This window comes from Micromys minutus (assembly GCF_963924665.1).
Source record: "Micromys minutus genome assembly, chromosome: 23".
NCBI lineage: Eukaryota > Metazoa > Chordata > Mammalia > Rodentia > Muridae > Micromys > Micromys minutus.
The window spans coordinates 43573722-43862079 of record NC_137958.1 but is presented as its reverse complement, the minus strand read 5'-3'; the positions used below and the strand labels follow the sequence as shown (position 1 = coordinate 43862079).

The following is a 288358-nucleotide window of genomic DNA, read 5'->3' as shown; positions in this document are numbered from 1 at the left end:
CCTTGAACATTTACTTAAACAAATCCATTGTAATATATCACAGAGATCATAATTTATTGAAAAAATAAGTTACAGTATAAATATACATTTTATTGAGTGAACAAGCACAAACACACACACACACATTTGTGAAATTTGAAGTGGCAAAGTTGTTATGAGAATAGCTAGTCACTTTCTGACTGAACTTAAATTATTCTTCACAAGATGAAACCTGCATTTGCCATCATTGTTGGTGTCTGGAACCTATTATTAGACCCTAGAAGAGCATCTTTTGCTTTTTTTTTTTAACGACTTTATTTTACAAAACAAAGATAAATGTACAGATTTTAAACATTTTTTTGCTTAAAATTATACATTTTTGTCAGTACTGTTTTTTCAGACATTAAAATAATTTTTACATAAAACCATGTGAATATATTTTTTTAGTCAGTGCTTGATTTTTTTCAAGGGCTTGACAGTATGCATTGAAAACCTAATAGTTACAATAAGCGTAAAGTACATGCAAAACAAAAGCTAATTGATCACAGTGACAAACTGACTGCTAAAGACATCGTTACACCTCTAGAGTAGTACGTCTTTCACCTGACATCAGACAAGCTCCATCTGTAGATGGAGATTATGATAGAGAACCACAGCAAGTCAAGATGCAGAGAGTAAGAGAGTGGAGATGCTTCAACTCTAAGTCGGATACCCATATCATAAACTCTCCTCTCTGAGGCTCTGTGATTATTGGAGGAGACCAAAGGATTCTAAAATCAAGAAGAGGTCATTGAATCCAGGAAATAATATGACCCTACAACAGCAAGGTCGTTGCTCATTTATACTCACAGTGGATGAGAGAGCATGCCTATGACATACATGAACTGAAGCCACACAAATCCCTTTCATTGAAAGGATAGATGGAGTGAAATCTAACTTCTAAATGAGGAGATGTTAGCAACTGACAGCTTCTGATGGAGGGAGAATCAGTTTTCTTTAAAGGTATCATGCCTGCTTGGTCAGCCATGCTCAAAATGAAAAGGCATAATTTTAGAAGTGCCATTTTAACATCAAATTGGATTTGATATTAAAGAAATAAAAGAAGGCAACATAAAACTATGTGGCTAGAGAAGGGATATCAATCAAGAGGAGTTGGAGAAAGGGATGAATATGATCACAACATATACAAATTTTTATATGGAATTAATTCAAAAAATTCAATAATCTATTTTAAGGGCAAGAGAGTAGAAACAAATGTGTCATAAATACACTGGGGGAAGCCTATTTGTAATCTCAGGAGAGTGGTCTTCACAGCTTGTGCTGATTCCCTCATCTGACACCTCTGCATTAGTCCTGGATTTAATTGTCCACAAATATCTCCTCTAAGATCTAAAAAGGCAAACTCAGTGTATTTTATTAGTAATGATGTGGACAAAAAAATACAACTCTTACCTCCAGAATAACAGATTTTGGCTCATTGTGGGGCCAAAAGTTCTGATGTTATCCTAAATGACATTTCATGAAATAATAAAGAGATCTCTATGTTAAAGCATTTGAAAACTATAACATTGATAATATTATAAGTACGTGGTTCACAACAAAGTCAGCAAATCCCTTCTCATTATCTGTTATATGAATTTACTTTAGCTGACTAAAAGCCAGGTATCTGGTTGTAAACTCCAACAGAAATTTCCTAATAGTTTCATTGATGCAAATAATGATTGTCTGTTTAAGTGATTAAAATAGTCACTAGAATAACTTAGGTTGTGGCCTTTGATACTCTAACAGTCACAGAGATCCTAATCAATCAAATGTTCCTGTAGAATATTTGATTCATGTGCATCTTTTAAATGTTTTCAAGGAACTATAGATAACAATGATAAAATTTAATACATGCATACCTTTTTGTTGCTAATAATTTAATTATTGTTAAATATACACAAAATATAAAATTGCATAATTTTTATTTTACATAATTAGATAAATGCTATGAAAATCATTCGGACTTCAGCATTGTATAAAATATAGTTTTCATCCTAGTTATGATCAACAACTCATATGGGATCAAATGTTCATATTTAGATATTTTATATTAAAATATTAATTTACATAGTATAATTTCATCATTATTATATTAATTTGCATGTTGTCATTATATCACATGTTTTTGAAAAAAACTCATGTATTCCAGTGAATTATCATTGAAATGTAAATAATAGTTAAAATTTTACATTTTTACTTGCTTTAAGTGTAGAGCTTCTGAGGTATCTAAAATGTTCATACAAGGTACTTGGAATTAAAAAAATAAATTTCTCTATTTGGTCTCTATCCTTTATAGTCTTAAACTTTTCTTTCTACTTGTTAAAAAAATCTATTTTGGCTTTAATTCAGAATATCTAAAATCAAGAGCATCTTTTGTCAAAACAGGCTTCATAGAAATTTATAATTCTACTTGTCCAAAACACAAGATCTGAGCATCTGAGCAGCCCATTCAAAAACTTACACTTGGGAAAGTAGTTAACAAAGGTCAATTGGCAACATCTGTTACCTCAAATGTTACTGAACATAAAACGACAGAAGTGTTCAACAGTGATACATGAAACAGAATCATCCATTAAAATGGATCTCTCTTAAGATTGATATGCGCTGGTTATAGAAGATTAGAACCTAACATCTGGATAATTTTAGTCTTTGAGACGTTGAAACCTCAGGCAAAATTGAATAAAACATTCTAAAAGATGTAGATTTTCTATGTATGCAGTCTTCAACATTTAGTTTTGTAATGTTAACACAAGGACAGCACTAAGGCATATACTAGTATATATTATGAATATTTCAAACTTTTAAAAATTATATGTATGTAAGACACACACATATAGATATGTATATATATGTGTATGTGTATATGTATATGTATATATATATATATATATATATATATATACATAGAAACTATCAGGTTCAAAAGAATAAAAAAATTCTTCAGTTTCACCATTTTATGAATAATTCAGTCATTGTATACGTACATGCACTCACACATATATTTACAGACAAGATTATATATATATACACATATATATATGTATATGTGTTATATGTACATATATGTGTACTTATATATGTACTCATACATATGTACTTTTACACATGTACTTATAGATCTTACACATATGTAATTATTGATATGCACTTATATATGTGTGCTTATATATGTACTTATATGTGTGTACTTATAGATCTTATACATATTTATTTGTATAGGTATGTATTGATCTTATAGATATGTACTTATATATGTGTGCATATATATACATACATATATGTATTAATGCAGGGTCCTATTCATCTGTAATCTCAGGAAAATTATCTTAAGTATGAAGTCAGCTGTGCTATTATGGAATATTGCCTAAAAATTAAGGACTCAGAATATAACCCAGTGTTAGAATAGTTGCCTAGGATATATAAGACTCCAAATTTAACTCTCAGTTCTTGAGAACTGGAAAAATTTGGGAATAATTCAGTGTTTGAAAGATGTCAAAACATTTGGTTGCCACAGTGTCTTACCTCATCATGACCATAATCAAAGTTCAAGTGTACTAAAATAAGCAAAGAGCAAATGCAACACTTATACACAATGTAGCTGCACATAATGCCTTCAAGGAATGGAAAAGTTGGTATTCCCTGCATTGGCATTCAGGGCTGTGTAGAGAGACATGCGTGTGCTTCTTCTGAGAAGAAAACAGTATAGGAAGCATTTTGGAGCCACATCCAGAGGAACAAGCTTGAGGGGAACTTAGAAAGACAAACATACAGGCAAGGGCCCAAATCTACCTTTCTTAGCAAGGCTTCAGAAGGAAGCAAAGGAAGGAGTGTAATGGTGATATGTCTAACCAACATGGCTGACAGAAACTGAGCAGGAAGGCTGAGGGAGAAATCCATCCCTGTGAATTTTCTGACAATTTTTCCAGAAACACAGGCGAAGAGGGGCATGCCAGTATTTCCAGGGGACTGTGGGAACATAGCATCACTGGATACAGGCTAACATCAGTACCAAGGATTGGAGCAAGCAGTCCGATTTGACTATGCTTCTGGGAAACTGACAATGTAACAAAGACTGAATAAGGGCAGGACCTAAATCAAGATTATTTTAAGGAGAAATATTTACCTTTTCCTTTTCTGCCTGATGATTTCCTTGTTTTCTATCTACTGCTGAGCTTATTTTTTTCCTAACTTTCACAGATAATTGCAACATTGTTGAGATGAAGCTGAGCCCCTCTCTGAGTTGCCTTATGTTATGGAAAACAGTGGTTCTTTTCATGTTGTGCCCTGCCCTGAGTGACTCTAGTTTACAAGCAAAATTTTAGTCCATTCCGAGTGCAAATTCAGAAGCAGGCTGACCCTGAACCTTGTTACATATATAAACAACACCATCTGTTTGGCATCACTTACACGGCTCTGAGTGATGAATACCTTCTTTCTTGAAGCAAAAAATACCATACTTTAAATATATTAAATTAACCTGGGATCATATGAACACATAGATGTATCAGTGAAATGTGACCTGAAAACTTTTCAAATACATCAGACTGAGGAAACTATACAGCAAGCTCACCTGGAGCCCATATAGAGAAGGATGCTGGACTCTATGGAGGTCATTTTCCGATCGCATTGACAGCCCATCACATACTGTGTACAACAAGATGTCTACATTTCAAAAGCTTCTATCTCCAGTCTTGCAGCTTCCTTGAATCCTCACTGTTAAAGTGCCCTGTTCAAAATGCTATTCCTCCTTCTTCCCATTTGTTCATCTGTTCTTGCTGTCTCTTCACCCATTCATACATCTGGACACATTAATACTCTTTATCTCTAGCATCTCCATAGTCCTGAGCCACCTCCTAACTTCAGCAACTCCAACTGTCCCTGAAGCTCAGCTCAACTTTCAACCGTGATTCAAGTCTGTGGAAGAGCCTTCAGCTAAAATCCAGCAGGCTTTCCTATCTACTCCCTACAGAGCCAATGTTGTATATCTAGAAGACTTCTGCTTGTCTCTAGTAAGGCCTCCTGGATGCCTCTTGAAACTGCTTCAACCTTGCCGAAACCTGTTTTAACCCTTCATGACTATTCTATGAGCTACATATACAGAGGTTGATTTGTTGCATGACATATGATCTGACAGTCCATGTTAGTCAGTCAGATGGAGGTATAAAGCCTTTTTGCCTTGGTCAGCTCTCAAAGGAAATCAGCTCTACTTAATAGACTAAGACCAATAAAACCAATAACCTTGTTAATATATTTTTATTCAATAAATGATAATAATAATTTAATAATAATGAAACAATAAGGAAAATAATAATAAATAGTTAAAATAATTCAATAAAGAAAGAATGCAAAGTGACTCTGTATTTGACATGAATTCATGACAATAATTAGTAGGTATTCCATGTCCATATGAACAAATGGCAGAGTGTACACTGCCAACTCATTTTCATGTCCCATGACTACATTGTATGGAGCAGATGGCCAACAGAATAACCAATAATTGGCCCTGACTATTCAGAGACAGATATAGTATAAAATTATTCAAATAAACGCATATGTTAGTCAGAGTTTTTTAAAGGAAAAAAATGGACACACACACACACACACACACAATTTATTAGAAAGCATTACAGGACTTCATTCAGGGATCCTGACAGAGACTATTTTACACTAGAGAGGCTGAGAATCTGGTAGTTTTTCAGGCCAAAGGCTGGATTTCTCAGCATTCACAATCTGGTACCAAAAGCCTGGAGAATGCCTGGACAAGCTGCTGCTCTTTGGTCAGTTTGAAATCATGAAGAAGTAGGTTTTAAAAACAGAAAAGAAATATTTTAGCAACAGGATAGATTTGACAGTCAGAAGGAGAGCAAGCAGACAAAAAGCACTTTCCCACTTATGAGTCATTTTTCCTATGCTGTCACTTGAAGGTGTTAGCTGTATTTAGGGCTAGGTTAAGCTGATTCCAGTTGCAGACAGGTTATGAAACCATTAGGAAATGCACCATTCTTGGAGGATGTGCATTCTTTGAGTTGGGCTTTTGGTTCTTTAGACCCTTACTCCTCTATCAACTGTGTTCTTGCTTCCTGTGTCAGTATAAATGAACCACAGAGCTTCCCCATTCTTCTGCCGCACTGGTCTCCCTTCTTGAATTTGAACCCTCTAGTATCATAATTAACCTTGGCCTTTTAAAAATTGATTTCTGCCCTGCCATTTCATCACTGCAGCGGTGAACTAACTGATACAGATAGCACCTTGCTGCTTGAGAGAGTCACAGTTGCTGGCCTTCTAACATGAATGTTCTAAGAAAACAGAAATTAAGGTCCTACTGCTAAGAAGCAACAAAGCTGACCACTAATCAACAGATGGGAATGTAGGAGAAAACTTTAATCAAAAGTCACAGAGAGGTACTTTCTTTTATTGTACATTAGTCACATTTATTGAAACGTTTAGGGCCTTAAGGTTAAAATGTATGTGTGTGACACCATACTGAATGTGATTGGTTAAGTGTTTTTTCTTCTCTCATCCCAACCTAAGGGAATGGCTGTTTCTTCATGCTCAGAACTGCTAAGCTGGCTTTGTACCTATGTCAGCTGGGGGTATAGAAATGTAGATATGGGTGGTTGTTCTGCTGTGTCCTAAGTATAAGAATCATACTTTTATGTTTTGCTGGATATATTATTTAATGTATGTTGTCTTTTGAAAGGAAAACAAATTGGGTATATTAAAAATTCACCAAAAATTGGGCATAGTATAAAACTAAGTTATTTTAATATTTTCCCAGATGTATGAAGCCATAATCATGTTAGTAAGGCCATTTTTCCTCTGGGTATCAGGGGCCTTCCCTCTGTTGTCTTTCCTTTTTTTATTGAAGAACTTTATTTTAAAAAATACAAAAATTCTTTTGCATGCTGAGTGCCAGTTGGACCAGCACCATTTGTTTAATAGGCTGTCCTTTTTCCATTGAATGTTTATTGCTCCTTTGTCAAAAATCAGGTAACCATATACATGAGGGCTCATTTCTGGATCTTCTATTCTATTACATTGATCCACCTGCCTATTTCTGTACCAGTACCATGCAGTTTTCAGCACAATTGCCTTGTAATATAGCTTGAGGTCAGGGATAGTGATTCCTACAGATAGCTCCGTTCTTATCTCCTTGTACAAAGCTCAAGTGTAAGTGGATCAAAGATCTCCACGTTAAACCAGATACATTGAAACTATTAGATGAGAAAGTAGGGAAAACCTTAGAACACATAGGTACAGGAGAAAATTTCCTGAACAAAACACCAAGGGCTCAAGCTCTAAGGTCAAAGATTAACAAATGGGACTTAATGAGATTGCAAAGTTTCTGTAAGGCTAAAGACGTCGTCAAGAAAACAAAACGGCAACCAACAGAATGGGAAAAGATCTTTACCAACACCACATCAGATAGAGGCCTAATATCCAAGGTGTACAAGGAACTCAAAAAGCTAGACATGAGAGAATCAAATAAACCTATTAAAAATGGGGTACAGAGCTAAACAAAACATTTTCAGTTGAGGAACACCGAATGGCCAAGAAACATCTGAAGAAGTGCTCCACATCCTTAGCCATCAGGGAAATGCAAATCAAAACAACCCTGATATTCCACCTCACACCAGTCAGATTGGCCAAGATCCAAAACTCAGATGACAGCAGATGCTGGCGAGGCTGCGGAGAAAGAGGAACACTTCTCCACTGTTGGTGGGGTTGCAAGCTAATACAACCACTCTGGAAGTCTGTCTGGTGATACCTCCGAAAATTGGATATAGTACTACCTGAAGACCCAGCTATTCCACTTCTGGGCATATACCCCAGAGACACTTTAATACACAACAAAGATACATGCACCACAATGTTCATAGCAGCTCTATTTATAATAGCCAGAAGCTGGAAGGAACCCAGATGTCCTTCAGAAGACGAATAAATACAAAAATTGTGGTACATATACACAATGGAATACTACTCAGCCACCAGAAACAATGACTTAACCAAATTCTTAAGAAAATGGCTGCATCTAGAGAATATCATCCTGAGTGAGATAACCCAGTCACAAAAGAACAGACATAATATGCAGTCACTGATAGTGGGATGCTAACCCCAGAGGCTTGCACTCCCCCAGAAACAACTCACAGACTGTATGAAGTCCAAGAAATAAAGAAAACAAAAAAATATACATATATTTACAAAACAAGAAGACTTTGACTATTTCCATGTTGCGTTTTGTTTTGCATGTACTCTACGCTTATTGTAACTATTAGGTTTTCAATACATACTGTCAAGCCCTTGAAAAAAATAAAGTACTGACTAAAAAAATATATTCACATGGTTTTATGTAAAAATTATTTCAATGTCTGAAAAAACAGTACTGACAAAAATGTATAATTTTAAGCAAAAAAAAGAATAAAGGAATAATACATTTAAAAAATACAAAAATAAATGTACAAATTTTTAAGCATTTTTTAAAGTATGATACTCTATATTAAGATCTTACTAGTTACAATGAGCAAATAGTACATGCAAAACAAAATGTAACCTGGTATTAGTCAACATTTTTTTGTGTGTAAGGATTGAGCATGATATTTTTTTTTTTTGTTTCGTTTTGTTTTGTTTTGTTTTTTTTCTTGAACTTCACACAGTTTGTGAGTTGTTTCTGGGGCAGTCCATGCCTCTGGGGTTAGCATCCCAATATCAGTGACTGCATATTATGTATGTTCTTTTGTGACTGGGTTATCTTACTCAGGATGATAGTCTCTAGATGCAATCATTTTATTAAGAATTTGGTTAAGTCATTGTTTCTGATAGCTGAGTAGTACTCCATTGTGTAAATGTACCACAATTTTGTATCCATTCATCTACTCAAAAATATTTGGGTTCTTTCCAGCTTCTAGCTATTATAAATAGAGCTGCAATGAACATTGTGGTGCATGTATCTTTGTTGTATATTGGAGTGTCTCTAGGGTATATGCCCAGAAGTTGAATAGCTGTATCTTCAGGTAGTACTATGTCCAATTTTCTGAGGAATCGCCAGACAGATTTCCAGACTGGTTGTATCAGTTTACAACCCCACCAACAGTGGAGAAGTGTTCCTCTTTCTCCACAACCTCACCAGCATCTGCTGTCATCTGAGTTTTGGATCTTGGCCAATCTGACTGGTGTGAGGTGGAATCTCAGGGTTGTTTTGATGTGCATTTCCCTGATGCCTAAGGATGTGGAGCACTTCCTTAGATGTTTCTCAGCAATTCCATATTCCTCGATTGAGAACATTTTTTTGTAGCTCTGTACACCATTTTTAATAGGGTTGTTTGATTCTCTTGTGTCTAGCTTTATGAGTTCCTGTATACCTTGGATATTAGGCCTCTATCTGATGTGGAGTTGGTAAAGATCTTTTTCCATTGTGTTGGCTGCCGTTTTGTTTCCTTGACAATGTCCTTAGACTTACAGAAACTTTGCAATGTCATCAAGTCCCATTTTTAATTTTTGACCTTAGAGCTTGAGCCATTGGTGTTTTATTCAGGAAAATTTCTCCTATACCTATGTGTTCTAAGGTTTTCCCTACTTCCTCATCTCATAGTTTCATGTGGTTTAATGTATATCTGGTTTAATGTGGAGATCTTTGATCCACTTACACTTGAGCTTTCTACAAGGAGATAAGAAAGGGTCTATTTTCGTTCTTCTGCATGCTGAGTGCTAGTTGGACCAATGCCATCTGTTGAATAGGCTGTCCTTTTTCCATTGGATGTTTATAGCTCCTTTGTCAAAAATTAGGTGACCATATACGTGAGGGCTCATTTCTGGATCTTCTATTCTATTCCATTGATCCATGTGCTTATTTCTGTACCAGTACCAGGCAGTTTTCAGCACAATTGCCTTGTAATATAGCTTGAGGTCAGGGATAGTGATTCCTGCAGATGTTTTCTTGTTGTTGAGGATGGATTTCACTATTCTAGGTCTTTTGTTATTGCAGATAAAATTGCACATTGATCTTTCCAATTCCATGAAGAACTGGGTTGGAATTTTGATGGGGATTGCATTGAAACTGTTGATTGTTTTTGGTAAGATGGCCATTTTAAAAATGTTGATCTTTCCAATCCATGAGCATGGGAGATCTTTCCATTTTCTGAGATCTTCCTAGATTTCCTTCCTTAGAGGTTTGAAGTTCTTGTCAGACAGGTTCTTCACTTGCTTGGTTAGACTCATACCAAGGTATTTCATAGATTTTTTGACTATTGTGAAGGGTATCTTTTCCCTAATTTCTTTCTCCACATGTTTGTCCTTTTAATATAGGAAGGATACAGATTTGTTTGAGTTATTTTTATCCCCACCCACTTTGTTGAACTAGTCTATCAGATGTAGAAGTTCTCTGGTGGAATTTGTGGGGTCCCTTAAGTACACTATCATGTCATCTGCAAAAAGTGATGTTTTTACTACGTCCTTTTCAATTTGTATCCCTTTGATTGCCTTTTGCTGTCTAATTTATCCAGCCAGGTATTTCAGTACTATGTTGAATAGGTAGGGGGAGAGTGGGCAGCCATGTCTAGTCCCTGATTTTAGTGGGATTGCTTCAATTTCTAACCGTTAAGTTTGATGTTGGCTATTGGTTTGCTGTATATTGCTTTTATTATGTTTAGGTATGGAACTTGGATTACTGTTCTTTCCAGGACTTTTAACATGAAGGGGGGTTGAATTTTGTCAAATGGTTTCTCAGCATCTAGTGAGATGACCGTGTCATTTTGTTCTTTGAGTTTGTTTATATGGTGGACTACATTGATGTATTTCCTTATATAAAACCATCCCTGCATCCCAGGGATGAAGCTTACTTGGTCATGGTGAATGATTGTTTGATGTGTTCTTGGATTCGGTTTGCAAGGATTTTGTTGAGTATTTTTGCATCAATGTTCATAAATAATATAGTTCTGAAATTCTCTTTCCTTGTAGGGTCTTTGTGTGAATTAGGAACGAGGGTTATTGTAGCCTCAAAAAATGAGTTAGGTAGTATTCCATCTGATTCTATCTTGTGGAATAGTTTGGAGAGTATTGGTATTATGTCAGCAATAAATACCTGATAAAATTCTGTACTGAACCCGTATGGACCTGGGCTTTTTTTGGTTGGTAAGCTTTTGATGACTTCTTCTATTTCATTAGGTGTTATGGGATTATTTAGATAATTTACCTGGTACCGGTTTAACTTTAGGATCTTGTATCTGTCTAGGAAATCATCTATTTCCTCCAAATTTTAGAGCTTTGTGGTGTATAGGCTTTTGTATTAGGATCTGATGATTTCGTGAATATCCTCAGTTTCAGTTGGTATGTCTCCACTTTCCTTTCTCATTTTCTTAACTTGGATACTCTCTCTTTGCCCTCTAGTTAGTCTGGCTAAGGGTTTATCAATCTTGTTGATTTTCTCACAGAACCAGCTCTTGGTTTCGTTGATTCTTCGATGGTTCTTTTAGTTTCTATTTGGTCTATTTCTGCTCTAAGTTTGATTATTTCTTACTGTCTACATCTTTTGAGTGCATCTGCTTCTTTTTGTTCGAGAGCTTTCAGCTGTGCTGTCAAGTTGGTGATGTATGCTTCTGCAATTTCTTTTTGGAAACGCTCCGAGCTATGAGTTTTCCTCTCAGTACTGCTTTCATTGCATCCCTAAGGTTTGGGTATGTTGTGTTTTCATTTTCACTGAATTCTAGAAAATCCTTATTTTCTTTCTTTATTTCTTCTTTGACCCTTCTATCCTTTAACAGAGCATTGTTTAGTTTCCATGTGTATGTGGGCTTTCTGTTGTCTTTGTTGTTGTTAAAGACTAGCCTTAGACCATGGTGGTCTGAGAGGATGCATGGGAGTATTTCAATCTTCTTATATCGACTGAGGCTTGTTCTGTGTCCAATTAAGTGGTCAATTTTCAAGAAGGTGCCCTGAGGTGCTGAGAAGAATATGTATTCTTTTACTTTAGGATGATATGTTCTGTAGATATCTATTAATTCCAGTTGGTTCATAGTCTCTGCTAGTTTTACAGTGTCCTTGTTCAGTTTCTGTTTCCATGATCTGTCCATTGGTGAGTGTGGGTATTAAAGTCTTTCACTATTATTATGTCAGGTGAAATGTATTTTTTGACCTTTACTAGGGTTTCTTTTATGAATGTTTGTGCTTTTGTATTTGGAGCATATATGTTAAGGACTGAAAGTTCCTCCTGACTGATTGCCCCTGTAATGAGTAAAAAGTGTCTTTCCTTATCTTTTTTGATAACTTTTGGTTGGAAATTTACTTTATTCGATATTAGAAAGGCACTCCAGTTTTCTACTTGGGGCTGTTTGCTTGAACGCTTTTTTTCCAACCTTTTACTCTGAGATACTGTGTGTCTTTGTCTCTGAGATGTGTTTCCTGTAAGCAGCAAAATGCTGGATTTTGTTTATGTATGCAGTCTGATACCCTATGTCTTTTTATTGGGAATTTGACTCCATTTATGCTAATACATTTCAAAGAATAGTGGTTGCTTTTTCATGCTATTATTCCTTTTGTAGTTTGAGTTGTGTCTTTGTCTCTTGCTTCTTTTGGTTTTCTTGCTTAGGAGTTTTCTTGTTTTTACTAGGATGTAGTTCCCCTCGTTGTATTGGGTTTTCCATCTATAATTCATTGTAGTGCTGGGTTTGTGGTCAGATATTGTGTAAATTTATATTTGTCTTGAAATATCTTCATCTCTCTATCTATGGTGATTGATAGTTTTGCTGGGTATAGCAGCTTGGGCTGGCGCTTGTGCTCTCTTAGAGTCTGCATGATGTCTGTCCAGGCTCTTCTGGCTTTCATAGTCTCTGTTGAGAAATCGGGTGTGATTCTGATTGGTCTGCCTTTATATGTTACCTGTCATTTTCCCTTACTGCTTTTAGCATTCTTTCTTTGCTTTGGGCACTTGGTGTTTTGACTATTATGTGTTGGGAGGAATTTTTTTTCTGGTCCAACCTATTTGGATTTCTGAAGGCTTCTTTCATGCTTGTGGTCATCTCATTCTTAAGGGTAGGTAAGTTTTCTCCTACAATTTTGTTGAAGATATTTACTGTGCCTCTTAGTTGATATTCTTCTCCCTCTTCTATTCCTATTATCGTTAGGTTTGGTCTTGTCATTGTTTCCTGGATCTCCTGGACATTTTGTTTTAGGAGCTTTTTGGTTTTTGCATCTTCGCTGGCTGTTTTGTTTAGGTTTACAATGTTGTCTTCGGCTCCCGAGATTCTCTCTTCCATCTCTTGTAGTCTATTGGAAATGCTTGCATCTGTGACTCCTGATTTCTTTTTTAGGATTTCTACTTTTTTGATTGTCTCTTTTCGTGTTTTCTTTATTGCGTCCATTTCTGTTTTAAACTCCTTCTTCCATTCCTTCATCTCTTTGTTTCTGTTTTCTTCTAGTTCTTTGTGTTCTTTGAGTATTTTTTTTGTTTCTTTTTTTAAAAGCTTCTAATTCTTTATTCTTTTTCCTTCTGTACTCGTTTAAGGATCTTCATCATCATCTTGAGGCAGGATTTCATGTCTGAGTCTTCTTTTCCTGTAGTGTTTTATTCTGCTGTTCGCTGTAATGGAAGAGCTGGGTTCTAATGTTGCCAGGTTGTCCTGCTTTCCCTGGGATATGCTCTTTTGCTTTCCTCTTGCCATATTGTTGTCAGTGATAGGTTTTTGCCTACCCTTGTACCTGGTCTGTGTCTCTGGATCTCCACTGGTCCAGGTGGTGGATGGTCCGAGCCCTGTTCTGTGTCCTAAAGCTGCTGTGTGGGAACAGATTTCCCAATGCTGGTTTCCTGGTCCCTGGGGCAGGCAGGGCAGGGGCGTGCTTTCCGTGTGTGCTTGGCAGAGATCTCTCTGCCCCCTGTCCACTTGGATCACCTTCTCACCAGGCCTTATCTCTGGGGCTCTGCAGGTCCAGGTGGCAGATGGTCTCTCTGTTGTCTTTCCTAACTCTCTTAGGACACAGGCATTCCTGGCTTGTACTGGATCATTCCTTCTGCCTTTTCTTCAAGGACTTCAGAGAGAGTAATGATCACAGTAAGTTTGTCTCGATCAGTTTCTCTTGGTATGTAGCATCATGTTGATGGAGTCCACTCAGTCTGTACCTACATAATTCTGTCAATTGATCACCAAAGAGATATACTACTTGCTATGTAATGAAATGTTTGATCGTTATGTATGGCTCTAATAGAAAGAATGGGTAAATTTAATGTATTGATGCAGTGAAGTTTAAGCCAAAGCAATGGAAAAAAATCAATGTGTTTATTTTATTGATGTATGGATTTTTTTAGGGCTGCATATAGCATAAGCAGGGTATATTAAAAAAAAACTCTAAGTAATTTTTCTATTGTTCCAGTTGAGTGAAGCCTTGAAGCATTAGCAAGGCCATTTTCCCCTCTGAATTACTAGAATCTTCCATCCCTTGTCTCTTCTAGTCTCTGTGGTCACACACATAGCTGGCTTACACTGTACCATGAATTCTCCTCCCTTGCCTTCATGTGCATGTTTCTTTCTCATACTGTCACAATCCTTAAGAATATTTGTCATTACACTGACCATGTACTTTCTGTAAAGTCAGCTCCAGATGTTAAAGCCAGAGGATTTGGGGCTCCAGACCAGCATTGGATAATAAGATTTATCAATTATTTTTATTGGAGCCACAGAGACAGATCCTTTGATCATAATTTTTAAAATTTTATTTATTTTTTCAACCATCCTGATTTTATCCTGTTCCTGATCCACCTTCTCACTCTTCCACACCCCACACTTTCCCTGTCCCAGTCTCCAATACGATGTTGCCACCTCCACCCCTATCCCACTAGACCTCCCCACTCCCTCTGGATCCAAGTCTCTCAAGGGTTAAGTGCATGTTCTCTGACCAGACAATCCTCTGCTGTACATGTGTTGAGGGCCTCATATCAGCTGGTGTATGCTGCCTGGTTGTTGACTCAGTGTCTGAGAATCTAGGAGTCCAGGTTAGTTGAGACTCCTGGTCCTCCTACAGGGCCGTTCTCCTCCTCAATTTTTTTCCAGCTTTTTCCTCATTTAACCACAGGGGTCAGCAGCTATGTCCATTGGTTGGGTGTAAATATCTGCCCCTGACTTTTAGTGGCTTCTTGGGTCTTTAGGAGGGCAGTCATTATAGGCCCATTTTTGTGAATTGATAATAATCTTAAATTGCAAGTCCTATACATATTCTCTAATCAGTTCATGGAAGATTATGTAGGTAAATACACAATAATTCCATCAGCATGGATGTCCATACCATGATAAAAATGATTGTGTCAAATTTTCTCTGGTGATCACTTATCAGAACTTGTCCAAACCCTGATGACTTTTTTCCTTGATTAGACCACTGTTATTTATTTTCCCATTTTAACGTTCTAAGTGCCTAATTATATAGAGATCCTCTATTTATTGTAGAGATTATATATAATATATATCATCATATGTATGATATATATATGTTCATCATGTCACTTTATTGCAACAAGTTTGTGTGTAATTCTTTTATTTATTTATTAAAATCAACTTATTATTTTCTTACAGAGAAAATAATTATCAATCTTTATAAAATATGATCTTCCTATAGAAGAAAATGTAATTTAATATCTAGTAAGCAGAGATCTTTCAGGCATGAACTGACATATAATCAAGATAAATGGTTCTTAACTAATATAATGAGAACTATGCATCAAAATATGTATGATCACATTTCATCTTATTCATAGTAATGAGAATACATAAGTGCCTTAGCATGTAAATAACAAGATGTATCTTAGTATGCTAAACTGCGAGGTCTTTTATTATTACATTGAATAATAAAATGAATAACGTTCTTTTCAATATGAGCACACTGTCAAGATCCTTTCTCCATGGAAACTCATGCATTTACTGACTCGGGAGCTAGGAACTGGTATCCTGGGTATTGTTATTGGGCTTTCCTCCTCAGGGATTGAAAATCTCATAAAGAATTGTTTTCTAAGCATTATTTATAGCATATGGCAGAGTAATTTAGACTAGAATATAGTATAACAATCATTATATATTATATAATTAGATAACATTATAAAGAATAAAAATGTCCACTATTAGTAACATTTAGATCAATGTTCAATCTAAATTTATATTACTAGTAAAATAAAACAATTAAAATTGCTAGAAGACTAGATTCACAAAACACCAGAAGACAAAATTAACTTCTAGACAAGGCTTTAGTCTAATTTTAAGTCTGAGGGTTAGGAAAAGAAGTCACTTAGGATGTAAATAACTTTGAATAAATACTAGAAAATAACGCAATTATGTTTAACAAACTTACAATTTTTTGACAAAACAAGTCCAATAATTGAGAATATAAAAGTTAATACATTCAGTTCAAACGTTACTTTTTCTTTATTTACCTATTTTCCATTCCATACTCTTTCACCAAAGCCATGCTTGGACAGGCTCTATTGATTAATTTCAATGAAAAATTCAAAGCAGAGATGCTTCCTAATATGCCATGTTTGAATAGGACCTCTAATTGGTGTGCTTACTTATTCTTTTTTATGTATACCATTTTTCTACATTCTGTGGACAATGTCTATCCACACTCCTGCTGATTTGTGGTTATTGCTGTGCATCTTTGTAAATAGACCACATACCCCTTCACTGTGTTAATAGACATATTTACTCTACAAGAGTTCCCATGCTTTCATGCTTGAACTCATTTTATTGTTCAATGGACAACACTCAAATACATAACCATTTTACATGCACCATAAGACAACTTGCTTAATCTTGGTTTGATTCTATATGTCAACATTTTCTTCAACGTCCTTATTAATACATCTGAAATGCTGTGAATTTAAATTTAAATGCTGTGAATTTTATTAATGTTCAAATTATTTAATCTGAGAATTTTATTTTTACATGCAGAAAACTTCATTACATATTCTTTTGACTCCATACATTCAATCTGGGAGAATCGATGCATACACAAACAAAAATATGCACACAATAGCAACAAATGAAAAAGAGAGCCTGAATCCTCATAAGCACGGGTAGGGGTATAAGGGGATATTTGGAGGGAAGAATTAAAGGAGAGAATCAAATTAAAATAAATTGCCAAAATAAACAGGTAAAATACAGAAGGAGGGATTGGGTGTGAAGAGGTTTAAGCAGGAAGGAGGCAAGGAATAGAAGAACAAGACAAGGGGGAGGAAAGGGAGAAGGTTAACAACCAGGGGAAAACCTTTTCTAAAGAATATGGCAGAATTTAAATGTATATTAATCATATAAATTGATGTGGTTTTTTTCTTCCATTTTTTATGGAGATAACTGAGGTGTTTCAAAGTTAAGTTCCATCAAATCAAGGTAGAATATTATCTACTCTAAAGGTCATGCTTTTGATATTTTAAGAAGTTACAACTCATTTGCAATGATAGTATACTGTAATTTATACTTGATAAATATTAATGGGAAAACCCTTGACAGTTTTACAAATCTAAATTTCTCAGCACATTAAAAATTCATATGCCAACCAATAACTGACAGAATGGCCAACCAATAACCAGCACTATTCAGGACCCAGCTCATGGGGAAGTGCCAATTCCGGAAACTATTGATGATCCTCTGTTATGCTTGTAGACAAGAGTCTAACATGCCTGTCCTGAGAGATTCCACCTAGCAGCTGACTCAGACACCCACAACCACATAATGGATGGAGCTTGGGGACACTTGTAGAAAAAACAGGAGGAAGAATTACTACCCCAAAAAGGATGGGATATCACATAACCAACAGCATCAACTAACCTGGACCCTTGTGGCTCTTAGAGATTGAATATCCAGCCAAAGAACACACATGGTCTGGACCTAGGCCTTTTATCCTCATGTAACAGTAGTGTAGCATGGTCTTCATGTGGGCCTCAATAAACGGGGTGGGGGCTATCCCAGAAGCTGCTGCCTGTATGAGGGATATCTTCTTTTACCTGGGTTGCCTTTTCTGGCCTCAGTGAGAGAGAACGTGCCTAACTTCAGAGAGACTTGTTATGCTAGATAAAGAAAAGAGAGGGTGAGAGGATGGAGGGAAAGATTGTGGTAGGGGGACAGTGAATGTGATATAAAGTGAACAAGCAAAAATAAAAAGATAAATAAATAAATGATAAAATTTTGAAAAATCATATGCCATTATCACATAAAATTAAATCCAAGAATATTTTAGCCTGTGGTAAGCAATGTGATATTTCATATTAACAGAATGAAAGGTAAAAACCATAATAATTTCAGTAAATGTAGCAAATAATTTAATATTCTTTCATCTGTAAGAAAAATCAATTTAATTGTGTATGAAAGAATTTGTAAACAGATTATAAATATTGTACATGAAATGTCCACAGTTTAAGTAATAACATTCAGTGAACAAAAATTGCAATCAACTCTTTCAAAGCCAGGAAGAAGTCAAGAACATGTATTCTTACCACTCTTTTTGTACATAGTACCAGAATTCCTAGATAGAAACAGAAGGCAAGAAAACTAAATTTTTAAGTGTATAAAATATTTGTAAAAGTTTAATACTCACATGTGTAAGTCAGTATTCTATTGCTGTGAAGGGACACTGTGACCAAAGCAAGTCTTATAGAAACAAACTTTTTAATTGGGGCTGGCTTACAGTTTCACAGGTTTATTCACATGGCAGGTAGCTTTGTGGCACCAGGCAGACGTGGTGCGGGAGAAGGAGCTGAGAATTCCAGATCAGATCTGTAGGCATTAGGGAAGGTAGGTCACTGTTCCTAGATTGGGTATTTTATACCTCAAAGCATACCCCACAGTGACACACTCTCTCTATCAAAGCCATACCTACTCCAAAAAGATCACATTCCCTAATCTTTCTCAAGTAGTGCCATTCCTTGATGACTAAATATTCAAGTATATGTGTTCACAATATTTAAGGACAGAAGCATAACATAACACCTAGTAAAAGTCTAATGCGCTAAGGTAGGTACTGGGAAATCAATGATTATAAGGGAAAAATTGAAGGTTTAAGTGTAGATATATTTTAACATTCAGTTATGTTTCTTCATATGCCTATTATATATTCATGTATGTCTCCTTTGTAACTAAGGACCTAGAATTCATCTTAACCCAGTTTCACAATGTATAGATGTATAAATAATTCAATTCACAAGTGAGACTTTACTTTTACTAGCACATAAATTTCAGATGTATTTCATTATATATAAATATATGTATATTTATATATTCTGTAGATATAAAGAAAAGTACTTCCATCATTCCTTGGCCTAAATAAAGCTGCATTTCAACATAAAGCCACTGAAGAATTTAATCTTATTTTAATTTTTGTTGTCTATAAAAAAAAAAAGTAGAAGAGAGTTTCACTACCTCTGATGTGAACCATCAAAGGGTTAATGAGAAATAAATAATGAAACAACATTTACGTGCCATATTCTTTGCTTTAATGCAAAAAGCCTTTAGTTTCCTTATATGTAAATTGATGACATTGTAATACATACAAAAACAAAAATATTAGCTAAAGTAACATACAAAATTCCATTTGAATAATTTCATGCGTTTGTCATATGTTTGCTATTGTTGATAACAGGCTGAGGTTAGCTCATAATACATCTACTGGTTTAATTAATATGGTAAGTGGTATTCAATCTTTCTTTTCTAATCAATAGCACCAAATACAAAATACTACTTATAGCCCTGGCATGGAATTGTTGGCACAGTGTTGACTTATTGTATTTTGTTTCAACATTTGCATTGCTATGGCATATCTGTTGTATAGATAAATAATCAGAGCAACCACTGATTAGGGAATCTCATTTTCATGTGATAATACATCACTTGACATTCTATTCTGGGTGTTTATGCAATATCAATATGTACAAGTTGCCTCTACTTAGCAGGCAGACTTAGACTAGTTACTGGCCCAATGCTATGAATAAAATCAATACTTGTTATGGTCAAACAACTATAGTTTTTGAAATTTGACTGGTGATTATAACTGGACAATAGAATTATTAATTTATGCCAATATTACCAAAGAAGTATATAATGCAGCTAAGGATAGTCTTGATCTTCTGGTCCTTCTGCTTCTAACTTTCAAGGTCTGGGAATACAAGAAAACATCAACCACACATGGGCAAGTTGCTATAAGTTTTGAGTTGTATTATTTTTTATTAAAATGTTTTGAAAAACAACTTTGAGTCTCTTTGCCTCATTAATGGTTCACTTTGGTCTAGTTCTTTTATATTTTTGAAATTTATATTTCAGACACTCACTTCTTAACAACTGATTTTATTCCACAGAAGTTAGTCCATGAATACAAGTATTTTCTCATATTTTTGTACTGTGTTTGCAGTAACTCACATACCTCCCCTGTCACTACCGTCTCTGACCAGCAGAAAAGGAGCGACAACACAGCGTTCTTCTCAAAGCAGTTTATTCAGGAACCTTACAGCATGCCAGTGAAAATCTTTCTGTCCCCCTTCTCTCTCTCTTTCTGTTTCTCTTTATGTTTCTCTTTCTCTCTTCTCTGCCCTCAAGCACTGTCCCATTTATCCTCTCTCAACTCTACCTCCTCAGTCCATGTTGTGAGGCTGCAGTTCATAGGTCCACGTCATCTGGCCTAATATCGAGTCATGGGTGCACCTGCGCAGTTCGAACGGTGGGAGTGGCTAATCTCAGGTGCAGGGGGAAGTCAGGTGCTAACCACGAGACTAGGCCAGAGTCCCAAGTGCCATCTTTGGACTGCTGCCACACCCACTCTCCACACTCCCTTGTTTTTATGAGGGTGCTACCACATTCACACAAGTGCTCCCAACCCCCCAACCTGGCATTCCCCTACACTGGGGAATCGAGTCTTCAGAGGACTAAGCACCTCTCCTCCAACTGATGCCTGATAAGGCCATCCTCTGCTACAGATGCAGCTGGAGCCATGGGTCTCCCATGTGCTCTCTGGTTGGTAACTTAGTGCTCTCTGGTTGGTAACTACATGGACTCTATTTCTATAAGGTCATAAATCAAGAACAAAAAAAATCCAATTTACTTATATACTATTAGACCAACAGATGTTTAAGAAGTAAAATTATAAAAAGGTATCAGTTTAAATCTCTTATCATTTCTAATGAGATCGTCACACATTTAACTACTATAAAACAAGTTATTAATAACTTTAGCAGTTTAGCAAAGAGGAAAAGAACCATGTCTCCAAATGAAAATAAGCATTGGGTTTTCATGAGCTGGATGTGGTTGTACACACCTTTAATTCCATTATTCAGGAGGTGGAGCCAGAGGCATTTCTGTGACTTACATAGCAAGAGCATTTCTCAAACAAATAAATAAACATACATAAATAAATAATTGTAATAAGGGGAAGAGCATTCTCTCCTTCTAAATGCAGAATTTATTTTGATGCTTACATTGGTTCTTCACTTCTGATCTCTTCCTAGACTCATTTTTTATAAAGATATTATTTGTGAATTGTAAGAAATTTTTCATAAACCAGAAAGAAAAATAAGAAAAATAAACATTGAAGAGAGGGAGAATAAGGTTTTGCTAGAATCATCTCTGCTGTTCTCCACTTTCTACTTCACAGACAAATGAATCCACTACTTGTGGCAATGATTTTCATAGTTACTACTTTTAAATCATTTTAATCACACATATGCTTACATAGCTCCTACAGAAATGAGCCCAAGGCCTTAAAGGATTTAACTTCTTCTGAGTTCTCCTGTTGCGAAGGAGCTAATTAATTTTGCAGAGAGGTGACAATGATTCTGAGGATTTTCCCTGTGTAGATTAGTAGACCATGTAAAAATTTAAAAGGACAAATTTCCAGTGAAAGAAAGCAATACTAATGCAATTTAAAAATGTAGAACTTCAAGAAATGTTGCGACCACCACTCTTGGATCTATGTATTTGTGAAGAATGCTAGCCTTCTGGTGTCATCTGCACATTTACCACGTAATTATCATTAGTCCATAGAAATGAAAACAATCTTCAGAACTTTGACAACCTGTGTAATACTTGTTGAAGTAGCACATGTTTTAGTCAAATTGTTGGTAAGGAAGAAATGTGCATTACTGTCAATAGCTTGAAATTTTAGTTAAAAATACTTTGTAGAAGCATGTTTTCCTGAAACCAACTTTTACGTAAAGTAATACTGAAGCATTTAAAGCATGGTGGAGACTAGACTAAAGCATTATTGATTTTGACCCATGTGTAGCATGAAGAAAAGCAAGTGGTCCTAGAATAGTGGCTGCCATGCTTGCAGCCTGCGATCCAGGCAGTTGGCTCTTAGATGCACAGCTATATCTCTGTTAAAATAACCCTATGGCTTATGAATATGTCCAGGCAGCTTTGACTGACTTGCTCCAAGTGTCAACAATTTGACACAATATTAATCTACCTTCATCTGATGTATTTTCTAATTCTCAATATCCATCTAATTAATACACTTCATCTGATGTTTTTTCTAATTCGCAATAACCATCATTACTTGTTTTCAATCTGACATTTCAGAGGGTATTATTTTTATATATGTACACATATATAATATATTTTATTATATATTATATATATGAAAATTATATATAATTTTATACATTGTTATTGATGTTAACTTGATGCTGAGATTCTAAGCAGGCACCAAGGGGAAGTCAAACAGTTGGAATTAAGCAGGGAAGGCTCTGCCTGGACATTGCCAGGCTGTCTTTTCTTTACCCCAGAGCATAACCAGGGTGGCCCATATGGCTATAAAGAAGCTGAACAATAAACTGCTATAGGACCCTTGGGAACAATTTATCTTTTGACTCTAATTATTTGAATGAATCTGAGCAGGGAAGAGGTTTTTAATCACTTTGTTTAGTGCTTAGTGAAGCCAGCATACGTGTTAAGTGTAAGCAGAATTAGGCCGGGCATGAAAGACTTTTTCAATTCAGTTAGTTTCTCTATGGGGATCTCTTTCTTACTGAATCACTTTTGAATTATTGAATTTTGGGATGTGAAGCAAAGCTGCAGAGCAAGAGGAGTGTTTTATCTTATTACTGTCTTCAGCTTAATTACAGCTCAGTTCATTGATTCCTTTGGGAGAAAAAATAGTGATCAATAATAGTCCAGCCAGTAGGGCAATAGTTGGTCCTATTAAACCGAATAAGCCCATGTATTTTGAAATAAATTCTGAAAATCAGTGAAGATACAAACTAACCATTTTTCTAATGCTTGCTTTTATATAGCTTTACAATTTCCTTGACCCCACCCACTGAGGAGAATTACACACAATGACCTACTCTCCCAGCAAAAAAAAAAAAAAAAAAAAAAAGCTCCGAAGGAAGTCTAGCTACAGGAAATCATTTGCGTATTGACATTAATTACAGGCATACAAGAGAAGAATCACTAGGTGACAGACTCAAGATACTGTCCCACAGAATGCTGCAGCTCAAGGCCTAGCCAGCAGTAATCCAGACTCACAGAAGCCTCATCTCCAATCCCCCAACAGTTTCTGGCATCTGTACCATTGAAGAATCTCCCCTACCTCAGTGAGCAGTTAAGACCTTTGGAACATCCTGGAGGAGCCTCATAGATCTGTGACTTTATTGAGCATTTCATCAATCTCCCTATCCACTCCAGGATAGAATGTTTCAGTCCAGATTAAACACCTACCCAACATCTAAAAACCACTCTACTGATCTAGAAGCCTGCATGTTTAGATTGGAATTCAGGAAAGTTAAAGAACATTAAGAGTTTTCTGGTACACCCTCATAGAAGCAGGGAGGGGTGAAGGGGTAGGGGATATAGAGAAGAACCAAGAAAGGGGATAACATTCTAAGTGTAAATAAAGTATGGCCAATAAAATCAGAGAATAAAAAGAGTTTCCTGGCTCATAGATAGTTTCCTCATGTCCTTACATGGAATAAATGACAAAGGTTTTCCTCTAGTCCTATGAGGTCTCTAACCCTATGTGCTAGGACTTGACCCTCTGAATTAACTCATCTCACATAACTTCAGCTCTTTAATGCAATTACTTGGAGGTTATGACTTTACCTTAAAAATTTTTCAGAAGAGAAACAGTGGTAACACAGTAACTTATTAATTATAACACACTCAAGAGGGAAAAGAATCATCATATTTGAATAGAGTTGTAACTAGACAGGAAAATTTAGTAATTATCCTTAAATTGGGATCTGAAGGCCAATATACTCAAGTATATTGCTTCAGGTCTGAGCCAGGAGTATTACTGTTAAAAGGTGACTGGCCAATCAAACTCCAGCAACAGTCAATATATCTTATTGCTTCTCATTGTTGTACCAGAGAATTATTTATTTTATAGCCCAATAGAGCCTTTATGTTTGTCCTGTTATGTAGAGTATCTCTTGACACTCTAATATGAAAGGGTCTTGAGGTGAACACACTGTGCTGTACAAGAAATCTGGTAACTATGTTTCTGATTCCATACTTTCTTCTCTAAATTAATGATGAATCAATTATGTTAATAATACCTTAAAAGTGTGCAATAGCATGGGTGTCATACTTGTATCTTCATTAACATGTAAAAAATCCAGAATGAAACAAAGTTTCTAAGAGGTTGAGTGTTTTTATGTCTTAAAATTAATAAAACAAAGAAACTGAGAAAATTATTACTGGGAAAAAATCTCATCCCAATAAGATCATTTTAAAATGTTTTTACTCAGTTCACTCATGACATAAACTTGCCAAATATGTATCAAAAATTTTAAGGCAAAATTTCTTTTCAAATCTGTAAATGTATTCTCAGATGTATAACTATTTACAATAATAAATAATATCATCACACTCTTAACCTGAATTATACACAAAAATAGAGAGAGAGACCCTGGAGTGTTGACTAAAGCAGCAGTTCCTATACATAACCTCATTTGAAATTTTGGACTCTGTACTTGAAATTGTTAACAGAATTTCAATGGGTTATAGAGTCAGAATACATATTGGAATAAATGTATTTCACTGAAACCTGTACAGAATACATTTAAACAAGAGCAATATGACTACAATGATTTCCTTTCTACAGGGAATTCGTTTTTCTATATAGCTTTTTGCCTACAGTTTTTATTTTCTAATTTTTATTGCAATAACTTGACATATTATAAAAAGTGTAAGTTTAAGCTTATGTACAAAATTCAGAAGTATTAAATAAACTTATATTTTGTACAAGCACTTCAGATTCTTTATATTATTAGTCTCAATATCTGTAGCTCTTAACTAAGATGCCCAAGTCTTTCTATGCTACCTAGATTTTTTTGCATGGTTTCTGAGAATTAAAACCTGGTCCACAATCTTACTGTGTGTTTCCCTGCACTACATGTCTTCTGTAAGATCATACTAAACATTATTTTGGATATGCATTGCTCAGAAGACATTCTGTATCAATGTTAATTGTATTTTTGAAGAAATAAGTATTCTATTTTCTATAGTTAAGATGCTATTTTATGTTTCCAAGAGCCAAACACAGGATATCTATCTACCTACCTTTCCATCCATATCCATCGTCTATCTTCTATCTATCTCTCTCTCTCTCTATCTATCTATCTATCTATCTATCTATCTATCTATCTACCTACCTACCTACCTACCTACCTACCTACCCATCCATCCATCCATCCATCCATCCATCCATCCATCCATCCATCCATCCATCCATCCATCTATCTATCTATCTATCTATCTATCTATCTATCTATCTATCTATCACTCTCTCTCTCTATCTATTATCTATCTATCTAGCTACCCACCCACCAATCCATCCATCCATCTATCCATCCATCCATCCATCCATCCACCTATCTATTTAACCATCCATTCCTCTATCTATCTATCTATCTATCTATCTATCTATCCATCCATCCATCCATCATCTGTCTATTTGTCTGTCTGTCTGTCTGTCTATCTATCTATCTATCTATGTATCTATCTATCCATCCATCATCTGTCTGTTTGTCTGTCTGTCTGTCTGTCTATCTATCTATCTATCCATCCATCATCTGTCTGTCTGTCTGTCTGTCTGTCTATCTATCTATCTATCTATATATCTATCTATGTATCTATCTATTCATCCATCATCTGTCTGTCTGTCTGTTTGTCTGTCTGTCTGTCTATCTATCTATGTATCTATCTATCTATCCAGTACAAGTGTTCTTCTCACAGTTCAACTCAATTTTTCCTTGCATTTGACATTTAGTGTTCTCTAACTCTTTATACTTTTGGTGTTATATACATAGTGTGTTTGTGTTTGTGTGTATGTGTGTGTTTCCTTCTCTCTTTGTGTAACTGAATTTTATGTTTTGTATATGTATATGATGTCTGACCAACTTTAAAAATCATTCAAGTCCAATTAGTATAATTTTTTGGTTTCCTATTTCCATATATTCAGATATTTAAAACCATTACCAAAGCAACTGTCATGAGATGCTGTATGATTTCTTGTAAAAGCTATGAAGTTTATTTGCAATGTTTAAGTATTCTTCAATTCATGTTGAGTTGGTTTGCATGATTATGGTTAAGTAAGAGCCCACCTCCCATATAGGTATCCACTTTCCAAGAAACATTTCTTAAAAGCGTAACAGTCTTTTAATTTTTGTTTAAAATGTGTCGATAAAATAAAGGGTCGTTTTGTTAAATATTTATTTTATTTGTTATATATAATTACACTGAAGCTGTCTTCAGATACACCAGAAGAGGGCATCAGATCCTGTTACAGATGTTTGTGAGCCACCATGTGGTTGTTGAGATTTGAACTCAGGACCTCTGGAAGAGTGTTTGCTGAGAGAATACAATAATTGTGCTATTGACGTGGTCTGAGTTGGACCTCATGCTCGTAGCTGAATGTGGAAATGTAAGAGTCCCTCAGATAGTGCTGGTTTTGAAGGTATGACATGGACCCAAGGAGTAGGTGAGGCTTGGCACTGTGTGGTAGGACTTAAGTCCCTGAGGATAGATGTGGAAAGAATACTGATGGAAGTGTAACAAGGGAACCCAGCAGTTTGGAGCTGAGAGTACCGTTGAATGAGCACCAAGAAAAGCAACAGCAGTAGAGGGAGCTGGATAAAGAGAGAAGACAAGCTCTTAAGATAAAGAGAGCACTGCTGGACGAGTGGTCCAGGCCCGCTGGATGAGCCCACGTCATGAGTGAATCCCAGTTTATTGGAGAGTCAGTTATTTATACTTCTGGAATTTGGTTTTGCTGTGTCCAGATTGTGTCCAGAGGGTGGCCTGAATCTTTCCACCCAATGTAAGCTTTCACTTTAATTTTGTTTTTAACTGGAGTCACTGCTGAAACACCTTAAAAATTTTAGAATAGACTAGCTATTATAAAAAAAAATATATGAATCATTCAATGTATTTGAATTCATAAGGATTGTGCAAGTTTTAAACTATTTTACCTTTCATATTATGACATTAATATTAACATTCTATCTTGAGAATAAATGAGAAAGAAAAGTTTCTAATTAAAATGTGGTTTGTTTAATGTGTCAAGGGGTCAGTAGAATGGGCTAGCTGTATGTCAACCTAACACATGCTGAAGTCATCAGAGAGAATAGAGCCTTAGTTGAGATATATGCCTCCAACAGATCTTGCTGTAAGGCATTTTCTTAATCAATAAGGGAGGGTTCTGCCAATTGTTGATGGAGTCCTGCCTGAGTTGACTGTCCTTCATCCTATATGGCAGTAGACTGAAATTAATGAGTAGCAAGTCAGTAAGAAGCAGGTACTACATTGGCTTCTAAATTCTGGCCGTTTTCCTGTGTAATTTCTTGCCCTTACTGCTTTTGATGATGAACTGTTATATAGAATTGTGAGCTAAATAACCACGTATATCCCAAGGTAGGTTTTGGTCACGGTGTTTCTTTTTTTCTTTTCTTTTTTTCATTTATTTATATTTTAACTTTATTTTAAAAAACAAAAATAAAAGAAAAAAATTTAAACAGTTTTGCATAAATGTATACAAATACAATTGTGTCAGTGCTTGGCTATTTTTTTTTTTTTTAAGGTTTGATACTCTGCATTAATGTCTTACTAGTTACAATGAGCCAAAAGTACATGTAAAACAGGATGTAACACAGAATTAGTCAACATTTTCTTGGTGTGTAAGGATTGAGCATTACTTTTTTGTTGTTTTGTTTTGTTTTGTTTTTTTGTTGAACTAAACACAGTCTATGAGTTGTTTCAGGGACAGTCCTATCATCTGGGGTTAGCATCTCACTATCAGTGATTGCATATCATATCTGTTCTTTTGTGACTGGATTATCTCACTCAGGATGATATTCTCTAGATGCAACCATTTTCTTAAGATTTTGGTTAAGTCATTATTTCTGATGGCTGAGTAGTACTCCATTGTGTAAATGTACCACAATTTTTGTATCCATTAATCTACTGAAGGACATCTGGGTTCTTTCCAGCTTCTGGCTATTATAAATAGAGCTGCTATGAACATTGTTGTGCATGTATCTTTCTTGTATATTTGAGTATCTCTGTGGTATATGCCCAGAAATGGAATAGCTGGATCTTCAGGTAGTACTATTTCCAATTTTAGGAGGAATCGCCAGACTGATTTCCAGAGTGGTTGTTTCAGATTACAACCCCACCAACAGTGGAGAAGTGTTCCTTTTTTTCCCACAATCTCACCAGCATCTGCTGTCATCTAAGTTTTGGATCTTGGCCAATCTGACTGGTGTGAAGGGAAATCTCAGGGTTGTTTTAATATGCATTTCCCTGATGCCTAAGGATGTCAAGCACTTGCTTAGATGTTTCTCAGTCATTCGATATTCCTCAATTGAGAACGTTTTGTTTAGCTCTGTACCCCATTTTTAAAAAGGGTTGTTTGATTCTCTGGTGTCTAGCTCTTTGAGTTCTTTATATACCTTAGAAATTAGGCCTCTATCTGATGTGGAGTTGGTAAAGATCTTTTCCCATTCTGTTGGCTGCCCTTTGTTTAATTGACAATGTTTTTAGCCTTACAGAAACTTTGAAATCTCATTAAGTCCCATTTGTTAATCTTTCACCTGAGAGCTTGAACCATTGTTGTTTTGTTCAGAATGTTTTCTCCTCTGCCTATGTGTTCTAAGGTTTTCCCTACTTTCTCATCTAATAGTATTCAGTGTATCGGGTTTAATGTGGAGATCTTTGATCCACTTACAATTAAGCTTTGTACAAGGAGATAAGAAAGGGCCTATTTTCATTCTTCTGCATGTTGAGTGACAGTTGGACCAAAACAATATTTTGAATAGGCTGCCCTCTTTCCTTTGAATGCTTACAGCTCCTTTGTCAAAAATCAGGTGACCATATATGTGAGGGCTCATTTCTGGATCTTCTATTCTTTTCCATTGATCCACATGCCTATTTTTGTAGCAGGACCATGCAGTTTTCAGCATAGTTGCCTTGTAATATAGCTTGAGGTCAGGGATAGTGATTTCCGCAGACTTTTTGTTGTTGTTGAGGATGGATTTCGCAATTCTAGGTCTTTTGTTATTTCAGATGAAATTGCACATTGATCTTTCCAACTCAATGAAGAACTGGGTTGGAATTTTGATGGGGATTGCATTGAATCTCTAGATTCCTTTTAGTAAGATGGCCATTTTTAAAATTTTGATCCTTCCAATCCATGAGCATAGGAGATCTTTCCATTTTCTGAGATCCTCCTCAATTTCTTTCTTTAGAGGTTTGAAGTTCTTGTCATACAGGTCCTTCACTTGCTTAGTTAGGGTCACATTAAGGTATTTCATAGTTTTTGTGACTATTGTTAAAGGTATCTTTTCCCTAATTTTTTCTCCACGTTTGTCCTTTGAATGTTGGAAGGCTACTGATATGTTTGAGTTAATTTTATATCCAGCCACTTTGGTGAACTTGTTTATCAGCTGTAGGAGTTCTCTGGTGGAATTTTTGGTGTCACTCAAGTACACTATCATGCCATCAGCAAAGAGTGATGTTTTTATCTCTTCCTTTCCGATTTGTATCCCCTTGATCTCCTTTTGCTGTCCAATTGCTCCAGCCAGGACTTTCAGTACTATGGTAAATAGGTAGTGGGAGAGTGGGCAGCCTTGTCCAGTCCCTGATTTTAGTGGGATTGCTTCAAGTTTCCCACCATTAAGTTTGATGTTGGCTGTTGGTTTGCTGTATATTGCTTTCATTATGTTTACATATGGACCTTGGATTCATTTTCTTTCCATGTCTTTTAAGATGAACGGGTGTTGAATTTTGTCAAATGCTTTCTCAACATCTAGTGAGATGACCATGTAATTTTGTTCTTTGAGTTTGTTGATATGGTGGATTATGTTGATGGATTTCCTTATATTAAACCATCCCTGCATCCCAGTGATGAAGTCTACTTGGTCATGGTGAATGAGAGTTTTGATGTGTTCTTGGATTCGGTTGGCAAGGATTTTGTTGAGTATTTTTGCATCAATGTTCATAAGTATGATTGGTCTGAAGTTGTCTTTCCTTGTAGGGTCTTTGTTTGGTTTAGGAACAAGGGTTATTGTAGCCTCAAAAAATGAGTTAGATAGTACTCCAACTAATTCTATCTTGTGGGATAGTTTGGAGAGTCCTGTTATATGTCCACAATAAATATCTGTTAAAATTCTGCACTGCACCCATCTGGATCTGGGCTTTTTTTTTTTTTTTTTTTTTTTTTTTTTTTTTTTTTTTTGGAAGGTTTTTGATGACTTCTTTTATTTCTTTAGGTGTTATCGGATTATTTAGATGGTTCACCTGGTCCTGGTTTGGCTTTAGGATCTTGTATCTGTCTAGGAATTCATCCATTTCCTCCAGATTTTCCAACTTTGTGGAGTATATGCTTTTGTAGTAGGATCCGATGATTTCTTGAATTTCCTCAGTTTCAGTTGTTATGTGTCCACTTTCCTTTCTGATTTTGTTAATTTGTATACTCTCTCTTTGCCCTCTGTTATTCGGGCTAGGGGTTTATCAATCTTGTTGATTTTCTCAATGAACCAGCTCTTGGTTTTGTTGATTCTTTCGATGGTTCTTTTTGTTCCTATTTGGTCTATTTCTGCCCAAAGTTTGATTATTTCTTGCCACCTATATTTATTGGGTGTATCTGCTTCCTTTTGTTCTAGAGCTTTTAGCTATGCTGTCAAGTTGCTGATGTATGCTCTTTCTACTTTCTTTTTGGAATCACTCATGGCTATGAGTTTTCCTCTCAGTATTGCTTTCTTTGCATCCCATAGGTTTAGGTATGCTGTGTTTTCGTTTTCATTGAATTCTAGAAAATCCTTAATTTTTTCTTTATTTCTTCTTTGACCCTACTATCATTTTACAGAGTGTTGTTTAGTTTCCATGTGTATGTGGGCACTTTGTTGTCTTTGTTGTTGTTTAAGACTAGTCTTAGACCATGGTGATCTGTGAGGATGCATGGGAGTATTTCAATCTTCTTACATCGATTGAGGCTCGTTCTGTGCCCAATTATGTGGTCAATTTTCGAGAAGGTGCCATGGGGTGGTGAGAAGAAGGAGTATTCTTTTACTTTAGGATGATATGGTCAGTAGATATCTATTAATTTCAGTTGGTTCATAGTCTCTGCTAGTTTTACAGTGTCCTTATTCAGTTTCTGTTTCCATGATTTGATAATTGGTGAGAGTGGGGTATTAAAGTTTCCCACTATTATTGTGTGGGGTGAAATGTATTTTTGGAGCTTTTGTAGGGTTCTTTTATGAATGTGGTTGCTATTGTATTTGGAGCATATATTTTAATGATTGAAAGTTCCTCCTGACAGATTGCCCTTGTAATGAGTAAAAAGTGTCCTTCCTTATCTTTTTTGATAACTTTTGCTTGGAAATTTATTTAATTCAATATTAGAAAGCCACTCCAGCTTGCTTCTTAGGGCTGTTTGCTTGGAAGTTTTTTTCCCCAACCTTTTACTCTGAGATAGTGTCTGTCTTTGTCTCTGAGATGAGTTTCTTGTATGCAGCAAAATGCTGGATTTTGTTTATGTATCCAGTTTTATAGCCTATGTCTCTTTATTGGGGAGTTGAGTCTATTTATGTTAATAGATATCAAGGAATAGTGGTTGCTTCTTTCTGTTATTATTGCTCTTTTAGGTTGTGTTGTGCCTGTGTCTCTTTCTTTAACTGGTTTTCTTGCTTAGGAGTTTTCTTGTTTTTACTAGGATGTAGTTCCCCTCATTGTATTGGGTTTTCCACCTATAATTCGTTGTAGTGCTGGGTTTGTGGTCAGATACTGTGTAAATTTAGATTTGTCTTGAAATATCTTCATCACTCCATCTATGGTAACAGATAGTTTAGCTGGGTATAGCAGCTTGGGCTCGCACTTGTGCTCAACTGGAAATGTTTGCTTCTGTTACTCCTGATTTCCTTTTTAGGTGTTCTACATTTAGGGTTATCTCTTTTTGTGTTTTCTTTATTGTGTCAATATCTGTTTTAAATTCCTTCTTCCATTCCTTCATCTCTTTGGTTCTGTTTTCCTCTAGTTCTTTGAGTTCTTTGAGTGTTTTTCTTGTTTCCTCTTTAAAAGCTTCTGATTCTTTTTGCTTTTCCTCCCGTTCTTGTTTAAGGATCTCTATCATCATCTTGAGGTATGATTTTAGGTCTGTGTCTTCTTTTTCTGGAGTATTGGGCATTTCAATGTTTGCTGTGATGGGAGAGCTGGGTACTGGTGTTGCCAGGTTGTCTTAGTTTCCTTGGGATATGCTCTTTCGCTTTCTTCTTGCCATCTTGTTATTAGTGATATGTTCTTGCCTTTCACTTGTACCTGGTCTCTTTCCCTGGATCTCCACTGGTCCAGGTGGCAGATGGTCTGAGCCCTGTCTGTGCCCCAAAGCCACTGGGTGGGAACAGACATCCCAGTGCTGAGTTCCTGTTCCCTGGATCAGGCAGGGCAGGGGCATGCTTTCCGTGTGCATTCGGCAGAGATCTCTCTGCCCTCTGGCTGCTCGGATCTTCTTCTCAACAGGCCTTAACCTTTGAGACCCCCTGGTCCAGGTAACAGATGGGCCCAGCCTTGTTCTGCGCCCCAAATCGCCAGGTGGGAACAGAGGTCCCAATGCTGGGTTCCTGGTCCCTGGATCAGGCAGGGCAGGGGTGCGCTTTCCGTGTGCACTAGGCATTGATTTCTCTGCTCCCTGGCTGCTCAGATCTCCTTCTCACCTTTGGGAACTGCTGGTCCAGGTGGTCATGGTGTTTCATCATAGCAATAGTAATGCAATTGCTGACACCACTCCATCTCTTCCTTTTCCCTTCCCTTCCCTCTTCCCTTCCTGGGCTTGCTGTTCTCTGTGCAATTCTACTTTCCAGTCTCACACAGGCTCCTCAGACTCCTTGAGAGTCAACCATTGTTTTATTTTTTTACATCATTCAGAGTTAATAATTTCTCTTAACTACACAAGTTCCACAATGAATTTAACCTCAGTCCTCCTCCGACTTACTTTCTCTAGAGCAGTTTTCTTCTTGTTTGATTGTTCAGACCCAGAATTCCATTCTACCTTCATTTAAAGCTTCCCATCTTAACTGACATCTCTATTTTCTTCCACTATAATTTGCATGCCATTATTCCAATCTTCCTTGGTTAATTTGATATCAGTAATAAAAGCAGGGTTTTATTAAGCCTTCCCAAGTGATATTTTATAGAGTGCTTGTTATGGCAAATTTTCTCAGGTAAGTTTGATGACTTTTTTTTTTCCTTTGACTGGACTGCCATTTTCTGTTATTTAGTATTCATTTTGCATTTTCTAAAGGTAGACATTTAAATCTAATGAGGTGGTAATTCAGAAAACAAGATCTTCTCTCCTTTAGCGTTTTGTGGTATATGTTTTTATTCTTGTTTTTTTCTAAAGTTTTTAATAAAATTTATTTTATTTTTGAAATTATAATATGATTACAATGTTTCTTCCTTCCATTTCCTCCTGAAAACCTCTCATATCTACACTTCTCCACTCTCCTTTTCAATTCATGGCCTGCATTTTTATTGTTATTGCTTATATATGTGTATTTCTAAATCTAACCTTCTCAGTTTATATGATCTATTTGTATATGTTTCAGGAACTGACTATTTGACACTAGATAACCAATTCATTTGTTTTTCCTTGAGGAAGATATCTTGTTCTTCTCCCAGCTTTCCTCAGTTGCCTTTAGTTCTTTGTGTAGGGTTGAATGTTTTGTTGTCCAGTTCAGCATGATTTTGTTGTCATCCCTACTCTGTCCATGCTGGTGAGACTATATTTGTAGTTTCTGATAATACTTGTAGACATGATCTCACAGCAGATCCACTGATTCTCTGGTTCCTATAGACTTTCTTCTCTATCTTCCATTTTTTTCTGAGCCTTAGTTAAGTTTGGGAATGTTTTGTAGATGTATTTCTTGGGCCTGGTTTCTACAGCTCTGCCATTTGATGGATTATTATATTTTGTCATGGTTTCCAACTATTACAAAAATATATATTGCTACAAAATATATTTGTACCAGGGATCAGCCTGAAAGACACAGTTAGAACTTATTAGATAATTTCTGAGTCTGATGAGCCACTTGTTCACTTGCCATGTTTTGGTGCACCTGCTGTTGCACTGAACATACTTGTCTTCAAACTTTGTCCACATTTTTTAAAAAGTTGAAAAAATACAAGGCAGGGGGCTTCTGACATTCTATGTCCTTTTGTGGTCCCATTGCCAGGGAAGAGACATTTGATCTAGAGAAATCACAGCTTTTCATCTTTGTATGGAGAAATCAATTAACTCAGCACTCAGGAAACATTGCCAAAGAATGATTGGAAAATTTTAATGGCCACCCTATCAGGAAATATGTTCTAATCTTGTATATAATATGTATAACAGGGAAGTAATACTCATGAAATACCAACAATATTGAAACAGTACTTGAAAAATAGTCACACCAGTTAAATGCTAATCAACATGGAAGTGGAAAATATACTCAGTCACCTCTAGACTAAGACCTAAGTTAGTCAAAGACTGCAGAGTGATAGAAATGATTCCATATGGATAAACATCCCAACTGTTCATCCCTAACAAATAGACATATAAGTAACACTAAATGGTTTCATCAGCTTGCATCTCTATATTTATTTCTACACATATGCACAAATGAAAACTAAAGAATAAGAGTCCTTGATTTCAAAAGGTATCTGTGGAGTAGGATGATTTTTGGAGAATGGGGGAATGGTATAACTATATTGTATTAAATAAAAATGAGTAAATGATAATGTAAGCATGCAAATATATAGAGGGGTTTTAATCCAGTAACATGTCTGCTGTGGAAAGGGATCAGATCTAAAGATTTTTAGGTCTGTGGGATACAGCCAAATGTAGATAAGTTTTGGATTACAGTATGACCTCACAAGAATACAGACATGCCTTTAGTACACATCTTTAGTGCTAAGCAATGTAGATAAGGTTAGTTTGTAAGAGAGGTAAGGAAGCAGCCATATTTGAAAGTGATATCTAATTGAGGGGGCAGATAAGTGTGGAATCATAGAAAGGTTTGACAGATTGAATCAGAGATATGATATGCCCAAATCTCAGGAACACAGAGAAGGAACAGAGGTTACATCAGAGAGAGAGAGAGAGAAAGAGAGGGAGAAACAGGGGGAGAGAGAGACAGAGACAGACAGAAACAGAGAGACAGACAGAGAGACAGACAGAGAGAGACACAGAGAGATAAACAGAGAGACAGACAGAGAGAGACACAAAGAGATGGACAGAGAGACAGAGACAGAGAGATAAGGCAATTTTCCTAGGGCAGTTTTACAAAAACAGGTTATAGTCAAAGACTAAATGAGTTATAGAATGAGAAGAAGCCAGAAGATTAGAATATATTGCTCCCACTAGTTTGAGGACAAGGATAGCTATTCACTGAGATGCAGAAATGAGCCATATTGAGCAAATCAGCCTGGAGATGAGTTTGAGCCTTAACAGCTAAGTTGAAAGAGCCAGCCAGAGCTGAGAAAGAGTGAGGAATTTTGAGTTATTCAGAAGTAAGCCTATGAGAAACCAGTTACATCTGGCAAATACAAGTTACTTTACATAAATCTGGTATTTGGAGAATACGGTGTTTTTGTCTACTCGAATGCCCAAAAGCACTGCTCAAGCTGCTTCTAGTACCTTCTAACTGTTAGGAACTTGAATTGACTCAAATGAACTGCTATTTATCTAAGGCTTTTTTGTTTGTTTTTATTTTTGTTGTTTTCTTTTTTATAATTATTTGCTTGCTTTTGGTGTTTCTTTTTTCTTTTTGTCCTGAAACTTAATATCTACACAATTTGCAACAATTTGTAAGTGAGCTTCAAGAGATGTATTTTACCATGACAGACTCTTTCTGCTTCAACATCTTTCTCAAAAATTCTTAAAATGCATTTAAAACTCTACTATTAGACAATTCTTTGCTCTCAGGTAAGAGATTTACTCTTTGTAATTAACTGTTTTCCCTCCTTTCAGTCTATGAAAATAAGATAGATAGATAGTTAGATAGATAGATAGTTAGATAGATAGATAGATAGATGATTGATAGATAGATAGATAGATAGATAGATAGATAGATAGATAGATAGATAGAGGGGTGGGTGGATGGATGGATGGATGGATGGACAAACAGGTAATTAGGTAGGTAGGTAGGTAAGTAGACAGGCAGACAAAGAGAGGTAGGTCTCTTTTCATGTGTTTTATCAAACCTGACTGAGTACACTTAAATATTTTACTGTCTTCTTTCCTTTTAGTTAGTCAACTTTCTGAATATTTTGGCTAAGTCTAGTTGGCTTGTGAAAGAAATAGATTCACATAGTGCTAAAACAGTATCATTGCAACATTATAACCTGCTGATGAAATTTTTTACTCCAAGTAATTATAAATCTTTTATTGATATTCTCTCAATTCAGTACCAGTTCACAGCTGTTGTTTCCAAATCATAGTTTCAGTGAATTTGGCAGTTTCTTTGTATGATGATGAGCCAAATAAAATTATATATTCACTACATGTGATTAATTTTAGATGTTGCCTTGTTCTCCAAAACAGACTTGTCCATAATATTTCCTATTGAAAGTAAAATTTAAATATATTTAGCTATCAGAGATGTGATTGCATGTTCTAAACATTTTTTAGTTAATTTCTGTTAGTTTCTTCTAAAATATTTATTAAATATCTAGAAGTTAATAGGGTGAAATCTTATACGGTGTATAAGATTTTTGTTAGTTTCTTCTAAAATATTTATTAAATACCTAGAAGTTAATAGGGTGAAATCTTATACTGTGAGAATTAATGATAAAAGCTCTCTTTGATCATGAGATATTATGCCTTCTGTCATGTTATATATAAGGAAATATTTGAGCTTGTTTATCCTGTGCAGTTTAAGTTCATTTATGCCCTTTTTGCAAAGAAAGCCACTTTTTAGTCTTATTTTTTGCTCTTTCTTGCATAAGTTGGTTCACATATAAGACTTTCTTACTTCTTAATGACCTTCTGGGTACAAATGAAGTCAAAATGCCTAACGTCGATTCCTAGATACTGAGTAGAATTATAATCAGACCATATTGTTCTAAGCAGAGGAGGGTCAGGCTGATGATGAATTCTAAGGTTTTTATTGAAGGCAGGTGCAGATATGCAACTCTTACAAGTGTGGATTGCATGTCTTCTCAAGTCAGAGAAATTAGCCTCTATTGCAGCACAATTCCTATGTACTCTATTTATAAAATCATAGAACTAAAAAAGAAATGAAACTATGAAGATGCCAGTTTGATGTCTGCAACTTTTATACAGGTCATTACTTAAAAGAGCAACAACTTACTATTGCTCTCAATGTAAAATTTTTCTTAATTTCTTAGCTGTAATACTTATACTAGAGGTGTTAGGAATGATGGTGTAACATAATAATAATAACAACAACAATGCAGCTGCAGGTGGTCTTACAACCATTCATATTTTGATATTAATCCCACTTCCCCAAGAAGGTCAGCTTAGTCACATACTCATAAAGGTGACTTCATTTGAACCTTCTAATTTTTAATTAGTAAAATAAAGCCAAGAGCTGGTGATCTGGCAGGGAAGTGAGGTGGAGAGAGTGTCAGAGGTCAGAGGACAGAGGAGGAGAGAAGTTTCAAGATGGACCTCGAGAAGGATGAATTAGATTCAGGTGGGATTTACTGGAGGATTTTATAGGTCTAATATCTCATGGAGAAGGGCAATTTGTATCCTTCTCTATTTGATGTAATCTTATTGTTTAGAGGGTTTGTGATTTGTGAGTTTGATATATAAACCTGTATGAAAAGCTATCAGGCCATAGAGTTGTGTATGTGTTGGAATTTGGGGTAAAGAAATATCCCAGGATGGAGACAGTAGGGAAGGCAGAGTAAATTGCCTGCCTTTCCTACTATAAAGGGATCATGTAGACAGAATGAGACCATGGGGGTGGCTTGGATCTAGAGACAGAGTCGTTGCACATGGCTCCATACTAGAAACGGAGAACACAGGGTGAGACCACAGAGGCTGATAAGGAGATAAAATAAATACATTTTTAAAATAACTACTGCAACACACAACCACACATCCTTTCCCCCTACAATATAACTATATTTTTGTGTCACAGAAAAAAATCTAACAAACTCACTGTGCCTATAACTTTTTCATTATGTCTAATTCTTACGTCGTGTCTCAGTATTCCCCAAGACTACATCGGGTCCCGTGATTCATTATAATAATTTCCTACACTATTATAGAAATAGCTACCATTTATTGTATTTCAAAGACTAAAAATTGATAAAAAAAAAAGAAAAGAACTGGGTTATCTGGAGAAGGCCGAATGCTGACATGTACCATTCTGGGTATGCTAAAGAAGAGTTGGCTTAATATTTCCAGAATCAGAAAAAAAAAAATTGACAGGTGCAAAAAAAAAAAATCATGGAAAATCAAGTTCTTTATATCTAATGAAATAATTAATTATAGTATAAAGTTATGCAAACCCACTAGACTTTAGAAGCCTTCCCACTAAATAAAGATGTATTCTAATACATCATATTTGCTACCACAAACATGCCTTTATCATATATCCCTCAGCCCTAGTATTACAAATCCAGGTCTTCACCTGAATCGGAAAATAATCCAAACGATCTTGTCAAATGAGTACAGAAGAGTTCAGCTTTTCAGATTAAAAGGAATTCCTAGCTGATATAAATTCCAAGTGCTCCAAGCTTGTCTTCACAATGTGTCTGTTGAAGATGAGTGCTTTTTAGGAATATGTAGACTTCAGAATCCTATGGACCTCTGATTCCTGAGTCTTCTCTTGGGCTCTTTTCCTTCTATTTGACTTGTCCAACTCTGACATGATAATTTATGTTTTACCTTATATTTTTGTTCTATATTTTATTATTTTTTAAAAAAGGAAGAAAAAGAAGGAAAGAAGAAAGGATGGATGGATGGATGGATGAAAGGAAGGCAGGAAGGAAGGAAGGAAGGAAGGAAGGAAGGAAAGAAGGAAGAAAGGAAGGAAGGAAAACCTAGCAATTAGAAAGGATGTTTTCAGCAACAGAGTGACCTGGCATATATCAACCACTCCAGGAGAGGCCTCATGCGGAGGAGTAGTTGACCAACATATAATAGTTTCCACATTATTATTGCAGGAGAAACATGCTTTATTTGGTTATATTTTGTTAGTGTGTGTGTGTGTGTGTGTGTGTGTGTGTGTGTGTGTGTGTGTGTGTATTTGTTTGGGGGCATGGTTTTATTTTGTTTTCTTTTTATCAGCTATTCTTTTTTTAAACTTTGTTTTAAAAAACAAAGATAAAAGAAAAAAATGAAACACTTTTGCATAAATGTATACAATCACATTTTTGTAAGTTTTTGGATTCTTTTTCTATTTTTTAAGGTTTGATACACTGCATTAAGGTCTTACTATTTAAAACAAGCAAAAAGTACATGTAAAACAGGATGTAACCTGGAATTAATCAACATTTTCTTGGTGTGTAAGGATTGAGCATAGTGTTTTTAGTTTTTGTTTTTTTTATGAACTTCACAGAGTCTGTGAGTTGTTTCTAGGGCAGTCCGAGCCTCTGGGGTTAGCACCCCAATATCAGTGACTGCATATTATGTCTGTTCTTTTGTGACTGGGTTATCTCACTCAGGATGATATTCTCTAGATAAAACCATTTTCTTAAGAATTTGGTTAAGTCATTGTTTCAGACAGCTAAGCAGTACTCCATTGTGTAAATGTACCACAATTTTTGTATCCATTCATCTTCTGAAGGACATCTGGGTTCTTTCCAGCTTCTGGCTATTATAAATAGAGCTGCTATGAACATTGTGGTACATGTATCTTTGTTGTATATTGGAGTGTCTCTGGGGTATATGCCCAGAAGTGGAATAGCTGGATCTTAGGGGAGTACTATGTCCAGTTTTCTGAGGAATCGCCAGACTGATTTCCAGAGTGGTTGTATCAGTTTAAAACCCCACCAACAGTGGAGAAGTGTTCCTCTTTCTCCACAACCTTGCCGGCATCTGCTGTCATCTGAGATTTGAATCTTGGCCAGTCTGAATGGTGTGAGGTGGAATCTCAAGTTTGTTTTGATTTGCATTTCCCTAATGGCTAAGGATGTCCAGCACTTCCTTAGATGTTTCTCAGCCATTCAATATTTCTCAATTGAGAACGTTTTGTTTAGCACTGTACACCATTTTTTAATAGGGTTGTTTGATTCTTTGGTGTCTAGCTATTGAGTTCTTTATATACCTTCGATATTAGGGCTCTATCTGATGTGGAGTTGGTAAAGATTCTTTCCCATTCTCTTGGCTGCTGATTTGTTTTCATGACAATGACCTTAGCCATACAGAAAAGTTGCAATCTCGTTAAGTCCCATTTGTTAATCTTTGACCTTTTTGTTCAGAAAATTTTCTCCTGTGCCTATGTGTTCTACGGTTTTCCCTACTTTCTCATCTAATAGTTTCAGTGTATCTGGTTTAATGTGGAGATCTTTGATACACTTACACTTGAGCTTTGTACAAGGAGATATGAATGGGTCTATTTTCATTCTTCTGCATGCTGAGTGCCATTTGGACCACCATTTGTTGAATAGGCTGTCCTTTTTCCATTGAATGGTTACAGCTCCTTTGTCAAAAATCAGGTGACCATATACTTGAAGGCTAATTTCTGGAACTTCGATTCTATTCCATTGATCCATGTGTCTATTTCTGTACCAGTAACATGAAGTTTTCAGCACAACTGCCTTGTAATATATCTCCAGGTCAGGGATAGTGATTCCCCCAGATGTTTTCTTGTTGTTGAGGATGGATTTTCCTATTCTAGGTCTTTTGTTATTCCAGATGAAATTGCACATTGACCTTTCCAAATCAATGAAGAACTGGGTTGGAATTTTGATGGGGATTGCTTTTGGTAGGATGGCCATTTTTAAAATGTTGATCTTTCTAATCCATGAGCAAGGGAGATCTTTCCATTTTCTGAGATCTTCCTTGATTTCCTTTTTAGAGGTTTGAAGTTCTTGTCATACAGGTTTTTCACTTGCTTAGTTAGAGTCACACCAAAGTATTTCATAGCATTTGTTACAATTGCGAAGTGTATCTTTTCCCTAATTTCTTTCTTCACATGTTTGTCCTTTTAATATACAAGGCTACTGCTTTGTTTGAGTTAATTTTGTATCCAGCCACATTGCTGAACTTGTATATCATCTGTAGGGGTTCTATGGTAGAATTTGTGGGGTGACTTAAGTACACTATCATGTCATCCGCAAAGAGTGTTGTTTTTGCTTCTTTCTTTCTGATTTGTATCCCCTTGATCTCCTTTTGCTGTCTAATTGCTCCATCTAGGACTTCCAGTACTATGTGGAATGGGTAGGGGGAGAGTGGGCAGCCTTGTTGAGTCCCTGATTTTAATGGGATTGCTTTAAGTTTCCTAACTTTAAGTTTGATGTTGGCTCTTGGTTTGCTGTATATTGCTTTTATTATGTTTGGTATGGACCTTGGATTCCTGTTTTTTCCAGGACTTTTTACATGAAGGGGTGTTGAAATTTGTCAAATGCTTTTTCAACATCTAGTGAGATGACCATGTGATTTTATTTTTTGAGTTTGTTTATATGGTGGATTACATTGATGGATTTCCTTATATTAAATCATTTGTACATCCAAGGGATAAAGCCTATTTGGGCATGGTGAATGATCATTTTGATGTGTTCTTGGATTTGGTTTGCAAGGATTTTTGTGAGTATTTTGCATCAATGTTCATAAGTGAGATTGGTCAGAAGTTCTCTTTCCTTGTAGGGTCTTTGTGTTAATAAGGAAAGACGGTTATTTTACCCTCAAAAAAAGGGGGTAAGGTAGTATTCCATCTGATTCTGTCTTTGGAGTAGTTTGGAGAGTATTGGTATTATGTCCACAATAAATGTCGAATGAATTCTGCACTGAAGCCATCTGGACCTGGGCTTATTTGGTTGGGAGCCTTTTAATGAATTCTTCCATTTCTTTAGGTGTTATGAGATTATTTAGATGGTTTACCTAGTACTGGTTTAACTTTAGGATCTTGTATCTGAGTAGGAATTCATCCATTTCCTCCAGATTTCTAACTTGGTGGAGTATAGGCTTTTGTAGTAGGATTTGATGATTTCTTGAATTTCCTCAGTTTCAGTTGTTATGTCTTCACTTTCCTTTCTGATTATGTTAATTTCTTATACTCACTCTGTGCCCTCTAGTTAGTCTGGCCAAAGGTTTATCAATCTTGTTGATTTTCTCAAAGAACCAGCTCTTGATTTTGCTGATTCTTTTGATCGTTCTTTTTGTTTATATTTGGTTTATTGCTGCCCTAAGTTTGATTATTTCTTGCCATCTACTCCTCTTGGGAGTATCTGCTTCCTTTTTTACTAGAGCTTTTACCTGTGCTGAGAGGTTGCTGATGTAAGCTCTCTCCAGTTTATTTTGTAAGCGCTCAGAGCGATGAGTTTTCCTCTCAGTACTGCTTTCATTGAATCCCATAGGTTTGGGTATGTTGTGTTTTCATTTTCATTGAATTCTAGAAAATCCATAATTTCTTTCTTTCTTTCTTCTTTGACCCTGCTATCCTTTAAAAGAGCGTTGCTTAGTTTCCATGTGTATGTGGACTTTTGTTGTCTTTGTTGTTGTTAAAGACCAGCCTTAGACCATGGTTATCTGAGAGGATGCATGGGAGTATTTCAATCTTCTTATATTGATTGAAGCTTGATCTGTGTCCAATTATGTGGTCAATTTTCGAGAAGGTGCCATGAGGTGCTAAGAAGAAGGTGTATTTTTTTACTTTAGGATGATATGTTCCAGTTGGTTCATAGTCTCTGCTAGTTTTACAGTGTTCTTTTCAGTTTCTGTTTCCATGATTTGATAATTGGTGAGAGTGGGGTGTTAAAGTCTCACACTATTATTGTGTGGGGTGAAATGCATTTTTTGAGCTTTAATAGGGTTTTTTTTATGAATGTGGGTGCTTTTGTATGTGGAGCATATATGTTAAGGATTGAGAGTTCCTCCTGACAGATTTCTCCTGTAATGAGTAAAAAGTGTCCTTTCTTATATTTTGATAACTTTTGGTTGGAAATTTACTTTATTCTATATTAGAATACTCATTCCAGCTTGCTTCTTGGCGCTGTTAGCTTGGAAGTTTTTTCCCCAAAATTTTACTTTGAGATACTCTGTCTTTGTCTCTGAGATTTATTTCCTGTATGCAGCAAAATGCTGGATTTTCTTTATGTATCCAGTCTGATAGCCTATGTCTCTTTATTGGGGCTTTGAGTCCATTTAGATTAATAGATATCAAGGAATAGCGGTTGCTGTTTCCTGTTAATATTACTTTTGTAGGTTGAGTTGTGTCTGTGTCTCTTTCTTCTTTTGGTTTTCTTGCTTAAGAGTTTTCTTGTTTATACTAGGATGTAGTTCTTCTCATTGTATTGGATTTTCCACCTATAATTCTTTGCAGTGATGGATTTTTGGTCAGATATTGTGTAAATTTAGATTTTTCTTGAAATATCTTCATCTCTTCGTCTATGCTGATTGATAGTTTTCCCTGGTATAGCAGCTTGGGCTGGCATTTGTGCTCTCTTAGGGTCTGCATGATGTCTGTCCAGGCTCTTTTAGCTTTCATAGTTTCTTTTGAGAAATAATGTGTGATTCTGATTTCTCTGCCTTTATAGGTTACCTGACCTATGTACCTGAAGCTCTTTCTTGCAAAGAACTGTTGTCACTGTAACAATTACCACCACAAGCTTCTGTATACTGTTTGGCTGGAAGGTTACTCCAGTCTAGTTTTAGTTGTGGCCAAATAACTAAAAACACCTTCAGACACAACTTGAATAGAATTGATCTAGTTAGTTCAAAACTGAGCTTTTAAAAATAAATTACCCACAGTTTCAACAGAAGCAATAGTAAAGTAATTTAAAAGACTTGTATGTTTATATGCTATGAGATAGGAATTGCTGCCTACTGAAGGAAAAAACATATGAAATACTGATGTATTAATTTGACTTTTGGCATGTGTTCTGACTCCTTGACATATTTTGTTATCTTATTAATAAATTAAGTGAAATTTACTAAAGGATCATTTTCCACATTAAGGAAACTACAATAATTTAATAGCAATAAAAAACAGAATATTTTATATAAGATTCTATTTTCTCCTTCATAGAACTATTAACATTTGGCTTTACACTACAAGAAGACTATATATAAACAGCCACTTTTAGTATTTAAAAAAATCATTATGCTTAATCTTTACACACCAAGAAAACTTTGACTAGTTCCATGTTACATTTTGTTTTACATGTACTTCATCCTCATTGTAACGAGTAAGATTTCAATGCATACTGTCAAACATTTTAAAAACATCAAGTATGACAGAAATTCATTCATATAGTTTTATGCAAAAATGCTTTTAAAAATCTGTACCTTTGTCTCTCTCTTTTTTTAATGAAGTTGTTTAAAAAAATAGCCATTGTAGACATCTTTGCTCTTTGATGCTGGTGAAACCCTGAAAGAACAAGTTGAGGCATGTCTCAGGAGAAGCTCAATTTGCCAGTACCCTGACATCTGATTTACAGCCCCAAGAACTGTGATCTACAGAGTCTCCTATTTCCTGAGCCTGGTTCCCTTGATATAATTTTAACATACACATGCTCATATATAGTATTAATTCACCTCTATTTATGGGGTGTGTCTCTTTTTTTCTCCAGGGATATGTCATTGATCAGCATGTGCCAAATCCTGATACTTGACCTATAGTTTACATCCTACCCAGGGACTGTAGTCATCTTTCTTCGCAGTACTTGAAAGTCAATAGTTAGTTGCTTGTAAAGTACTCTCTTCAGACTCATAAGGTTTCAAAAGAATCTGTTGTGTTATGTAATGAAGAGAGGTTTAGAATGTGCCACACACTTATCTCAACAGCCATTCAATGAATAGGATGTAGTTAAGCAATCTACATTAATCAACATTTATCAGTGTTACAAATACTCAAGGTACGTCAACCTATATATGGGCTAGGAGGTTTTAGTATGGCATCAATCAGCCTGGTTGCTTTGGGCTTCTGGGGCAACAGTGTGGCATATCAGGGAGTATTGAGTGGGTACTTCTTCTCAGTGGATGCCTGGGAATTATGTCACTGTGGAATAAATTTGATTCCCATGATTTCCTGTAGATTCCCGTGAATGCACCTATAGATTTAAAGGGCTCTCAAGACTTCAACCTTTCATTTCTTTCTAAATCATTTTTTTATCATTTTTTATACTTTTAAAGGTTAAGAGAGTTTCTAATAATAACAAGCTAGAGACCAATCCTTCCATAGCTACATACTTGGTTGAAATCCTACATTCACATTATGGCACGGCTATAGCAACTATAAAATAACCCTAACTTTTATGTACCTAGGACATAGATCAACAGTTTTTTTTTCCTACCCATTTATTCTTACATTCTAGATAATATTTTATTTCTATCACTATAAATCAGTGACTTTGTACAGATATTTATAAATGGGCTCCTAACAAAGAATATTGTACTTTTCTCTACTGTATTTTATTTTTAGCTAAAATGATGCCTTTCCGATTTATTGATTTTGATGTGTATTAGCACTTTGTTCTTCTGCCACAGATTGTCTCAAGAGATATAGATCATCATTTAATATCCTTGATTATTGAATTTTTAGATTACAAAATAAGAAAGTGGACTTTACTGTCTTTTGTGGTCTAAAATTCTATATGAACTTTTAGCATCTTGAATTTATTGCTATTATTCAGTTTTCCTCCATTTATTTTTCAGATAATCAATCACCAAGGAAACTGACACCTCAAGAAATGTATGAGGCTCTGGAGAACTAGAAAGGCACTTTCACAAAATATGTGCCATGGTAGGCATACGCTTTAATGCAGGATTGAAACCAACTGTTGCTTATAAAGTCAGTAGACAATAGAATTCAAATTCAGTATAAAGGCAGAAATAAATTGAGATACAAAAATGTTAACATCTTAATAAAACTTGCTAATGATTAGATTTATGCTATCAATAACTTTAAATGTGTAGCTGAACAATTCATTAACATTGAATAAATATTTTAATAAAGTACTTAAGAAAATAGTTCTCTTTAAAGAATTGACAATGTGGAAGATTTAGATGTTACATAAGAATTGTAATTTCTACAAATACATCTCATCAGCTGAAGAGTAAACAAAAATTTTAATATTGATGCAAACATGTTTATTATATTGGAATTTTGCTTCTGTTTTTTGTATACATTTCATGAATATATCCCTTTTTACAACACTTTGGATACTTCCTAAATATGCTTTTTGACTTGTAAACTAATGCATTATTTGTAAGCAGCAAAAAAACAAATAGAAACTATGTATACATAACCGTATTGAGAAATAAAATTTCACCAGTTACTTAACGTTTCCCTAATCCACTTATCTTGTACATTAATAACAGTTTCATCTTAAACATATCTAATAAAAATAATACAAGATAAAGTATGTATTAGTTCTGTGAAATTTTGAATAACTTATCTAATATGTAGCCCAAACACTGTTTTTAATTTCCTCAAAATCTGTATGCACTTCCTGAGCATGCTTGACCCACATGAAAACACACCCTTAAGTAGAGATGAATCTCCCTCCCTAAAGCAAACAAGTGCCATAGATTGTCATTTAGAGACAGGGTATTAGGAACCTCTTCTCCCTCCATGCTGAAAGACTGGCTGATTCGATCTTCTGCAAGCCCTGTAGCCATGGCAGATGGGAGTTTATGGGTTTACTCCCATAATCTCATACAGCCCTATCTGAGCATGCCCAGAAGACATTATTCCAATCCTGTCCTTTTGACTCTGGCTCTTACAATCTTTCAATTTCTTCTCTCACAATGGTCACTGGGCCCATCCATACTAAACAAGAAAACATCTGCGGGAATCACTATCCCTGACCTCAAGCTATATTACAAGGCAATTGTGCTGAAAACTGCATTGTACTGGTACAGAAATAGGCACGTGGATCAACGAAATAGAATAGAAGATCCAGAAATGAGCCTTCACATATATGGTCACCTGATTTTAGACAAAGGAGCTGTAAGAATTCAATGGAAAAAGGACAGCCTCTTCAACAAATGGTGTTGGTCTAACTGGCACTCAGCATGCAGAAGAATAAAAATAGACCCTTTCTTATCTCCTTGTACAAAGCTCAAGTGTAAGTGGATCAAAGATCTCCACATTAAACCAGATACACTGAAACTATTAGATGAGAAAGTAAGAAAAACCTTAGAACTCATAGGCACAGGAGAAAATTTCTTGAACAGAACACCAATAGCTGGAGCTCTAAGGTCAAAGATTGACAAATGGGACTTAATGAGATTGCAAAGTTTCTGTAAGGCTAAAGACACTGTCAAGAAAACAAAATGGCAGCCAACAGAGTGGGAAAAGATATTTACTAACCCCACATCAGATAGAGGCCCAATATACAAGGTATAAAAAGAACTCAAAAAGCTAGACACCAGAGAATCAAACAACCCTATTAAAAAATTGGGTACAGAGCTAAACAAACATTCTCAATCGAGGAATATCGAATGGCTGAGAAACACATAAGGAAGTGCTCAACATCCTTAGCCATCAGGGAAATGCAAATCAAAACAACCCTAAGATTCCACCTCACACCAGTCAGATTGGCCAAGATCCAAAACTCAGATGACAACAGATGCTGGCAAGGTTGTGGAGAAAGAGGAACACTTCTCCACTGTTGGTGGGGTTGTAAACTGATACAACCACTCTGGAAATCAGTCTGGAAGTTCCTCAGAAAATGGACATAGTACTACCTGAAGACCCAGTTATTCCACTTCTGGGCATTTACCCCAGAGACACTCCAATATACAACAAAGATACATGCACCACAATGTTCATTGTAACTGTATTTATAATAGCCAGAAGCTGGAAAGAACCCAGATGCCCTTCAGTAGATGAATGTATACAAAAATTGTGATATATTTACACAATGGAATACCACTCAGCTATCAGAAACAATGACTTCATGAAATTCTTAAGAAAAGGGATGCATCTAGAGAATATCATCCTGAGTGAGATAACCCAGTCACAAAAGAACAGACATAATATACAGTCACTGATAATGGGATACTAACCCCAGAAAGCTCTGAACACCCCAGAAACAATTCACAAACTGTGTCAAGTTCAAGACAAAATAAAGAATATATTTAAATTAAAATAGAACTGTATCACATTCACCTTTCCTTTCTACAACCCCTCCCAGTTTGTCTCCCATTTCCTCAAATTATACCCTCTTTTCCTATATTATTTTTACATATATACAGAGTTGTATGTATATGTACCCACAAATACTTAATTACAACCTTAAAAATGTATTTGTATACTTCTATGCAAAAATGTACATTTTTCTTTGTTTTTTAAAATAAAGCTTCTCAATAAAACCAAAGAAATTTGCCTTGTGTGTGGATACACATTTACTGACAGTTACTCCATGTACTTTGATGTACTTTCAAAACACCATCAACTAAACATAGAAACAGTATTTCTGATACTGTCTGACAGCTGAAGAATAGAGTATTTAGGCTTATGACACAAACTATATTAGCTTTAACTTCACCTAAGCACTCTCATGAATTGTTTTCAAACTATCCTTCTATATGTTTGCAGGACTTACTAATTTCATCATGAAAATATGTATATTGAAGAGTAGTGAACTTTATTTTCCTAATAGGAAGAAATATGAAAGGGAAACTGTTAAAAAGAACTTTTGTAATATATAGTGAATCTTACATAGTTGTCTCATGTTGATATTTTCCCATATGCTGGTGTGTTTTTCTTGATATAATCCAGAAATTTTGCATCTGGAAGGTGATAATTCCTGGTTCCACATTTCAAAGCAAAGCCAATTAAAGTGCTAATTGCAGCGATCTAATTTCAGACAGTATGGTTATCGCCACATACTCAGAAATGCAAACACCACATAAGGACTGGGGAGGCATCACTGGAGAGAAGTTAGAAATGTGCATTAAAGAACTTTTTCTTTTCCAATATTTTGTACTGAAAACCCCTCAATACAATTACAAAGCTGCCTTTTCATATTTTTAACTTATTTGGTAGATACCAGCAAAAGAGATAGGATTCAACTTTGAAAAACAGAGAGCATAATACACCTATTATGACATTGTGAAAGCACACTTTATCGTAATTTTTGATCAGGAGGAACCATGCTGTGAGATGATATCAGTTCTTAAAAAAAACAAAACAAAAACAAAAAACAAAACAAATAAAACACCTAGTGCATAAAAGCAAGTAAGAAAAAAAATGACTTTCACATGCTCAAGTCTTAATTCTCAAACATTTTCCCCAAATTTTTCATCCGTAAATCTAAATGTTACTTCTTATCTACAGTGTGAAGCCAGGTATATACACTGAGGTGCTATCAAAAGCAATGTGTTTTCTAATGACTGTGATGGATAGAGATCATCACAGTCTCTATCTGTAAATGAGGCTGATGCAGTGACCTTTTGAGTAGGGAAAATATGGGTAATGCTAATGTGGTACTGCAAATGTGTCTAATGATTAGCACTATTGTTACAATTTTCAGTTGTTTCCTTATTTTATAATAACTGTTTATTTAGGTACATTATTTATTAAGTGGAACTATTACTGTTTTATATCATAGGACTCTATAAAATACAAAATAACATTATGTCCTAAATCTGCAGCATTCCAGTATACATGGTTAAATACTAAGTGCTCAAAAGTTGTTCCCTCAACACACTGAACTCTAAAATTTCTTGAATTCAAAACAAAAAGAGTGTATATAATCACTCAGAAAGACAGATGCAGAGAACTGGAACTTTCTAAATGTAGAAAGTCAGGGCACAGGGAAACCCATAAAGCCAGGAATATTAGAATCCCTTAAATTTAATTTGAAAATTTCAGTATTATAGTATACATATGTGACCCTAAAAATTCCACCAGGTAACCCAGCTAGGTTATAAATGCTTTCAGCAAAGTAGTTGGGGAAGAAATTACCTCATAAAAATCACTAGTTCTCCTATATCAAATGAAAAATGGACTTAAAAAATCATGGAAATAACACCAAAATACTAAAAATAAAAAGTATCATAGGGTAACTTTAACCAAGCAAATCAATGACTTGCATAATAAAAAATTTAAGACATAATAATCGAAAAAGATATTAGTTGACATTAAGAGTTCCTATACTCATGGACTGCTAGGTTTAATATAATAAAAAACAGCCACCATACCAAAAGCAATTTACAGATTAAGCACAACTCCATTAAAATTTTAACAAAGTCCCTCCCAGAATGGCAATTTTCTGCTTCATCTGTAGAGAAACACACACACACACACACAGAGAGGGGGGGGAAGAGAGAGAGAAAGAGAGAGAGAGAGAGACAGAGAGAGAGAGAGAGAGAGAGAGAGAGAGAAATGAAACACCTGGAAATAATAGAGTTGCTGAAAATATGACTATGCCTGATCTTAAATTGTACTACAAATTTATCGTACTAAAAACAGCTTGGCACTGGCACAAAAAGAAGATATGCCTATTAATGAAATAGAATTGAAGTTTCCATAATTAGTCCACATATGTTTATACACCTGACTTTTAGTTAGTAAGCCAGAAACACACAGTGAAAAAAGACACCTTCAGCAAAATGGAACCCACCTCCGATATTGTTTGGGAAGTCAATAGCATGAGAATAGATAGCTAAGAATTCTAGGAAAAAACCAAATATTACTGTTATGTTAAAAAATATAAAATTATAATGCCTCCTTGGAGGTGCTGCTCTATGTGTATGCAGCAGTGCCTTGCTCAGCAGTCATCAGGGTGTTTTAGAAAAAAATAGAAAATGCATTAATTATAAATTAGCTCAAGGAATAGCCAAAAGATGTCAGGAATGGAAGAAAATAGATATATCTTGGTATTCCAATATGTCTCTATTGTCTAATGTATGGTGGTCATAACAACCAATATCAGAATGTGGCTACACTATTTTTTTACCTTCAGGACCGCATAGAACAACAGAGCTGACAACTCTAAGATGAGATCAGCCGGTACACCCAGCAGAAGGGAGGGAGAATCTCTAGAGTCCAGGTCCAGAAGTTGGATAAAGTCCCTATTTGGGGGATGAGGTCATGCACCCTTCTCAAAATTTTAATCCAGAATTGCTCCTGACTAAAGGAAATACAGGAAGAATGAGTAGACCAGAGATAGAAGGAAATGCCACCCAGAGCCTTCCCCACCTGGGGATCCATCCCATAGGCAGCTACAAAATTCAGTCACTGTTAATGATGTCAAGAAGTGATGGCTGACAGAAGCCTGATATGGATGTTTCCTGAGAGGCTCTGCCAGATTGATACAGATACAAAGGCTTGCAGTTAACCGTCAGACTGAACATGGGGAACTGAATGAAAGAGGTAGAGAAAAAACTGAAGGAGTTGAAGGGGTTTGTGGCCCTATAAGAAGAGCAAGGATTTCAACCAACAAAACATGCCCAGAGCTCACAGAGACTAAATCAACAAACAAAGTATAGAGATGAAGAAAACAATGGCTCCAGCCACATATGTAGCAGAGGATAGCATTGTATGGCATCAATAGAAGCCCTGGGTCCAGTGAAGGCTTGATTACCCAGTGTAGGGAAAAGAAGAGAAGCAGGTGAGGGTGGAGGGAGGGAAAGCATCCTCACAGAAGCAGAGAAAGGATTTATGGGAGAGGGGAGAATGTGGAACTGGGATAAATTTTGAAACATAAATGCATAGGATATCCAATTAAAATTATCAAAAAAGAAAGAATAGAAAGAAAATGATGAAAATATGTTAGGGCCTTGATCGCAACTGATGGATTCACAGGTAGGTAAGAAGAGATGTCTATAGTAACAAGCGGGAGCATGAACAGATGTTGCTCAAATCTGCTCCAACAGAAGTACTAATGCAAAAGAGGAGAAAGCAAGGCAATGATTAAAACATTAGAAAATACAAAAATGAGCAGATCCCAGAGATAAAGGCCTGGTGAGAAGGAGATCCGAGTAGCCAGAGGGCAGAGAGATCTTTGCTGAGTGGCCACGGAAAGCATGCCACTTCCCTGCCTGTTCCAGGGACCAGGAACCCAGCATTGAAACCTCTGTTCCCAACCGGTGGCTTTGGGGTGTAGAACAGGGCTCGGACCATCTGCCACCTGGACCAGCGGAGATCCAGGGACACAGACCAGGTACAAGGGAAAGGCAAGAACATATTGCTGACAACAAGATGGCAAAAGGAAAGCTAATGAGCATATCCCAAAAAAACCAAGACAACCTGGAAACACCAGTACCCAGCTCTCCCATCACAGCAAACAGCAGAATGCCAAACACTCCAGAAAAAGAAGACCCAGACCTAAAATCATACCTCAAGAGGACAATAGATATCCTTAAACAAGAACGAAAGGAAAAGCAAAAAGAATCAGAAGCTTTTAAAGATGAAACAAGAAAAACACTCAAAGAACTCAAAAAACTAGAGGAAAACCGAACCAAAGAGATGAAGGAATGGAAGAAGGAATGGTAAACGGAAATTGACAAAATGAAGAAAACACTAAAAGAGATAACCCTAGAGGTAGGACAAGTGAAAAAGAAATCAGGAGTCACAGATGCAAGCATTTCCAATAGACTACAAGAGGTAGAAGAGAGAATCTCTGGAGCCGAAGACAACATTGTAAACATAGACAAAACAGTCAGAGAAGATACAAAAACCAAAAAGCTCCTAACCCAAAATGTCCAGGTGATCCAGCATACAATGAGAAGACCAAACCTAAGGATAATAGGTATAGAAGAGGAAGAAGAATATCAACTAAGAGGCACAGTAAATATCTTCAACAAAATCATAGAAGAAAACTTCCCTACCCTCAAGAATGAGATGACCATGAGCATAAAAGAAGCCTTCAGAACTCCAAATAGGTTGGACCAGAAAAGAAATACCTCCTGACACATAATAGTAAAAACACCAAGTGCCCAAAGCAAAGAAAGAATACTAAAAGCAGTAAGGAAAAAAGGTCAGGTAACATATAAAGGCAGACCAATCAGAATCACACCCAATTTCTCAACAGAGACTATGAAATCTAGAAGAGCCTGGACAGACATCATGCACACCCTAAGAGAGCACAAGTGCCAGCACAAGCTGCTATACCCAGCAAAACTATCAATCACCATAGATGGAGAGATGAAGATATTTCAAGACAAATATAAATTTACACAATATCTGACCACAAATCTAGCACTCCAATGAATTATAGGTGGAATACCCAATACAATGAGGGAAACTACATCCTAGTATAAACAAGAAAACTCCTAAGCAAGAAAACCAAAAGAAGAGAGACACAGACACAACTCAACCTACAAAAGCAATAATAGCAAGAAACAGCAACAACTATTACTTGATATCTATTAATATAAATGGACTCAACTCCCCAATAAAGAAACATTGATTATCAGACTGGATACATAATCAAAATCCAGCATTTTGCTGCATACAGGAAACTCATCTCAGAGACAAAGACAGACACTATCTCAGAGTAAAGGGGTGGGAAAAAAACTTCCAATCAAGCAGCCCCAAGAAGCAAGCTGGAGTGTCTATTCTAATATTGAATAAAGTAAATTTCCAAACAAAAGTTATCAAAAAAGATAAGAAAGGACACTTTTTACTCATTACAGGGGAAAATCTGCCAGGAGGAACTCTCAATCCTTAACATATATGCTCCAAATACAAAAGCACCCGCATTCATTAAAGAAACCCTACTAAAGCTAAAAAAAAATACATTTCACCCCACACAATAATAGTGGGAGACTTTAATACCCCACTCTCACCACGGACAGATCACGGAAACAGAGACTGAACAAGGACACTGTAATACTAGAGGAGACTATGAACCAACTGGAATTAATAGATATCTACAAAAGATATCATTCTAATGTAAAAGGATACAAATACAAAAAAAAATATAAAAATTCTAGTCAAAAATGTTTTTAACCTTAACTATATCCTTTCTGATAAGACCTGATATTATATAGACTACTGATATATGTGTGCTTGTACACACACATATGTTCACATATATATTTTCACATATAAGTATACATATACATATAGTGTCTATCTACCTATCACCAAATGATAAATAATTCATTAAACACACACAAGCTGTATACAAATAAATAAAATAAAGAACTGAGAAAAATTTCAAATTCCATTTTAAAGTGAACACTCAGCTCATTGTGGTAGTTGGTTGTAACTATCAAACCGATTTAGAATCATCAATGAGACACACCTCTGGGCTTGTCTGTGAGTGTTTTCCTAGAAAATACTAAGTGGGGGATAATTAAATGTGTGGACAGCACTTTCCCACAGGTGACTCAGATATAAATAACCCTAGAAATATAATATGTGTCTGCTTATTGCTGATTAAGAAATCATGAGGAAAAGTAACCCATTACTACTTTTAAGAATTTTCTAAAACCAGACTTTAGTCAAAAATTATTTGGAGGGTATCATGTAAAATACTGATGAAATTGTAAGTTTATATGATTGAATGAAATATGCAGTAATAAAATAACAGTAACTAAATATGTACATAAATAAGATAAATAGCATTCATATTAGAAAGATTCTTATTTATCATGACTTAATGGTTTCAAAACATAATGTAGAAAACACATAAGAAGGCACATAGCTAAAGCAAGTATATTATTTTCCTTTTGTCAGCAGAATAACACACTAATAGGTAAGGAATAACATACAAATCAGTTTTAAACTTCTCATTAATCAAAATAATATTTAATTTTTTTCAAAAATTTGAATAGAAATCTATTAAATCCATAATAAAAATCTAAACATTTTTATATGTTTAAGGTTATATGTAATTAGTATACAAACCAATATTGAAGTCAGAAATATAGAGGCAATTTATAATCAAGATTATTTTAAGAATGGTAAATTTGGAGAACTTTATTATTTTACATAACATCTAGAAATTCTCTCTCTGGTTTTGCATTTGTCTTTGTTGTTGATACTTTCTGTCACCAGGAACTAGTCAGGTGTGGATACTGCTGCCTAGCTGTTAGTTGTTAGTTGTTAGTTGGCATCCACTTGTTTTTTTATGATCCTTTGCTTAGTTAGGAGAATCTCTCTTCCTTTCTCCTTGAGTGTCAAGGTAGTATTTGTGATTTTTTTCTTTTTTTAGATGAGTGAATCTTCTAGGGTAAATGTTCCAAATTCTTATGGCAGGTTAAATTTGTTTTAATCTTGGAAAACTGATTGTAGCTTTAAATAACTAATGTATAAGACATTTAAATTATTTTATGCTTTGCAATGTTGGTTTGTTAGTAAGAGCAGGTGACATGGAATCACGCTTATGGAACACTTCATCATGGATGAGAAAAGGGTAGAAAGGAGGCATGGTTACTATTAACATCAGTGTATCAAGGAGTCTCACCTCATTGCCTACCTTACAAAGATTCTGGACGATCATTATAAGTTTGCCTGTACAGCATACTTAGAAGACAAATGTTGCTTTTGCAGACCTAAAAGAAGCCCACTATCCTGTTCAATATGAGAAAGATTGTGACTTTCTTTGTGTCAGGCTTAAGTGGGTTGATTTCTGTGCCACCCCCAGAGTCACTGCTTTAAAAACAATTCTTTAAAGATGGAAGAAGAATGTGTCTCCCCATCAGTCTTGTTGGATGAGTGGAAGGGAGAAGACATGAACATAAAGATAATGGCTCTTGGTGCTGTGGGCAATAAAATACACTATCTCTGTCCTGGAACCTTGAATCTTCTACCAGCATATATGAACCTCAGAAAGGCTAATTTGTTAGCTTACTAGTTCCATAAAATTCTAAGAACTGTTCACAGTTCTTGACATTAACCTTGATTTCTAACTCAGTATTTATGAAAAAAAATCCACTATTGCTTACTCTTAGAACATTTTATAGCAGAGACTTACAAACATTTGCAGAGAAATATGGGCAAAATAAAGTGGATATATGTTAGTGCAGTTCGGCAAGAAGTAAATGCTAAAGTTTGCTTCACATTTCCTGTGTGCTGATATTTATTTTAAACCACAGTCTTACTTGAGAAAATGTCCTGTTCATCTTGATTTCCCCTCTATAGTAAAGTTGCACTTGGCTTTAAGGAAAAGAAAACATTGTAGAGGTTACCATGTTCTTTAACAGTTGAATTAGTTAACTAGTTCTCTGAGCATGCCCCAACCCTATCTTCATGTAACACTGATGAACTTCATGTTCACTGGTATAGTCTTTTTATTCCTAGAAGGTATGACTCATATATTATTAATGTAAGCATCATCAAAAGTGGATATTAGCTTGGTTATTATTTCAAGTAGTTGTTAAAAAGTGACTGCAGGACCTGTTATCTCAAACCTGACTCTTCTGATTCTAAGGGAAAAAAAATTGAGTCAAAAATCTGATACTGTCTTTTTAATATAAGGAATTAAGGGCATCAGATCTCTTTATTTGCATGTCTACTGATATCAATGATCCCCAGAGCTGTACTAAAACATGTCTCTAAACATGATGTTCTCTGAAAACCACACTATCTGGAGTCTCTATTACTTTATTTGAATAGCTGTCTAGACAAAAGAGTAAACCAAGGTTTCACCTACTTCCATAAGAATAGTTTGGTCAAAAATGGAGTTCAAGTAATATTTAATTTAATAGACATCTAGCACATCATGGTTTACAAAAATGGTATGTCATGAATTGATGATTGTTCTATGTCTGCTTACTATAGATTAGTCACAGTGCTATCTGTCACTCCTTGTGAAAGGGAGAGACAGAATAGTTCCATTTATTCTCATATAAAAATCCTAGACTACACATGCTCATTATTAAACATTTCCATCTCAGGCACAAGTTATCTCTTATTTGCTGGCCAACCAGCGCCAAGAGACCCCTAATATTACATGCTATTGGCAATACCATGGGTGGCTCTCCAGAACTTTACAGTAAGGCCCCTACTTCTAAAGATGCCACAAACCTGAGTCATAGAACAATGAGAAACTGAGTTCTTACTCAGATGGATGTTGCTTTCTTACTGCCTAGGTTTCATGACACCATGAACACTAATAGGAGAGACCAGTAACTATCAGTCTTACCCAGGTGTGAACTTGATGAGCTATAAAAGTGATTGTCCTGGCAAGACTTGCCCACTGATACAATATGACCAAAGATGTTATAGGAGCATTCTGGTTCTACTTTCCGATTAAATGTAAGGCCTGCTTCATGAGATGAGACCCATCAAAACAGTGTTGTTAATAGGGCAAATAACCTGTAACTCGGCAGGCTTTAGGTCCTAGAAAAGAACCTAATATGAAAATTCTTCCTGTTATCTTACTAAAACAGCATAGATGCCGGGAGAGAGAGAGAGAGAGAGAGAGAGAGAGAGAGAGAGAGAGAGAGAGAGAGAGAGAGAGAGAGAGAACAAACTTTTGAGTCCATTAATTATTGTATTTGTATCTACTTCTGTAGAAACTTGTTCTAGGGGGAAACTGATTCTCTACCTCCATCAGTAATTATCTCCTTGTAGCTCTCCTTCTTTTGTGTGTTAATTAATTTTAATTTTTATTCTTATTTATAATTTATTTTTTAATTGAACAATTTTATTTTAAAAATAAAGATAAATGTACAAATTTTAGCTCTCCTTCTAAGGCATTAATAAAATTCAAGTGAACATATTTACAGAGTTTTAGGGAGATAGTGACATTTTTATTCTTATGGAAGTGTATCCAATGGCCTACATATTTATATTTTGAGATAGAATGCTATAGAACCCCTTAGTTTATTGTTGTGTAGCACTGTAAATTTTATAGAGAAAAGGAAAGATTGGTTATTAAAAGAAAAGAATTAACAAGTGACTAATGAATGAAGTGGTTTAGTATAACTTGGTATAAATGTCAGAATTTGGTCATTTAGAAATGAATAGAGTATGTTCTGTTAAGAGGAGATATCAGTCACCTATATTTATTAGTTTTAATTGTTAGCATAAGAAAATAAGAACAGAATAAAAATTCATTCCGGACACAATGCTGAGGAGAGTAGAAAGCTGAAAACATGTTTTTACCTCGGTTACCTGATGTAATTGAAGTCAACAGGCACAATATGGGTCTGAGGAGCAAGCAGAAGGCAAGAAGACAAATTTGGGCACCAGCTTGTAGGTGACATACTAGAGAATAATTTCGTCCCTTAATATTTGTGTCACTCAGGAAATTCCAATTATGCCAACTGTTTCTCCTCAGGTACATTGTTTACTTCATAGGAATATAAACCCTGCTCATTTCCCTCACTGTTAAGGAGGTGCATATTAAGTGAAAGATTGCTTTTGAGAAGGTAGTTGGGACTTCCATGATTCATTTTCAGCAAATAAACTTAAGTGGTTTGTTAAAATGTCATATTCCATGAATCAATAAACCACATTTTCTCCTTTTACTAGAGTAAACTTTGAAGGGTATGCTGTGTGTGAAGTTACTGTCACCCCAGGGCCATCTGGCTAATCAGATGTCAGCTTTCTCTTTTTGTCAGAAAATTTATTTTTATGGTAGAAAGGAAGTGAGCATGGCTTGCAAACCTTCAGAGATAAGATTGTCATCCCTTGTCAAAATCCTCCTGTAATAATACTCATCTTCTGCGTTTCTTTCTATCAATTTCATATTTCTTTCTCACTTATAGAAGTTGAAGGTGAATCAATGACTTGCAAAAAAGCATTTTATTCTGACTATAATGAAAAAGGAAATTAAGATATTTAAAATACATAGTGTCAGGGAAGATCAATCCAGGGTATGAATATGTGCTTAGTGATTTGTAAGATGCATGGCCCTGAAAGTAATTTCCTCCTTTCTTTCATTTCAGCTTTCATGTGTGTGAATCCAATCACTCTTATGAGAAGTTGTAAGATAATGCATTTTAAGCTCTAAGCACAATGAAAAGATATTCTTAGAGGCCCCATTGCTAGCCCCTTGGATCAGCTGGAGGCCACATCTCAGCCTGCAAACTCAACGAGGGGACCAAATATATCCTCTTCCAATAATGATTCTTGGGTGCAGCATGAAGCAATGGAAAAAATCCATAAATATTTGTAGAGAGAATTTATGCAAGATTCAATTTTAATTCAATTTTAGAATATATTTTCTGAGATAAGATCTGAAAACCATTTGAGAAAACTATCAGTGTTACCGATTTATTTATTTACCTTGCTTTTCTGTTTTTGATACTACATAAAAGCAGGAATCAGTATGACAGTATCATTTTTTTTCTTCTACTTTTGGGACATAGATTATATAGGCAAGTCTATATAAGTATTTGAGAAATAAATATTTTAATATTTAGATCCATTCCTCAATTTGGAGGTTCATTATAATTCTTAAAAATTCAGTTGATAGCCTGTTCAGATAAATTAATATTCCAGAAATTTTCCCTAGTTGAATAAAAAACATAGTCTTCCAAATAGCTATCTATTCTTTAAAAAATCATATTTTAATTTTTACTTGGTATATGAAAGTGTTTTGCTAAACATTTGCTACAGACGTTGATATTTTCTAGAACTGTCAAGACTTAATTATGGAAAAATGTTTTAAAAGGCTTTTAGTAGAAACATTCTGCAAATCTTGTCAATCACAAATTTTCCAGTAATATGCCATGTAATATGTTTCAGCATATTGTGATGTGTAGTTAATGAAAACACATGTGAATTTAATGATAAAAATTTTAAAAGATGTACTCCATCACCAGCACATAATGTTCAATTCACTATTTCAAAAATAATTTGGAACATGTATTATGTTCTCTGCTTTACTGATTTCATATGAGCTAAGGAAATTCTTGTCTCAAATTTATTCAGTATCTTCTCTGTAGAGTCATCTTCAGCATTTCCTTCCAGTAAATGACAGTAAGAATGGAAATTGACCCATTCTTACCACTTTGTCCAAAGTTCAAGTCCAAGTGGACTAAGGATCTCCACATACAGCCATATATGCTGAATCTAATGGAGGAGAAACTGGGAAAGGATGTAGGGCACATTGTGCCAGGAACAAATTTCCTGAACAGAACACTGATGGCTCAGGCTCTTAAGATGAATCATGGACAAATGAGACCTCATACAATTGAAAAGCACCCATAACGGGTAGCACACCATCAGCAGGACAAGATGGCAACCAACATATTGGGAAAATATCATTACCAATGATATATCTGATAGAAGGCTAATGTTCAATATATACAAAGAACTTAAGAAGTTAGAATCCAGAAAACCAAATAACCCTATCAAAAATGGGGTGCAGAGCTCTGTCTTTAATTTTTACTTAGAATTGGCAGTTGTCTCCCTCATTTTATTTATAAAAAATCTTCAATAATTTTAATTTTTGAAGATCTTTCAATTTCTATCAAAAGCATCCATTCTCTGTGCTCCCTTCTTCTTGAGCTTCATATGATCTATGAGTTGTATCATGAAAATTCCGAGTTTTTTGTCTAATATCCACTTCTCAGTGAGTGCATACTATGTGCGCTCTTTTGTGACTAGGTTACCTCACTCAGGGTAATATTTCTTAGTCCAATCCATTTGCCTACGAATTTCATGAAGTCATTTTTTGATTTATTAAAAATTATTTATTAAGGCGTTTTTTAGTAGCTGAGTAGTACTCCATTGTGCAAATGTACAAAAATCTCTATCCAGTTCTCTGTTGTAGGATATCTGGGTTCTTTCCAGCTTCTGGCTATATATAAAGCCTCTTATAAATAAGGCTGCTATGAACATAGTGGAGCATGTGTCCTTCATATATGTTGGTCCATCTTTTGGGTATATGCCTGGGAGTAGTATATCTATGTCCAATTTTTTTGAGAAACTGCCAGACTAATTACCAGAGTGGTTGTACCAGCTTACAACCCCAACAACAATGGGAGAAGTGTTCCTCTTTCTTCACATCCTCACCAGCATCTGCTGTTATCTGAATTTTTGACCTCAGCCACTCTGACTGGTATGAGGTGGAATCCCAGGATCATTTTGACTTGTATTTCCCTTACGATTGTTGAAGATTTCTTTAGGTGCTTCTAGGCCATTCAAGATTCCTCAACTAAAAATTCTTTGTTTAGCATTATACACAATTTTTTTTAAATCTTTCTTTCTTTTTCTTGGATTGGATATTTTTATTTACATTTCAATTGTGTTCCTCTTTCCTGCTTTCCCTTCCCCTTAGAAGAGATTGCTCCCCCGTGCATCCATTCACTCCCTCCTGCCTCCCTGCTCTGTTACCCTTTCATTCCCTTCAGAAGGTGATGGAGAATTTTACTTTTGCTGCTATTGCATTGTCGTCCTTCCATGACACACCTGACTTCATTGGCACAACTTTAATTCTGATGGGTCGCATGAGGTTCTTCTGAATTTTCATATATGCACTTCTCTAAGCTTTAAAATGTATCACAGTGGTCCCTAACCTTACTGATGCTGTGATATTCTAATGCGGTTTCTCAATTGCCATGATCCTCAACCATAAAATTATTTCCTTTGGAGTTCATAACTTTAAGTTCACTTCTATTATGGATTGAGTTGTGAATGTTTGATAAGCAGGATATCTAATATGTGACCCCCAATTTATTACCCACAGGTTAAGAAACACTCAGTTTTAGCAATGACTTTAGCAATCACTTTCCTTAGAAATAAACTGCAAGATTCATAACATCTTCCTTAATAATATGTCGGTTCACATGTAACGCATACTAAAGAGTTTGCTGAAAGTCATCATGTCTATCTTTTTTCAGTTTAATTTCCCAGTCTAAGTCATTGTTAATCAATGTGCTAAATCATTGATTTCCAGACTAAGTTACTGTTGATCAATGTGCTGAATTATTGACTCGTTTTTCTCTCATTTAGCACACTTTTACTGTGTTAATTTTATTGATCAGGTCTATAATATCTGTTTAACTATTTTTCTATTTTTATTTTTTGAAATGCAGTGTTTCTCTATAATCAAGGCTGGCTTTGAACCTGTGGTCATCTGAAAGTATAAAAGCAAAGCCAACACATCCCTTTCCATTTAAATAATTTTTAATTATTTATTTATTTACTAGGGTATTCATTTTTAAGCAAATATGGCATCATATGTTAAACAATATATATGAGTCTTTTGAAAATAATAGTACTTAATTCTTACCATTGACTCATACTGAAAAGGCCTTATTTTCTAGTCGTTCTTTAAAAAAAATAATAATTAATTAATTATTTATTTTTATACTCCATATGTATTCCTCTCCCAATATACGCTCTATTTCACATCCCACACCTCCTCCCCACCCTGTCTCCACAAGAATATCCCCACCCTACCCACTCCACCCACCTACCCCACCAGACCGCTAAACTCCCTGGGGCCTCCATTCTCTTGAGGGTTAGAAGGATCTTCACTGTCTGAACCTAGACCTCTGCTGTGTATGTGTTGGGGCCTCATATCAGCTTCTGTATGCTGCCTGGTTGTTGATCCAGTGTTTGAGAGATATCAGAGGTCCAGGTTAGTTGATATTTCTAGTCTGCTTTCAGGGTTGCCCTCCACCTCAGCCTCTTCCAGCTTTTCCCTAATTCAACCACAGGGTCAGCAGCTTCTGTTAATTCATTGGGTGCAAATATCTGCATCTGAGTTTTTCAGCTGCCTGTTGGGTCTTTCAGAAGGCAGTCATGATAGTCCCTTTTGGTGAGTAATCCATAACTTCAGTAATGGTATCAGGGCTTGGGACCTCCCTTTGAGTTGCATTCTGCTTTGGGCCTGTCACTGGACCTTCTTTTCCTCAGGCTTTTTTTCATTTCCATCCCTGCAGCCCTTTGAGACAGGAACAAATATAGGTCAGCATTTTGACTGTAGGATAGCAACAACATCCCTCACTTGATGCCGTGTCTTTCTGCTGGAGGTGGGCTCTACAAGTTCCCTCTCCTCACTGTAGGGCATTTCATCTAAGGTCCCTCCCTTTGAATCCCAAGAATCTCTCACTTCCAGGTCTCTGGTACATTCTGGAGGGTAGTCCCAACTTGGTCTTTTTAAGAAAAGTTGCAATGTCTCCAATTCTTGGTCACATTTTCTTGGCATCTATCCTGTTTATGTACTTTATCATGGCTTCTATTATTTACCAAAATGCAATAAATAACCCGTTAAATTTCACCCAGAAACAAGCTGATAGATAGATGAGGCAGTGTACTTGCTTAGCTGCTCTCTGTGAGCCCCTTCCAACTCACACTATCCAGTTTGTCACTGCAGAATTAATAGCATCAAAGCTGAGATATCCTAGTCCATCTAAAGGCAAACTCTTGTAGTGCCCTATTAACTTTAATGGAAGTTTATGCTCGCTTCCCCTCAGGTCACTCGTGAGCCGAGGAAGACAGAGGAGAATCAGAGTTGTCTTCTTGGACTCACTCACTGTTTTGATGGCTCACTGTGAGTGCTTAGCCTCGACTCCCCATTCATCCTCTAGAACATAGTCTGTACAGTGGTAACTAGTCATGAGCCTGTCATTGCTTCATACAGTTTACAATTGCTGGCCTCTCTTGCCTATGAACTCATTACTTCTGTACAAAGGGAGAGACAGAGAGAGACAGAGAGAGACAGACAGACAGAGAGAGACTATTTATAACAATTATTTGCCATGCTGTTTATGCTTTTGGATCATAAAAGTTAGCTTAGGACAAAACAAACAAACAATCTTAGTCACTAAAGCAAATGTTTGCTGACGTAATTTCCACTATGACAATTCAGGCGGGAAACTCCCCCCAAATAATGTGCCAGTAAATTTTCTGGGTGGTTCTTTCTTATTTATATATTTCAAATTCATTTGAAACCCCTTGGAAAATACGTTAACAATGTGTGAAAAGTTACAGGTGGCTCATTCTGAGTGCCTTTGTGATATGTGACATTAATTGGTCATTTTGACCTCAGTGAGTTTTCAAGATTGACTTACAGAAGATGGAAAGCTACTGTTTAGTAATTGGTGATTACGGATATTTAAAAAAAGGATCCTACTTGTTTGAGATTTCCTCAACATCCATTTAGAAATAATCTCTCTACACACATTTGTCCTGCCTCATTTAACAATATTAAAAAACATAATGCCATAGCCAAACATATTATTTTTGTCTATATTTAAAGTCACAGAACACGGGTTTTAGCTAAAACCTTCATTTCATACTTGAGGAAAAGCAATCTGTGAATCTTCACGATGGATGACAGTTTTGATATCCTAATCAGCCTGAAAGGTCTTAAAAATGTGTTTGTCAAGATATCAAATGTGCTTGCCAATATGTCAAACAGATAATACAGATATTTACCTACATTTTATCAGACTCCTCTGTTGTAGGAAAGAATGGGGGGAAAGATGATAGATTTGTTGGCATGTGCCTTTCATATGTGGAATAAGATGGTCTTATTGCTAAGACTGATTTCTTAGAGAATTTCCTGAAAAATACTAGCTACCGACATATAAAGAAAGATTGCACATTTCTAAGTCACATATTTTTGCAAGTCTTTAATTCTGGTTGTTGTTATTCATTCAGTTTAAAAGTAAATAGAAAATATGTTTTAAGTATGAAATAGTAAATGCGTGCTATAATTAATTTTCTACTCAGTGAACAAATACAAGATAAAACACTTGTGATAATCACATTGTGTTTAAACGCGTCACTGACAGAGTTGCACAATTTTCTGGTTTAAAAAAAATGAGCAGAGGTGTTTAACTAAGTCCAACTCCCATGAAAATTCACATGAGGTCCATCAAATTCTCAGTTACTTAAAATCTGATTTCTAATAAAGGAACAATCCCTAAATATGATAATAAAACAAGTCTGGGTGTTTATTCTTAAAGAATCAAAACAATGTGACAAACCACACCATGATATTAATTTCAATAAAGTTTCATTGTAAACAGCCTGTATCTCATCTCTGTCTCTAAAGTGACTCTTGAAGGGAATGTTGGAGGTTGTGATCCATCTGAAATTCTGGAAGCCAGGGCACCGTTGTCATATGTGTTTAAACTCACTGCTCACAAACACCTGGTCCGTGCAGACAGTTGGGCAGGATTTTTAGAGTCAGCATAAAACAAAAGACCAACAGTGTTCCTGACAGATCTAAGTGACATAGCAGCATATTTTGCTCATATAATAATGCGACTACAGCAAGAGTCCTCTGCACTTCATGAAGAACAGTGAATGGCCTGGAATTTGTATTTATTATCGAGGACAGAAAGCTTGCATCCTAGCCCTCTTTGTGGTGTCAAGAATACTTGCAGAAGTAACAGAATGTGTGATGGCAAAGAAGTTATCCTTGCTGCATCATGGTCGGAAAGCCTGCGGGACCACTGGTGTCTGTGATGAGCGAAAAGAGCAAAGAAAACGGCAACCAACAGAATGGAAAAAGATCTTTACCAACACCACATCAGATAGAGGCCTAATATCCAAGGTGTACAAGGAACTCAAAAAGCTAGACACCAGAGAATCCAATAACCCTGTTAAAAAATGGGGTACAGAGCTAAACAAATCATTTTCAGTTGAGGAACACCGAATGGCCGAGAAACATCTGAGGAAGTGCTCGACATCCTTAGCCATCAGGGAAATGCAAATCAAAACAACCCTAAGATTCCACCTCACACCAGTCAGATTGGCCAAGATCCAAAACTCAGATGACAGCAGATGCTGGCGAGGCTGCGAAGAAAGAGGAACACTTCTCCACTGTTGGTGGGGTTGCAAGCTAATACAACCACTCTGGAAATCTGTCTGGCGATACCTCAGAAAATTGGATATAGTACTACCTGAAGACCCAGCTATTCCACTTCTGGGCATATACCCCAGAGACACTTTAATACACAACAAAGATATATGCACCACAATGTTCATAGCGGCTCTATTTATAATAGCCAGAAGCTGGAAGGAACCCCGATGTCCTTCAGAAGACGAATGGATACAAAAATTGTGGTACATATACACAATGGAATACTACTCAGCCACCAGAAACAAGGACTTAACCAAATTCTTAAGAAAATGGCTGCATCTAGAGAAGATCATCCTGAGTGAGATAACCCAGTCACAAAAGAACAGACATAATATGCAGTCACTGATAGTGGGATGCTAACCCCAGAGGCTTGCACTCCCCCAGAAACAACTCACAGACTGTATGAAGTCCAAGAAATAAAGAAAACAAAAAATAAACATATATTCACAAAACAAGAAGACTTTGACTATTTCCATGTTGCGTTTTGTTTTGCATGTACTTTACGCTTATTGCAACTAGTAGGTTTTCAATGCATACTGTCAAGCCCTTGAAAAAAATCAAGTACTGACTAAAAAACATAATCACATGGTTTTATGTAAAATTTATTTTAATGTCTGAAAAAACAGTACTGACAAAAATGTATAATTTTAAGCAAAAAATGTTTAAAATCTGTACATTTATCTTTGTTTTGCAAAATAAAGTCGTTTAAAAAAAAAGAAAAAGAAAAGAGCAAAGAGACCTACCTATGTTCTAGTCTTAATGTTACCTATTGGGAAATTATTAAAGGCATATACAGAAAATATTTCCTATTTGTTCTCAAAAGCCTCATTTAACAATATTAAAAAACATTATTGTATTTTGTCTCTTCATATCTATAAGTACAAACATGTTGAACAAATTATACACCATTAATTTTAGTAGCAAACTTACAGAAAATATTACAGTAATATTGCATTTGAAAATATAGAAGTATTGTTTTATAAATCTATTGGGTTAATTCTCAATAAATGTGCACTATTTCTCAGTAAATGGCTGCCATTTATTGTGTACATCTTAATTGTTTAATTTTGGCATCTGTCTGTTACCAAAATAAATTATCTCATATTACCAGCACATTTCTGTTTATGATATACTTTACTCAATTATAAATTTTTAAAAAGTAAATGATAGTGATCTTTAGGCTTTGCACTTACCACCATTCCCTTTTCAAAGTACAAAAAAAATTAATCCTCATGTTCTATTCTTTGTTTTTGAAATCAATGTCTACCGTGACAGTCTTTCAGTCATGTGGCTGAGAGACTTACAAGGGATAAATTTTATGATTTTTTATTGTTATATACATATATATATATATATGATTATTCTCATGGAAGAATTGTTATGTATTGAACAGTAACAAGAGGGATTATTAAATGAACCAGATTCCAAAAAAATCTCAAAAGCCCCCTTAGGTATTAGAATTTTCTTTCCGCATAATTTTAAATCATAATACTTTGCTATATTCAGAAGTCTGAGACTCTGAGCCATAGGAAGTCAGTCTATTTGTGGTATTATATACATTGGCAGCAGAGGAAGGGACAGTTGCCATCAGTATTGTTGCTTAAACTAAAATATGGGAAAGACAATGCATGGCAAAATGCCTTTGCCAGCATCTCAGGAGTGGGGAATAGAGACCTGAATAACATACCAAACTGTATAAAGCCAGAATCTCTGATGTGAGCATTTCTAGAGCTACAATTTCTATTTTGAAACAGAATGACTCTCACGATGTATTTAAAGTTGCCTATAAGAAACTGAATGAATTTAATCTATCCTGTGACAACCTAAGATAACCAACAGCAAGAGCCAAGGTACAAAAGGCAGGAACACACTGCACAAAATTCTTTACAGCAACTCTGAGAAGCCCCTGGGAACGATTAAACACCTAAAAGAGGGAATGTAAGTTGAGTTCATGAAGGCAGCAGCTGCAATCACTGAAAGGAAAATTGTCAGTAAAAGCCTATTTTGACAGAATCTCATTGTTTAAAGAGCCATCTCCGGGATAGCTTGGAGACTGAGATAACAGCCTAGGAGTAAAGAGTAGAAAAAAGCAACAATTACAATGCAGCTATTAGGCCTATTAGCAGCTCTCAACAGCAGCTTAGGGCCATGTGATAGACTATCAAACACAGGTCAGAGACTTAAAAGAATAGAGCCTCCTCTGCTTCCCCAGGTTTGCAGAAAGACAAAAGAGCTCGGGATTTAATCAGACAAACTTCATTAGTGAGATGGGAAAGTGAGCCACATTCAATCACACATACACACACACACACACACACACACACACACACACACACACACAAACACACAAATCATAATCTGTGGTGAAATGAAGATTTGTATTAATGTCTGCATTTTAAATGATAAACAAACCACAAAATGATGTCAGTATTTATTAGCTGCTGGCATAGCATCTCTATCATATCCTGTCTATAAAGGGAAAATTGCTTATTCCATATTTTTCTCTTTTATCTTTTCTTTATTAGATATTCTGTATTTACATTTGAGATGTTATCCCTTTACCCAGCCCTGCTCCTACACCCTCTCCCCTTTCATGTGCATTCACAAAGGTGCACTTTCTTCTGGTCAGCCTCTCCACCCTATGTTGTAAATAATTATTCACAAGTAAATTAGGCTCCTATTCTTTTCCTCCTTCATATCCTCTAGTCCTCAGCATATAAAATATCTAGGAGAAAGAACTTAACAGAGTCAAAGAGGAGAATATGCCTATCTCCTTATGCAGGTGAGTCTAAAAATCAATTGATGAAGTCTACACTCAATATTATTTCTCTTTGGCTATGTATTTTCAAAAATATAGGAATATTCTCCTTCAACAAATAGTAAAATAAACTGTAGAAATAATCACTAGAAAAAATGTAATAAACTCAGTTTTAAATGTGTGTAAGAGATAAAGAAAATGAATTCTTTTCCTTAATCCCCTAATCACAAAATCTATGTTGTCTATTTTAAATATTACTAGGGTTTACTCTGGATTTTTTTTTTTTTTGCCAAAGTGATAAGTGAAGCTTTGTTACAATATATAAACCATTTTGTTAGTTTAGAATTTAATTTCCCTAAAGCACAGTGTTTCTTCTACAGACAGGCAAAGATTGATGAGGGACACAGGTATAGAATGGAAGCATCTTGCATCATTCAGGGGACACCTCTGTGAGTACCACCTCAATGTAAATAGGGCACTATCAAAATCACAAACCATTTATCCATTTGAAGGGGTCAACGGGGAAGACGATTAATCCCTAACTGATTTTCAAAGTAAGATATGAACTGTGAAATATTAGCAGAACTACACTTTAATCAAATTCTCAAATATATAAGTCATGCTGTGACAGTATTTAGAGCTGATGATTGTTTACTTAAGATTGCTAATTCTGGTTTACATTTATTATCATCAAATATCTAGAGCCAACAAAAGACTTCTGTGTCTTCAAAAGTAACCATGGTATTAAGAAACTAGGTTAAGGGACTTTGCTTACATTTATGATAAAATTAAACATTAAGGGAATTGGTGAAGAGGTTAGATTGTCTCTGGTAAAGAGCATGAAGGGGCCCTGAAGATGACCCAAGGCCATTTCCCAGTACTCACATTGAGTGATTCACAAACTGTTTTCACTCCAGCTGCAGCAGATTGAAACTCTTTGGTATCTGTAAGCAGTTTAGTCATGTACTAAGCACTTCATCCCACATATATACACTTTTTGCTGGTTGTTTTTTTGTCAGCTTGACACTAGCTAGGGTCATCAAATACAGGAGCCTCAGCAGACAGATGTCTCTATGAGGTCCAGCTGTAAGGCCTTTTCTCAACTGGTGATCAATGAAGGAGAATCTAGCTGATGCGGGTAGTGCTTTTACTTGGATGGGTTCTGTGTTTTATAAGAAATTAGGCTAAGCAAGTCAGGGAGAAAAAGCTAGTAAGTAGAACCCACCATGAGCTCTGCATCAGCTCCTGGCTCCTGGATCCTGCCATGTTCCAGTTACTTTGGTAATAAACAGCATTATGTGGAAATATAAACCAAATCAATCTTTTCCTCCACAAGTTGATTGTTGGTCATGTTGTTTTATTGTGGTAGTAGAAAACCTAATTAAAGCATACATGTTTTAAAATAACAATATTTTAAAGGTTAAATAATTTAAAAATATAATTATATAGTTATACTATAAATATTAACATTCTAATTACATAATTAGATACTAAATTTTGATAATTGAATCTAAACAAATATATATAGGAAGTTATATTCATAGGAAGTTGCTGTCTCCATTTTAATGTATTAGTCTGCACAAATATTTAAATTGTAGCTAGAGTTAATTAAATGTACATTGTTTTGACTTTTTAAATACTCAAGGATGATTTTTGTGTGACATGGAAAATCTTTAAGATTATCACAATCATCTTTTAAAAGGGAAACTTACGCATGCTTAAAATTAAATGATTCAGATCCATCACTAATATGAGATAACAATGTAAACTTTTATTCTGACCTCAAAAGTCTGAAAGATGAGGTACACAGGTAGTTACCTAACCATGAATGGCATTATACTAATAAGACAACTTTAAATTCCTAGAGACAAAACAGATGCTCAGTGTAAATAAAATATGTTGATGGGGCCTTGCATTAATGGTGTCTCAAGTTGGAGCATCTTCTGGTTATATGCCCAGAAGTGGTATAGCTGGATCCTCAAGTAGTACTATATCCAATTTACTGAGGAACTGCCAGACGGATTTCCAGAGTGCTTGTACCAGCTTGCAATCCCACCAAAAATGGAGAAGTGCTCCTCTTTCTCCACATTCTTGCCACCATCTGCTGTCACCTGAGCTTCTAATATTAGCCATTTTGACAAGTGTGAGGTGGAATCTCAGGGTTGTTTTGATTTGTATTTCTCTGATGACTAAGGATGTTAAACATTTCTTTAAGTACTTCTCAGTCATTTGATATTCTTCAGTTGTGAATTCTTTGTTTAGCTCTGTCCCCCATTTATAATAGAGTTGTTTGATTTTCTGGACTATAACTTCTTTAGTTCTTTGTATATATTGGATATTAGCCCTCTATCAGATGTTGTATTGGTAAAGATCTTTCCCCAATCCATTGGTTGTCCTTTTGTCCTGTTGACAATGTCCTTTGCCTTACAGATGCTTTGCAATTTTATGAGGACCCATTTGTCAGTGCTTGATCTTAGAGCATAAGCCATTGATGTCTGCTAAAGAAAATTTCTCCTGTCCCTATGTGTTCCAAGTTCTTCCCCATTTTCTCTTCTATTAGTTTCAGTGTATCTGGTTTTATATGGAGGGCCATGTTCCAGTTGGCATTGAGCTTTGTACAAGGTAATGAGAATGGATCAATTTGCACTCTTCTACATGCTGACCTTCAGTTGGACAAGCACCATTTGTTGAAAATGCTGTCTCTTTCCCATTGGATGGTTTTAGTCCCTTTGAAAAGATCAAGTGACCATAGGTGTCTGAGTTCATTTCTGGGTCTTCAATTCTGTTCCATTGATCTGCTTGCCTCTCTCTGTACCAGTAACAGAGGGTTTTTTTTTTTTTTTTTTTTTTTTTTGTTTTTTTTAATCACAATTTCTCTGTGATATAGCTTGAGGTTGAGAATCCTGATTCCCCCAGTTCTTTTATTGTTGAGGACAGTTTTTGCTCTCCTTCGGTATTTTTTATTACTGCAAATGAAATTGCAAATTTCTCTTTCCAACTCTATGAAGAATTGAGTTGGAATTTTGATGGAGATTGCACTGAATCTATAGATTGCTTTTGGCAAGATGGTCATTTTTACTGTTGATCCTTAAATCTATGAGCATGCAGATCTTTTCATCTTCTGAGATCCTCTTCAATTTCTTTCTTCAGAGACTTGGAGTTCTTGTCATACAGATCTTTCACTTCATTGGTTAGTGTCATACCAAGGTATTTTATATTGTTAATAACTATTGTGAAGGGTGTCCTTTCCATAATTTCTTTCTCATCCTGTTTATCCTTTGAGTAGAGGAAGGCTACTGATTTGTTTGAGTTAATTTTATATCCACCAAATTTGCTAAAGTTTTTTTTTTATCAGGTTTCAGAGTTCTTTTGTAGAATTTTAGGGGTCACTTAAGTATACTATCATGTCATCTGCAAATAGTGACATTTTGACTTCTGCATTTCCAACTTGTACCCTTTCCACCTCTTCTTTTGTGTAACTGCTCTGGCTAGGACTTCAACATAACAAGGACACATGCTTCAATATTTTCATAGCAGTCTTATGTATAAGAAGCTTAAATGTATCTGATGTCTTTCAATGGAGGAATGGATAACAGAAATATGTGGTACATTTACACAATAAATTAGAAGCTGTTCCTCTAAAAAGAATTTCTAAATGTTCTCTCTGTGTTGTTAATCTGTGAATTAAGCCTCTATAATGTTACCCACAAAATGTAGAAATTGTTATTCAGTTACTTCAAGATTTTATTGAGGAATCAAATAAGCACTGTGATATTAACATAGAATGCAGTGTCATTCAATAAAAAACTAAGTGTAGTGATGCATTGTTAGAGTAGGAAAAAGTAGCATTTGAGGAAAAGAAGATATACCTTGCCTTGAAATAAATCTATCCTGGCTATATATAAACAGTAGAAGAAAATTGAAAACTTCTTCGAATATCTCACTGATGTCATTTTTGTATGTGTGAATACGCATATTCTCTATATAGTAATACATATCTTTTCAAAGAGAATTATGCATTATATAAAAATAATGTAAAGACAGAATTTTGAAGGAATGCCAAAAAGTTTAGATTTTCAAGCGTAAGAACATCTAACAGTATAATAATTAGCAACATTCTAGGAAATCTTCCTACAGATTAATCTCTACCATCCAGAAAAGGAAAGATAAAGTAAGGGAGGTAAAATTGGAAAGAAATTGCTCTCAGGTCAAGAAGGAAAGAAAAATGATGCATTTGTTGGAATGTGATCAGAAAACTTTTGCCAAAAGCGATGATTAAATGAGGCTTTAAGTATCTACATTTTAAAAATGTTTATGATAATTTTAGGTTTCCCTTTTTATTTCCCATTTTGGAGATAGGATTCTTCCCAATATTGCCAGGCAAACTTCATTTAATTAATTTGCAAATTCTTTTGTGTATCTTTAATTTTTTGAGAAGACCATGCTTCTGTATGTTGCCTTACTGAACATTATGAGGTTACTGTATTTGCAGATTGGTTTTCAGTTTTTGTGTCTTTGGCAGTGAAATTTTAAGAGATTAATTGATTTATATGAACACTCCATTTGCATGTACACATGAGCGTTAGTAGAGAACATCAAATCCCATTATAGATATTTGTGAGCCACCCTGTGGTTGCTGGGAATTCAATTCAGAGCCTAGGGACGAGCAGCCAATGCTCTTAACCACTGAGCAATCTTTCCAGCTCCTTGTGATTTTTTTAATTGAAGATTATCTTTTATTACTTCTGAGAAGAATGTCATTGAAGAGTGATGGCTACCCCTGATGAATGAGCAAAAAGAGAAAGTGTGACATATATACCCAACAGAATACCTTTAAGTCATAAACCAAATGAAGTCATTTATGGCCAAATAAATGGACTGTAAGAAACATATTTTAAGTAAAATAAAGTGATTCTTAAAAGACAAATACTACATGTTCTCTCTTGTATACACATGTCAAAGTAACTGATTTCATGGGAGTAGCATATAACAGTGCAAACTTTTTTTCCAGTCCAGCAATACAAGGCCATGAAGAAACAATTTTCATTGCAAACATATTCTCAAAGCTCTACTGAGTGCTTCTTGTCAAGTATGAACATCATCTACCTAACTCTTCATAGTCTTTATTATCACATAAAGGTTTTTATCTTTCCTGTACTATTTGTATCCTACCTACAGCAAATATGTGAAAATTGTGCCAGCAAAACTTTAATTATACTAGTGGTAAATACTTTTCATCATTTAGTTTTATTACTATTATTTCTCATTCTCATAAAACAACCACATTCAAACTATTTTTGCTTCCATTGTTAGTTTTCTTCCATTGAGTCTCCAGCACACACACACACACACACACACACACACACACACACACACACACAGAGAGAGAGAGAGAGAGAGAGAGAGAGAAAGAGAGAGAGAGAGAGAGAGAGAGAGAGAGAGAGAGAGAGAGAGAGAGACAGACACACACACACCAAAATAAACCAATCATAGAAACATGAGGCTAATTTTCTCTTCCTCTTTGTAATTCAAAAAGGTTATCAATGGAAACAACAAAGCAGCTCAAAGACACAGCCTTCAACATTCAATGTGTGTACTCCATGAGAGTATATTCATGATATTTCTTGCACATTGCTGGTTTTATCATACTTGAAACAAGTGAACAGGAAGGCAGCAGAGGTGTTAGGCACAGAGTGTGTTTATGACTTCTTATGGCACTGCAACTTTTGATATGAATTTTCCTCTTTTAAATCACACTCACTGTGTATCCAGAGGTCATGTGACCCTACACATGTTACCCTATAGAGAAAGAAATTTTTTGTCTGGTTCCTGTTTCTGCTATGAAAAAATAAGATTGTCTCTTCTTAGACCTTGTGCTCTGAACTTAGGCGGATATGATGGTTTGCAGCAAGGAGTACAGTGAAGGTATTTACATAGCTCCCCATTAGACTGGAGTATTTTTGGCTGACATCTTTTTTTTTTAATTTAGTTTAACAATAAGAAAATATGTATTTTCTTTCCAATTTCAGTGCCACTATAAATGTTCTTTTACCAAAGGACTCACATACATGTATCTTCACTGTTGCATCTATAGCTCTATTTTGATCTCATGTTATGTTCACTTATCAGACAGATATTATCTCTGATATTTGCTAAAATAGTTTACTTTTAACAACCTATTATTTGATCAATGTTCACACATTGCAATTTCCATGATAGTTCTAGTTTTATGCATTCTTTGTGAGAAGTTACAAAGCTTTCTCAATGCTGCTCAACATTGGGGGGCAGGGATAATGGACTGCGCACAGCAAGCAACCCAAACAGGTAAAGAATTTGATAAATTATTATGAATGCTTAGTATATGTTTATGATATTTATGTCAATTATAATTATATTAAGAAAATATAGTAGCCATAAACCAGGCAGAAATTGTTAGAAAAGAAAAAAATCTGTAAAATACATGACCTAGTTGAATTTTATACAATATTTAAGTCTATATTTTCTGAAATGTTAAAAATATATACATTTATTTTCTGCAGTTATATATTTAGTAACTCACATTTTGTTACTAGTACTTGACTGTTAGGAAAAATCATATTGTATTATTTTAATAAATTTTTATTTATATTTTAAAAATTGATAATAGAACCTAGAAAAGTATACACACATTTGATGTATCCTGGAAAGCAATCTGTATGACTGTATATATATTTACTCACAATACCACAAGGCCTCACCCTTCCCTGATGCCTGAAGTCTCTGGAGGATTAAGTGTCTCCTCTCCTACTGAGGCCACACCAGATAGACCTATGCTATATATGTGCAAAGGGAGGAAAAGACACTTATAGGTGAGAATGGGAAGTGATCACAGATTCCATTGTGCTAACCTACACATTTAAGATGGCTCCATATTATAGGTTATAGTTTCTGAAACTGACAGTTTTTACTATGTATGCTTTTATTTCCTGTTATTCCCTTTCCAAGTTTGACCTCCCCCATCCTCCATCCACCTGCCTTTATGAAAGTGTTCTTCCACTGACCCACACTCAATCTCACCTCCTTGTCCTGGCATTCCCCTTTACTGGGTCATCAAGCCTTCACAGGACCAAGGGTCTCTCCTCCCAGTGTAGTCTTATAAGGCCATCCTCTGCTACATATGCAGCTTGAGCCATGGGTCCCTCCATGTGTACTCTTTGGTTGGCTGTTTAGTCTCTGGGAGCTATATGTGGAGGTATGGTTGGCTGATAATGTTGTTCTTCCCATGGGATTGCTAACCCCCTCACCTCTTTCAGTCCTTTCTTCAATTCCTTCATTGGGGACCCCGTTTGGTCTCAGTCCAATGGTTTGTTTTGAGCATCTGCCTCTGTATTTCTCAGGCTCTAGAAGAGTTGCTCAGGTGACAGCTATATCAGGCTCCTGTCAGCATGCACTTCTTGGCATACACAATAGTGTCTGGGTTTGGTAACTGTATATTTGATGAATCCCCAGGTGGGGAAGTCTCTGGATGGCCTATCCTTCAGTCTCTGCTACTAATATTGTCTCTGTATTTCCTCCTCTATTTTCTTCTCCTTTATAAGAAGGAATGAAGCAACCACACTTTTGTCTTCCTTCTTCTTGAGCTTCATGTGGTCTGTGAATTGTATCTAGGGTATTCTGAGCTTTGGGGTTAATACTCATTTATCAGTGAGTACATATCAAGTGTGTTCATTTGTGACTGGGTTACCTCACTCAGGATGATAGTTTCGAGTTCCATCCACTTGCCTCATAATTTCATGAAATCATTGTTTTAATAGCTGAGTAGTACTTCATTGTGTAAATGCACCACAATTTCTGGATCTATTTCTCTGTTGAAGGACATCTGGGTTTTTCCAGCTTCTGGCTATTATAAATAAAGCTGCTAAAATCATGGTATAGCTTGTGTCTATTCTATATGTTGGAGCAACTTTTGGGCATATGCCCAGGAGCAGTATGGTTGGGTCCTCAGGTAGTACTATGTCCAGTTTTCTGAGGAGCCACCAGACTGATTTCCAGAGTAGTTGTACCAGCTTCTAATCCAAGTAAATGGAAAGTCAATTTCTATGTCTAATTATGGAATACAACAATGGTGATCCATTGTACCTTATCAGAAATCCCCAAGCTAGTGGTTAATAATACTACAATCTTTCTTGGAGTAAGTATCATGTTTATACAGTCATTTACAAATCAGAATTCATTATGATTATATCATCCAAAGTAATATAACAGAGATGGTGCAGTATATTACATATCATCTCATGTAAAAACATTTTATATAAAGAAAATAGATGTAATATTCAAACATGTGAATGTATAACTAGCTACCTAATATTATCATATCAACATAAATAATTAGAAATATTAGCAAATTAATGAATCGTTGTGACCATTACCAGCTTCATGGATTTAATAGCTATGTTTTTTGTAAATAGCATAGAAATTAGAAAAAATAAAACAAAATAGAACCCTGGAAACTAGCTAGCCATCATGTTTCATATCTGTAATCCATTCTCTGAAGGCTCTGCCAATATTGTAGGATGCTTCATTCCAGCCAGTTTAACATAATTATACTATGCCACAAAAAACCCAAACAAATCAAAGAAAAACCAAACAAAACTCTTAAACAATAGCATTTGAAGTAAAGAAAGCTATTCATTTACATTTCAAAAGGAGCTTTGGGTACTAGATGGGGGTTATTAAATATTCTCACTATCAGATATGTGTCTCTCTTAACATCTAGCCATGAGAGAAAAACTGGAACATACATCTATTTGGCAGCAGTAAGAATGGCTTTTCCCTTTCACTGTCTATGTTGAGTGTTACAAAAGTAGTTTTTATTAGTGTCCAGGTTGGGATGTACAGAGATGTGGGAGGTAAACATCTCCTAGTTTTGAAAAACAAAAGAATAAATTTGACAAACCTTGTGTATATTCCTTGCCCATCAGCTTTATGTGGGGACTTCTGAGTTCCTGTTAAACTTAACTGATTTTGAGAGTGAAAAGGGTGTATGGTACAGAACCTAAGGAGGGAGCAATGGCCCTTTCTCCAGAATTGTTCTCAAGTCTGGAATCTAAAAGCAGTGGCTTTTCAGTGTGGAAATTTTTATTTTTGATGACTCCATTTAATGAGTAGTATTTTGGTTCCATGTTAACAAGTTCAAAGATAGAATAATTCTTCATATTATTGTGCAAATATTTAGCACCAACTGTGAATCAGGAACAACTTACTTCTATGTTATTGATAAGTGAATTGTAGACTGGAATAAGTGGGCACATAAGCATATCCAATCCTACCATTGAATCCAGGCATGAGAGTTAATAATTAATAGAGGACCCTGGTTTGAACACTCGGATGACTACATCCCCACCAGCCTGTGACAAGACCAACAGCAGCATGGGACCAATAAATAGAAGATTACTTCATTCTATATTCAGGGCTTCCCCAAAGCACTGACCCCAGTTGCTTCAATGTTGCTAGTTTAAATTATTTTCTATTCATTCACAAGTTCACCCATTTATCTAAACTTTCTTCCATGCTTCATCTCAGTCCCAGTAATTCTGGAATCCTTTTGCTCAAACTGACTCCAAAATCCATTTGCTCTTGAAGAAAGTTCCTTAATATGAAAATTTCCACAGTGACTCTCTTTACCGCTGCATTAATACTCTGACTCAAAGAACTCTATGATATTTTAATCCTCCAGTAGACATTTCTGCAAGTATACACACAAATACAGATGTACTGTACATATAAATATATATTATATATCTATAATATATAATGGAAACATGTATTTTATATCAGTGTAAAACAGACATATATATATAATATATAAGTATTGATATTAACTTTCATCTCATATATACATATATGTATATATGGAATGAGTTAATAATTGATTTTTGAATGAAAGAGAATGACAGTCAAGGAAATTTGACAACTTTGTAAACTGTAGCCAATTAAACCAGCATAGCTTATGAATTTGTCACTTGTCAACAAAATCTGAAATTGTGTAAAGACGTCACTATCTCCATTTCTGTTTCTGGCATTGTGTACTCATGATATTATTATATTTTTCTACTATATTGTCATTACTTCTATTAAAAATACAGTGAGAACAGATACTCAGTTGGTTCTATATTCATAATCCTATTATCAAAGTGAAATTCCTTATAATATCAGCTATGGGTGTGCATGTAGAGTAGAATCCAAACTGAAACAAAACTTCCTCAAATAGTTCACTTTTGAAAAAGAATTATTCTTTATTTTAGAATTACATTTAATACTTCAATTATTTTAAGAGTTCTTAGATAACCTTTGGATATTAATATAGTACCCTATCTAGGTTTCTGTTACTATGATAGAATATCATGATCAAAAGTCACTCAGGGAAAAAGATAAGAGGTTTGTTTTATCTCACACTTTCATACAATGGAGGGAAGTCAGTTCCCTGAATGCCAGAGGGAGATTTGATTTCTTATCTGTTCTTAGCTGCACACTTCCAATTGGAGGCTGTGTGTGAAGTTGGAACTCAAACTGATGTCTGGACACTAATTTCTTTCAGTGAACATTGTTAGAATTAGATCTCTAAATTTTGATGGTGAAAGGGGTAAAATGGTGAAATCCATGTCTCAATTTCAGCCCATTTCAGAAATGATTGTAAAGTGACCAGAACAAAAAAAATTGTCACAGAAGCATTAAAGGGCAGAGATCTGTGGGGAGGTCCTTTGTAGAAACTTATTACTACCCAAAACACAGTGTGGTCCAGGGTACAGACAGGCCATTGATGGCCAAGAGTACTCTTCTTAGAAGGCGATTACCTGAACCAACCCTGAAGTATAAGAGGTACAATGCCTCATAGAATGACAATCTATTTCTTACTAGATCTTGGCCCTTTCTGACATCACCTGTAGAGCTTCACCATCAGGTTAAGCTTGCACACTGTTTTGGTTATTGAGAAAAGCAATCTTTCTTTTTCTGATTTTCCTTTCTTCCCAATCTTAAGCATACTTTCCAGCACATGCTATACTTTCTGAAAAATTTCCAATGGAGCTATTCCTCTCATTCCCTTTCACATGTGGCTGTTTACAAAAGATGTTTGTGTTGCTTTGTTTTCCCTTCTTTTTCTCCATCTTTCTCCTCAGAGATTCACACCTCACCTTGTCTGCAATTTCTTTTGAAATTTCTAATATAAATGTTCTTGAACTTTTTTCTAAGAGTCTGTTCTTCAAGAGGAATGATTGCAGGCCCCTACATGGATAAGAGCTCCACAGAAAGACCATGGATTCAGGTAAGCTGTACCCTTGTGACTCTCAGAGACTGAACCAACATCCAAAGAGCATACACTGGTTGAACTTAGGCCTCCCCCCACATATATAACAGAATATACTGCTCAGGCTTCATGTGGGTCCTAAACAACTAGAACTCAGGCTACCTGAAAAGCTGTTGCCTATACTTGAGATATGTTTTTCTAAGTGGGTTGCCTTATCTAATCTTAGTGAGAGAAGCATCACCAGGAATCATCTAGCCTCACATAGACTGCTTCAGAGTTGGGGGATAGCCATGGGAGAGCACAAATTGTTCAAAGGAATAGGGGAATGTGGATAGGAGAAAAAAAATGTGGGAAAGACTGGGAGGGGCAGAAACAGTGAGTGAGGTGTAAAGTGAATAAGCAAAATAATAAATCACAGACACAAATGCACACACACACATACACACACACACACACACACACACACACACACACACACGTGTCTCTTAAATTCTTTTATCATAAAGACTATGAAAAGTCCCCAATTTATTAGTTAACATATGGTTGAAAGACTCAGAGAGCCTTTGTATCTGGGAGACCACCTCTCACAGAAACAAGGAGGCAGAAATAAATGCAAAAGCGGGAGGTTTTTTAGTCCAGTGCACTGGGGTGACCTACATTCAGAGGAGAGGTGACCCCGAAGACTGTTACAAGCAGTTTTTATACTTTTGTGGGGTACAGGTTACATCAGCAAAGTTATAATTTAAATTCACTGGACAAGCATAGTGACCTTTAAACCTGTTGTTTAGTGAGCATATGAGTCAGGACCCTGTCTGGGACCAGAGGGTCAGATGGCTATCAATCAGTATATTCTAGGATTCTCCTGAGAATAATTTATTCAAGGAAGTCCCTTGGATCAAGGCAGTGTGGGCTGATGGGCCATTGCTTATGCATGGGTGGGGAAGGAGTAGAATTTAAGGAGTGTATAAGGCTTGGGTGCCAAGGGTAGAGAATTTTTCTACTGTGACTTCTTCAATAATATTTCAAATAAAATTCCCCCAAAATACATGTAACACTGTTATCATAGTTGTCACTTCTTAGAATGTTTTAAAGATTTATTTCTATGAAAAGTAAAAATTGCTTGAAAACATACTTCAAATTAAACCATGCATTATAAAATAAGTGTTTTTCCCGTCTAGTATCCCAGAATATACATTATTAATTTTAATCCCATTTTGAAAGCTTATATTTGATTCTATGTGGTCCAATATATATATATAATTTAATTCAATTTTTTCATTAAATACTTTTCCTATGACAGATTTGAGGCCCTCTAACACCATGTTCTTCCTCTTATAATAGAAAATATCACTAAAGAATTTAGCCTAAATTGGTATTTCAGCAAAGCAACAATGTAGGCTCAGTAATCTATCACAATAAGTAAATTAAAAGGATAAGTAGTGATGAAAATCAGTGAAAGAGAGTCTATTCAATAAGGCTACATTTGGAAGAACAATAAAGAAGGTGGTAATGTCAAGAAAGTTTTTCTGGTACTGAAATGAGGATTACGTTTAAACAGCTGGCAGACGTGGTTATAATTGAAGAGTGCTGGTCCAGATGTAGCCTTGCTAAAAACTGGCTCATCATTTCCTCTACTTCTGGCCTCTCAGAATGTTAATATGTTAATTACTAAGGTTCATCTTGCTGTTATTGATAATTTTTCTCATCTGGAGTTGGTTTGTTTCTGTTGGTTTCAATGTTCCTCCAATTCAAGGTGACTCAAAGAAAAGATTAAGCGCATTGATTCATCTCAACAACTTTATTTAAAATATAGGCACAGAAGGAAGGAGCCAAAGACCACCCTTGGCTTTGAGAGGTTCTGAGACAAGGGGTGTTTGCGATCAGTGAAGACAAACGGCTCAAATCAAATCATGGGTCCAAGATGGCGGCCTAGGTTCTGCTTAGATAGCTTTCCAGACTCCTCCCTCCCAACCTCCCTGTCCCATCTCTGTCTTCTCCCCACACCCAGTGTGTGTGGCAGGAGGGGGGACATTGTTCTCTGTTCTGCTCTAGGCAGATTTTTCTTGATACTTTAAAGACCTTCTGGTTCAACTCTCTCTGATAGTAAAAATTCTGAAAGCTACCTGGAGAGTTCTTGGGTTTTTAAGTCAGAAAAAAATGCTATAAAAACTGATTGGCTTTTCTGATCAAGTCAAGTATCCTGTTAATAAGAAATTTTGTGGAGTTATTTTTGCTCTTCTGAGTTCTACAGACAACTCAGTTCTCACAATAGTAAAGTTTGAAGAAGGAACTGCAATTGCTTTAAAAATCATTATGTTTATTCATTACACACCAAGAAAACTTCGATTATTTTCCTGTTACATTTTTTTTATATGTACTTTATACTCATTGTAACTAGTAAGTGTTCAATGCATACTGTCAAACCTTAAAAAAGTCAAGTACTGACAAAAATATATTCATATAGTTTTATGCAAAATTCTTTAAAAATCTGTACATTTATATCTGTTTTTGAAAATAAAGTTGTTTAATTAAAAAAAAGTGCTATTGCTTTTTGTTAGATCCTCTGGCCCAGATCTGAAGCTAAGGGTTTTTATTTACAAGTCAGTGTGGTTATTTATTCTAGTTTCCCTTTTGATTATACTGAGAGTCAGCATGTGGTAATTCCAGCTCTTTGGTTCTTAGAAAACAGCAAGCACACATTTTCTTATAACATAGAAAAAGAATTCAGAGATCTGCCTGCCTCTGTTAAGAGCAGATGCTAAGGCTGGGACCCTGATCTGAAATTCCCATTTCTACTACACCTAGGCCAAGCCTTGCAGTGTCCAGGCTTACCTTCAACTCAGTAATCTGCCTGCCTTTGTACCTTCCTGACAAGCTCGCTCATTAATGCACCCACTTTGTTCTTTTAGATTCCCTAAACCCCTCATGACTCATATTGCGTCCTTATATTTAGTATAGTTGAGAAATTATGTTTTCAAAATCACATTTTTAGAGCTCTTTTCCACAGCCTTAAGGGCTGTTCTGAAGGTCTTAGCTTTTACCATTTTGCTGAGACATTAGCCACAGCTTTACCTCCCAGGCTCATGCTGTCTGATTATCATGGAGTCATTAAAATTAAGAGAGAGGACCTTCCTTGGTGAAATTTAAAAATTTGTACATTATTACACAAACAAATACATATGCCCATAGCAGCTGCACTCTTGGAGACTCAGATGGGAACCCTGTCCCACATATAAAAACTATGTCAGTGGGTCCCCACCAGAGCCACACCGGGCTCTGCATGAAGTCATATACAACCAGCCAAACTGCATTTAGCTGTGAATTCAGGTAATAAGGCAGTGCTTTATAGTAAAAGCACACTCTAAGTGTTGTTTCATGTTCACCTGTATGTTTACTATGTAGACAAGTCACAACCAAAGGCTACAAACAGAATTTGCTGATTTATCAACACAAGAATTCAGCCTTATTACAGTTTATCTAGAAATTGAGCAGAAAATCCTCAGAGATTTATTAATCTTGTAAGAGTTACATTATTCCTGAGGAAGAAAAATACTTTCTTACAAAGTAAACAACACCTCCATTTTCAGAGAGGTAGACAATCTTTAACATTACTATTAAAAAGCTAGCCTACAGGTTTAAAGGTTATTGATGTGTATTTTTCTTGTAGCATGTAAAATAAAGATCTAAAGATACTGAAATTACAGAAATCTGATTGCTGGTCAGAACATAAGATCTGAGCTATATCAACCGTTCTGGGTAATGCCATGATGTTCTGATTTGTCTACGAGATCTTATTGCTGCTACAAAAACCAAAAACCAAATAAAAAAAAAGAAAAACAAACAAAAAACAAACAAACAAACAAAAACAACAACAACAACAACAACAAAAAACCCCGCAGCATTATCTTTTGAGAGTTAATCTGAGTGGGTCTTATCAATCAGTAGGATTGTAAAATACTAGTCAGGCAATACTGTATGTTCAGTATAAGTTATAAAACTGTGTATAACCCATTTAAACATATAGTTCAGCACCATGTTCTAACTAACCCTTCATGAGAGTGCTCTGCTCTTTGTTCACCTTGGCCACTGCCCACACTTATCCTGGAGAGTACCCAAAGTTATCTTGTATTAAGTGACACCTGTATCCTACCCCAAGCTTTGCATAACGTGCCTGCTTCCTTCCTCTGGAGCATCAGAAAAGTGCGCATCCTTCAATCCTCAAAGAACCGCTGCTCAAGGAGTTCATACTGACCTTGGCCGGCCAGCTGCATTGCGACAGTACATTGAAGTTTAGTTTTTCACACCATTTCTACCACTCCACTCCCCCAAATTCACTCCCTCCAGAAAAAAAAAAAAAAAAGGCCTTTCAGGGACATCAGCGTAGCCTGACCAAGATACAATCAGAGAAGACATAACAGCTCACATCAAGGCTGAACAAGGCAACTCGATAGGAGGAAAAGTTTCCCAAGAGCAGTCAAAAGAGCCAGAGCTCACAGAGACTAAGCTATCAACCAAAGAGCACACATAGAAGGACCTGTGGCTCCATCTGCATATGTAGCAGAAGATGGCATAGTCTGGCATCAATGGGATGGGAACCCTTGCTGCTATGGACGCTAGATGCTTCAGCAATGGGGGGTGATGGAGTGGTGAGGCAGTAGTGGGTGGGTGGGTAGAGAGAGGAGCACCCTCATAGAAGCAGCGGGAGAAGGGGGATGTGTAGGGGTAACCAGAAAGGGGCATATCATTTAGATTGTGAACAAATTAAAAAAAAAAAATGAGCCAGAGAAATAGCCACTCCCATTTTCAGGACTCAGGCAATGTCCTTCTAGTATCTTCACCTGCTCAGGACCCCACAATCCCTGCTTCCTCATTTCTGTGGGGGTTACATGAGCTCAAAGGGGGAGAAAAACCCTTCATTTTGTTTTGGTCAATCTCCAACCACAATAACCCCATGCAAGAAAAACACAACTCAGTTGTATACTTATAAACTGCAAGTCTATATTGGGCAGCTCTGCTTCTATACCACTTTCTTCCCCAGCTATCAAGTTCTGACTACTTGTAGGCTCTCCAGTCCTAAGCTCTGCTCTGTAGGGATGGTAGGCGTTTCACCTGACTCACAAGCCCCTGTTGATAGCTCCAGCCCTACATAAATTTGTATCCATCAGTCATGTAAGGGCAAAACCCCAAAACCCTCCGCTGGTTAAGGAAGTGACCCCAGGTCACTTAGGTTCAATAGAGATCTTCATTATGATGAGGTACCTAAAGGCCTGGAGGCTTAGCCAGTAAAGTCTTCCTAGACACTCCTTCCTGCAAAAGTGGGGCGTGTTTTTACTCATCCACTTTCTGCCATGACAATAAATGCCTTAACAGCTGCTGACTGTTTTCATCGGGAACTGCCGTGGGGAGCCATGCAGAAGGCTTCGCCTATAGAACTGCTATGTAATCTCCTGCAGGCCTCTCTGTGCTCCCAGCCATGGCCACCACCAAACCAAGTCCAAGCCTCAAGCTGCAAAGCCAAGAATTCCCTGCTAACCCTACCCATGCAGGACCAGAGGGAGCTCCCCCACCTCCATCTTCCACTCTCGGCTCCAGGCTAGATCTAGCCTCTGGGCTCCCGATCTGTTCTCAATTCATCTGCAGCATCCGGTGTACCTGGGTACCAGAGAGTATGAGACCTCCCTGCAGGTCCCGGGACCCCCTGATTTAACTCCGGTGGTCCTGCGATTCACCACCCCGGAGCAGTGTCCTGATGCTTCTCAAGGGCCTGGCAGCTGCCAGGAGATAGTGTGGGGTAAGCACAGCTGTGTCCTGCTTTGTGGTCAAGTGTACATAAAAATCACCAATCCTACGCGGCTCCATTTTCCTTCCAACAGTTTTTGTCTGTCTCCCTCTGTTCACTGTCCCTGCAGACTCCTGAGCTTTCTCTGCCTAATGCTTGAGTGTTCATTTTAATCACACATATTAAACATTTTCATACCCTCAGCTAAATTATAATCCTCAAGCTGTTAATTTTCTTGAAGACAGGGCTTAATGGAAAAATATGTTAAACAGGGAGCCAACTATCTATTGACTATTTTCTTAAAGGATATAATTCTTTAATTTTGACCACTGGTTTCTTCCCTATTCCATATATTATAGACTTATCAGCCTATTATAATAAAATATTCTCAAGTAGAATTTTATTAATGTTTCTGCATTTGTAAAACTTAGCTCAATGCCCAATCCAAAGTCAAATTAATTACTTGCTTATTCAGTTTATAAGCTTTCCTTCTGGTATTAGGACTTCCTCATGTCTATATTAAAACACAACTTTCAATGTAAACAGAAGGAATAGTTTATAATGGAATCAAATATAAATAACTTGGGCTTTGTAATACACATTCTTCTTCTGATTCTTTTTCTTCTTCATCATTACTAACATTTTCTTATTTTATTTAATTTCATAGCAAATGTCCCCCCTCTCTCTTTCCTTTCACATAGCTCTTCCCCCTCCACCCTCCCCTTTGCCTCTGAGAGTATACCCCACCCCCAAGCATCTCCTCTTCCTTGGACATCAAGTCTCTACAGGATTAGGTGCACCCACTTTGACCAGTGCTAGACAGGGCAGTCCTCTGCTAAATATGTGCTTGGGGCCTTGGGACCAGACAGTGTATGCTCTCTGGTTGGTGGCTTAGGCTCTGTAAGCTCCTAGTGGTCCACGTTAGTTCTTCCTATGGTGTAGCCACCCCTTCAACTCCTTCAGTCCTTCTCCTAATACAGGGGTCCCTGACCTCAGTCCAATGGTTGGTTGTATCTGTCTCGGTCAGCTGCTGGTAGAGCACCACAGAGGATAGTCAAACTAGGCAACTGCCATGCATGTCCTTTTAGGTCTCAGTTATCTCATTTAGGATGATATTTTCTAGTTCCGTGCATTTGCCCGTGTTTAATAGCTGAATACTATCCCATTTTGTAAGTGAACATTTATTATATCTATTCTTTGGATGAGTATTGCTTCCAGTTTCTGGATATTATGAATAAGGCTGCAATGAACACAGTGGAGCATGTGCCCTTGTGATACTGTGGAACATTTTTTGCATATTCAACCAGAAACAGAATACACTTTCAAATAGTATGAGGACATTGTGAGTTTTACAGGTGAATGAATGGAACAAAAAATATTTTCCTGAGTGAGGTAACTTAGACTCAAAAGGACAGGGTTGGTATCTATTCACTAATAAGTGGATATTAGTTTAAAATGCCAAGAATACAATCCACAGAAATCAAGAAGGTTAACAAGGGCCCAAGTGAGGATGCTTCAATTCTATTTGGGAGAAAGAAGTAAATAATCACAGGAGGAATGGGGTTGCTATCACTCCAAGTCAGGCCTGGCACTATTCCTGATGTTATGGTGTGCTTACAGACAGAAACCTAACATGTCTGTCCTCTGAGAAGTCCAACTAGCAGCTGATTGAGAAAGAAGCAAATTCTTATAACCTACTATTGGAATGAGGTTTGGGACCTCCGGGGAAGAGTTAGGGGAAGGATTGAAGGAGCTGAAGGGGATGGCAACCCCATAGGAAGACTCACAGTGTCAACTAACCTGGACCCCTCAAACTCTTAGAGAGCAAATGTAGAATTCTACATTCTTTTTGAAGGCAATGCTTAAGAGAAATTATAATAACTAGAGATCTAGTTATATTTGGATATGCATTTATTAGATTGTTTTAAAGGTTGTGGTCTAGCTAATCCAACAGTGTCTGTCTCCTGATGAAAAGGCAGGGACTCTGATGGTTTTTCAGTTTACACATACTAGTTGGTGCTCAGTTTCTATTATAATCTTGCCAGCAAGAGTGAAGGAAAGCAGGCAAACAGCAAAAGGCTTTATTTACCATGGCCTTTTGTGTCACCTGCTATTAGAATTCATAATCCAGATGTTCCTTTCATAATCTCAAAAGATCAGGATTTAGGGATGTTTTCTTACCTCGGATGAGCTGGATTTAAGGTGGGTCTTCCCAATCAAGAGAAATCTATCTCAGGTGTGCTCACCTGCTTGATTTTAATTGATTCCAGATGTACTAATCAAAAAATGTAGATGAGCAATGACAGGAACTAAAATTAGCCCATGATAATTTAACTCTGCTCTGCCACATTTTATCAAACCTTTAACATAACTGTAGTTCCTTCTTCTTCCTTGTAGTTCACAAGGAAGAATTTAAATTTTCATTATCCTTGAAGAAATGACCATCGGTTGAATGCATTGACCATTATTTCAGCTTTTTATCTTAGTTACTAGGACATTCTTGGGATACAAATACATAAAAGTCAAAATGACTAAATTCTTTTAAAGAGAAAATTTATCACTCTGAAAGTTTCCCTAACCTCTGTCTACTATGGCTTGGAAAACTAAGTTTTAGAAATTAAATACATTATAGACATTTATGCTTAAAAGGTGCTATGAGCCATTGATATATTATAGTATTTTGATATGCAACATAGTCACTCACCATGAACAAGTAAAACACTAGCTCAAATATGGAAAACAAATTTTACTGGGCAACAGTTACATATAAGAAGCCCACAATAACTTAAGAAAACATTTAAGGATGTTTTCACTTCTACAATGCTGATAAATTATGTGTTATTAGATGATTACTATACAAATATATGGCCAAGTTCTATTTACACAGAAAGAGCTATTCAATATTTCTAGGAAAAAAATCATGTGTAAGGCTTCAATCAGTGCAAATATATCATTTTTTTTTTTTTTGCTTAAAATTATACTTTTTTGTCAGTACTGTTTTTTCAGACATTAAAATAATTTTTCACATAAAACCATGTGAATATATTTTTTTAGTCAGTACTTGATCTTCAAATATATCATTTTTAACAAACATGAAAGGTCATAGGCTACATAACAGATAGGTTATCTTTTAAAGCTTAAGTGTTTTTCTTTCTACCTTACATGGTATTTCCACAGGTATGAAAAATTCAGAAATATTACATGGGAATTTAAAGAAATTAAAGCCTAGGTTCTCCCAGCCATTCTTAGGCATCATATTAGCAATGGGTCGTATAATCAAGTTTAACATTCACGTCTTATTTCAGTTAGCATAGCTCTGGATTTACTGATACAGGGATGATACCTTGTTTCAATATTCTTGAGTGTTAAGACTCTAAATATTTTCAAAATTTGCAGTATCTAGTGTAAGACTTGATGTTTGCTGTTTAAACTGTATGAGACTAAAGAAAAAAAAAGAAAGAAAGAAAGAAAAAGGAAACTCAACAAACAAGCACAGCATTAAATCAACATGAAATTTGAAACAGGTGCTGAAGTCATTATTCCAGCAAACTGGGAACCAAGAGGATGAGACAAAGGACCAGAGAGATAACAGGAAATATATAGTTAATAGAATAACAAACTGACAACAACAAGTCAACCATATTAATAATTAAAAATGATATGAATTAATTTTCAATGCTTCAGATAGTATCAGTTAAAGAAACAGAAGCTATATTTTTTTAAAGCAAGGAAAGGACACATAGGAAAACTTTGATGGAAGAAAGCAAAGAGAAGATGACATAATTATTTTAGAATCTTAAAACAAAATATTGTGTGAAAGCAAATTTTGTTTGATGTAAAATGTGTCATAAACTAGAAAATTTCAGATTTTTCAGATTATATATGAAGCTCAATAGGAACTCTATGCCCTCTCCAAGCAAATTCTTCACTAAATTAAAAAATGCTAACATGCTTAGAGCAAGAGATTAAAAGCATACTCGAGGACATATTTGAGAGATACAGGGAGTTTTCATTCATAGTCAAAGTAAAGTAGTTGTCATGTTAGTAAGTAAGGACAGGACAAATATATATTAAAGTAAATGGTTAAGTCTCAGGAAGTTCTGTATAAATTATAAAAATCCCATTAAAACTTGAGGTGCATAAAATACAGTTGGTAGAAGAGAAAACCAACTGAAAAAAAAATGATGCAAATAGCAATTAAAAGGAGTCCACATATGACCTTCTTTCTATTCAATATAAAGAAATTCAGTTCATGGAGTGAACTGTTACTGACAGCAGATGTCACCTAGCAACTAGAATATGCATTCTTTTCAAGTATCCCAGGGTCATTTCTACAATAAATCATATACAAGACCATGAAACCAGTCTCAGTGCATCTGAAACTATTTAAATTTATATCATTCTGACAAAAAATATATATATATAATTTGAATTCAAGAGTGGAGTGGATCTGAGAAACTTACACAAAACTGTTCTCAATAACCCATGCAAGGGGAAAAATATCACAGGGGAAATTGAAACCGTTTTGCACTGAATAAGAAGAAATAAATGTAACTCAGCCATGTGTATGCTATAATTACAGTTTTAATATCTAGAATAACTTTATGAAAAGTAATTCTTCTATATGAAAGAAGAATCTCAAAGCACCAATTTTTGTTTACATTTATGAAACAAGATAAAATCAACCTACTACAAAGCCCACCAAACAACGGTACAATAAAGGTTACAACAAAAATCATACAGAAGGAATAAAAGAGAAGCCAGTTTATGGAAACTGAAGTTGATTTCTCGAAAGATTAACAAAGATGACAAACTTTTAGCTACATTGGAGTACAAAATATTTGTTATCCATATGAAAAAATCTCTATTCATTTTGAAATTGTAATGACTCCATGATAATACAGTGAAAATTTAAGAATTTAGAACACTTCAATAAAATTTTCAACAGTTTGACAAGGAAAGATTGACAGTAAAGATCAAGAAGAAACAGAAAGTAAAATCAAATTAAATGACTCTTTCAGGAATTGAATGGATGTTAAAAATATTGCTACAAGGAAATTACAGACATTATTTTCTATGTATTTATATTTAATGTTCTACATTTTAAAGAAAAATGATCAAGGTCATACAATTTAAGATGGATCTTTTTCAAAAAAATTAATGTTGAATTTTTATATATTTCTATATATTCCCCTCTCTCTGTCTCTCTCTGTGTGAGTGTGTGTGTGTGTATGTGTGTGTTTGTGTGTGTGTGTGTGTGTGTGTGTGTGTGAGTGTATGTGTGTATGTGTGTGTGTGAAATAAATTAAATGAAATACTCTGAAAATTAGTCTCTTTTTAATAAACTAAACTACAAGGGAATACATTTAATGAAGAATGTAGCTTAAACAGAAAAATGAAAATAAAATGTTAGGAAAAGTTAAGCTTTAAATAAAATTTCAAGGGTAGGAAAGTACTCATAAAAATGCCTATTCCTTTTGTATGTCAAAGAAGTTAGAGTCTAACTTTTGTGTTATTTATATATTTTGGATATTAGCCCTCTGTCAGATTTAGGTTTGGTGAGGATCTTTTTTCAAACTGTAGACTGCTGCTTTGTAGTAATGACACTGTCCTTTGACTTACAGAAGCTCTTTTCATTTTCATGAGATTCCATTTATCAATTTTTGATCTTAGAGGTTGAGCCATTGGTTTTCTGTTCACGAAATTGTCTCTTGTCACCTTATCTTCTTTTAGATTTAGTATATCTGTTTTCCAGTCCCTGAAACTTAATAATACTGTCATGCTTGCAGAGAGGACCTAACATACCTGTCTTCTGTGAGGCTCCACCCAGCAGTGGATAAAAATTGATGAGGTTGGAGAGCAGCGAATCCTGTGGAAGCATTGACAAGGGATTGTGGGAACTGAAGAGCTCAGGGACTCCACAGAAGACGATCAAGAGTCAACTAACCTGGGCCTTTGGAAGTGCCCAGAGACTGAGCCAGCAACCAAAGAGCAAACATGGGCTGTATGAAGCTGCTGGACGTGTAGAGAATGTACATCATGTTCTTCATGTAGGTCCTCCATGATTGGAGAGGGATCCGTCCCTCAATCTGTTGTTTGCCTGTGGATCTTGTTCCCCCTAACCCGGCTGCTGTATCCTGCTTCTGTGGGAGATGATGTCCTAATCCTGCAGAGAATTCATGAGCCAGGTGATGTGTCTGAGTGATACCAGGGTGTGGAGCCTCTGAGAAGGGGAATGCATGGAGAAGCCATGGGAGAGGGGACTGGGAGGTTAGTGAGGACAGATATTGAGATGTAAAGTGAATAAGTAAATTAGTGAAAACAATTCAGTATCTCAAAATGTACAAAAATGTAAGGAAAAAAATCAAAAGGAACAAAAAAAAAAAAAAAACAGAAAGAATGAAAGGAAGAAAGGAAGGAAGGGTGGAAGGAAGGAAGAGAACATGAGTATTTAAAAGGTAATTGGAGATAAAGTGTATGGGGAGCTGGGTTATTCTGATTGTATCTTACACTATATAAAACTTTCTCAAAACAAATTCATTTAAATATGCATCACAGTTTTCCCTTGTTCAGAGCTTTCAGCTTCTGTGCTGATCACATACTGTGTCTGTCATTGTGCAGATGGCCATTGAACTGTTACATCTCCATTGATGCAAGCCGTATCAATAATTCTTCTTTATATAAATATCCTCTTTTATATATCCATCCCCTGGTTTATGTTCTCTTGCAAAATCCTACCTCAAACAGTATGTGATGTGTTTGTGTAAACTAATGGAAGAATGGGAAATCTCGTGGGCAAATTATGACCGTGTTATCTCAGCACTGTGTCGTGAACCAATGTGGATCACCATATATGTGTGTGTGTGTGTGTGTGTGTGTGTGTGTGTGCTTTTGTGTGCATGTGTGATTATGTGTATGTGATTTGGGTGATTGGGTGTGTGATTGTGTGTGTGATTGTACCTGTGTGATTGTGTGTGTTTGTGTGCTATTGTGCCTGTGTGATTGCGTGTGTGTGTGTGTGTGTGTGTGTGTGTGTGTGTGTGTGTGTGTGTGATGTTTCCTCCTCTCTGTGCTTGGATGTTATTCTGCCAATAAACTCCTCAATTAAAAACCTCTTCATTGCCTCTTCAGTTAGCATACTATACATTCCAGTTCTCTTCATACAGTTGATTTTTTTTTTTTTTTTTTGCTTTCTCAGGACCTATGTGCTGTTCAAGTTTACAGGAGAACATATCCTACAATTACTCTGCCAAATCTTTATCTTCTTTTAATGAAATTTCTACTTAACATACCATCTGATATCACATCTACCAGCTGATTTATTTTTGCCAACTCAAAATGGATCTCTTATAATTACCAAAGACATGATTTTCTCTAGAAACACTTCACTATTTTTTTTTTTTTTTTTTGCACACAGCAGATGGTGAATATTCATTTAACTAATAAATGAATGAAACGTTAAATGTAGTACTAATAGTTTACTCAATTGATGTATAATGTTAAGTGCTATGAGCCCTAGCATGCTGGTTAAAGTATGTGTCTGGTTCCAGACTCTGTCCAACTTCCTATGATTAAAACCATAAATTAAAGAAGCAACTTGCTGACACTTTGTCAGCATTCAATCAACTCCTCTAGTGATTATCTAATTTCTTCTCAAATAAATTCTATCCTTCCACACTCCCTCAGGCAGTGGAGTGTGTAAACAGATGAACCTTGAACTGGATTCTGTAGGTCACTTGAGCTATTTCAATATGAAAAAAACAATTTTAGAGCTTCAAAACACACAACACTCATTTATATTTATACATTTGAGACCTAGATGAAATTCTATGACACATGACTCTTCTTGTTGTCATCTTACATATTTTCATTTTTCTAACACACATAGTTAAGAATTATTATTGGGATATATTCTTCTTCATTAATGTTTAAGTAGGTGGACTAATCATGAAGTGACTTTGAGGGGCCAGATAATAAATATAAAGTAGATATGCTTTGAGTTTCAGACTTAAGATATCTGATAACAGAGAATATATCAGGAAAAGATTGTGAATGTCAATGAATATGTTACTTTATATACAAAGAAATATTGTGATAATTGTATATATGACACAAATCTTAGAAATATAAGTTATTAATTTAACAAAAATGCATGCAGTACTAATCTGATGTTTCAATACTATTCAGGGCTTTATGTACCTAGTCATGGTACACAGACACTTGCAGAACACATTTAAATGAGGCAAAAATATGCTATATATGGGGCTTATAGAATTATTAACTGAACCTTGTTTGGTTAATATTTCCCTGCTTGGATTTAGGTATTTCCAAGAATTTAATGAAATGAAAGGGCCTACTTTTGACACTATTAATTTTCTAGGAACCTCTTAATTTTTATTATTTCTCTTATAATTTGTAGAATGCTTCATCTTTACACAATACACAATTTATGTCAAAATATTTGTGCTGAGAATTATCATAAGATTTAACACCATAAGACTGTCTTAACTAAAATTATTTCTTATTCGACTTTTTTATTTATAGAAGAGCGTCATGACAGTTTAAGCATTTCTTCCACTTTAAATAATTATTGTAGGGTTCTGGGGAGAAGGCTTTGCAGTTAAGGGTATTTGTTACTCTGAAAGTAGGGTTTGGTTCCTTGGACGTACATGATGACTCACAACCATCTACAACTCCAGTTCTTCGAGGAGGTCCAATCCCATATTCTGATGCTCATTTTCCAGAGGCCAACACATGATGCATATACTCTGCGTTGTAATTCAGATAAGGCAATCAAGCATATAAAACGCATAAATCTAAAAGAATAAATAAAATTCTAGTACTTTACCGGATAATAAAAGAAAAACAGTATAGTAGCAGTCAGCAATTGCGTCAGAAGGCAAGTTGAAAATTGAAGAAACTATGTATGTCCTTTATCCATGGGTTCAATGGAAGCTGGATTACAAAGGTTATGTGGGGTTGCAAAAGATACACATAACACATACAATATGAACACAAATATTAGATGTTTGTCCAATGTAGTAAGACAGATCTGAAAGTAGTTTATATATATATATATATATATATATATATATATATATATATATATAAACTACTGTACACACAAATAAAATTAAATGTGAAAAAATAAAACAAAGCTGACAACTTGAAAAAAATGAATGTATGCTTATGCTACTATCTTTAATTGGATGACAGCAGTAATCTTTTGAAAGAAGAGCTATCCCAGATATTTTTCATGATTTACTTTGTAACACAATGGACAGCAATGTATCTGAAAATACATACATACATACATACATATATACAAATAGTCCTATCCCACTCCCCATATTTTACACACACACACACACAACAGAGAAAGAGAGAGAGAGAGAGAGAGAGAGACCCTACACTGAATCTTATTTCTTCTTTATACACATGAGTTAAACAGGCAGGACTAGAAAGCAGAAGAAAAAGAAGGAGGAGGAGGTGGAGTGGAGAATAATAATAATAAATAAATAATAATAATGATAATAATAATAATGATAATGATAATAATAATACCTGGACCAGCAGTTGCCAAAGGTTTAAAGACTGGTGAGAAGGAGATCTGGGCAGCAGGGAGCAGAGAGAACTGTGCAGAGTGCACATGGAAAGCAAGCCCCTGCGCTGCCTGATCTAGGGACCAGGAACACAGCATTGGGACCTCTGTTCCCACCCGGCAGCTTTGGGGCACAGAACAGGGCTCTGACCATCCGCCACCTGGACCAGTGGAGATCCAGGGACACAGACCAGATACAAGGGAAAGGCAAAAACATATCACTGACAACAAGATGGCAAAAGGAAAGCAAAAGAATATATCCCAAAGAAACCAAGACAACCTGACAACACCAGTACCCAGCTCTTCCATCACAGCAAACAGCGGAATGCCAAACACTCCAGAAAAAGAAGATGCATACCTAAAATCATAACTCAAGACTCTGATAGAGATCCTTAAACAAGAATGGAAGGAAAAGCAAAAAGAATCAGAAGCTTTTAAAGAGAAAACAAGAAAAACACTCAAAGAACTCAAAGAACTAGAGGAAAACAGAACCAAAGAGATGAAGGAATGGAAGAAAGAATTTAAAACAGAAATTGACTCTATGAAACCTTAAAATGAAACATTAAAAGAGATAACCCTAGAGGTAGAACATCTAAAAAAGAAATCAGGAGTCACAGAAGCAGGCATTTACAATTGAATACAAGAGATGGAAAAGAGAATCTCAGGGGCAGAAGACAACATTGTAAACATAGACAAAACAGCCAGAGAAGAGGCAAAAAAAAAAAAAAAAAAACCTCCTAACCCCAAATGTCCAGGATATCCAGGACACAATGAGAAGACCAAACCTAAGGATAATAGGAATAGAGGAGGGAGAAGAATATGAACTAAGAGGCACAGTAAGTATCTTCAACAAAATTGTAGAAGAAAACTTCCCTACTTTTAAGAATGAGATGACCACGAGCATAAAAGAAGCATTCAGAACTCCAAATAGGTTGGACCAGAAAAGAAATTTCTCCCGACACATAATAGTCAAAACACCAAGTGCCCAAAGCAAAGAAAGAATAAAAAAAGCAGTAAGAGAAAGGCAGACCAATCAGAATAACACCCAATTTCTCAAGAGAGACTATGAAAACTAGAAGAGCCTGGACAGACATCATGCAGAACTTAAGAGAGCAAAAGTGCCAGCCCAAGCTGCTATACCCAGCAAAATTATCAATCCCCATAGATGGAGAGATGAGGATATTTCAAGACAAATCTAAATTTACACAGTATCTGACCACAAACCCAGTACTACAACGAATTATAGGTGGAAAACCCAATACAATGAGGGAAACTACATCCTAATAAAAACAAGAAAACTCCTAAGCAAGAAAACGAAGAGAAGAAAAAGACACAGACACGACTCAACCTACAAAAGCAATAATAGCAGGAAACAAAAACCACTATTCCTTGATATCTATTAACATAAATTGATTCAACTCCCCAATAAAGAGACATAGACTATCAGACTGGATAGATAAACAAAATACAGCATTTTGCTGCATACAGTGAACTCATCTCAGAGACAAAGACAGACACTATCTCAGAGTAAAAGGGTGGGAAAAAACTTCCAAGCAAACAGCCCCAAAAAGCAAGTTGGAGTGGCTTTTCTAATATCGAATAAAGTAAATTTCCAACCAAAAGTTATCAAAAAACATAAGGAATGACACTTTTTTACTCATTACCTGGGAAATGTGTAAGGAGGTACTCTCAATCCTTAACTTATATGCTCCAAATACAAAAGCACCCACATTCATAAAAGAAACCCTACTAAAGCTCAAAAAAATACATTTCACCCCACACAATAATAGTGGGAGACTTTAATACCCCACACTCTCCAATGGACAGATCATGGAAACAGAAACTGAACAAGGACACTGTAAAACTAGCAGAGACTATGAACCAACTGATATTAATAGATATCTACAGAACATATCATCCTAAAGTAAAAGAATACACCTTCTTATCAGCACCCCATGTCACCCCCTCAAAAATTGACCACATAATTGGACACAAAAAAAGCCTCCATCGATATAAGAAGATTGAAATACTCCCATTCATCCTCTCAGATCACCATGGTCTACAGCTGGTCTTTAACAACAACAAAGAAAACAAAAAGCACACATACACATGGAAACTAAAGAAAGCTCTGTTAAACAATAGCAATCTCAAAGAAGAAATAAAGAAAAAAATTAAGGACTTTCTACAATTTAATGAAAATGAAAACACAACATACCCAAACCTATGAGATGCACTGAAAGCAGTACTAAGAGGAAAACTCATAGCCCTAGGCACTTCCAAAAAGAAACTGGAGAAAACATACATCAGCAACTTGACAGCACAGCTAAAAGCTCTAGAAAAAAAGGAAGTAGATACACCCAAGAAGAGTAGACGCCAAGAAATAATAAAATTAGGGCAGAAGTAGCCCAAATAGAAACAAACAGAACCACTGAAAGAATCCACAAAACCAAGAGCTGGTTCTTTGAGAAAATCAACAAGATTGATAAACCCCTAGCCACACTAACTAGAGAGCAAAGAGAGTATACAAATTAACAAAATCAGAAAGGAAAGTGGAGACATAACAACTGAAACTGAGGAAATTCAAGAAATCATCATATCCTCCTACAAAAACCTATACTCCACAAAGTTGGAAAATCTGGAGGAAATGGATGAATTACTAGATAGATACAAGATCCTAAAGTTAAACAAGGACCATTAAACCATTTAAATAAACCCATAACACCTAAAGAAATAGAAGAAGTCATTAAAAGCCTCCCAACGAAAAAAAGCCCATGTCCAGAAGGGTTCAGTGCAGAATTTTATCACACATTTATTGCGGACATAACACCAATACTCTCCAAACTATTCCTAAAGATAGAATCAGATGGAATATTACCTAACTCATTTTTTTGAGGCTACAATAACCCTCATTCATAAACCTCACAAAGGCCCTACAAGGAAGGAGAATTTTAGACCAATCTCACTTATGAACATTGATGCAAAAATACTCAACAAAAATCTTGCAAACGTAATCCAGGAACACATCAAAATGATCATTCACCATTACCAAGTAGGCTTCATCCCTGGGATGCAGGGATGGTTTAATATAAGGAAATCCATCAATGTAATCCACCATACAAACAAACTCAAAGAACAAAATCACATAGTCATCTCACTAGATGTTGAGAAAGCATTTGACAAAATTCAACACCCCTTCATGTTAAAAGTTTTGGAAAAAACAGGAATACAAGGTCCATACCTAAACATAATAAAAGCAATATACAGCAAACCAACAGCCAACATCACACTTAATAGTGGGAAATTGAAGCAATCCCACTAAAATCAGAGACTCCACAAGGCTGCCGACTCTTCCCCTACCTATTCAACATAGTACTGGAAGTCCTGGCTGGAGCAATTAGGCAGAAAAAGGAGATCAAGGGGATACAAATCGGAAAGGAAGAGGTAAAAGCATCACTCTTTGCAGATGACATGATAGTGTACTTAAGTGACACCAAAAATTCCACCAGAGAACTCCTACAGCTGATAAACAAGTTCAGTGAAGTGGCTGGATACAAAATTAACTCAAACAAATCAGTAGCCTTCCTATATTCAAAGGACAAACATGTGGAGAAAGATATTAGGGAAAAGATACCCTTCACAATAGTCACAAAAACTATGAAATACCTTGGTGTAACTCTAACTAAGCGAGTGAAGGACATGTATGTAGAGAACTTCAAACCTCTAAAGAAGGAAATCAAGGAAGATCTCAGAAAATGGAAAGATCTCCCATGCTCATAGATTGGAAGGATCAACATTTTAAAAATGGCCATCCTACCAAAAGCAATCTACAGATTCAATGCAATCCCCATCAAAATTCCCACCCAGTTCTTCATTGAATTGGAAAGATCAATGTGCAATTTCATATGGAATAACAAAAGACCTAGAATAGCGAAATCCATCCTCATCAACTAGAAAACATCTGTGGGAATCACTATCCCTGAACTCAAGCTATATTACAAGGCAATTGTGCTGAAAACTGCATGGTACTGGTACAGAAATAGGCATGTGGATCAATGGAATAGAATAGAAGATCCAGGAATAAGCCCTTACGTATATGGACACCTGATTTTTGAAAAAGGATCTGTAAACATTCAATGAAAAAAGGACAGCCTATTCAACAAATGGTGCTGGTCCAACTGGCACTCACCATGCAAAAGAATGAAAATAGACCCATTCTTATCTCCTTATACAAAGCTCAAGTGCAAGTGGATCAAAGATCTCCACATTAAACCAGATACAATGAAACTATTAGATGAGAAAGTAGGGAAAACCTTAGAACACATAGTCACAGGAGATAATTTTCTGAACAAAACACCAATGGCTCAGGTTCTAAGGTCAAAGATTAACAAATGGGACATAATGAGATTGCAAAGTTTCTGTAAGGCTAAGGACATTGTCAAGAAAACAAAATGGCAGCCAACAGAATGAGAAAGAACTTTACCAACTCCACATCTGATAGAGGCCTAATATCCAAGGTGTACACAGAACTCAAAAAGCTAGACACCAGAGAATCAACCAACCCCATTAAAACATGGGGTACAGAGCTACACAAAACATTCTCAGCTGAGGAATATCGAATGGCTGAGAAATATCTGAGGAAGTGCTCGACATCCTTAGCCATCAGGGAAATGCAAATCAAAACAACCCTGAGATTTCACCTCACACCAGTCAGATTGGACAAGATCCAAAACTCAGATGATAGCAGATGCTGGCAAGGTTATGGAGAAAGAGGAACACTTCTCCTCTCTTGGTGTGGTTGTAAACTGATACAACCACTCTGAAAATTAGTCCAGTGATTCCTCAGAAAATTGGACATAGTACTACCAGAAGCTATTCCACTTCTGGGCATATACCCCAGAGACACTTTATTTTACAACAAAGATTCATGCACCACAATGTTCATAGCAGCTCTATTTATAATAGCCAGAAGCTGGAAAGAACCCAGATGTCCTTCAGAAGACGAATGGATACAAAAATTGTGGTACATTTACACAATGGAATACTACTCAGCCATCAGAAACAATGACTTAACCAAATTCTTAAGAAAATGGTTGCATCTAGAGAATATAATCCTGATTGAGATAACCCAGTCACAAAGGAACAGTCATAATATGCAGTCGCTGATAGTAGGATGCTAACCCCAGGGCTCAGACTGCCCCAGAAACCACTCACAGACTCTTTGAAGTTCAAGAAAAAGAAAAAAGAAAAGAAAACAAACAAACAAACAAAAAAAACGTAATGCTCAATTCTTACACACCAAGAAAGCATTGACTAATTCCGGGTTACACCCTGTTTTACATGTACTTTTTGCTCATTATAAATAGTAAGACCTTAATGCAGAGTATCAAACCTTAAAGAAAAGAAAACAAAAAATAAAGCCAAGCATTGACAAAAATGTATTTGTATACATTTATGCAAAAATATTTAAAAATATTTTTTATCTTTGTTCTTTAAAATAAATTTAATAACAACAACAACAACAACAACAACAACAATAATAATAATAATAATAATAATACTGGTACAATATATCCAAAGTAGTTTTAAGTAGCAGAATTTAATGAGGGGTGTGATACTTTTGCACACAGGGACTAAAATAGTTTATTGGATATGTATAGCCAGAGTATCTAGTGGTGCAGTGGGAATGAGAACTTCTCCTGGTATGTGTGCTGGATTGAGCTGTTTTACTTTAAACACCAAAGCCGCATTGAACTATTTTAACTCCTTTCCCCCAGAACAGATAATTCATTACATTTGCAACTGTGCTTACACTAACTACCAACCTATTAAACCTGCTAAGCCTATTAAAACACATGTGCTTAAGGAATTGATAACTCCTATATCCTTATGTTTACCTTATGCTATTTTTAAGTTTGTGGTAGGTTTGCTTCTGAGTCTTCGGCTACAATGCTTAGTTAGACTTTTAATTGATTTTTTCTTATTTTCTTTTATTATTATTTTTCTCTTTTTTGTTAGATACTCTGTATTTACATTTGAGATGTTATCCCTTTACCCCACCCCCTCCAGTTACTTTCTCAAAGGTGCACTCCCTTCTGATCCCCTTCTCCACCCCATTGCCTTGTCATTCCTTTATATTGGGAAAACATGCCCTCTCTGGAACAAAAGCCTCTTCTCACATTGATGCCAGACACTGCTATCTTCAGCCTCATATGTTACTGGATCAATAGGTCTCTCAAAGTGCGCACAAAGGTTGGTGTTTTACTCCATGAGAGTTTTGGAGGGTTTGGTTGGTTGATAATGTTGTTCTTCCCATGAGGTTGCACCCCCTTTCAGCTCCTTAGGTCCTTCCTTTAGCAACCTCATTGGGATCCCTGAGTTCAGACCCGTGGTTAGCTGCAAGCATGCTAAGCTGTATCTACATGACTCTAGCATAGTCCCTGAGGGGACGTTTCTGTTTGGTTTTTGCTATTAAGTACTTTTTGGGATCAGCTATAGTGCTTGGATTTGGTAACAGCATATGTGGTGGATCCCCTGGTGAGGCAGCTTCTGAGTGATCTTTTCTTCAATCCCTGTTCCTCTATTTGACCTTGCATTTCCTCCCATGAGAGTTTTGTTCTCTTTTCTACAAAGGATTGAGGCCTCCCCATTGATTTCTTGAAATATATGATTATTTTTACTAGAAATGTGAAGGTGTTCACTTGCTCACAATGAGAATGCTCAGATTCTCTATCAGTCTAGCCCTCCTTTCTATTTTCCTGTCTCCTTCCACCTTTCTTTCCTCACCCTTTCTGCTCACATTCCTCCTCTCAGTACATTTTCCTGTGCTTCCCGAAAACACAATAGATCTGATGTTGTGTAGCAGCTTTTGCCTTTTTTTTTTTTGATCACCCATCAAAGGGGTTGGAGATAATTCTGTGCCAAGTTTTATTTAGAGGATTATATTTGCATTTTTATTATTTATTTTCTCAATAACATTGTATCAAAATATTAAGCACAATATTCAATTGGGAATTAAAAAAAAAAAAAAAAAAAAACAGAGGGACAGTTCTGGCCGATTTGATTCCTGACATAAATGTGATGACTGCCGTCAAAGACACTACTCTGAAAATTGAAACCTCTATCACCTTGACACTAACTTGTGAATCCAGTCAAAATTTCCACTCCTTGGTATACATATGCATGCACATACATATATACCTATTTATGTATCCATATATCAGTTATGAACACTTGAATATGAGAATCTAGAAATTTGAAAAATATATTTCTGGCTCTGTGTTTCCATTCCCTTAGCATTCCACTTATTGGCTATATTATAATTATTAGTGCACATCTGGTTTCTTCTGAAACTATGAAAACATGAAACATATTATTGACATTTTTTTTTTGCCCAAACCACTGTTTGTATGACATTAGATTCTTGCTGAATGAAAATTCTGAAACCATACTGACATAGTGCATGAAGCAATGAATGGGGATCATAAGAAGCTAGCCACTCCAGTATCAGCGTGTAATATTCTCTGCAGTTCCAAGGGCACTAAGCTGCTATGCAGTTATTGCAATTGGGCACATGTGCTGTGCTTTAGAGATTGCTGCTAAATAAAGATCAAGTTATGTGTGCATTTCCCCAGGGAAAATAGAAAATTTAATCTCAAAGACAAGTTGTTGCCTTGAAGGTAGAAGATGAGTTTTAATCAGTGAAGAGGAGGAAACAAAGAATAAGAAATGTAATCTTTACCCTATTTCCAAGCTAAATCTTCTTATCCTTTTCGTCACATTTTTCACATTGTTCTTCACAGAGGGAAAGGAGGAAAGTAATTCTCAGCAGCACCTCTTGCACCCTCCATGGCAGTCTCTGTGTCAATGACACTGGGCTACAGAAATTCACTGCTGAGGGAGAATATTAACAGTCCCTTTCCCAGACACAGCAGGGAATCCAGAAGATGCCTTTCTTCATTTTGCTACCTAAGGCTATGTTAACATCAGTCTGCCTTCGGACTGCAGGAAAGAAGCAGAATGTGGTAAACCTCCCTGAGTGACTAGCACACTGGATTACCAAAGGCTTGCCAGCAGTTATTTGTAGGACTGAAGCATCTAGTTAGGAAGACCTAAAACATTTTCTGAGTTGTGATATGTTGGTATGGCATCTGGCTCTGTGCTTTACATATAAAAACATTGTCAGTCATGTCTAACAATTCCTATTTTTTTTCACATTCATGAATATGAAAATGTTGTACTGAGGTGTTTAATCCCCAAACATCCTATAACCAAGAATTGCATTACAAAAACTTACATCATCATAAAATAATCATATGATTTAATATTTTTTATAATGCTAGGATGCCTTGAAGGTAGAAGATGGGTTTTAATCTGGGAAGAGGAGAAAAAAAATAAAAGGAGTAAGAAACGTAAACTTTACCCTATTCCCAAGCTAAATGTGACTCATTATTATGAATTATTTAATTTAATTTGCACTTCTGTGTCTGTACATGGGTATTTTGCAAGTGTAGATAAGCTTGAATTCCAGAAAAAGATATCCCATTCTTTGATGCAAGTATTTTAGGTGGATATGAGCCACTTTTTAGTTCCATGAGTGCTTCCAATGAGGTCTGGTCTCCTGTAATAATAGTAAGTGATCTCGGCTGTGGATTTTTCCTTTTCAGTTCTTATAATTTATGATTTAAACATTAAATACCACATAGCTTACTAGCCACTGGCATGGTGAAACTTAAATCACAATTGTATGGAGAGAACTGTCTTATTTTAAGAGCCCAAGACTCTTTCCCAACACTGTGAATTCTATTTTGTCCCTAGTTTTTGAAGTTTCTTCAATATTTGGAAAACTATTATTTTGATATTTTCTATTTCTCTTTTGATGTTGATATACACATATCTTTCTATTTAGCTTTTCTTCTTGATATACACATCAAGATCAAACAGAGGATGAGCCTGTTTAGTATTTTATACATGGCATTAAAGTCCACTATTTGTCTGCTCATAGCTGTGTTCATACCTATGATCATTGATTTTCTCCTCCTTCCAAATAGAACCTTTTCTGCTTCTTGTCAAATACACACATACACTTGCGTGCGTGAGCGCGCTCACACACACACACACACACACACACACACACACACACACACACATGCATATTGGGAGATGTTGCATGAGAGAAAATATGCACTATTTAGTCTTCCTCCCCATTTATCTCTCTTATCTACCCACCCCTCCCATTAGACCCCTTCCCCATCACATAATTGCCATTTTGAGAGGAATGAGCCAGAGCCAGACTGACTTCTTGACAGTGTACAAACTGGAACTTTGGGAGACTCAGCCTAAGTTTGTTTTTCCAAAATGAAAACCAGATTCCATGAACCTGAGGTCAGCCAACCATGGCTCTGGACAGTCAATTAGGGGATATTTTGTCATTTGGCCTGAAGAATAGGTAGTTAGTGAGTAAGCAACCCCCTGAGAAATTTGCAGTGCCCTAACCAAATGTAGAATCAATCAAACTCCTAGAGATAGAGCTGACCAATCAAGGTAAAAGATCACATACCCTTCTTGAAATCCCCCAACAGACAATAGACACTGGGCCTATGAATATTCCAGGGTCTCCATTCCAAAATGTGGAGAACTCTGGATACAGAAAGCATACTATGTGAATCTGCTATATCACACTTAATCAAACCTTGTATATTAACGCTCTCTACTTCTAATCACAAATTTAATAAATCTTGATAAACAATACATTTTTTGGAATATATTCTAGAGTTTACTTTGTTGCTTTGTGGAACAGTGGTTGATGATAATCAAACTTTGTTCAGAAAGAAACAAATTGATGTAATCAAGGGACATTAGGTAAGTTGAATAAATGTTTGAATTCAACTGTTTCCCTTTGGTTTAATGTTATTGATCTTCAAAAATGTTATATTGTATTATTAATTTACTTCCTTATTTTCTTTAATTTTTTTGCCAATAATTTTTCATCATAGAATCTTATTTTCAGAAAAAAATATACTTTTTTATATTATACATTACCTTTTTTTTCAAGTTCTGAAGGTCTTATTTAGGCTTTTAAACACATGTGTCAGACTGAAGAGATAGTTCAGCAGTTAAGAGCATTGACTGCTCTTCTAGACATCCTGAGTTCAAATCCCAGAATCCACATGGTGGCTCACAACCATCTGATGATATCTGATGCCCTCTTATGGTGTGTCTGAAGACAGATACAGTGTACTAACATAATATAAAATAAATACATAAATCTTAAAAAACAACAACAACAACAACAACAACAACAACAACTTGGGTCTGCACTGAGTGACCGCCACAGCTTATTAGAACCTTCTACATTATCTTGAAGTGACTAGAGAAACTCATGAGGAGTAGAAATAAAAGCATTTGAAGCTAACCAGACACAAAGGCAGCATCCTCCCAGTGCTGGAAGAAATAATTCGTAGCCAGCTGAATAAATAAACTAGAGTTGGTAGCCTAGGTGTTCACTTACTGCAGCCTATAATTAAATCCCAAATTATTTTGGTATTATGATATCAATAAAGAAACTTGTTTAAATTAATTGCTTGAAATACAAACTTCTAAACACTTTTCCTCTGCATTAACTTCCCAGTTATAAAATCATTAAGCCCTGATGGATAATATCAACTTTTGATTATCTTTAACATGATTATTCTATCAGACAGGTGGAGATTGCTCTGCAATTGTACTGGCATGGCTCCCATCTGACAAGTTGTTCTGTTTTCTGGAGAAAGTGTGATTTCCTAGCCAGACCTTTGTTCTGAAAGTCTTGAGTTACCTTGTGATGTGAGTCACTTATCTAGTTTGATTTTGTTCTGTTGAATATAATGATGCTGAAACGATGCTGTGGTTTGTGAAAATGAGCAGCATTATGGTTGTAAAACTACTATTTTGAAACCTAAAATATAACCTCAGAACAGCTTCATCTGTCCTCTTTGATGTTGCCATACTTTTATTAGTATTTTAAAGACTTTATTGTCAATAATAAAATTGGAATGTTCATCCTAAATTTCACTTTGTACTTTTAAACATAAATTTTTTAACAATACAATTGCTAAGACAATTTATAGAATAGAATTTGTTCATCTGGGTATATAGGAGGGATAACCTACTTTTGATTGCCATGTGAGATCAAAACAGGAATAGTTTCAAATTATTTCTGATAGTATATTAGTTTGTAATTAAAATATACAATTCAGAATCTCTATTTTATTATTAATCAATATATGTATACTTTAATTATCTTTAACCTTCTTTTTTACAGTCCAGTCCTTATCCCCCTCCCAGTCTGCTCTCGAACAGTTCCCCCTCCCACTCCTCCCTCATCTCCAAGCTGTTTCTACCCTGACCCCACCCTACCCTGCCAGGCTTCCCACTCCCTGGGACCTTAAGTCTGTAGAGGGTCAGGTGCTTCATCTCTGACTACGTCCAGACCTGACAGTCCTCCACTGTCAGTGCCTTTTATCAGCTGGTGTACACTGCCTGGATGGTGGCTCTGAGTCTGAGAGATCTCAGGGGTCTATGTTAGTTGTGACTGCTGGTCATCCTTTGCTGTTGACCTCATACTCAACTTCCTCCAGCCTTTCTCTAATTCAGGGGGACAGGGGTCCCAAACTTCAGTCCATTTGTTGGGTGCAAATATCTGCATTTGACACTTTCAGCTGCATGTTATGCTTCTTGGGTTAGTGATTTTATTACTATTTCAGGAGCATAATCTACATAAGTGAAATGTATTTTTGCCCACACCATAGACATATAAATTCAATTTCAAATGCACTAATGTGTTTGTTTCCAAAACATTATAAAGTTTGCCAATAGCAATAATCATGTTAAAGGAAAACATTGATTTCTGGATCATGAACGCTTACATTAAGAGTGTAATGCTTCAAATAGATATATGAAAGATACTAACATTCATAGATCTACTTTATTCCTTTCTGTATGATTTATCAGTAAGAAATAAAAACAAAACTCAAGGTGACATAGCCATGGGAGCCTGAAACCCAATCTTTATTCAAAGGAATGAAGTGAAACCCACACACTCCAATATTGTGTGTGTTTTGATTTGATTCTTGTTTGTTCTGAATCCAGTATCTTAAAGGTAGCACAAGATTCCCACTGAGATGATTCCCTGCTCATGAAGTATATTGGGAGTTTCTTCATATTCATTGTGATACATAAATCGAAAGCATCTTAGGTGATTACGTATGTGTGCTTATTCTTATTCAGGTAGAGACTTAGAATACAGTAATACTGAATGATGTACTTCTAGACCTTGTTTTAAGGACTTATCTTGAAACAAGAGTTAGTGATGTATACACTTTCATTTCATGTATATCATTTCCTGCGAACCTCGGAGGGATGTTCGCATACACCCTGGAACTTGTTTTAGAGCAGGAATTGAAGAATGGTGTGGAGATGTTTAAAAATCCACCAACCAAAGAGTAACATGGCATTACCCATGGCTCCAGACCCATATGTAACAGAGGGTGGCCTTGTTGGGAATCAATAGAAAGAGAGGCACTTGGTCCTGTGAAGGCTTGATGCCCCAGTGTAGGGGAATGCCAGGGCAGGGAGGCAGGAGGAAATGGATGGATGGGTACGGGAGCACTCTCGAAGTAGGAAGAGGGGTAGTGGGATAGGGAGTTTCCAGAGAGGAAACCAAGGAAGGGGATAATATTTGAAGTGGAAATTTTTAAAAAATCCAATAAAAGAAAAAAATCCATCAGAATGAGCACCAGACATCAAGGCAGTGCAAATAGTGCTTCACATTTAAACAGGTGGTATCCCAGGAATACCGCATAGACTGAAAAGGAGTTTGATGTAGCTGGATAGTTGGAGAGTGGTTTATTCATTGATCTGAATCAAATGAGTTATGCTTGACTTCATTTTAAATACTTTTCTAGCAATGAAGAAACTTGGGGATGGGTTCCCAAGAGAGGGAAGAGGATAACGATGGATGGGTATGTAAATATGATCAAAATATGATAGATATATGAACTCATAAATTCTTCCAAGTATAGACTAATAAAATGACCACTTCTCTAAAATTATTTTATCCTGCAATTCATACATTTGCACACTTTTAAATTTGTCTCTTTCCATTTTTATATGTACATGGACCAGATGAGCATGTATAAAGTCACGTGTTTGGTGGTTTATTGTGTGTGATCCAGTCATACCTTTTAGATCATCTCCTGTAGCTTTTGTAGCTTATTCTTTGAGGCTCTAAGCATTGGTTAAGATATTAATCTCGTGTTTGGTTAATAGAAGGGGTTGTTGATGGAGCTGACAAATTGGAGGGGGGTATATTACCTTAGCTGACTTAAATGAGTTATGCCTGGCTTCCCTTTAAATACTTTTCTAGGAAAAAGGTGGGGTTGCAATCATAAAAGGGAGATACAGGCTCTGAGCATGCACAACAGATAAACATGCAGGCAAAATACCCATTAAAACTAAAATCAAGCCAATAAGACAACAGTGAAAAGAAAAAAAAAACTGTTTAAAGTGCAACTGAAAAGCTAAGAGAATATACAGTAAACAACGTAAAGGGAGAAATTTTAATTAAACTATTATAATTCTTGTAATTTAGACTTTCATTCTCTCCTGAGAGAGGTTCTAATACTATTCCCAACTTGAAGGGGCACCACGATTGGCCATGGATGCTTGCAGTATATCTTCCCCATATTTTTTTCTCTTGCTGGTGAATATCCCAATTTCTAGGTACCTGAACTATTAGCATGTGTTTCCATAACATAATATTAGTGTCTACTGCCAGATGCTTCAGCTCTTGTATGATCTGTCAATTTATCCCTATTAAGTTATTCACTTTGTTAAAGAACATGAAGAAGTGTTAGAAAGATGGAGAAGGAAGAAAATCCAAAACACACAGAATATTAGAAGCATCATTTCAGCACACAAAGTTTATAAGAGTAAAGTAGTGATGGGTAAAAATGGGAAATCATATAGTGGGCGCTTTTTCAAGGGCTGGGGAGAAGTACTAAGGTACTTTCTCTGCAGGATCACTCATAACTTAGCAACATGAGAACTATCATTCAGAGCTCATGACCTGGGTAGTTTTTAAAGAGCCAAGAAGAGATTTTTAGCCTATAGGTTTAATGTTTATCAGTGAGTTTGACTGTATTAATAGCAGCTATGTGTGTAGTTAGCAGTCAGTGGATTGAAAGATGTGTACGGTATATTGTTAAATAACCACATGGGGAAATAAAGTTTTTAGTAAGCCAACAATGACAGGGTCTAACTGTGTTTCAGACCACCTGTGTCAGATATAAAAGTGAACACACAGGGAGAAGGCTTATGTTAAAAAATTTAAGAGTGATCCTTATTTTTTTTTTAAATCTGTGATGGGAGGAAGGATTGGTTATCAGAAGAAGGCTGGCGGGAAGCATGAAGAGGATGATTTGGTGATGGTGTAATTAAGTGAGCAGTGAAGACTGGAACCAGACATCTCACTGGGGAGGATGAGCCTGGCTCAAGAAGACTGTGATCATGGAGTGCCCCAGGTGCACTGGGACATTTCCAAATTCGCAGGACAGTCCATTTTCACACTACATTTGCAGAGGACTGATGTCCCTTTTCAGAATCAATTACTGATCAACCTATACAAGATGCCACTGCTTTCCTCCTGGTCAGGCAGAAAGAATAGTTGCACATGTTTGTGTTAAATCTCAAAATCAACTCCAAATACTGTTAATCTAAAAACAACAGTGACCTTCTATTTATATTTTAATATTATATGAATAGCTGTATTCAGTTCCTGCACCTGATATTGTAACCTATGATAAAACTTTAATAGAGACTTAAAATCTAATTATAGCTCCTGAGAAACTTCATTTCAATGAGCTTTAGTTTATTCATTTTGATAACAGAACAACATATTCTTGTGCATTATTAAAGCAATCATGAACTTTGAAACATTTTATATATCTTCCGATAACTGTTTCAGTTCAGTTTCTATTCTTCCATTGAGTTCTATACTTGCCACGTGTGGCTCAGAGTGTATGGTAACATAGAGCTATGTTTTGATAAGATTATTTGTATATTTATGTTACTTAATATTCTGAATAATAGTATTATATATTTGATTGATTAATGAGTCATGGGAAGATATTCAGAGTTGACAGCATGTTTAAAGTGGGTCAGATGGGGAAATGGCATGATGAGCTCATAGAAAGCCCTAATAGTCTTACCTGTTAACATCCCACCTTTCTCCAGAAAACATTACTGTCATGTTAAGTTTTCCTGCTTGTGTGTTTAACACCTTATGTATTTAGGCTCAGATACTCCATTATGCAAATGATTGTTAATACTGAAGAGAGACAAGGGGTAAGAATATCTTCAAAGACATTTCTGGAATTCAATTTAACTTATTTTTCCTAAAACAATTTAGTCTTTAAAAAGTATACGTTAAAATAGGAGACTGTGTTAGTGTTCTATGTGTCAGAAACAATAAAAAAATGAGAAAGAGTTTCATATAATTAAAGGCATTAAAGCATAATTACATGTGTTGTATCTTCTTGGAAATGCAACCTGGATTATTAAGCAATAAATAACAGGCAGGAAGCAATAGAAGGGATTAACATTCAATCAGAACTTTTATTATGGCTATAGAAAATGTTTGTTTAGGGTGTAGCTTTGGATGTACAGTATGAAAATAGTCTTTCCCATCACTATGCTACACACACACACACACACACACACACACACACACACACACACACAAACACACATACACAATACACAAACACACATACAAGTGTAAATGAGGCAAAGAAAATGAACAAAGCTGAAATTTTTCCAGCTAAGATTTAAAGAAATGTTCCCTGATGTTAGGAAAATATGTCCTATTGATTTTCCTTCTCTATCCCAATAAAACCTTTCACAAGTTTTCTGTCCACTATAAATGCATATGACTTCAATATAAAGAATGGCTAATGTCCAGATAAAGGAATTTCCCTACCTGAAGGGTTTGCTGTTTTGTTCGTAGAATATCTAAATTAGTTCTTACTCAAAAATCATGAAAATTAAAGTCATCTATGTTAGCTCCCTTTCTTTCATATAGTGAATGCTGAAGCCAACATGGCTACACACATAACTCTGTAGGCCTTTGTCTTAGGCTACATGGCCATTCCTCCACATGCCCATGAATGGTATAGCTTTGGGAATTGAAACGTCTGCTTCCAGATTTGTTTCACTCTTCTGTATCAGTTTTCACAGGGTTTCTTACCATGAGTTAGTTAGGGTGCTCTAGAGTCATAGAAGTTATGGAATGTCTGCATATATAAGGGGAGTTATTGGAATTATTTAAATCTGCAGTCCAAGAACTCCAACAATGGGCAGCTGTGAATGGGAAGTTCAAGAACCTAGTAGTTTCTCAATCCCAGGAAGTGTGTGAACTGTTCTTCTGAATAAGCTGGTATACTGTAGGTCCCAGCAGATGTGCTGGCATGTAAGCTCAGGCAGATAATGAAGAGCAAACATGTCCTTTTTCCATGGCCTTTGTATAGGCCTCCAGTAGAAGGTATGGCCCGGATTAAAGGTGTATAGCACTTTACTGGCTGGTTTTGTGTCAACTTGACACAGGCTGGAATTATCACAGAGAAAGGAGCCTCAGCTGAGGAAATGCCTCCATGAGTTCCAGTTGTAAGGCATTTTCTCAACCAGTGATCAAGGGGGGAGGGACCAGCCCATTGTGGGTGGTACCATCCCTGGGCTGGTAGACCTTGGTTCTGTAAGAAAGCAGGCTGAGCAAGCCAGGAAAAGCATGTCAGTAATTATCATTCCTCCATGGCCTCTGCATCAACTCCTACTTCCTGACCTGCTTGGGTTCTAGTCCTGACTTCCTTTGGTGATGAACAGCAATGTGGAAGTGTAAGCTGAAATAACCCTTTCCTCCCCAACTTGCTTCTTGGTCATGATATTTGTCTAGGAATAGAAACCCTAAGACAAGCACCATGCATGGATTAAGAAAGATTTCAGTCCTGGGATGACCTTGAACACAGAGATCTCCTTACCTCTGTTTCCTGTAATTAAAATCATGTAATACTTTGCCTGGACCTAAGCTTTTCATTATTACTTTGCCTCAAGGTCTGGATCACAGGTGTGCCCTCCATTTCTGGATTGTAGTTCATCCTAGATGTAGTCAAGTTGACAACCAGGAATAACCCCAGATGTCATTTTACAATATCACAAGAAGGGAAATATTTCTGAAAGTGTTTGTAAAGTCCAAACTTTTCCACAAAGTCTTCTAAGTATTGGACGATGTTGTATAAAAAAAAAAAAAAAAAAAAAAAAAAAAAAAAGGTCTAAACTTTTCAGAAAAAGAATGAATCTGAAAATTATTTTATTAAATGAGTTAGCCCACATTTAGAAAGATAATTGCTATATTATTCCCAAATAGGCTTCCTACAGTTTAGGTTTTATATATGTGTGTATATGTGTGAAGCAGTGTAGTTATAAATTCTAAAACTAGAAAAAGAGACATTAGTCACAGGTTAAGATGGTGTAGAAATAGAAAAAAAAAGCAAATTAGAATATACATGATATATTAAGAGAAAAAAGGCTCTGGAGAAGAAGAAATATACAAGCTGTCACACAAAGGCCAGAGAAAAATAGTATGTATAAAAATACCATAATAAAACAAATTATTCAAAAACATGGTAATTATACATTTATATATGAATGTTTGCAGATACACATAAGATATATAATCTAATGATCCCCTGTTAAGTGGAATAAATTAAAAAATGCTCACACTCATTCTTACTCATATTTCTAAATATGATCACATTTTCCTTAAAAAAGTTTATTACTGTAAAATGTAAGACAAAGAACAACAATTTTTACTTTAAATCAAAAGTATCATTTGCACCAATTTTAATTAAAATTTAATTTAAGTTGAATTAAATTAAGAAATTCATTTAAGAAAAAAAGAAGTGGAACAAATTAAGTACAATCTTGGTTTGTGAAACAGTTTCAGGGGAGTCCGGTGTAAAACATGTCTCTAGCCTTGGTACTTGGAAGGTAGAATCAAGAGTTCAAAGTTATCTTTAGTTACTTACTGAGTTCTGCACCACCCAAGGATTCATGAGAATATGTCTTAAAATATAGTAATATTTAACCAGTTAGCACCTTTTAAGAAAAATGTCTAGAATATTAAAATGCTTATGTATGAAAAGTCTCATGATTTAGTACAGATGTGAGTGTGTGTGGGTGTGTGTTTGTGAAAGGACTGTGATTATGACTATTACATCATTGGAAGAAAAGTCATTTTTTAAAATGTTCTGTATTATTTTGCTGTAAGTAACAAAATTCTCTGTGCAATATTATCCTATTCTTTACTTTAGTTCATACAAAGAAGAAGAATGACTGTAAGGCCAAAGTAAAAACAATAAATACATTCTGTATCCTACTGTGATAAAATCAATTTTTAGTCTTTCCTTTAACTTCCATGAACAATTTAATTAAACACCATCGATTACCAGAAGCATTTTAAGTGGGGAAGTTGTAACTTTTTAATAGGAAAATAGTGCCTAAGCTTTCTAGAATTATTGTCATTAACCTTACAGGGGTTATTTAAATACAACTCAATAAAACCAGACTTTCAGTTAATCATTAATGTTACATATATAACAAGTACCCAATGGCCAAATATATGCAGTGGCTACATATGGGCCATGGGAGGATGCTAAAAGGACACGTATATCATCTCACTGTAAGTGGATTGTAACTGGATATGCCTTCTGTTACATTTCTTCAGGTGCATAATTTTGAGATACACTCCTGATACATCTATCATGCCCATACCTAGAATCTATGAATATTTGCCGCCTAAACAAAGCTAAGATTTTTTTTTAATGTAATATGCCAAATTCTTTGATGGGTAGTCAGTTTCAGGCTTATTCACTAGTGGGCTTGTTATTCTCAATCACTAGTGCTTCACATTTTTTTCAGTCTTCATTGGGCATTGGATATACATTGGAATGCCCCATAAGTTTTCTCAGTATTTCTTTCCACTTCAACTTTGCATTGCTTTGCAATGCTAAAATATATAATTTCTTTTCCTGCTTTTGATTCTTTCATAAATTAAACTGTGTGTGTGTGTGTGTGTGTGTGTGTGTGTGTGTGTGTGTGTGTGGTTTTTTTTCTTGTTTGCTATTTTCCTCATTTAAATAAGTTTAGTTATCCCTGTGTGATGATTAACTTGGTTGTCCACTTCTCAGGGTTAAGAGTTGTCTAAAACAGCAGTAACTCATCTCCCGAGTAAGCCTCTGAAGTTGTTACAGAGAGAATTCAACACATAGGTGTCAGAAAATGGAGTGAATATTGATTGTGCCTTTCAATAAACGGACTTAGCAACCTATCAGCAAGGAAAGGCGACATGATGAATCAGCTACTGCGTACCTGCCTTTTCTGCAAAGGGTGTGCTTTCGGTTGATCTAGTCACTAACATCAGAATTCAGATTCTTCAGCTTTTGCATTTGCATTGCATTAGAAGCATCCAGGGGCCTCACACTACTGACTTAGGACTGTGCTGTGAAACCTGTTGTATTGTTCTTTTGGGTTGTACAATGAGCAAATGTAATTTCGCTGGCTCTCCAACTTGGACATGGCCACAGTAACTTTAGTCATCCTTTGCGGTTGTTGATGAATCCACTTAGGAATTTAAATGTGGGGTGGTGTGTGTGCATGTCTGTGTGTGTGTGTGTGTGTGTGTGTGTGTATGTGTGTGTGTGTGTGTGTGTGTGTGTGTGTGTGTGCTTGTGTGTGTGTATGGGCACTCAGCCTATCCATATGAGGTTTGAGAATTTACTAAGCTTCTCATCTGAATTATAATAACCAATTTCTATTTCTATCCTTGGCAGTATCAGCTTTGCATAGGAATAGTTTACATTTCCATACATCTTTGGAAATATTTATTTTACCTTAGATTTCATGTCACTAGATTGTTTTGCAACTTTGAGCCTCACCATGTTCAAGAAGCTACGTTATTATATGGCTTATACAGTGCTTTGTTATAATGATTTTGGTTGTATGTTCTCTTAGAAATCTTTATCTTAAGTTCAAGAAGGAAACTGTGTATTATACAGCACTGGGGATTGCATAGCTTTAATTTTAGATTATTCTAGCATTCTAATGTAAATCCTGCTAACCCTGTTTGCTCCATCTTCATCTCTTCATCTCTTTGGAATATTTTCTATTCTGCCACTTTGTGGGGAGCAGGTGTACAGCACTGCTCCCCAATTCCCTTGAGTGTGTGAGACGAGGCGACCTTCTCTGCAGCAGGGATGAGGAAGCAGTTCCTTAGGATCAATGGTAGTGGAGGTTTTTCTGTTATCCACCCTCTCAACCTTCATGGAAGAGATGGAGAATATACTGTGGGGCACTCCACTTAACTCACAGAATAGAGATCCTGAAAAGTCCTCCTTTGAATTATGTCCTGGGGTCACATGGCATTTTGAGTGCTAAAAGAAATCTTATAATAGGAAGAGACAGGAGCAGAGCCCAAGCAACTTGAAACACCATAAATCTTATCTCAAAATATGACATTTTAATTATGTATTTCAGTTTTTCTTCAAATCATCTGGAAGAAATAGCAAGGTAATGAACTGGTCCATGGCCAAAATGATCACTGTCTATGAAGGTATATTCCTAATTTTAAATTGTGGTGCATGAACATTCACTACAGAGATAACACAATACTTTTAGCTATTTTTTTATTATTATTTTAGTATATGATTGTAAACTTCATGACAAATATACAATGCATGCACACATGTGTTTCATTATTACATAGATTTGTATTTTTAAAATCATTTTATTGATTCTCTCTGAGTTTCACATCATGCACCCCCATCTGGGGCATTTCCATTCCCTTCATATCTGCCCTTCACCCTTACAGCCTCCACTGCAAATAAAACCCAAACAAAGAAATAACACCCCAAAAATTAACTCATACAAAATACCTCATCCTGGAAGTTGTATTATGTTAAAGGGTTCCCCTCTTTATATCCCTTTGTCTTTTCAGAGTCATAGAGATCCTGTGGCTTCAAAACAACAGGACGTGCCCTTTCATTCCAACCATTCTCAGACAATAATAGATTTGGGGGTGGAGAAACTCAGAACCCTGAATGTGGGTCTGGGTGGGAGCTGAACTGGCAGTTCTGCCATGCCTGCACCACCAGGGTAAGCTCTCCAGCACTTCTATTGCCAGGCCACCCAATGCCACCATCAGCAGGAAGCAGCATCAGGTATTTTCCTATCTTACCCCCAGGACATGATCACCCCCACATTCTTGCCTCCCTAGCCAGTTCCACTGTGCAGCCCAGTCAAGGCATGGGGGTCAACTCTCACACATGCTGCAGCCTGTGAGCTAAATACATACATACATAGACACAAACAACTCTAGTAATGCATTTTAAAGGTTAATATAATTTTGCTTTCCAACCATGTTCCTCATTTAAAAAGACAATATTCATTATCATATTATATTTGACAAATATTCTCCATGAAAGCTGTGTAGTACATGGATCTGTAAAGCTGTGACTTTATGCTGTTCTTTTACCCAGTAAAAGTTTTTCAATCTCTAATTCTTAATGCACTCATTTATGTGTTATCAAAAAGGGGTTAGGAAGGCCTAATTCTATTTTTATTTCATTTCCCATAAGGATAGTTCTGGAGAAATAACTTTAACCATTATTTCTAAAGAAATAGAAGTAACTGATCTAAGTTAACTTTCCCCTCAAGGGTACAGAAATCAAATACTGATACTTTCTAGAATAAATGTGTCTTTCTATGACATGCTGTTAGGGTGATAAAATATAATGCCTAGAAAGTATTACAGCCAGTCATCATTCTATGCAGCCACATTTCCTTGAGAATATCCTTGAAGATGCACAGTTTGAGGTAGTATAAAACAGTGATGCTTTCTAAGGCATTTGTTCTTCAATGGATGATGTCTTCTACAAACTCATCAGATGCCTCTGTGCATCTATGCTAAACCACAGGTAGCTCTATGCTTTTGATGACCCAGACTTTCCTTTTTGATACTAACATCTCTGCATAATCATATTTTTAATGTTCTTCAGGAATGATTTTGTTTGTCATCTCTGATGTATCTAATTCTGAATGAATAGTAGTATATGATATGCTCACATAAATACAAAATTCAAAATACATCAGTTTCTGGATACTTAAAATTTTACCCATTCTTGTCTTCTTCCTTGTTCTCCTTTTATAATTCTTCAGAGAAAAAAAATTCCCTTCAAGAGGTAGATATTCAATGATACTATAATCTTGACTGATTGATATATAGTTGGGATTTATATGAGGCTAATTGTGTATCAGTGTTTAAATGTGGATTTGTGTTTCAATGCTTCTCCAACTGAAGGGTAATGCATAAAGTAATGGAAAGGCATAAAATTGCAAACTCACTTATTTATGTTCAAATTAGACAAAATTAATTAAATTCATGTGAGATGACCATATCCATGTGGTTATTTTCAAAATTTTAGTAAACTATAGAATTAAATATGTACTTAGAACTTTCTCTGACACTTTTATGATAATGAAGACAATATTCATGACAATAAAGTATCAGTGTTTGATCTTCTATGAGGATGATAGAAAAATTACAATAAAATATCCTGAGTGAGGTAACATAATCCCAGAAAGACAAATATGATATATGCTCAACTATATGTGGGAGTTACATATTAAATATAGGATAAAAATTATAGGGATAAATATTTTGCAAACTACTTTTAATAAGAGTTAAGCCTCTTCTTTAGCTCACCAACCAGCAAAGACAGAAGAGATATGTTATTGGGATATGGAGCAAATGGACCTGTTCAGCAATAGTTCTTTGGGGGCAAGCTTGGTCTTCTTTGGCAGAAGTTTAATCCCATAGCAAACACCACATATGACTCACCAGCTGCAGGCCAGTCTTCTTGGCAGGCAAACACCAGGCACGAACCAGCAGCTGTATTTGAATCCGGAAGAAACCACAAAGCCTGCCAACTGGCCTGAGGCAAGGCCATGCAAGCCAGCAGCTGCCACAAGAACCTCACTAGCAGGTCTTGGGTGAGTTTCTCTGAATGGTGGTATTACCACAACTTCAGCTCACCAATATAAGGCAATCCAATGCACATGTTTTTTTCATAAAGACTAGTGAGGTGGAACAAACCATACCAATGCTCAGTCCTCTTTCCCAGTATCTGTGGGATCATATTTATAGTATGTCATTATGGCTGCTTTCACATGTTTGCTATATCAAACATCCTTTTACCTCTCTCTGCTTCAGGCAAACTTAAGTTCCTGAAAAAGAGTCTTTTACCTGTGTCCCCCAGCAAAACACCATTAGAAATATATGACTTTCAATAAAACCCTAGAAGTTTCTACTTAAAGTGATGCCATAACCCTCAGATCCTAAGAGGGTAAGTAGCAAGGATGGAGGAATGCATGGATCTTCCTGAGAAAGGGAAAGAGAATAGATTTCATGGGTGTAGTGGGAATGGGTAGAGACAGAAACTAGAAGCTTCACAAGGGATTGGAGGGAGAGAGTACAGAGAGAGATGACTAGATTTAGGGTGGCATTTTGGGGTGAGATGTAAAAACTAATGGAGTGAAAACTCCCTGGAATTTTCAAGACTGACTCTAGTGTACTCTTCCATTAATGGAAAATATGAAGCTTGACCCATCTGTCTTCTACAATCAGGCAAGGCTCTCAGAAATGGAACTGGGACCTCGACCCAGACACAAAACCTCTACCTAAAATATCTCCTGCCTTTAAGACATGCTGGGATGATGGGCAAAGAGCTCGTAGGAGTGGCCAACCAATGACTAGTCCAATTTGAGACTCATGCCACAAGAGGGTCCCAGGACAGATACCCTACCCTATCATTACCACCCCAGCAAACCAACCCACTCCCTGGTACCTCAAACTCTCAAGGATTAGATGCATCTTCTCTCACTGAGACAGACCAGGCAGTCTTCTGCTGTATATGTGTTGGGGGCCTCATAACAGTTGGTGTATGCTGCCTGGTTGGTGGCTCAGTGTCTAAGACATCTCCTGGGATTTGTGTCAGTTGAAACTGCTGGGCTTCCTATGGGGCTTCCCTTCTCCTCAGCTTCTTCCAGCTTTTTCCTAATTCAACTACAGGGGTTCCCAGCTCCTCTCCATTTGTTGGGTGTTAGTGTCTGCAAATCACACTCTCAGCCGCTTGTTCTCATGCTAGTCTCCTCTCTGCAAACATACAGCAGCAGTATTGGACTGGACCTCCCTTCGAGCTGGATCTGAATTTAGGCCTGTCACTTGGTCTTCTTTCTCTCAGGCTCTTCTCCATTTTCATCCCTGCAGTTCCTTTAGACAGGAACGATTTGGGGTCAGAGCTTTTGACTGTGAAATGAAAATTCCATCCCTTCACTTGATCTTCTGTTCCTCTACTGTAGGTGGACTCTCAAAGATCCCCATCCTCATTGTCAAGCACTTCATCCAAGGTCCCTTTCTTTAAATCCTGAGAGTCTCTTACCTCCCAGGTCTCTAGTATATTCTAGAGGATATCTCCACTTCCTACCTCCTGAGCCTGCTTGTTTGCATTCTTTCTACTTGCCTTTAGGGTTTTAGTCCTGTTTCCCATCCCCAATACCCCATCATGTCCTCCCCTTCCCCTTCCTGTTCCCTCTCCTACCCAGGTACATCTCTTCTTCAGCATCCTTTGATTGCTTTCTTTTCTCAAGTGGAATTGAGTCATTCTCACTTGGGCCCATCAACTTCTTGACTTTCCTGTGTTCTGTGCATTTTATCCCTGGTATACTGTGATTTTTCTTGGATAATATCTACCTATCAATATGTACATACCGCACATGTACTTTTGGGACTGAGTTACCTCATTTAGGATGATATTTTCTAGTTCTATCCATTTGCCTGCAAACCTCAGGCTATTCTAATTATTAATAGCTGTGTAGTATTTCATTGTGTAAATGAACCACATTTTAGTATCCATTCTTTCATTGTGGAACATCTGGGTTGTTTCCACCTTTTGGCAATCACAAATAAGGCAACTATGAACATAGTGGAACACATGCCTCTGTGGCATGGTGGGTATTTTTTTGGGTATATGCACAAGAATGGTTTGGCTGTGTCTTCAGGTAGATCTAAAATTCATTAAAGTCAAGCATTAAGTGGGGCTTCGGAAGGTACACATGTAAAAAGGGGGGACATTAGCACAGGGGATACTTCCTGACCAGGACACCAATGGTTCAGGCTGTAAAATCAACAATTAATAAATGACACCTCATAAAACTGAAAATCTTCTGTAAGGCAAAATACACTGTCTAAAGGACAAAACAACAATCTGCAAAATTGGAAAAATATCTTCAGTAACCTTATATCCAATTGAGAGCTAATATCCAAACCAAATAAAGAATTCAAAAAGTAATAATAAAGTAATGAAATAAATCAATTAATAAATGGAGTAGTGATGTAAACTGAGAATTCTAACCAGAAAAATTTTAAATAGCAGATAAGTGAATCAATCAACTAATTAATCATTTAGTAAATTAATATATGGCTATGTGCCTCAAATTAGACCAGTTATTTGTTGACCACTGCCGTGAGTTCTGATCTTCTACTGCCCTTCTGCATATTGTAGGAAGACAGCCTGTGAGTTGTAAGTTCGGTGGTTTGGTTTTTATCCCAGTACCTGGCTATATAATATGGCCAATCACATGTCCATATGTAGGAATCCTTGGTAGGTTCACCTTCATAAGTTACAGGAAGTTTCCACTGTACTCAGTGTGTGCATTGCAAATACCCATATGTTCCTATTGTCCCCTTTCTATATCTACATCTGTTTGTCCCTCCCTCCCTGATCCATTTATCCCCTATCTTCTCCTTAAGCAGTAATACAATGATGCCTGTAACTTTTTAAGAAGTAAAACTTTTGTTACTAACATTGCCTAAGTGATTTGTGCTGGTATATGCAGGTATTTTTAAGGCAGTCATACAATTAAGGTTTCAATGACAGCAAGCCTGTCTGTTCTAGAAGACATTATATGAAAGAAGATATCCTAGTTATGTTTCTTAAAAACTCTTGGCCCATTCTTCCTTAATGTTCCCAGGCTTAGCTGTATTGGTGATGTACCAACTGGGACTATCTATACAGTGATTACTTATTATTTGAATTTTGACCATTTTTATATCTTTGTAGTAGCTTCTGTCTCTGGCAACTTTTTTAAATAAAGACTGAGAGCTACACCTATTTATGGATGCAAATATTTAGAACACAAGTAACAAATTATTGGTTTGAGAAAAGGGCACATACTTTAAATAGAGTTACACCACATAAAATGATAGATCATTCTCACTATAAAAGCCATATACACGCTAAGAAAAAGACATGGAGTCAGGCATAGGAAGCTGCTCTTGTAGTTGTTAGCCAAGGGCTTCCATAAGACACCTAAACAATATAGGCAATTGCCGTTGCCCTGGTTTCCTTCTGTGTCCTGAAGGTTAGATTCTGTTGTTGAGGAAATTATACTTGAGAGACAGACCTTAAGTGAACTGAGGTGGAACTGACCTGGAAGATTATTTCCTGAAGAATATGTTTTTAGATTTTCCAGCATCTTTAAGTCTACAATTATATGGTATAGTTTTGCCAAGTCTCCAAGTATAGTGGAGGTATTATCTTTTTACTGAGATATGGGTTGAATTATTAGATTACTTTTCAGTGATTGGAGTTTATGTGCGTGTTTCTTGGCCAACTGATACTGTGTGATTGATAGATTTGAACAAGATTTAGTGGATTTCATACTGTAAACTCAATAAATGTGTGCCTTTAGGCAGAAACGTCCAAGTAAGTGGATTTCTTGATCCGATTTCATTTCACTTACTACAAGATGATTCACTTTCCTTAATTTTTATTCTTTTTATAAGTGCTGGATGGTGAAGTTTTTAGTATATTATCTGATTTGCAGGAATGATAACAAGATTGTTTTATCTTCTTCCTGAACAGATAATCTGATTTTTAAGTGGTGCCTCCGTTATCTGGAGATGACATCCATTGAGTTCAATATTGCAAAAATCTGTTTATCCTTTTGCTCAATTTTTTTTTCTAATCTTTATTTACTAACCTCTTATTAATATTTATTTATTTATTTATTTGAATTTTTGACATGATACCTGTTTTAACATTATTATATAGATTTAAAGGCACACTTCTTCATTCTAACTGAAATTCTGTCCTTGTTCAAATTTTTTGTCTCTTCTATCTCTTTGCTACTGAGTACCCCAGTGTGTACCCCAGCACATATGCCATCCACTGTTTTATACTCCACGTATATGTCTCCCTGGGTTCTTGTGAGAATGGTTTTTATAAAGAAACTCAGTATAAAAAGCATAAAGATGCATAGCCCACGTTAGCAAAGAACTTACAGTCCCTCTATGAGTGTGGCAGACAGCCTACCAATCTCTTGCTGTTCTCTTGTCATCTATATTGGAGAACGTCGGCAAGTGTAACAGTGAGGCAACAAGATGTGGTGTTTAGGTTGATGAAAAAATTTATGAAGTCATCTGTTTTCATGCCATGATAAAAGATGTATCACTTCAAATTTTATTGTAGTATTTAGCTTCTTAGATTTTTCTTATTAATACATTCACCCTCTAGGTAGAAACATAAGTCCAATCCATTTAATTATTTTTAAACTTAGAATTCAAGACATTAGCTATGATTATTTTATGCTAGTTGTACTTAACACCAACATTAGAATGAATATGAAGGGGGCTCTGAGTCAACATTTTCTTTAGTAAATGGCCTCACATTTAAGATGCTGAAAAGGCAGGAAATTAAAATCTATTAGCAATAAACACTGTTGCTTGGACATCTTATTCTGAGAAAGTCCACATTATATTATCCATTTTATCTTTTATCTTTTAAGGCATTGATTTTAAAATCCTGTAAAATTCCGTGTTCAGTAAATGAAAATGTCTACTTAGTACCTTTTGAAACACATTTTCCAATGTGTTTAGCTTTTCTAGGGGCTACTCAAATGAAGTCATTAAACACATCATCACCATCACCACCCGGGCTTGTGCTTCAGACTCTCTAAGTTCATTACTAAGCAATTGCTCTACCTTTAAGATGGACATAGTTTTAATCATGTTCCATCCTTCCCAATGACTCACAAAACATGGCAATCAGAGTTTCCATGTGATTGCAAAATTTTCATTAAATCATGTGGTTAACTAGTAGTTTATTAAGTTAATATCTGTAGAAAATGCAAATGATTCTTCACTGAATCAAAGCAGCGTTGAAAGTATTGCCAACATGTTGTAATTGGCAGAAATAACACTTACCTGGTCGAATTTTGACTTTTAATATGCATCTGGAGGCAGGACACTTGTACTTACTTCTTTCTATTGATGGACTTCCTCTACTGAACATCTTTCCACAGAATTTCACAGTTCTCAGCCTGCAGTCTTTACCTATTCAGTTTTGGTTTTTATGTCAGTCCTGAAGTAATACTTGTATATTTGTGACTCATCCATATTTTTCCTGGTATTAAAACATATTAAATCAATGCATACATGTCTGTGAACTTTTCCACATTTTAATTCTATTTTTAAAAAAATTATCTTTCATCATTTTGTATAGTCCAGGTGTTACTCCCTCCTGGTCTGCACACCAGCAGTTTTTCATTCCATTCCTTCTCCCACATCTCCAAAATGATGTCCCCAACCCCTCATCCCACCAGGCCTCCTCATTTTCTGGGGCCTCAAGTCTCTCTGGGGTTAGGTGTATCTTCTTTCACTGAGGCCAGACTTGTCAGTCTTCTGCCTTGTATTTGTTAGAGGTCTCATATTATCTGGTCTATGCTGTCTTGTTGGTGGCTAAGTGTCTAAATGATCTCCAGGGTCCAGGTTAGTTGTGACTGCTGGTCTTCATATTGGGTTGCCCTCCTCCTTAGTTTCTTCCCACGTTTTGCTAATTCAACCACAGGGTTCCCATGCTTTTTTTCACTGGTTGGGTACAACTATGTGCATGTGTCTCAGTCAGCTGATGGTTGGGCCTCTCAGGGGGCAACCATGCTTGGCTTCTCTCTATAAACACACCTGCTACCTACTAGTATCAATATTTTCAACAGACTTTTCATACATAAATGTGCATAAATAAACTGTATCCTTTTATTTTGGGAACTCAGTTCTGATCATCATTGTTGTAATGCATACTTTTATATTAAGCTATGAACTTAGTATTAGGAAATGAAACAACTTAATATAATCTATTGATTAAAAACCTAAAACTACAACCACTCTTGTTGACTGCTATGTCGTTTAGTTTTTTTTTTTTTTTTTTTCAGTAGATGTTTTCATCTAGGAAATCAAAACAAGTTGGTTGGCCCCAGAATAGAGTAACGTTTCATAAACTACATACAAAATTCTAAGAAGATTTGAGTAAGGGCAATAGGAAGAAGTTAAGTTGCTAAAAGTAGAATCATGAGACAGGCATATATTTTCTTGATGAAATGGCTCTTGACTGCTTCCTACTGACTTGATTCCGTCTGCATCATTGCCTTCCATCTCTTAAACTGCAGAGCTATGGGAAAATGTAATAAAATAAAAGCTTTCAGCTTTCCCGGGAGAATACAGTGATCCATCGCTATACTTTAACCTTAAATTATTCTTATTATTTAATTCATAAAACAAATAGAAGAGGGGAAGGAAAGGTCAGGTTTATGTAACATCACTGGAGAGAGAATAGTGCACGTATGAAGAAAACTCTCGCGTAAAGTTTTAGGTTTTAAATTTTAACTTTGGATTAACTGAATTAACTGATTTTAAGAGGACTAACCATTCATTTGGATTATACAGATATTGGAATATTTTCATAATAATCAACTTTTCTTTGAAATCTATTTTTATACATACGCATATATTTTTCTTATAAAATCAAGGAAATTTATATTTATATTAAAAATGAAAAGCTGAGATGATTTGAGTCCTTCTATAACATGCTGTATAGTTATAATGTAATCTGCCATAATAAAACTTTGAAATGAAACACGAATACAAATTTACAATTAATTATGCATAGATCTAAAATGAGCAAAGCAACAAAATTAAGATTGTAGTGTTGGCCACTTCATGAGTGTTACCATATTTTAAAAGATTCTTAGAAGCAACCAGACATATAGATATTTTGGCTAAAGAAAGAACAATCAGCAACTTCAATGTGATATTTGAAACCTAGTCCATAAAAACTATTAATAAAATGTTAATTTTATTTAGCTATTAAGCAATGATACATTGCAAAAACATGTAATTAATGACAAATCTACACATTTTGACAAATTAAAAAAATGAGTAAAATCGAAGACCTCTTTTTGTTTTGATAACTTACTTTTTATTTTGTGATGTATATTTTATTGGATATTCTCTGTATTTATATTTCAAATGTTATTCCTTTTCTCTCTACAACCATCCATGCCCTCTCTGCTTCCTTCCATGAAGGTCCTTCCTCTACCAATCACCCTCTCCCAGCTTAGCACTTTGGCATTGGGGAAAAAAGAGTCTTTACTGGACCATATGCTTCTCTTTCCATTGATGCCAGACAATGCTGTCCTCTGCTACATATGCAACTAGAGCCATTGGGTCTCTCCATGTGTACTTATTGGTTGGTGTTTTAGTCCATGGGAGCTCCAATTGGTTGATAAGGTTATTTTTCCTATGGAGTTGTAAACCCTTTCAGCTTCTTTAGTCCTTTTTCTAGCTCTTTTGGGGTCCCTATGTTTAGTCTGATGGTTAGCTGCAAGCATCTTCATCGGTATCAGTATGGCTCTGGCAGAGCCTCTGAGGAAGCATCCATATCAGATTCCTGGCAGTAAGTATATCTGGGCATCAGCAATAGTGCTTGAGTTTGATGGCTATATATGGGTTGGAGTCCCAGGTGAGTCAGTCTCTGGATCTTTTTCTTCAATCCCTGCTTCTTTATTTGTCTCTGTATTTTTTCTCTCATGAGTATTTTTTTTCTCTCTTATAAGAAGGATAAAAGCATCTACATTCTAATCTTTCTTCTTTGTGAGCTTCATAAAGACTGTGAATTGTTTCTTAGGTATCCTGAGCTTTGTGGATAGTATCTGCTTACCAGTGAGTTGATACCATGTGTGTTCTTTTGGGGTTACCTCACTCAGGATGATAGCTTCTACTTCCATCCATTTGCCTAAGAATTTCATGAAGTCATTTTTTAATAACTGAGTAGTACTCCAATGTGCAAATGTCCCAAAATTTCGTATCTGTTCCTCTGTTGAATGACATCTGGGTTCTTTACTACTTCTGGATATTACAAGTAAGGCTGCCATAAGCATGTTAGTGCATGTGTCCTTGTTATATGTTGGAGTGTCTTTTGGGTATATACTCAGGAGTGGAATAGCTGGGTCCTCAGGTAGTAATATATCCAATTTTCTGAGGAACTGCCAGACTGATTTTTACAGTGGTTATACTAGCTTTCAGTCCCACCAACAGTGGAAGAATATTCTTTCTCCATCTGATGTCACTTGAGTTTTTGATCTTAGCTATTCTGATTGGTGTAAAATCGAATCTCATGGTAGTTTTGATCTGCATTTCTCTGATAACTAGGGATGTTGAGCATTTCTTTAGGTGTTTGTCAGACATTTGGTATTCCTCAGTTGTGACTTCTTTGTTTAGCTTGTCCCCCATTTTTTTAGTAGGATTATTTGATTCTCTGGAGTCTAACTTCTTGAGTTCTTTGTATATATGGATATTAGACTTCTATTAGATGGAGGATTGGTAAAGATCTTCTTCCAATTTGTTGGATGCTGTTTTATCTCATAGCCAGTGTTCTTTGATTTACAGAAGCTTTGCAATTTTATGAAGTTCTATTCCTTGATTCTTGATCTTAGATTATAGGCCATTGGTGTTCTGTTCGGGAAATTTTCCCCTGTGCCTATGTGTTCTAAGTTTTTTCCCACTTTCTCTTCTATTAGTTTCAGTGTACCTGGTTTAATCTGGAGGTCTTTGACTTGAGCTTTGTACAAGGAAATAAGAAAGGATTTATTTGCATTTTTCTGCATGATGACTGCCAGTTGAACCAACACCATTTGTTGAAGAGCTTTTTAAATTTACTAAAATTTGTATTTTGAGCTTTATGGTTATTAAAACACAAATTTATGATTATATTTATGTCATATCTTAGATGTATTGTACATTACTAGAACAAAATTAGAGATCTATAATTAGATTCTTGCAGAACAAAGAAACTCTGGTTTTGACCATTGAGCTACATCTTAAATATTACTCTTCAGCACCTCCCAGAAATATGTTAATTATTCAACATTCAAATGAATTAAAATTATTTTTTATGTTAAAGAATACATGAGCTCTGGAACAGTAAATAATGGCTTGTCCTTCTGATGTTATAAAAAGTGAGATTCTAAAACAAAATTATATATGATATTTAGTTATATTTGAGTAAATACAAATATCTGATAAAGCAAAAGTTACTTGATTACATTTTTCAAATCTTTTGGAGAGGTACAAATTATTATGGGAAGAAAGTACTTATGCATAATTTATGAAAGTATTTGTCAATAGCCATGACACTATATAACAAATCATGGAAACATATTTATGTAAATTAAAAATATTATTTTATAAGATCGAAGATCCTCTAATATTTTCAAGTGTTCCATGACCTGCATTCTCCCTCAATAAACAAATACATATATTGAAAATAAATGGATTTCTATGTTTGCTATCAAACCTCTAAAAGAATTAAGTTCTGGAAAAATTATTCATATAATGTTATGCCAAAATGCCTTTAAAAATCTGTAAATGTATCCCTCTTTTTTAAAAATAAAGTGGTAAGGAAAAAAAAAGGGAAATAAAAGAATAGCTTCAATTCTCTCTATACAATGCTCTGTTCATTCTCATCTCCCCTTAATCTAAAAACAACAGAAAATCAACTTCACTGATAATGAACATGGTTTTAGTGAAAGTGTGATTCTGGGAAAGAGAGGCAAAGGACAGAATGTGTCTGACTGGTGATACCTGCACCTAAGCATCATAGGTTGGACAAATTTGGGGACAATGGCCCAGCATCTAAGAGAGTGGTGAGGTACAAAGGCAGTATAATGGGACTTTGGGAACTAAATCTAGTTAGTGGGGTAGCTCAGCTTGCAGACAGGTCACTAGCAAAAAGTCATACATAGTAATTGAAAGGTGGATAGAGCTGAACTGTCTGTAACACTTGTCTACAACCAAACAGAGTCATTCATAGGGATTGGAGCACAAACCCAGACACAATATCCAGAAAAAAATGAGAGGAAATGCAGAATATTACAGCCAAAAATTAAGTGGCATTCAGTAAGTTCTACAGAAAGAAAGAAAGGAAAGATAAGCAGAACTGGAGGGGTTAGAAACAAGGCCCAGCATTTCATGTGACTGGAACTCATCAGGACTCTTAGAAATCAGAGTTTGTGAGGGTCTGACCTAGGTTCTTTATACAGATGTGATATTTGTGTAGTTGGCTAATTTTTTTTTGGAATCCTCACAGAGATGTGGAAGAAAGAGATGTCTCTGATTCTTGCCTACTTGTGGGACTTTTCACCTAGGGGAAAAAAATTCCAACCCAGTAGGAAAATCTTCTACTGGTTTGCTTCCTTAAGCCTTGATGTGAGGGTCAGAGTGTAGCCTGTTCTTTTGTGAGAGGAGGCAAAGATAGGGTATAACTGGGGAAAAGGTTTCATGTTTCCATCCTTACAAATTCAGAATAAAAGTTATCTTTTCTATTATTCAGTGGCACTTTGGGTAAATATTATTGTTGATATGGTCATTAAAATAGGTTACTTTTGTACAGATAGATGTGTATTGGGCCATGGTGGCAAGCAGCAATGATATACCATCATCTGTGTTGGACCAGGCAGATATTTCTCCATCTACAAACTCCTTAATTATCATCAAACAATCAATTCACCATGCTCTTTTTCAATTCACTCTTTTGAATTCTCAAAGAACAATCACTATTCCTTGTCAATGAAACTATAAATACTGTGAAGGGAAAGCCATAATTTAAAAACTAGGAAAAAATTACTCCACACAGCAATAGTCACTAATTAAGTCCAGAAATCACCAAGCAGTTCATCATTTGGCCATTGTAGGGAGTGATGACTTCTCAGCGTGGAATTACAGCAGATCCTGTGAGGTCTGTAACTAAGTATCTTCCTGGGACTAACATAGTCTGTAAGGATTACCTTTGTGTGCATTGATTCTGAGCATATTGCAAATTTTGCATAGTTGGGAAGTATGTGCACAGCATGTTATGTTACAGTCTAGAACTTACTACTGGCACACACCTTCATACATATGGTGAAAATTCTATTCATGAGGATACTGTGCATTGAGAGATTCACATTATTTACATAAGTGCTTGTCTGAAATGGAAACTCTTAGAGCAAATATTGTATTTCTGCACAGTTCATCACACTCTGTACTAAAAATATCTTTCTGTAGCAAAGTCTGAATGAATCTATTTACTTACCCACTAACACCTACCCCACTGCTGTAAAGACCAGTCTACAACAATCACTTTTACACATTTTAATAAAAAAAACTCTATACTATAATCAATTAACACATGATTAGCTATTTGTATTATATTTTATTTTTGCAATAGTATTATTTTGTTACAAATTATCACCACAAATTGAGCAGCTTAAAATGATGCTCATAGAGAATGCAAAATCAGAATGATGTGACGAGTCTCTATCGTGCATATCTGGCAAGGCATCACATAATGCCTATTACTATATTTCTCACTTGATTGGTTCATATCTCTCAATCAGGGGTTACTGATATGATTCATTTCTCCCTTATATTTCCCCCATAGACTCTTCACATCCAGGTAAGATTTTTGTTTTTTTATGCTGTGCTTCTCACTAATGTCTCCATCTTGTCATATTCCATAGTGCCCCCTACTCTTTTAATGATTGGGGTAATTACATCTTAGTTACTTTGATTGATGATGCAAATGAACACTGGAAAAGGTAATTCAAGGGAGGGTTATGCAGTACACAGTTTGAAATTATTGTCTATATTGGTATGAAAATTGTAAAGCAGGTTCATGATGCAACTGACCAAATGCATCAACAGTTAACAACCAGGAAGAATGCTTTGCTTCCTTTTCATATACAGTTTAGAATTATCAAACCACCTAACATAAAACCACATTTAGGTGGGGTTTTTATACCTCAAGCAACACAGCCTAAATATTTCTTTCTAGACGTGTCTTCTAAACTAATTCTAGCTTCTGTAGTTGTTATAATCTATAAAAATAATCACAAGTTCACACCTTTTCAAGTTGTCACCCAAACATGTTACTTAAACTTTTATGAAATATTGACTATTACCACTATTGGATGTGAACAAGTAAGTCTTCTTTTAAACTCACATGATGAGTAAATTTAGTCATATAGTTATACACATTTTCAGTGTGATTAGAATAAATGTTGGAGATCATGAGTAGCCTTTCTGTACCCAAAATCAAAATTTAGGAAGAGAATAAAAGAGTAATCATCAATTAAAGAATACAAGTGAACTAAAATAAAACAAAACATATTTTCTCAAAATTGAAATATCTTAGACACTGAACTTAGCTTTGTCTCTACAATCTTTTCTTTGGAATTTTATTTCATAAAATTAAATATAGAATTAGGTCTTAACTATTAAATGGGTGCCTATATTAATTATTGTTTTGAATATCAGAATTGGAAAACACAATTATACTGTCAAATTAATAAGTGTCAGCATTTAATATCTCAAACCCCCTTTCTCAAGTCAGACTACTAATATACTCCATTCTTCTCTTAACATGTACCTTGATACTTTTCAGCATCTCAATTAATTTGAAATAATTCCATGTGAAAAACACCCCCTTTTCTACAGTATTAATATTGGAGCTTCAGCAATACAATTTGACTAAATTTAAAAATATTTGGACTCATATTTTTATTTACTCATCTTGGGACTACTCAGGTCTGAGCTTCCCTTATTATCTTGATGGCTGTAATTGATTTCAAATAAGTTTGCACGTCTAGTGTTATCTATTGCATTTTATTTTAAATGTAGAAATAACAATAGATAAATTTATTCATTAAAAATTAAATTCACATCACTTGTTTTATTAAAACCTTGTAATGGGTAGGTTATTGTTCCTATTGAAATAAAATAGTGGCTTTTGCTTAAATCGTTGTTATCTGGTTTGGTGTCTGACTTCATCTTTTCTACGTTTTCAACATTCCTAGTGTCTTTTGGTTTTGTTTTATGACCCATTTAGTTTAGTCAAGGCTGTCTCTTTGATCAATAGATTGGACATATTCGTTAGAGTCTAAGAGAGTCATCAGTGTTATGTACAAATGGACATTATCACCTCTCCATATGAATATCAGTAGGCAAATGTCAACAATTAGAAGTAGGGGCCCTTGAGTCTCTCCTCTGCAGTTGTCTAACTGTTGACATGTTCATTCTTGTGCAGATACTGTTCTCGAATCTTTAACTGCTTTAAAATTGTGGTCTTCATCAGTTTGATCTGTCTGTGAGATAGGCATTCTCAGTTCTTCTATCTTACAGCTGGAAGGGGTGTTGTAAATGTTTTCTTTGAAATGGGTACTCATCTATCACTTATTCACAGATCTGGTGAAGCTATGAGTCTGTTTTTGTATTTACCACCATTTGTTTATGATTTTTAGTGGCATACACTGAAACCAACACATATAACAAAGTAATACATGAGTTATTAAGGCCTGGGTAAAATATTAAATCCAATATGGAATGTTAAAGCCTGGGTAACTCTTACGTGTCTAGCCTGCCATTTCATAGTATTACTAATAGTATAAGGAAACCTATCTCATGTGCTGTTTCTGTTGTTACCTGGAAACTTTCTCATGTCCAAGTTGATTACATATTCTGTTATTTTCTGTGCTCCTGAAAACAAATAAATATAGAAGATAATACAGCTGCTTTGTATAAATGCAATATGCTTGGACACAAATCTACCAGTAGCACATCTTTCATCTGTGAATAAGCTTTTATGCTATTTGCTTTTATAAGCTACAACTGTCATGAACCCCAACATAAGAGTTCTGCACCAATATAAGATCTCTATTTTGAGTAGGGGTCTAGTCAAGTTTAAGTTTGTAAGACCTCCCTGCAAAGTTGCATCCTCCTTGGGAGAAAGAGACATGTACATGAAAAACTGACATCCTTCCTGAAAAGTCAAAACATGAATGTTGGACAAGTCCCATGAAAGTTGAAAAATTAAGCCATGAATGTTAGACAAGGCAGGACCACTGACACAGTTGAATATACCAAGCAACGGGAACTGGATAAGTATACAACAAAAACATGTTCCTAAGTAAGGCAATTTCTCTATCACTTAATTCTTATTGGTGGAATAGCTGGCACAGATGTTCAGATATTTTAGGTTTGAAAAGATCCCTGTAGGATATTCACTCAAGGTCATGCTTCTGGTGCCAAGCCTGCCTCATGGAATTCAATCCCAGGGCATATACTTAATAAAGTATCCCTGTCTGACTGAGATAACTTTTGCTATGGCTTGTGACCCAACACAACGAATAAAAATATAGTTAACGCTTAAATACAAACCTTGGTCAGAAGTAACAAGACAAAGCTCCCACCATCACTACATTCCCTCACACACATCAGAATATGGCAGGCTTCCAAAGCTCTATAGGTTCTGTCTAAAGATAACATTGAACAAAACATTTTACACAAAAGATGTCTATCTCGGTGTTTTTAAATTATTGCATCTGGCTTTGGGCAGCGGAAACACAAGATGGCAGACAACATGGGTACAGGAGTAAAAGTCTCTTTAAATTTCCTCCTGTTGGAAGAACTGGCAGAAGGCCAGGAAGGAGCTGGCTGTGGCACAGTTAGCTGGTGTCTAGAATACCAGTAAGACATGAGACATACGAGATGAACAGGGATGACAATTAGGCCTTAAGAATGAACTTATGAAAACTGAAATATAGCCTTTACATAGAATGTAGGACTAAATATGTGGAAGAACCCCACTTATAAGCTCTGTAACAAAAGTTAATATGAGTATCATGAGTATTTTAAACAAAGTGGTGGATCCAAGAGCCACAGCAGTGCTGGAAAAGTGGCAGAATTCCCACAGCACTGAAGTTGTCTTATAAGAACTTCAACACTTGATGATGTCAAAAGAGAACATGTAGCTTCCACAGTCAACAGAAGGACAGTGTTGTGGTAATCATTCACCAAGTCCCTGTTACCCCTCCCTATCTGACCGACATTTTTGTTTTTTACAATAGTGGATTTTCTAGGTACATCTCTAGACTTCAAAGTGCTAGAGGAAGCCTCATTGACACTTCCTCCTGAGACACCGTTTTAATATTAACTTAATGTCTTTTGGAAATACCTCAGTTGTGCTGTGAAACATCATTTGTTGAGTGTAACTACTGTCTATCTTGTTGATTTTAGGAGATCAAGAAGATATATGCAAATTGATTTTTTGAAGCAGTTGGCACAACTAACACATATATGAACAGACCACTCACACAATCACTGCTGTCTCTGTCTGATTTTGACCACCTTGCTCTCTGCCACAGAAGAGTGCTGGCCCTTAGACTAGATGGGGAGGCTGAAGGGAGGAGCAGCCTTGGTATGTATCACTGCTGTGGTTTGGGCCGTTTTAGCTGCATCCCTGCTTTCTTAAGTTTTAAGTGATGCCCTATAATAGCCATTGTCCACATTACTGCATTCTAACTCTTGGCCAAACCTTAGAATGTAACCCTCCTCTCCCTCTGAAATTGGCTGTTGATGAGGAATTCAGGACCTCCTATTTCCCCACCTTTATCAAGGGGTGCTGCTTTCTCCCTACTCAACTTCATTGTTGATGTGGCCAGAAGCTACCAGATGAGGTTGGAACAACATGGCCTCCTTCTCTTTGATCCAGATCACAGTCTTTCACTTGCCACCAGGCTGGGCAAGGAGTGCTGAGTTCTCAGTGCTGCCACTACCATCAGCCCAGGAGCTTTAAGCTCAGGACTTCGGGTGAGGAGAGGAGTAATGGGGCAATTCTGACTGATCTGCATTCACGTTCCTTGGTGGTTACACCTAGAGAAAGGCCAAACAGAAAGTCCTAAGTGAATATGTTTCTGAGTTGTCTCCTTTTCCCATAATCCCTTTGCTTTTACAAAGTGAAGGGGTCTGAACAGGCTCTTGGGGCATTAGTTTTATGTAGAGTTTACAACTGGAAGATGAGTCTCTGACACTGTGGACTCAGGTTTCAAAGTATTCCTCAGACCGTCAGCAGAGACACAGAAGACCTCTGGGTTACCTCATTTGCAGATGGGTGAGTTTGGTTTTCTGGCTCATTGTCACATTTCCCACACTGTTCAAAACCACTAAAAGTTCACATGCAGATGCATAAAGAAATAAAAGCAATTCGTGTGTGCCATTAAAAAATAATTACATCTGACAAACTATTTTATGTAGAAGGGAAATCTCTTATATCTTAGTTTGTGCTTTATGTATTTTATACATTTAATCAGAAAGATATGACCTAGATAAATACAAAAAATGGTAATTCCCACTTTCTAAATTACTATATATCCTTTTAAAGTTCATAATGATGTCGATGGGATCAAATGTGAATTTTTTTTCTTACTTCTAAATATCCTGAAAATACAACCATCAAAGTATCTCTAATTGCAGATTGCAGTTTAATGTGGTTTTCTTTGCTTTAAAATTTTACTTTATTTGATTTTATCACAATATAAGAAAGTTAAAAGACACTTTAAGCATAAACTGAATTATGGATTATGAGAAACAAAACTTGGGTGATGTAAAATACTTCTTTACCTTAACACACTTTTCTCCAAACTTGACAAAGAGGCACATTTTTAATATTCACTGTGAGAAATATATGATTTCTAAATCGACATCCCATTATTGGTTCTTATATTCAGCTAATTTTGTTTCACATTCTATGTTATGACTTAGGGAATATGTTATGCTGTTTGGTATGCTTTTGGAATTATACTAATATTCATTTTTAGTTTAGCCGTGTTCATTTTAACTCATTAAAACTAACATCCCATTAAAGCAATTCCATTTACCTGCTAACATTGTTTTTAATCTTTAGTATTATATATATATATATATATTCTTTATACTAATTTAAAGATAATATTTTTGTTTAATAGATATTAAATGTTATCTTTCAGTTGTAATAACTTTTCTTTATTTCCCAAACTATATTTACCTATAATCATTGTAGTATTTTCTAGGTATAATTTAAATAAATTATGTTGACATTTGTAGTGGTTATTACATATAAATTTTGAATTGCAAATTTAAGACTAAAGTGGAAGGGAACTAGTTTTATTACACTTTTCAGAATTTGAGCCAGAGAGAATCATGTCCTTCACATTTTGTGTCAGTGAGATGTTATTTCTGCCATCCTCCTGGCCCCTAGTTGTAGTATTTATGAGGGAAGAGAATAGACGCCATTGTTTCTTGACTAATATCATGAGAGAATCCAGAAAAACTATGGGAGTCTTTTCTTTCATAGATGACAATTTAAGTTAATTAAGAAAGAGAGACAGAAAGGAGGAAATGATACATATGTGGACATGTCTTCTCCCCAAAAACAGAAATAGAGAGAGGAGAGCATGGGTATATTTGTGTGTGTCTGTGTGTACCTCTACTACCTACCATATCTACATATTATATCTATATATACAATATTTCTTTTCCCCTCCCTCCTCCCCTCTCTCTCTCACACACACACACTATACATATCAAAATGGATTCCAAAGAAAGCCTTAAGTTCAGCATTTCTAGCACACTTACATTAAAACAAAGGCACCAGTTATTTGTATTTAATAATTTTTCAATAAGAAACTAATCATCCCTGGTACTGTAAAACTAATTAATTATGAGTGCTAGGATGGTTATAGTGATTGGGGGGAAATATAGAACAACTAATTTACTAAGCATTCTCCCTAACGACAACATATAAACATTTTCTTTATGTGCATAGATGAGTTTAATTTTCACCCCTCATCGTGGAAACTTCTCTTTACATCAGACAGAGAGCACCACAGAAAATACCAGCCAAACAAAACTCATAATTGTTGTGGTCATTCCCACTACAAAATACTATTGCACCAAAGGTTTGGACAACCTCATAAAATAAGAGCAAAGGATCAGAGAGCCTGGCATAAAATTATGTTTTCTAGTACTACCAGAAGTTATATATGTGATATCTCATGAACATAATTAATTAAACATGAACTGGAAAAGTACAATATCAATAGACATGCCAAATTGTATGGGGAAAGCCCATGAGGTCTCAACACTAAGCAAAAAACTACAGTCAACTGAGTAGTCCTGGGAGCAAGAGAGGTGTTCCTCCCGAGGTAAAATTATACCCATTGGTTTTTCAGAACCAAATTGTTGAAGCTAAATGCATACAGACAAATACCCTTTTATAAACTCAACAGTGTATAGTTAGAAATATATATATATATATACACACACACACACACACACACACACACACACACACACACACACAGAGATGAGTACAATAACAATCAATGAGAAAAGACTAAGCATTTGAATGATAGTAGGATGGGACTTATTGTAGGGTTTAGAAAGAGGAAAGTGAAGTAAGAATGGTTGACATTAAAGTACAATTCAAATATAAACAACAAAATGAAAATAAAGTATCTCCTATAATGGAAATAAGTATTACAGAAACGTTGTAGTTTTAATACAAATCAAAATGAGCTTGCTATTTTCCTTTTACACTACCAGGGAACAGGTTAGGAAACATATTGGGCTACAGTGATGTAAGAGAAAGAGTCTTTATGTAATGAATAATGGGTTTAGGAACAAATGGATTTGGTTAAACACTACACAATCTGAGCTTGTTGTGGTGCATTTCTTTACTCCTTGCGCTTCCACCCAACATGTAAATATTGAAGATCTCAGTGAATTTCACGCCAGTATGAACTATATAGTAAGAACATATCTCCAAGCAAATGAATGAATGAATGAATAAACAAATAAAACCACTCTGTACATTCCAAATACAAAGACCAGTTTGTCTTTGTATGCAAATAAAAAAGAGCTTTTCTGTCTAGAAAATCTAGATGATTACTACCAAAAATTTGAATTTTACAGGTACTGCTGTCTTTTACTCTTTTCAGGTTCCAAGTTAAAATGGTACAGAACAAATGCTTGGCAGTTTGGAGAGCATCGTCTATTGTTCATGAAGTACCATCTGGTGTAGCAATCTCTACGGCAGAAAGTGCTTAATGACCACTCTGACTGGCGGTTGTAATGGATGCATGTCTGCTACTCTTGCAAGATCTATGAGCAATTCCAGCCGGAAGAATGACAGTCACAAATCTCAGCAGAGTGTGCAGTTGTTCCAATTCATCAGTCCTTTTAAGATGGCGAAGTTTCACAAACGGAAGGAAACTAGTTAGTGGAGTTAGAACATGTCTTCATAAATAATGTAATAGCAATAAACAGCCTGCTCATTGCTGAGAGATACTCTTGTAATGAACAGCATTCTTAATACCCGTTCATTACGAGAATCGAATGAAAACTGTATTTTAAGATTTTTTTATAGAGAGAAGCCAGCATTGAGTTGGAATGTTTTCACCATAAGTTCCTATGAGTGTGCAAAGTACTGAAAAGGCAACAATAGGCAGAAGTTCAAAGAGATCAGTAAAAAGAAATAACAGGCCAGCTTGTAACGTAGAGGTGCAGTAGAGTTCGAGCCCCTCTCGCCCAGTGTCACGCTTTCCAGTGCTGGCAGTGAAGATGTCCCACCCATCCCCAGCAGCCAAGCCCTCCAATTCCAAGAACCCGCGAGTCTTCTTTGACGTGGACATCGGCGGGTGGCGAGTTGGACGAATTGTTTTAGAGTTGTTTGCAGATATCATTCCCAAAACTGCAGAAAATTTTCGTGCATTGTGTACAGGAGAAAAAGGCACTGGATCCACAACTGGGAAACCTCTCCATTTTAAAGGATGTCCTTTTCATCGAATTATTAAGAAATTTATGATTCAGGGTGGAGACTTCTCAAATCAGAATGGGACAGGAGGAGAAAGTATTTATGGTGAAAAATTTGAAGATGAGAATTTTCATTATAAGCATGACCGGGAGGGTTTGTTGAGCATGGCAAATGCAGGCCCCAATACAAATGGCTCTCAGTTCTTTATCACAACAGTTCCAACTCCTCATTTGGATGGGAAACATGTGGTATTTGGTCAAGTAATAAAAGGACTAGGTGTGGCAAGGATGCTTGAGAATGTAGAAGTGAATGGTGAAAAGCCTGCTAAACTGTGTGTGATTGCAGAATGCGGAGAACTGAAAGAAGGGGATGACTGGGGCATATTCCCCAAAGATGGCTCTGGTGACAGTCATCCAGATTTCCCTGGGGATGCAGATATAGATCTAAAAGATGTAGATAAAATTTTATTAATATCTGAAGACTTAAAAAACATAGGAAATACTTTTTTCAAGTCTCAGAACTGGGAGATGGCTATTAAAAAATATGCGAAGGTTTTAAGGTATGTGGATAGTTCAAAGGCCGTTATTGAGAAAGCAGATATATCCAGACTGCAACCTATAGCCTTAAGTTGTGTGCTAAATATTGGTGCTTGTAAATTGAAGATGTCAAATTGGCAGGGGGCAATTGACAGTTGCTTGGAGGCTCTTGAAATGGACCCTTCAAATACTAAAGCACTGTACCGAAAAGCGCAAGGATGGCAAGGATTAAAAGAATATGATCAAGCATTGGCTGATCTTAAGAAGGCGCAGGAGATAGCCCCAGGAGATAAAGCTATCCAGGCAGAATTGCTTAAAGTCAAACAAATGATAAAGGCACAGAAAGATAAAGAGAAGGCAGTGTATGCAAAAATGTTCGCTTAATAAGGACAAGACTTTTCCTTGACTGTTATACATTGATTAAATATTGGACAATGTATATCACTGTCTGCACTGTCCCCGATGTGTTTCCCTTGGTCTTCATCATTGTTTCCATAGCAGTGCAGACATAGGTTCCTTCTTAAATAAAGTGTTACGAAATGCAAAAAAAAAAAAAAAAAAAAAAAGAAATAACAAACTTTTAATGATGAGACCCTTTTGAACACATAATTTAATGCCAGTGGAAGCTTGAATTCTTATGCTGACGTGACAGTCCAGATGCTGTAAGACTCATGGAAACTATAGGTCTTTATGAGGACTCAGTATCTCAGAATGAAAAGACACATTGCATAGTTTTCATACTTTACTAGACAATGAATCCTATCGCAGACACTGAGAATCTAATCAATCACCAATTTACCAAACTATGTACTACTTTCTAGTTCTAAATAATAACCTAAAAATACCCACTTATGAACTGATGTCTTCTAATAATAGATGATACTACCAAGACAAATTTATTAAAATATATCTTGACAAATGCTCAGATTTTAAAAGCATGTGTGGGCCAAACTCAGAGAGGGTCTTATTCGAAAACATAGAGTAATATATTTAATGTCTTCAAATAAGTTTCTAGAATCTAAAATAAGCTTAGAAACATGCAAAACAGAACTTTCAATGCTGATACCCCCCCCAATTCACACAATCATTATTGTTTTAGCACTGGGTTCCCACTTTCTGAGAACATATACAATATGGGATGTACATATATCTAATATGCATATTTTTTGCACATTGAAGTATCCAATTTTTTATCTACATAGTTTCCTTCCCTATGGCTCTTCATATTTAGGAGATTTTTAAAATTTATCTTTCCTCTGTGTTAAACTGATTTTTACTGTATTATTCCCTGTGTTTACAGTTTTTCATTTCCCCTGCTGATTAGTGCCAGAAAATGTGCTTGTGTTAGCATTTTGAAATATCTCTTTTATGTATATGTCAAGAGTAAAACTTGTTTGACATTGAGTATGATGTTTCCGTAAACAGAGACGGTTACAGAAAATCATAACATGTTTAGATACAGACAATAAAATTTAAGGAGTGTAGGATACATGTGATGCATCTATAATACAATTCCTCTACCAAAGGCTTAGGTAACATCATTGAAAAGGGGATAGAGAGATGTTAAAAACCAGAAAAGAGACTAGAAAACATGCTGTGTGATTGTGTTTCCTAGGAATGGCAGAGACACATCAACCAGCCTCAAAAGACATGTCAACATGGAAGGAAGACCTTTCAAAAACAATATACAACAAATATTAAGTGCAAGAAGCATAATTGTCTCCCATGATAGGCTTTCTACCTAGTCACCCAGTAACAAATGTTCAGTCTGAGATCATATATATACAAGCAACAGGAAACAGAGTCAGAGATGCCTCTCTCTCTCTCTCTCTCTCTCTCTCTCTCTCTCTCTCTCTCTCTCTCTCTCTCTGTGTGTGTGTGTGTGTGTGTGTGTGTGTGTGTGTGTGTGGGTGTAGATTTGGGAGTGGAAAGGAAAGAAAATGATAATGCAATTATATTTTAATAATAGTTGAAGAAGAACAAGGTCTTTTAAGGTTCCCTTTAGCATATCTTGTACTCATATGTCAGCAATTCTGCATTAAAGTATTATCCCCAGCAGCAGGCACTGCAGAACTGTATTTAATACATTACCATCTTATGTCAAAAATTGTTCAGTTATAAACTTTGCAAATGGTATGCCTGTTTAGTGTCTGAGTGAGTGTATGTATCAGGTGGATTTGTATATTCACAGAACAGAAAAGAGGAGCATCAAATTCTCTAGAATGTGGAACAGATTGCATCACATAATAAGTGTCCTGGGAATCAAATTTGGTTCTTCTGGAAGAACAGCAACTCTAAGCAGTTTCCTCAGACCCCTAGTTTCAAAAATATTTTCTCTTTTTAAAAAAAAATATTATTGAATATGTACATTTCAAATGTTACATCTTCCCTCCAAACCCCGTACTTGCTTGCATGAAGGTGCTCCCTCTCCCAACCACCCTCTCCATCCCAGTGCCTTGGCTGGTTGATGATATTGTTCTTCTCAAGAGGTTGCAAACCCTTTCAGCTTCTTCAGATTTTTCTCTAGCTCTTTCATTGTGGTCCCTGTGTTTGGTCTGATGTTTAGCTGCAAGCATCCTCATCTATATCTGTATGACTCTGGCAGAGCCTCTGAGGAGACATCCATATCTGGTTCCTGCCAGTAAACACTTCCTGGCATCAGCAATAGTTCTTGGATTTGGTGGCAGCATATGGGGTGGTTTTCCAAGTGAGGCAGTCTCTGTAGATCTTTTCTTCAATCCCTGCTCCTCCATTTATGGAATTATTTCCTCCCATGAGTGTTTTGTTTGGTTCTCCCTTCTAAGAAGGCCTGGAAGGACTGAGGCAGCTACGTTCTGTTCTTTCTTTCTTTCTTTCTTTCTTTCTTTCTTTCTTTCTTTCTTTCTTTTTTCGCATCATAAGTCTGTGGGAGCTATTATCTGTTTATAAGTGAGTACATACCATGAGTGCTCTTTTGTGACTGGGTTGAAAATCTGCTTTATTCTATATTAGAATTGCTACTCCAGTTTGTTTCTTGGGACCATTTGCTTGGAAGGTTTTCTTCCCAGCCTTTTACTCTGAGATAGTGTCTGTCTTTGTCTCTGAGATGAGTTTCCTGTATGCAGCAAAATGCTGGGTTTTGTTTATGTATCCAGTCTGATAGCCTATGTCTTTTTAATTGCAGAATCGAGTCCATTCATGTTAAGAAATATTAAGGAATAGTGGTTGATGTTTTCTGCTATTTTTGCTCTTAGAAGTAGACTTATGTCTGTATGTCTTTCTTCTTTTGTTTTTTTGCTTAGTTATTTTTTGCTTTTTCTAGGGTGTAGTTTCTCTCATTGTGTTGGGTTTTCAAACTATCATTCTTTGTAGGGCTGGATTTGTGTTCAGATATTGTGTAAATTTAGTTTTGTCCTGGAATATCTTGGTCTCTCCATCTATGGCAATTGAGAGTTTTGCTGGATATAGTAACAGGGCTGATATTTGTGTTCTCTTAGAGTCTATATGACATCTGTCCAGGATCTTCTAGCTTTCATAGTCTCTGTTGAGAAGTTGGATATAATTCTGATTGGTCTGCCTTTATATGTTATATGTCCTTTTTTTTCCTTACTCCTTTTAGTGTAGTATTCTTTTTATGTTTTCAACACTTGGTATTTTGACTATTATGTGTCAGGAGGAGTTTCTTTTCAGGTCCAATCTATTTGGAGTTCTGAAGGCTTCTTTTATGCTCATGGTCATCTCATTCTTAAGGGTAGGAAAGGTTTCTGCAATTTCATTGAAGATATTTACTGTGCCATTTAGTTGATATTCTTTGCCCTCTTCTATTCCTATTATCCTTAGGTTTGATCTTCTCATTGTGTCCTGGATCTCCTGGACATTTTGGGTTAGGAGTTTTTTGTTTTTTGCATCTTCTCTGACTGTTTTGTCTATGTTTTCTATTATGTCTTTGGCCCCTGAGATTCCCTCTACCATCTCTTGTTGTCTGTTAGTGATGATTGCATCTGTGACTCCTTTTTTTTATTTCCTTCATTTTGTTTTTATAATAGCATCTTTGCTTAATTTACAGCAAGCAGAAAATAAGCTGGGTCTTGTTTTATTTGTTAAAAAGAACATATAAAAATACCTTTTTAGAAGCTTCTATAAGAAAGGAAATACAAAGTTTAACCCCACAACTTTCCTCTTTGCTTGAACTGCAAAATACTGCTACAGTTTAAATAGACTTTGTTGTTTAAACTATACATCCAGGAAAATATAAAGAAATTAAAGAAATGTGCATATAAGTGATTGCATAGCAGAACAAGGACATTAACTGCAAACAGTAGAGAAACAACAGTTAGAAATACTATTAAATATACAAAGGTTCTAGAATTAATCTTCCAAACACACTCCACAAACAGTTCTTAAAATCATCTTTTGTTGTCTACAAGCAAGGACTAGATTTTTTAAAACAAACCTGAAAGAAAAAAAATAAGGTAATCCTCTAGGAGGATCACCCCCCACAGTATCTTCACTCACATCTGTAAGCAAGGAGTCTAAGATCTCAGAGATGCTAGCTTTGTATTCTGAAATGACACTGGACATTTCAAGTCACTTTGTTGCCGCCAAAACAACTGGAAGTACTAGAAATTATAAATATTTAAGGGTATCATTTCGTTATTTTTTTAGTCATGTCCTACATTACCAAAGACTGATGTGGCTTCTGCTTAAAACTTAACTTTTCCCGAAAACTTCACGGCACCACAGAATCATCTAGGAGTGTCATCTTAACTTGTCTCACATTAAAAAACTGAGGTGTGAAGGGCAAGCCTCCCCTATGAAGAACAGGCAGATTTTGATACAAATGCACGTCAAGTGCTGTGAGCATCAAAATTCCGTTTGTTTTACACTATGCATATAAACGAACAATGTATTTTCGAACAGTGTACTTGTTTCTAACAAAAAACAAACAACAAAACCCCTAAATAACAAGGAACAACAATAGTTAAATTTTAGAGAAACTATGCTAAGAACAGTCTTTTCCCCTTAAAATGATTTCTGGGATCATCGACACACTCAAAACTTAAGGGGAAGGTGTTTCCCTTATGCTTTAATGTTTCAAATCTTAGAAACCAGCAGGGATTGAGGTGGGGAAAACAGTGAAGGCTCCATGTTTCAGTGAAAAGGTCAGGCTCCCTGAAAACACTGTGTAACCCAGTTGGCGTCAATCCCCAGACAGTGGAGTTAACAGAAGAACTATTCCACATGGCATCATAAATAATCATCATGGGCTTAGACATCTTGACAAGACATAAAGGTCCACCCTGAACCTAAGTGTCTGAGCAGTCAGTGTTGTAATGTGGCTACCACTTCACTTCTGTATCATTCCATCTTATTAGCAAGCTACATTTTTAGGTTAACAGTTCTACGAAATATGAACATGAAAATTTATTTAATAAGACAATGTTGCAAATAATGGTCACCAACATCTTTTCACCAAATACTTCAAGCATAAAAAACAAGAATCTTTACAAAAATATACAGAGACACCACAAATTGGTAGCTGCCCATAACATTAAACAAACTGGACTCTTAAGAGTGGCTTCTCAACAGCGTATCATTTTAATTATAACCATTGCCCAATACAGGGAAAACTAACAAGTTAAGTTTGTTTGTTTTTAAAAGCATCATTGCAACATTGTATTCCTGATAATTTAAGTATACCAAACTATGAGTAAATGAATGATACATGCCTAGAAGTATCGTGATTTATATTATCAGTGGCCACTGGACTTGGGACTAGTCCAAGACCTTGATCTAGATTTTGACCTACATCTAGACTGTGATCTTGACTGAGATTTGGATCTAGGTGGTTCTTTTTTTCTTGATTCCTTTTCATATCTTGAGCCAGACTTATAATGTGTTTTGGAATCTGTTTTAGAGGTGCCTCTAGTTTTGGTGTGAGATGCAGACCTAGAATGTAATTTAGCTTTCATTTCTTTCTTGGGCTGGGACTTGGACCGTGATCTTGAATTGGATTTAGATCTTGAAAAAGATCGATTTCGGTGTTTGAATCTATCGTTGTCGGAATGGCTTCGTCTACGCCGTGGTCTTCCAGTCGGTCTACTGTTTCTAGGACTGTAAGATCTCCTATAGTTATAATCAAAGGAGTGACTCCTTGATCTCCTTCTTTCATAACTTCAGCTTCGAGAACGTCTATATCGGTCACAATCGTCATATCGTGAAGAGCTGTATACATTCCTCCCTTCCTTGGCTTTCATTTGATTTGGTGTCTTTCGATCCCCCTGTGCGAACTGTATTTCAGTTTGACGCCCAGAAATCCATTTTCTGTCCAAATTATGTAAAGCATCTTCAGCATCACGAACATCCTCAAATTGAACATATGCAAATCCTCTTCGACGCCGTGTGTAGAAATCAAGTGGAACATAAACATCTACTATTGGACCATAACGACCAAATTCCCGATGTAAATCTTCAGACCTCCAACTCACGTCTGTTCTCCCTCCTCGGCTTCCCAGAGAGGTGACCTGTGCAGCCCTGCCTGGCAACCTTTTCTTTTTCAACAACAAAAATTCCTTTCAGGCCAAGGGGGCGTGCACCTCATGGAACGTGGACATCTGATCAATGAGGAACAGAAGTCAGGCCCTGCAGACTAGACCAGCCATGAGCACGCGGTGAGGGTAGATCCCGAATACCCGCCACACAGCCCGCACGCACGTCGGCGGCTTGGCCGGACTCCGGGCCCGCCTTGTTCCCGCATCTGTGACTCCTAATTTCTTTTTTAGGGTTTTTATCTCCAGGATTGTCTCTTTTTGTGTTTTCTTTATTGTTCTCAATTGAAGAATATTAAATGGCTAAGAAGCACCTAAGGAAACAATGCTCAACAATCCTAGTCATCAGGGAAATGCAAATCAAAACAACCCTGAGATTCCACCTCACACCATTCAGAATGGCTGAGATCAAAAACTCAGATGACAGCACATGCTGGCAAGAATGCTGAGAAAGAGGAACACTCCTCAACTGGTGGTGGGTTGTTAGCTGGTACAACCACCCCAGAAATCAGTCTGGTGGTTCTTCAGAAAATTGAACCAAGTACTACCTAAAGACACAGTTATTCTACTTCTGGGCATATACCCCAAAGATGCTCCAACATACAATAAGGACAAATGTTCCACCATGTTCACAGCAGCCTTATTTATAATAGCCAGAAGCTAGAAATAACTCAGATGTTTTTCAGTAGATGAATAGATACAGAAATTGTGGTATATTTACACAATGGAGTACTACTCAGCTATTAGAAACAATCACTATATGAAATTCCTAAGAAAATGTATGTATCTGGAGAATATCATCCTGAGTGAGGTCACCTGGTCACAAAAGAGCAGACATAATACGAAGCCACTGATATTTGGATACTAGCCCCATAAAGCTCTGAATAGCCAAGAAACAACTCACAGACCATATGAAGCTCAAATAAAACTTGGGGCAATCACCAGCAACTCCCAGGTGCCAGGAAAGCAAGATGTTCCCTGGATGCAACAGGGATGAGAGTGTCTGAAAGGGCCAACAAAGGGTGGGAGAACCTGTACAAACTATCTACAGAGTTTAGGCAAGGTCCCCATTTGGAAATGGGGCCACCCACTCTTCCACATATTTCTAACCTGAATTTATCTTGTCTAAAGGAAAGACAGAGATAAAATGTAGAGCAGAGACTGAAGGAAAAGCCATCCAGAGACTACCCTCCCCCTGGGATCCATTTCATATACAGAAAGCAAACCCAGGCAATATTGCATGTGCCAACAAGTGCTTGCTGTCAGGAGCCTTATATAGTTGTCTTCTGAGAGGCTCTGTAGGTGTCTGACAATCATAGATACAGATGCTCACAGCCAACCATTGGACTGAGCACCAGGACTCCAATGGAGAAGTTAGAGAAATAACTGAAAGAGCTAAAGGTGTTTACAGTTCCATACGGAAGAACAAAAGTATCAACCAGCCCCCACCACTCCAGAGGAGCTCCAGGGACAAAACCATGAACCAAACAGTACATATGTAGCCAAGGATGGCCTTGTCAGGCATCAGTGGAAGGAGAGGTCCTTGGTCCTGTTTAGGCTTGATGCCCCTGTATAGCAGAATGCCAAGTAGGTGAAGTGGGAGTGCTTGGATTGATATGAGAGCATCCTCAAAGAAGCACTAGGTTTGGAGGGGAAACTAAGTGATGGGTATCATTTTAAATGTAAATACATAAAATATGCATTAACAAAAACACTAAGAAATAAACAACAACAACAAAACAAAAAACCCCACATACAATGTAAGCTGCCTTACTGGCAAAGACAAAGTCACCTATTCAGTGACCTTAGGGGTCTCATCTGTCTATTTATTTAGTGCAACTGATAATGGATCATTTGAGGCAAGAAATCTCCAGCAATGATACAAACAGACTTGCTCTTCCTCTGCAGAATTATGTTTCCACAATTTCACGTCTTCTCTCTTATCAAGAATTTGAAACATCTCTGACATTTCAGCTGATGTGTCTTGAGATGCTATTTTTCAGTGTCTGTCATTTGATTGTCTGAAGCTGTGAACCACGGATATAATATAAACTTCTTGGTGGTCAGAGCTAAAGTCTGTTATTTTATTTCCTCCATCTTTGGGTGCCGGTTATTTGATTACACCGCAGGGAAGTTGGACAGAACTGTGTCCTGCTCTGTTTCAAAATGGAACAGTGATTGTGAGTCTATTTCTGTACTGCTTTTTGAGATTGAAATGGGAAGTTGAATTTGCAATGATTTGCTTATTTCACTGAGTGAAGAAGGAACCAATATATGTTTAGGTAAGAAGCTATTCTTCTATTATATTTATACTCAGTAATTATAAAACAACATATACCCTAGCAGAATAATACACATTTTTGTTCTTAAATATCTATGTTTTTACTCTTAAAATTACCTCTGTAAAGGTTTGTACACTTTGCACTCTGAATCAACTTGTAGGTTTAGTGTCTACCAAAGCATTTCTGAAATGCCATGATCAACCATTGGCCTCTGTCAGACTAATCTAATCGCTCGGCCAGGATCCCTTGTCTTTCCCGCATCAGTTTTCATTTCATTTCATTGTTTGCAATACTGGACTCCAAGAACTTGGTGAACTTTGAACTGCCATATCGATATAGGATGTGTAGATTTTTTTCTAAGAAAAATAAAAGTCTACGTATAAGACAATAAAAACCTTTCTCTGATGTTTTTGATTCACTATCACAGATTTTGAAAACATCAGGGAACTCTCCACAAGTGGTGCTTTCAATCAATTATTAAGTGTTTTATTCTATTCCTTATATTGTGTTTCCTAAATCTTCCAATAAGGACTTATATGTTGGTATTTACAATTGAAATAATAAAGCTATTTGTTTTATTTCCCTTATGAAAATAAATCCATGTTATTTAAAAATGTTAGGGACACATAAAATTGTCTATCTTAATGTAGCATCTTAATAATACAAAGCGACAGTTAGATCATAAATTTATGCAAAATCATCAAGTTCAGTCACAGGTCTCTAATCTCACAGAGCACACAGCAATAGGAAAAACCCATAAACCACATTTTAATATGCTCAACAATTTAAAGTGGTCTTTGAGTGGTAAAACTGTATGGCAGAAACTTTCCTGAAACTAATTTGTTTATAATAGCTAAAGATTTCTTGGATCCCTGGGTTGTCTGCTTTAGAATGCAAGCTTGATCATGTGGAATTTAAAGGTTGCCGTAGCTTGTCTTTCCATGGCATTTCACTGCAAAGTTACAACTTTGCAAACATGATAGATTATTAAAATGTTTGCTTCCCCTGTGGGATTTCTTTCCTGGTGTTTTGGTTGTGACTTTAAATTGTTAAGCATATTAAACTCTACATTTCCCTTTGGGTTTAGTAAGAATTTTACACATAAGTGAGAATCAATCATAGACCTTGCCTCAGCTTGGCAACTTTGAGCGACTGCTGCTACAGGTCGTATGTGCCAATGGCATTTCTTGTTTTCCTCTGACTCTTATTGCCTGCTTTACCCTATGCTCACTGTTTGCATTTCATTATGATCAAACAAGATCCTCTCTGGTGGCAATTTACATTCTACCTTGTGAGTAAATCAGTTCTTTTAATATGGGTGAGAAAAAGACTATTTCAAATTTCTTTTTGTTAAAACAAAGTAAGTAGTCAAGCTTGTTATTAAAAATATGGTGAAAGTCAAACTAAAACTTAGCTCCAGTAACTGAGGTATGAAAATATGTTCAAGTTTATTACATGATTGCATACATGAACACACACATACACATGCACAAACAACTTTTTCTCAAGTACTATTCAACAATTTGTTCTTTTGTGTATACATCATGTTTGCTTTTCAGAAACACATCTGTGAATCTACTTTGGTTTCTTCTGTGCAATAAAGTGTCTTGAATGACTTGTTCACTCATTTTAGTAATTGTCCATTAATAATTCTTAACATTTTGATCAAAATGGCTGTGAGATGTCTCCCTTCCTTCAGAGGAATTAATAAGGTTTAGTTAGTAGCCTTAATAATTTGTTAGTAATTTCTAAGTCATTATCAGTATTTTGAATTATGGATTATGAGTATGGGAGAAGCGAAATGTGAAGAAATAGAGAAGGACAATGAAATAAAGAGGAAAGAAAGGGAGAGAGTTATTTATTGTCACCTTTCTTCACTAGCACATGCATATTTGTTGTAGAGTGAGTATGTGGAGAAACTAACAGAAATTGAACTGTTGATTAAAAGATTTCTTTTCTCCTCTCTTTTGTCAGAGCACATCTTTTAGACAGTACACCTCTGTACACAGAGAGGTTGTGACTAGCTGGGTTTCTCTTTTGATAGCATACAAAGTACTTTTGTGTACCAAATTTGTTAGCTGTAAATGATCTTTGTGGGAACTGACTTGCTAACTTCATTTTCAATGAGTAGTGTAGTAGGTGTTGTTTTTTACAAGGGGTCTTTGGTGTCAATTTGTTTAGACAACCTAATGTCTCATCAACAACAGGAGTTGTTTGGGGATTACAATGAGGCCTCTTTGACCAACAGTTCTATTGGATGTAGCCGAATGCCAGCATTGGAAACTTTGTTTGGTGACAAAAAATGGACATTTGGGACACAGCCTCCCCCATAATATGGAAATTTCATTTAGACAAGTTTCCCATTTCTATATAATTTAGTAAGTTTCTTTTATATTAGGTTGCCAGTCCACCCATCAACTGCCCCATAATGTTGGCTTTCTCTTCATATACTACTTCCCACAGACACCAGGATCAAGTATTATATAGAACCTCATGAAATTTGAAAGCTCCTGCCCAGCAAAGGATACTGTCATTTGGACAAAGTGGCAGTCTACAAAATGGAAAAAAAAAGAGTTTTTATAATTATATAACAAATAGAGATCTAATATTAAATATATATAATGACCTCAAGAAACTAGATATCAAGAAAACAAATAACCCAAAATCAAATTACTAACAAAATAGTTATTTACTGTTCTTTTCTTTTAAACCCTTTCCCCCATAATTTAGTTTTTATTCACATTACACCCCAATTACAGCAACCCTCCTTCCTCTCCTCCTACTACTGTCCTTAAAAATATCTCCCAAATTACCCTCTCCTTAGATAAGGGGAAGCCAATGTCTTAGATAGAATTTCTATTACTGTAAGAAGATACAATGACAAACTACTACATTCTACTCCCTGGCCTCTATCATCTTGTTCAACATGTAACTATATGGGGCCACACCTAGTCTTAGCATAATAAAAAATACATTTGGTCCAATTTCAAAATTCCTCATTGTCTGTAGCAGCCTCAAAAATGTTAAAAGTCCAGAGCACAAAATCTCTTCTGAGATTTAGCTAGCCCGTTAACAGTAATTTGCTATAAAAATCAAAATCAAAATGTAGATCATATATTTACCATATTACAGGATATATTTTACTGTTCCAAGATGTCATAATGAGGAAATACTGGACCACAAGATAAAAAATGAACTGGCCAAACTCTGCATGTTTATGTTTGATGTCAAAGTGCTTTTCAGATCTCTAACACCTTTCATTTCTTTGACTACCACAAACTTCTTTCTTAGGCTGGTACCACTTCCTGTTAGTAGTCATCCCATGATATTGGAATCTTCAGTATACTGTGGTGTTCTACTGCAACTATGCCTCATCAATAGCTTCTCATAGGCTCTCTTCACATGTCACGGATCAACTTCTTCGCATAACTCCTTCACTCTGGGGGTCTTCAACTGCAACTGAGGCTGCTGCATCTTCACCAATGAAAGTTTCTGGCCTTTCACAGTTCCAAGCCTCAGATGCTTTTCATTACTCCATCATTCCTTCAAAGCCAGCACTACCTGCTTGCCTTACACATTATTATGTTCAGCTGCATCACAGGTACAGCCTTCGTTATCTCTGGAACACAGCTTCTTTGCACTCTCAGTAAACACCTCACAGAAAATTTCACCCCAGGGGTTCCGGTCTCTTCTTAATCAGGGATAATTTCTTAGCTTCAGATAACCAGCATCAATTGTACCAGTAACCTATTCTAAAGTTAGAGCCACATGGCCAAAGCTCCAATTTTTTGCTGCTTTCTGGGGCTGGGCAATGCAATCCTCTTTCAAATAAATTATCAGCAGCTTTCTGTTTTTCTTAAGTTTATTCTCTGACTAAGATTTGATGTTCTCAAATTTTCTCTTTAGACTGACTTTGAACTCAGAGATATGCATTCCTGTCTTTTGAATGATGGGAATAAAGGCACAATTCTTCAGGCTTGGACTAAGCTTTTCTCTCCTTGAAGCTTTCTCTGTATCAGGCTGGCCTTGAATTCAGAGATCTGCTTGTATCTATTTCCTGGGATTAAAGGCCTATACCTACATTGCTGGACCTAAGTTTTTTGTGCTCACTATGCCTTAAGACTCAGATCAGAAGCTTCTGTCACCCAATGTCATTATCCAGATCAAAAGTCTATATCTTCCAGTCTCAAGATCTGGGTCACAGATGTGCCCTCCATTTCTGAATTGTAGTTCATTCCAGGTCAATATTCCAAATTAAAACAAACAAACAAACAAAAATAAATAAATAAAGCAAAGAAAGTAATAATAACACTTAACATCCCTATACCAACTGCAAACACATAAGCAATATGCATGCTAGGATCTTGTTCTGAGGTCACTGCTTCCTTAATTCCATTTATTATCTTTGTACTTAAGATATAGCTCCATTGCACTTCTTGTAGTCACTTTAAAAAATAATAGTAAAGCACCGAATGGATTTTAATCTGGCTTGGATACATTGTCAATGCAATTTATATAAGATGCTTCACCTTAGTCTTAGGCAGATTCTGCAGATAAGGGTGAAAAGTAATCATATTCTTCACCAAATTATCACAAGAATAATCTCTAGGCAACATATTAAAATTCTTTTCCTCTGAAACATCTTGATCCAGGCCCCCACAATTCAAATCACTATCCACATCAATATCTTCCTTATTCCAAATAGGATGGCACATTAAACCTCAGGTAATGCATTCCACTGCTTTACAGATACAAAAATCACACAATCCAAATTTCTGCAAATATCATGGTCAGGCCTTTGACATCTATACCCCACTTATGGTACTAACTTCTATCTTAGTTAGGACTTCCATTACTGTGAAGGCACACCGAGACTAAGGCTAATTTTTTAAAGAAAATAAAACCATTAATTTGGGGCCTGCTTACAGTTTCAGAGATTTTGTTCATTGTCATTATGGAAAGAAGAAAGGCAGCATCAAGGCAGGCATGGTCCAGGGAGAGCTGAGAAGTCTGGACATTGGTCTGAAGTCACCCAGAAGGAGACTGACACTTTCACACTGAGTATATCTTGAGTGTGTAAAACTTCCTAACCTACATTCTCAGTTTCACACTTTCTCTAACAAGACCACATTTATTTAAACAGAGATACACAAACATCTTCTAATAGTGCTTGAAGTAGACCTATTCCCAGTTTTCTGAGAAATTGCCAAAGTGATTTCCAAAGTGATTACCAAAAAAGGAGGAGTGTTCAACTTGCACCACATCCTCAGCAGTATGTCATGTCACTCAAGTTTTTGATCTTATAGATTATGATGAGGGCAAGATAGAATCTGATTAATTTTGATTTGCATTTCCCTGATGACTAAGGAAGTTAAACATCCCATTAAGTATTTCATGGCCATTCAAGATACTTTTGTTTTGAAATCTATGTCTAGTTCTGTATCCCATTTTTAAATTTAGTAAAATGGTTTCTTGATGTCTGATATTTTTAGTTCTTTCTATATATTTTGGGTATTAATCTTCTGCTTGAAGTAATTGGTGAAGATGCATCCCCATTTTGTAGGCTGCTGTTTTGTCCTATTGATGGTGTTCTTAGATTTGCAAAAGCTTTTCAGTTTAATGTGATCCCATTTATTTATTATTGGTATTACTGTGTATGCTATTAGTATTCTGTTTACAAATTTATCTCTTGTACCAATGAGTTCAAGGCATTTCCCCACATTTACTTCTAGTAGATTTAGTATGCCCAGTGTAATGTTGAGGTCTTTGACTGACGTGGATATGATTTCTGTGCAAGGTCATAGATATGGGTCTAATTTTATTTTTATACATGCTAACATCCAGTTAGAATAGCACCATTTGGTGAAGATGATTTTATTTTCCGAACTTATTCTATGAGACCACAGTTTTCCTAATACCCAAATCATCAAACAACTCAACAGAGAAAGAGAACAAGTAGTAAAAATAACTGAGTCATCAAGGAAATTGCATTTCATTTGACATATTTTACACTTATGAAAATGTTTGATACACTGCAAAACTGTGAAGCCAGATGTTTTAATTGGTTAAAACAGGAAACCTTTTACTGGGCAGGCATGAAAGATGACTCGTGCCTGAAATTCCAATACTGGATCGGTTGAGACAGGAAGCTGGCCAAGATTTCGAGGTGAGCCTGAGCTACAAAGTGAGACCCAGTCTCCAAAATAAATTAAGAAAAATGATATTTTGATTGACTACTGGAAGGAATTTTCAGCTCTTCAAAGAACTCAGTCATCCAGAGGTAGTTCAGATAATTGGTACTTACATCTGCAAAGTATCAGATGAGAGCAGTTTCATACTTTCCTACATGCTTTCCCCTAAAACCCTCCATTAAGGAATTGGCTGGAAGAAATGAAAAAGCCCCCAAGAACTTAATGTTTTATCAACCTGGAATAAGCCTAGAAGAGCAGCTTAGTATTTAAATAAATTAACTAAATAGGCTACAGAAAATGTGTGCATCAAATTATAATCCAGTACTAATTCTTACTTAACAACTTCTTTCAGAAAAACTCAAACAGTAGCAAAAATAAAAATATACATCTCAGTCATGGTGTATTATTAAATAAATATTAAAAAATAAAGAAAACAAGCTTCAGACCAATTTTCCTTTATGAATATCAGTGTCAAAATAACCAACGCAGCACTCCACACAAGGAACAAGTACACATCAAACATGCCATCCACTATGATCAAGTAGGCTTCATCTTTGTGATACAGCGATGGCATTGGCATAAAGAAGCCAAACTATTCAATATAAAGATCAAATACTTCTTTAAAACAATTTAAGGTTAAGAATAAAAAAATATGTATCAGGGATAGTGCTATCCAATTGAAAACAAGAAAACTGACATATCGACCCTGGGTAACATAGAAAACATCAGGTCAGCCATGACTCTATATACCAATATCTCTATCTCTATCTATCTATCTATCTATCTATCTATCTATCTATCTATCTATCTATATCTATATTTATATCTATCTATCTATCTATATATCCTACTCCTACACCAAAAATGCAGGGAATAAAAAGAATAAAAGAAAGAAAATGTTATGCCTACTATCAACCACACCAGAACATATATGTGTACATAATTACATAAGGCATAATATATGCACAGATATATTACCCATGTAAAGTAATTAAGCATGATACTTTCATTCGTGCATTAATTTTCCATCTACTTCCTCATTAACATATGTATAAGTTTAAATTGGTAATGATATGCATATATGTTTGAGAAAGACCAAAGGAATATTATTTTTTACAAAATATATACAAAATGTCATCATGTTTGAAGACTGGTAAGATGGTGAGCATTTTAGATTTTCTTTCTTTGTGTATGTGTTCAGATATTTAAGTAAATTCAGTTATCTTTTGAAGACTCGTGTCTATTTATTCTTTGAAAATTTCATGCATACATGCAATTTATCTTGTGTATACCCACCCCATATTCCTCTTCCCACATCACCCCATCTCATCTCACTCTCAAATTCATATCCTCTTCTTATATTTATTTGTTTATTAATTTTGATCAATTGCACTTGGTTACTCTTTCTTTGACTATTCATGGATTGTCTTCTTAGTTTTTTGACCCTCTGAGTCCAAGTGATGCTGCCTGGGATGAGACACTGGGATGTGAGGGATTTATTAGTGCCTGTGCTGCTGAGAAAATATGGCTCAGCTTCCCTCAGGAGCCCTCAGCTGCCAATAGCTCTTCAGATTGTGATGGGGGCCTATAATAAAAGAATGGGTAGGACCTCTCTGAGATGACAGATTATAAAATTGCCACTGACTCTGATGACCCGAGTTCAGTCCCTGCAAAGGAGAGAGGTACCCACATGCTGGGAACTCAAATATAGGTACCTATAGAGATATATGTGCACACATACAGTTCCTACTGTAAGCCTCACTCCTGAAACACAGCTAGTATGCTCCCTTTGCTGCTGAGTTCCTCTGAACAGGCCCTTCCCATCTCCACACTCACAGGTCCAGCTCTGGAAGTTAATGGGAACCTTCATAAGAGCATATTTAAAGATGAGTAGTTATAAGGGCTTCTTGTAATCTTAAATTGACTTCCTAGTCAGTCTCTTGTAGTGACTGATATAAAATTATATCTTCAAGCATGGTGTGAATCTATTCAAATATTACAGACACTCGAAATTTCTAACGGATTCTTTTTAAAACACGCTATTTTTCATCTCCTATTTCATAACACAATGTCCATACCTCTTTATAGCTCTTTTTCATATAGTTATCTGTCTGACCTCAAGGACACAAATTATTCAAGTCTTAACAGGGTCTGTAGTTCTGCACCTTAATGGGCTTTGTGGCTCCAGCTCCCGGAATGTCCTCTGATGACATTCCTTTAAGAATTTGCTGTTTATTCCCACTTCAATAACACAAAGTAGATGCCTCTCTTATATCTTGCAGAGAGCCTTTTCCTGTAGCTAGTTTCCTAGTCTCAAGGACAGAGCTTAATCATGTTTTAATGAGATTCAGAACACCTATTTCAAAGTCATTTATGTAGTTTTGAAGTTTTTTCCATCTACTTACCCCAGAATTTTGGCAATATAAAGTACAGCAATATTATGTATTAGAATGGGACAAGTCCTACATTACTTTGTCATACAAAGTGTCTGAAAGGCAGCCTGGAGACACGCAACAAGTATAAGAAATGGTGAATTTAAATGTCTTTACTTTTTAAATAACTCTGAGTATTCAGAACTCAGAAAAGTTGGAGGAAAAAATGACTTTCTTGATTTTGCTCTTATCTCATGTCCACAAGAATTAAGGACTAGGAAGGATCTATATGTTCTAATAATTAAGTTTTTGAGCAATGCTCCTAGGCAGCAACATAGTCATCAATGTCCTGTAGTCACTGTTGGAATGCAAAGTGATATATGTTGTATATCATGCCCAAACTTGGGAGGATCACACCTTCCCAGTGGAAACATAAAAAAGTAAAGAAAAAATGAGAGTATTTCTCGCAACAGGAAATTTTAAAAAAAGAACATTGTTTTGATGTCATACACCTATTTTGGAGATTTACATGAGAGAGATAGCAATCAAGATATGGGCGGGACTAGAATGGTTGAATGAGTATCAATGCAGAACATCATCACCTTACCCCATGTTCTGGTTTATGTACATTTGGTGTTTGTATCACAGCAAGTGAGAGGAAACAGCATTTGCAACTTCTCTCCTGGGGTTGATTGAACTCAAGGAAGAAAGATTTAGTTCAAAGTCAATTTCTGGATCCAAAAGAGTGAAAGAGTGTTACACATTTTCATACCTTATAAAGCTGAAAATTGGCTGGTATGATTGCAATACCCAGCAGAAGGAGCAAAAGACAGGTAAACATTTCTTTTTTCACTCTTGTGAGTGTGTGTGTGTGTGTGTGTGTTTGTGTGTAAGTGTGTGTGTTTATTGTGTTATGTGTTTATGTGAGTGTGTGTTTTTGTTTGTGTGTGTGTTCTCTGTGTGTTTGTGAGTGTGAGTGTGTGTTTGTGTGTGTGTGTTTATAGGTGTGTGAGTATGACTGTGTGTGTGTGAATACACACTTTCACACACAGACATGCATGTGTTTGTGTCTGTGATACACATATATCTAGAATTACAAATAGATGTGAGGTATCATCTGAGTGATGTAACCTGAACCTAGGTAAACTGAAATATCAGCAAGGGCTTTTAAATGCCAAAACAAAACTCTTGCCCCAACAAACGTATTGTTAAACTATTTTAGTACCTGAGACATAATTAAAATTATAGCAGTGCCAAAAAAGGCTAAATTAAGCAAAATAAGTACCTGAAATGTCTTACAGTATGCACTATCTCTACTGTTTTTAATGCTTGGATCATATTTAGTTGCATTGAGTTCAATGGCCTGTATTTTTGTAGAATTGTCATGAAGAAAATCTATTCTTTTTTATCATTTTTATTGGATATTCTATATATTTATATTTCAAATGTAAATTCCTTTATCCCCATCTCCCCTCACTTGTTTTCATGAAGGTGCTGCCATTCTGAACCCCCCACTGCTACCTCATTGCCTTGACATTCTTCTACACTGGGAAAATGAGCCTTCGCTTGACAAAAAGCCTCTCCTCCCATTGATGCCAGAGAGTGCTATTCTAGAGTCTCTCCATGTGTACACATTGGTTGGCTGTTTTAGCCTCTGAGACCTCTGGGGGGTTTGTTTGGTTAAGAATGTTGTTCTTCCCATGGGGTTGCAAACCCATTCAGCTCCTTCATTCCTTTCTCTAGCTCCTTCTCTGAGATCCTTCTTTTCAGTTCAATGGATATCATATAGCTGCCTCAACTGTATCAGTATGGCTCTGATAGAGCCTCAGAGCAGACATCCATATCAGATGCCTCCTGGTAAGTACTTCTTGGCATCAGCAAGAGTGACTGGGTTTGGTGGCTGTATATGGGATTCCCAAGTGAGGCAGTCTCTAGATCATCTTGCCTTCAGTCCCTACTCCAGTCTTTGGTCCTGTCTTTTCTCCTGTGAGTACTTTGTTTTCCTTTCTAAGAAGAACTGAAGCATCCACATTTTGGTTTTCTTTATTTTTGAGCTTCATAAGTTCTGTGAATTGTTTGTAGGGAATTTTGATTTTTTAGACTAGTATCTGCTTAGCACTAAAGGCAGAACATTTGCGATAATTTTGTGACTTCATTACTTCACTCAGGATGATATTTTATAGTTCCATTCATTTGCCTAAGAATTTCATAAAGTCATTGTTTTTAATAGCTGAGTGATACTACACTCTGTAAAATACCACATTTTCTGTATTCATTACTCTGTTAAATGACATTTGGGTTCTTTACAGCTTCTGGATATTATAAATAAGGCTACTATGAACATAGTGGAGCATATATCCTTGTAATACGTTGGAGCTTCTATTGGGTATATATTTAGGAGTGGTATAGCTAGATCCTCAAGTAGTACTATGTCTAAATTTCTGAAGAACTGCCAAACTAATTTCCAGAATGGTTGTAACAGCTTACTATCCCACCAACAATGGAGAATTGTTCCTCTTTCGCCACACCCTAGCTAGCACCTGCTGAGTTTTTTTGTGACTAGTGTGAGGTAGAATATCAGGTTTGATTCAATTTGCATGTTCGTGATGGCTAAAAATGCTAAACATTTCTTTAGGTGCTTCTCGGCCATTCAGTATTCTTCAGTTAAGAATTGTTTGTTTAGCTCTGTACCACATTTTTAATAGAATTATTTGATTCTCTGGAGTCTGATTTCTTGAGTTCCTTGTATATATTGGATAGTAGCCCTCTATTGGATGTAGGATTGGTAAAGATCGTTTCCCAATCTGTTCACAGCTATTTTGTCTTCTTGACAGTGTCCTTAGCCTTACAGAAGCTTTGTAATTTAAGGGGTCCAATTTGTCAATTCTTGATCTCAGCAGATAAGCCATTTGTGTTCTGCTTAGGAAAAGTTTCCCTATGTCTATATGTTCTAAGCTCTTCTCCAGTATCTCTTCTATTAGTTTCAGTGATTCTGGTTTTATGAGTAGGTCTTTTATCCACTTGGATTTGAGCTTTGTAAAAGGAGACAAGAATGGTTCGATTTGCATTCTTGTACATGCTGACCTCCAGTTGAACAAGCACCATTTCCTGAAAAGGCTGTCACTTTTCCATTGAATGTTTGTAGCTCCTTTGTCAAAGATCAAGTGATCATTGGTCTGTGGATACATTTCTAGGTCTTCAGTTTTATTTCATTGATCTACCTGCCTGTCTCTGTACCAATACTATGCAGTTTTTATCACAATTAATATGTAATACATCTTAAGGTCAGGGATGGTGATTTCCTCAGTTCTTTTATTATTGAGGATAGTTCTTGCAATCCTGGGTTTTTGTTATTCCAAATGAATTTGCAAATTGCACTTTCTACCTCTGCAAAGAATTGAATTGGAATTTCGATGGGGATTGTGTTGAATATGAGTTTCCCTTTAGCAAAATGGCCATTTTTATTAATAATCCTGCCAATCCATGAGCATGAAAGATCTTCCCATTTTCTGAAATCTTCTTCAATTTCTTTCTTCAGAGAATTGAAGTTTCTGTCATACAGATCCTTCACTTGTTTGGTTAGGGTCATACCACTGTATTTTATATTCTTTGTGAATATTTTGAAGGGTGTTGATTCTCTAATTTCTTTATAAGCTTGTTTACCCTTTGAGTAAAGGAACTCTTCTTATTTGTTTGAGTTAATTTTCCATCTAACCAGTTTGCAGAAGTTGTTTAGTAGTTCTCTGGTGGAATTTTTGGGGTCCCTTAAGCATACTAACATATCATTTGCAAATAGTGAAATTTGACTTCTTCCTTTATGATTTGTATCCCTTTGACCTCCTTTTGTTTTCTCAGTGTTCTGGTTAGGGCTTCCAGTACTATATTGAATAGGTAGGAAGAGAGTAGGCATCCTTGTCTAGTCCCCAATTTTTACTGGGATTGCTTTAAGGTTTTTACAATTTAATTTGATGCTGGCTACTGCTTTGCTGTATTTTGTTTTTTCCACAACTGGCAAAAACAAATCTTACAATTTTTACTTGCATTATCTTTTTTTCATGTAAAGGTCAACCAAGCCACATTTCTTCTAGAATATTATAAACTTCATAGCCAAGAAATTTATATTGTCTACGTGTGTTAACTGTTTCTTATTTCTGGTAACAGCTTGGCATTTATTTTATATAAAAGAAAAGACTTTATTTTTAAATATGATTTTATTTATTGTCATTTTTCCTTTCAGAATGTCATCATCAAAGACAAGTTTTATATTCGATTGTCTTGTTTTGTATGTCAACTTAACAAAAGCTAGAGTCACCAGAGGTAGTACGCTCTATTGAAAAAATGCCTTCATAAGATCCAGATGTAGGGTGTTTTTTTTTTTTTTTTTTTTTCCATTAATGATCAATGAAGGAGGAACCTGTCCATTATTGGAAGGTATAGACCATTGTGGGTGGTGCCAACCCTGGGCTGGTGGTCCCTGAATATTATAAAAATCAGGCAAAGAAATCTATGTGTAGCAAGCGAGTAAGCAGCGCTAGTTCATGTATTCTGCATCAGCTTCTGCCTCCAAGTTCACACCCTGTTTGAGTTCCTGCCCTCACTTCCTTTAGTGATAATCACCAATCTAGCAATATAAGGTGAATAAGCCCGTTTTACCCCAACTTCTGTTTTTGTCATGGGGTTTTGTCCCAGCAATAGAAACCCAAAAAGACAACCTCATACATTTTCATCCCATCCCTAGAGTTTAAGAGCTGTTCTAAAATGCTGGGCCTGTCATTGGGAAGGAACCAGTGAAAACTGAAATGAAATCATTATGATAACTGGTATTTGCATTTGTTTTTTCCAAACAACTAATGCTACATGCATATAGCACTGTCATTTGGAGTATGGTAAAGAAAGCTCTTAAATATTTAAGAGAGTGAAAAATGTAAATTGTGAATAGAAAAGCCACGAAAAGAGTCACAAATTGTTAGACTGTCACTTAGCATGATATTTGTTAATAATTATAATTGTGGTTACAATAATGTTCTAATGCTGGTGCTAAGAGAAAGAAACATTACTAGAGCAAATATATAGTTACCAGATACTGTGTAATTAAAATCACTATTTTGTATACTTTTCTTAAAAGTGCCCAAATCAAGATAACATTACATTTTTGTAATGTGATACATCTAAAAAAATTACATAGGACAACCTACAGTTTCTATCAGATGTTATCTATTCTGTAATACAAAGAATAAATCAATTTTAAAGAGCACTCTACTTTAGGGCTTATATTTGTTAGGAAGATTATGTTGAGTTTCCTGAGAAATGGAAAATGTTAAATGCGACATTGAGAAGCATTCCAAGTAATATTTTCCATAATTAAGTGAGAGAAACAGGACTGAAAGTGAATATTTCTTATTATGTATTTTTGAAGAAGCCTCAAATTAATAAATGAAGACCTAGGAATTGAAGATGTCTCTTCAGAAGTACTTTGTACTACATAAAAGAGGAAAGACTTTATACTTCTACACAATTTCAACAAAGTTTCGTGTATGGGCTTCGAGGAGAATGGGAATGGAAGTATAACTGAAAGAAAAATGTTTCCTTAGGTGCATCAAGTTTCTGTGCTTCTTAGGGCAACTTATCTCTTAGCCTGGGCAACATTTAGGAGAAGGGAATAGTGCATTGTTTCTGGAGGAGGGTAGGGGTGGGGCATCTCAACTATGCACAGTAGTATCTTCGATAAGATATAGTAGTTTTGGAATCAATAGTTTCAAGGAAGGTGATAAATATCAGATCTTACAACCATTTAATCAAAAGTATAATTATATTATATGGGCTATCACATTTCTATCATTCATATTTCTTACATTTTCTTACAAGGACTCAAAGATCAACAGTTTTTCTATTCTAATTTGATGAAACTAAATTATTGGGTGTACTCTACAAAATATTTAGAATTGAATCAGTTAATATTTGAATACATACCAAATATTTATAATTTAATATTTCAGATTAATTTGTATCAAGTTAGTAATTTTAGTGTTGACTCTCTGGTTAAACTCCCTCTTGTTGAACATTGTAATTATAGATTTAGCAGGTAGAAAATTATATTTGTAATCTCAAGATTTTTGATGCAATATTTAGTTTCTATTATGTCAAATTATGTAGTGACCAAACAGCATGAATAACAGTTTGCATGGTTATTAAAAAAACCACAGTCTGCTGTATACACTTCTGTGCAATGTCTCCTTGTATTTAATTCAAAGCTGATCCTGTGGGGAAAATGAGCTATTATCAATATGTCTAACTGAATATTGATAGTGAATTCATAAATTAAAAATTGAACAGTAACATAACTCATAATGAGCTCTGCTTTATAAAATGATATATTGTCATTCTCATGTGATCCTTTATAACAGACAGAAGGAAGAATGATTAATTGTAGAATTGCAACTATTGGAAGCCACCTGTTCCTTATGATGAATATTGGCCTGAGTAACCTGTGCTTGCAATTTGTAATTGTAGAACATTATGGATGAAAGAATGACTATAATTTCAGATGACTGCCTTTAAAAACCCTAGGACTGTAAAGCTCTACCTGTCTGTGTAATAATATATTGGTTGGTTTCATTAGGATAAACACCTTGGCACAAACTGAAAACTTTAATGTTCAAGGAGTATTCAATTATTTAGTCATAGAGTGTTAAAACTTTAATCAAAAATTTAAAAAAAATACAACTTTGTCTTAATTGAAAATTGCCTGTAAGATATGCATTCGCAATGTTACCTTAGATACACACTGTTTATATATGTCACATGCCTGAAATTTCTCTTGTTCTGACCTGATATTTGGATTGAGTTTGTCCTGTGGTGTTTGAATTTTTTTTTTTTTTTTTTTTTTTGATAACTTGGAGCAGATAAAATGTTCAAAGTGGAAATAACTCAATCAAGCTTTGAGAGAGTTTCAAAATTATTAATAGTACTAAAGTGAAATATAATGCTGTCTATCTTTAATTTTGCTTTATCCTGTTTTTCAAAGACTATGTTCACCTAACAAAAGCAGAAGATGCAGGTATTATTTTCCCCCAAATATTTTTATTGGAAATTCTCTGCATTTACATTTTAGATGTTATTCCTTTACCACCATCCCAACCCCCTCTCCTCCTCCCATTGCCTCCATGAAGGTGCTTCCTCTCCCATCCACCCTCTCTCACCTCAGCACCCTGACATACTCTACACTGGGAAAACAACCTATCACTGAACCAAAGGCCTCTCCCCCATTGATATCAGAAAATGGTATCCTCTGCTTCATATACACCTGGGGCCATGTGTCTTTCATGCAAACTCTTTGGACAGTACAAAATTATTTTATTTGATATACTGGTAGAACATAATGAAAGAGAAGTTTTGATTTTTTTTCTACCCCAAGAAAGCAATATAGAATTTTTATTAACTATCAAATAGCATTCAACTTGAATTACAGTGGCAATTTGTATGTACGAAGGTTGACAGTAACTAAGGCTGTTCAACTAATTCACACTTAGTTTTACCTGGTGTTTGAACTTTTGTCGGTATCAAAGCTCAATTCTATTTTTTTTTCTTTGTTTAATTAAGAATATTAGTTAGTGTCACACATTCCTTGAAGGACATAAAGTACAGGCTTCAAGTAATCAATTTATAATTTAAAAACAGCATATTAATTTATACAATATAGGATATAGTGAACTATTTGTGCTATTTATGTGTTTTAGAAAGCTTAAAAAGATGAGATGATCATTATTGCTTGAAAAGATAGGATTTCACTATGTAGCCCTGACTGTCCTGAAACTCATAAATTTGCCTTCAAACTCACAGGACTCCATCTGCTTCTGCTTCTGATTTCTGGTGTACCTGTCCATCTGTGTTCAGTAAGTTGAATATCCTTGAGTGAATAATGGATTCTTTCCTTTTTAAATTGAAGACCATTAAAATATTGACAACTGATTTCTTTTTTCTTCAATTTTATTGGATATTCTCTGTATTTACATTTCAAATGTTATACCCTTCCCCCAACTCCCATCCCTCCTCCCCCTCAATTTGTTTCCATGAAGATGCTCCCTCTCCTGTTCACCCTCTCCACTTCAGTGTTATGTCTGTTGATGGTATTCTTCCCATGGGGGTGCTCTTTCAGACCTCTCTCTAGCTCTTTCATTGGGGTTCCCATGTTCAGCCTGATGTTTAGCAGCAAGCATCCTCATCTGTGTCTATATGACTCTGGCAGAGCCTCTGAGGAGACATTCATATCTGGTTCCTGCTAGTAAACACTTCTTGGCGTCACCAATAATGCTTGGGTTTGGTGGCCGCATAGGAGGTGGTTCTCCAGGTGAGGCAGTCTCCGTAGATCTTTTCTTCAATCCCTACTCCTATATTTAACCTTGTATTTCCTCCCGTTTTCTTCTCCCTTCTAAGAAATCTGATTTCTTTTTATAAACAGGTATATTTTCTTTTAATTTTATTATTATTTTGTATTTTTAACTTGAAAGTTTATTTATTTTTTCTTTTGTATTGTATATTTTCTTTACTTATATTTCAAATGTTTGCCCCTTTCCTGATTTGTTCTTCAGATTCCCCTTTCCCATCTCTCCTCCCCCTGCCTCTATGATAGTAATCCTCAACCCACCCACCCACTCATTCCCTCCTCCCCACCTTGGCATTTCCCAACACTGGGGCATCAAACATTCAAAGGCCAAAGGGCATCTCTTCCCCTGAATGACTGATGAGGCCATTCTCTGCTATATATGTGGCTGGACCATGGTTCCCTCCATTAGTATATTCTTTGGTGGGTGGTTTAATCTTTGGAAGCTCTGAGGAGTCTGGTTGGTTGATATTGTTGTTCTTTCTATGATATTGCGAACCACTTCACCTCCTTCAATCCTTTATCTAACTCCTTCGTTGGGGACCCCATTTTCAGTTCAATGGTTGGATGTGAGAATGTGCCTCTGTATTTCTCAGGTGCTGGCAATGCTCACAGGAGACAACTATATCAGCATGAACTTATTGGCATCAGCAATAGTGCCTAGTTTTGATGACTGTGGATGAAATGGATCGCCAGGTAGGGCAGTCTCTGGGTGATCTTTCCAATGGTCTCTACTCTACCCTTTTTCACTGTATTTCCTCCTATGAGTATTTGTTTGAGAGATACTTTGTTCTTTTGTATCCTTTTTATGAGCTTCTAGAAATAATATCTAATATGATCTTCCTTGTAATAATCTTTAGGAACCATTTACTTAAAAATTCAACTTTGAAAATGTGTTTATTTAGAATATATATATGTATATATATATATATATTTATGTATGAATATGTCAAAAATTTATTCTTATACTACTACTGACATAATCAAGAACTTCCAAGATATTTCTTGCAAACTTCTTTTTTATAGTTTATATACTTTAATATTTATGAAAACCATTATGAATCTTCATTTTATTTTCTTTGTGTGTTTCAAAAACTTGCCTTAGATCTTTTAATGGGACAGTATAATACCTCATTTCATTCAACTCTAAAAAACACAGTCTTGTATTCAATAGAAGTTAGGAAATTATAATCAAAAGCAAAGTAATTTTACTTCAAAGCTATCATTTCAGTTATATTTAAGTAATAGAAATTTATTTAGAAAATTATTTTCCATAAAGTCTAAAAACAAGAAAAAATATTTATGGAGTACAACATAACTCTCTAAACCTATTATCTAGTTCTGAAATTCCTGCATATTTTAATAACATAAATTCTGTCTTGCACATCATTAGAAGCACAAATCTTATCTATGTAAGTTTAAGAGGATTATGTATTCTATCATACAAGGACTCATAAGAAATTGTCTATGTGTAAGCTATCACACATATACACACAAACACACATTGTAATGAATATCTTCGTTCATATATATTGATGCACATATATTTGCATATTTTCACATTTTTCAGAAAATTTTCCATTGCAAAAACATATTCACAATGTTAGTTACATGATCTTACAGTCTTTTCTTACTCATATCCACCCAAATGCTACATGACATTTTTCCATGCTTGTTTGTAAGAATATCATTTTTTGTCTTCCTAGAATAAACATGCTACAGTGTAAAATTTGTGTCATTTTGTTAAAAATAATTCAAAATGATAAAATTAGTAAAACTTTAAAAAAATTCTTTTATTTTTCCTTTATAATAAACTTTTCTACCCAATCTAATATGAACTATAGAACATTGTGCGAAAATAACAATTCATCATAATTTATCACAATTCTTTCTTCTTCAATCCTTATTTTTAAATTATTGACATATTTATTCACATATGAGTTCAGAATCATATTAACAAACTAATAGAATATAAATAATCAGATTATCACGTTTATTAACAAATACAATCTGAGTTAACTGAAAATGCAAAAGTTACTTGAAAATAACAAAGGATCCACAAAGGCAATACTTCCAAAGGCAGAGTCTGATTAAAATGCTGCTGTGCCTGCTGTGGTAGAAATAGTAACTGGCGTTAATACCTTATCATACCATACCATATTTTTACTTGGGAATGTTTTAAATTTTTTAGACAATTTCTGATATGCAATAATAGAGTTCATAAGAATTAAGTTCTGTCTTTGAGTTGATCACCTACCTAAGAAGGTCCATCAATAATAAGAGCAAGTGTTCAGGGTTTTTACTGAAGTTGCTATTTGTTCATAGGTAATATTCTGAGAAATAAATAAAGACGTTTTAAAATAATGATGAACTATATTCCAAAGTCTCCAAGACTTAATTTAACAAAATTCTAATATTTTAAGTAGTCAATATATAATGTATGAAACTAATATAGGTAGTTTATTGTATTTAACCTATTGAGAATGGCCACTTAAATTCAAATATTAATAAATGTACTATTTAAATACCTAATGCTAATCAACTATTTACACTTATAAAAATATACTCAGCATAAGTGAGAACATTATATATCCTACATACTGATAAATATGACCTTGAATTGATAGGTAGATATATGTTGGAGAAAATATGGATGGAGGATTGATGGATGATATATATATAAGACAGAAAAATGAATATAGTTAGATACATATATGATATAGAAAGATAGATATTGAGGACTTTTAAGGTCATTTTTGTCCTAATTTGTTTTATATAGTGGAAAACAACTTGTCTAGGTTGTTTACTAAAATATTAAAATGATTCACAGCTCTCTCTGTAACTGAGAAGTTAATCTAGAAATAAATCATGCACCTAAGTGGTCATTTTGGGTTCAAATTTGCATTCACATCAAACATTGAATACTCATTAATAGCACTGTTAATCTTCTACATGAAAATGGTAGCTGAATTAAATTACTCCCCCTAAACAGGTTTGTATTCCAAGTCAATTCTGGGAAGATTACAAGAGGCTTCCTATTATACACACCTTTTCACTTAAAGAGACCTTAATATAAAATGTTATTTTTACTGAGCATAAATATTTAACGTAATGTTTCTTTTTGAGGCATTAGTAAGAATTTAAATGAGTTAAATACTGCTGAATATTCTAATTTTTCTAGATGATCAAATGTACAGTCCACAAAGAAAATGCATTAATGGAAATGTTCAATTATTTTTATGCTAATTTAAATTATGTGCTCATGTGCATCTACTTCTTAGTATATGAAGAAGTGCAGATGCTGTAGAGACTGGAGACATGGACTCACTCGAGGCTAGAGTTACAAATATTCTACAGGCTGGACCCTAAACTCAGGTTCTCTGCAATAGCAATGAATGCTCTCAAACCGAGCTACTGGTTTAATCTGTTTTAAGGAGAACAATTATTATATATTTTTGTTATATTAATTTTTACCTATCATATGGTTTTTATTGATTATTTTTGAATTTTGCATTATGTACCCAGAATATACTCATTTCACTAGAGCATGGTCAATGTCCCAGAGGGCAGCCCCTTAATGAAACCTGAATCTTTTTCAATATACCTTCCAGAATGATTTTTTAGCCTGGACATCTACTTTATTAACTCAGCATTTCCATAATACCCCTATAGAAGCTTTGAGGGCTATGGATGAGTGTCATGACTTAGATTCATGTCTTTATGTTTGTGTATTTTCAAAAAAGCAGAGGTCACATCTGGGTTTAGAAAAATGATTTTCTTCAAGAAGATTCTTACTTCATCAATGATAAATTCCTAATTTAATGAGGTTATTATAAAATAATGTTCTTGTTGAAATTATTATTAATTTTCGATTATATAAAACAGTTCTCATAGAACTTAATATTATTATAAATTATTGAACAGAATGATTATTGTGGAAACTATAATGTCAGACTCAGTTGGAGGTACGCAGGTCACTGTAGCATTTCGTGGAAAGATATTCTTCAACTACTACCACTCCTCATCTTTCAGCTTGCTGTCCATTATAAGTTGAGGAGTTTTGCTCTATTTTATGGTCCCCATGGGATGTTTTTTTCTTGCTTCTGCTTTACAACAATTATACCAGTTCACCGTGCACTGAAAAATCATGTGGTAAGAAAATCTTTCATGATTTAAGGTTTGTTCTCATATATCTTTCCAAGGCAATGCAAAGGCTTAATTATGTAGTGTGTCTATTGGAAATAATGTATTCATACTTACTTAAATTTCTTCCACTGTATTATTTAGTGTGAGGACACAACAAATCACATCACAAGAAGTAACACATAAGCTGCAATGCACACATTATGTATACAGTCACTTTTCTTATTCCATTTGCTATTGGAAGTCGTTAGTATTACCTTAGAGTTGTTTTATAGTGTCATTCCTTGCTCAGTCTTTAGTATTGATAACTTTACTAACAAATTATTTTCTCCAAGTGGCAATGCTAAAATATTCTGAATAGGTTCATATCTATTTTTCCTAAAGCCAGGTGTCATCCTTTCTTTCACCTTGATCAGTTCAAAACAGGAATGCAGCTCTTAAATAAAGGCACAGAGCACAAATAGTCAAGGGAGATTCTTAAAGTGTGCGTTCTGCTGTAGCGTCTCAGATTATTGATCCAGGAAAAAAGCAAATGCAACAACACATTGATCGGAAAAAAGGAAAAGTGGGTAGAAACTAAAGAACAGAGAAAAGCATCGGTTCCGCCAAAGAAGTTGGGTGCACCTTGCCGAGAGAGTTGAAGCACATAGTAAAGATAAAAGTAGAGAGAGACTTCTAAGGTGAGACTAGGAGAATTTTGATCAAATAATTCATACTTTGAAATTTCAAAGTGAACTCCATAGAGAGTGCAAAGTTGTAATGAAACCCCCAGCAGTTAGAAAAGTACTAAAGAGACTGAAGTTTAGTTGCAGCTTGTCCATAAACTTGGAGGACTTTTATAAGCCTTCAGTCTCAGAGGTCTTGTTTCCAAAGGATAGCCCTCTAAGCCACTGTTGATTCCAGTGATAACCATGTTATAGTCATAATGCTCACCATTAATACAGCCTCAGAATACTCCGAGGTAAGACCACTGGTCAAAGAGAAGTTTGCTTCCAAATTCCAATTTCCAGTGTGTTTCCTTGACAAATCCACTAAGAACTTTCTTTTTTATTGGGGATTCTATTTATTTACATTTCAAATGTTATCCTTTTTTCTGTTTTCTCCTCCAGAAACTATCTATTCCATCCCCCTTCCCTGTTTCTATGACAGAGCTCCCACACCCAAGCAACCTCTCCCAACTCACTGACCTAGTATTTTCTGCTACACTGGGGAATATATTCTTCACAGAACCAAGGACTTCTCTTCCCATTGATACCAGACAAGAGTATCTTCAGCTATATATGCAGCTAGAGCCATGGGTCCCTTGATTTGTACTCTTTGGATGGTGGTTTAGTCACTGGGAGCTCTGGAGGGTATGGTTGGTTTATATTATTGTTATTCCTGTAAGGTTGCAAACCCCTTCAGCTCCTTCAGTCCTTTCTCTAACTCCTCCATTGGGGACCCTGTTTTTAGTTCAATGGCTGGCTGTGTGCATGAGCCTCTGTATTTGTCAGGCTCTGGCAGAGCCTCTCAGGAGACAGCTATATCAGGCTCCTCTCATCAAGTACTTCTTAGCATTGGCAATAGTGTCTGTGTTTAGTGTTTATATATGGGATGGATCCACAGGTGGGGCAGTCTCTGGACGGAGGATATTGTCAGGCTATAATGAGGTGATTTGTAAAGGAAGAACACAGGTGTACTGAGTTGTCAACTTGATACACCATTCTGATGGCTTTCCCAGCAGCTCTATCCCCAAGTCTGGCATGCTTTCCAGACTGCATCCATTAGTCCTCTCCTCAATTCCTGTTACCACAAAACATTTTGATGAATCAAGCCACCTAACCCATTTATTACTCAATTCTGTCTAGTTTCAATTAGACACATTTAACAGCCAGTTTCTTATGCCTGCAGAGTATCTGCTAGAGTTGTATGACAACCCTGTTTTATTCCTGGCCTTCAATTAAACAGTCTACTATCCTCTAGTGACATTAAAGACAGAATTTTCTAAAAGTCATATTAATATCAAACTCAATAACTTAAAACATTTGAGTGATCCAACATTATCAAAGCTATACTGCCATATATCTATATCTCTAGCTCTATATCTGTGTATATATATGCACACACACACACACACATATATATATATATATATATATATATATATATATATATATATATAGTCTTATAGGACATTTACATACAGTATAATGGATTGATAACAATGGAAAATACAAAAACTTCATAGGAATCATCTGTAAAGTCTTCATTCAATATTTTTCATATTACTTATTAATATACAATATTCTGAATAATTAGTGGTTAATAAATTTTACTAGTAATGATTCTATGTGTTTTTATCACTTATTTTAAATTTGTTATTAGTTCATGCAATAGATTTCATTGAAAGTTCAGTTCTATGAGGTTACCAATAATTTAAGGTCCTACTAAAATTGAATAAAGTTGTCATTGTTTAATGGGGGAAAATGCTGTCTGGTAATTTTAAACAGGTTCAAGGGTTGTTTTTTTTTTTTTTTTTTTTTTTTTTCTTTTCTTTTCTTTTTTCACTCCACAGGTAAAGCATTTCTTACCTCTGACTGAAACAACTACACATTCATGGAAGTCATTATATATTTTGGGAAGCCTGTGGTTGGTTTATTTTTGTTGCTGTTGTTAAATAGAACCATTACCTCAACATTAGTACTCTAACGAACTAGAATAGGACAGAGGAGATGAATATGTTTTATTAGGGTAGATGTTAACTTCTGTAATAAACGCCTCTTCTGATTCTGCTTTATGTTTATATCTGGGGTCATGGAATGAAACAATGTTTCCTCTGCTCTGTACACAAAGAAAGATGGAAAACTACAGAAGTATGTTACATATGTGCCTTATCATCTTGCCTCCATATTCTTGACAGAAATGACACCTAAATTCCAAGCATGGTTCTGTCTCCTAAATGAACCATATTCTCAAAGCCAGCTACATGGTGTTACTTTGTATGAAATCTGTACTCAAAAGTCCTTCCACTGGCAAAGTCTGATAACGTTTTCCAAACTTGGTTAAAACATTGTCTTTCTTGTAAATATTTCCATATATTCTCACCCCCAATCCTCACCTTTCACTCCTAATCTTGTCTGGAGCAGTCTTTTAGTAGACTCGCAATGGTGGAGTGCATTTCAATTCTTTTTCTTTAAAAGGAGCAAGTTGCATACATGGGCTGTTAAATGCTTTATAGACAATGGGGGAAAATCAACTTATTCGTCATCATCATAATTTTCTTCATCTTGGTCTTCCTCTTCCTCCTTCTTATTACCTTCCTCTTTTTTTCCTTTTTTTTTAATTTGCTCTTTTCAGCCTTGATCACCTTTTCCCCCTGTGTCAGGTTTTCCTCTGTAGGCAGCGTTATCTTTCTCTTACTTCTCCTTCAGCTTGGCGGCCTTCTTCTCATAGGGCTGATTGTCATCCGTGGCAGTGTTGTTCCACATCTCTCCTACTTTATTTGCAACATCACCAATGAATAAGCCAGAATGCTCACCTTTGATTTGGGGGCAGTACTCAGAACAGAACAAGAAGAAGGCCGAAATAGGCCTCTTGGGTCCATTGGGGTCCTTGAACTTCTTTTTGGTCTCCCCTTTGGGGGGATGTAGGTTTTCATTTCACTTTCATAACGAGCCTTGTCAGCCTTTGCCATATCTTCAAATTTCCCTTTTCTTTAGCAGACATGGTCTTCCACCTCTCTGAGCACTTCGTGGAGAACTCTGAGAAGTTGACAGAAGCATCCGGGTGCTTCTTGTGCTCCTTCTGGCAGGTTTGCATAAGAGGACGTTTTGCCTCTCGGCTTCTTAGGATCTCCTTTGCCCATGTTTAGATGATTTTCCTGCGCGAGGCACAGAGTCGACCAGTGCCCGTCCGGCTCTTGCTTGCCTCTATGGAGCTCCGTGTAATGCAATGGCTGTAAGAGCGGAAGCCAAACACAGCTTCCTGAATTTAGAGACAAAAGGTACCATATGCCCATGGACATCACTGTGTTTTTAATTTTATTTAATATCTTTAACACTAGAGATTTTTTCCTCTCACTGTCCACCCTCGGAATTGTTCCACATCTCACATGTCCTCCCCAATACCTTGTTTCCACAAGAATGTACCCAACCCCAAGCCCCAACCCCACCAAACCGCTAAACTCCCAGGGGCCTCCTGTCTCTTGAAGGTTAAGTGCATCTTCTCTGACTAAACCCAAACTTGGCAGTTTTCTGCTGTGTATGTGTTGGGAGCCTCATATCAGCTGGTATATGCTGCCTGGTTGGTGATTCAGTGTCTGAGAGATCTCAGGAGTCCAGGTTTTTGAGATGGCTGGTCCTCCTACAGGGTCACCCTCCTCTTCAGTTTCCTCCAGGGTTTCCCTAATTCAAACACAGGTGTCAGCAGCTTCTGTCCATTGACTGGGTGTAAATATCTGCATCTGACTCAGCTGCTTGTTGGGCCTTTCAGAGGGCAGTCTTCATATGTTCCTTATTGTGAACACTCCATAGCCTAGTAATGTCAAGCTTTGGGGCCTCCCCTTGAGCTGGATCCCACTTTGGGCCTATTGTGGGCTTCCTTTTTCTCGGGTTCTTCTCCATTTTTGCACTAGCAGCTCTTTCAGACAGCAACAATTATGGGTCAGAGTTTTTTGACTGTGGGAAGGCAACCCCATCCCTCGCTTGATTTCCTGTATTTCTCCTGGAGTTGGTTCTACAAGTTCCTTCTCCCCACTGTAGGGCATTGATGTCTCTCCCTTTGCTTCCTGAGAGTCTCTCACCTCCCAGGTCTCTGGTACACTCTGGAGGTTACCACCATTTCCTACCTCCCAAAGTTGACTGTTTCCATTCTTTCTACTGGCTCTCTACAGTCCCAATAGACCGAATACCAAATCATGTTTCCCTCCTCCTCCCATCCCTTTTCCCACCCATGTAGCCCCTCCCTCCCTCCTTGTGATAGCTTTCTTCTTTCTCTCAAGGGTGGTTTAGGTGTCCTCATTTGGTCTTTTTGGCTTGCTGACCTCTTTGATATCCACGGACTCTATGTTTGGTATTCTGAACTATTTTTTAGCTAATATCCACTTTTTGAGTGAGTATATACTATACATGTCCTTTTGGGTCTGAGTTACCTCACTTGGGATGATATTTTCTAGTTCCATCCATTTGCCTGCCAAACTCTGGATCCTCTCTTTCTTAATACCGGAGCAGAGAAGGATTCGTTGGATTAAATTCTGTTTGCTGCTAATCAAATCTTAGAATGATACAAAAATATACTAGACATGGACTATGAACTTGGACTCGTATTTAGTTGTTGCTGGGTGTGTGCGGTATACCTCAAATCTATCTCTTGATTTAGTTCCTTTATATTATTTATTTACTTACTTACTTGCATTCCTGAGAATCAAACCCAGGGTCATGTACTTGCCAGAAAAGCACTCTACTCTTGGTCTAAATCTCAACCCCTGGAAAGGGAATTACAGTTTCTAAGGAGAGATAGTTTATTGTTCTCCAGGCCAAATCCTCCTGGTTCTTTAAAAGCTGGAACATAGTTTCTCAGAGAAGCTTCACCTGCCCAGTCATTCTCAGTGAGAGTTTGCTTGTTTTTTTTTTTTCTTTTTTTTTTTTTTTTTTTTTTTTGTCTTCCTATAACACCTGAGTGTTTTCTGAAATGCTTAAGGAATGTTAATTATCTATGCTCTGTCTTTGCTAAATTGTAAGCTTCTGGAAGGCAAGACTTTGGGTTTTTAGTTTTTTTTTTTTTTTAGGTTTCTGATTTGTTTGGTTTTGTTCTTTTCAGACAAGGTTTCTTTGTGTAGCCATGGCTGTCCTGGAACTTGCACAATAGACCAGAGTTGCTTCAAACTCACAGTTAGCATGTGTTGGACATTATTAAGGTAAATAAAGACTCCCATCTTTTTATATTCCTTGTATATAAACCATAGAGCTCGCCAATTAGAAGCCTTGCATAAGAAATGGTCAAGACAGCTGAGCTCATGGGAGAGATTTTCAAATTAGAATAAGAAATGTTGCACTGAATGAATATTGAAGGTCATGTGAGAACTGGGCAAACATCTGGGGCCATGTCCCCCTGGCCAAAAGAATTCTAAAAGATATTTCCCACATTGCACCAACAAGTATTTGTGGTTATTATTGAAATTTCAATATCTTAGAAAAGTTAGAGTTGTGTTAATAGTTGTTAATTAAACCAGAAGCTATAGTGAAAATGTATGGAATTAACTCACATGCTGTTGACAGCCAGGTTTCCTCATGGAAAGCGTTTCTGTGCCTCTTCCACTCTTTCCCCTCTTCCACTCTCTTCCCTCTTCCCCAATTGATGCAAGGTAAGCAGCTTCCTTGGCCACACATCTCTACTGCCTTGATTTTTCCCTTAAATCAGACATGTTTCCGAAGATTAAAATCTATGAGGCATTCAGATATAAAAGTGCTTTCTGCCATGCCGTGTTCTACAGAAGTGCTTTGTCTCCCTGACACATATCTCTCTCTCTCTCTCTCTCTCTCTCTCTCTATCTATCTATCTATCTATCTATCTATCTATCTCTATCTCTCTCTCTAACACACACACACACACACACACACACACCCATGCACTCACACACCCCCACTCCACAGAAAACACAAGCAGATATTTGAAAGGATGAAAAATGTCAATTGATTTTAAAGAACTTATGATGTCCTCAGCAAACTGTAGCTACTTCAACACATTATGCTGAAACTTTTTTGACAAGAAAAAAAACTTTTTGGAAAAAAAAATCTTCATGCTAAATAATTTTAAATTAAATGTAAATTTGTGGAGTTTTCTTTTTATTTATTAGTGATTTCTTTTGTTTACATCTCAAATGATATCCCACTTCCATTTAACCCCTTCACCACTCCCCCATTCCATGTCATCCTACTTCGCAGTTATCCCTCCTCATCCCACAACTGCCCTCCCCACTACCCTTGCCTGTATGAGAGTGCTCCCCCATCCACATCTTCCTGCCCCACCTCTCCAACTCCCTGGACCAAGGGCCTCCCTTCCCATTGCTGTCAGGCAAGGCCATCCTCTTCTACATATGTATCTGGAACCATGGACACCTCCAGGTACTCTCCGTGGTCTAGACCCTGGGAAAACTGGGTCATCAGGCCAGCCTACATTGTTCTTCTAATGGGGTTGCATTCTCCGTCCTTTGCTCCAGTCCTGTCAGATCTTTGACCAGGTTCCCTGAGCTCCATTTGACGGTTGGCTCCATGCATCCATATTTGCATTGTTCAGTTTCTGGCCAGACTTCCTAGGGACCCACGACATTATGTTTCAATCAGAAAGCAACTCTTGATCAAAGCACCAGTATTGGGTTTGGTGTCTGGAGACATGCTGTATCTCCAGCTGGGGGCAGTCCCTGGTTTCTCCTTCCTTCAGACTCTGTTCCATTTTTGTCCTTGTTTTTTCTTTGGATAGGAACAATTTTTTGTGTTAAAACTTTTAAGATGGGTGGGTATCCCCACTCCTACATGAGAGGCCTTACCTACCACCTACCTGGTGAAGAAAGTCTCTACAGGATCTTTATCTCCCTTCTCAGAGCATTTCAGTTAATGTCATTCCTGTTGAATCCTGGAAGCTTTCCATTTCCCTGGTGTCTAGGACACTCCAGTGGTGTTCTCCATTTCATTTCCCCTGCTACATATTTTTGTTTAGTTTCCTGACTTTCTGTATCTCCCTCACATCTCCTCCAGATGCTGATGCTCACCCCTTATTTTCTTCCTATTCTTTCCCCTTTCTCAGCATCCCTTTCTCTCAACCTACTGCAATCTTTGTGCTCTCCCCTCAATGCAGGACTAAAGTGTGACCACCCTGGTCTTCTTTTGCTAAATGCTTCATATGTCTGTGGGATGTATTATGAGCATTGTGGGCATTTGGGCTAATATCCACTTATTAGTGAGTACATACCATATGTGTTCTCTTGTGACTGAGTTACTTTATCTAAGACATTTTCTAGTTCCATCCATTTGCCTAATAATTTCATAAAGTTATTGTTTTTAAGTGCAGAGTAGTACTCCATTGTGTAAATATAGCACATTTCTATATCCTTTCTTCTGTTGAAGTACATCTGCGTTGTTTCCAGCTTCTGGATATTATAAATAATGCTGCTAAGAAGATAATGGAGCATATGTCCTTATTATATGTTGAATGATATTTTCTGTATATGCTCAGGAGTCTTTTAGCTGGGTATTCAGGTAGTACTATGTCCAATTTTCTGAGGAACTGCCATACTGATTTCCAGAGTGGTTGTACAAGCTTGCAATCCCACCAACAGTGGAGGAGTTTTCTAATTTCTCCATGTCTTCAGCAGCATCTGCTGTCACTGGATTTTTTTATCTTAGCCATTCTGACTGGTGTGAAGTGGAATCTCAGGGCTGTTTTGATTTGCATTTCCCTGATGACTAAGGATGTTGAACACTTCTTTATGTGCTTCATGGCCATTTGGTATTCTTCAGTTGAGATTTCTTGGTTTAGTGCTGTACCCCACTTTTAATAGGGACATTTGGTTCTCTGGATTCTAAATACTTGAGTTCTTTGTATATACTTAATATTATCCTTCTATTGAATATGGGATTGCTAAAGATCTTTTCCCAATTTGTTGGTTGCTATTTTGTCCAATTGACGAAGTCTTTTGCCTTAAAAAAACTTTACAATTTTATAAATTCCCATTTGTAAATTGTTGATCTTAGAGCATAAGCCACTGGTGTTTTGTTCAAAAATTTTTTTCCTCTGCTCAAGTATTCTAGACTCTTCCACTCTTTTTCTTCTATATAGATTCAGTGTACCTGGTTTTATGTGAAGGTCCTTGATTTACTTGGACTTAAGCTTTGTAAAAGGAGATAAGAATGGATCAATTTGCATTCTTCTGTATGCAGATCTCCAGTTGGATCAGTATCATTCATTAAAAAGGCTCCACCACTCCCCCACTGGATGATTTTAGCTCCTTTGTCAAAGATCAAGTGACCATAGGTTTTTGTGTTCATTTCTGGGTCTTCACTTCACTATTTCATTAATCTACCTGACTGTATCTGTACCAATATCATGTGGCTTTTATTATGATTGCTCTGTAATAGGGCTTGAGGTCAGGGAAGGTTATTTCTCCAGAAGTTCTTTTATTGTTGAGAATAGTTTTCACTCTCCTGGATTTTTTTATAATTCCAAATGAATTTGAGATTTGCTCTTTATAACTCTATGAAGATATAAGTTGTAATTTTGATGTGGATTGCATTGAATCAGTAGATTACCTTTTGTTTCAAAGAACAAATTAAGTAGTATTGATTGAGTTTCTTTTTCTTTTTTTTTTTTTTTTTTTCTTTTTAGTGGAATAGTTTGAAGAGTATTGCTATTAGATTTTCTTTAAACATCCGATAGAAATCTTCCCTGAACCCTTCTGGACCTGGGCTTTTTTTTGGTTGGGAGACTTTTTACTACTTTTATTTCTTTGTGGGTTATGAGACTGTTCAGATGGTTCATCTCTTCTTGAATTTGGTACCTGGTAGCTGTCTGGAAAACTGTCCACGTCATCTAGATTTTCCAGTTTTGTTGATTGTAGGCTTTTGTAGTAGGATCTGATGATATTTTAGTTTTCCCCCAGGTTCTGCTGTTATGTCATCCTTTTCCTTTCTGATTTTCTTAATTTGGATACTGTCTCTGTTCCTCCTGGTTAGTCTGGCCAAGGGTTTATCTAGCTTGTTAATTTTCTCAAAAACAAAACAAAAAACAGCTCCTTATTTTTTTGATTATTTCTACAGTTCTTTTTGTTCTACTTGGCTGATTCTAGTCTTGAGTTTGATTATTTCCTGTCATTAACTCCTCTTGGGTATATTTGCTTCTTTTTGTTCTAGAGCTTTCAGAAGTGCTGTCAAGCTGCTAGGGTATGTTCTCTATAGGTTCATTTTAGAGGCACACAGAGCTGTCAATTTTCCTCTTTGGCTATTTTATTTATTTACATTTCAAATGCTATCACCCTTCCCAGGTCCCCCATCATAATCCCCCTAAGGTGCTTCACCTCCTGCCCACCCACACCTGCCTCAATGCAGACAAGTATTCCCCTTGGTCTTCAAAACTTAACACTACTGACACGGCCTTCCCTGTCATGCTATATCAGGCAATCCTCTGCTACATATTTAGCTGGAGTCATGGTTCACCATCTGAGTACTTTTTGGTTGGTATTTTAGTCCCTGGGAGCTTTGGGATGATTGATATTGTTGCTCTTCCTGCAAAAATCTTCAGCTCCTGTACTCTTTGCCCTAAGTTCTCCATAGTGGTCTCTGTGCTCATTCTGACATTTGGCAATGTCCATCCACATCTGTATTCATCTGGCTCATGTAGTGAACATTTACACAAAGCTACTGTCAGTAAGCACTTCTAGGCATCAACAATAGTGCTTAGGTTTGGTGTCTGCAGATGGGATGGATCCCTATTTGTGACAGTCTCTGGATGGCTTTTGTCCTATTTTAAAATTGTTCTGTGTTCCACTTCTAATTTTTTTTAATTTAATGCCTTATCAATAGAATAGTTTGCTAATATTTTCTCCAATTTTGTAGGTTTTTTGCATCATTCTACTGTTTGAACCATTAGGTGTATATTATCTTTCCTTTTTATCCATCTTCATTTCCTAATTTTTTAACCTCTCTGTACCTTTAAAATACTGTCCGTGTATCATTCTCATGTGTCCATGTATTCCATGTCTTGCTAAATATCAGGTCATGTTTCTCTTGTGTTGTCTTATAGTAACTTTTGAGTTCCAAGTCTTGGCCTTACATCTTTATCATTTAGGAAGTCTGCCTTACTGGCAATTGTGTGATGAACTTGGGTTCATTGGAAGGGTAACAAGCACTCTTACCAACAGAAACACTTCTCAAGACTGCATTCCTATTTCTTGAGCCTATGATAGTTTCTGTTTCAGTTTTACCTTTTGGGTAAATTTTCAGATATAAACATAAAGAGGTACTAAGATCTCTTGAGGTAAAATTTGTTCTTTATTTTTAAGGATCTGCCAATACTTTTCTTAAGAGAACGTTTGAGATGTATGTTTATTCTGAAGTTTTTGTCAGCACTTATGTGTTTCCATACTTCCATTCTGTGTTATGCATGGCCTTTGGAAATTGTACCCAAGCTTTAAGTAATTAGAGTGCCCTTTTCTTATTTTGCATAAAATATATTTCATGGAAGTATCCTATGATCCTGATAGCCATAGTTTCAAGCCACTTCAATTTTACTGGAAAAAAATAAAAAAGAACGCTGTAAATATACCCATCTACTAAAACTCATATTCTTCAATACATGGTCTTGGAAACCTACCTGAATGTCAGATTTATTCCACAACTTGCTGACATATTTTTGTATTAATTTCTTTATATTTGGTATAGATGATATGTGTGTATGCATATATTTTCCCTAAGCCTAATAATACCTGTTTTCTTCCATGACACTGGTAGATGTACATTGGAGAGATAACATCAACTGTTCCATCAAGAGTTTAAACTGTGACAAAAATGTGCTCATGGAGTCTGTTGCTTGAGAAAAATTAATTCAGGCTCTGTTGTTTTACTCTGTATTTTCTTTTAGGTAAGAAAATTGCACAGGAAATTAGCAAGAACAACATCTACAGCGTAGAAGATCATAGCAATTCATTTCCTATGAAACATCATTTTGTCTGAGATGATTGCTTCAGGAGAGGTGGCAGACAATGTCAAGAGCAGTTACAGGAGCTGACAAGAGTATTAGCGGAGGCAGCACAATATTCCCTTTACAATGAGATCCATGGCTTCACCCTTATACTCGTTTACGGCTTCGTCTATGTTTACATTATTCTTCAAAGATAACTTGTTTTCTAAAGTATGGGTGTCATAGAATTTGCCTACACAGTTCAAAAGGTGTCTTTAATTTATTCTACAGGATCCCCAGTGACAACACATGATGTAGCAATGGCACAGTTTTTAAAGGAAGAAATTTAATGCTTGCTTTATTGATTACTACTGATATTATATCATTTAAAGTCTAATATTACACCGAATTTGATTGTTAGACTTCACTAATCTCACTTCTTATATAATTCATTTTTTTATGTAAAAAGTACCCTTTCTTTCAACACTGTTCTGTATAAAAATATAGCATGTTTAAATTCACAATAAAAAAGGATATAGACAAGATAATCAACAAGGGAAATTTTGTTTGGGTCTACATTTCAATGTTTCCATATCCATCACTCACTCAATCTCATCACTAGCTCCCTAGTGGCTGATTTGTCATTAAAATTTTGTTAATGAAAATGAAATAATAAAGTATAAATGAAGATGTTTTCAAACAGGATATCTAATTAGATTTTATTAAAGCTTTTGTGTATATATTTTATTTTATATTAGTAATAGCCTATTGGTGATTTACTTTTTTGCTGGGCAAAACACGTTAGTGTGCTCCTCGAACTTCATAATAAATACATAATTAAGTTTCTATGAAAGTTCCATAATTTCCAGTTTATACTTTCATATTTCCACAGTGAGTTAGGGTTATCAAATTCTTTTTTTTAAACGACTTTATTTTACAAAACAAAGATAAATGTACAGATTTTAAACATTTTTGCTTAAAATTATACATTTTTGTCAGTAGTGTTTTTTCAGACATTGAAATAATTTTTACATACAACCATGTGAATATATTTTTTTAGTCAGTACTTGATTTTTTTAAAGGGCTTGACAGTATGCATTGAAAACCTAATAGTTAAAATAAGCGTAAAGTACATGCAACACAAAACGAAATATGGAAATAGTCAAAGTTTTCTTGTTTTAGAAATATATGTATGTTTTTTTGGTTTCTTTATTTCTTGGACTTCATACAGTCTGTGAGTAGTTTCTGGGGAAGTGCAAGAATCTGGGGTTAGCATCCCACTATCAGTGACTGCATATTATGTCTGTTCTTTTGTGACTGGGTTATCTCACTCAGGATGATATTCTCTACATGCAGCCATTTTCTTAAAAATTTGGTTAAGTCATTGTTTCTGGTGGCTGAGTAGTATTCCATTGTGTATATGTACCACAATTTTTGTATCCATTCATCTTCTGAAGGACATCTGGGTTCCTTCCAGCTTCTGGCTATTATAAATAGAGCCGCTATGAACATTGTGGTGCATATATCTTTGTTGTGTATTAAAGTGTTTCTGGGGTATATGCCCAGAAGTGGAATAGCTGGGTCTTCAGGTAATACTATATCCAATTTTCTGAGGTATCGCCAGACAGATTTCCAGAGTGGTTGTATTAGCTTGCAACCCCACCAACAGTGGAGAAGTGTTCCTCTTTCTCCGCAGCCTCGCCAGCATCTGCTGTCATCTGAGTTTTGGATCTTGGCCAATCTGACTGGTGTGAGGTGGAATCTCAGGGTTGTTTTGATTTGCATTTCCCTGATGGCTAAGGATGTTGAGCACTTCCTCAGATGTTTCTTGGCCATTCGGTGTTCCTCAACTGAAAACGTTTTGTTTAGCTCTGTACCCCAGTTTTAATAGGGTTATTTGATTCTCTGATGTCTAGCTTTTTGAGTTCGTTGTACACCTTGGATATTAGGCCTCTATCTGATGTGGTGTTGGTAAAGATCTTTTCCCATTCTGTTGGTTGCCGTTTTGTTTTCCTGACAATGTCTTTAGCCTTACAGAAACTTTGCAATCTCATTAAGTCCCATTTGTTAATCTTTGACCTTAGAGCTTGAGCCATTGGGTTTTGTTTAGGAAATTTTCTCCTGTACCTATGTGTTCTAAGGTTTTCCCTACTTTCTCATCTAATAGTTTCAGTGTATCTGGTTTAATGTGGAGATCTTTGATCCACTTACACTTGAGCTTTGTACAAGGAGATAAGAACGGGTCTATTTTCATTCTTTTGCATGTTGAGTGCCAGTTGGACCAGCACCATTTGTTGAATAAGCTGTCCTTTTTTCATTGAATGATTACTGCTCCTTTGTCAAAAATCAGGTGACCATATACATGAGGGCTCATTTCTGGATCTTCTATTCTATTCCATTGATCCACATGCCTATTTCTGTACCAGTACCATGCAGTTTTCAGCACAATTGCCTTGTAATATAGCTTGAGGTCAGGGATAGTGATTCCCGCAGATGTTTTTTTGTTGTTGAGGATGGATTTCGCTATTCTAGGTCTTTTGTAATTCCATATGAAATTGCACATTGATCTTTCCAATTCCATGAAGAACTGGGTTTGAATTTTGATGGGGATTGCATTGAATCTGTAGATTGCTTTTGGTAGGATGGCCATTTTTAAGATGTTGATTTTTCCAATCCATGAGCATGGGAGATTTTTACATTTTCTGAGATCCTCCTCAATTTCTTTCTTTAGAGGTTTGAAGTTCTTGTCTTACAGGTCCTTCACTTGCTTAGTTAGAGTCACACCAAGGTATTTCATAGTTTTTGTAACGATTGTGAAGGGTACCTTTTTCCTAATTTCTTTCTCCACATGTTTGTCCTTTGAGTACAGGAAGGCTAATGATTTGTTTGAGTTAATTTTGTATCCAGCCACTTTGCTGAACTTGTTTATCAGCTGTAGGAGTTTTCTGGTTTGAATTTTTGGTGTCACTTAAGTACAGTATCATGTCATCAGCAAAGAGTGATGTTTTTATCTCTTCCTTACTGATTTGTATCCCCTTTATCTCCTTTTGCTGTCTAATTTCTCCAGCCAGGACTTCCAGTACTATGTTGAATAGGTAGGGGGAGAGTGGGCAGCCTTGTTGAGTCCTGATTTTAGTGGGATTGCTTCAAGTTTCTCGCCATTAAGTTTGATGTTGGCTGTTGGTTTGCTGTATATTGCTTTTATTATGTTTAAGTATGGGCCTTGGATTCCTGTTCTTTCCAGGACTTTTAACATGAAGGGGTGTTGGATTTTGTCGAATGCTTTCTCAGCGTCTAGTGAGATGACCATGTGATTTTGGTCTTTAAGTTTGTTTATATGGTGGATTACATTGATGGATTTCCTTATGTTAAACCATCACTTCATCCCAGGGATGAAGCCTACTTGGTCATGATGAATGATCATTTTGATGTGTTCTTGGATTCGGTTTGCAAGGATTGTGTTGAGTATTTTTGCATCAATGTTCATAAGTGAGATTGTTCTGAAGTTTTCTTTCCTTGTAGGGTCTTTGTGTGGTTTAGGTACGAGGGTTATTGTAGCCTCAAAAAATGAGTTGGGTAATATTCCATCTGATTCTATCTTTTGGAATAGTTTGGCGAGTATTGTTGTTATATCCTCAATAAAAGTCTGATAAAATTCTGCCCTGAATCCGTCTGGACCTGGGCTTTTTATGTTTGGGAGGCTTTTGATGACTTCTTCTATTTCTTTAGGTGTTATAGGGTTATTTAGATGGTTTACTTGGTCTTGGTTTAACTTTGGGACCTTGTATCTGTCTAGGAATTCATCCATTTCCTCCAGATTTTCCAATTTTGTGGAGTATAAGTTTTTGTAGTAGGATCTGATGATTTCTTGAATTTCCTCAGTTTCAGTTGTTATGTCCCCACTTTCCTTTCTGATTTTGTTAATTTGGATACTCTCTCGTTGCCCTCTAGTTACTCTGGCTAGGGGTTTATCAATCTTGTTGATTTTCTCAAAGAACCAACTCTTGGCTTTGTTGATTTTTTCAATGGTTCTTTTTGTTTCTATTTGGTCTATTTCTGCCCTAATTTTGATTATTTCTTGCCGTCTACTCTTTTTGGCTATATCTGCTTCCTTTTGTTCTAGGGCTTTTAGCTGTGCTGTCAGGTTGCTGATGTGAGCTTTCTCCAGTTTCTTTTTGGAAGAACTTAGGGCTATGAGTTTTCCTCTCAATACTGCTTTCATTGCATCCCATAGGTTTGGGTATGTTGTGTTTTCGTTTTCGTTGTATTCTAGAAAATCCTAATTTCTTTCTTTATTTCTTCTTTAACCCTGCTATCCTTTAACAGAGCATTGTTTAGTTTCCATGTGTATGTGGGCTTTTTGTTGTCTTTGTTGTTGTTAAAGACCAGCCGTAGACCATGGTGATCTGAGAGGATGCATGGGAGTATTTCAGTCTTCTTATATTGATGGAGGCTCGTTCTGTGTCCAATTATGTGGTCAATTTTCGAGAAGGTGCCATGGGGTGGTGAGAAGAAGGTGTCTTCTTTTACTTTGGGATAGTATGTTCTGTATATATCTATTAATTCTAGTTGGTTCAAAGTCTCTGCTAGTTTTGCAGTGTCCTTGTTCATTTTCTGTTTCCCTGATCTGTCCATTGGTTAGAGTTGGGTATTAAAGTCTCCCACTATTATTGTGTGGGGTGAAATGTATTTTTTGAGCTTTAGTAGGGTTTCTTTTATGAATGTGGGTGATTTTTTATTTGGAGCATATATGTTAAGGATTGAGAGTTTCTCCTGACAGATTTCCCCGGGAATGAGTAAAAAGTGTCCTTCCTTATCTTTTTTGATAACTTTTGGTTGGAAATTTACTTTATTCGATATTAGAATAGCCACTCCAGCTTGCTTCTTGGAGCTGTTTGCTTGGAAGTTTTTTTCCCACCCTTTTACTCTGAGATAGTGTCTGTCTTTGTCTCTGAGATGAGTTTCCTGTATGCAGCAAAAGGCTGGAATTTCTTTATGTATCCAGTCTGATAGTCTATGTCTCTTTATTGGGGAGTTGAGACCATTTATGTTAATAGATATCAAGGAATAGTTTTTTCTGTTTCCTGCCATTATTGCTTTTTTGGGTTGAGTTGTGTCTGTGTTTTTTTTCTTCTTTTAGTTTTCTTGTTTAGGAGTTTTCTTTTTCTTACTAGGCTGTATTTTCCCTCATTGTATTGGGTTTTCCACCTATAATTCGTTGTAGTGCTGGGTTTGTGGTCAGATATTGTGTGAATTTTGATTTGTCTTGAAATATCTTCGTCTCTTCTTCGTTATCATATTCTATTTTCTCCACAGTAGTGGTTGTTGAAAGAAGTGTTTATTTTAGCTATGAAAACAGCCAGAAGTATTAACTAAATATGCAAAATAATGTTGATGTATTTCTATGTGCTATTTATTTATCCATATTTCATTTAGAGAAACCCATCTTCATTATTACATTGTTATTCAAGTTTATCTTTCCATCTGTTTGTTTTATCTAATTTCAGTGTATTAGGCTGGTTTTCTCTTATTATATATGATAATATCTTAATTTGCTCTATTATTTTATTTTAGCATTATTTTTTAGAAGCCTATTTGTTTTCTAAGGAGAGATAGAAAGTAAGTAGATCCAGATAGAGACGTGACAAGACCTGAGAGGAGTAGAGGGAGGGAGACCATGATCAGCATTTATTATGTTAAAAGTATTTTCAATAAAATAAAAAAAAATTGGTTTGAAAAGAAAATCCGGAAAAGTAAGTAGAACATTAATTAGTTCAGTGAGTAGGCATATAAATTACTACTTTCTGGCATTAAAAATAGACTATGGTTCACTTATCCATTTAAAACAAATGAACTTTATCTCCAGATGATTCTGTGATCTAGTAAAAGAAAAAGAAATTAGCAAATGTTGTAATAATTAATTTTCAAAGTAGGGTTTATTTGATATCATGCTAAATTTTACTTTGGTTGTCACTTGTAATTTCCTACCCCATTGTAAATATGTTGAAATTTCTTAATTTCAGTTGTGAGTTTAATGTAGATACATAGCCAATAGTTTGTATATGTGTACATGATTTACATAATATATATTATTAAATAGTTAATTTTTTAATTTTTATATAAAGAGCCAGACTTCTGAAATAAAATATTGAGTATACCAATTATTATAGCATTTTGTATACATTGAAAAATTTTTAAGTAAATATCTAGAAAAATATAAAATGGTTTCTTTATATTTTCTATACAGTAAAAATGGAAAAAAACAAAGAAACATTTTATACAAGGAACCTGTGAATCAAGAGAATTAAACACTATTACTATTGTCAAAAAGCAGAATTAATTAAGAAAAATAGAGTCAATCAGCCTAGATGTCAGAGTAATATGGACAGATTATTTCTTTATTTTCTGCGGTGGGAAAATGTTCTTATTGTTAGTGACAGCTGTACTGTCCCAGGAATAAAGAGAGAAACTCACTTAGATTGGAACAAGGGATGATACTGTGGGCAAAATGCTGTCCTCAAATACTTCAGGTCCTGATGTACTAATTGTACCATACTAAGTAGCAGGGGACAGTATTCAATATGAAGTCAGAAATGGCATGACTTGGGCCCTATCCTGTATTGTTCAGTCTGGTCCGATGCAACATCATCAAGAGTGAAGATAAAAATTAGGATCACAGAAGTCACTATGACAAAAACAGATATATGCTAAATTGTTATAGGACTGCAGGTCCAGAAAGCAGGTGGGATATATGGAGAAGGCCTATAAGTCAACAGAGGCAATGAAGTTCAGTTTTGCTTACCCATTTTAGAACATAATACAATTCATAAAGGAAACATTATAATAGTTTAATACTGACCCTCATACACTGAGAGTGTGTGGGTTTAATGCCCCACTCTGTCACCAAGGAAGAAGCAATAAAGACAAAAACAAAATGAGAAATGTGGAAGCTAATTTCTATCTTAAATGAAATGGAACTATGGGTATTTACAGAACATGTTTCTCAACTATGACAGAACATTTTTTTCCTCTCAGCACATCATAAATTTTTCCAAATCTGACCTTGTATCTGACACATGGCAAGTTTCAACAGATACAAGAAAATTGAAAATCTACCCAATATCCTATCTGACCACCATGGATTAAATGGTGGATTTTAATGACCACAGAAAGCATACTTTTGGAAACTGAAGAACCCAATTTAAAATAAATAAATAAATAAATATAATAATAATAATAATAATAATAATAATAATAATAATAATAATGTGTAAAGGCAGAAAATAAATCTTATTCATTTTATATATTTGAGTACTATGTAACTGTCACATCAGAAGAAGGAATCAGATCTTTTTACAGATGGTTGTGAGCTACCATGTGGTTGCTGAGATTTGAACTCAGGACCTCTGGAAGATCAGTCAGTACTCTCAACCACTGAGCCGTCTCTCTAGGAAGAACCAAATAGAGATTCCTCCTCAGGGGCTCTGAGAGAGTCATACAGATACAGCTGAGCATGCTTGCTGCTAACTGTTGGGTGCAGGGTGGGGGAAGGAAATAACATGTGAAATGTAAATACAGAGAGTATCTAATAAAATAAAATAAAATAAAATTTTTAAACTTAAATAAATAAAATTTAAACTTTAAATTTAGGGTTGGATAAAACAAATATGCAACACATGGGAGGTTATGAGGCGTAGGTGAGACATTTCTAATGGGCTGGTTCTTAGCACTAAGTGTCTCCATGAAAATACATTACAGAGTTTTCTCATACCAGTAAAGTAACAACACACTTGAAATCTCTATAACAAAAGGAGGAAATCATGCCCAGAAGGAATAGATGGCAACAAATAATCAAAAACCCAGATCTTAAATCAATAAAATAGAAACAAATCATTAGAAAATATCATCAATTCTTCTGTCTGTCCTTCCCTACCTTCTTCCCTCCCTCTCTTTCTCCCCCCACTCTGTGTGTGCATGTGTGTGTGTGTGTGTGTGTGTGTGTGTGTGTGTTTGTGTGTGTGTATGTGTATGTGTGTGTATGTGTGTGTACATGTTACTGTGGTAGTTTGAATATGTTTTGTTCAAGGAAAGGCACTATTTGGAGGTATGGCCTTGTTGGAATAGATTCAGTCTTGTTGGAATAAGAGTGTCACTGTGGGTATAGACTTTATGACACTCATCCTAGATGCCTGGAAGTCAGCCTTTTTCTAGAGGTCTTCAGGTAAAGCAGTAGAACTCTCAGATCCTCCTGCACCAGGCTTGTCTAGAGAGTGCCCTGATCCTGCATTGATGATAATGGACTGGACCTCTGAACCTGTAAGCCAACCTCAATAAAATGTTTTCCTTTATAAGAGTTGCCTTGGTATGGTGTCTCTTCATATAAGTAAAATTCACCTTAGACAATTACACATCACGAAAACAAATACCCAATTAAAAATTATAGAGAACAAAAAGATTCTCAAAAGTGGAAACTGAAAATGGCTGAGAAAAACTTAAAGAAGAAAAAAGTATCATTGGCCATCAAGGAAATGCAAATTAAAACTTTTTTGATATTTCATTTTATTTCTTTCATAATGTCCAAGATCAGTTTAAAAAATGACAACTCATTATGATGAGGATGTGGGGTGGGAATGCAAATTCTTACACCAACTACACAAATCAATGTTGTGTTCCTCATAATGATGCATATACTCAAAGGAAACATCATTCTACTGCAGGGGCACTTGCTCAGGCATGTTCATTGCTGCTCTATTCATAAAAGGCAGAAATTAGAAACAATTTAGATGAATATACAAGGTATAGTAACATTTACGTAGTTTGTTATTGCTCATTCAAAACTGACATCATTATATTTCCACAAAAATTGATGAATATAGTAAATATCATCCTGAGTGATATAACTCATACATATAAAGGCAAATATGATATACATCTGCTTATTAGTGAACACTGACTGCTAAGTTAATAATGTGAAAGCTACAATCTACAGTACCATTGAGAAATATTAATAACAACTGATGTTAGGTACTGAAAAGAAGACTGGGCTAATGGGGACTGAATATTTCACCCTAGGAACAGGAAACAGAAGACACATTCATAGATAAATGAGAGTGAAAGGTAAGAGAACATCAGGTGTTGAGGATGAAGGAAGACCATTGAAGGACCAAAAGGAAAGACAGCTAAAATCCAGGCCCATTAGAGCACTCATACAGGAATTCAATACGGTAAAAGCTTCCTACAATAAATACAAATATGAAGGTGATCTGAAAGAAAGTCACCAAAAAGAAAGCAAACATAGCCCAACAGGTCAGCTCTTATGACCCATGAAGCTTCTTATGAGGATAACTGGTTACATTGAGTTGTTGATCAAAAGGTTCCTATGTAAATCCCCAAACAATCTCTGCTGTTGCCAAGGGTACAGGTGGACCTCCACAAAATGTTCTGAAGCCTTCATTGTTGAAGACAATGTGTACACAACTGATGAAACTCAGAGAAGGAGAGCAGAGAGCCAGCACCCTATAATACAGTGTACTTCATACAGTGCATGCTACAATAGGAGAAATACAAGCATAAAATCAGCTAAAAAACATTGATTTACAAATGAATTTCTGTTTCCACTTGTGCAACTGTGGCACAAAGCATATTTCTCACTATATGACCTGGTGTAAAGGCTACCACTGAAGATGGAAACACACCTTATAGTACTTGGTGTCAAAGAACTGGAGTTTAGGTAGTCCAGGGATGTAAGGGAAATTTTAAAACTACTGTTTAAATTTTAAATCTACTAAAAACATGATGCACCTAACAGTCAAGAGACTTGAGGCCTCAGGGAGTAGTTCCCTACTGTGGGGGTTGAGGGTGGGGACATCCTCTTGGAGACAGGACCGTGGGGGAGGAGGTATGGAACATGGAAGAGTCAAAGGGTGGCATGGGAGGGGGATAAAGTCCTGACTGTAAAAAAAAGATTAGAGAAAAATAAAAAAATGTAAATTCTTATCTTTAGATTAAATAATATGGGGTAATTATTAAAATAAACACTTCACAATAAAATGATTCCTAAAGACTTTCTACTAGACTTACAGTTCAGTACCTTGCTTAGCCATTAAAACTGAAGCTTTCTGCTCTAGAAGATGGAAAACATATAGAGAATTACATGCAGAGAATATACCGACTCAGAGACATTGCAACAGTCAGCACCAAAAGAGATGTCATCAAATCTCTCCTCTCAGGGAATTCTACAAAAGAGGTGGCTGAAAGACTATTGCTGATGCCATGAAGTACTTACGGGCAGGAACCAAACACGGATTCCTCCTCAGGGGCAGCTGAGCATGCTGCATTGCAGCTAATGGTTGGACTGAACGTGGGGAGCCCAAGATACTAAAGAAAGGAAAGAAGAAGCTAAAAGGGTTTTGCAACCTCATTGGAAGGACAACATTTTCAACCCACCAAATCCTCCACAACTCCTATGATGAAAACACCAACCATTGAGCACACATGGAGAGACCCATGGCTCCATTTGCATATGTAGCAGAAGATAGCATGGTCTGGCATCAATGTGAGAAGAGGCCTTTGGTCCAGTGAGGCCTTTCAACTTCTATTTTAATTGATTTCCTTGAATTCCTGAGTGTGAGAATAGGTGCATCTCTGTGTCTGTTTCTTATGGTCTTATGCCAAATCTCAGCCATGATTTCTTCTATTTTCTTTTCCCTATAATCTTGTTTGTTTTTTTTTTATTGTTGTCCCTTAAATTCTTGCTTGTATTCTGAGAGGTAGGCATGGTATGTATCCAGACATGAAAGAGGTGAGGTAGTACTGGGAGGAGTAGAGGGAGGAGAAACCATAATTAAGATATATTTTGTTAAAATAAATTTATTTTCAATATAAAACAAAGAGAGACAAGACATGTTAAAGTTCTTTAGGCACATAGACTTCTAAGACACACAGAAAATAAGGTGTAGATATAGTCTTGCACGAAATCACATAATTCTTACCAAATATGTTTAAAAAGTATGATAGTAAATTTATTTTTACATTAAATAAATTATTAAACCACATTGCAGAACCAAAATTAGAAGCCAGATATGACAAATATGGCCTTTCTAATTCTGTTCTTATTTTTTTTTTCATCTAAGAGCCATCACTAACTAGGTACCAGCTGCAGAAACTGATGCATCCCTGTCAATCACTCCATATGCAGACTCCTTTCATTGGTTTTGTGTGTCTGTGGACCCTCTCTGGAATTCTTTTGTAAAAAATGTTACCATACAAATCAATTAGTACTGTAGTTTTAAAGTCATAACCATTCTATTACACAGATAAATGAATGGAGGTTGAGAACTAGACATAATGGTAGGTATTCACCATCCTCGAAACAAGGAATAGACTGAAGAAACACAAATCAGTGTCCAAAGTTGTTTACATAAGGATCTACTATAACAAGTAAAAAAAGCAAAGACAAGACAAGATGCATTTATTTATTCTGGTTATAGCCTAGCTATAGCAAGTAAAAGAGAAAATATTTTAATCCTAGTTCATCTTGCCATTGAGTGCATTATGTTTGATCTTTTCACACCAAAATCATGGCTAATCATTACCTCGCGTTTTTATTGTTTGTATTGCCCACAGATCTTATAATATACGGTGCACACTTGAATTTTTTATATCAGTGCATTTTCATATATTTCAGCATTAAAATCAATAAAGTAACCAATAATGTACATCACTGAACTTGAAATACTCAAACGAATACATAAGAAAACCATGTTCTAAAACAGAATATGAAAAATGAAAGACTTATAGGCTGCTTGTCCAGAAAAGGAAAGTATGTTTATGTTGTTTTATGTTTCATGATTTAATAATAACACATAGAGAGCTTGGTTGGTAATGGGACAAAAAATCAGGTGGGTAAGGGTTTTTACATGTATTTTTTAAGCCAGCTTCTTTAATAGACAATGATATAAATTTGGCAGTAATGAGCTCGAAACCATATAGGCATAAGACAAGAAGACTTATATTTATATGATTTTGCTGTAATCCAGTGTATTAGCCCCTCACAAGTTCTTAAACTATGTAAGTACAGGAAGATAGCTTTAGTTAACTCTAATATTATTCTCTGACACGCTCTCTACTTTTCTCATAATGATTCCTCATATCCTCTTCTTCTGTATAAAAATGAACATAAGAAATCATTATCATAATAGAAGCAGTGTACTGTAATTTCTCCTAGGGATCTTACCATATGGTACCTATCTTTTCATATTTAATTTACCTTGATCTTCTAAATATCAAGCTTGTAAGGAATCATAAATCAGCCTCATTAAAGTGTCAAACTCTTTAGAGAATCAGATCCAAAGCTACATATGCCACTTTGATATGATAAGTAAGAATTTAGTGTCAGACAACCAGGACGCTCCAATTCACTAAGTGAAGAATAAAATATATTTACATATTATTATTGCTGCTAATTTTTGCTTACGCATACTTGTTTTAGGAATTTGTGTTGGAAATACAGATGATGACAAATTAAATGTTTTTATTTAATTTGCCTACAAATAATAATAAACACCTGATAATTTGTTATACAGGCTGTTATAAAGGATAAATAACCTTAAGGTTAATAGCATGGTGAATCAATAAAGTAAAAATAAGACCAACAGATTTTATGTTGATTAAAGTGATTTTTTTCTATGGTATATAATTTGGAAAATAGTGCAATGGCAAAAGTAGAAGTTCGCATTTAATAAGGTATCTACATAGACTACCCTAGAAGGGATGGTGAGAAAAACTGGGTATATAAGATGCATACAGGGTAAGTGTAAACCCCATAATTTTGATTATTAACTTCAATGGGAAGTAAGTTATTTTGGCTCCTATCTGTCTTCTCAGCAGAGATAACCAGAGAGAGAAAGAACTTGAGTGTCATCTGGCTAACCATCCTCACTCATCATGTGAACCAGGGTAAGTGAAAGATCTTGCCTCAAATCGTGTTTCAAAACACTGATGTGAAGAAGTAGTAAATGAAGATTTCTTGATGTCAAAGTCTGATTTCCACTTATTACTGCAAGAATAATTACATCCACACATCTTGTGCATAAAGTTTTAAAAAATATACTATTATATAAGTTGCAAACAGTTATCCTCTCATTTAAGTAATTCAATAACATACTAATTTCCTGTTTCTTAATAAATTAAGCTGAAGCTTAAAAAATACGTTTTGTTGCTCAAATATTAGTCAACATTATGCATTAATTAAAATTTAAATCATATTATTATTGCTTCTAGATAGATAAATCCTACATACTGGCATTGTGAACTAATACATAGAAATTTAATATAACATATATGAAGAATACAAAAACAATAGTTTAATAAACTTTCTATGCAAAACTAAATATCAGGACAAAGCAAAGTATGCTTAGAAAAACAAACAAACAAAGAAACATCAAAAACAAGTTACTGCTAGAAATAATGAAGCATGCTAAAGAGAATATCAACACATGGGAAGACAGGTGGCTAGATCATTGCCTAATCATGGCACAGTGCATGCTCATATGAAAATACGACATTAAATTCCATTGATATGCACAATTAATTTGAATTGATAGAAAAACAGAATATAATTATGGGGAAATTGTAGCCTGTAATAGTCCCATTGACATATTTGGACACAGATTATGGAAAGTATCAAAGATACTCTTTCCTATGGGGGTATAAGGAAGCTGACATTTATTTTGAAAAACCTGGTGTTTGAAAGTAGTTCAGGAAGTTTTCCTATGCTGATTCATTTGAAGCTTTTTCCTATTTTCCCTATTGTTGTAATTCATTGTATCTGGTTTCAGATTTAGGTCCTTGATCCACATGGACTCGAGCTTCTGCAACTTAGACTAGCACAATTTGTTAAAGATGCTTGAACTCTATCATTTTGGCTTCTTTGGAAAAGATCTGTTGTCTGTGGGTGCTAGCTTATTTCTGGGTGATTGTATTGCACTGATCGACCTGTATGTCTCTATCTCACACCATGCAGTTTTTATTACTATTGCTCTCAGTCAAATTTGAGGTCAGGAATGGTAACTAACCCCAGTAGTTCTTTTATTGTTGAGAATTGTTTTGCCTCTACTGGGTTCTCTCTCTCTCTCTCTCTCTCTCTCTCTCTCTCTCTCTCTCTCTCTCTCTCTCTCTCTCTCTCTCTCTGTCTTCTTTTTCTTTTTTTCTTTTTTTTTTTTTTGGTTTTCCATACAAACTTGAGAAGAATTGATCTTTCCATGGCTGTGAAGAACTGTGTTGAAATTTTTATGGAGGCTCCACTGAATCTGTAAACTGCTTTTGGCAAAATGGCCAGTTTATGTTAATCTTACGTATCCATGAGCATGGAACGTCTTTCCATCTTCTGAGTTGTTTTTTGTTTGTTTGTTGGTGTCTTCAGGAAATTGAGGTTCTTGTGATACAGATCTATTTTGTTTGGTTCGGGTCACATCAAGGTGTTTTATATTATGGGTGACTATTGTGAAGGGTATCAATTCTCTAATTTTTTTCTCAATCTGTTTGTCCCTTGAGTAGAGGAAAGTTACTGATTTGTTTGAGTTAAGGTTCTGAGGAGCTGCAGGAACAAAAAATTGAGAAGAGTAGGAGGAAAAAGATGCCCACTGATAGGCCCAAATTAAGATCTATCTCAGGGTAGGTACCAAGACCTGACACTATTACCAATTCTATGGTGGCTTCCAAGGGGAGGTCTATCATGACTGCCCTATGTAAGGCCCAACAAGCATCTGAAAGATTCAGTTTATTTCTACCCAATTAATGGGTAAAATCTGATGACCCCTCTGGGGCATTCAGAAAAATATAGAAGATGCTGAGGAGGAGCATGACCACAGAGGAAGACCAGCAATATCAACTAATGTTGACCCCTGAGATCTTTCAGACATTGGGTCAAACAGGCAGCATAAACTAGCCAATATGAGGCCCCCAACATCTATAAAGCAGAGGACTGCTGGGTTTTGACTCAGAGAAGATGTAACTAATCCTCAAAAGATTTGGGTCCCCAAGTAGTAGAAACATCTGAAGGAGTAGAAAGGTGTGGGGACATCCTCTTGCATACAATGGAACAGAGGAGGTGTGGGATGAGGAACAGATGGAGGGTGGACCATGAGGGGGATAAAGCTTGAACTGTAAAAAGCAAAATTAAAGAAAAATAAATAAATTCACAGGTACTGACTTACATAATAAAAGAAAGAAAATATTCAACATTCTTAGTCATCAAGAGAAATGCAAATCAAAATTACTCAAGATTCCATCTTATACAGATCAGAATGGCAATGGTCAAACACTGAAGGGACAGCACATACTGACTGTGAAATACTATAGTTTTTTTGTGTTTCTCTAAGGAGAATGGAGTATATGGAACCATTACGTAGGATGTTTTTGGAAGGTAGAATGACATTGTGTAGAAGCTGCACCTCAACAAGTTTGACCCCAAATTATATTCCTCTGTGATATGTCGAAGTCCACAGATTTAAAAAAAAAAAAAACATTCCAAAAATAAGGGTCTTTGCTATTGTTACCTACAGCCATATCATAGCAAGAATATCTCAGTGATTCTGGGAACACAGCAGTGCTGGTTGGAGAAATGTATAAACTGAGGACATTCTCATGTGCTTTTCCCTTATAAAACATACTTTTAATGTTTTCATTGTTATGATTCATGTTTATGACTGTTGATTAGAGGCCAAGCTCTTAAGGCAAATAACCAAATCTGGGGGACAATTTTGACACACAGAAGCCCAAAATGATTTGTTTCTGTGAGTTCTCCACATGACAACAGCACACATTTCCAATGTACCAGTGTAATTTATTTTGGGTGTGTGTGTGTATATGTGTATGTGTGTGTATGTGTGTGTGTGTGTGTATGTATGTATGTGTGTGTATGTATGTGTGTATGTGTGTATGTGTGTATGTGTGTGTATGTGTGTGTGTATGTGTGTATGTGTGTGTGTATGTGTGTGTATGTGTGTGTGTGTGTGTATGTGTGTATGTGTGTGTATGTGTGTGTGTATGTGTGTATGTGTGTGTGTGTGTGTGTGTGTGTGTGTGTTTGTAAGTATCTGAAAAAGACCACAAATCCTATGGAGAAGCCAGATATATTGGATCCTTCATGAACTGTAGTTGCAGGTGCTTTTTATCTAAGAGACTTTGTTGCTTGGAACTGAACCTAGGTCCTCTGCAAGACTTATATGTAATATTAATCACTAAGCAATCTCTCCATACCTCTGTGTATAAAGTTAAATTAAATGTATATCTGTATGTAATTTTCCCTTACCTTCTGTAAAACTCAAAGGTATATATAACTTTGTTGCTAACTTCATCAGAAAGAGTCATGCTGAATAGTTGGTACTGGATTACCAATCTGTGTGGTCTTCGCTAGGAAAGCTGACTACTCTTTTTCTTGACATTCCTTAGTTGCCTATCATTCTTTATGTAGATCAAAGTCTTGTGGTCTTTGCCCATCGACTTTGGCATGCCAACTATTAGTCTTCTTCAGCTTATGTTTAAGCAGTCATGTTGGTGAGGCTTTATTATTGTGTAGCTTCGGACATTACTAAGAGACACAACCTCGAAGAAAATGTGCTAATGCTTGAGGCATTACAATTCTTCCACAAAGATCCCAGAGGCTTAGATGTGGTGAAAAACTCCAGTTGGCTAAGTTATGTGGTGTTTGTAGGATTCAAGGCTATCTGCAGTGGAGCCCATTGCCTGGTCAAGCTTGTCCTGGAAGTCAGTGACCAGATGTTGTGTCCACCACCCCACAATTTATATTTACAAATGTCTTTATGATTTATTTATGTTAAATTCATATTTGCATTTGATCTTTTAGTTACTAGTATAATTTTTCATGAAAGTATCAATTTAACTGGTTATATAACATATATCTGTAATCTTTCTAACCCTAAAATCATGTATTTTGTGTACATTATTTCTTATTTTGTGCTCTCATCTCATTTTGATTAAATGTTATTCATAGTATAGGTCAATTTGTCTTGATAAATATGCATAGACAAGGTTGGAGAGATAGCACAGGTGTATGAATTTGAGTACCCAAGGCTAGGGCATGAATGTCTCTAATCCCAGTGCTAGGAGAGATGCTCGAGAGACTGGAATTTCTGGGGCTTACTTACTCTCAGCCTAACCTCAGATTTGCTGATCCTTTGTTTAAAGGGAAGATAAAGATAATGATAAAGCAGAATAAGTTGATAATCTTCCTTTGTGTTTATACATATGAAGTGGACATGTACCTGCAGACACATATGCACATACATAATACACATGTTGGAACATGCAAGTTTATACATGAAGAATGTACATTGCACTCTTCTGTAGCTATGTCTTTTAAGATAATCCATACAGCATGACTCAAAATATTGCTATTATCAATTTTTGGCAATTAATTTTAGATAACATTTGTCAAAAATTGTATGGGTGTATTTATTATATAATTTATAATTACATTCATTAATTTTGTTCAAAACAAAATGTATATGATTATAACACAAAACAAAAGAGTGGACTTGTTGAACTCTTTAGTATAACTATTTGGAACAGGTGTATCATGTAAAGTTAGTAGTTTTCATTTTCACTAAAACCTTTCAAAAATGAGAATGGAAGTCCATCTTTGGAGCTTATTGGAACAGTTTTCACTGTGTGCTGGAAATAGAAGCAGGTTCTCTGTCTGCCAGATGACGGCCTCAGAACGTCAAGAGTTCACAGGCTGTGTGGAGACAAATTAGAAAAGACACACAAAGTAGAAATATTTGTGTATAGCACATTGCCTTACTAAAAAGAATATGGAGCTGACAAATTGGCCTTTCTAAAAATGATATGGTGCTGTAGACAGTTAAGGGCTTGTTAGTAATCCCTACAGGTCTCAAGAGGTTCAAAGAGTTCAAGAAAAGCCTGAACTGTGTTCTGTACGCTACATTTTCTCAAAATTCAAAAGTTTTGCAAAACTTTCTTAGAGAATATTCTGGGAAAAACATACTTTTAAAAACCTACTGTTTTAGGGCTAACTTGCAATATTTTGAGAATTATATTCCAAGTCATTTCTGGCTGACATTCATAGACCATGAATCTAGTCCCTTTGAGGGAAGTCATGATATGACAGATGAGCTTGACATAAGCCACATTTCTGAGCAAGACTATCTGACCAATGTAATTATGGTAATGGGTTTACTTTTTCATTGTTAATTTATCTGTGTACAATTATTATGTAGTTTAACTTATTCTGTCTTCATATCCATCAGTTTCCTTTCCTTTTTTCTGCATTATACCTCCATTACCAACTTTGATAACATTTGTCCTACACAGAACTTTCAAGCTTACATTTCAATTCTAGATTTCTCTTGGTTATTGGTCAATTAATAACAGCCCTTCCATTGACAAAATGTCATTGCTGTCTCTCTAAAAGTATTCCATTGATCTCCCAAGCAACCTTTATTATTTCTGTACTTTCCTTTTTAACCTTTATTGTTAACATGACAGGTTTTATAACGGGCAAGTGAGTAAATAAATAAGAGGTAAACAGATAGATGTACATAAATAATATATATATTATTTATAATATATATAATATATATATTATGTATATATATGATTGAAGGCAAATTATTGATGTATAGATACATAGATATGTACACAGATGCATAATTTCATAGATCGAGTCAAACTATGTCTCTCTGATATAAAGGCAGTCTCTTTATATCAGATTCTACTGTCTCAAAGATAACAGTGTCTACTGCTGGGATTCAAAGTGTTACTTTGATCTCTTTTGTTACTGATTTTCTTCTTTTTCAACAATTTCACTTTGCCTACATGTTTCAAACTATACCATTGTGAAAATTGATTCTCAAATCAGTTTTATTCCACTATGAAATGAATTAAGCAGTTTCATGGAGTCTGATAAAAGCATATATTACAGTAACATATTGCAGTGTCTCATGAATTTAATGACTTTTTAATAAGTAACAATGATTTTAAAGGGAACTTATAGGAAACACATTTTCTTGGGATTGAGAATACTTATTCCTCTTTATTACAAGTTTTATTTTTATAATTTTAACTCTTATTTTAGTTAAATTAATAATTCTGGTTCCACATTTATACTGAAATCCAAACCTTTCAACTTATTTTAATTTAGAAGAAGAAATTCAGGACTTGTATTTTGTCATGTATTTGTGTATTCAAATTTTATGTGCTTAGTATGTAAAATATGGTGCTTTTATAAACATATATTTAATCAATATTTCAATAAAAATTTGCTAAAGTAGCATTTTATTTTTTAATACATTGTAGACTAGTTACTATTTTCATGTAAATAGTTTGTCAGTACATATTTCCAAGGTATTCATTGGAAGCATATATTGGAATTGATGAAAATGTATAACTGCTTATGTTATAGCCACTTTTCAAATCAATTTCCTCATTAATTCTAAAGTAATAGTTATCTATCTTACTATTATGATCACATGCAATTGAAGTAGCAGGTACAGTTTTTTGTAAACTCAAATATTAAATTAAACCTCTTAGAATATCAAAATAGAAATTTAGGATGGCTAGTGTGACTTCATTGAGAAATATGGGCAAATATTATAGCAAAATAGAAACAGTCTTGAAATGCCCCTTGGATATGACAGAAGGAAGAGGAATGGCACCCACAGACTGGAAGAAATTTGGAATAATGTTTTTCAAGTCTTGAACTTGGAAAATCCTCTGCAAAACTAACCTTCACCTGAAAGACACATATTCCGTTGGCCACAGAAAGCAATATAACATATCATAACCTATCCTGGCAATGGGCCAGGCTCACCCAAAAATTTTCCTTTGTTTTGTCACACTAGTCATACCTGAGCCTGCAAATGTAGACACAATAGTGTCTGATTCTGCATAGATGCTGTATGAGAGCAAAAGCTTTGAGCACAACTGAAATCCTTGGTTTAAATCCCATAACCCAAATGCTGTATGGCACCACAAGCTTTCTGAATGTATTTTAGGTGCAGACAATTTAGCCAGGTGTATTTTCTTATGGTCCATTAGCTTTCTAGCTTTTACCTGGGAATCCACATGATTAAATACTTCTTTAATTTTTAATACATGTTCTTCTGCCAAGTTTTTCTGCTGTTCTTGTTCTGCAAACAACATGAAGGAAACTTCTTTTATAACTAGTAATTGCATAATAAATTCAATATATTAACTGCTAGCTGTACAGTTTGACCTCTAAGGACTGGTAGCTGGCAGTGACCAAGTGTTACCCACGTTCATGCAGTTCGTTGCTATTTTAAGAAATAAATCATGTTCCTCTAATTTTACGTTCAAGTGAACAAATCTTGAACTTTAGAAGGGAAGAAGGAAGTGATTTGTGTAACACTGCTGTCTGTCATGTTTGACTGCATATTAAAAACAATCAGTTTTGTTTTAATTTCTTAAATACTCTACAAAAAGAAATTTAGGATGGATCAAGTAAACAGTCTAGTATTGTTTTTTTTCTTTTTTTTTTTTTTATTAAAGGGAAATTTTCAATGAAGTGGAATGGCTTAGTTAAAACTTTTCTTTTTTTCTGATGGAAATATGATTGATGGCTTTGAGTGTCATCTCTTCAAATTTTGGCAAATATATGCATTTTTCTCTGTAACTAGTACCAATACTGTATAACTACTTTACTACATCAAAATATTAAACTTTCCTATTGATGTTATTTTACGTTTATTACTGTGATAATGCACTAAGATCAAAATAACTTATTGGAGTGTTTATTCAGATCTTACATTTACAAAGAATTTGATTTTATGACCATGATATCACTGAAAGCAAGGGAGAGATGAGGTGAGAAAATTGGAGCTGCGAACCCAGAACTGAGGGCTGAGGGCTCACATCTTCACCACAAACGAGAAATGGAAAGTGTACTGGGAAAGAGCCCAGGCTTCTGTTTTTTATGATAAGCTGATCTCCAGTGATACACTTTCTTCAGCAAGGTCATACCTCGTGATCTCCCTCAAAAACTTTTGTGTTAGAGATCACTCCTTAAAATACCTGAGACTGTAGGGACCCTATCAGTCAACACATCACACCCATATTACCATCACTAATCTTTCAGTCACTGATCAATTAGAGTATAGTATAGCATTGCAACCATAAAGAAATTATATGTGCACCTGGCATTTATATTTAGCTCAATGCAGTTGAGTTTATCCCTGTGATATTGATTAGTAGTTTGTTCTTTTTCAGCTGTGAAGAAATATTTTATTGGTCAGATGATGTTAGTCATTAAATTTCAAATGCCCCCCCATGGGATTACATGTTGAGAATTAGATCTTTTTGTGAGGTCTTTGCAAGAATATCTCAGATCTTTTAGAAAGTGATGGGAACTTTAGGAAATGGGGTCCAAGGTGAAAATGTGGATGTGAAATGTGCTCTGAAGATTGAATTAGACATTTTTCTTTCTCATTTGATTTCTGGTTTCTAGTAGAGATGTGTTAAGACATGGTCAGCCATCACAGTGCTTTGTCATAGCACTGTCCCAGAATAAAAAATCTGAAAATCTATAGAGTGAAACTTCTGCAAAACAATGATTCACAATACATCTTTTCTATTTTAAATTGTTTGTAGAAAGTGTTCTGTCATACACAAACAGTGATATCCATATATTTACAACTAATTATTTTTCTTTTTTATTAGAGAGAGAGAGGGGGAAGGAGAGAGAGACAGATAGAAAGACAGACAGACTGGACCTGGATTTTGCTTTGGAAACCTAAAACCCCACACTCCAAGTGACACACTTTCTCCACCAAGAATGCCTAATAATCCTTCTCACCATGACCTGACATTCAAATACATGAACCTACACTGGCCCATCTTATTCACACTGTCATAAAAATAAAGAATAAAAAGCTAGGATTCAGTGGATTTTTTGACTGATATATACAGAATGTTGCTGATCACATATCATGGCATATGTATCTAAATGAACAGAGAAAGAACATAAGAATGAACCATGATGAATGCTACTGACTCTGGGTGGCACTGATGCCAAATGAAAAATGTACAACATTGGAGGCAAATATAGAAAATGTATAGCCATGGGGGGGGGCAGGGCTTGGAGGTAAACAATTTGTCTTCTACTAGCAGTTTTGTTATAAAACTAATGTTATCTAGAAATTAAAATCTTGGGAAACATAATTCATTGTAAAAAAAAGTTATTCCTATTTCTTACTTCCAAACCAGAAGGCTAAACACAACATTAAAAGTGGCATTTACTACAAATTCATAAGACTCAACCTCAGGATCTGCTTTAGATTCTGAAGAATTCTGTTCTCGATGGGGTTACTCATGAGTCATTTGAAAGATAGTCCTGAACAGCATAATCAGGGACTAAGAGTAATTCAGTAAATTTACAATCAGCATCAGCAATATTTAAAAACCCTCTCCCCTTGTACTTTTATTCATCAAAACATCAAAATATCACTGGGATTTTAGAATGCAACTGAGAAAGTAGAAACCACATCAGTTGGATATGAATATGGTTAATAATAATTAATGTATGAATAGTTTTTTCCTGTTGCAGAGTATGATTTAGGCTAAAGGAAGAAAGCTTACTTTACTATCAGAAAACTAGTTAAGGAACAGTCTCAGAGTGGGTCTCAGATATCTCTGCAACATGGCATCCCTGCAGTTGCCTTCACGTGCAGAAGAAAAGAAATATTTTGGTTTGTTGAGAATTGCCATGAAAGGGCACATTGGAGAGATTTTAACATTCCTTATGAGAATGCATGGCCCACTAGGAAGAGGGAATTGTCTGTAATATTAATGTATTACTTTCAAGGGTTTAGAAAACCCACTGTAAGTAGCAGTGAGAGATGATCCACAGGAGGAGGATATACTAGCATGTTAATTGTGAAATACTTTTGTCTTGAACGTTTGTCACTTTTTCACAACTGGATTCCGAGAAAACCTTTCTCCTGTGGAAATACCTTTCGATGGAGTGAATCATATAAAGCCCAATCAAAGAAGTAAAAGGAGCTGTAGAACCCGGAAACAGAACCTGAGGAATAGAAAAGGAATGATCTCTTGGCACATCCGATATGATTAAATCTACATCAGGACATATCTACAATGATTTGAGATGATTTAATAAGCTTTGGGAAGCAAGCATTGTGGGAAACATGGAGGAAAGAAGAAAGGACAGAAATATGGCTTCTTGGTTTCGGTGGTTATTCAATATTTCTCACACAACCACTTCCATAGTGAAAATCTCTGAGAAAGGGGATTCAGACAGATTATTTTAGGACAAGAAAAGGAAGTAGTTCATAAGATTCTTTATGTATTTATACTTATTGCAGTACATACAAGTAAAATGTCTGATGCTTTTCAAAGCTCTGTACTTCTCAAATTGGACTTCATTGATAATGCCACTGCTCAGCTAAGGTATTATTCTTTCTAAGTTTTTATTAGATGTATTAATTTTATTTCATGGGTTTTACCTGAATGCATTTATGCACAGCTATGTGCATACATGTTGCTTGTGGATGTCAGAAGGGAGAATTGGATCTCCCACAAGAGTAATTTTGGAGAGCTGTAAACACTATTTGTGTGGCTGGAACCAAATCTCTTTCCTCTGGAAACTCAACATATACACAAAACTAAATCAATTTAGGTCACTTCCATTTGAATTACAAAGTTTTGTTTCTACATTTTCAGTTGTTTCTCTCATTCACCACTACCAGAGTGTATAACACAATTTCATTAATCTAAAATGGTACCAGTTTTCAAGGGGAGGACATTAGTGATGCCTACTAAGTAGTTCGATTCTTTGGTGGTTGGTTCTCAAATTTTAGGAGCATACGATAGCAAATCCTTTCAAAATTCTCAGATGTATTTCCTCTATGCTCCATTAGAAATGTAACTACCTTACTTTCAACCCCCAGGAAAAAAGTTCCTTCACTCCCACTGTGGAAATAATTACTTTATTAAAAACCAGTAATTAAGAAGTTCAACTGTGTGTTTTTGAATGTATACTAATGCGTTGTTGATATGGGAGCCATCAGTCTCATTTCATACTTCTGGATTGCGACGTGCTTTAAGTGTAAAATAAATGCAAGATTCCAAAGGTTTAGTTTAATACATATTTCATAAAATTCTCTGAGATTGATTGCACACTGAGAAAATTCATTCTAGATATACTGGGATAAAACAATGAGATGTTTATTTGAAACATCATGTAATTTATGGTCCATTTTTGATATTACAATCAAATTCTCTAGCATAGAATCTAAGAAAAAATGTCAGTTTATTTAGTGTAAATAAATAACATTGGTAAGATGAGTTCTATGTTCCACATGCATACACAGAAAGACAGACAGACAGACAGATAGAGGTTTGTTAATTTTTATGTGTTTGGTTTTGTGTTTGTGGCTATGTAATAAAGGGAAGTTCACACACTACATTACTTTGCAAAGTAAGAGAAGGTATAAGGGGAACAAAGAGAGTAGTTTCCCAAATATATAGTAAGTAAAGTCACTTACTGAGGGCAGAACAAATAATACATAATGCATTTTTTCAAGAATTATTGTTTCAAGGCTCTTGTGCCCCGTAAAATCTCCTGAGTAAGCCCAGTACAGATCATGCGAGAAATTGACTAGATGGAATTTTCCACTCAGAGGTTTGGATGCTGTCTTTGATGAAAATCATGTTTGGGCTTTGTAGCTCTAGAAACATCCCCAGAGACTTACTTCTGAAGAATAAAAAAATACTAATATTTTGAACAAAATGAAAAAGAATTGAAAAACTGCACAAAAATCAAATACCAAAGAACTATAAGTATACAGTGTATCAATTTTTTATTTTCAGCAGTGGGGCATTTTTAATAAATACATGAAATTTATAATAGTATATATAGATTTTAATTGATTTATTTATAAATTAAGGATGCTTCCTATGGGTAAATCTCATTGATTTTTCAAATTTAGTAATGTTTAAAATCAAAATTGATTTGGTAATCTAGAAATATTTTAAAGTGATTTTCCAGTGTTATAAGTGTATAAGCAAGAACTGAACTGAACAATGCTTACATTTTTATTTTTCTCATGATTTTCCTCAGTTGATAAACAGTTGTTTTTATACATATTGTTATGTGGATCAAGAACAGTATTTAAAAGACAACCATAAAATAAACATTTTTCTTTATTTCAAACTACTGGATTCTTAGAGAATGCTTTAGCTTTTAGTCCTCTGTTGATAAAAATTATCAGCCCTTATGGAGGTATAGTTGTGTTTTCTTTTAAAATATAACCTTTAGGATTTCTCACTATTATGGATTGGTGATATGTTAGTGTTATACCCTGAAAATAACAAAATGAAATATCCTGGGCTTTTTCCATTATTGAGGTAAAGAACAAAATGTCAATCACAAATTATAGTAAGGATTTCCCTTTTTGTTCTAGAGCCCAGGGAATGCGGTGTTCGAGGGGCTGCTGCTAGATACGTAGACAAATCACAAATGCAGTTAGATAGTACATTGTGATGGCATCCAAAAGAAGTTTTATTACATATGAATATCCTGCTTTTTAAAAGTAATCATAACAAAGAATGATAAAAATATTCATACATGCTGCATGATTTATCAGACATGTGCATGTGTGTGTGCATGTGCGTGTGCATGAGAGAGAGAGAGAGAGAGAGAGAGAGAGAGAGAGAGAAAGAGAGAGAGAGAACACATTAGAGAGATGAGCATAGCAAGAAAATAAGACTATTAAAACTTTGAGGTGCTAATTCTTTTATAAATCATAGACTATCTGACAAAGCCTCAATGCCAGGATCACACATGAGAAATCTGATTGTAGTTGTTATTCAGAGGAACCAAGAAGCTATTTCTTATATCATTGGTGGTGTATAGAAAATCATGAGACCCAATTATTGAAGATATGATGAAGATATGACTCTTTGGAGACAGAATTTTGGTAATCAATTTGGAACTAACCTGGAAGACTTGTTACCAAGGAGTTGCTTTTATAGGTTTATTAGCAGCCATGCAAGCTACCCATGGAGAAAATCAGTCAAAGTCCTTCCTATCTCTAATCCTAATGAACTCTAGGTCTGACCAGCATGGTCATATATTTGAAACCTGATATAGTGACCCATATATCCTATAAGTAAAAACAAAAAAGGTACATAATTAGACTTGTGTACTTCTTAGTAGAAATTTCTTAAAAAGTGGAAACAGCCAACCTGTGGTTGATTAGGCATGAACTCCAGAGAAGAACCTACTACTGCAGTTTCTTTTCTAAACCACTCTACTCTCTAACCCCATTGTAAACATTTATCTCAGTACTCACAGAGCAGTATAATTATAGCTAGCTCCTCACCAAAGAAAGTTGAAAAACATGTTTTTGCAGCAGACAGATTATTACAGAAAGTTACAACTTGTCAAAATGTGGAGGTCAACTGACACTGAGAAATTGCCTTCAATTTATCAATTAGTATAGTTACAACAGAACTCCATCATTTGTGTCCGGGGGAACATTATGAAAGAGAGATTGAAAAGTTTATAAGAGTCAGGACACTTTTGCAAGATAAAAAGAAAACAAATCAAAACATAACAAAACACAAAACCAAACCAAACTGAACAAAGCCAAACCAAACAAAAAAACCAGAAGAGTCAAATATAACTTTAAGAGGTTGTGTTGGATCTGAAAGGAGTTGAAGGTGAACATGATACAGATGTGCTGTATAAATTTCTCTAAGAACTCATAGAAATATTATATATAAAATGTAAAATGATATTATTGGACAAATTTCTACATTGGATCTAAGAATACATAATAAACAGTTTATAAAAACTTTTCACTTAGAGTAGATGTGACTATTTAGAGAGAACCACAGTTAGATATTATGCAGAGTGAGAGACCTTGGGACACTCAGTCCCAAATAGGATGCCTCCATCAAATTCCTCTCTTAGCACAGGAAAGAGGAAGAGGAAATAGAGATCATGTAAGAGCAAGAAGATACTGAAGACACCATGGAAACAAGAAACTCTAATTCGACCTGAGCAAAGCTCATATGAACTCACCAAGACAAAAGAAGCATGCATAGGGCACACATGGGTCCACAGCAAGTCCTCTACATTACACTGTGGTGTGCGGCTTAGTGTTTTACAGGACTCCAGTGTGTGGGAATGAGTGTATCTCTGAGTCCTGTGCTTTCTCTTGGTCTGTTTCCTTCCACTAATCTGTCTTGTCAAAAATAGACATGATGATTTTATTTGGTCTTATTCTATGTAATTTATTTTATTTTTAGAAACAGGTGAGAGGATGGAAATGTAGCAGCTAAGGATAAGGTAAACAACCAGACAGCATTCATATTTGTAGGGAGAGGAAAATCTGTTTTCTGAAAGAGAGTGACAGTGGGTATATTAACCACTCCAGTGCAGGCCTCATGGTCAGGAATAGTTGATAGTGGACCCCACTGGTTTTAGTTTGTTTGTTTGTTTGGTATGCCTTTATTAATTATATTTTTTGAGGATGTTCAGGGAGTTCTTTCATTTTATAGGGAGGTTTGGAGACTCTTGTTGTATTTTGCTTTTGTTTGTTTTTTGAGAAAGAACTTTTGAGAAAGTTGAGTGAATAGTGATTGTGAGAGAAACTGGAGGAATTGGGGAAAAAGAGGAATACAATGAAATTTAAATTTTAAAATGTTTTAAGTAATAAAAATTAAACTATGACATGTTGAATAAAAAGAATAAAATGGAAACCTGACGTTACAGCTATACCACTCCTGGGCATATACTGAAAAGATGCTCCAGTATATAACAAGAACACATGATTAACAATGTTCATAGCAGCTTTATTTATAATAGCCAGAAGCTGGAAAGAGCTCTCACATCTTTCAAAAGAGGAATGAATACAGAAAATGTGGTACATTTATACAATGGAGTACTACTCAGGTAGTAAAAACAATTTGTGAAATCCTCAGGAAAATGGATAGGACAAGAAAATATCATCCTGAGTGAGGTCACCCAGTCACAAAAGAACATGCATGGTATGTACTCACTGATAAGTGGATACTAGCCCCAAAAGCTTAGAATACCTAAGAAATCATTCACATACCTTATGAAACTTAAAAAAAAAAAAAAAAAAAAAAAAAAAAGGAAGGCCAGAATGTGGATGCCTCAGTCTTTCTTAAAAAGGAGAACAAAAATATTCACAGGAAGAAATATGTAGACAAATGTTGGAGCAGAGTTTGAAGAAAAGGCCATCCAGAGACTGCCCCACTTGGGTATCTATCCTTTTTGCAGCCGCAAAACCCAGACAATATTGCAGATGCCACGAAGTGTATGCTGACAGGAGCCTGATATAGCTGTCTCCTGAGAGGCTCTGCCATGGCCTGACAAATACAGAGGTGGATGCACACAGCTAACGATTGGACTGATAATGGGGTCCCTAATGGAGGAGTTAGAGAAAGGGCTGAAAGAGCAGAAGGGGTTTGCAACTCCACAAGAAAAACAACAATATCAGCCAACCACACCCCACAGAGCTTCCAGAGACTAAACTTTCATCCAAATAGTACACATGGAGGGACCCATGGCTCCAGCCACATATGCAGCAGAGAATGGCCTTGTCAGCATCAGTGGGAGGAGAGGCCCTTGGTCCTGTGTATGTTTGGTGTCCCAATATAGAGGAATGCCAGTTTGAGAAGGTAGGAGGGAATAAGTGGGTGGGTGGGAAGGGACACCCTAATAGAATCAGAAGAGGAGGATGGAATAGAGGGGTTCGGTAGAAGAAAATGGGAAAGGGGATAATATTTAAAATGTAAATTTAAAATCCAATTAAGAAATGAAAAGAAAGATATTGTGAATTCAACAATTTCTAATCAGTCGACTAAATTGTACAATCTAATATTTTTATAAAGACTTGGGGGTACAGATATGATACTCAAAAGGTTTATATAAATCGTTTGGGTTCAGAAAACATCTTAGACTGAAAATAAATATTTATAAAATATGAATTATATAGATTGATTTACGTACAAACTATGACAATTAAGCTAATGAAGTCATGCTTAGGTAATCTCCTTAAATGAGCATGTAGAAGATTTGACAATTCCAGTTGATTTATTTTTTCAAAGTTTTAGGAAAAATAAAATTACAGTTATATATTTCTATCTGATGTATGCAAAGATGAAATCATCCAGAAAAATTATATCTCCAATTATGTATTTCAATTGTAAACAGCTTGATACAACTGAACTATTAGAATTCGGATTCAAATAATTTTGTGCACAAATGTAACAAAGACATAAACAATATAATAGCATATGAAGAATAATTTTACAGTGCTTCTTTTGAAAATTGTGTCAAATACTTAATCTTCTGAAATAAATTCTAGAATTAAATACGGACACTCAGTGTGATGTCATATAAATTTAACAGTCCTCAGTTTTGAATTCATCATGCAGAAAAAGCTAAGATAAAGTATATATCACCAAGTAACTTCTAATCAAATAAGAAACCATATGCAAATAAATGAACATCAATAAACTACTTGTTTGATAAATCACCACATTTAATTCATCTCATTTAGATTATATTTAATTCATCACATTTTAAGAATGCCACTAATAACTAAAAATGTAATAAAAGGTTCTCATAATGGTTTCTAAGTAAAAATAAAACTGAAATCAAGAAAGTTGATGAAATTTAAATATCCCATCAGAGTTTGTCTACACAAAATGCTAGTTTAACATTCTACATGAATTATACTTTACTAAAAACAACTACAGCTTAAATAATTATATATAAGGCTTTATACCTTGATCTGATACTTAAAATATATAGTTTTTGAATAGAATGGGAATTTCTTTGCAATTATTATTATATAAAATTAGCTAACAATCCTAAGCAGAACTTTTAAAACTTCCTTATTAGCAATGTCTGTGATATGGTAAATAAAATTTCTATTCTAACTTCCCAATTCAACTATTAATAATATCTACATGTTAAAGTAAATATCTAATTAGTATCTATACCATTATTTTGTTATAAAATAAGTATTTTTAAATACTTTTTACAGTCTAGATTTTATTCCCCTCCTAGTCCACCCTCCACCTGTTCCACATCATACAGGCACACCACACCACACACACACACACACACACACACACACACACACACACACACACACACACACACACACCCGTCTCCAAGAGGACTCCCTCAGACATACCCGTACTCCATCAGACCTCCCCATTCCCGGTGGCCCAATGTATCTCAATGGTTAGATGCATATTCTCCGACTGAGTTCAAACTCAGCAGTCCTCTGCTGTGTGGTGGCCCAGTGTCTGAGAGATGCGAGGGACCAAGCTGTTGAAACTGGGTTGTCCTCCTCCTTAGCTTCTTTCAACTTCTCCTTAATTCACCCACAGGTGTTACTAGCTTTTGTCCATTGGTTGGGTGTAAATGTAACTCTTTCAGTTACTTGCTGGGTAGTTATGATGGGGCCCTGTTTGTAAGCACACCATAATATCACTAGTAATGTTTGGTTTTCAGGACACTGCTTGAACTGGATCCCGATTTAGGCCTGTCACTGGACCTCCTTTGTGTCAGGCTCCATATTTATTCCTGCAGTTCTTTCAGACAGGAACAATTCTATGTCTGAGTTTTTGAATATAATACCTAATATAATACCTAATCATGGTCCACTTTTACCTTCCCTGTTTTCTTTGCCACTCAGGTCCCTCCCTCCTTTTCTACCTTCTTGTGGTTGCTTTCTACTCCCTCCAGTGTGGATTGAGGCATCCTTGTTTGAGATCTTTGTCTTGTTAGCCTTCTTGAGTTCTATAGATTTTTAACTAGTGTATTTTATAGTTTTTTGATTGATATCAACTTCTTAGTGAGGACATACCATGCATACCCTTTTGGGTCTGAGTTACCAAACTCAGGATATTATTTTCTATTCCTATTCATTTGCCTGTGAAACTCACAATATCCTCATTCTTAATAGCAGAGTATTGTTCCATTTTGAAAATGAACCACATTCTCTGTATACATTTTTCTGGTTTAGGACTTCTGGATTGTTTCCAGCTTCAGACTATCACAAATAAAACTGCTGTGAATATTGTTGAACATGTGACCCTGTAGCATGGTGAGGCAACTTTTGGGTATATGCCCAAGAGTCGTATAGCTGCATCTTCAGGTAGATATATTTCCAATTTTCTGAGGAACCACCAGATTGATTTCCAGAGTAGTTTTACCAGTTTGGGAATGAGTCTTTATTGAACCCACATCTGATAGAAGGCTAATATCCATATATATATATATATATATATATATATGTAAAACTCAAGAAACTAAGCACCAAGAAACCAAACAACTAATCAAAAAAATGGCTATAGAACTAAACCTAAAATTCACAGCATTGAAATTCCAGTTGTTTGAGAAGCACCTACATAATGTTCAAAGTCCTTAGTCATCAGGAAAATGTAAATTACACAGATCCTGCACTGCAGTTATTTTATACAAGGGCAATTGTGGGTCAAGATTTTGACTGTGGGATGGCAGCCCCATCCCTCCACCTGATGCCCTCTCTTTCTACTGGAGGTGGATTCTACAGGGTCCCTTTCCAAACATAGGGCATTTAATCTAAGATTCCTCCCTTCGAGTCCTAATAGTCTCTCAAATTCCAGGTCTCTGGTGTTTTCTAGAGGGTCTTCCCACTTCCTACCTCTTGAGGTTACCTGTTTTCCTTTTTTTTTTCTGCTGGCCCTTAGGGCTTTATTTCTGTTTCCTCCCACCCTGTAAAAAGAAACATAAATAAAAGTATATTGATAAAAATTTGAAATAAAGCAATTCAGGGAACTTATGTATTAACTCTATGCAATTCTATGAATTTAGTCATTCTTTATCAACCTTTTAAAATACTGCCAAAAAGTAGGATGAGTAGGAGAACTCAAATTCAAGGTGCTTTGTTACTGAGTGATTATAATTGTAATCGATCTCCACAAACACACACACACACACACACACACACACACACACACACATACAATACATACACACACATACATACACACACATACACACACATACATGAATATACACACACACATACACTCGCACACACACACACAAGATAAGCAAAAAGAGAACAATGAACAAAACAAACAGACCTTGAACCTCAGTGAAAATTATGGCTGTCTAGGGCACCAGTCAGATTTGTTTACTCTAGCACTGTGATCAAGCAGAAAAACTCTGGATTTGGGGAACAAAAACTGTTATTATAGATATACAAGCAAATCACTTAATTTGTCATCTTCTTAATTTTAACAGTATTAAAAACATTATAATGCTATTTTCATAAAAATTGTTATGTACTTTAATATCTACTATAAAACACTAGCCTCTTACTATGCAATAGGTAAAGGATCCTGAAAGAGAAGTCACTAATATACTTTGTAGTCTAATACGTAGTTTACCAATACATTAATGTCACTTTGTTCAAATGAGAAAACACCCAGGCCAAAAGCACCACAGGAGAGGAAAAAATTTATTAGGTGTACAATTTCTAGTTATAGCTAGTCACTGAGGGAAGTCAAGCTGGTAATTCAAACAGAAGTTGGAAACAGACCTGTTTTTTATTCTAAGCAGTGTGACTTCTGACCAAGGACTTAATTTCACAGTGAAGCAAGTACAACCAAAATTATGAAAGAAGATTTGTTGCCTTGAAGGGGTGCTTAAACTTACTTAGCTTTCTTTTATGTCTCAGGATCATCTAACTAGGGAATGGTGCCACCAACAATAGGCTGGGCTTCTTATGCCAATTAACAGTGAAGAAAATCTCACAGACTTTCCACAGGTCAATCTGAGATAGGAAGTTCTTCAGTTGAGGTTTATGACCCAGGTAATTCTAGGCTATATCAGATAGAAAGTACCAAAAAATCCTGCCAATGTCTGATCATTGTAAAAATTAGTGTTAATTATATTGGTTAAAAAATGTTATATGAAGGGCAAAGTAGAATTTTGTATTACTTTTGCTACTCCTCTATAACTCTAAATTTAGAGATAAATTTAAAATTAATGTTTAAAACAAATTCTATTACATAATATAGTTGGTATTTTATAATTTGTGTTTTTATGATAGGAAGAAAGTACATTTATGCCAAGATAAAAGGAAGAGGTTATCTATAATTAATATATTGTCCCTCTCCTCTTAAAAGTCACTTCAATTTCTGCCTAGAAAAGAGGGACCATGGCTGCCTATAAATAGTTTTACCAAAGATTCTAACCACCGTGTTGAGACTCAAGGGTTTTACCTTATGAATAATGAAAAGCAAAAGTGAGTCTCTTTGTGCCCAAACTAATGCAATAATAGCAGTCCTGTGAACCTCTTGGGTTTGAAATAAATTCCACAGTAAGCCAGCTCAGCAATTTCAACTGACAACTAAGAAGCAAAAGGCAAACATTGGCCTTTCATGTACCACCTGAGCAAGCTGCTGAGCTCATCAAAGGGCCCTGATCCTTGAGCTATTTGTAATCACGTTCCCACTGTCAAATTTTGTAAGTTGTTGTCTTTATGCAGGGAGGCAGGCAGGAGATAAGAAGAGGCCTGTCATTGGACGAGAAGGCTGGGTGGAAAACAAGTTTTAGAAAGAGTAGCAGAAGCTGGGGGGGAGCAACAAGGAGGAAGATTCAGATGATCTCTGTTGTGTGTCTTGACATAGCTACAGGTTGTTATGAATATTTTATAAGGGATGGATTTGTATAGGATGATTTGTCTTGTCTAGATGGTCAAATTATATCATATCAATTGGATCAGAGTTCATTGTGCAGTGTTTTCCTTCATGTGGTGACTCAACTGAGTTCAAGAGAACAATGCACCAAGCCCCACCACGGAATTGGGATATGTGGGCCTGGTGTAGTAGCAATCCAGCAAGGGAATTGTGAGAAGGTAGCCTTCTCCGGGACCCAGCTGTAGTTACAGGGAATGTGAACAGAGTTCCCAGATAGCAGAGCGGCACTTAAGAGAAAGGTGTTAACCAGAAGGTGGCTGCCAATGATATACATGTGTTAGTTCTATATGGCCCAATGGTGTCTGAACAGAGACCAGGGAACTGAGTGGCAAGGTGCCAGGCTGGAGCAGCTCAGCGACAACTGGGGTCAGATAGTACCTGGGACTAGCATGGAGCTGTAACAAGCTGAAACTGGGTGCTGCTGTTTTTGTTGTTGTTTCTTTGTTTAAAATATTTACCACAACAAAATTTGAGCATGGTCCTCTCTAAGTCTCCAGACCAGACAATTGTATAATGTTCCTGCTTCCATTCATTCATCATCTTATTCCCCTTTGCTTCTTGCAATGCAAATTCCTACTTAAGATTAAGTTAAGTATTTAATGAATAAATTATAGTAGGTCATCATTTAACAAACTTGAAAAATATTTTGTTCTTTAAAAATTATACAACAATAACTTACATTTGCAAAATAGAAATCTTATCAGGCCTTTTTATGTCTTATGTCAGGAGAAAATGTTTTCCATAGTGAAGTTGGTGAAACTATAGTTTTACTCCTTCATACTAAAATTGCCCAACTATCCCATAATTCTACTGAAGCCCAGTCGTTTCAAACTTTCAGTAATTGGAAGTAAAATAGTTAACACTCTTGACTGTTTACCAATGGTCCTTCTATTGTAAGGACTTCTCTTGACATGTGTTGATATTATATACCACCTAGAGGGTTGTTACATTTTACACTTCAGACTCGTTCCTAATGATAATGTACCAGAAATCACACTGCTTGGGAACCACAAAGGAGGAAGAACCTCGAATGTTCTTTCTGAAAATATCTCTACAACACTCAGGGATATCATGAGAAGTCAATTTTGAATTAACTATTATTATATTATATATTATATTAATTAATTATTCTGTAGGTTAAACAGTACTTAGGTGCCAAAATGCATCTCTCTGTGCTTGCATCTTCCTTTCATATAACTCACTTATTATTGATTACATTTCTGAACTTTAAAAGAACGGTTGGCTCTGAACTCATTTCTTTCCATCAAGATGCCCGTACACTGTCAACATTTCTGACCTTATTGAAAACGCAAGTACTAGGTATTCCATTAAAAGTGTTATTTGCCATGGGTTTATTCTTATAGTTCATCAAGCTTTTTTTTTTCCTGTCTGGATTATAATTTTAGTTGAGCACTAAAATTTTGCCGTAAGAATTTAGCTTTTGCTGGGTGTGGCAACACACACTTATAATCCCAACACTTGGGAGACATAGGCTGGAGGGCTTCTTTAAATTTAGACTGGCTTCTTCAACGTTTGAATTGCAGGTCAATTTTGGCAGCACATTGAGATGCTATGTCAAACAACAACCAAACAAAATAAACATTAAATAACAGCTTGTCTTTTACATTATTATAACAGCTTGTTGTTGAATCACTGAGAATCTTACTCGGCCCTTGAGCACATCCCAGAGCACAAATTGGTGGCCTCACTTTGGGCTCTGTGTTTCCTGAATTTTTTTTTTTTCTCATGTGTTTCTTTTTAAACTTTCCAAGAGCTATGGAAACTTGCTTAACTCAACCTGAAGAAAGCATGGAAGAAAATATACTGAAATTACCTCTGCCAATAGAACCCATAACCCTGAGGGAAAGACATTGTTAAGTAGTATTTCTTGCTTTGTGATGAGGTAATTTCAATGTTGTTTCTCAAATATGTTTCTGTATGACCAAGACACTGATTCCCAACACAGTGACCTCGTGCAAAACACTTTCCTTCTACAAGTCCTTCACTTTTCTTTGTTTTCCATCTAATAATTTTCATAATCTGGGGATGTGCAGTGTGGTAATTTTGCATTTAATGTATTATTGTTAATTTTCCAATGTGTGCTCATTATATTTATTTTGAAAATGTGTATCTTATAATTTATTTACGTGGGTGAATGTATATGTGTGTGTATGTGTGTGGGGTTCCAACTGATGCAGATGATGAACAATTATAGAGGCAGCCTTTAATATTAGAAGGAATATACACTTTAAAAATTAATTTAAGGAGTATATTGTAAAACCTTGCAAATAGAAGTCTATATTGTTCGTGAAGAATAAGCTAGAAGGGTTTAAGAAATATCAAAGGACACACAAAGCAAAGCTCTAAAGAAGCAGTTGACATACTGAAGAAATATAATGACCCTGTAGTTTGGGTTATTCTTTCTCTTTTTCCCATTTGTCATTTATTCATTATTCATCCTATTCACAAATTCCTTTATTTTATTTTATATTTTGGTCTTCCTTCATATAGCTCCTGCCCCAATCCGTTTCCCATTCTTCTTGAAGAAGGGCAAGGGCTGCGTTGGGTCTCACTCCAACCTGGCAGATCAATCATTGCAGGAATAGGTGTATCCTCTCCCACTAAGGTCAGAAAAAGCAGTTCAGTGAAGGGAATGGAATCCACAGGGAAGCAATAGCTTTAGCGACAGACCATGCTCCAGTTGGGGCATCTGCATGAAGAGAAATTTAGACATTTGTTACCCATGTGCAGGGGAGCTAGGGTCAGTCCATATTTGTTCTTTGCTTGGTGGTTCAGTCTCTGGAAACCTCCAAGGGTCAAGATCACTTGACTCTGTTTGTGTTCCTGTAGTATCCCTCTTAGACTGTCCCTATCCCTGTAGGTCCCTTAATATTCCCCCAACTCTTCTGCAATACTCCAGAGCTCAGTCCAATTTCAGCTATGAGTCTCTGCATCTTTCCATCAGCTGCTGGATAGAGCTCTTAGAGGACAACTATGCTAGACTCCTGTCTGCAAGCATAACAAAGGGTCATTAATCTTGTCACATATTGGCTCTTACCTACTTACTGGGTTTAAAGTTTGCCCAGTCATTTGTTGGTTATTCCCTCAGTCTCTGCTTCAGCTCTGTCCCTAAATGGTTTTTAGTCAGGACATAGTTTGGGTCAAATATTTTGTGAATAGGTTGGTGTCCTTGTCTCTTCACTGGGAGTCCTGTTTGGCTACAGGAGGTGAACACTTCAGGCTCCCCACTACAAGGAATTTCAGCTAAAGTCACCTCATAGACTCCCTGAAGCTTACCCCACCTCAGTTCTCTGGCAGGGCATAGGGATATAGCCCCCCATATCCCAGAGGTCACTGCCAATTTCCATTCTTTCTCCGGGTTCTCCCTACACCTTTCAATTTTAGAGAAGTTTGATAGAGGAGAAAACAAATCTGAACACAGTATGAAGTAATTACCAAATGTGTACACAGCTTCAGTCCTTAAGTAAGCACCAAATTTGTATATTAAAGCTTCAAAATATTAATAAACTTTGATAAAGCCAGAGTAGTATACATTTTATGTTAAAACTTCTGAATTGCATATATTTGACATTTGAGTTCAATAGTGAAGATATCACAACTGGTTCTTTTGCTTTGACCTCGTGAAATGTACATAACCTTAGATACTTAAGGTGAAGATAAAAAGATTTATTTTACTGAAAACATATGGCTCAGCATATGTGTTTACCCAAAGCACATGGCTCAACATATGCATGGGTATATAATTTTATTTAAACAAGTCAATAAAAATATGAAACTTGTTAAAGGCTTGTTTTCTTGGAAATTAAAAATAGCTTGTCTCCCATTAAGTAATATTAAAGTATCAAAATATAGCTCTAAAACCATTGTTTGCATATTAACAGCACTTCAAATGATGTATCAGATCGTTACAATTTTAAAATTTCAAGATTATATTTTGAGTTGTGTTTTGTGGGGAAGGAATGGCTGGAATGTGTGATGCTCTTGATTCAAGAATTCTGTTTGTAGACTTTTTACAGATTCCATTAGGAGACAAGATCCAGTTGTTTTCAGTGAATGTGGCTGAACTGTCACCTTCAAATCTCACCTCCTCACGAAATGCTCAGGAAGTTCTTCTAGGAAACTCACTAAGTGCTTACATGTATCTCCCAAATGTTTCAAATTAATGCTCTTTAGACTCTTCTTTTATATATAAACTCATATATTACACCAAAGAGTAACTCATTAATTAATTTTTTTTTAAAATGAACAATGGAATGCAGAAACAGCATTATTGTGTTGAGTGCAGTACAAGTGTATATAAGGTAGTAAATATTAAAAGGGGATAGCAGGTAATTAACAAGACTTAAAATACAGCTAACTTACCATATCTCAAATGCTTTGATATATAAGCACAATGTGAAATACTATTTCTATTTGCTTAAGGAAATTTTTTTAAAAAATTAGTTAAAAATGTTTAATTCCTCAGAGTTCAATCCTCTCTTCTCTCATTAAATAGAATCCTGCTATTAAAAACATATGTCATATATGTGTGTATGTATATGCATATGTGTATGTGTATATGATGTATGTGCATGTATATATATATATGTGTGTATACATATATGTATAATATATTCAAAACTTTGCTCCTCTTAAGTGAAGTTATGATATACTATCATATTTCAAAACACAAAAATTAAGTATTAGATTAAATCTTGAGGGTATCTTAACAATTGGGTACTTGCTCAAATAGACCACAGATTGTCATATCCAATTCAAGTATTTATTTTGTCATTAATATTAAACTTACTTTATTTTCCTTTAAATGGTACTTTTTTTTTTTTTTTTTTTTTTTTGCTTTTTCTAGTGAAAGACAGAATGGAGCTAGATTTGGGTAGAAGGGAATATAAGGAGGAGATAGGAGAAATGGGAGAGGTTATATTATATGAGAGAAAAGGTACTTTCAAAAAAATAAAAGAAAATTTAAAGTTTTCACTGAGTAATTAGTATTTATGCAATCTTCAATAAATCTTCGACTAAAGTCCATGCTTAAGGAAACTTCAAATTGTGTGTGTTAATTAGAATGTAAGAAGCATATAACTCTAGATTTCCTTTGGTTGAGAAAGAAAAGTTGTGTTCATGGCAGAATGTATATTTCTCAGGCCTTTTCTTTTTGTATTTATTTGAATCAGGCTGTTGTCACAATTCTTGGCCTGATTTGGCATCTGCTATATATCCCAAGCACGAACTGAAATCACAGGAATCTGTTCCTCACCCAGTGAATGCTGCCATTACAGGAGTGTACGACCACACAGGACATTCAGACCAGTTCTTTTAGATACCAGTCCTCATAACCCAATATTACAACGAAGCTTTGTGACAGTCACAAGGGTTTTTGTTTTATAAGTCAAAATCTGTGTTAAAGATCCACCAATCTTACAGTAATGAATTGATCATTTATGTTAGCATATATATTCCAAATAAAAGATAAAATGTTGTGTAGATTGTCCTGAAGCTGTTTGTATGTTAATGTTAATTCCACTTCCCCTAAGAAGGGCTGCCTAGTCAGGTGACTCCAACAGAACCTTCCTATATTAATTAGTAAAATAAAGGAAAGCCAGTGAGTGGGCGGGACAAGGAATTAGAGAAGGCTGAGAGGTCTGAGGGAGTGAGAGGACAGAGGTAAGATGGGGAAGCAACATGGAACTTCCCAAGGACCAGCTGGACCCAGGTGGGATTTATTGGTGTTAAAAAACTATGAACATTAAAATTTTACAGATCTAATATCTCAGGTAGAAGGACAGTTTGTATCTTTGTCTATTTGATGCAATCTTGTTGTGTAGAGGATTTGTGGATTGAGAGTTGAATATATGAACCTGTATGAAACCTATCCGGCTTTAGAGTTGTGTTTGTGTGGGATTTTGGGGTACAGAAACACCCGGGGACAGAGGCAGAGAACGGTAAACCACCAAGGAAAGGGAGTTGCAGGGATGAGTTGGGATGAGCTGTTGGCTCAGACTGGGTGGCAGTGGTGCGTGCAGCTCTGTATCAGGATCAGTCTCGAGGAGTAAGACCTCAGGGCGGGTAGAGAGATAAACTGTTTATTATTTTTTTTAATATTTACTGCAACAAGGTTGCACCAATGTGGACAATTTTAACCCCAAATACCTTAAGCTTAAATATGACAGAATGAAGCACTGTAAGAGAACATGTAATAGGACATGTGCTTTAGCGCTTCTCCGAGCCCCTGTGCTTTCTAAGTTACACTCAATGTCACCGAAAATAGTTCTACATTTACTGTGGTCACTGCCCTTGGACTTTGTTAAATTTTGACTCAAAAGTTAAGCATTAACATGGTTTCAACACTAAAATAAATAAATTTCTTTTCAAATATATCTTAGCTTAAATCCTACAAGGATAAACTTTTTTTTTAAAAAAAGTTATTGCATTTGAACCAGGAGAGAAAAAAAAAAAAATTCTGTACTTGCCCTACAAATAAATCAAATATTTTTAAACCTGATTTTATAATATTAAACACAGATACTCTCCACAATAAAATTTATATGAATTAACTCTTGACTAACATGAGAATGAATTCGGATTTGAATGTTATAAAGTAGATTAAGAATATAGAAGTTCATCTGGTATTAGAGAAAAGGTTGTTCGTGCATTCATGCAGAAAGTGGCAGCACTACCAGGACTCCGCTGGGTAAAGTCCATAGACATGGAGTTGGGAGAAGTTTGGAGGGTGTGGTGGAAAAACTGTGCAACTCGACCTTCAAGTATTCATGCAACTGCCTTTCAATATCACTTCTCAACAAGCAAAACACTAGTATAAGACTCTGAAGGTAAAGGGAACAATAGAATTCAATTCAAGCACACCCATGATTTGATACATTAGAGTAAAAGAAACATTTTACACTGTTATAGGATTTCAATAAGTAATACCAAGGTTTTTAACATTCAGTTAAGAAACAGGCTGGGACGTTCCAAGACGACATTTTCTAAAGTTCACACTGAGTATATATTTTTATTTCGATCAAGGAGCAGCCTTTATTTTAAATAGTTGCTTGGCAACATTGCATGTACTCATGAAAATGTGTGTATTTACACAGTAATGGCAGCTATAACAATATCTCTTGGGTTCTTAAATGGTTTCTCATTTCAAGCTTGTGTTTACAATCCATTGTAATTGCAATTTATCTGACATTTAAAAGAAAAGACACTTAAGGAACTCATGCTTTTGGTAAGTGATGCAACTTATAAGCTTCAATCTAACGTTTAAACTTGTGAGGATCCAGTACAATGATTATTTTAGGGCACCATTGGTTTCTCAATGATATAGTCTTTGTTTATCATCTGTGTGTGTGTGTGTGTGTGTGTGTGTGTGTGTGTTTATATGTGTATATATGTGTATGTGTGTATGTTTGTGTTTATGTGTATGTTTATGTGTGTGTATATGTGTATGTGTGTGTGTGTGTGTGTGTGTATGTGTGTTGTTATAATAGAGACAGGAGGTGAGGGTGAAATGCGGTAAAACATAAGCACAAAGACATAGAAGTTAAACAACCGTATAATTCCTGATCATGGCAGAGATTTCAAACATTTTTAGTCTCAACCTTTGACATCCACACATAGTAGTCTTATTTCTGGTACATCTCATAAATTCATCTTGGAGCGCTTTCAAGCATAAAATTTAATCAAAGCCATCTGCAAAATAAATAACATAATTTTTGCATAGGGGTGTTTTGTTTTTGTATTTGAATTATATTATTAAGTAATATTGAGTATATATTAATAATATGGGATACATTCATAGTATGCAGTGTTACATAGTCTATAAAATGATCCTCTATAAAATTCATATTGAAAACAGTGATACATGTTTTATTTTTATTCCAAATGTGACCTGTAATATTATTTGTTGACAAAAATTATTCTAATTAGATATACTCAGTGAATATTACTGGTTTTTTGCCTAATATTAATTTTCAACCTTGAAAATATACATACATGCAGAATTTTATGTATTAAGAAGGTTGTATTTATACATTTCGAAATCTACATGTGAGACTTTAGACACACATATACATGTAATGAAAATTAAATTAAATGAGGCACTGAAAGCTAAAGACAGCAAGTACTGGGAGAGTACACTGAAGGGTTTAGAGAGAGAAAAGTGAGGAAAGAAACGATGCTCACACACACACACACACACACACACACACACACACATATATATATATATATATACATATATATAATATCATCTATAGATCTATAGATTTGTATTCAATTTACTTATTAGAAATAAATTTTTCTCTCATACATAATCAACAAACATAACTCCTCCATGTCTCTTTTCACACAGATGCAATCCCAATATATTTCCTCTTCTGAAAAAAGCAAGCTCTAAGAATCAGCACCTAAAATAGACACATTAAGACAAGGCAAAAGCCCTCATACTGACTCTGTACAAGTCAGTTCAATAGGAGAAAATAGGCCCAGGAGGAGGCAGAGATGTGCAGATACAGAACTCCCACTCTTATTCATTTCACAAATACATCAAACTAAAGACCTAGCATGTGAGCCGAGGATGTGGCACAGATCTGTACATGAAGTGAGCTTGCTGCTCAGTCTCTGTGCATCCAAATAAACCATGCCTACTTGGCTCAGTGAGCCATGTTCTCCTGACTTCCTCCTTCTCCCCCAATCTTATCCTCGTTTCTCTCACTCCTCCTTGGTGGTCTGTTCTCCTGACTTCCTCCATCTCCCCCAATCTTATCCTCGTTCCTCTCACTCCTCCTTGGTGGTCTCCATCCTACAAAGAAGGTACTTGTTGGAGATCTTTAGTCTAGATGGTTTGCATAATATTTGTCTGTGAATCTCTGCATCTGCTCCTTTTTGCTGCCAGAGAAAGCCCCTCTGAAGATTACTGGAACAGACAAGGATCTATGAGTATAGCAAGATCATTAGGAATCACTTTGTTATCTATGAATATCCAGAACATCATTGGTAATAATTTTGTTGAATTTTTAGGGTAATATTTGTTTCTTAGCATTATTCTATGATATTATTATTGGAAACATACTAAACAGTAACCTAAATTTCAGTACTGTCTAAAGATAACCTCTTAAAATACTTAAATGTTTACATGAAAGTGAGAAGTAATAAGGGGGCTCTCCAAAGAGAGTGGCTATTAATCTCCTTCACAGTGGTCATACTTGCTTATGAATCTTTGGGTATCGGGGTAAAGGAACTTTCTCACTTCCATATTAGCACGCCTATCAATATTGTCATTTTATTAGGCCTTGTTTAAAGCAGAAAATGTGTTTTGGATAGGCTCTCAAAAAAGTCACAAATTGGTCATCCCTGAATCCAAATTGAAAACAATCACCAAAATCAGATTCAACAGGTTATACACATATATTTGAACATGCTCCTATAACCACACGCCCCCCCCCACACACCCATTCCAATAAAATAAAGAGGCTTTCAGTCTGCTAGTGAAAAGGGCATGGGAGGGGTGTAGAAAAGAAACATACCAGTAAAGTTATGTGAACCCCTTTAATTCAACTAATGTTTCACAAAGAAAATATTAACAGAAAGACGGCCATTTAACTAGCACATGGAATTTTAGCTCTATAATTTACTAATTGTTCTTTGATGTTTAAGATATGCTATTTAGAAAGTTCTCTGATGTGATTAAGGAGTATGAGTTCTGCATAGGCCCTAAGTCTAATAGTTATACTACATGATAGACTTTAACAACATCATCCAGCACTGAAAATATGAGTAAAGATAATAATGGTTTTATTCTGATTTTGATAGGCAGCATATTCATTCTTGTAAATTAGTATGTTCTTATGGAATTGATGTACATTCCTAGAACCATGCATTACCAGACTGTGTTGTAACACTAATATAATTCAGACAGGTACCATTGTAAGTGATTTTAATATTTTAAGTGACCATTAGTCATTATTATGAGGACTCCTGATTCTCTTGATCATCACTGGCATCTATTGATTTTGATTTTCAGTTAATATTCAATGTGGTGGAAGATTGATTTTTAAACAATGGTTTTGACTGGAACTACCCTGATCAAATACATTGAACAGTTTTATGTTCTGATTGTTATGATTTCCTTTTTATTATTCATTTACACAGACATCTTTTAAAAGTATGATCTTTTCTTATAAAATACTTTCTGACCTCAGCCTCCATTCTTTCCCTTCTTCCTGGTCTCCCCCACACCTCCCTTCTCCTCCAGACTCACTGCTTCTCCCTTTTCCTTCCAAAAAAACAGCTTCACAGTAGTAAAAGGTGGACACAACCCAACAAGATACAGTAAGAATCATAAACCCCTTTGTCATGGCAGCCACGTAGGAGAAACCAGACTGCTGTTAAGTTGCTAGTGTGACGTTTCTCCAACTTTTAATGCAGGTGCTTCCTGTTCCTAGCACCAGTTTCCCTGTGTCCCGTAAGATGGAGAGTATTCTGTAGAATCACTTTTGTTGGATTCTAGAAATTTTTAATTTTTTTTCTATTTCTCTCTTGAATTTTCTTAACTGGTCCAATCTATTTGGTGTTCTTTGTTTCTTGTCTCTTCCTGGACATCTTCTTTAGGTTAGAAAACATTTCTTTTTATTCTGTTTTTTATTGGATAGTCTCTGTATTTACATTTCAGATGTTATCCCCTTTTCCCCCAATCTCAACCCCTCCCCCTCCAAATGTTTTATGGTTTTGTTGAAAATGCTTCTCTGGGCTTTTGAGCTGGAATTCTTTCTTCTTTCTTTGCATTTCTCTTAGATTTGTTCTCTTCGTGGTGTGCCACATGTCCTAGATGCTTCATGTCAGGCATATTTTAGAGTTAACATTCCCTTGACTGATGAATCTACTTCTTCTGTCCTCTTGTCAGGGTCTAAGATACTCTGCAGGTTGTACTCCTGCCTCTAACTCCTGAACATATACCTAGACCCCCCATTACTGGAGCCCCCTTGGTGTTCTCGCCATCGATTCTGTTTCCATGTTCAGGTCTGCAACAGTTTTGTTCATTATTATTTTTTTTTTTTGGCAAGGTTTGTTTTCTCATTCTTGCCTTTCTTTAAGGGACTTACTAATGTCCTCCAACATTTTTTTTCTTATTTTTGTTCCCTTTTTAGGGACTTACTTACTTCATTAAAAATCTTTACGATCTCCACAATGTTGCTCTATAGAAAATTTTTTCCCTTGTTCTTCACTTTTATTGAAATCCTCTGGGTGACAAGGGTAGGAAAGCTGTACTCAGGAGGTGACATGTCACCCTGACTGTTGTTCACTCTGTTTTTATGCTGGCACTTTGACATCCCACTTTTGTGGTGATTATAGGTCTAGGTGCAGATTTCTGGGTCTGTGCTTGTTGACTAGGAATTTTGCTCCTTGGTTTCAGTTTCCTCTCTAGTCTTCTGGCTTGTGTGGCCTGTGGTTGAACAGGCTCTCAAGGGATTGTAGCTTATACTTCTGGTGGTATACTCTCTTGTTGAACAGAGGATCTAAACCTGAGTTGGGTTTAGGAATTCTGGCTTACTGCATGGGCTCTGATTCAGCAAGAATTCTCTGCCGAGTTGGAAGCTGGAGTCCTGTTGACCATTGTGGTCTCTGGTTGAGTGAAGATGTGGCAAAGAGAATGAGAGTGGCTACTGGGGAGAGTGTCTGCCCTTGCTGATCTTTGGACAGGCATGGCTTGTGCTTGGAAAAGTGTGGTTGCAGGAGGGAACCTAGAGAGTTGGGAATAGTCTAGTATTCTATCAGGTGTGGCATTTGGTTAGGGAAGGAGAAGAAAAATGTGTGTATGGAGTAATGTGGCTATTAGTTCTTCTGGCAGGTAGGTTTACTGTTTGGATTTTTTATGTTTCTGGACAAAATCTATTGCATGGTCAATGGCCTGCCTGTCCTTTTAGCAGGCATCACTTTTTTAGTTTCCAAATTTAATAGTGCATCTTGATTATAGACATTAGATTTCTGGACTACAGCATGTTTTCAGGATGTATGTATATCACATAATGTTTTTATCTGAAGCAAATCACAAACATTAGTGAGATGTTGAGAATTGAATTGTGTCATCTGCCAGCACAGAGAAGTGCCGTATTGCAGAAGCTCAGGTCAGATGAACTCAGCTATTGCTGTGCATGTAGTAAAGGAAAACTTTGTTCTTTCTTGGAAAGCTTCCTGGAACACTAATAGAAAGGATCCTGAGTTATTACTCTAAAGCTTTAGAAAACAAATACATTTCTTCACATACTAAACCAAGTCCATTTCTTTAGTTTACAAACCTAGGAATGTCCCTATGGTCATTGGCTTCCTTCCTTCCCTTAGGACATACACATGAAAGAGTCATTTAGCAAACATGGGGGCAAGCCTCTTGGGTCTGCTATTATACAACCCATCATAAATAACGCTCCAAGGTAGCTTTTATCCCAAGTCTCAACAGTCTTATTAAGTCTCAATAGAATTGTCAAGAAAGCCTACCTCTATAGAACCACAGGATTTCTTCAAAATTTCTGCTTTGTGCTATATTCTTTGTGAAATGTTAATAATTGTACTCACTTTAACTATTCTATTTGTCTTTATTATTAAGTTATAATAAAGCACACATACTTCTTTCTACTTTGCATTTGTAGATGACATGATTTACAAAGTATTTCAATGTTATTTATAATATAAAACAAAGATAATTTAAATATTGTCTTGTATGTATCATTTTGGTGCTATATTTGTGAACATCTTTCAGAATGTGGATCTTCAAGAATTATTGCAAAATTTCTCCTATACTTTCGTCATTTTCAACAATTATTGTAGGCCAATGATGTAATTTACCTTTTCTCTATGATATGACATAATGTTGTATAATATTATTATGTTTGTGGACCCATAACTGTCTCAATTTCATATCTCAGAAGATAATCCTTTCTGCTTTGTATGTTACAACACTTCTATTTTCTGAAGTACAAATGGCATGTATTATGATCTTATTTGTTGTGATTTTTAAAAATTTTTATGTGTATTTTCTAGAAAACTACATTTGGGTGGTTAGTTTAGCTTTACAATAAGATTTAAAATGAAAAAAAATAACTGTGCCTCTTTTTTATTTTATTTTTTTGATGTTGTCTATATAGTGTTGTGGGCTGTTTGCTTTTTGTATGTTCATCATAACATGTCAGTAGCCGGGATCACGTGTGGATCGTGCTGACCTGTGAATCATTACAGAGAACTGGCACTGCCAACCCCCACACAAACCGGTCATCTTTGAATCTCTTGGGATTTTTGGTTTCTGCCAATCCTGTTCTCCTTTTTTCACTCTATTGTCCTTTTATTTCCAATGTTAAGTTTATCCCTGTGCTCTGGTTTGTTTGGTGCTATTGTGAGTGAATTGCATTTTCAAATGGTCCACTGCTGCTATAAAGAAATGCAATTGTTTCATGTATATATTTCTATCTCTCATAACGTAAACACAGCGAAGCCAGCTTATTAGCTGTAGGAGCTGTGTGCATGTTTTTGTTTCTTTGCAGTTTTTATGTATGAGATCATATCCACTGTGCACTTAAGCAGGCTTTTCTCTCTTTTTCTTTAAAATGTATTTTTTCTCCTTTTATCATTAACTTGAACTTTCAGTGCATCATAGGGGGTCATGGACAGTGCTTTCAGTGGAAACATGTTTTCTCATCAAGGGAAATCTAGGAAATTTACTGGTTTCTATGTTCTCATTCTTTTCTTTAAGTGTGTTTTTAAAAACTTAGGTGGGAATTTATAGTTTCTAGTCTTCTATTCTGGCAATGTTGCCACTACTGCACTTTGTAGTCTGTTTGCCTTATGAAAGTTCCATTAGGTGTTATCCTTCTTCTCTGCTAGAAGGAATAAATATGAATTACTTTACATGGTAACAATATGTCTCTGGCATAAATTCTTCTGGGACATGGCAAAAATTCTTACTTTATTTTGTTAGTACATACTTTCTAGAAAATGTTATTAACATTAGTCTATAATACTCATGAAGTTTTAATTTCTCTTGTGATGTTTTAATTGGAAATGATAGTATCAAATACTGAGAAATGTATTTCCTCTTCTTTTGAAAAATTTTAAAGATTTATATTACAGGTGCTTTAACTATTTGTATTTTCATCAGTGAATTTGTTGGCTTTTACCACATTTTACAAAAGTTTTAAATTATAAACTCATGTTTCACAGTTATCCAGCTTGGATGGAAATGATCCTCCTGGCTTATGTGTTGGAACATGGCTGATAAAGTATTGGGTGATGGTTGTACATTTTAAAGATTGGTCATATTTCTAGGAGATGAATTGCTGGGTTTCAGGTTACTTGGTGCTGCGTATCTGATTTCACATCTGCTTAGACATGAACAAGTCCCACCAAATATAAACATAATCACCTGGCACTACACACCCCCAACTTTGACAGACTGTATTCATGATAACTATGAACTGGAATAAGTTCCTTATCTATTAAATTGTTTCAGAATGGCATTTTATCACAAGTAGAAACTTATACCAATATCTATTACTGAGCAGTAAAGAGGTTATTGATTTTGCTTTTTTTTTTTTGGTTTGTTTTGTTTTGTTTTTTGGACTTGGAATGTGGGAAGAATGTGTTCTAGTTTAGAACTTTGTGTTGTAGAGGCCCTGATGATATAATCAAAGTTTAATGAACATATCTGGAAAAAAAGAAGGATGGTAGAAATTTGGAGAGTAAATACTATATTCAGGATAAAACTTCTGGAATGAAATTGGGGATTCTTGGAATTAAATCCTAGGCCATTTCTATCTTCAATGAAATTTGCTGCATTCTGTTTGTATGTTGAAATTTTGAGGGTGATCACATTTAAAGTAATAGTCACAAATATTTTTGGTGTAGAAATCTCAGTATAAGATAAAATACTGTCTGTGGTCTGGTTATTGATCATGAATTTCAGGGAAGCTGATAAGTAAAACACAAAGCAGAAAGCAGAGCACAAAATAATAGTAACAGTGCAGATTTGCAAGGAAAAGAATTAATGAATTAAAGAAGAGAAGGAAAAGTCTAGTTTGCACATAGCAGATAGAATTGATAAAGAGATTAGTTCTGTTAAAAATAAGTTAATCTGTTAGACTTAGAGGAATGGTCAAAATGTTACTCATTGAAAGATATAAAAAAATTCAATTTGACAAGAAATTAGTTGGAAAACAACAAATTAGACACAAAGGAGCCAAATCAGTGTCTCAACCAAGAAAGTCTCCAGAGCATGTCACTCAAGCAGGTCCTCCTAGAGAAAGATTTGCTCAGGTTCAGTACAGCAGACATCCAAAATTCAATAATATAAGACGATGGCTTATTTTTTTTCAAATATACCTTTTATTTCTTTAAAGATGCTCTTACTTCATTGTAAGCAGCTAGTCCGAGTTCTGCTTTCTTTTAAATATCTGAAGAGTCTAAGCTTTACACTGCTTGCATGCCTAGGAAACAGAGCTTGGATTGGGCAGAGACATAATGTAAAACCAAAAATGAGTGGCAAAAAGGGAAAGAAAAAGATTCCTAGTGGCATTTTGCTACATTCATAAATCCAGTCATCATAAGAGAGGCTTCCTTAGAAACACATGGGGCAGATGGGCAGACCCACAGCTAGACCTTATGTAGAAAGAGGTCTTAATTAGATGTCTCTATCAGAGAAGAAAGACTGGAAGAGTCAGAGGGGATGGCATATACCAGGAGAACATGGCTCACTGAATCAACTGTGCTGGGCTCACACAGACTGGCAGGGCAGGCACAGGGCCTGTTTGTTTCTACACCACAATGCCCTCTGCATACATATAATGATCTTCGCTTGGTGTTTGTGTAGAACATATAAGAGTTGGAACGGTTGTGTCTTGGACTCCTTTGCTGGCTTTTGGGATGCATTTTTTTCTCTCCAATAGCCTTGATAAGACAGATTGGTTTTGTCTTTTCTTTAAATCTTGCTTTCTTGTTGTCATTTTAGAAGACTGCTCTTTTCGGAAGAGCAATGGAGGGCAGTAAACCTTGAGGTAAGGAGATATGGGGAGTGCTGGGAGAAGTGGAGGGAGAAGAAACTGTACTTGGGATATACTGTATGATAGAGGACTCTATTTTCATTTAAAACAAAGAAAGAAGAAAATGGATTTCTCCTTAGATATATTATTTATAGTTTCTCATTCCCAAACTCCTACTAGTTCCTTTCCTATTCACCATCCATCCACTTATTTCTATCTCTCATTAGAAAATATTATTCTAAAGGGCAATATTAAAATAACATAAAATATAGTTGAACAAACAACAATATCTATACATCAGAATTTGATCAAAGAAATGAAACTTAGAGAGCCTAAGAAATGGCATAAGAAACTGAGACTCATTTGCTCATATACTCAGGGATCCCCAAACCTACTAAACCAGAAGACATAATACATAATCAAAAAGTCTATGGAGAAAACAGAAGTAAGAAAAACCCAAATAAATAAAAGTGAAAATCAAAATGAAAAGTAAAGGGTAGATAAATTTAAAAAGGAAAAATAAATAAAAAGAAAAAGATGTGCTTTGGAATTATGAGCCAAAGCTGCCATTGAATTTTTAGTTTGTTTTGTTTTGTTTTGTTTTCTTTTGGCTATCCACTGTTATTCATACAGTCTAAACGAAATGTAGTTTGCTCCCCCACTGAGACTTCTTTGAGAAAACGAAATTTTCACTTTCAATTGACTCTCAACTGGAGATTGAATTTGGGTTAAGTATGGGGGCATGCATCCATTTCTTTCATCTCTAGGACTCTTATAGGTTTATGCAAACACTAGGCATGTCACCTTAGTCTCTGTGAGTTCATAGGAGTTTCAGTCACGATGACATGGAAGCCCTTGCTTCCTTGATGCCTCCCCATCACCTCTAACTCTTATAATTTTCTACCTCTTATTATGTAGGGTTCTCTGAGCTGTGAAAGAAGGAATTTTTATGAAGATATTCAGTTTGGGGCTTCGGCTCTCAATCTTGGTGTAATGATTATGAAATTTATATATGACTATATGACTAAGAAATTTGTTCCCACCTGCTGCAAGAGGGAGTCTCTGTGAGGATGGCTGAGCAAGGCACTGGACAGTAAGCATGACAGAATGGCATTGATTAATTTTACTGCCATTTTCTTCTTATAAGAGAAGCATTTAATAGTATTTACTCTCAGGTTCCTAGTGACCCAGTTTATATTGGTTATCAGCTCAAATTTATGGGCTCTCAGCTCAATTAGATACTGATTAGTTAATCCCACAAAACTCTTACTACCATTGCTTTAGCATTGCTCACAGGTAGAATGCCATTGCAAATAAAACGTTCAGTGGTGGGATTGGTAGGTTTCTCCTTTGGTAGCATGAAGAAGAGTAACTTCTTATATCAGAGACCATAGCATATAGGGATGGAGATTCTATGTGGGCACCAATCCACTTTCTGTCCATGAGTTCTGTTTAATGAGTTCTGTAGGTATTTTTTCCATCAGTGGGGTGTAGCTACCACTTTGTAGACATCAATCTATAGTCTTGGTACCCCCTGTGCTATTTGTGGATTCCCAGGTGACCCATTATGCCAAAAGCTGTATTAAATGTAACCCATTCCTTGAACTGGAAGTTTTATTTGGTGACAAGAGATGGCCAGTTGTAGACCTTTTTATTTTTCTTTTTTTTTTTTTACAACTTTATTTTTTTAAAAACCCCTTAGCCCATCCCCTTTTTCATGTTTCTATAAGGGTGTACCACCCCACCCACCAACCCACTCCCTCCTGCCTCCCTGCCATGGCATTCCCCTACAATGTATCATGGAGCCTTGACAGGACCAAGGGCTTCTCCTCACATTGATGGCCAACAAGACCATCCTCTGTGGATGAAGCCATGGATCCCTCCATGTGTACTCATTGGTTGGTATTTTAGTACTTGGGAGCACTAGGGCGTCTGTTGTGTTGATACTGTTCTTCCTATGAAGTTGCAAACCCATCTCCTTCAGTCCTTTCTCTAACTCTGATTTTAAACCATGTCTTTTCAATTTTAGAGAGTTTCTCTCTGTGACAGGGTCTATTCTTTTCACAGAGTTCTACCTTTCACTGCTGCCACTTCTGCCCATAGTCTCCTTAGCTTGTCATTCTCTCTTTTGCTAAATTTAAAACTGAATAACGAGGTCACCCATGGGCTCCATTGCTGTTGGAGCTTTTGAAAGCTGTGACTTTTAAAGAATATTCTAGCTGTGTTTCAAACTGCATTCTGATGATGACACTGACACTGAATAAAACTTAGAACGGTTTTTCTGTAATTCCTTATTGAGTATTAGGAAGTATATTTTATTATACTTTGGCCCATGATTTATAAAATTGCTATTAATTAGGAAGCATTGTTTTCTTCTTTAATGATATTCCTGAGTATGTCTCTTTGAATAGACAAGTGAATATATCACACCAAACTGGACATTTATTCTGGTTGTCCTGTTCCCATAACATGAATAATTATACCAATCTCCAAATGATGGATGCCTCCTTCTTAGAAATTTCTTTGTAATGTCCCATGCTTGGAAAATATTTTGACTTTATATTTCTGCAAATTTTACGGTGCTTTCTGGTACTATTTCAAGATCATTTTCCTTAGTAATAAAATAACAAGTACTTCAGTGGAGACTATGCCTGAACTTTTGAGGCTAGATATGTGTCTTAGTAAGAGTTTAATTGCTGTGACTAAAGACCATAACCAAAAAAACCAATTGGAGAAAGAGCTTATTTGACTTTATACTTACAGATCATAACACATTATTGGAGGAAGACAGGGCAGGACTCAAGCAGGGACGGATCCTGGAGACAGAAGCTGATGTACAGGACATGGAGGGTCCTGTTTACTGGCTTGTTTCTCATGGCTTTCTTAGTCTACTTTCTTACAGAACCCAATAAAAACATCTCAGTAATGTCACTACCCATCACTGTCTGGGCCCTCCCCAGTGATCACTAACTGATAAATGCCTTACAGTTGGATCACATGGAAGCATTTTCTCATGGAGGCTTTTTTGTTATGACTCTATCTTTTGTCGATTTGATACACAAAACCAGCAAGCACGATATGTTACACTTATCTTTTACCTGGTTCTATTTTGTAAACATCTTTCATCATTAATTTACTGTTTTCATAAAAACTAGAAAAAAAAATCTAGTGGAAATTTGCTCAACATTGTGGATGACTTCAAGAAAATAAAACTTCAACACCTGTTGAGGTTTAGTTTTATGAAATTTTTTTAAATCAAAAAATAGCACTTGATATAAAATGGATGTGATATAGTTTATTCTACACTCCCTTTAATGTCTCCTACATTTCTTCAAACCTCACATTTATGTGCTGTAGTGTATAAATAGATTGCTAAGATCTAATATAGTTAAGTGTATGTCATAAGCAAAAAAGCAGTCTTCTGATAGAATAGTCAGATTTCCCCATAATAAAATGCACCTCATCCTCTGGACCCACTTTTCTAGCAAAAAGAATAAACAAGTCATATGTTATGTTAGAGACAATGCAGGTATGAGGAGTGAGAGGCCACACTGATACTAGGCACTGGAGAGATAATGATGTCACCCCAAACCCCACAGGCCACTTAAGACAGAAAATCTCTAGCTAAGACTTACTACTTAACCTGAAGACTCAATGGACACCATTATCAGTCCACTCACTTCAGACAACAAAGAAGAACCAGAAGGGGTGAAACATCCCCAAAATATCACTCATATCATGCATACAATGACAAACTCAGAAATTGGAACCTAAAGCTAATGCAAAAACAAAACCCACATGGCCAGTCACCAGCATAAGAACATAATCAACAACAGCCAAAGCATTAGGGCACCACCAAAATCCAGTTCTATGACTACAGTAACCTCTGGATATTCTAATACAGCTGAAGAACAAGAAAAATAAATCCAATCATATTAAGATGATAGAGTCTTTTGAAGAGGAAGTGGATAAATGCCTTAAGGAAATAAAGGAGTACAGTTAAACAGGACATGAAAACGAATAGTAGAGTTTAAACTCTAAAATGGGATAGAATCAATAAAGAAAAAAAACACTCTTAGGCCACATTGTGGATGGAAAATATACATAAGAGAACAGAAAATATAGATGCAATTATCACCAACTGAATAGAAGTGAAGAAAGAGAGAATCTCAGGTATAAAATGTATAATAGAAGAAATTGATTCATCAAAGAAAATGTTACATCTAAAATGTTACTGATACAAAACATCCAGGAAATCTGTGACAATAGGAAAGGACCACATGCAATAATAACAGGACTAGAAGAGTGTTTTCAGCTTCTAAAAATTATTTTCAACAAAAATGTTACAAGAAAACTCTCTAACCTAGAGAGATTCCTATGGGAAAAAAAAAACATTCACAAATACACAGAATGCTAAATGAACCAGAAAATAAAATATTTCTCCCACAAAATAATCAAAACACTAAATGTACAGAACAAAGAAAGAATAATAAAGTTGTAAGGAAAAAGTAAAGTAATATATGAAAGCAGACTTTTTAGTACCTGAAATCTTAGCATAGACTTTAACAGGCAGAAAGGCCTGGGAAGATGTCTTGCAATCTGCAAGAGACAATGGGTAATAGCCCAGATAAAATACCCAGTTCTATCACCATGAATGGAGAAAAGAAGATATTCTACAAAAATCTATACTCCTTCCTGCAGATAATAAAATACTAGAAAAATTTAAACTAAAGGAGGTTATGTACACACACACACACACACACACACACACACACACACACACACACACTGCCAAGAACACATAGACACAGGCAACAATTTCCTAAACAAAATACAAAAATATAGCTCAGACACTAAGATCAACAATCAATAAATGGACCTCATAAAACTGAATATCATATGCAAGGCAAAGGACATTAAAAAAAAAAACAAAAAACAAAACAAAAAAAACCAAAAAAAAAAAAAAAAAAAAAAAAAAAAACAAACTGTTAGCTTATAAAATGAATAAAAGATCTTCACCAACCCTATATCTGACAGAAGGTTGGTAAGCAAAATATATAAATAATTCAAGAAACTAGACATAAATAAATTAGATAACCCAATTTAAAATGGAGTACATATCTAAACAGATAATTTTCAACAGAGGGATATTTAATTTCTGAAAAAACATTGAAAGACGTGTTCAACGTCCTTAGTCATGAGAGAAACACAAATCAAACGGGTTCTAGATTATATCTGTCAGAATGACCCAAATCAAAAATGTAAGGAACTGCCGATTTGGCATGTAATGGAGAGAAAGGTAAGCAGTTTTCCATTGCTTGTGTGAGTACAAACTTGTACAACTGCTTTGAAAATCAGTTTGGTGGTTTTCCAGAAAATTGGGAATAGTTCTACCTCAAGATCCAGCTATTCTACACCACAAGATCACTTGCTCAACTATATAGCCCCTTTATTCTTAATAGACAGAAGCTACAAACAACCCAGATGTCTCTTGACTGCAGAAGAAATAAATACATATGGTTTAATGCAAAATAGAGTATTATTCAGCCAGTAAAAGCAATGGCATCATGAAAGTTTTAGGAAAATGAACAGAACTCAAAAAGATAATCCTGAGTGAGTTAACCCAGACTAAGAAAAACAAACATGTTCTCATTTTTAAGCAGATATTAGGTATTAAATATAAGATAACTATGCTATGGTCTGCAGACTTTAAATAATTAAGTAATAAAACGTACCCCAGAAGCTATGCTTGAATCTCAATGAGACAGGGATCCCTGGGATCCCATAGACATGTGGGGTCAATGGAAGGAGGGGACTGAATGGCTTTAAAGATGGAGATAAAAAGAGGTGTGATCAAGTTTGTGGAGGGAGGAGGGAGAGAGTAATGGAAAAGACACCTGGAGCATGGGACTGCATCTCAGAGATGAGATAGAAAACTAGTACAATTGAAAGTCCCGTGAATCTATAATAATTACCTCAGGTTTGCACTGGAGGAAGGATGACAGGACTTAACTACCCACAAAACCCACATTTTTTTTTCTACCCAAAACGTGTTGTTCTACAGATGGAACAGAAATTATGGGATTTTTATAAAATGTGATGTTAATTAGAATATTTGGTTTTACCTAACAATAATTTGCTGTTTATATTTAGATGGTATTGAAGACAGATAACCAAATTGATTAAACAAAAACCATGCACATCTATGCCTTATTAGATTAATTTACATTCCTAAGGAGTGGCTCATTAATAGTTTTTAAGAATAGAAATTACCATTCTTACATTTTAGTAATGTGGCATCAAGGTGACCAATGAAGAGCCTGGGATCAGTAATTTTTAAGTACAGAATCCATGTGCTTCACACCTTAAGTGCTTTCCAAGCCTCTGAAACATTTATATTGATTGAATTTTCTGCTTCAGCATAGCTGAAGTGATTATTGATATAACCAACACATAGCATATATCTTGTAATTTGGGGAATTTTGAGTGTCTGTTTTCTCTTGGAGAACGATTTAAAATAAAAGCAACAGGTTTTGTGGATGTTGGTCAATAGTGTAGTGATTACTACAGGATTTTAACTGTATGTCTTGTGTACATCCAGACATACAGTGGGCAGGTTAGGGATTTTTCCACCTGAATCCCTCCCTTGTTACTGATCCTTGATAGTGATGTGTTAGATAAAACAGGGTGTTTAAAGAAGAGAAATTAGTAGTATGTGTGCCAAGACAAACAAGGAGGTAAAGGGTCAGACAATTAGCTGTTCTTGAAAATGACCAGAGTGGGTTTCCTAGCACCTCCATGAGATGTCACAGAAACATCAATAACTCCAACACCCCGGGATCTGAAATCCTCTCTTGTCTCTGCAAGCACCCACAGAGAACACCTCTGTTCACAAAAAAAGACATATATACACTCACAAACGTAAAAATAGAAATAAATCATAAGAAAATAGAATTAAATTAGAAAATTCTCTTTCTATCTGTGTGTTTGAAGCCGAGAGCAGCATACAAGCACAATTGCTTCTTCTCTAACGCTCTCTAGACTGGAAAAATGAAATTGACTGGCACCAATTCTCGACTTTGTTGAACACTGTTTGAAATGACTTGAACTTCCCGGTTAGTCTCACAAAGGAAACTATTAACCTCCCACAGAAAAACAACAGCATGAAATCCACACACGTATCTGTGCCTTTGAAAATGGGCACATTTTAAATCCCATTTGAAACAAGAATGGGCGAAATAGTCTGGGAATGCTATAAAACTGAAAGTCAGATCACCATTTGCTTCGTTTTCTCAGGGAACAGGCTGAGTTTGCTGTGGAAGACAGAAATGAAAAACAGCATAATTCCTGGGCATGTTTTTCTTGTCTTGCCAGTGGAATAGACTATTGTAGAATTTAAATAAACATGGAATATTATACACTATTTTTAACAGGCAATATTTGAAATGAATCTTTTTCCTGCTAAAACAGACACTGAATTGATATATTAAAAAATAGATCTGTTAAATAAATGTCCGATTGGACCTAAGAGTATTTTTACCTGTTTTATTCTAAAAATGTAGTTTGTTTTTCTTCCAGAAATTTTGTAACCACACACATGCATTCACACACACCCCCACACAAATCCTAGAACATTAATATATTTAGCTAATATTTAGAAAGAATAAAATCTTAAATCTTGTTTGGTTTAGTAAGTTGATAGATATAAATCTAAATTTTCTTATTGTGATATTTATGTTAAATAGGATAAAATAAGGAAGAAAAGAAAAATAAGGTATATTATGTACTCATTTAACAGGAAGTATAGTCTGAAACATATTTAACATGTGAACATTATATGCAAGTATTCTGAATTATTTTCACTATTTAAACTTGTGATCAAAATGTGAATGGACCAAAGGTCCAACTTGTTTTAAGCAAATTCTTTGTAATCATTCCATATGATTACCTTATATTTGCCCTTTAGACATTCTGGATAATGCATCACCTCTACTATCTGATGAAAAATTACTACAGACATCAGATCATGCACAAAAATTAACTCAGTGTAGTCACATGTACCAGTTCAAATCTGGACATCTTTGCTATCACTAGCTGTATGTTTCCCTCTAATAAATTTCCATTTAGTTTTATCAAACTCAGGCAGAAATAACATTTGTGTATGTGTGTGGGGGGGAGTGTATTGTGTGTGTGTGTGGGGGGGTGTATTGTGACTTATAGCACATATTCATAATATCAACCTCTATTTTTGCACTGAACTTTTTCTGTGAATTTCCCCTTAAGGTTAAATATACAATTTTGGTTTGGATTAAATGGTTCTAGTTCCAGGCTTTCTCTTGTATCTGTTATCCACAGAAAGATGTAAGGAATATACAGGATGATCTTACTATTTGATTGCCAACTTGTCCATTGAGATATATGAGCCAAGTAAATTATTCCTTTGCAAGTTGCTACACACCATGTTTTTTTTCCACAGCAAAGAAACAAATAAGAAATGATATGACTAACATTAAAATTTACATCTAAATTCTGCTAAAACAAGACCATTGGCAATCACAAGTATTATTTTTGAACCAAAAATTACCAAAAGGCAAATGGTTTCTTGCACATGACTGTTTACTTTGTTATTTCATAGCATCTAGTTTGAGCTACAAATCTGGCCCTGTTATAACGTGTGATTTTTTTCATATATATTCATACATATATGAGACAACCCAGAGCCAAAAAGAACATACAACATTTTATTTTACTTTAAGATTGTGCTTTGTTTCTTCAGATGGGTGTTTCATTTGACATACTGAACTCATAGAGGTCAGGAGCTTAGCAAATACTTAACTGCTATTTTAAGAAGCTTCTACAGTATTAAGTTTCCATATTACTATTTTTGGAAGTTCTTAAGTGTTAGTTGTCAATTCATATATTACTACTAGTGTTCAGATTCTCTCTGAGATAGAGACCCAGACTCACTTGTCACTTAGTGACTGATGGAAACTGCAGGAATGAGCCTAGGAGGAATGAACTTGGAGAAAAAGTTACCCAGAGACCAGAGAAGTATAAAAGGAAGAACTCAGTATTGGGTCAAAGACACTGTTTGCAAGGGGGTGGAAAAGCAAGGATTCAGACAATGGGTTAAAAAAATAGTGTTTGGTCAACTCCTCTTGCAGTTTGATTTCTTAAAGCTAGGTAAACAATATATGAGAAGCTTTGGGAAAAAATGAATGTGTTTGTTCTTGAAGTGAATCTAGAGGTTTGTTTCTTTTTCTTTATTCTTCTCTGCAAAATACATTCCTATCATGGCTCTACCCACCAATGCTCTTCCCAGCATCCTCCACTAGAAAGGAAACACTGCTTTCCTCAATTTCCCTGCAGAAAATCATAGACTTGTTTTGCAGTGATGCCAACAGAACATAGCATAACAAGATTAAATACAACAAGCCATAAACACTCAAATCAAAGTCTACAAAAAGCCTCATGAGCAGGGGAAGAACCAGAGAGAGCCTTACTCTGACTGTTAGGCATCCCAATAAAAGGCTTTGCATGGCTTTGAAGAGGAACCGTGACCAAGGCAACTCTTGTAAAGGACAGCATTTAATTGGTGTTAGCTTGAAGTTCAGAAGTTCACAGGTTCAGTACATTATCATTAAGGCAGGAACATGTCAGCATCCAGGCAGGCATGCCACTGAATTAGGAGCTGAGAGCTCTTCCTCTGTTTTTAGAAGGTGTGTTGATTGAATAGTCTTGTCCCACAGAGTGCCACTATTTGGAGGTGTGGCCTCCTTAGAGTAGGTGTGGTCTTTTTTGAGGATGTGTGTTATTGTGGGAGGGATTTAAAACCCTTATCCTAGCTTCATGGAAGTCAGTCTTCTCCTAGAGCCCTTCCGATCAAGGTATAGAATCTCAGTTCCTCATGTACCATGCCAACCTGAATGCTAGCATACTCCTACCTTAATGATCATGGACTGAACCTCTGAACTAGTAAGCCAGCTCCAGATAATTTTTTTATTTATAAGAGTTACCTTGGACATGGTGTCTTTTTATATAAAAGAAAATGTAACTAAGACTAGGGGAACCAGGAGAAAACTGAATTTCACTTCCCTCTTTGGGCAGAGCTTAATCTTGGAAGCCTCAAAGCTTATCCTCACAGTGGCACACTTTCTCTAACAAGGCTTCACCTCCGCTGATAAGTGTACACTTTCTTGTTTTAAATTTAAGGAGGAACCTTATTAAAAAAATGGGACTACAAATTACAGAGGGAGCAGATCATTACACAGAATTTAATGAATACATTTACTTGTGCATAAACCATTATCAAAGTCATTCATTTTACGAATTCACCCCACCCACCAATGTTATTGCTCTAATGGTCTCAAGGTTACTATGCCTTTATTTCAAATTATATTCCATGTTATTTTAAAGATAAACTTTAAATACTAAATTATTGGCTCCTAAGAATGGCACCTTCAAAATGGGCAATTTTCACTTAAGTCTCAGGTGGCATTATTTTTACTCTTTTATTTTACCAATAAAAATAAACATTCAAAATGTTCATTTTCATTTCTTCCCAAAAACGTGGCTACATTTCCCTCTACCAGCTAACTACATATGGATAGTGAAAAGAAAAGCAATGAAGGCAGCTATTAAATAGATGGATTAATCAATTGAAATTTTTGGCTCATGGCAATCATAAAATGGCAATTAGGATGAATTACCAGGTGCTTGCATATAGTAAAATGAGGTCATGCTCAGAAAACGAAATGACATACCTCTAATGACTGTCCTTCACCTTTACAAAAGGAAATGGAGTCCTGCCCAGATCCCATGAGGACATGGTCACCCAAAGCACTCCAAACAATCTTATGGGTAGGTTATAAGACATCACTTGACTCACTCTTTGTGGAAACTCTTTCCTAAGAATTCAGTTGTATCCTGGGTTAGAATGGTTGGATAAGGAGTATCTACTTGTTCTATCTAGAAAAATGCAAATGGCCCTAGATGTTTTTAGAATAAGGCTCAGGTGCCATCTTCCTACCTCTGCCACCCATGTAGTTCTCAAGCTCAAGTTTGCTTCCCATGGGTTTAATAAAGATGAAACCAAAAATCAAACAACATCTGGCATTGAAAATATTAAAAAATGCTCACATATAACCAACATTACAATTGATTCATGTTATGGATTCAATTATCTACAGTATTTTCACTGATGAAAGTTATCACACAAATCATGGCCTTTTGAGACTTTGGATAATTTTACAGTTTAATTTGCAAACAGAATCTCTTTGTAACATATTATTTTAACCAAATCATATCTTGAAAACTGTTTTGGTATAAAACCCAGGAAATAAACTGTTCCTGGAAGAAGGCCTTACATCACATTATTACAGTAGGAAATGCAGGAGGTAGAAGGTAACTGAAAACCAACACAACATCAGATCAATGCTATGGCTCCTGTAGTGCCTTACACATGGTTTCAGAAACCAAACCCAACATTTCCAGTAACCATAACAACAGTTAAAATAAAACTTGCCATGAAAGCTCTTCTATCATGCTTGCTATAGGGAGGTAGGAAGATGTACGAACCAGGACACATGGGACATGACATTGTATCTATAACTCCTGTTTGCTTTACTAAGGACATTTCAAAATTCACTCACTTCTCCAACTTGTGCCACTTCCCATAGGTAAAGGATACTAAAGCACCATAAACCCCAAACTAAACAACCTCAGATCATGCACAAATGACCTGCCATAGAGCCATACAGGTTCCTTCACTCTGTTTAGTCTTTACAAACCCATATGAATACTACACAGTTGTTTCTGTAAAATGTGTTCTGGAGTCCATGTCTCTTCTCTTCCCTACAATCCTTCTTCATCCATTTAATATTTGGGTGCAGGTCTCTGTCAGCTTCCACATGCTGCTAGAGAAAGCCTGTGGGTGAATGACTAGACAAGGAACAAATCTATGAGTTTAGCAGAATATATTTATAAATTATTTAATTTATTTAGTTTTCTTTCCTTATGATTACAAAATGCCTGGCAAGAAGCAACCTAAAAAATATTGTGATAGAGTTTGAGGTCAAGTCAATCATTGAGCAGAAAGCACAGGGCATGAGACAGTTTATCATATTAGGCAGAGTAAGAAAGAGGAAAAAAATACAACAGGACATGAAGTAAACATATACAGTCTCTAGGTTGGCACGTAGTGGATCACTTTTTCCAGAGATGTTCTTCATATAATGTGTGATCCAGGAGTAAATGTTTTAACTAATCAGCTCATAGAAAATAAAATTTTTTGAATACTGACGGAAAGAAAGAGTCAAGGGGAAAAACTAGATACATTGGTAGGTAAGTATATAGAAAGATAGATAGGTAGATAGATAGCTAGATAGGAAGATAGATAGATAGATGATAGATAGATGATATAGAACAAAATCAGATATTCATCTGAGAGAAATATCATTGATTTGTTAAATATTATTGCAATTGAATATCAAGTTAAAACTGACCATTGAGAAAATTATTAACAAGTTTTTTTTCTCTTTCAATGTGGTTTGAAATCTGTGAGCAATGAGGTTTGCTCATGGAACACTATTAATTATATATAACCATGTGACTCTCAAGAGTTTTTAAGGTAGAGGACAGGCAGAGTTATTTGCAGTGTAAGGCAAATTGTCTAGGTTGTTTTTGAAATGCCTGCAGTATTTATGGCAAGTAGAAATTCTCCAGTTATTTCTCAGTGACACTAATAAGAGCTCATCAGAGAAGGTCACCCTAGGAAAATGCTAGTTGGGCAAAATCCATTATCATTAAATAAGCAAGGTAAATAGCAATTAAAACAAATATTTCCTTAGGAACGAGCTTGTTATAAGGATTTATGAGGTACTAAAATGATATCAGGCCACATTTGGCCCTAGTAAAAGTCATACTACTCTGTCCCATCTTGTTTAAATGAGTATACACATTTTCTGGCAACTTCCTAGGATCATGGAAAAATGTGATTACATATGCAGAGGTTAACAACCTTGTGAAAAACATAACATACTAGTAGTTACCTATTATTATCTTCATTATATTAGTGCCTCCAATACATAAAAGAAGTAACAAACTAATGCCAATATTTTTTGGTCATTTCTAATTCTTCCTGTATACTTTTTAATTAGTTACTATATTCACTAAGCTATCTAGTGATTCAGTAAATTGTTCATTTACCATTAAGTGTCCCACAATCACAAGAAAGCCACAGACATCAAATTTGCTAATACTAATATCTTTGTGAATAAATGTGTTAAGAACTTATGTTCTATAACTATTTAAGAGACTACATTTCGAAGTGGTACTTATATATTTACTTTGTTTTCAATATATTTAAAATATAGTATCTCTTCCTGCTACTCTTCCTGGTAGTCATACACTCAAATCTCAACTCCTACCATCTCCCCTCTAAATCAGATTCACTCTTCCTCATATTTATTCAATGTTGAATTTTATTGGATGATAGTCATTGTATACATTATTATATGTACTTATACATTTTAAAATTTTAATATCATGTAAGGGGCCGCAGCCAGCGCCCCACTAAGATGGCGCCGGTTTCTGGGCCGTTAGTCAGGGGAAAACTGTCAAACAACTAATGAGCGCATGCGCGAGAGATGATTCAGCCTAAAGCCACGGCCCATCCTGGGGCACAGTTGTCAGACCACCGGCAAACAGCCAATCAGGCAGAGACAAGCCTCACCTGGGGGTATAAAGTTGGGTGCCTTGCTTCCTTTTGGATCTTCCTCCATCACTTGCAATAAAGCTTTGCTGCAGAAGGATCCTTGTGTACCGCGTCTGTTCTTGCTGGTGAGATGGTGGCACGGGACAATATCACAAACTATAATAATTGATTCTACATACTCTAGATGCTAATAAAAATGTGCTATTGATTATTGTTTTCTATCTTTCCACTTTATATTCATTTTTAGTGAGTCTATAAGTTTTCCAAGAAAATCCCTCAAAAATTAGAAGGTAAATATATATAAAAATTAAATAATAAATATATAAATAAATAAATAAATAAATAAATGATTTAAAAGCTCAATATAGTGACTTAGTGGCAAGAAGTGCCAAGAAGTGCTTGCTGGCAGAAAAAAACATATAAAATGATCATCCTTATAAACGGCAATCTACAGAGTCAATGCAATTTCCATTGAAATTCAAACACAGTTCTTCAAATACATGGAAAAAGAAATTCTCAAATTCAAAATTTTCAGAATAGTGAAACAATTTTTAATAATAATGAATGATTGGGTAATCACCATCTCTGACCTCAAGCTCCCTCCACTACAGAGCAATAGTGATAAACACTGCATGGTACTGGAAGAGACAGAAAGGTTGATCAATGAAGTAAAATTAAGAACACAGAAATAAAACCACACCCTTATGCAAATTTGATCTTTTACAAAAAATACAAAAATATACAATGGAAAGAAAGAAAGCATCCTCAATAAATGGTGCTGGATAACTGGCCATCTCATCTGTATGTAGAAAAATGAAAATAGACACATAATTGTCACCTTGCACAAAGCTCAACTCCAGTGGACCAAGGACCTCAGTATAAAACCAGACACACTCAATCTAATAAAAGAAGAAGTAGAAAATATCCCTGAACTCATTGGCAAAAGGGAAAATATCCTGAACAGAATTCTCATGGCTCATACCCTAAAATCCAGAATTGATATTTGAAATGTCACGAAACGGGAAAGGTTCTGTAAGGCAAAAGACAGTGTCAATAAGATCAATCAGCAACTCACAAATTGGAAAATATGGTTGGTGTTTTATAATTTGTTTCTTATGACAGGAAGACAGTGCATTTATGTCCTGATAGAAAAAAGAGGTTATAATTAACATATTGTCCACCTGCTCTTAGAAGTCACTTGAATTTCTGCCTAGAAACGAGGGACCATGACTGCCAATTAATAGCTATATTAAAGATTCTAACTACCTTGTTGAGGCTCCTTAGTGATGTAACTCAGACCCAAAAGGACACTCATGGTATTTACTCACTAATAAGTGGTTATTAGCAAAAAAAATTACAGAATACCCAAGATACAATCCATATAAACCAAAAATGTCAACAAGCTGAAGGGCCCAAGTTTGGCGGCCTCATTCCCACTTTAGAGTGAGAAGAAAGCAACCACAAGGGGAGGGGGCAAGGAGGGATCTGGGAGGTAAAGGGGTTGTGAGGAGAGCTTCGAAAGTAACATAATCTGGAATTTGGTGAGAGAAAAGGACTGAAGCCCTGAGAACTAGCAGAAAGAATCGAAATAGGCAACCTTGGGAGGTAGGAAGTTGGGAGGACCTTCCAGAAAGTACCAGAGACCTGGGAGGTGAGAGACTCTCAGAACTCAAAGGGAGTGACCCTAGATGATATGCCCTATGTTGGGTGAAGGAAACTTACAGAGTCCACCTCCAGCAGAAAGACAGGGCATCAAGCCTGAGGTGTGGTTGCCATCCCACAGTCAAAATCCTGACCATAATTCTTCCTTTCTGAAAGAACTGCAGAGATGTAAATGGAGAACAAACTGAAGGAAAGAAAGCCCAGTAACAGGCCCAAAGTGGGATCCAGCTCAAGGGGAGGACCCAAGGTCCAACACTATCACTGAGGCTATGGAGTGCTCACCTTTAGGGACCCATCAAGACTGCCCTCTGAAAGACTGAACAAGTGCCTGTGCAAGTATTTGCACCCAACCAATCAACAGAAGCTGCTGACCCCTGTGGTTGAAATCTAGAAAAGCTGGAGAAAGCTGAGGACAATGATCCTGTAAGAGGCCAGCAGTCTCATTTAGCCTGCTGATATGAGGTCTCAGACACATATTAAATAGAGGACTGCTGGTTCTGGGTTTAGTCAGAGAAGATGCACCTAACACTCAAGAGACGGGAGGACCCAGGGAGTTCAGAGTTCGGATGGGTTTGAGACATTCTCCAGGAGAATGTGGGGGCAGGGAGGAGATAAGAATGGGGAACAGTTGGAGGGTGGACTGGGAGGGAAATAAAATCTGGAGTGTAAAATAATAATACCAATAATAATGGTGATGATGATAGAAATGAAAAACATATCCAATTCCTTTATCATGAAAACCATCTTCCTTTACTCTGCATTTCTAGTGAAATAAACCTCCCATAAAAATATAGTTGTATCATCTGACTACTGGGAACCTGCCTGGCTACATGAAGGAGCTTCTTCAGGTTCTATGTCTCCATTGTTAGTTATCTACACTTAAATCACCTGCACTGACTCCTGGGAGCCTTCCCCATTCTAGGTCTCTGGAGCATTTGAAATATGTTGTAGTCAATACAAAAAATTAAGTACATATGAAAAGTATATGCTGGGGCTTTGATATTTCAGAAGATTTAAGAATTTTCTGAATTTTCATGAATTTTCACCAGGTTGATGAAAGTTCTTTCTTACCTAATTTTTTTGAATATCAACCTATAAATTTAGGCTAGAAATATTTTGAGGAATTTGCATAGTATTAATCAATACTTAATATTGTTCAGGTTGAAATATTAAAACTATAGGAGCTGAGACATATGAAATAAAATGTGACTAATTTACTAAATATAAAATAATACAATATTTATCAGTGTTATGTTTCTATAATAGTTCATCTATTGTATTATTTAAATATTCTTCATTTTATTGATCTTAAATCACTGGAATAAATTCATGCCATTCACATCTGACTCACTTTGAAAGTGTATGTTTTTAATTATTTATGTGTTCCATTTTTATTCACCATTCTACTATTTCCAATAAGAAGTATTCAGGCATTGTGGTGCATAAATGTTTTTGTGTTTCTTTTGATCTTCACATGGAAAACAAAGCAAAACATAACAAGAATATACCTTTTGGTAACAATATTGCCAAAAATAATGACTTTATGAGTAAATTCTTAAATACTAACATCTGAACATTTGTCATCAGATAGCCACAGGCATCATTTCATGGTTATCTGAAATCACAAGTCAGATGAGAGAAACGTTCCAGTGTCTGTGAAATAAATTCTCAGCAGTGTAACTCAGCTGTCAGCAGCCGAAGGGGTCACACGTTGGTTGGCTGAGCTAGAATAGAGAAACTGAGAAATGAGCAGCTGAGTTGAAAATGAAAGCCTGGTGCTTTCTTAGAGACAGAGAGGCAACTGTGACATTGTGGTAGGGCTTGGGAAATGGGAACAGAGGAAGTATGAATTGGTGCCTTGTGCAACTGTGCTTTCTTCTGTTCTTGACATGGAGTCATTATCAAAAACAAAAACTTCATACTGCAAAATAAATCAAACGTTCTGAGACTCCCTGCACAACATCACTAGATGAAAATAGCAACCAGGGGACCAAATACACATTGTAATACAGACAGAAATTTTAGCAGATTGATGTGTACAAAAGCACGTGCATTTTCTATTGATTAAATAATCTGACTGTGAGGAAGTAAAATGCAAACATCAGAATTTGCCAACACTGATAGATTACTCTGAATTTCTTAGACTTTATTGCTTATTTTGTTTGTCTATACCAAAGATACTTGAAATATCCGTTATGGTCTTTGGAAGGGCATGTGCGACTTAACTGCACAAGCCGATAATTTAATAAGTTATAATTTGTCTAAAATATTATTACCAATTATACGACAGAGAACTAACTTATGCCAAATTAAAATATCTGACATAAGTTCTCTGTTAAGAATTTCTGGCTCTCCTTTGAATGTTCTTACACCTGGAATACTGAGGGAATCATACTTAACACTGGTAGAGAAAGGAAGTAAATAAGAGCCTGCTGTTCTATTTGTTAAACAGCCATGTTGAGTCATTTTGAAAATAAGACTTTCATAACATTAGCAATCATAATGTATTAATTTCATTTACCATGAGTCTCAAGGGCTTTGAACATAAGCTACATATAAAACTTCATATAACAAAATATAAAACTACATTTAAGTAAATATAAAATATTTAAATATAAGTATAAATATGCAGTTTTATTGTTCCCTTTGAATATTAAAATGAGGTTGTTAGTCAATACAATTGATTGATGATCATGTCTACAAATCTAATTAATTAATATTTCTTTTAATAACTTATTTTAGATATTTTGATCTTTTTATTAAAACATAATTTTTTAAATTGAACAACTTTATTTTAAAAAAAACAAAAAAAATGTACAGATTTTAAGCATTTTTTCATAACAGTATATGAATACATTTTGGTCAGTACTTGATTTTTTTAAAGGTTTGATAGTGTGCATTAAAATCTTACTAGTTGCAGTGAGCATAAAGTACATGTAAAACAAGATGTAACCTGGAAATACTCAAAGTTTTCTTGGTGTGTAATGATTAAGCGTAATGGTTTTTTCTATTCTTCTTTTTGTTTTTTGACTTTTGTTTTTTCTTGAGCTTCATATTGTCTGAGAGTTGTTTCTGGGGTATTCAGAACTTCTGGGGTTAGTATCCAATTATCAGTGACTGCATATTATGTCTGTTCTTTTGTGACTGGGTTATCTCACTCAGGATGATATTTTCTAGATGTATCCATTTTCTTAAGAATTTCATAAAGTCATTGTTTCTGATAGCTGAGTACTCTCCATTGTATAAATATACCACAATTTTTGTATCCATTCATCTACTGAAGGACATCTGGGTTCTTTCCAGCTTCTGGCCATTATAAATAGGGCTGCTATGAACATTGTAGTGCATGTGTCTTTGTTGTATGTTGGAGCTTCTCTGGGGTATATGCCCAGAAGTGGAATAACTGGGTCTTCAGGTAATACTATGTCCAATTTTCTGAAGAATGGCCAGACTGATTCCCAGAGTGGTTGTAGCAGTTTACAACCCCAGCAACAGTGGATAAGTGTTCCTCTTTCTCTGCATCTGAGCCAGCATCTGCTGTCATCTGAATTTTTGATCTTAGCCATTCTGGTATTTACATTTGAAATGTTATCCTCTTCCCCCAACCTGCTCCTTGCACTTGTAGGAGCAAGTGCCAGGAATTTCATAATATCTTAGTTTTTCACAGCTGTGTAGATGTATATCATATATATGTACCATGCTTTATCCATTCTTCTGTTGAGGGACATCTAAGCTATTTCGAGTTTCTGGGTATTACAATAAAGCTGCTCTAAATAAAACTGAGCCAGTATCTCTTTAGTATTGTGAGGCAAGAGAGATGGCTCAGCCATTAAATCTAGGTTTACAAACAAAAATATAATAATTAATAAAATATTTTAAAAAGAAAGGAAGGAAGGAAAGAAAGGATGAAGGAAGGAAAGAAAAAGATAGGAAAAAAGAAAGAAAGGGTGAGTATACAGCTAGGTTTGGAGAGAAAAGTGGTAGGAAGGAAATAATGTAATTGTATTATAACCTCTGAAAATATAACTATATTTTTATATTTAAAAGTAAAAATAAATACAATTTAATAGCAAAATAATATTTAGTGCTATGTACTACAAATATTTCATCACATGTCTGTTACTAACATGTAAATTAAAAATATAAAAAGTAATTATAATTAATGTTTAATTCAGAATGCCACTATGATTGATTTCTTATAGTTTTCATGTAGTTCTATAATTTATATTTCATATATTTTTTTTACATATAAATATTAGAAAATTATATGGTGAAATAGTATTTAAAATATTGCTGAAATTTTTTCTTTATACCCCTTATTCATTGACTATTCAGTGTCAATGTAGACAAAATGTTCTGAAACTCTGTCCATAATTATTAGGAGAAAACACAATATCATAATGAAGCCAAAAGAAACAAACAACAGAACACAAACAGCATAGCTTCTTGAAAATTATGGCTGAATAAAAAGATTATTAGAATTAACATAAAACTATGAACTGTGGCACTACTTGATTATGAATAAATGAGTTCAAATTAGCACAGTTATCTGCGGTGGTATTTAAAATCACATGAACATAGCCATAATAAGACAAATGTAATTATAAAATGTATCATTTGATCTTCTTGTATAACCATAATATGCAGTCATGTCAGCCATGACCTGATTTTTCTTCTTTCAATGGTTCTGCATTTTATACTAATATATAATTTACATTATTTAGATCATTATAATTATATTTATTAGCCATCATAATATCATTATAACTTAAAATATAAATATTTCACAAATTAAAATAGTAGATTACAATCTTCATATAGGATATCATTATAATTGAATATTGATGGTAAGTAGGTCAGATGAACTTACAAGAAGCACCGTCAGTAAGCAGTGAGTGTATTTGTAATGGAAGAAATATTTTCTAAAAATACACAAATAATTATCTCTTCACCAATTGGATTTTCATGGTAGGGACATTAATTTATGTTCTAGTATTGTTTGCAAAGCTTTGTGTTTTAATACTATTTGATACTAATGAAGTCACAATGTAATGCAATACCTGCAATGAAATATTAGTAACCCTTTTAAATCCAAAGTAATAGTCCAGGCATACTACATTTGAAAATTAGTTCACATGCATTATTATATTACATTAATTTCTGTCTAAATAAACATTCTCTCTTATATTAAGGCAGTTGTTTTATAACACAGGCAATTCTTAGAATTTGGAACATTGCTCTGGGCAACTTTATATTTTATTGAATTCATTCAAACATATATTACTATTCATATTAAGGCAAATATTTTATTACATAAATCTGTCATTGGTTTTAAAATATTGGCACTTCATTAAAGAATAGGCTTCCCTACAAACTATAGTGAAAGTAATTTTTTTTCTTTTCTTTAATTTTTACACTCAAGATTTTGTTCCCGTTCCGGTTCACCCTTCTACTGTTCCACATCCCATACCTTCTCCGTACCCCTGTCTCCAGGAGGATATTCCCACCCTAACCACACCTCTAAATTCTCTGGGTCCTCTAGTATCTTGGTGCATCTTGTTTGACTGAACCCAGACCCAGCATGTGGTCAGTATGTGTTGGGGGCCTTATATCAGCTGGTGTGTGCTGCCTAGTTGATGATCCAGTGTTGAGAAATCTCAAGGGTCCAGGTAAAACTGAGACTACTGGTCCTAATACAGTGGCACCCACCACCAGCTTTTCCCTAATTCAACCACAGGAGTTAGCAACTTCTGTTGGTTGGTTTGGTGAAAATATCTGCAACAGACTCTTTCAGCTGCTTGGTGGGACTTTCAGAGGGCAGTCATGATGGGTCCCTTTTTGTGAGCGTTCCATAGCCTGAGTAATGATGTCAGGCCTTGGGGATGCCCCTTGAGTTCGATCACCGTTTGGATCTGTCCCTGAAACAAGCTGAAGATCCCAAGTGAGGATGCCTCAACCCCACTTAAGAGGGAGAAGATAGCAACCACAAGGGGGGAGGGAGGGACCTGGGAGGGAAAGGGGACAGTGGGGAGAGGAGAACACGACTTAGTATTGGTGGGGCTGGAGGACTAAAGTCTGGAGGACCAGCAGAATAAAATGGAAACTTGTAACATCAGGAGGAAGGAGGTTGGAAGACTCTCCAGCATATGCCAGAGACCTGGGAGTTGAGAGACCTTCAAGACCCGTGCAGGGGCCAGATGGAATGAATGCCCTACGGTGAGGATAGGAAGCTCGTAGAGCCCAACTCCAACAGAAAGACAGGACATCCAGTCAGTTGTTATCCCACAGTCAAAAATTGGATCCATAATTTTTCTTGGATAAAAGTAATTCAAAGTGATTCTAAAAAAAACAAAAACGTCTAATGAAGACACTGCATTCTGACCAAGAAGTGGGATGCTGGGGATGGAAGATTCCTGAGTGGTGCATTCCTGTCCTTACAGATGTAGAAAAATACTTAAAACATTTTAATTTCCCTGGGCATCTAGATTTTGTTTCTACTGATCCGAATAAAAAGATGACTCACAATTTCATATTACATAAATATAAGTAATATTCTCCATAAGTACTGTTCAAATGCTGTTAACGGCAGATTCCATAGAATGTCAAGTACATTACAAACGATTTCCTCACAATGTTGTCTTCATTAGGCATTTTAATTTTTTTTTAGAATCGCTGCATATATTAACTGCTCTTACAGTCCCTGAACACAAGCATTTTACACATATCAGGTGATGTTGACGACAAAAAACAAAGCAAAAACAAAAACAAAAACCAAAAAAAAAAAAAAAAAAAAAAAAAAACCTACCAAATGGATCTACAGGTTGTATAGAAACATGCCACATAGCATTATACATAATGGATATAACCATAATATTAAATTGCTGTTAACATATGCATATATTAAGCTACACATTTTACCAACATGGCATGCTTCACTTATTTTAATAAGTTTGCTATAAAGCAATATAACAATATATAAAATTATGCCATTGACTTCAAATATTGATATGTCTTCAATTTTTCAAGAAAGGGCATTGTGCCATTAATAAATGCCATCCTAAATTTGTAGGGGAATAAATCCATTATTATGAAAATGGCAAGAATGTTTAAGGTCCCATTTTGTATAATTTAGTCTGGTATAAAATAATGCAATTATTCTATTCATTGGAAAAATATAGTTAAGCACGAATATAAAAATCCCCCAACACATGTGTATATGTCTATGGATATATAAACAATGTAACAAGAAATATACATAAATATGTATTTATATATACACGTATATGTTTGTATACATACATGCATATTAAAATAGGCTTGTTAATATGTTGATGTCTTTTCCTTTTTCTAAAATTTTGTTTATATTTGATTTTCTGCAATGTATTTATACTTGTTAGCTATTCATACCATATATTAAAATATGTATAAAATAGTGCTTGAGCTGATTTTATAACAGGAAGTGGCTGAAGAAGCCTTTTTATGCGGGTTATAATGGATACCTAACCTGTATCCTCATTGAAGATATCATTTAAATCTCCAGGAATTACTTAACAGAGTCTGTTTTACACAGTGAAGAATTTACAGAACAGCTTCATCTGTATTGAGTGAGGCTGGCTGGCCGGGGCAAATAGCTTGAAAGTAAAGATTGACGTGAGCTCTAAACGATGGATAAACTCACACCAGGCATAAATTTTCTTCTCTTTTATAGAGACAGCAATTTCCACTAGAGACAAAGAATATGTAACTTTAGGCTCTCAGAAAGTCATACCTCACAGAAGTGTGGGATTTAACTACGTTTTGAAATCTATCAGTTGTAGAGCAGCAGTTTAAGCTATCTTATGCAGGAAATATCTAAGAATATAGTCCCTGTGAATGATATGAGTGCTATCCGAGCTTCTAAGATCAAGTATGTAAAAATAATCATTTAACATATGTACACATTGCTTACTTGAATTATACCCATGCATAATCTAATTATACCTTGCAATATTTAGGTCCTATACAGATATTTTCTCCAATACTATAATTTCTATTTACAATTTAAAAAAATATACACAGTGTTAATTCAAACACCGAAAGCTAATTTATACATACTAAAACACTTTGAGTGCTAGTCACAATGTAGGCATTACATGGTGCAAAATGAAGTGAAAATTACGAGTGAGTGTATATCAGAGAAAGAAACAAGAGTACTATCATAAAGTAGCATGATTGTGAAAAAAATAAGGAAGAGGGAAGACAGGTGTGTGACTGCAGTTTTTGAGAGAAAAGTCCATTTACTTAGAGCTGCATCTTATGACATAAGTGTTTTAGAGAATTAGACAATAGGTAATGAATCACTGACAATGATAGAAAAGAAAATATGAGAAGCAATGTTTACAGTCTAATAAAACCACCATTAGTGCATGTGCTCTGAGGTCAGAATGGAAGAAACTAAGCAGAGGTGAAAATGATTTTCTTTTTTCCTGAAAAACACTGTCAGAAGCAAAGAGGATCACAGGAAGAACTCTCCTTAGTTTACAAGATAAGAAGCTCTTGGGAGTAATATTGAAATAGTTTTAAATATTCTTAAGAGTTTGATCATTTAGGGGTTTAGAATAATAGCTAATATAATTACCACAATATTCTCTAAACCAGCAATATATTACTCTGAATATTATTACATTATCATAATAAAATGTAGAGATACCAAGCAAAATAAATCAGCACTATTATATTACCTTCTGCTAATATGGTAGTTTAAATGTATTATTTGTTAAGTCAATATTGCTTAAGAGTTATTTACCCAAAGTTGTAAAATCTGAAAGGGCTCACTAACCCTAGACTCTTCTCAAGCATGATCAACCCACAATAGTCTCAAATATGACACACTTTATGACCTACCTTGTTTATATTCAGTAACATATTATGCATAATAATATATATGATAGTGTATTTAAATTTTATACAATTTAAATATAATTTGAAAATAATTTTTCTCATCTTTTAAGAATTTAGAAATATGCCTTAATCTTGATGTCTTACTTATGCTAAATAGATATATAAGTGACTATATTCAGTCTTTAGCATATATAACAGGACATACATACATACATCCATACATACATATACCACAGACACACACACACACACACACACACACATACACACACACACACACAGACATATACACACAAACACAAAGCCTCTAAGTTAGTGAAATCTTCAGAGCTGAAAATGAGAGATTATATCCTAAATAAAAATAGAATAGAAATGGGAGGCTTGGAAAGATGAATCTTATTAACCAGGTCCAATTTATTTTAGGTCAAAGAGCACTTTGCACAATGAATGCACATTGCATCCTGGAAGAATGTATTTTTATTCCAGTTTTGTGTAAGTATAAACTATATATATATATATATATATATATATATATATATATATATATATATGACTGCATTTATAAAGTTATAAATGGTGTATGAGAACATTAAAAATTAATAACCACAATAAAGGTAATTGACCTATCCTTTTTGTCCTCCCTATTTTCATGAGCAAGGTTAAGAGAAATACTAATCACATGTGTTATCCTCAACATAGCTCTTTGATAGTGTTCATTTGGGACTCTATGTACTCTCTAACAAACATCTCCATTTCTTTCACTCACAGTTACTATAGAACACGACTTCTCTGATACTATTTTAAATTCCATATAGAGTAAAATTATTTGGTCTTTATCTCTCTGTGCTTGTCTTATATGGCTTATTATAATGAGTTTTATGTCTAGCCACATGTTAAAAATAATAGAGCATCCCTCTTAATCGTAAGTAGTACTCCCTATTGTATGCATATCTCACAGTCTTGAGCTACACCATTCCCATACCTGGGGTATTATGCAGAATGCTGCCATGCATACAAAGTACAGACAACCCAGAGATAAAATTGCTTTCTGTTCTTTGGATGGGATTATACTCTGAGAATCATAGTCAACAGTTTGCAGATGACCCCCCTCCATTCTTCATTAAGTGAGCAGCCTTGACTTTCTATCCCAGTTCTTCCATTCACTATAGTTATAGATGACCATTAAAAAAGAAAGGTAAAATAAATGGGTTTGGTCTTAACTATTTCTCTGGAAAACCTGTCAAAGATGCTGAATCCCAATAACTAAAAATATTAATTCAGTCCTCAAGGGACAATATATAGTAACATCACTCATCATTAAAAACCCTCAGAGGCTAGGTTTAGATACCAATACCCTCCTTCACCTTTCTTTTCAGTGAGAATGTGCAAAGTTTCTAAGTTGATACATCTTAAATATCTTGTTTTCATCACTACTTTTCTGCCCTCTTCTCACTCAGAAGAGACAGTAATATGCCTGTGCAACAGTAACGTTGATTTCCTATGAACAAATAATTAGAAGGGATCCATGGAAAGTTGTACAGATACAGGGTGTGGGCTGAGCCCAGAGAATCCCTACCTCTTCCCTAACCATTTATGGGCCAAGGCCTGGAATCTTCATATATATTTATTTTAATATATATATATATAAAATATATATATATATATTTTATATATATATATATTTATAAAATATATATTTTTTTTTCCCCTGATCTCTGGCTGGCTGCTTCAATTCAGCCGTTCTACCTCAAAATCCTCTCCAAACTGAAGATTCAATCTGGCTTCTTTCAGCTTCTCACTGAATTACTGTGCCTGGCCTTAAGATAAGTCTGGAAATATCTTTTAATTTTCTGCCTCCTTTGTGATTTTGGTGTCTAACTGCCTCTGTTCACCTGCACTGAACTGAACAAATGAAACTGACTGAGCTGAGCAGAACTAAATTAATTCCCACGAATTGCCTAAGCTCACCTAAACAGCACTCCCTGAAATGCATCTTTCATAGCTTATCTTTCCTGTGTTGTTTTTGTGAGAAAAGGGATATCTTATCTCTGACTCATTCTGTCTGATCTTTCTCTGATTCATCACGTAGTTTGTTCTCAAGCATGTCTGCTTTCCTTTAGAAAATAGCCCTACTGAAATTGTTTAGAACTAAAGTTGCCTGTTATGTCTTTATTCCAGCCATAATTAACAAGCCTAGAAGGAGGTCTTCAGATGTGATCAGAGCAGCCATGTTTGAGGATTAAAATTCCTCTATATGCCAGGAACACATTAGATGAGGTCTGGAGAGCCAGGTTTCCTAAAGTCTATAACCTTTCTTCAGGAGTGTCAAAATATACAGATTATTGTCATTTACCATCATTATAGTGAACAGTAATATAAATATTCTTACTTTTATATAACAATACATTCCTGTCCTCTTTTTTCCTTTCATCCCCAAGTTTTCTCAGCATTTAATAACCACTTTTTGAAATTCAGATTGATTTTTATTACTTTAATCACTCTAGACACCAAACTTGATTCAGATTTCGTTGGAGGAATGAATGTTTGACTCAGGACTAAATAAAAGTACCAAGAAGTACTGACTAAAACTACAAAAATGCAAAAAGAGACAAAGAAGCAAAAATGAGAACATAAAGCTTTGCTACTCATCATATTCCTGGAAGTTCATGAAGGACTAGATAGATTTGATGAATTTACTGTTGTGTTTGGGGCAAGCCAAAATGAGGGTGTGTCTATTAAATTTTATGCCTTTTCATGTTTTTTCCTAATGCTGTTTATATGTATATGTATATTAAGTATACATATGTGCTACATACATACATACACATATATGTATACACATATAAATGTATATATATATATATATATATATATATATATATATATATATATATATATATATATAATATATAAAGATCATTCTTTTCCCCTTACATTTTTATTGTTTCAAAAAGAGATATATGTACAGTTTTTAAAAGCATTTTAGCATAAAACTATATGAATATTTGCTGTCAGTACTTGATTTTTTTTTAAAGGTTTGATAGTATGCATTGAAATCTTACTAGTTACCATAAGCATAAATTACATGTAAAACCAAATGTAACATGGAAGTACTCAAAGTTTACTTGGTGTGTATAGATTAAACATAATGATTTTTGAATACCAAAAATTGCCACAAGGCTATATTCTTAGCTCTTGGATTATTAATGATTTAAGGTCCAGGTGTACCACACTCTGAGAGGGTGCTATACACTTATTTTTTTTTTCCTAAAATGGATTGAAGCTTTCACTTTTTCGCGTTTGTTTTTCTTGAGCTTTATATAGCCTGTGAGTTGTTTCTGGAATATTCAGAGCTTGCTGGGGCTAGTATCCAATTATCAGTGACTGCATATTATGTCTGTTCTTTTCTTACTGGGTTACCTCACTCAGGATATTCTTTAGATGAATCCATTTTCCTAGGAATTTCATAAAGTCATTATTTCTAATATCTGAGTAGTATTCCATTGTGTAAATATATCACAAATTTTGTATCTATTCATCTACTGAAGGACATCTGGGTTTTTTCCAGCTTCTGGCTATTATAAATAAGTCTGCTATGAACATTGTGGTGCATGTGTCTGTCCTTAATGTATGTTAGAGCATCAAAAGGGTATATGTCTAGAAGTGGAATAACTGGGTTTTCAGATAGGACTGTGTCCAATTTTCTGAGGAACCTCCAGACTGATTTCCAGAGTGGTTGTACCAGCTTACAATCTCACCAGCAATGGAGGAGCATTCCTCTTTCTCTGCATCCTCACCAGGCTCTGCTGCCATCTGAGTTTTTGATCTTAGCCATTCTGACTGGTGTGAAGTGAATTCTCAGGGTTGTTTAGATTTGCATTTCCCTGATGACTAGGGATGTTGAGCATTTCCTTAGGTGCTCCTCAGTCATTAAATACTCCTCAATTGAAAATTCTTTGTTTAACTCTTTACCCCATTTTTTAATAGGATTGTTTGATTCTCTGGAGTCTAACTTCTTGAGTTCTTTGTGATTATTTGATGTGGGATTGCTAAAGGTCTTTTTCCAATCTGTTGGCTGCTGGTTTGTTTTCTTGACAGTAACTTTCAGGAAAATAAGACAAATAATCAATTAGGCCATTTCTACTAAGTTTTTTGAATTTTGGACAGGAGTTTTGTATGGCCAATGAAACTTTTATTCGTTTACATCTCAAATGATAACCTGCTTTCTGGTAACCCCTCCACAAGCTCTCCATCCCACAGCCTCTCTCTTTTCTGTTCCCGTTACCTCTATAAGTGTGCTTCCCCACCCACCCACCCTCTCTCACCCTACTGCTCCAGCCTCCCCCTATGCTGGGGCATCAAACCTCCACTGGACCAAGGGCCTCTCCTCCCATTGATGTCAGACAGGGCCATTTTCTACTACGTATGTATCTAGAGTCATGGATGCCTCCCGGTACACTCCTTGGTTGGTGGGTTAGTCCCTGGCAGCACTGGGTGGTCTGGCCAGCTAATGCTGTTCTTTCTATTGTGTTGCAAACCACCTCACTTCCTCCAGTCTTTCTGCCAACTTCCCTACCAGGGTCCCTGAGTTCGGTTTGATGGTTGGCTTCAAACATCCACATCTGCATTGGTTAGCTGCTGACTGATTCTCCAAGGAGCAACCACACCAGGTTCCTCTCAGCAGGCAGCTCTTGGTGACACTTCAGTCTTTCATAGAGGGAAAATAGGATGATCCAGGTGGTAGGGGGAGATCTGGGAGGAATAGAAGAGGGGGAACAACTAAGGCAAGCAGTATCAGGTACTGGAGGAAACAGGATAGAGGTATAGAGGGTATGGAAACCACACAAATATGTAGAGGTGGATGAGGAACTGGGAATAACCACTGGAGGGTCTCAGCATCCAGGGAAACAGGAGGTTCCCAGGACCCAACACAACTGCAATGATTTTAACAGAGAAGAGAAGATAGAACCTATAGAGCCCCCTTCTAGTAGACAGACACAGCCCCTGGCCTACGGATGGGGCCAACCACCACTTTCAGAAATGTTATTGTCCAAAGGAAGAACAGGAACAAAAATATTGGCTAGAGACTGAAGGAAGGGACAGCAGGGGCCTGCCCCACCTGGGGATTCATCCTGTGTCCAGATACCAAACCAAAAACTTCTTTTAAAGTAATTGATAAATGGTGTCTTTATCTTGGTAATAGCTCCTCTTTGCTCTTCATTTTTCAGGCCCCAGCTGTACATTTAGCGAAAAGAAATATGAAGGCAGGCCACAGAGTCTGAGACAAGCCCTGCTGGAGTTGTTTGGGGTCTCAAATGAAGAGAAAGCTGCATATTTCTTTTCTATGTGTAGGTAGCCTAGGTCCATCTCATGAATGCTTTTTGGTTGGTTGTTAAATTTCTGTGAGTCTTTCTGGGTCCAGGTTAGTTTCTATCAATTGCTAGGTAAAGCATCTCAGAGGAAGGACAGTTATACTAGGTTCCTCTCTGAAAGTAGAGGAGAATCTCATGAATAGCATCAAGGGTGGGTTCTCTTTCATGGCATGGTTCTAATTTTGAGCCAGTCATTGGTTAGCCATTCCCTACATTTCTGGTCTATCTTTGTTCCTGCACATCTTGTAAGCAGGGCAAATTATGGGTCAAAAGTTTTATGGGTGGGTTGATGTTACCATCCCTCCATTGGAAGTCTTACCTGTTTATAGCAGGTATCGATTTCAGGTTCACTATCACCTATTATTAAGAGTCTTATTTTGGTTCGTGGTATAAGCTCCTAGCAGAGGACAGCATTGTCTGGCATCAATGGGAGAAGAGGCCTTTGATTCAGTGAAGGCTCATTATCCTAGTGTAAGGGAATTCCAAGGCACTGAGTTGGGAGAAAGTGGTTGGGAGGGGTAAAACCTTGATGGAAGCAAGTGGAGGGGAAGGGAGATGGGAGTGGGGGAAAAGGAATAACATTTGAAATGTGAATACAGAGAATATGTAAGAAGAAAAGGAAAAATAGAAGTTTCCTGCATGCTAGGATTCTAATCCATCCCAGAGATGGCCCCCACCCATTCCAGTTCTCTAACCCTCTATGCTCCCATGACTTGATTCCTTCTTTTGACTTTCACCTCCCTCTTTCAGCCAGTTATCTCTTCCCATCCTCCTCTGATGACTATTCCATTTCCCTTCTCAAGCATCATATGTTATGTCCTTGTTACATCGCTTCTTTGGGTAAGTGGATCATATTATGGATATCTGGTCTTACTGTCTACATCCAATAATTAGTGTGACAATGCCAAATGGGTCTTTCTCTGAGTTACTTCATTCAGGGTAATGTATTCAAGATCTACCAATTTTCCTGTGAATTTCATGATATTGTTTTGAATAGCTGAGTATTATTATTATTATTATTATTATTATTATTATTATTATTATTATTATGTGTAAATGTACCAAATTTCTTTATTCATTCTTTGGTTGAGGTACATCTCGGTTGTTTTAGTTTCTGACTATTTCAAATAAAGCTGCTATGAACACAGTTGAAAAAGTGTCCTAGTGAAAGAGTAGACTGTCATTTGAATATGTGCCCATTTGGGTGTATCGTATAGGTAGGTCTTGAGGTAGAACTATTCCCATCTTTTTGCTGAGAAACTTCCAAATTTATTTCCAAGATGGTTTTACAAGTTTTCACACCCATCAGTAATGGACGGGTGCCCTCTGGTTCTTTATCCAAGCCATCATGAATGGTAAATTGAGTTACTGATCTTAGCCATTCTGACAGATATAAGATGGATATAGCATAGTCTTCTAGATTTGAATATGTCTGATGACTAAGATATTGGACATTTAAGTACTTCTCAGCAGTTAAAGATACCTCTGTTTAGAATCTCTATTTACACCTGTACACCTTTTAAAAATTCAGTGATTTGGATTGTTGCGGTGTAGTTTCTTCACTTCTTCATATATTTTGGAAATTATCCCTGTGACAGATGTAGGGATGATAAGGATGTTTTTATCTCTTGGAGCTTGCTGTTTATTTTTTCCTTTTGGATATTTTATGTATTTATATTTCAAGTATCATGCCCTTTCATGGTTTTCCCTCTGGAATCCTGATCTCTGACATTCTTTCCCCCTGTTTCTGTGATGGTGCTGCCCCACTAACCCACCATTCTTTCCACACTTCTCTGGCACTTCACTACACTGGATCATTGCAGCTTCCCAGGACCAATATTCTCCTCCCACTGATGTCCAACAAGGCCATCCTCTGCTACATATGCAGCTGGAGCCATGGACTCTCCATGTGTACTCTTTGGAGGGTGGTTTTGTCCTTAGGAACACTGAGGGTCCTGGTTGATTGACATTGTTGATCTTTCTATGGGGTTTCAAACCCCTTCAGCCCTTTCAGTCTTTTCCCAAACTCCCCCACTGTGGGGGATCCTCCTCTGTATTTGTCACACTCAGGAGACAGCTATATCAGGCTCCTGTCAGCATATGCTTCATGGCATCTGCAATAAAGGCTGAGTTTGGTATCTATATATAAGATGGATGCCCAGGTGGGGCAGTTACTGTAAGGCCTTTCAATCCGTCTTTACATGAAACATTGCATCCATAGTTCCTCCCTTAAATGCTTTGTTCTCCCTTATAAGAAGGACAGAAGCATGTGGAATTTGGTCTCCCTTTTTCTTGAGCGTCATGTGGTCTGTGAATTGTGTCTTGGTTATTCTGAGCTTTCTAGCTAATATCCATTAATCAGCAAGAGCATATCAAATGTATTATTTTATGATTGGGTTACCTCACTCAAGATATTACTGATAATTACTGACGAACTGATATCCAGAGTGATAATACCAGCTATCCCACCAAAAACAGAGGAGTGTTTCTCTTGCTTCTCAACCTTGCCAGGAACTGCCTTCACCTGAGTGAGGGTGCTCCCCCACCTACCTACCTACTTCCTCATGCCTCCCCACCCTGGCATTCCTCTATACTAGAACATCAAGGAGAGAGAGATGGGATAGGGTATTTCTAAAGGGGAAACCAGGAAAGTAGATGACATTTGAAATGTAAATAAAATTTCCAATAAAAATAGAATTAATGAATCAGATTTCCTGAGACTGAAATGCTTTTGTAAGGCAAAAGGAACCATCAATATACCAGGTGCCAAAGTTAAATCAGGATCAGATAAACCATTTAAACGTTGCCATAATAGTAAATGAAGGAGAAGCAGTCATTAAAAGACCTAATACATAAACTCTTCAAACTATTCTACAAAATAGAAACAGAAGATACACTACCCAATTTTTCTATGAAGCCATGATTATGCACATACAAAACCCACAAGAGACCCAGCAACAAAAACTTCAGAACAGTTTCACTTAAGAATATCCATGCAAAAATAATCAATATAATTCTTGCAAGCCGAATCTACGAACACATCAAAACAATCATTGACAGTGATCAATTAGGCTTCGTCCCAGGGATGCAGAAATGGTTCAATATATGAAAACCCATCAATGTAATCCACCATATAGACAAACTAAAATAAGAACATCATTTCATTAGATGCTAAATAAGCATTTGAAAAACTTCAACCCACCTTTATGTAAAAGTCTTGGAAATATCAAGAATTCAAGATCCATACCCAAACACAGTAAAGGCAATATACAGTAAACCAGTAGCCAACATTAAATGAAATTGAGAGAAAATTAAAGCAACCCTACTAAATCATACAGGTTCTTCAGTTGTTTGTTTAGAGTGATACCAAGATATTTTTTATCATTTGTTGCCATTATAAAGGCTGTTGTTGCCCTACCTTCTTTTAAAGAAGAGCTAATAGCAATATTCCTGAAATTGTTCTACAAAATTAAAACAGAAGTAACACTGCCAAACTCATCCTGTGAGATCACAGTTACCCTTATACCTAAACCACACAAAACTCCAACAAAGGAAAAGAACTTCAGACAAATTTCCCCAGTGAAGATTTATGGAAAAATATTACTGAAATTCTTACAAACTGAATACATCAGTAACATCATCCGCCACGTTCAAGTAGGGTTCATACCAGGGATGCGGAGTTGGCTAAATATATGAAAATTCATCAATGTAATTCAACATATAAAGAAACTGAAAAAAAAACCACACATAATAATCTCATTAGATGCTGAAAAAGCCTTTGGAAAAATACAACACCACAAGTCTTAGAGAGATCGGGGATAATACTCTCATACCTAAACAATAAAGGTAATATATAACAAGCACATAGCCAGCATCAAATTAAATGGAGAGAAACTTAAGGCAATTCTTCCAAAATCATTGAGAAGACAAGACTGTTCACTCTTAACATAGACTTTCAGGTTTTAGCTAGAGCAATAAGAAAACTCAGGGGACCAAGGGGGAAAAATTGAAAATGGAGATGTTAAAGCATTTCTATTTGCAGATGATATAATAGTATACACAAGTAACCCCAACAATTTTACCACAGAGCTCATATAGCTGATAGGTAGCAAAGTAGCTATATACAATATTAATATGAAAACTGTTGCCCGGTATACATAAGTGATAAACAGGATAAAGCTATAATTTTTAAAGTAACACTAATTACTTTCAACTGAGCACATATGGAAATAAAGCACTGACTTGGAGTACTTTGGCAATTTTATGGCATAATAATTTTACTTGATCATAATGGGGAATCATTAGGTTCAGAGAAAAAATGAAATAATTCTGCCTTTCAAAAATAAGAACCTTACACATAAGGCACAATATGTAATTGCCACTTTGGTGGTGGATGCCTATTCTTTATTAGAAACGCCCAAAATAACCTGCTGTTCCAATTACTCCTTCTTTGAGATTTTTAGCAAATTCTTCTGGTATATGTCACCACACCTGGCAATATTCCATTCTGATTCAGAAACTCATCTTCCATGGGTCTTCATAGGTCAGTATTGGTGCTTTTATATGACTTAGAACCTAAAGCTGAGCATACCATTGTGAAAACACAAATACACCACCACCACCACTACAAACAATAGTAACAAAAATGCTCATCCATTATTAAAAGATTCCCATACAGTAGACTGACAGCATGTTTTATAATCTTTCTTTTTCTCCCTTGGAAAAAAATTATATATACATGCAAATATATATATATACATATAAAAACTTTATAAATATTAATAATATATAATTTCAAGTCATTATTTATATATTAATATTATATATAATATAAAGTAGTTCATTAAGTATATATAGTGTTTCCAGGAAACTGATATTTCATGTTTTTGTATGTGTTAACCAGACCAAGGCTTCAATTTGAAAACTTCTCTTTGATCATTTGAAAATCCAAATCTTCTGACTCATGCTCTCCTGTGTAATTGCCCCACACTATAAATGTCAGAGTGTAAAATTAGCATTTTAAGGATGCTCCTTTTATTTTGAATAATTTCTTTTAGAAACTGTTTTATTCTTCTTGCATCTTGTTCTTACAGATAAAAGTTTTAGTGAGGGTAAGGCATGGTTGGGAGGTGGAGATTTAGTGCTTCCTACAGTGGAAAAATTGTGCCTGAGTAGCAAAAGGATGAACAGAGAACTGTGTGTATGAAAAGTGGTCCTCTCTTAAGAAATAAGTATTAGAGTACAGAAGAAACATTAATTTGTTCCTTCTTATATTTCCCTACTACAGAATTTATGTTCATTTATTGATTGTTATTTTTATGTGAAAATCTATTGAAGGTTTAAGTTAATTTTGGTATCTTTAATATGTGTGTGAATATTGGGTCTTCTTCTCTATAAACATAGTACTGCTCATAAAAAAAGAAGTAAGTATTAGAAAACAGAAGAAACTTTCTTTTGTCTCTTCATGCATACCCGTACTATAGAATTTATGTTCATTGATTGATTATTGTTTTTTTATATGAAAATCTATTGAAGTTTTAAATTAATTTTGGTATCTTTAATATGTGTGCAAATATTGGATCTTTCTCTCCATAAACATAGTACTGATCATAAAAATAATAAAGAAATATATGTGTTTAATATGCATTTAGATATATTAGCTTAATAAAATTACAAATTGAATGGGTGTATAGATACTTACAGAGTAGATAATGTACAAAAATCAAATGGAAATCTGTGAAAATAATAACATGCTGTTAAATCTAAACAGCCTCACTGAGGTTCCTCTGTAAGCTCTGGGATGTTCAAACAGCAGAGAGGCTGTTCTAGCTTTTGTTATTTGTGTGAGTGATTAACAGCTGAATTGTGAACCTGGACTACAGTGCCATCTGTCACTTTATGACCTTAACAGTGACATTATAACTCATTAGCTTACAAGGAGGAAAAATACAGTAGCTTACATTGTTTGAGCTAATATTGGACATTTAAATTCAGTGTTATTTTGAAACTGTCTACATCTCATGTTCTTATGCTGATTATAGAAAGTAATCTTGAAGGCTTCCAAAGTTTAACTTAGGAGTAGGCCCTATTCCCAGCGGTAGATAATCAGGTGGGCAACACAAAACAAAATCAATGATATCTTGGAAAATTATCTCTCTCATAATGTGAAGTAAGAGTATATTTTTTGTTGCTGTTGTATATACTTGTATATATTACATAAATATTATGACTTCAATTATTGTTGTACGAGGGATATATAAGTGTGTGAACATGTATTTCTGTGTATATGTTGGCTACTTCTGCTTTTAGGTTTGTTTTAGGTTACCATTATCTTCTTTAGAATCCATTTTATTTTCCAATTAGAGACAAAAGGAAAGTGCATGCAGATGAGAGACAGTATGAGGATGAACTAGAAAGAGTAAAGAGTGAAAGAAAGTGTAAAAGAAAGAGAAAAGGAAAAAGGAATCCAGATGAATTTCTGGTGGGAATGGTAATTGATGTATTTTCTTTGACAAACAATGTACACGCTTCATGTTGAGAGCTAAGTTTAGAGGAACCATATGATATATATTTCTTCTATTGATTTATATATATATATATATATATATATATATATATATATATAAATATATATATATATATCACATGTAATCTATAATATATGATATATATATATATGTATACATATATATATATATATATATATATATATTACACACACTCAGCCATATAAGAATATAAACCTAAATATTTGTAGAATATGTTTACACTATCAGAAATCAAGACGTAAGGTCCCAAGAGCCCAATATATTCGTGTTTGATACCTAGGTAGGTAAATTTGTAATTTTTATTTAGTGGCTTACTATTCAGCAAGTAAAAATACAATGAACTTGATATATGCTGCAATGTTGAGATATCAATAAACATTTTGAAAAAAGAAGAAGCCAGATGCAAATGCATCTACAGAATAATTATATTATATATGTTGGCAAGAATGGAAAAATTCATGATGATAGAAATCACTTAGTGGTTCAGTGACAGAGAGGAAAGAATGGAGAGATTAAACTTCTTCTTTTTTTTTTTTTTGGTTATGGAATTTGTCTTAAAATAGTGCTGTATATAAACCAAAAGATACTTTTACTAAAGTTCACAGCATTAAAATGATCAAAGAATCAAATTTGATTATAATGCATCTCAATTATTAAAAACTTGTATAGACGTAAAAAACAAAGGTTGCATCAGACACCTATACACTTTTCTCCTAATTGTTCTCTGACTGGTAACTCAGCACTCAAATACATGAGCCAATGGTCAGAATCATATTCAGACCCGCAAACATGCCTTTGGATCTTTTGCAACAATTTTTTATAAAAATCCCAGTTATCAAGACATATGCATGGAGAAATCCGTAGTTCTTCTCATTCCGATTCCTTTCCATTCCTTTTTTTCTATTATAGGCTGTAAATTTTCTGTCTTAAATTACACAAACCTCTTTTATTTCTGATTTTTATTTTATTATTTCCTCAAATACCACAATATAAATGCTTTCATATTCTTTATATTATGTGATGTGTTCTCATGATTTAAGTTGAGAGATCTTTCTGATGGATATGCTAATATGGATGAGGTTCAAGTGAACATTTACATTGTAAAATAACTGAATGATATGTCAAGACGTACTGTAATTCATCTGATTAGAAAATATGATGGGAGTGATTTGGCTCTTGATTGCTAGAGATAAAGTATAACCATTTTCATATAATAATGGTCAAAATATTATTAGCTCCATCAATGTTAAATATTATTTATTAAGTCATATATTATTTTACTACAAGAAATTATACTAGAAATATTTTACTAGAAGAAATATATCAGAAATTCTCTTAAAGAAACTGTTGTCCTCAGTTAATAATATATAGTAGATACATCAATCTTTCACATAGTACCTGGATGATTCTGAATACAAAGTATCATTTTTATTACTCACAGTTGATGGCTTGGCAGAAGCAGATTGATTTTACAGATGTCTTTCCACATCTCTCATGGAAAGCATAGCGAAGAAAGAGATTAAACCACTTGCAGAAGATGTCTTAGCTTTGGAGTCACGGGATTATGATTCAGCATCCCATGTGAGCCAGCAAACCTTCAGCACTATTGTAATTATCCTGCCAGAATTTATAGCTTGTTTAATTTACTGCAAAGGTGAATCATTGCACGTTTTATATTATGGAAGGTTTTATTTAGACTAATTCGAAACTTTCTGTAAGAAAATGACTTGGAAAGAGAAAACACACATTCTGTTATACTTTAAGACTCCGTTATAGTCACTGATAATGGGATGCTAACCCCAGAAGCTCGGACTACCCCAGAAACAACTCACAGACTATGAAGTTCAAGAAAAAAATAAAACAAAAGAAAACAAAACAAACAAAAAAATATAAGTCATGCTCAATCCTTACACACCCAGAAAACGTTGACTAATTCCGGGTTACATCCTGTTTTACATGTACTTTTTGCTCATTGTAACTAGTAAGACCTTAATGCAGAGTATCAAACCTTAAAAAAAAAAAAAAAAAAAAAAGCCAAGCACTGACACAATTGTATTTGTATACATTTACGCAAAAATGTTTAAAATTTTTTCTTTTATCTTTGTTTTTTAAAATAAAGTTAAAAAAAGGAAACCCATGACCCATACTTCTCAGGGTATGTCACATTATTTAAGAAGTTATTCCTCAAGCTTTATTTAGCAATCCAAAGAGACCACTAGGCATGAGCTATTTCTAGGATTATGTTTAATCACTTGTGAATGGAAATTCCATACTGTACCAGTACTGTGCACATATGTTAGCTTTATTAGGCTTCCATAATGAAATATCACAGTGAAGGTTACTTAAGCAATAAAAAGTAGTATTCACTCAGTTTTGGAGTCCAAAAAAAAAAAAGAAAAGAAAAGAAAAGAAAATTGTGTTACAAGATGAGTAGATGTCGCCACAGGTTGAAGTTTCTCTACTTGTTATTTATTCTCCAGGAATGAGTTTTATACTGTTAATGAATGTTTATTAAAATATTAATTAATTATTCTCGATTCCTATTATAAATTTTATGCTGGCTCTATGAAGTCATAATCAACTGTCTTAAATATTTAATCCACAAAGATTTTCATGCACTTAAGGAAAGGAGCAGTTTTCTTTATTAAGCACATGAAATTACTGAAGGTACTATTCAAGCTTATCCATATATCTTTTTGCTTTTACTAAATTATTTAATGTTCTTGTACTGCCTGAAGTGTGTACTTGCATTCATATGTGCAGGGTCTAAGAGGGGGTGAGAGATTGGTAGTATAGTTAGTGTGCGTTTAAGATTTTCTGTCATGTTTTCATTGTTTCTGCATACAGTAGATTTTAAAATGATTTATATGTCATGTTCAAGATTGGTTAGTGTTGAAGTTACCACAGCAATTACTCACAGTGTGGCTTGCCTGCTGCTGCTAACAGATGTTGTGGTTGTGTGATTGTAATGCGAAGGAGATTAAATGCCAATCATTAGGTGTGTGTAGTGCATTCAGTATTTAAAAGGGATCCTATTGCTTAATTTTGCCTTTATAGTTATCTGGTGTAGGTAAAAAAGAAATCACAGTTTTATTAGTGAACATGCATATTGTAATTGAAGGAGTGTAGATGCATTTTTATTTACTTTTTTCTATAAATGAAGAAACATAGGAAGAAACTGCCACCATTTCCTTAAGAATTTGAGTTTCTATCTGGAAAAGATGTAGGCTTTCCTCAGAAGTCATTTTCTTGACTAGCACTTACTCTTTCAGTGATTGATTTTTGCTATATGTGTGCTATTCAGGTAGATGAATGACATAATTTAATTCTGCACAAAAACATAGTTTTATAACTTTTATTTCTATTCTGTTTTGAGATGCAAGTTTACTACTTCAGGAACTGAGCTGAAATCAGGATTGATACCCTCTATGCAAAGCTCCTGCTGATATATTCTTCTTGAGACCAAAAATTATACACAGGTAGACTGGAAAGGAGACATTATAAATATCCCTTTCCTTTGTTCTTCAATAAATATACAAAAGATGCCCAAGAAGGAGTAATGTTGAATAAATATTTGTATGATGCAAAATAGTTGAGGTGTAGGATGACTGCACATAGGAATTGTGTTTTCTGGGCTGGGTTAACATTGGGGTAATCAGAAAAAGTACCATCGGTTAGGACAATATCTGTATTTTAAATACTAATCTACAGAAACACTTTTCTTGTCAGTTTCTCAAACAGTCATTTCACAAAGGTTCATGATACTCTTATGGGCAAGATTATTATAAAAATTATGCATCCTTTAATTATCAGATTACATAAGCCCTTCACACTCATTGATTGATCACTTATGCTTTCATTAAAATCAGCTAAATCTCTGATTGTGCTGCTTGTAATAGAAAAACGAAAAGCATCTAACCTGGTATGATTTATCTGTATCTATTTTTTTAGCTAAATGAAAATTTCAATTAATACTCATAATATTTTTTCTTCCCAAACTTTCTTCCAGGATTTTACTATTCTGACCAGATTACCTGATCCCTGTTCTTTCCTTCTATTTCTAGAATGGTACTGTCAGAAGCAAGAGAAAGAACCTAGCCTGTAGTAATTTAAGAAACCAATTTTGATAGAAGCCTCTAATAAAAGACAATATACAATGTCTCTCTATGTATTTACTGGGTTACCTCAGTAAATAAGATTTTTAATTTAATTCATTCATTAGAAAACTTCATCATTTCACTTTTTTTAACAGCTGAGAAGTCTTTCGTAGCATATATGCAGCACATTTTCATTAGGGTTTTTCATGTTCTATCATACATGGAATAGTACTATGTACTATTGTACATAGATCACCCAAGGATGACATCAACAAACATGGCAAATAGGATAAAGCTAAGTTCATAAGGCCTCAACCATGCACAATGATGACAGGAAACTAAAGAAATCTGTGAGCAATAGAGTTGTCCTCACCAGGGATGAATACAACAGTTGATTGTCCAGTGTCGAATGATCAGTGCCAAAAACATAACGCAAATCACATAACATGCACTTCATAACTTGTATTTAGGACATGTATGCAAATAATGACAATTAAGGAAAAGAGAAGAGAACAAGATTTTGAAAGAAAGCAGGGTGTGATAAAAACCATAACAAAAAACAGCAGCAGCAAAAACAACACAAGCAAAACAATTTGGATGGAGAGAAAGGCATGGAGAAACACTGTTATTAAATGATAATTTCAAAATTAAAAAATAATATAATGTATTATCCCGAAAGATAGATAGAAAAGGAAAGCAAGAAGAAAGAGTATTATGTATAATCCCAAGAGAAATAAAAAAGAAAGAAAGACAAAAAGAAAGGAAAGAAGGAAGGAAGGAAAAAAGTACAAAGGCAAAATAAACACTTAGAAACTGTTTCTACAAATTATTACATGAAACTAAAATACCAGTGCTAGATGTGCATGTCCTTATTAAGTGTGGGACAGAAAATCTGTGTAAGTTTACAAGCATTACAAGATACTATGCTTGTTTTTTGTGGACCATCCGCCCTACACTAGACCTGACTATTAAAACTCCACACTCTTTGAATAGGAGACAGAAAAAACAGAGTTAGACTGCTATAGGGTATGGGGGTGATAGCCTTTTGGTGATTTGGATGATGATGTGCCTTATAGATTATAAGGGATGGCATTACTAGAAATATGGCCTTGTTAGAGGAAGTGTGTCATACAAGGGTAGGCTCATGCCAGACCCAGGGGTATCTTTCTGCTTGTTGCCTGCTGATCAGGATGTAGACCTCTCAGCCACTTCCCCAGCACCATGTCTGTCTATTGTCTGCCATGACATCTGCCTTGACAGTAATGGACTAAACATTTGACCCAGGAAGCAAGCCCCAATTAAATGTTTCCTTTTAGAAGAGTTGCCATAGTCATGTATCTTCATAGCAATAGAAACACTAACTAACATAGCCATCAAGGATCACACCACGTTCTAGACCTTGCCTGTTAAGCTGTTGTTGACTGGCATGATAGTGTCATGAACGTTATGGCATAATTAAATGCTTCCTAATTGGATTTGAGTCACTTTTCATTGGACAATGCATGCCTTGCAGTTAGAAATGATCCATGCATAAAGGTGATATTGCCCAAAATGAATAAATGAATATGTAGTTAAACTGCCTTCTAAATTTTTGTGTTTATACCCATACTAGATGAGCTTTCAGTTTTGTTCAGAGAAGTCATTTTAGTCAGTCAGAAGTTATCACAGAAGGTTTGAAAGTGTAAAAAAAAAGCTTAGAATAAGTAATAGTCATGTAATTGATGGCAAATAGGACATCAAAGTCACTCTCTCCAAGGCTAAGTAAGCATCCAAGAAAAGGCAGAGAACTAAAGAATAGGGGGGCAAGTTCAGGAGACACGGTCTTGTCAATATGACTTATTTTTTCAATCAAGATCACAGAGTTGTTGGGACTGCTTCCATGTAGGTCAGTAAAATAAGGGAAGGAGGATAAGGAGGAGGGGTAGGAAACAAGGAAGAGGAAGAATGGGAAAGAAAGAAAATGAAGGAAAGAAAAGTAAGCATAAAAGACAAAGAGAGAATGTGAAGGAGGGTATGGAAAGAATGAGAGGAACAGGTTATGACTGTAGGACGGAGTACAGGTGATTAAGAGGAGTCACTGATAGTGACTGCCATAGGTTAATGCAATCGCTTTTCAGTATATCTTATATTACACTGTCTATGTGTTCCTTTTACCTCCACACTTTTTGTCTCTGTCTCTCTGACCCCTCTCTCTCCTTCCTTCCCTATCTGATTCCCTTCCTTCCTTCTTCCCTGCCTGTCACATTTCCTCTTCATGCTTTGTATTTTTATATTGGTAAAGGACCCTTTTTCCACTGTAGCCACTCTGTAACACTCTCTGTAGCTGAAGGTGACCTAAATATATAAGTCGTCCTTAGCATTAGCATTAAAACCCATAGCCTTGTTTTTGAATCTGTATCTGGAATTATAAATGTGGTTCAACTTCTGGGAAAACTGGTTTCCTTTTTCAACTTAACTACAGTATGTGTGTGTGTGTGTGTGTGTGTGTGTGTGTGTGTGTGTGTGTGTGTGTTGAGGAACCCATGTTCCATGGGGAGTAACTGATTCTCACCATATCTCATGATGAAAGTCTTTTTTTAATTTATATGTTTATTTATACAGTCTTTCTCCTGAAATAGGGTATTATCTATTCATGTTTACTCCTTTAGAGATTATGAGCCTTTTAATCAAATATTAACTTCTAAAACCCCTCACTTATGGATTGCATAAGTAAATACTAATGTGTAAGTAAAATATCCAGTGGTTTTTATGTGAAATCGAACCTTCATGTCTATATACACCCACACAGTTGAGATTGGGCTTTACCTTTATATCATGAGTTTGTGTTTATTTTCTGTAAATTATATTATGTATTTAGATGTTTTTGGCTGACATCACATGAAATACAAAACAGCCATGGATTTACAACTGTCCCTTGAAGTGGCAACACTTGGTATTCCTCTGTACTAATTTGTAGTTCAAATGATAATCCTAGATGATATTAGTAATCTACATGCACATTTTATTTTTTATTCCTGTGAAATGAGAACAAACTAATTGACATAAAGACTATCTGTGTCTTACAGTAGAGACCTGACAGTAGGAAGGCTGACTACAGGCTACTGTATTCTCTACACACATTCTTGTCAGTCTCCACGTGCCCAACAAGCAGACATACTCTTCACGGGCTCAGGTACCAATTCTGAACTTACTGTCGTTTGTAAAATTAAGTTTTCTTTGGTTATCCAACTGTGATTTCCTTCTGGTAGCCAGCCAAGTATGCTCTTAGTTCTGACAGAAAAGTCATATTCCCTTTCATATTATTGTTTTATCCTTAAAATTTGAGAATATCATACATGAGAATTACTCTTTTCTTCATAGAAAACTATATAGAACATCTGCAACATTTTCCAGAGTTTCATGGACAATATAGGCCCTCTTAAAATATATCTTCTTCCTTTAAATATTTCCAATCAACATAATTTCCTTAAGAAATATCTCTTCTCTCAAAGTATTTCTAGTTCTTGAAGAAAATACATTATTTTCAATAAAACAATAAGAACAGCAGCAAAACACACTTGGTGTTTGAGAGATGACTTAGTAGTTAAGAGCACCTGCTATTCTTGCAAAGGATATGAGTTTTGTTCAGCAACATACACTGTCTCATAACTATTCATAACTCCATTCCCAGGGTATCTGATAGTGTCTTTGACACACACACACACACACACACACACACACACACACACCACACACACATATATATATATATATATATGAACATTTACATATATATATATATAATAGGAGCACATAAATGTGCATATATATATATATATATATATATATATATATATATATATATATATATATATATATAAATGTTCATACTGGCACAATACACAATAATATATCTATAAAAATTAAAAAGATTCTTAAAGCTATTGTAGAAATCTAAAAACTTCATACTCTGCAAATAGGTTACAATGTGAATTTAGCTTAGAGTTCACAGCAAGGATAGAGACCACAATATTTATCAAACTAGTTTTGATCTTGGCCTTACTTATTTATGCTACGTTTTATAACCATATAAATGGCTATATAACCACTCACTCATTCACTTGCACATATGTATATCGAGTTATACAGACCAGAGGGTATGCACTATTACTTTTGAGAAACTATCATTTTAACGTAACTCAGTGCTCTTAAGAGATTTGCAATTTAAAGTACATTAAAACTCATTTATGACATCCTGTTACACTCAATATTTTCAGCCTCTCATGAAAAGTCTTTAAAACAGTGATAAGGTGTCATTTAAAAAAGTAATAAAACCTTCTTTTGGGTTGAATATTTAATTAGTCGATGTAAAAGAAGTAGAACTAAAAGGTTCTGAACTCATTTATATATTTTCTTTAATAATAAATGATAGCTGACTTATAAATCACATCATATATTTAATTACTATAAATTTGCACTGATAATTAAGAAATGCTTTTATTAATTATGTACTTCTACTACAAAGTTAGTTCTATGACTGAGCAATAGGAAAAATATAAATATGGTTTGACTTTAAAATAGCTAAAAACTAATATAAACTTCTATATTAAAATCAAGATGAATGGTATATAAACATAAAGTCAAATTTAGGACTAAAACATCAACAACTTTAGAATCATTTTGAAATTTATTCATGAGAATATACCATAGTAACTAAATCAATAGCTTCTTAAATAGATTGTATAAAGAGAATATGGAATACTGCTTAAGTCCAACTCATAATATATTTATGATTTGTACTTAATTACAAGTCATAGAGTTACATTTGACATATAGTTAGGATTCATCAATTTTTCATAAACATGTTTTAAGATTTTGCTCTGCTAAATGGTATACAAAGATTATGAAAGAGTAGAAATAGAAATGGAAAAAGCAATCAAAAGGACACTGTAATGATTAATATGTATGTAACAGACAAAATGACGTGCAAGATTTGAAAAGAAACTACTACTGCTACAAGATTGATCACCAGACACTGATATTTGAAAAATTCAATACACCACTTTTGCAAATAGACAGATCATTCATACAACAAATAAAAAATGCTTGCAGTAACTTACATTACAAGTCAAATAAAATCTACAGATATTTACAGAACTTGTTGCCCAAACAAAAAACAATATACCTTCTTGATGTACTTAATGGACTTTTCTATAAAACTGAGCACATATTAAAATACAAAGCAAGTTTCAATAAATACAAGAATATTCCAGTCCAAGGGTTGAAAAATATGTGGTATGTTTGTATTATTTTTAATTGAACAACTTTATTTTAAAAAACAAAGATAAATGTACTGATTTTAAAAGGATTTTTGCGTGACAGTATATGAATACATTTTTGTCAGTACTTGGTCTTTTTTAAAGTTTTGATAGTATGCCTTAAATTCTTACTAGTTACAATGAGCATAAAGTACATGTAAAACAAGATGTAACCTGGAAATAGTCAACGTTATTTTGGTGTGTAAAGATTAAGCATAATGATTTTTCATTTTCATTTTTTTTTTCTTGAACTTCATATAGTCTGAGTTGTTTCTGAGATGGTCAGAGCTTTCTGGGGTTAGTATCCCATTATCAGTGACTGCATATTATGTCTGTCCTTTTGTGACTGGGTTCCCTCACTCAGGATGATATTCTCTAGATGCATCCATTTTCTTAAGAATTTCATAAAGTAGATGAATGGATACAAAAATTGTGGTATATTTACACAATGGAGTACTACTCAGCGATCAGAAACATTATTTAGTGAGATGACCATGTGGTTTTTATCTTTGAGTTTTTTTATATGGTAGATTACATTGATGGATTTCTGTATGTTAAACCATTACTCAATTCCAGGGATGAAGCCTACTTTATCATGCTGAATGATCATTTTGATGTGTTCTTAGATTCGATTTGCAAGGATTTTGTTGAATATTTTTGCATCAATGTTCATAAGTGAGATTGGTCTGAAATTCTCTTTCCTTGTAGTGTCTTTGTGTGGTATAGGAAGGAGGGTTATTGTGGCCTCGAAAAATGAATTAGGTAGTGTTCCATTTGACTCTATTTTGTGGAAGAGTTTGGAGAGTATTGGTATTAAGTCCTCAATAAATGTCTGATAGAATTCTGCACTGAACCCATCTGGACCTGGGCTTTTTTTGGTTGGGAGGCTTTTGATGATTGCTTCTATTTCCTTAGGTGTTATGGGATTATTTAGATGGTTTACCTGGCCCTGGTTTAACTTTAGTATTTGGTATCTGTCTAGGAATTCATCCATTTCCTCCAGATTTTCCAGCTTTGAAGAGTATAGGCTTTTGTAATAGGATCTGATGATTTCTTGACTTTCCTCAGTTTCAGTTGTTATGTCTCCACTTTCCTTTCAGATTTTGTTTATGTTGATGCTCTCTCTTTGCCCTCTAGTTAGTCTGGCTAACAGTTTATCAGTATTGTTAATTTTCTAAAAGAAAATTGGTTCTTTTGATCCTTTGAATGTTTTTTGTTTGTTTGTTTGTATGTATTTGGTCAATTTCTGCTCTGAATATACCTTCTTCTCTGCACCTCAAGGCACCTTCTCCAAAATTGACCATACACTTGGTCACATAACATGCCTCAATAGATATAAGTAGATTGAAATACCCTCATGCATCCTGTCAGATAACCATGGTCTAAGGCTGGTCTTTAAAAACAACAAAGACAACAAAAAGCCCATATACACATGGAAACTAAACAATGCTATATTAAATGACAGCATGGTCAAAGAAGAAATAAAGAAAGAAATTGAGGATTTTCTAGAAATTAATGAAAATAAAAACACAACGTACCCAAACCTATGGGATGCAATGGAAGCAGCACTGAGAGGAAATCTGATAGTTCTGAGTGCTTCCAAAAAGAAACCAGAGAGAGCATACACTAGCAACTTGACAGCATAGTTGAAAGCTCGAGAGCAAAAGGAAGCAGATACACCCAAGAGGAGTAGACAGTATGTTTATATTCTAACCAGATGAAACAGACCAAGTCTTTAACGTGATCCCTTTTTAAAGCAGACATGGTTTTAGATTAAAACTCTTCCACAGAAAAAAACATAAGCAGGATTTATTAAGTAATAAAACAAACCATTTTCATTAAAAAAATAAAAGAATGTAGAATGATTAAAATTTCTTTATAACTCAAATAAAATGAAAAAAGTTATAAAATTACCTCAATTAATAGAAAGATTCAATTTGTTTAGACTATTTGATATAGAAAGAATTTTATATTTTATTTAATCATTTTAAACACTAGATATTTTATTCCCTGCCTTTGGTCCACCCTCTCAGTATTTCACATCCCATACCTCCTACCCCAGTACCTTCCAGGATGTTCCCACCCACCAAACACTACCTCTCCAGATATCCCCACTCACTGTCGACTCTAGTCTCTTGAGGGTTAGGTGCATCTTCCCTGCTGAATCCAAACCCAGAAGTCCACTGCTGTATATGTGCTGGGGCTGCATACCAGCTGGTTATTGCTGTCTGGTAAACACAATGTCTGAGAGATTTCAGAGGTTCAGGTTACTTGAGATGACTGCTCCTACTAGAGGGTTGCCTTCCTCAACTTCTTCTAGATTTTCTCTAATTCAGTCACTGGAGTCAGCATCTTCTGTACATTGGCATTGGTTGGGTGTAACTATCTGCATCTGACTCTTTCAGCTGCTTGTTGGATTCTTTGCAGGGCAGTCTTTATAGGCCCCATTTTGTGAGCACACAATAGTCTCATTAATAGTGTCAGGCTTGGGGCCTCTCTCCCCCTGAGCTGGTTCTCAATTTGGGCCTGTCACTTGACCTCTTTTTCCTGGACTCTTCTCCATTTATTTCCCTGCAGTTTTTTTTCCAGGAAAGAACAATCATAGTTTAGAGTTTTTGACTATGGAATGGCAACCCCCACCCCCTCTCTTGATGACTCTATATGTTCCTTCTCCTAACATTTCATCTAAGTTCTCTACCTTCAAATAACTCAACCCAAAAATGGGGTATAGAATTAAACCAAATATTCACAGCAGAAGACTCTCAAACAGCAAACAAACACTTAGAAATATCCAAAGTCCTAAGGGAACAGAAAAATGGAAATCAAAATGATTTGCACATACTGGCAAGGATATGGAGAAAGACAAAAAAAAAAAAAAAAAACAAACTTCTCCATTGCTGGTGAAATTGAAAACTGATACAACCACCTTGACAATCATTCTGGGGTTTCCTTTGAAAATTGCAAATAGATCTATCTGAGAGTTCTGTTATACCACACTTGGACGTATATACCTAAAAGATACTCCACTATGCCACAGGGACATGTGTTCCACCAAGTTTATAGTGGCCTTGTTTGTAATAACTTGATGCTGGAAACAACCCAGATGTTCTACAAGAGACAAATGAATACAAAAACATGTAGTTCACTTATACAATGGATACCCTTCAGCTGTTAAGAATGAGAACATCATGAGTATTGCAGGCAAATGGATGGAAGGAGAAATTATCATCCTGAATGAGGTAACTCAGACCTAAAAGCACATGCATGGTATGGAGTCACTAACAAGTGGATATTAGACAGGAGAGTACAGAACACCCAGGATACAATCCCCAGAACTCAGAAAGGTCAACAAGGTGAAGGGCCCAAGTGAGATGATAAAGAAACCAATCACAGGAGGAGGAAGGAGGAAACGGGAAAGGGGACATTTAGGGGAAGAGGGAGACATGGTAAATATTGCGTGGGGGAAACATGACTGAAGCCCTTAGGGCCAGCAGAAAGAATAGAAACAGGCAACCTTGGGCATTTACAGGTAGGGAGACCCTCTAGAATATGCCAGAGACCTGAGAGGTAAGAGAAACTCAGGACTCCAAGAAAGAGATAATAGAGCTAAAAATTTTTTAGTATTAGTTTTAAAAGTTTCCAAAATAGAACATAATAAATAAATATAAAACTGAACAAATCAAACAAGAACAAGCATAAATCCCAAACATATATTGCTGAAAACTCAAGTAGAAAAAAAATGTGTTTCTTTAGATTGATTCATATTAAATTTCAAACAGCAAACATGACAAAAATAAAAACATTGTTAAACATTTGAGTTTTAGGTTATGTTATGAATCATTTCAATAAATTGTAGGTTTTTTTTTTTTTTTTTTTTACCACTGTCCTCTGAGCAAACGGGTAAGCCCAGAAGATGAGATCTGTTTCTAGAACACAACTTGACAGCCAGCAAGTGATATACAAATGCCCAATTCCTCATGAAAGCAGAGACTCTCTATTCTTTGTAAATTAGGCAAGTCTTGGGGCAAAGTACAAAACAGGAAGTATCCAGTATTCTCAGTATATTATCCAAGAACAACATGGCAGTTTCTCCTTCATGGGAAGTAGAAATGAATGTTTTGAAATATTTTTAGGCACACAGTGAAGTGTTTCCGGAACATCTCAAGAAAACTCTCCAGGATTAGCAGATTTGGTGGAATGAAGAATACTGCGCTACCCCTTACTATCTAATTCAGTTGCATTTGCAATTGAGTTGCCAAGCCAGCTCTGTCAGCCAACAGGGTCTCAAGACAGGGAGTGGGGCATAAAGGAAGGAAAGACCATTAGACAACACTGTTGCATGGCTCCAGACAATTCTGAAGGTAAAGCAGGTTTATTTTTTCCAGTCTGCTTTTATACCATTGTAGATACACACAGAGAATGGATCCTTTCATAGATCAAAGACAAAGCAGTCAAGGAAAAACAAGGCACTAAACAACGCCTTGTGGTCACTGTGTTTATGGACTTCTCAGGATGCCCAAGATACAAGGAATAAAATATTCCTCAGCTCTATTTACCTTGAGCTGACTTTCTTGTCCTAATCCCAATGTTGAACTCCTTCTAAATTCCTGGAAGCAGCCCCGAAACCTCTCCACAGGAGAGAAACGGAAACCCTGACCTTTAACATGGCACTGCAGAATGCTTGTCTGTCTTGATTGCAATCACAACAATAACATAATGAAAGAAGTTCCTTTTTCCAGGTCTAATTTGAGGAGTCAGTCTGTCTAGATGAACATGAAAATTCACACTAGGAACTTATTATCCGCAGGTATTATTTCTCCGTATACCATGTCTAATTTTCTTCCTTTGTTTCTTTGTTTTCTTTGTTTCTTTGTTTCTTCTTCCTTCCTTTTTCCTTTCCTTCCTTCCTTGCATTCTTTCTTTTTTCTTTATCTCTGTCTCTCTCTTTTTAAATTTTTATTTAATGTTCTTCTTTTTACATTTCAAATTTTATCTCCCACCTGGTCCACCCTCTGATTGTTTCACATCCCAGACTCCTATCCCTGACTCCAAGAGGATGTCCACATCTACCACCCCTATCTGATCATACCTATCCAGTCCCTGGGAGCTCAAGTCTATCGAGGATTAGGTGCATCTTCTCTAACTGACTCCATACCTAGCAGTCCTCTGTTGAATACATGTTAGGGACCTTGTATCAACTTGTGTGTGTTGCCTGGTGTCTGAGAGATGTCAGTGTCCATATTAGTTGAGACTGCTGGTCTTCCTATAGGATCACTCTTCTCTTCAGCATTTTCAATTTTCATTCTAATGTTTTGTCACATTAAAAGACAAATTATTAAAACTCTATCTGAATATAAGATCTTGTTGTTCCATGATGACACTAATAAAAAGGAAGAAAAAGGGATTCATGTCATAGAACCAAGATAGTTTCAGTCCTGGTATCCTTGCTAAAATATGCAGGTGAAACTATTGTTATTAAAGATATTTTAACACTGTTCTTTCAGTGTATGATAGAAGCAATGGCCAAATAATCAATATGGAGTTGACTGAAAAAGACTTTAATTTAACATTTGTGTTTTATACAAGCCATTATTACAAATCTCATATAGAACATTTACTATTGCAACCCATTAGTTTTGTTTATAAAGCACAGTTGGATGTATTTTTAGGATTTATATAAAAATTATTATGCATATGTGCCTTTATATCTATGTGTGTGGTGAGGTGGTATAAGCACAGGAATACAGTGGCTTAAGCATACAGGAGAGGGGCATTTGATAATCTGGAAGTAGAGTTGCACGTGGGCTATAAGAAACCTGGCATGAGTACTGGACATCAAGTCTGTTCCTCTACAGCAATAACAAGCATTATGCCCATAAAGTCTGCCTCAGAGCTCTAGCTCCTAGACAATGATTTTAAAAGAAATCACATAAAAATATGTTCTGAGACCACATGAGGTCTAAATGGAGAGCAAAAACCGTAAAGTCCTTAAGTACTTGCATATCATGTGAAAGAATACTAAAGAATATTGGATTAAAGCAATGTCTTGATATGAATTAAAATATTTTAAATAAAGGACAGCAAATGTACTACTGATCAATATTGGGGTAAACAACAAGGGTGGTTAGAAGCAAATTTACAGTATTGTATAAATAAGAGAACTTGGTAGTAATTTATTCAGATCATTTCTGTCTAAGTCAATTGCAAAACAGAAGAAAGTTAAGGCTAAGAAAGCTGACAAACTGTTTTGGAGAATAGCAAAAATCAATTTAATTGAACAATAGGAAAACCACAGAAAAAATTCAGACTTCGGCTTCTTCTCTGTGTCTGTGTTTGTGTTTGTGTGTGTGTGTGTGTGTGTGTGTGTGTGTGTCTGACAGAGATACAGACATATAAAGACACAGAGAGACAGACAAGGAGATAAACAGACACACAGAGGGAAATATTGTGGTATATTGTCCACATGTATGAGGTTAGTTTTTTCCTACATGTGACAGATAAGTGAGAATATCAGATGTGATTTTCTATGTTTTTCTGCACTTCATTCCTCTGAGGCAGAGAATGTCTCTGATTCAGGAGCTCACATTTTTTCCCATTATGCTGGCATCCAGGAACTTTTTTTTTTCTCAGTGCTGAGGTTGCATTACATTTATAATCACATACCACTTCACATACATGCTGGTTTATGAACTCTGAACTGCTTCTTCTGAATGTGTGGCAAGGACTTATAAATATACTGGCCCTGAATGTTTTTATAAATATGAGCAAAATTAATAAAATTGTAACCTGGCTACAGTAGCAAACAACATAAAAAAAAAAACTTAAAAATTAATACTTTCAGAGAAGTAAAATATGACATTGATACTAATCTTATGATCATTAAAATTGATAAAAAATATTGGAAACAATTCTGTATCCAAAACTTTGATAACTTGGAGAAAGTGCTTGAAATAACAATTCTTTATTATAATTATGATAGTAAAAAATCAAAGGAAGTGGAAAAGCCATCGGAGATAAAGGTTGCCTATGACAGAAGGTAACTCTATTGTGCTTAACTTTCTAGAATTCATACATAAACTATGAATTTAAAACAAATGAACAAACTTGAATAAATGGGAACATATGAATATTACTGTAGATGAAGTTAAAATAAGTTTTTAAATAGATATTGTTTAAATGGATCATTATTTTTCTCTTACTGTAATCACATACCCTTTTAAAAGTAACAAAAGAAAATTTGTTTTGCCTCAAAATTCTGCAGCACAATGCAAAAAATATATATGGAAATTATGATATGATTGTGAGGAAGCAGTTGTTCATATTTCATCTGTAATCAAAGACCAAAAAAATGGTAGATTCTGGTGTTCAGTTGAGTTTCTAGCCCAAAATGGTTCAGATTATTTTGAGTTTGGTCTTCCAATCCCAATTTACTTTATCAAGATTATCTGTCAGGCATTTCCAGACCTTCTCTCTTTGCTGACTCTACATTATGTCAAGTTGACAGTCTGTATTAAACATCAAACAAGCCATACAAGAAAACTTTTGTCTTCTACACTCACATTTTTCTATAAAAATAAAAATCTTCTAAATACAATGTTAGTTTACAAATATAATTTGGGTTCTGAAACATAAAAAACAAAATTTAATAAATAGAAAACTGAACATGCCCAGCTGCCCACAGTGGCATGCTGTCTCTTCAGAGGTCAATTGTCTAGCCACTTCTCAGCCCATCTTTATCAGAACTGTGAAACTGGAAACATAAAAGTTAGACCTAGTCTCCTGCTCTACTGCCCTCAATCACCTGACCTCTTTGTCCTCGGGATTCTGGGACACTTTTACTGTGTACTTCAATTGTCCAGTCCTGATTATCCGTCTTACACCAATCATCATGGCTAACACAAAGAACAACATCAGCAGCAGCAACTCGGATGACAGCACACAATGGCAAGGATGTGGAGAAAGAGGAGCACTTCACTAATGAGTGGCCCAGCAAGCAGCTGACTAGGACAGATGCACATGCTTACACCCAACAGTTATACTTAAGTGACCCCTGTGGTTGAATTAAGGAAAGTCTACAAGAACTGAGGAGGAGAAACCCCATAGGTAGACCAGCAATCAAAACTAAGCTCACTCTTGAGGTCTTTAAAACACTGATTCACCAAAGATGTTCTGACATATATGTTGCAGAGGACTGCCTTGCCTTGTCTGTTCTCAGGTGGAGACATCTGAGACCCCAGATTATAGAGAGACCTTGCAGAGGTGATGGGATATCTCCAGGAGACAGGGGGCAGGCAGGAAGAATGTGATGAAAAACTGTGGGAGGGTATAGCTAGAAGGGAGCAATGGCTGGGTTTTTTTTTTTTTTTTTTAAGTAATTTTAAAAAGGTGTTCAAACAGAGTAATGTTAAGAGAAAATAGGAATAGAAGATGAGGAATCTCAGTTCAAAAGACCAGAAAATATTTCAACAAAATCATAAAAGATAAAATTTCCAGCCTAAAGAAACGGATGGCTATAAACACACAAGAATGCTACACAACATGAATTAGACTGGACCAAAACATAATATTCAAACCACATAATAATTAAAACAATAAATCTACAAAACAATGACAGAATATAAGAAGCATAGAGGGAAAAGCCCAAGCCACATACAGTGACCAACCTCTCAGAATTAGACCTGAATTACACATTAAAGTTTCTAAAATATAGGAGGTTATAGTCAGATATATTATAGCCTCTACGAAAGCCCAGATCCCACATACACTATTGTAATGGCTGGCTTTGTGTGTTAACATGACAAAAGCTGGAGTTATAAAGAAGCCTCCATTGAGGAAAGCTGTAGGTATTTTCTCAAGTAGTGATCAAGGTTGCAAGTCCTAGCCATCACTGGGCTGGTAGACTTGAGTTCTATAAGAAAGCAAGCTGAGCAAGACAGGGAAAACAAGCCAGTTAGAAACATCCCTCCAACTTCTGTGTCCACTCCTGCCTCTTAGTTTCTTTCCTGTGTGAGTTCCTGTCTTGATTTACTATGGTGATAAACAGTGATGTGAAAATGTAAGGTGAATAAACCCTTTCCTCCACAACTTGCTTCTTGATCATGGTGTTTTGCACAGGAATAGAAACCCTGACTAAGACAATGACTATATCTAGAAAAACTCTTACCTACCTTAGACAGAGAAAGCAATATATTCCAAGACAAAACCAAATTAAAACAATACCTCTCTACAAATGCCACTTTGCATTAAATTCTAGAAAACAAACTCTAATACAAGAGAGTTAACTATACCTGTGAAAAACAGAAAATAAGTAATCCTATACCAACAAAACACACACAAACACACACACACACACACACACACACAAACACACACAAGCAGGCACATACATATGTGCACATATATACATAAAAATTAACAACATCAAAATAACAGGAATTAATAATTATTGGTCATTATTATTTCTCAAATTTAATAGAGTCAAAAAAAGACAAATGCTAACACAATGGATGCAAAAAATAGGATCCTTCATTCGGCTGTATACAACAATGAAAAAAGAAAAAAAAAAAACTGCACCTAAGAAATTAGGATAAAGATTTCCTCAGAGTAAAGGATATTTTTTTTCTTTCCACACAAACAGACACAAGAAGAAAGCTGGAGCAGCTATTCTTCTATCTAACAAAAGAGACTTACAGCCAAAATTTGCCAAAAGAGATGGGGAAGGAGGACTTTTCATACTCAAAGTAAAAAAATAGATCTACCAAGATGATTGCTCAATTCTGAACATCTGCAATCTAAATACAAGAGCACCCACATTCATAAAATAAACATTGCTAAAGCTAAAATCACATACTACAACCCATACACTGATAGTGAGTGACATCAACACCATAAATTCATCAATGGACTGGAGATTCAGACAAAAGTTAAACAGATAAATAATTAAACTAGCCAATGTTATAAATCAAATGGACCTTACAGGTATCTACAGGACATTTTATATGTAGGAGAATACACCTTCTACTCAGTACATCATGGACTTTTCCAACATTTAACATAGAGTCTGTCACAAAGCAAGCCTCAACAAATACAAGAACACTGAAATAACTTTTGAGTCTTGCAAGACAACCGTGTAATAAAACTGGATTTCAGCAACAGCATAATCAACAGAAACCACACAAATTCTCGGAAAATGAGTAGCTTGATACTCAATGAAAATAGGGTCAGGAAACAAATAAAGGGAGAAGGTAAATATACCCCAGAGACACCTTAGTGTACAAAAAAGATATATGCACCACAATGTTCATAGCAGCTCTATTTATAATAACCAGAAGCTGGGAAAAACCAAGATGCCCTTCAGAAGATGAATGGATACAAAAATTGTGGTACATTTACACAAAGGAATACTACTCAGCCACCAGAAACAATAACTTGACCAAATTCTTAAGAAAATAGCTGCATCTAGAGAATATCATTCTGAGTGAGATAACCCAGTCACAAAAGAACAGACATAATATGCAGTCACTGATAGTGGGATGCTAACCCCAGAAGCTCACACTGCCCCAGAAACAACTCACAGATTGTATGAAGTCCAAGAAATAAAGAAAAGAAAACAAAACAAAACAAAAAATCTTTAAACAACAAGAAAACTTTGACTATTTTCATGTTACATTTTGTTTTGCATGTACTTTGTGCTCATTGTAACTATTGGGTTTTCGATGCATACTGTCAAACCTTTAAAAGATCAAGTACTGACTATTCATATAGATTTATGTAAAAATTATTTTAAAATCTGAAAAAAAAGTACTGACAAAAATGTATTGTATAATTTTACACAAAAATGCTTGAAATCTGTACATTTATCTTTGTTTTGTAAAATAAAGATGTTAAAAAATTCATTGAAAATAAAACACGACATACTTAATATTATGGGACACAGGCAAAACAGTCCAAAAGGGAAAGGTCATAGTACTAACTGCCCTCAAAACACTTGGAGGGTCTCATAATAGTAATTTTAAAGCACACTTGGAAGCTCTAGGAAAAAAGAAGCAAATATACCCAAGTGAAGGTAAAACCTTCACTTCAAACTCAGGGCTGAAATATTCAATTAGAACGAAAGAAAATAATATTTTTTTCAAAGCCAAGAGCCGTTTCTTTGAGAAAATCACAAATATAGACAAACCTTTTGCCAAACTAACTAAAAGTCAGAGGTCCAATGTTCAAATTAACATAAGCAGAAGTTAATAAGGAGGTATAACAAAGGACAATGGGGAAATTCAAAGAATACCTACCTGTGACTTCAAAAGTCTGTACTCCACTAAATTGGGAAATCTAAACAAAATTCAGATTTTCTAGATGGAAACTACTTGCCAAAATTAAATCAAGATGAGGTAAACTATTTAAATAATTATTTAACTCTTAAGGAAATAGAACCATTCCTTAAAAGACTCCCAGAAAACAACAACAAAAAAATATCATGGACAGATGTTTTCAGGGAAGAATTTTATCAGACTTTTGAAAAGGAGCTTATACCAGTAGTTCTCAAACTATTACACAATACAGAGAAAGAACTAACATTCCCAAAATTATTTTGTGCACCCACAGTCACCATGATACCTAAACCATATTTAGACTCAACAAAGAAAATTTCAGAACAATTTCTTTTCTTATCATTGATGCAAATGCACACAATAATTACTCAAAAACAAACTCCAAGAGCATTAAAATTTTTATCTTCCTTGATTAAGTAGACTTCATCTTAGAGATACAGGATGGTTCAGTATAAAGTAATCCATCAATGTAATCCACCTTTTAAACAAACTAAAAGAAAATAATCACATGATCATCTCAGCAGATTCTTTAAAATGTGTTTGACAAAATCCATCACCATGTCATGTTAAAAAACTTGGAGAGATTAGAGATATAAGGTATGTGCACAAACATAATAATACCAATGTAAAACAAGCCAATAACT

At 35.6% G+C, this 288358-nt stretch overlaps 1 protein-coding gene and 1 pseudogene across 2 annotated transcripts; one reads left to right on the top strand and one right to left on the bottom strand.

The window, feature by feature from the left end:
- Positions 1 to 138691: 138691 nt before the first annotated feature.
- Positions 138692 to 139805, top strand: LOC308435443 (peptidyl-prolyl cis-trans isomerase D-like; the record flags this gene model as incomplete). Its single annotated transcript, XM_080936076.1, has 1 exon — positions 138692 to 139805. The coding sequence occupies one exon, from the start codon at positions 138692 to 138694 to the stop codon at positions 139802 to 139804; it is 1113 nt and encodes a 370-aa protein (XP_080792202.1). The 3' UTR covers position 139805.
- Positions 139806 to 145152: 5347 nt separating this feature from the next.
- Positions 145153 to 284277, bottom strand: LOC308435770 (annotated as a pseudogene). The gene is made up of 2 exons: positions 284194 to 284277; positions 145153 to 145950 (listed from the first exon to the last, which is right to left on the bottom strand). The product of its transcript is annotated as an uncharacterized misc_RNA (transcript).
- Positions 284278 to 288358: the final 4081 nt, after the last annotated feature.